The sequence below is a fragment of the Podarcis muralis genome, chromosome 2, assembly GCF_964188315.1.
Source record: "Podarcis muralis chromosome 2, rPodMur119.hap1.1, whole genome shotgun sequence".
NCBI classification, from domain to species: Eukaryota; Metazoa; Chordata; class Lepidosauria; order Squamata; family Lacertidae; genus Podarcis; species Podarcis muralis.
In genome coordinates, this window is record NC_135656.1 from 79,286,799 (window position 1) to 79,575,156 (window position 288,358).

The window sequence follows — 288,358 nt, forward strand, 5'->3', positions numbered from 1 at the left end:
TTCCAGCACACACACATACAACTAGCAATGTGGCCTATAGTAAACTAGCAAGTGTTTATACTACAATTGCTTGTGCATTAATATTTACACTGCCATTCAATCTCATCAGGACTACTAACAGTTTTCTAAAATTTAGCAATCATTCAAACTGGATTTTGTTTTGTTTTGGCTGAATTACATGTCAAGATTTCTAACTAGAAATGTGTTTGTTTTGACATTGGCTTCATAATATGTCCAGTGATAATGCCCCTCATATTTGGATATTTTATTTTTTATTTTATTTTTAAAGAAACGCTTAATTTTCCCCTCTCTTGAAGTGTTAAATTAATTCTCTCAAACAATTAAATGTAACAGATGAGCAAAGGCCAGGACTCACAGTGGAAGAATTTACAGTGTTGATACACAAGTGTGGCTCAAGGACCATAGATTATTGACAGAGTGCAGATTTTGCATGAAAAGGTCCCAGGTTCAATCCAGGTCTCTCAAAGTAACCTGTGTCCAAAACCCAGGAGAGACGCTGCTAGTTTGTGTAGGCAGTGCTAAGCTTGACCAATGGACCAGTGGTCTGGCTGGGTATAAGGCAGCTTTAGATGGTCCTTCCTAAGTACCATGGCCAAATACAACACATTATTATTATTACTATTATTATTTAAAGGTAAGGTAAAGGACCCCTGGACGGTCAAGTCCAGTCAAAGGCAACTATGGGGTGTGGCTCTCATCTTGCTTTCAGGCCAAGGGAGCCAGTGTTTGTCCACAGACAGCTTTCCAGGTCATGTGGTCAGCATGACTAAACTGTTTCTGGCACAACAGAACACTGTGACAGAAGCCAGAGCACGCAAAAATGCTGTTTACCTTCCCACCGCAGCAGTACCTATTTATCTACTTGCACTCGCATGCTTTCGAATTGCTAGGTTGGCAGGAGCTGGGACCGAGCAACGGGAGCTCACCCCGTCGCGGGGATGTAAACTGCCGACCTGATCGGCAAGCCCAAGAGGCTCAGTGGTTTAGACCACAGCGCCACCCGTGTCCCATATTACTGTGCACAAGCACATGGGTGTTAATCCCCCTTTTAACCATGATTGCTCCTGTAGGTTCTCCACTGTGATGTCAAAAGGATCCTCCCCGCAATGTTTCAATTACAAAATTAAATGTGGCAGTGGCAGTTCATGTGGCCTTCCTCTCTTCAAAAAAGTCCTTTATATAAAATATGAAAATTAAAGTTTTAAACTAAATGTAATAAATATTTTCATTAATATAGACAGGCAAATAGGGAAGTCCTTTGGAGGGCAGCCTGGAGTTCTTCATGTCCGTGTTGACAATTTGACTATGCTCATGTTGACATGCAGTTCTTGAAGGGTTGACTATAGGTCAGTTGTTGGCCTTACAAAATTAGCCAGCCCTGCTCTAATGGATACATATGCAGCACAGTGCACCAACCGTTACCCAGCATGGAGGGCCTGCCTAAACCCCTCTGAGAATTCATCAAGGGAACATATATTTTTATACAAATAAAGCAAAGGCAGTTGGAACACGTTCATCTAACACCTCTTGATGGTGGTGGTCAAAAATAGTCTGAGCCTCAACTGGCAGATTTCACTTCCACATCTTTGGGTGGCCTTCAGGGATTAGCAGATTCAAGCGGCCTTGGTTTAAACATACTTCTAAATGAACCTTGGAGTCTCAGATGGTTTTCAAATGCCTTTTTCAAAGGGATGACAGAAGAACACATTCTGCTTGCCTTCATTTGTGTGTAAAGATGTATCTCGTTGGAAGGAGTTGCCCTTATTTCTTTATTTAGAGAATGTATAGCATATACCACACATTATTGGGGAATGGGGGAGGTCCTAGGTTAAAAGGTAAAGGGTAAAGGGACCCCTGACAGTTAAGTCCAGTCGCAGACGACTCTGGGGTTGTGGTGTTCATCTCACTTTACAGGCCAAGGGAGCTGGCGTTTGTCCGCTCCGCAGGCAGTTTTTTTGGGTCATGTGGCCAGCATGACTAAGCTGCTTCTGGCGCAACGGAACACTGAAACCAGAGCAGTGCACAGAAACGCCGTTTGCCTTCCTGCCAGAGCTGTACCTATTAATCTACTTGCACTTTTGGGCATGCTTTCGAACTGCTAGGTTGGCAGGAGCTGGGACTGAGCACCAGGAGCTCACCCCATAGTGGAGATTTGAACCACCGACCTTTTGATCAGCAATCCCAAGGCTCAGTGGTTTAGACCACGGCGCCACCCGCGGCCCGGTCCTAGGTTGGTTTACATTTTTAAAAATGCAATACAGTCATACCTCGTGTTGCGTTCTGCTCTTGTTACAGACTTTCAGCTTAGGAACGCGGCAAACCTGGAAGTGTTCACCACCCGAGCATGCGCAGAAGCAATCTGCACGCTTCGCACACATGCAGAAGCACTCGATCACGCCATGCACATGCACAGAAGTGGCGCTCTAGCTGCGGACTTTTCGCACCCCGAAACGAATTAAGTCCGCAACTAGAGGTACCACTGTATGAATATAAAATACAATCAGCATAAAAATGGAATGCTAATTAAACACAACAGAGAGGTTGTTGCCTGACACCTAAACAGCAAAAGTAAGTGTCAGGTGGGTCCCTCTGGGAGAAAACTTCACTGATGGGGCACCACAACTAAAACACCCCCTTCTTGAACACCACACACCTTCCCTCCAGTGGTGGGGGGCCCTGAAGAAAAGCATGGACAGATTATTTTGCTATCCAGGCAGGTTGATATGAATCAAAGGTGATCCATAAACTACCCGACGCCCAAGCCATTTTGAACCTTAAACTGTAACATTGAATGTTCATGTTGGAGATAAACTAGCAGTCAGTGAAGTTCTCTGCAATACTGGTGAGGTATGTTCCCAGTAACCTGTACCAGGTAAAAGTTTTACAGCTACATTCTGCACTAGCTACAGGTAATAAACCCTTTTCAAGGACAGCCACACCTACAATGCATTGCACTAGTTTAATCAGTCCAATAAGCTATCGGACCATGGTTAAGTGCATCCAGGCTGTCCCTTTCCAGGAGAGGCTGAAGTTGGCATATCAGACTCAACTGTTAAAAGGCACTCCATGCCACTGAGGAGACTTGCGTCCCTGAATTATGAAACTTTTCCCTTTAGGGGGAACAGGCTGAACACCAACTCCCTGAACCTGGGAACCACCTACAAAACTCCACTTTCTTGGAACTGAGCTTCAGTTCATTGGCTGCCCTTTAGTCCATTCCCAAGACCACACACCACTTTAATGCTCCCGCCACTTCTCCTGGCCCTGATGCTAAGGACAAATGTAGTGAAAGTCACCTCTCCTGCCCTTCCTGCAAAGGGGAACTCTTGATCAAGCCATTGTCTGAACCATTGTCTATATTTTTAATGCCAGACACCTCTAATTCCAAAAGCAAGCACAGAAGCTCGTTCATGATGAAAGTACTTGAGAGCAGTAGCAGAAAGTAAGTACATGCTAGTAATGAGCTATGAGACTTCTATATAATAGTATAGAGGCTATTAAGGCAAAGGGAACTTTGCAAGTCAGAAAATACAGAAACCCTCTCTGCCATTTTTAGAATATGGATCTTTTAAGGAATGGCCCTACTAACCAAAATGCATGTGCCTGCTAGATCACTACTGTGTCTTAGGTCTAGAAGGTCTTTTGTTTCCAGACAAACTAGATGTTGTTTCCCATATGCTGCAAAAACAGAGCTGCCACAAATGGTCCACTATTAGTAATTCATGTATGGTTTCTCAGAAAGCAGCTTTCAGAAAACAGGTGGGTCCCAGGCATTTCTCAAGTAGGTCACTAGGGGGATTAGATTTCAGGCCAGCAACTATTAAGATAAGGCACACTGCCATGTTAAAGAATTCCATGTGTCATTATTTCTCCTCAATGCTCTTATGAAGAGTGGAATAAATATGCTTTGGAATTTCTCGGAACTACGGAGAGTTAGCCGTACTAGGGGGACATAAACGTACCACATGTTTTGCGGACAAAAAACATAAATATTTATTTTTGTACACTACTATTTTAATGGATGTTAGCAGTCATTGCTTCGCATTCCGCTGCATGACTAGAATCTCCCATCTTCACTTCCTCTTGCCTCCATTTCCTCCTCTTAAAAGTAGAGATCGTTTCCTTGTTTATGCTGCCAGATCAAGAAGCTGAAACACTGACGGTGAGTTGGCCAGCCTTTCAGGGTGTCCAAGGAGACTGCTCAGCCACAATACACAATGGGAGCTAATTGCCTAATAAATATGTGGAGATCAAAAGGCTATAAATCTGGTGCACAGGTGCTATCCATTTAAACCACAAGAACAACCACCTAAAGCTTGAAAGTACAAAGAAAGAACTTGAACTTGAGGGGTGTGTGTGTGTGTGTGTGTGTGTGTGTGTGTGTGTGTACTAGACTGAAACAGGCCTGGGAGTCCAGAGCATTGCTTGGTATATATCAGAGGCTGACAAAAATATTAATATAAAAAAATCCAGCCAAATGTGGTCTAAGTTCTATGTTCCCTTTTTGTTTTGTGTGTAGGGTTGCAAGGGGTTGAGCAGTAAGGGGGTTAGGAAGGATAGACTCCAGATGTTGGCTTGAAAAATGACAACAATCCCAGTTAATCCCAACAGAGAATGTTCTTAATCAACAGCCTGCAAATTCTGGTGGTATATAAGCCTTACATCAGACTTTCGGTCCCATTTAACCCAGGGCATTATCTGTGCCAGGAGCGATGCTGTTTTCTGACCGCATTTGTGTTACAACCTTATTCGTATTCAGAGGAAGTGCCCCAGGTCAATGAGTGTTCAGCTAGGTAACCCCAAAGGTCAGGTTTAATTGCCCTAAAAGGTGGCACATGGCAACGAATGATCTCTAATGATTTAGATAGTATCTATTTCACATAAAGACGTTTGGACTCTGAAGAGACCTCATCGAAAGTAATCTGAAAATTAGTGAAAATAAAAACCATGCACACAGTTACCTAAATACCTATTTCCTTTCATTTTCTGCCCTAAATGACCCTGTCTTGGGGACATTACATTTTTTTTTTGTTTCCACTAATATGCAATTGCCTGAGAGAAATGTTAGATGATAATCACTCATTACCAATCTGTGACATAGAAAATATTATTGTTCTAATTAAATGCCAAATACAAGGGAAAGTGGGAGAAAGAGTTGTTTCTTAACAACAACAACAAAGAGCACCTTTGAATTCAATTTTCATAGATCTTCTCTTGGAACAGTACTTTTGTGGGTGTCTTACCGATCAGTCCCATACATATTTGAACTGTAAACAGTTTATTTAGAGATCAAGCCTTTATGGTATATTAAAGTCACTCTTAGACTGATCTATAAGTAGTATGTGCTAGGGCATTTTGTTATAGAGAATCTTAAGGGTTAGGCAGGCAGACATATATAGGAGGGGGTGGCCTTTTGAGACGTCTAGTCCCATGCTTTATACTTGTGCTTCATTTGTAATATGTGAAGCAAGGCACGGCCAGCTCCTTATGATAAGATTCATAAGCTCCCCCTACACACACACATATGGAGTTGGGGCTTATTTCCTCATAGGAGATATGCAACTACTTCTTTGGACATCACATAGGAATTGCATGCAGAAGCAATTCCTTCCCATGCTCTTCCAGAATTGACACACTACATCACCTCCAAAATTGTGGGTTGACATCGGTGGTGGAACAGTCTTTATTCAACCCTCTGCAAGTCACTATTTGCTCAGCCCCAAATAACTGTCTGATATTTAGCTGTCCCTTTGGTTGTGGAACAGAAGGTCGGCGGTTCAAATCCCTGTGATGGGGTGAGCTCCCGTTGCTTGGTCCCTGCTCCTGCCAACCTAGCAGTTAGATTAGAAAGCACGCCAAAAAGTGCAAGTAGATAAATAGGTACTGTTCTGGTGGAAAGGTAAACGGCGTTTCCATGCGCTGCTCTGGTTTCTCTGTGGACTATCTGTGGAAGCGGACAAATGCCGGCTCTCTTGGCCTGTAAAGCGAGATGAGGGCCGCAACCCCTGAGTCATCTGTGACTAGACTTAACTGTCAGGGGTCCTTTACCTTTACCTTTACCTTTTTTGGTTGCAGAAACAATTTTCTGTGTTGTCTTTGTGGTTATTTTTGTGGCAATGGTTCATCTTCAGTGGAGATGATGTTCTCCAGTGTCACAGAATTATCATCAAATTGTAGAGCTGGGGCACCTAGTCTAACTTCCTACAACGCAGGAATCATAGCCAAATGATCAGAGGTAATAATGGTTATACCATGGTCAATAACACATGGGGAATGCCAATATTGCAGGCAAGATGGAGGAAGGACCTCCAATGGGCAAGTTATAAGCATGAATTCTAGAAGCCACTAAAAAAATATATTCAAAAACACACAATGAAATATATGAACTGCTCCTATGAAACTATGAGCTTGCTACAAAGGATTGCACTGGAGGCGAAGGGAAGAAAAAGAAAAAAGAAAATCGAGCCCTTTCAAATCATTTAATGTGCTTGAGTGAGATCTGTGGCCCTCAAGCGTTAAGAAAAGGGTTGAAGTAATAACCTGAAAATTCCTTGAAGATGTTCCAAGAAATATTGAATCTAAGAAAGTAGAAATGCCATACAGTCTACATGAAAGAGAAAAAGTAAAGTGAAATGGAATCTGTCATATTTACACAGAAATGGACAGTTATGTATATACAGTAACTGCAAGACTATTGGATTCTTGTTACATTTTTCTTCCTGAAATACCGAACTGATTTCAGTGGAGTGATTTTAGCCTTTTGCTTATTGCCAATGGTTTTATATGCATATATATATATATATATATATATATATATATATATATATCCTTAAAAGAATAAGTAATCTTCATACATAGCAAAAGTAATGTATAGCTTTAAGGAACTCACTGGGTTTAAAATATATATGGATATGGATATAATGATGTGTTGTCTGACTGCCAGTGAGCTTTAAAAAAAGTAAATTTCCTTCCATCTGCTGATGTGATTTCAGCATTTTAGACCTAGTCTGTTGGCTGATTCACACGAACCTGAAAACAGAGATATAGTTTGAGAGACTGCAGGCAGTTTGGGTGTCAGAACTGTGTTATTGTTTCACATTGTGCTCAAGTTCGAAGGCCTAATTAATATATTTTACAGTAGCATGGGAGCTATTTTCTTATGGGCTAGATCCATGCTGCTTCAGTAATGGGAGGGGGGGATAATATGAATTGACTGAAATGGTTTCTTCCTGTGCCACTTTTACCCTCCTAAAAGTTGAACAAAGTTGACTTGGCAGGAAACCATGTCATATATGCAGAGCTGTGTGGTTCTTTCATATGGAGCAGGGGGCAGCCAATGTGATACCAACCGGATGTTTATGGTCCACAACTGTCATTGGCTGCACCCAACATGGCCAATGGTCAGGGATGATGGAAATTGTAGTCCAGAAAAAAGTGGAAGATACCATATTGACTACCCTGATCTAGTCATTGCCACAGTAGTGTGGGCCTGGAAATGGTTCTTCCACCATTGCAGGTTTGGGCCAAAGTTTGGTGCCCCGTCTGAAACTGTTGATGATGACTAGTTTTTAATAGCCAAAAGAATTAGACCAGCTGTACAGCAACTGTCTGTGCTTTCTAGCATTAATGATAGAAAAGAGACAAGGTGTGACTGAGTGCCAAACGATGCAATGCTCACTTACATATAGTTTGTCCCAGACTTTGTTTTATAAAGTGCAGCTATGGAAGCTGCATGCTAAAAGGGGAAAACAGTGTATTTTATATATGTGTGTATATGTTTGTGCTGGTAAAGATGGAGGGCACAAGGAGAAGGGGGCGACAGAGGACGAGATGGTTGGATAGTGTTTTTGAGGTTGCCAGCATGAGTTTGACCAAACTGCGGGAGGCAGTGGAAGACAGGAGTGCCTGGCGTGCTCTGGTCCATGGGGTCACGAAGAGTCGGACATGACTAAACGACTAAACAACAACAACATATGTTTGTGTTTACCTTAGCTCTTCTTGCTTGTGCTGTTTTTTTTGGGGGGGGGAGAGACCAGTGGGAATGAGGGGGGAAAATTAGCTGTGAGCCATTTTTAGCAGACATAGGGACAAGGGGAGAGAGAAAGGGCCCCTCCAGACATTTTTTGCCGCTGCATTCATGATGTTTTGTGATGATACTGGGGTGGTTATACGCAACCCCATTTTCAATACTGTTTGTACCTGCAGAAGTTTTGGGGTGAACATTCTGCTTCACCTCCAATTGATGCACACCCTATAGATTCCTGCTGAAATCCCTTAACTTTTCCTGCTACAAATGTTGGGGTGGTGTTGGTCTCACTTTTCTTACTCTATAGTGCAAGAGGGCCTCTCCAGATGGCAATAATGCAGTAACACTGGGGAACCATCACAGAGCAATTGAGAAAGTGGAATGACATGTGGTCAGTCCAATATATATCTGTCACTACTGCACTATTAGAACATCAGTGACACGTTGCAGAAGACACCTGCCCTCCACAAAAAAAACAGTGGAGGGACCCTAAGATCCCCTTTGCCATGATCTGGTCTTCTACTTCAGTTTGCAATCCTCAAAGCTGCAAGTTATATTACTGGCAGCAAAGTATTGTGCTTACCTTGGTCCTAGGCTGTTGTTGTTTTTAAAATGTATACTGTCTTTCATCCACGATTCAAAATAACATAGAAGCATAAAATACATGATAAAAACAATAATTAAAAAAAACACACACAAACCAATAACTCCCCCCTCCACCCCACCTAGTGAGTAAAATAGTATAGGACTATATTTACCAGTGACTGGTAAATAGAACCACTGTGTTATAGGTAAAAAAAGAGTTAGGCAGAAGAGATGAAGGCAGAAGAGAAGCTCGTGCATCTCTGGTTCAATGCCCAGTATCTCAAGGTAAAGGTAAAGGGACCCCTGACCATTAGGTCCAGTCACGGACGACTCTGGGGTTGCGGTGCTCATCTCGCTTTATTGGCTGAGGGAGCTGGCATACAGCTTCCGGGTTATGTGGCCAGCATGACTAAGGATGGGAAAAATCGCTGTCTGAATTCATGGAGAAATGCTACCAATCAGTGTAGACAATACTGAGGTAGCAACAATAGTCTGACTTGCATCTTCCTAACAGAAATAGCAAATGGGGGATGAATGAAGAATCCAGGCCACTGGGTGGAGGCATTTGGGGCTGGCTATAACATCACACTCTTCCAAACACTTATTCAGAGGGATGGAATAAACCAAATGGAGAAGTGAATCAGAATCCAGATGCAATTCTTAGGTTTAAAGAAACATACTTGTTAACGATTTCTGTCTCTCTTATGGTATTTTGCTGCAGAGCAAGGCCATTTTAAAATACAATTTGCATTTGTTAAGATATTGATCCCAGTTGCACCACTTAAAGCCCACAAATTTCCCCAAATTCAATAACTATGTTTACACGCAGTAGTCAAAGAGGAAATTGCATGTGAAAGCACTTTCTAAGGAGATGGTATTTTGTTGCAATTATGCATAAGCTGTATGTTTACATCAGGGTTTTAAGGAGAATTCAAAGCATATCTCCTTTTTGTGATGCATCAACAAGCATATCAAATGAGTGTTCAAACGCTTGTTCGCTTTATAAAATAAGAACCAAATGGCTGAGTAATTTCCAACCCCACAAAACTGCTAGAGCAATTCCATGGTCTATTTAGAACATATTTATAAAACCTTTTAAATAATAAAACTCTACACTCAATCTTTAAAAACCTACCAGATCTGTTGGACTCACATTTCCAAACATTGTGCATTGCAGAACTATTATATTAAACGCATTTTTCCCCACCATAGATCATGCATGCCACACTTTCTCTCCATTAGGCCTTTGGCAGCTCTTGAGATTGAATTTGGTTTATTTGTTGGTTTGTTTGAATGAGCTGCTTTTGGGCAGGTGACCTATCACAACAATCATTCACAGAGCCTCATAGAAATGACTGGGCCAATGGCATCAACTTTTCCTTTGTCTATACTATGCCCTTGTGCAGAAACAGCAAGCCATATTGCTATCCTGAGGGGAAGGGCTAGAGCCTGGTGGTAGAGTACATATAGAAAGTCATAAAGGTGGCCAGAGTCCTGTGGCAAGCTTCCTGCAGGCATCCGGTTGGCCACTGTGAGAACAGGATGCCAGACTAGATGGGCAATTGGCCGGATCCAGCAGGGCTTCTTTTATTCTATTTTATTTATTAGATCTATATGCCACCCTTCACCATAAGAACTCAGGGCAGTTCACAAAATAAAATACAGGATCAAAGCAGGTATATAGTCAAAAACAAAATGGCAAAACAATAACACCCCTTCCCACAGACACATTTAAAAGTCTGTAGGATATTAATCAGCCCAAGGCCTGGTTGAAGAAGAACGTTTTTGCCTGGCACCTAAAAATATATAATGAAGGCACCAGACAAACCTCTCTGTTAAGTGCATTCCACAAACAAGGAGCCACCATAGAAAAGGCCCGTTCTCGTGTTGCCACGCTCCGGACCTCACATGGAGGAGGCACAAAAAGAAAGGCCTCAGATGATGGATACAAAGTCTGGGATGGTTTATATGGGGCTTATGTTCTTATGATCTATTTTGGCATAAGTACAGTGGTCATGTGTCCTACACAGGACAGTCCTTTCTTTGAAGGGCTGTTGAGTCCAAGTTTTTCAGGGAGTCTGAAGTTGCCAACAATAGATAGCAGCTGCATGGCAGACTAATGGGTCACCTGGAACATAGGAAGCTGCCTTTTGGTCCATCTAGCTCTGCATTGTCTACACTGACTGACAGCAGGAGTCTCACCCAACCCAACCTGGAGATGCCAGGGATTGAACTTGGGACCTTCTGCTTTGCAAGGCAGACACTCTGCTACTGAGCTTTCCCACTAAATTACCATTTAAATTATATATGGTAAATTATTTCTTTCAACACTTGCAAATTTACATTCAAATAAATTAGCATATGCAGATTTCATGCAAATCCACACCCTTTTTCGATGATGTATTTCTTCCTTCTGGCAATGCATACACGATCACCATCAATAAAAGGCAACTTCTTGTTTCCCTTGTACATGGCCTCATTGGGATTTGGGGGAAACATTTCCGAGTTAGTGTATTTCCAAATGTAAACTAAATAAGGGCTCATTGCAAAGGTATACACAAAACAGTGTTGTTGTTTTTAAAAAAGCAAATGGAATCATAATCCCTGGGAAATGGCATATCTGATCCAAACCCACCTTTTAGTTCTTAAAGATTGCCAAACTGATTTACATTCATTACCAAGTGTAGCTTGTCTGAGAATAACAGAAAGGCAAATGTGCTCACAGCAGCATTGATTTTCAAAAGGAGGGGAATAATTTTTCTGATTAATTTCAGGTTGGAAAGTCTCAAATTCAACCCAAGAATGGGTTTTTTTAAAAAAATAATTTAACTCCCCAACACACTTTTCTTATCTTTCTTCTTCCTCTGGCATCAGTGAGAAGTTTTCAGCTCCTAAAGGAATTGATCGTTCAAAGCAGCCTGAAAGGCTGGATATGAAGCTAACAATGTATTTGCTTCCTAATAGCCTTTCAGCTCAAGTCTTATTACTTAAAATTGTTGTTGTTGTTGTTAGATCAGATTCATAGCGTGGAGACTAATTCTGTCCATATACCGAGTATGTAAAGGAATGATGTATTTTAAACCTCACTTCTGTAGTGGTGATCACACAAGGGCTGTCGTCTATTCTCCAAAGTACAAGGGGTTGCAAACATGTCCCCGTACACCTCAAGTGTTCTCCTAGTGAGGGGAGGGGACATAGTTTAGTAGCAGAACACCTGCTTTGTATGCTACAGGGTTAAGTTAAATCCCTGGGATCTCCAGGTAGCATTTGGAGAGACTCCTGCCTGAGTTCTTGGAACATGGCTACCAGTCACTGGAGATGCCAAGCCAGATAGACCAAATGTTTGAATTAGTCTAAGGTAGGGTGGGGTCTGTCAGATTTGGATGCATCCTGAATCCTGAGGTGTAGTCCTCAGAAGGATTTTGGCTCATCGAAGGCAAAGTAGGAGCTCTATGAGGTGGCACGAGTCAAAAGTGGAGGCCCCAGAAGTGCTTCCTGGTGTCTCAATCCTGATAAAAATGAAAGCATTATCTCTAAGCTTACCATAAAGCCAAGGTGGGATGATGTGAGAAGGTAGAGCACAGACTAGAGAGAAGAGAGGGCGGAAGGGGAGTTCCATTGTGAGAAACAGGTCCAGCTTGAAAAGGATGTAAATGTGTTACACAGAAAGTGACTCTCTTTTTATATAGATGCAAAATATTGCTTTGGATTATTCTGATTAGCTTAAAACAGTCAAGCAAGAGAACTGTAAGGAAACCTGAGAAAATGCCTCTGACTACACGGCAGCACCATTTGAGATGGGGAGTCCCTGTACCAATTTCTTGTTTAAAATAAAATTTAGGATCAAACTTCATGGGGTGACCAAAGGATCAAGTGCAGAAATAATACAGAAACAGAACTGTGGCAGAAAGGTGTGGACCACCCTTTCTGTGGTCCAACTTTGTAATTCTTGGTGTGGGTCCCACATTGTCCTACTGTGCTTATTATCAATGCTGGCCAAATTTAGAAATTCATTTTAGGAAGAAAAGGCACAACAGAATACTTTTACTTAAATAAACAACACCATGAAGCTAACACCTGAGCAGTGGAGCTGGTCCACTATGGTCCTTCCAAGGAGAATGTTAAGAATTATTTAAACATATTAAAGGGACCCCTGAACATTAGGTCCAGTCATGACCGACTCTGGGGTTGCATGCTCATCTCACTGTACTGGCCGAGGGAGCTGGCGTACAGCTTCCGGGTCATGTGGCCAACATAACTAAGCCGCTTCTGGCGAACCAGAGCAGTGCACGGAAATGCCGTTTACCTTCCCACCGGAGCGGTACCTACAGTGGTGCCCCGCAAGACGAATGCCTCGCAAGACAAAAAACTCGCTAGACGAAAGGGTTTTCCGTTTTTGAGTTGCTTCGCAAGACGATTTTCCCTATGGGCTTGCTTCGCAAGATGGAAACGTCTTGCGAGTCTTGCGATTTCCCCCCGCTTCCCCCCTTTTTCTAAGCCGCTAAGCCACTAATAGCCTTTTAGCCGCTAAGCCGCTAAGCCTTTAATAGCCGCTAAGCCACTAATAGCCTTTTAGCCGCTAAGCCGCTAAGCCGCTAATAGCCGCTAAGCCGCTAATAGCCTTTTAGCCGCTAAGCCGCTAAGCCTTTAATAGCCGCTAAGCCGCTAAACCGCTAATAGCGCTAATCCGCTAAGCCGCTAATAGGGTTGCTTCGCAAGACGAAAAAACCGCTAGACGAAGAGACTCACGGAACGGATTATTTTCGTCTTGCGAGGCACCACTGTATTTATCTACTTGCACTTTGACGTGCTTTCGAACTGCTAGGTTGGCAGGAGCAGGAACCGAGCAACAGGAGCTCACTCCATCGCGGGGATTTGAACCATCGACCTTCTGATCAGCAAGTCCTAGGCTCTGTGGTTTAACCCACAGCGGCTCTGTGGTTTAACACATACACACACCAAATCTCAAAGCCGCATACTCTTTCCTGTTCCCCACACATTTTATACTTCTATTTGAACCCAGGGAAGCTCTGCAAACATTTTTGGCATTCAGTTCCTTGCAGCACTCAAACAGCCCTATTCTAAAATCATAGCTATGGCAAAGGGGCCCCTCCCGTGTGTCTCTAAGCAGAAAAACCTTGCGACTAATTGGACTGCCCTTCATAGGGACTGCCCTATGAAGGTTTCCACTCCATCCATTGTTATGAGGGCTAACCAACATTGACAGTATTGTATCAGCCTAGGAAGGGCTGCCTTGAAGCATGCTCAGAGTTGTTGTCTTGAAAGTCATAGCCCAGATCACATTCTTTGTAGCTAGCAGGAAAAGGGTGTGGTTGCTAGTTTAAGTAGGTTGCTTTTATTAATATTTATTGAGACAGGTGTCATGAGTTCACAAGGAGGAGTTGGTGGTGATACTTAAAACCCTTAGGCTGCATCACACCCTTAGGGGAGAATATTGCCTGCAAATTTTCTTACTCAGTAAGCCAACGGTCAATGGCCTCCTTGTCTTCATAGCTTTTAAAAAACAAGCACACCAGATCAACTGGCTCATCGTGTGCTGTTGGGAACATTATTCTGGTATCCTTTTAATGAAAGGGGTAGCCGGCTAGCCATGGTTTACAGCAGAAATGTATTATTCCATAAACTTTCATGGATTACCAAGAATGATGCATCTGATGAAGAGAACTTTAGCTCCCAAGAACTTGTGCCATAAAAAAAAAAGTTTTAAAGGTGGAAGTGCTGTTCTTTTTGATGTTCTGCTAAAATTGCACTATAGTCTACAGAGTTATTGTGAGGGGGAGAAGACTATAAAACACTCTGACAAAGTTAAAATGCAAGTATGTACAAGATGCAGAATGGGTAAGTTGAGAGCCTATAGGTAGTACAGCATCATGAATTGTACCTGGCCTGCAAAACCCATCCATGCAACCTTGCCCTAGCAGACAGCCACCCTTTAGATTGTCCCGTGACCAACATATAAAGTCCTTGCATACCCTGATTTTTAGGCTGGGCTATGAAAGATTCTTGTATGCAGCAAAAAAATAAAATGAAAAGAAGCGTTAAAGACTTAAACATTTATGACTGCATAGTCTTTTGTGGACTATAGTGTACTTCATCAGGACTTACTGTGCATCAGAGCTTTCTGTTTTGCTCTGGGCATCAACGTTGGGATGTCTCACTAGCTTTCTGGTGCTCAGATAACAACACATAATAGTATTATTTCTTGAAAGTGCACATCATTCCACATCTAAGAGCCAAGTGCTGAGAGTTAGCATAGGGAAGTTTCCCCTTCCTTTCTCATACAAATAAATCACACCTGACAAGAATAATCTATAGCCAAGTCTGAATGTTCAACTATTATGGGCTTGGGGTTTTTTTTTTTGAGGCAAAAAGAAAGAGAGATAATGAATGGTTATGAACTTGGGAAACTTTGCTTTATGAAAATGCTCATGAACAAGACCAAACAGGAAACTTAAAGAGCTTATGAACTTTTTGAATGAAAAATAATTGTTTATATTAAAGTAGGGAGGGGGAAATATTGAGGATTTTATGTCTGACAGGAGGCTTATCGTTTATCCATCTTCTGAAAGGCTGCTTGATTCCAAAGTGTGTTTTGAAAATTCTATGTTAAATAGAAGTTTACACTAATACATCAGCTAATTACATATAGACATTTGACATGGTGATGTTGGGGGAATGAACTCCTTGGTCTAAAAGATAGGAATGAATGGGTCTACTTGTTATTTGTTTGCCTGAGCTTCTCGGAATGTGACAAAGCTAACATTTTGCATGGTCTGTTGGGTTTAGGTCTATGGTTATAAGGTGTTTTTTAAATCACATGACTTGCTGTGTGTTTAGCAGCAGCAGATTCACAAGTGGGGCAAAGAAGCTTGGGCTAAATGGCTTGTGCAGCCCCCCCCCTTTAAACACCAGCACTCCATTTGCACTCAGGTAAGGTGAAAAGGTAAAGCTTTATTGTCATTCTTTTTTCATTACAGGGATAATAAGCCTTCTCATAAACAATTTGAAGCAAATGATTTTTGGCTCCCAGTCAGAGCTGAGATGCCTAAGGACATCCATTTGCACAAGTAGAAAAAGACACTCTGCCATTTCCAGGAGTAATATAGTCCATAAACCCCTTTTCATTGCTAGTTAACCATGAATTTGTTTCTTTTTAAAAAAAAAAAACACTTTACATGCTTTCTGTGACAGATTTATTGTTGTTCTCATCATTCCCATTCAACAGGTCAAGATGCTTAAAATCGAGTAGGGTGGGGGACATTGCATACAGGCATCTGCTGAAGACCAGGTTGTGGTTACAATACAAAAAGATCAGCAGCTGAGCTCAAAAATATTTTTGGCAGTATGCTGCCCATTCCTTTAGAGCCAAGATTTTAAAGTCTATTATTCTACACAATGGAGAACCAAGCATAGGCTGTACAAAAGGACCCTGTAGTGATTATGCCACGATAACTTATTATATAATAAAGTCTTTTCAAAGATTGTGCATCAGTTTCAGTGGCACATATGGAGACATCGATATCAAAGAACATTAAAGAGATAGTGGTACCTCGGTTTACGAACAGTCCTGTTTATGAATGATTTGGTTTATGAACTCCACAAAACCAGAAGTAGTGTCCCGGTTTGCGAACTTTACCTCAGTCTAAGAATGGAAGCCAAACGGTGGAAGGACACCGGCGGCGGGAGGCCTCATTAGGGAAAGCGCACCTTGGTTTAAGAGTGGATTTGGTTTAAAAACGGACTTCAGGAATGGATTAAGTTCGTAAACCAAAGTACCACTGTATTATATTTTTACTGCTGGAGGCACCTTACAGTTTGACCTCACTCACAGCGCTGGTTATGAACTATAAAGTCCAATGCAGCTTAGATCCAAGCTATCTGAAAAACTGTATTTCCTCATATGAACCTGCCCAGATTCTGAGATCTTCAGGGGAGGCCCTTCTCTCAGCCCCACCACCCTCACAGGCATACTTGTGGGAGAGGGCCTTCTCGGTGGCTGCTTCCAGACTTCCCAAGAGAAATTAGACTGGCTGCCTCTCTGTGGTCCTTCTGGCAGCAGATGAAGACCTGCTTCTTCCAACAGGCTTTGGGGAACTGACTACTTTTAATGAGGGGGCTGGTGCCGTTGTGATTTCCTGTCTATTTTCAATAGATACTGAAGTGTAGGTGGGTTCCCACGAGGCAAGACACAGTGATAACAGCAAGAACCTTTATTGAACTAACAGAACTGGACAACAGGGGCAAAGCAACTGCTTATATACATTTCTGAAGGCCTGGGCCACTCCCACTCCCACTGTGATTGGCTGTCTAAACTTCCAAGCTGCGAATCATAACTCAGAGTTTAAGGGTCAATGGCAAAGGCCCAAATCCTGAAATGTTCTGTGATTGGATATCATGTAGCGAATCAGAACACAGGGGCTCAGAATCCTTAGTCCAGACCCAAGCTCAGGCAAACACAGACCACTGAATACAGTACATAACAGATATTAGAGAGAAAGAGAGAGACTTTAATTCTATTAATGTTTAATTGTTTTTTTTAAATAATTCTCCTATGCTTTTAGCTGTTCTTATTTTATCTGTAAGCTGCCTTGAGTCCCTGTCAAGGGAAAAGGCAGGATTTTATTAATAATAATAACCCCCCCCCCCTTTCCACAACCGTCAGATCACCCAAAGTCCTGGCATAAAGAACGCCAGAACATAGCCCTTGACAGTGTGCAAAACCCACCTTATCTCCTCGCACATACATGCTCCTGGGCATGACTAAATATTTTCCTCCACCAGAAAACAATGGCCGGGGGGGGGGGTCATTTAAAAGCAAGAAATGGGCACAAGATCATTCCTCTGTCCTCACTTCCACTTTGCCAGTTGGAGCCTTCATATTTCAGCCTCCCCTCCCTTTAGAAAGCATTTTGAATGGTCTATTGTTAAAATGTTGGGTGGGTGGGTGGGCATCTTTAGAGGCTTAGCGTTTTTCTTCGGTCATGGAATCGTCTAGAAGGCTGTGTGAGGCCGCAGCTGGGACAGGAAGTATCAGCACCTTACCTGACCTGACTCTTCTGAGGGCAGCTTCTCACAGCTGGCAAGAGTCTGAGATTAAGGCTAAGCTCCTTAAAAGCATTTCTTGTTTGTTGTAATTCTCATATTATGCATTGCTCCACTTGCTTTCTGTCGAAGGGAAAGTAGAATAGTTAGGGAAATTGCCTCTCAAGCCCTTCTAAGTTAAATGTCAATCCTGTACTGTACAATACAATCCAGAATGGTGTATTCTCCCCATAGAGTATTAAAACACTTTTGCTTCCCTGCACAACCTAAGGTTAAGTTAAATATGTGGAGGAGTAAATCTGTACCCACGGCAATATGGCAATAGAAACTTGACTATCTGCACACAGCTATTCAGAGAAAGGCCCATCATAACCAGACTAGAAAGAGTCCTAAAACTAATTGTGTATAATCACCATAACATTCAGAAATGCTTAAGAGTGGTCTTCTGATTCTTGCACTATGAATGAACCTGAAGCATCCCTCCTGATTCTTCACCTTGGGTAAACAGGTATTAATAGAAATGGGAAGTGTTGCCTCTGAACTTCCACAACAGGCTTTATGTTCTGTCCAGTAAGGTAAAGGGACCCCTGACCATTAGGTCCAGTCGTGGCCGACTCTGGGGTTGCGGCGCTCATCTCGCTTTATTGGCCAAGGGAGCCGACGTACAGCTTCCGGATCATGTGGCCAGCATGACTAAGCCGCTTCTGAAGAACCAGAGCAGTGCACGGAAATGCTGTTTACCTTCCCACCGGAGCGGTATCAATTTCTCTACTTGCACTTTGACGTGCTTTCGAACTGCTAGGTTGGCAGGAGCTGGGACAGAGCAACGGCAGCTCACCCCATCACGGGGATTCGAACCACCAACCTTCTGATCAGCAAGTCCTAGGCTCTGTGGTTTAACCCACATGCAACATGCAAATGTGATTCCAATTCCTAAAAAACTGCGTTAGCTCTAAATAATAAAATAAAATAAAAACTGAATGAATAAATATCCTCCCTTTGAGGACTTGCAGCTGAAATATTCAAATCACTTGAAATCATTATTCAAACCAAAATCTTATCCCATTGCAAGACACATTTCTTAACATATATTATATTCTACTGTGTTGGGGCCTGATATTTAAAAAGCAAAAACCAGGAAGCTGTATCTAAAAAATGTAATCTTCTTTGCCCTCTACCTAGGTATGGTATTTAATGTAGATACACACACACACACACATTTTAATTCACAACGATATTCCAGAATATAAAATGGGGGGAAACCAGCGGTGTTGGTATTGTTGTTTCAGTTTCTTACCCACCCTTCCCCCTAAAGTGCAAGGGTGAGTTACATCAATCTAAATGCACATTAAAAACCATTAAACCAGATTACAATAGTAATCTCACAGGCATCAAAGACCAGGGTAAAGAGCAATATCTTCAGCATATGACGAAAACTGCACAATGAAGGTGCCCAAAATATCTCCATGGGGAGGGAATTCCACAGTGTAGGGTATGATGACTGCAGCTAAAAACAAAATGGCATTGTGTCCAGCTCTCTTACCTTTGTACAGTATGCTACATTTCAGCCACGCAAAAACCAGGGGGTTCTATCTACAGCTCTCCAAGCAAGCAAGAGGTAATATAGCACATGACAACAATATTTTCCAGCTTGGCAGAAGCACCTGAAGAGGGCGGATGGCAAGGCCTGTGAGGCATAGAAGCCAACTCCTAGGTCCAAGGGGGCTTTATGCCCCCCATAAAATATTTGAGGGGCTGCCCCCCCCCAGTTGATGGGCATTGCCATTCAAATGGTGTACATGCACCACATCATGTGATTGATTATGCAGGCCAGGGCTTACCTGAGCCCCCCAGTATCTTCTTCAAGTTGGCACCCTTGCCATGAGGGATATACCCCACAGAGAGTCCCAATGGCTTGACAGAGAGGCCCATGGAGGACTTTCCATACTTGAGCTTCCCCACCACTGTTTAACAAGTCTGTTCATGGTTTAAATCCCCTTTAAAGAGGCAACGTCCATTTTGGCTGAGAAAGTCCCCCCCCCCCCTTCAGATCTACTGGTAGGTGTCTCAAGGAAGAAGTAATGGAATTCCATGAACAAAAGCTCTACACAATGGAATCATTTCAGCCTGGGCAGGCAGGTGGGGGCAGGACTGGTGTGGGGAAGGAGCCTCAGTTTCTTCTGGGCTCACAGAGGCCACACAAAGTGGTAAAGATTACGTTACATTTTTGGCCTAATTAAAAGTTCATTCCATAGTTTGAGGAAACCTCTTGAGAACATTTGTAGATTTTAAGTAAAAGAGCTTTGCTGGCCCCCATGTGTTAACTCAAATGCTAGTGCGAGAAATTATAGCTGCAGTTCTGAGGGAGAAAGCTAACATTGCAGTCTGCAGTTTTTTTGCACCTTATCCAGTGTCCTGTTTTATTAGTTAGATGATATGTTTATCTGCAACTGCTGCTGAGAAATGTGTGTGCCCCCCACCTTCCTTCCCATCCCACCCACATGCTCCACTTCTCCTTCTCTGCAGTCTGTCATATTTCATGTTCTGTTGAGGTGTCCATTTTTCACTCAAACCCACCAAACATATTTTATGACAACCATAAAACAAAGAGGTTTTATGTGGGTAAAAGAGCTGAGTTAAGCAGGGAAGGTGAAGAAACGGCGCCAGGGTAGAATTCTTTTGTGTTACCTTCCTTGATATGGGTAGCCTGGATAATAAACGGATTGGTGGTCTTCCCACTGCCTGTGGCAATTAGCTTTAGCACTCTTCACATGATGATCACATGATGATACCCCCCCCCCCGCAGCTCCCTGTTGACCCCCGCCACCATATGCTATGGAGGGTTGGATCTTCCAGAAAAGCATGGGAATCGTTCTGAGGGAATGATGGATCAGCAATATTAAATTCCTCCCTTTCCACCAGTGACAACCTTCACTAGATTGAGGACCTTTCATGACCACAAGAGTGATTCCGTTCATTTTTGTCATATATTATACTGATTTTTAGGAGGAGCTCCTAATGAAAGTGGGGGGACGCGGTTGGTGCTGTGGGTTAAACCACAGAGCCTAGGAATTGCCGATCAGAAGGTCAGCAGTTCGAATCCCCACGACAGGGTGAGCTCCCATTGCTCGGTCCCTGCTCCTGCCAACCTAGCAGTTCGAAAGCATGTCAAAGTGCAAGTAGATAAATAGGTACCACTCTGGCGGGAAGGTAAACGGCATTTCCGTGCGTTGCTCTGGTTCACCAGAAGCAGCTTAGTCATGCTGGCCACATGACCCGGAAGCTGTACTCTGGCTCCCTCAGCCAATAAAGCGAGATGAACACCGCAACCCCTGAGTCGTCTGCGACTGGACTTAACTGTCAGGGGTCCTTTACCTAATGAAAGTGGCTGGCTTTGATCCAAAGGCGCCTTGGGCACAACCACAGCAAGCCACAGCAGAGGCTGGGGAGAATTTGGCAAGTCATGCATGGATGGAGCATGACAAAATTGGGCTCATTGGCTAAGCTTGCCTGGTGCTAGAATAATAGCCAAAACAGAAAAAGAACACAGCTGATCCTATCTTTATTAAAGCATAGTAGTGTGCTAGCTATTGGGAAACTTTCTCACCATTCTAAGCTGACATCATAAAGAATAACTTGTTTAGTTGATTGACAATAGCATTCCTCTTCAATCATTCAACCCAAGATTTTCCAGAAGCGTAAAAATATCGAGAACATTTTTTTTAAAAAAACCCCACACACAAGACATTGATTTTTATCAGTATCAATCATGCAACTTACCTCTCAGCTTATCATGGTTCAATATTTTCTAAAACTCCCTCAGTTGTAGAGGAAAATGAAGATAAGCCATTAATTGCTCCACTGACATTGATATAACACTGATTTTATTTCCTTGGTCTGAGATAGCACAAAGACCTCTCAGTAGATTCAGATCCTTGTAATGGATTATGATTACATTATCTATTTCTGTTATGGTAAGTGGAATACTTAGGTTGAAATTTATGATGTAGTCGTATAATGTAAGCTTGCCCCATAAACAAAATTAGCTTACTAATCCAGGTTTCGATTCCTGTAGATGTTTATGCAGGGCTTGGTTTGTTCTGGTGAAAGCCCAACTTATTTTAATAGGAGCAAAGCTCATTAGGCACACTGAGAGTTTGAAAGATCAAGTCCTTTGTGATGTCATTGTCATCGTTATTTATACCCAAGCCATCATTTTTGTTCATGTTTGCATTTCCTAATGACTCCTATTAATGTGATGTTTTGTTTTGATCTACATATCAAAGCATCCAGGCAGCTTAAACTCTGATTTTGTTTCTTTTAATCAATCACTACCCACTTAATGCTACAGAATGTGGTGTCTGTTTTTTATTGTTTTTGACAGGCAGATTGGAGCAAATTAGTACCTGGTTTAAAACTATTCAGATAACTGGACTATTATTAGAGCCAGTGTGGTGTAGTGGTTAAGAGCGGTAGTCTGCTAATCTGGGGAACCGGGTTCGCGTCTCCGCTCCTCCACATGCAGCTGCTGGGTGACCTTGGGCCAGTCACACTTCTTTGAAGTCTCTCAGCCCCACTCACCTCACAGAGTGTTTGTTGTGGGGGAGGAAGGGAAAGGAGATTGTTAGCCGCTTTGAGACTCCTTAAAGGGAGTGAAAGGCGGGATATCAAATCCAAACTCTTCTTCTTCTTCTATTAGAGAAAAGCCCCCCCCCCATTTCTTTTCATTACACTTGCAGTTTTACAATGCAAAATGTAAATTGCAAGAGTGTGTGTGTGTTTTTATTGAATAGACAGGTGTGGAAAAGTCATCACAGGTCAGACAACACCACAGACAGACAACCTTCACATACCCACAAATACAATGCAACTCAATGGAAACAAGATCAGACATTAACAGCATGGGCACATTTTCACGCTTGCCGTGTGGGTGCTATTGGAAACAGACCATAGAGTCATAGAGCTGGACAGCCCCATGAATAGTTTTCACAAACTATACGCATATACCGATATGATGGGGATGAAACACACCCATACCTGCCCACACACTGAAAATACAAGATGGGTAGGTTTGCTGCTTGCTGTGGGAGTTTATTGCCCCCAGTACGCTCTGCTTGCATTTCTCTTATGTAAAGGCATAAATCTCAGTGCTCTCATAGGCTGCATTCACATGGCAGCTTATTCCATTTTCACGACATTTCTCTAACTGTTAACTTACACATTTTATTTGAGCCTTAGCATGATATAAAAGCTACTTCTGCAATGATTGTGGGTTATAGTGGAAAAATCGTAGAATATAGTGCAAGCTCATTATTTGCAAATGGTCCCCCCCCCCCCCGGAAGCAAATAACACAGAAATAAATACTCAATAAGCACTCCATTGACTCTGCTGAGACAGGCCAGCTCTGCCAGGTCTCCATTTCATCAGGCTGCCTCACTGGGAGAGAGAGGAAGCAGGACTCATCACATCGGCTTTGCGGGAGGCCCAGTTTCATCACGCACCTGCTGCCTCCGCACTATGCCAGCTGGACAATATAGGAACAACTGTCTAGAAACTGGTGCCTGAGATTTGAGTTGTATTTTCCTGTTCCTTTCTTGTCCCCTTTCTCTTGTCTGTTGTAAGTATGTTTGTTTGAATATAAGCCTGCAGTTAGGGAGTGTGTTCCTTTGATTTCACATAAGCTGCTGTTGAAGCCTTTTTGGCTGAAGAGTGGGGTACAAATACTCCAAATACAATAAATATGGTACATTCCCCTCTAGTTCCCCTCTAGAAGTGTCTTTTATGTCTTGTGAAAATTCAAATATAATGTGAAGAGGGAAAAGTTATGAAGTAGTAGTAGTAATAGTAATTTATTCATTTATACATACATACATACATACATACATACATACATACATACATACATACCCAAGCCACTCTGGGCGGCTCCCAACAGAATATTAAAAACACCATAAAACATCAAACATTAAAAACTTCCCTAAACAGGGCTGCCTTCAGATGTCTTCTAAAAGTCTGGTAGTTGTTTTGTTCTTTGACATCTGGTGGGAGGGTGTTCCACATGGCGGGCGCCACTACCAAGAAGGCCCTCTGCCTGGTTCCCTGTAACCTCACTTCTCGTAGTGAGGGAACTGCCAGAAGGCCCTCGGAGCTGGACCTCAGTGTCTGGGCAGAAGGATGAGGGTGGAGATGCTCCTTCAGGTATAAGCTGCCCCGTGACTGCAACCATGTATTTCCAAAGGAACAAAACCCTGTAACGCTACCTCTGTATTTGGGCAAGTTGGAAGCACTTTTCAGTATGAAGCAAGCGATTCATGAAGAAGTATACTTGAAACAGACCTCTTTTTTTCTTCTCATTTTCGGTGGACAGCAAATTACTTTCATGGTGGTACGTTATGTGGCCTACAGTTGTCTGATAGCTGCTGCTTCTGTGCTCAAAGTCAAACATATACATATATGTACTATTAGCACATTAAAATGAGAGAGTTGAACAATATTTCACTAAAGCTTGGCAAAGGAAAATGCCTCAATTCCTTTGGAGAAAAGACGCAAATGTTTCTCTTTATAACGTGGCATGTTTGGATGCACAGCACTCAAAGGCATAAAAGAAATTATAGCTGAGCTTAATTTGTCTTTAGTATCTTTATGTATCTTAGTCAGAAATGAGCCCGATGTTTAGCGAATGCCGTACAGTGAGGGCAGATTTCACGTTTGCAATAGCCCAGGCCTACAATTTGGCCTCCGCTGTACATCTGCGGCATATGCAAAGCAGAAAGCCTTATAATTCATTATCATTATTATACTTTTTAAGAGTCAAAAAGAAGCAGAGAGTGCCTGATAATGTACAGGGAACAAGTTTAAGCTGTTTACTGAAATGCTGTGAAATCTACTATTTCGGTATTCCAAACCCATGTCAGATGCTAATGGAAATCTCATTTTTATGAAGCAATGGCAACATGCCATTGTTTGAAATAACAAGCATGCTTTCTCTAATTCGGCTGGACTGCCAAGATGAATGCAATGTCTGCGAGATTGATGTGGGAGGGTGCCAAGTGTCATTTTTGGAATGGCTCTCATTGGTCTAAATAGAGAAACAGTAGAAACAAAAATTTTATTAGTGATAATTTATCTGCCACAACTGACAGCTCCACCACATATAATCCTTGCAGAAATTACCTCCTCACTAATGGCATCCTTTGTTTAGAAAGCAGCAGATTTATGAAGTGTTTCCAGTTGCTGGTCACCATAAAAGTCAATCGCAAAGTGCACTTATCCTCCCCCCCCCCCAATGCTGCAATTTCTATATTAGCAAATAATTAATGAATAATTATTTCCCTGAGTCTGTAAAGGCCAAGTTCTTTCCCTGAAGTGGAATGTAACCAAACTAGTCCACTGGAACCTTTATATACAAGTGGAATGGAGATGACTTTTCTGCAAAAGCAGTTAACACCATTTTGTTCTTTCTGTGCTTTGTCAACAGTCGCTGCTTAGAACTGGGAGAAGTTTGGTGAACTGGGAGGAATATGTCCCATATTCCCAGCAAGTAAGAGTGGAAGGATCTGCCCATTTCAATTCTATCAGTTGGCTGCATCCCCCACCCAAATTCTTAAATTCAGTTCTCTACATTTCGGCAGCAATTTGCAATTAAACAAAACACAAAAAACCTAGAAATCTTCATGAAAAATTGTTATCTTTTGAGTATGACTTTTTCCTGATAAGAACACTTTATGCAGTTTTGACCAACGTGCACATTTTTGCAAGCAATTTCCCCAATATAAAGCTTTTTAATGTGTTGTTTGTTTGTTTGTTTGTTTGTTTGTTTGTTTGTTTGTTTAAACATTGGTTAACATCATTGCAAAATTCAGATAAGTGAGAATTTAGAAGGATGGCTGTTTCACTTTTCATATTGTTTTGGAAAGCATGAATTTGATAGATTCACCCTTAAATCTGAATGAAATCAAGTCTCCCCCATTCCTAGGGAGCAAGCAGTCACAAGTTCTATAGCTTAGCTACTGAAGCTCATAGAAGGTAACTTGTACAATGAAGAAAATCTGAGATAGCCCTAAAACAAGGTTCCTATAGGTACTTCCTTCTCACAACAAAGCTGGAATAGTACAACGATCCTATAAAAAGTTGTCGGAGAGTAAGCCCAACTCAACGGGACTTACTCCTGAGTAAAGAGACAGAGAGAGATGATAGAGATAGAGATAGATGAATGATGAGGCCTAGGCTGCAATCCCAATGCAACTGACCTGGGGAGGAGCCCTACTCAATTCAACAGGACTTACTTCCCAGTAGACACGTTAGGATTGTCCTATGTAAAACCTTTTGCCTTTCTCGATCTGAATTATGGCATTATGGGTCAAGTCAGTGGCCCACCTAGTCCAGCATCCTGTTCTCACAGTGGCCAACCAGATACCTATGGGAAACCCACAACCAAGACTCTCCCTCCTGAGGTTTCCAGCAACTGGTGTTCAGAGGTATGCTGCTTCTGACAGTGGATGGTAGCCACGGACAGCCTTATCCTCCATAAATTTGTACAATCCTCTTTTAAAGACATCCAAAATGGTGGTCAGCTTAGTCACGTCTCAGTCTCCTTGCTTTCAGTGTGGCTTGCCACACTTAACTTTAGCTGGACTGTGTTAAATTTATAAGTTTAATGTACATAAAATGATGTGTCTGAATGCATTGTATTTAAAATGCTGTGATAGGCAACAAGGTTTTATTCTGGCAAAAAGTAAAGGTCCAGATCTGGGATTCCACTGAACAACTCTAACAGACTGGGCCCAAGCGATCTAACCAATTCTTTTTCTACTGGAATCCTGTCCCAACTGTTTCCTAATTTCCCATGTTCAAATGCTGTGCAAGAGAATGATGGATGCCTGCTAAGAAACTTGTACTGAACCTAAATAGCTATGCTGTAGGCCAGGAACTGTTCACTTCAATAGGCTTCTCCTCATAAGATTTATGGTGACATGTTTGCCAACTGCTGATAAGCTGCCCTTGCATTGCTCTATTGGAAAGCTGGACAGTGGACTCTTGATCTGACACTCACTGCCCTTCCTGTCTTAAGAACTCATTAGAGGAGCATGCGTCCCATCACAGTGTTTCCATCGATCTGCCTCCGTAGAGCTCAATTTCCCACTACATCATGCAGCCCCATGATGTAGTGAGCAGAGAGCTGAATCTGAATTGAGAGACCTGAGCCTTGTTGTGTGGGTGGTCTTGGGCATGCTGCCATTTCTCAACCTAATCTAGCAAGGCTTGGTTCTGAGGATCACATGGAATAGGCCCATGCTTCTTGTTCATATGATAAAGATGCCTGTTTAGAGAAAAGGCATCTCACAGCCTCACACATGGGTAGAAGGATAGTATGATTATCCCCACATTCACTATCTCTGAGAATTGCAGCATCATTTCAGTGGCACTAAGGCATGTCCCACGTGCCAGTGGTGTCAAAATGGTGGGTATACAACTCCCAACTATTGATTTTTAGTACTTCACATGCTCAGTGGTGCAGTATAGTTTAGTATACGCAAAAGTTGTCCCAAAAGACATGTATTTCCCTCATAGCTCATTTTTTGTTCATTTCTTATGGTTAATGTATCCTGCCCTTCCTTAATAGAGCTCAAGGCATCGGTTAGACTGCTGATGGGTTAAGCTGAGAGAAATGTCTGCCCAAGGCCACCCAACGAACTCAGCAAGAATTTGAATTACTGATGTGAAGTCCACACTTCCATCAGTAATGAGTAGCTTAAGCCTACTTCTAATTGAAATGATAAATGTGTGCCTGGATCAAACAGCTTCAGATGGGCTGTTTAGAACAGCCACCTAAACTCCCTAAAATTAGGTATTTTAAATTTATTTAATTACCCTAGCCTGCAGTCTTAAACCTGGCATTAAGTTCCATTGACTGAACAGAACCTGAACCATTTGAACCTGAACATTCAAATCTGTTTTTTAAAAGCTCCCCATTTTCTGCACATTCTACACATTGACATCCAAGTTGAATTTCACACTGCCTCCTGCTGTTCAAAGGCATGAACTGAAAGGAAAATGGTTTGGGGCTAGAGAAATAAAACTACAGTACTCAGTGTAGACCTGGCAAAAGTATTACTATTTCTTGGACTTGTGGGACTGTTCATATTTGGATAAATCATATTACTGGAAAAGGCCAGAATGCTCTTTATCCAAATTAGATGCAGTTAGATCAGGGTGTGAGACCCACTGAGCACATAAATCCGAGATCTCCAGTGATCATGAATAAGGTGAAATGTGTCATACTGAATGTATCAAAGGTATCATCAAAATAAAATAGCAGCAGGAGTGGTAACAACAACAACTGCAAGTAAATCAAATCCAGTTTTATGATTCGGGGTTTACTTTTCGTATTAGCAAACAAAACCAGCCAAGGTACATCAATTAGTGAGAATAAGTTTAATGGCTCCATCAATTATTTGCTGTACTAAAAAATTGAATTTTGTTAAATAATTAAGAACAAGTTCGTTGTTATGAATGCACCAAATGATTTGTCACCAAAAAGGGATTCTGCTGCCGTGTCTTCTTTTAGCGAGGCATATTTATTCTGGAAAGACGGAAAAGCTTTCGATGACAGAGTTATATAAGCACCCATCAGCTCTAAAACAGACAGAGGAGGGCAACCCACTTTAACCAAAGATGTCACCATGTAATCACCGGATGAAACACATGTAATGGACATTTGTAATGCTGGTGTTGAAAACATGGTTTGAAGCTACAGACAACAAAAGATAAGGACAGCCTTTGAAAGAGACTTTCCAAGTTTATCAGTTTTGACTTTTAACCAGTTAGGGCCCCCCAGGAAACAGTATCTATCTTGTAATTAATGTTGACCATTCAATTGGTCCTTTCCTATATATCCATCATTGTACAAGGATAATGAGACGGAAGAGATACGGTTTTTAAAAACTCTTTATCCATTAGTAAGATTGGCAGTGCAATCCTATACATGGACGCTTAGAAGAAAGCTCCACTGAGTTTAACTGAACTTATTCTGTATAAAGCAACACAGTATATTTCTGTGTATATAAGTACTAGATACAGTAGTGCTCTGTATCATATTTTAAAGTGTACTGTTTTCAAGGTAAGCGTGTACAGGACTGCAGGCCAAATGTTGCTAAATGTAGAAAGCACATATTTTTAATCTTAAACTTTGACAGGCACTAGCTCTTAAAACAATTCTAACCATTTGAAACATGGTAACACAAAGGGAGATGGGGGTTAATTATTATGGTTAGTCTTGAAGAGATTAGATACAGTGGTACCTTGGTTTAAGAACAGCCCTGTTTACGAACTATTTGGTTTACGAACTATGCAAAACCAGAAGTAGTGTCCCGGTTTGCGAACTTTACCTCGGTCTAGGCACGGAATCCAAACAGTGGAAGGGCACTGGCGGTGGGAGGCCTCATTAAGGAAAGTGCGCCTCGGTTTAAGAACGGTTTCGGTTTAAGAATGGATTTCCGAAATGGATTAAGTTCTTAAACCAAGGTACCACTGTATATGCTAAAGCAGGGTGGGAAACTGTCTGAAGATAACCTCCCTCAGCTCTGCTGGGTAAAGAGACTTCTGTCCAGTTAGATACAAGTCTTTCACCCCACTACAAAAGATGAAAAGAAGGGACCTGCTTACTGGGTCTGGCACAGTCCCTGCTTTTCTGCAGCACTTTGTGACTAAATGGCTTGCTTTTGTTTTGTTTCTTAACCGTAGGCGGGCATTTGCCACCCAGACCGGGTGAGGTAAATGATGAGACTGTCCTGAGGCGATTGTAAATTGCCCAATGCAGCAGCTTTCGGGTGAGGCTCCAGTGGAGCAAATGCAACGTATTTGGGTCTGAAGCTATTTAGTACTGTCTGTCATCACTTGCAGGAACCTCCTGCAGGAAAACGTGTGCCAAACATGTGTGGGTTTCGTACCTCAAAGTGCTGGCTGACCTGTCAGTTATAATAAAGCAGGCTCAAAACCTTGGGAGGCAAATTGCATACTGATTTTAGTCTTTCAGCTCTGACGATACAATGGCTGCTATATGAGCTTTATTAAACCCAGGGAACCAATCGAATGCAGACCGAAAAAGACAAGACCCTGAGGAATAGATGCCATACAACTAACCATCTGACAAATGGACAGGATCCTTTTAATATACACAGGGCTATTTAAAGGGTTGTTTTGTTTTGTTTTGTTTTGTTTTGTTTACATCTGTATTTCTTATTTTACCATGTTTGATATATACACATAATCAGGAGCTTTGGTTTATTTGCTTTAATCATGCTACAAGAGAAAGGAAAGGCCTCGCTGAACGAACAATATGGCACATCAGTGGTGCACTGCTTCACGCCTGACACGCTGACAGGCAGCCCTCAAACACTACCATCCTGCCCAAGTTGCGCCAAGGGACCATATCCCACAATCCTTCACTCTCATTGGGAGTAGCTTGCCCTGCGCACATCTGGTGTCCCAGGATACCCTAGGCCTCCTTGGTCTGTCTGTGACTCTCACCAGCCTGCCGCACCACCCAGGTTTTGAGAATTCCTCCTCAAACTCAAGATGTGCCAACTGGCAATCTATTCCACATCAGCTACCGCCAGTTAAGACAGCAGATGGTAACAGCTTTCATTCACCGCTGTGCCAATTTGGAATCAGATTGGTGACCTAGAGGTGAAAAGGCACTGTGTGGCGTCCTGTTACCATTCTCTTGAGCAAAGGATACCGCCCCTGCCTTTTCTCCCCACATGCTAAGCTGTTACAGAGAGAAATATGAGTGAAGTATTTAAAAAGGCAAGAAAATACCTTCTATTTAAAGGGAGATGGTTTATCATAATTGGACTGAATCTGTAGAAAAAAAGACAGACTTCTCTCTCTCTCTCTCTCTCTCTCTCTCTCTCTCTCTCTCTCTCTCGATTAGATAAGGCTGCATTCAAATGGCAGTTTATTCCATTTCTCTGATGTTCCCCTAATTTAATTTCTACATTATATTTGAGCTTCCTTGTGACGCAAAAACCACTTCTGGCAAACGAGTGGCATATAAGACATGTTTAGGGCTCATTTCTGTGTTATTTGATTCCAGGAAAAAACAACACCTCATGCATCCACCTTAACCTGGAAAATCATGGGACTAAAGTAATGGAATTTGAGGTGGTATATCGGCATACGTCTCTTTCCTGCTGTTCTGATGGGGGGAAATCATGAGGGAACAGAAACACACATGTGGAAAAGGTGGGGGAATAGTGGCATTGTACAATGACATTTGTTGCTGTGTGGATGAAATATAGAACAACGTTCTGGTGTATCGGTTAAAAAGCCACAGTTCCATAATGCAACAAGTACTGCAGTGTGAAAGGAATATTAGCAAAAGGGACAGAAGTGCTGTCATTGTAATCAGGAAAACTAATGCAAGATCCCCTGTGTCTGAATGCACCCTACAATACTCTCTCTCTCTTCTCTCTCTCTCTCTCTCTCTCTCTCTCTCTCTCTCTCTCTCTCTCTGAATAGTCTGACTGCAGCACTAAAGGTTTCATAGATACTTTTTTATTGTTAAGCATTTGAATGCAGTTGTTCCTTCATACGAACTGTGGTGGTGGAAGATGGGAATTATATGCCCCCCCCCCCAATATTGTAGGAAATAATGAAGGTCAGGTGAGAAGAAATGTGTGGCCTCTTTCATTTAGATCCCCCATGATATCATTTTATTTTCCCCTTTCCCCAACCTCCAAATGCTTCCGAGTCAAGAAAAATAAATGTCTGAACTCGGATCTAACTCATGGGCCTATGAATATGGAAGCAGAGGCTTCCATCCACCTCTAGCTGGATGGGGCACCATGTGGATGCAAATAGGAACACATACCGGGTTGCTCGCATCCAATCCTACTGCTGAACATTAAAGCACATATCTGCTATAACAGAAATCGCTCCTATCAGGGGACAAGCATGAATGTCCAGTCTAGGCCCAGTTGTACATGGGTACTTGTGCTGTTGTGTGTGCACCTATCTGAATGCATCAAATGCATTTTCAGTGCATGATGCTTGTAGAGTGGCCAGCGGTGCTCCTTTATAGGGAACAATACTCTATGTGAAGAAGTCTTCTGTCTGAAGTGCTGGGCCAAGATGAGACAGGAAAACAGGGCGGCCTTGAAGTCAACACTTAGCACCTGGGCAGCAGATTGAGCAGACACACAAGTCTCATCTGGTCACAGTCTTTCCCAGTTCGGCAAGATGCACCGTGTTTTTGTTTATAGAGATTATTTCTCAATTTGCATTTGCACCTATATTAGCACATGCAAATTCTGCACAAATCTGTGCCCTCTGTTGTCTTCCTTTCCGATGCTGCGCTTAGTCCATTTCGGCAATGCTTAAGAGGGCACTCTAGATGAATTCAAGAAGCGAACAAAAGATGGAATATTCAAGTCTGTGGGTTGTATCCAATGAAGTCATTGCACGAGTGAAACACCTGCTCAGGCAATGAATTTACCCTTCTACTCTGCTCATCTCTCTGCAGATTCCCCCTGCTTTGAGCTTTTCCCCATCCCTCAAGAGCGGAGTTTTTTGTTTTGTTTTTAGTGGCGGGATCAAGGGTATACAGAGGGAGGAGAGGGAGATGATACTCCATAGAGCGAGTGGAAGTCATTCCACCAACGCAATGACTTAGTTGGATTCAATCCCCTGTCTTGAACGTAACCTAAGATCTGCTGTCTACATGGACTGGACTTTTTTGCCTCCTGGTGAGCAGAATGTCTCCCACACATGCTTTTTGTTGCCCTTCTTAGGCTTGTTGTCATAGAGGCCATAGTCCTCAGGTGTCAAGTGGTATGGAAAGAGATAAACCATAGTTGACATAGACCACTACATCAGTCAACTTTTTCACAACTTTGGCACTCCACCATTTGAGGCCTATTTATTTTTTACACTATCAGTCAGCCCCGTCTGACTTGAAACTGCCAGCTAAGGAAATGAGGACAGACAAGCCCATTAGCACCAGGCCTTTGTTGCTGATTATCTTGGTAGGGATAGCGGCTGCCTACAAACAGTGCAGAGGTCAAGGCCTAGAAGGAGTCCTTGTGTTTTTATAGTGACAATTTCGTTAGAGCAAGAACATAGGCAAAAAATTCTAAGTGACCCTTAACATTGGCAGCGATAACGTGATAGAACAACCGACTTGCCAGATGTTGAGTTAATTAACATTTGTGGTAAGAAAAGAAGCCTATGGGTTGCACCCAGTGTTAGTCATGCACAGAGTAGACCCATTAAAATTAACTTAAGTTTGTTAATTTCAGTGGGTCTCTTCTGAATAAAGCTTTGCTGCTTACAACCCATTGTCCTTATTAAGACCCAAGTTAATAGAACTGAACATCTTGATGAATTATAATTTGACAGCTTCACCCTGCAGGCTGCCTTTGAAATTTCTTTGTTCGAGTACAGCCATCCTAAAATCAGTGGCAGAGTGTTATGGGAAATTGAAGTGTGCTCAGAGCTGTTTCAGAGGTCAGATGTGTGTCCATTCACTTTCTACGGCCTGTCCTATGGAGAATGCAGAAGAACATGGCTGAGAGATAATGGCACTTATATTACATCAGAAGATGAGGCAGTGAATGAACTGACTAATATACTTTTAGAGCTTTGTATAAAATGTCTCCCATTATATTGCCAGGATCTCCAGCAGAGGTTGATGATACAGGAACAAGGTTTCTAACAGACCACTTCTATCCATGTCTACTCAGAAGTAAGTCCTATTAGGTTCAATGGAGCTTACTCCCAGGCAAATGAGATCAGGAGTGTAGCCCAGTAATGTAAGCTGTCTCTGAGAATTGCATTTATACTGGTATAACCAACTAATTGAAGCAAGACATTTCAGATGCTTAAATCCATTTGAGCAAAAGGAGTTCTGGATCTAGTCCAGTAACAGGTTCAGTTTTTGCACCATTGAGGTATTTTATGCTTCTTTTAAGTGCTATGTTAAAGCTATTTTCTAAGTGGAACTGCGTTTGGAATATATGAAACCTAAGCCAAAACTGCCGATCCATCCATCATTCAACAATTGAGAAGATTCTCTTCACTTGTGATTAGTGATTGGGAAATGCTCATAAGGTTAATTCAGAGACGCTCCCAAAATTAATCCCTCATGTGAAGCTCTTCTACAGGGGTACTGGGAATCTCATCAAATTTCTCATCCATCCAGTTTTCAGTCAGGTTGGAAACTTCCACAGAAACTGCCTTGCTCATCACAGTTTTGCTTCTGGGCCAGAGCAGTCAAGAACAATCAAAGTAAAATAAAGGAGACATCAACTCCATTTTCCTCTGTATTCCAGAAAAGCAGCACTTCGGTTCCCATATTGCAGGGAAAAGACAGGTCAAGTATTCACACTAACATATACAGGAATACACAGTCCACCACAAAACCTCTGCATTTTAAAACTGGCTAGGACAATGAATGGGGTAGTTCAATGCTGGTGTCTCGGACTAACATTTCAGGGACAAGATTACAAACAGCAGGCTGTGGGCACAATTTTTGGAGGTTTGAAAGGCAGCAATGTGCAGATTCCTCTTCCCTCCCACAAGAATAACTATCCCCAGCTCTTATTTAAAGAACAGGCCTACCACCCACCAGCTAGCTGCAGTCTCCTATGTCTTTTAAGAACAGATTTTAATGCTCATACAAAACATCATCAGATTGCAGGTAGGGGAATTATTGGAATAGTACACACACTTGTCAGTAAGGCTGCATACACACCGTCCATTTAAAGCACTATAAAGAACTACAGCTTACCTCTAACAGAGCTACAATTCCCAACAGCCTTAACAAAAAAAAAGATTGACACATAATCCTTGACCCTGATCATGCATTGCAATTAGACATCTGCTATAATATTTACATTTAATATATATATATATATATATATATATATATATATATATATATATACACCAGTCTTGTTGCTGAATGTGAGAGGAGTTTTTCTCTTTTACTGTCACAGCTCATTTGGAATAATAAAGCTGCCAGAGCTCTATTGTACACTGTTGTGTGTTTAGATTGGTGAAAAGACCTCATACAGTTGGATGGAGTCTCTAGTGCAGAAGAACAGCTCCATCTTGTGGACAGTTACACTTGTGGTTTTCACAATTTGCATTTTTTTTTAAATGTTCACTGTGTTTGGTTAGCTAAATAATAGATAGAACTATTAATTCTGAATCTGAAAGAACTAAGGAATTATATCTATGTACAAATTCCACCATATGTTTGATAGACTTTGCTGTTCCCTGATAGCTATTTTCATCCATTTCGCCGATCACAAAATTCTGGAACAAGTCAAGAGCCAGGGAAGTAAATCATTACATACAGTTGGATTATATTTCCTGAAGAGGACTTTTCATTTGAGAAAGCCACACTTCACCATTGGATGCTTTCAAAAGAGCAAGAACAGATTGGCAGGTGGATCGTTAGACATGCAGCCCAAGTCTGTGCATGTTTTCTTAGCAGTTCCTTCCATTAGGATCTGTAGATCTTACTCTAAGGTAAGCTTGCATAGGACTGCAGCCATATTATTATAGTACTGGGGTACACAACAAAAGTTGGTCTTTCGTGTCTTGGAAAAGAGAATTGTTTGTGCACACATTTTGCGTTTTTATGCCTCTCTGTGGGCAGAGAGGGTAGCCCCCCACGTCACTCATTCAAAAATCCAAATGTTATCATTGGCCTAAAAAGGTTCGTGATCCCTGAGCTACACGATCACTTCCCAAATGCTGAGACTTTCACAACCCTTCTCAGCTACGACTTACTGCAGTTTGCATGCATGTAACTCTCCAACGGTTTGACTTCACCCCTCCAGATGCCCTTTTCCATTGTCTCCCGAGGCAGACAAATGCCAACCACCCTGTTTCTCTTTTAAAACCATGCTGAACCTGGAAGTGGGTGTGGAGAGCACAGCTGAATGGGACACAGCTGCGGACAACCTGAGGAAGTAACATCCCCTTTGGGCCTTTGATGTCCATTGTTTCCAGAAACTCTTCTCGCCTTGTCGTAATATTTTGTTTAAGTTGTCTGTTCTTGCTTCAGTTTTCTGTACACCACTTAATAAATGAAGTGCTGTAGAAATTAAATACAGTGGTACCTTGGTTCTCAAACGCCTTGGTACTCAAACAACTTGGAACCCAAACACTACAAACCCAGAAGTAAGTGCTCTAGTGTGGCGATCACACAGGGTCCCCGGACGTTTCACCGTCTATTGATCCCTGTGCCACCACTTGATTTCTTGCTGCCACCACCCAGGCCCTACCTAGTACAATACTGAGTCCAGTCAGGTTTAAATTGGAACATAAACTTCTGTTTATTTATTGCAGTTTAACAAGCGTGTGGTTTCATAAACGGTATTGGCACGCTTCTCCCCACCGCCAGCCTCCAAACCAGGTTGGGGAACCGAAGCCCGGGGCGCGCTGCACAGTGCACCCTGTGCTTTGGGCTGCAGGCTGCTGCCCGCAAGCCTTGCGAGCCCACGGGAACTCCCACCGGGCTTGCAAGGCTTGCGGATAGCTTCCTGAAGCCTGGAGAGCGAGAGGGGTCGGTGCGCACCGACCCCTCTCGCTCTCCAGGCTTCAGCGAAAGCCTGCATTCGCCCCATAGGACGCACACACATTTCCCCTTCATTTTTGGAGGGGAAAAAGTGCGTCCTATAGGGCGAAAAATACGGTACACTGTTGAATTCATCTTAATGCTGCCAGCATTTTCAGCTGTTCAATTATTTCCCATATATTCAATAAACATTTTCTAATCTTCTTTAAACATATGTTATTCTTGTTCTCTTATTCTATATGTTAAGTCCGCAAGTTGAGCATATTCTATCAACTTAAGTTGCCATTCTTCTTTGGTTGGGACATTGCTCATTTTCCATTTTTGGGCTAACAAAACACGGGCCGCAGTAGTAGCATACATAAATAACCTTTTTTGACACCTGGGAATTTCAGTCTGAATTATCCCCAAATAAAAGGGGATAGTACTGGGGAAAGTACTTCTAAACATTTTTTTCAATTCATTATGGATCATTTCCCAATACTCTTTTACCCTTTTAGAAGTCCAAGGGTGTTTAGAAGGTGCTTATGCACACGGGGCCCCTGAAACATAACCTTGTGTAAGTGGGGTGGTGGTGCCTGTAAATGCAGTGAATAAACAAAGTATACATAAATGCATATATTAGTAAATAAATTAAAAGGGAAAGTGCTTGCAAAAATATTCATTTTAGGGGAAATTGCATTTTAAAAGATGTATTCATTATAAAGAAATATCCGATATACAGTACAACAGCACTTCACTGCTTGTCAGTGCCAGATTTATATATAAGCTAAACAAGCTATAGCTTAGGGCCCCACTTTCTTGGGGGCCCCCAAAAAATTTAAAGGAAGAAAACACTGGATGTATATTTCCAAAATATAAGATAAAAAACAAATAAAGCATTGCAACAGTGTTTTGTGTTGTGTAGGCTCCTATGATGTAAGTAATGTGCCCCGCCTGCTAACCTGTTCCCTAAAATATCACTGGTTTACTCATTTCTATATATAGGGTGCCTACATTCTGCATGTGCAAATGGCTTAGATGCCTATTAGGTTCATAAATTACCATATAGCATATTTTGTTGTTGTTGTTTAGTTGTGTCCGACTCTTCGTGACCCCATGGACCAGAGCACGCCAGGCACTCCTGTCTTCCACTGCCTCCCGCAGTTTGGTCAAACTCATGCTGGTAGCTTCAAGAACACTGTCCAACCATCTTGTCCTCTGTCATCCCCTTCTCCTTGTGCCCTCCATCTTTCCCAACATCAGGGTCTTTTCCAGGGAGTCTTCTCTTCTCATATTCAACACAAAATACAGTGACAATTTGTTGTTGACAGAGGACAGCGGGACATATAAAGGGTCCCATTACCTTCGGTAGAATAGAGAAATTACCAGTTCCTGAGGTGTCAGTCAAGCCTCCTGCAGGAGAGGTGAGTTTTACCTCTTTGCCTCTTGCACTACAGCTTGTAAATAAACAATGACTAAGCTGACAGGATTTAAGACTATGTACCTTCAGTAGCTTAGGGCCCCATCAAACTTAAATCCGGCCCTCCCGCTTGTGATTCCCGGCCACTTGTACTCAAGGCAAACCACTTCCAACAGTAGATGTGGAACATAGCTACTGGGGTTAGTTCACACTCATATACCTCAGAGCCTAAAAGAGTTTCGGTGATCTGGAGGAGTCCATTCTTCTGGTGCACGAATGTCTGCTTTCTGCAAGGTGCACCTGCAAACACAGCAGGATGGTGTTCGTTATGTGCCCTGTGATCAGTCGTGGGGATCTCATCCTGCCTGCAGTTGCTTCTACATCAATCTGCTCCTATTCAAATAGCTTCCGCACTGAAACTCCTGCCCTGGCCGTGAACAAGTGTTACCTGCAACCCAGAGCAGCGTGTTGCCCTTTGATGACTTAAGAGACTTGTAGAGTTGGAAGGGACCCAAAAAGGTCATGTGGTCCAACCCTCTATGATGCAGGACCTTGTAGACCCACGGCCTGAAACAAGTTTCTCAAGAACCAAACCAACGCCAGTTCTATACAAAACCTGAAATATTTTACTTTTAAAATTTTGATCTAAGTTTACTTAGATTTCATGGACTTGATACAAGAGCATTTGATATGAATCGGTAAATAAAACACTGTAATAGATAGCCACAATAAACTTTGTTAGAAATGTACATGTTGCGAAAATAATAATCATAATAATAATCATAATAATAACAACAATAATAATAAAAAACAGCATGATGTTTGTGTTATATTATATAAATGCTTGACAAGAACAGTATACTAGGGAAGCTTAAAAAAACTTGCTCGGCTTAACCCTGGGGCCCTATTCAACTAACATTTTTGACTCCGAGGATCCAAACCCAGTTTCCCCATCGTGGCTGTAGAAAGGTTAGTTAATAAGGCCTCAGTTGTTTTCTGTAGCTGTTTTTTTTTTCCTCATGGACATCACATCCAGGTAATGTGTATATAAACAAAGCTCATAATAAATGTACAAATATAAAAAGCTACAAACATTAATAAATTACATCATCACAAAACACAGAAACACTTCACAAGGTGCTAATAAAATAATTGTATCCCCTCATAATACAAGAATTGAAACAAGGAGCTGGTATTATAAAGTTGAAGATTCTTCTTCATAATGTGTCTTAAATAGATCAATTTTTTTGTACTATTATTCGATTCTGTATAAGGCTGCACAAAGTTTTACTTGTTTTTCAGGCAATGCCGAAATAATTAATATAATAATAATAATAATCAAAGGGAAAAGAAAACAAAAACAAGGACCAAAAACCCAAAATTCCTCTCTTAGAGTCAAGAACCTAAAATACAACAGTTGATAATACTCGGCAAAAAACTTGTATAAAGGTTAATGAAGTATTCTATAGAAAGAAAGGTCTAAAGATACTTTGCTCTTATAAAAATGAAGGTATTTTAAAAAGCTATTTACAGGCTACATTCTATGAAAAAATATGCTTTAGGAAACAGATCTATAAATGAAAACCTGGGATTGCCTGAGAAACAAATTTAACTCTTTAAGTGTTTAAATGCAGACAAGCAAGTTTAATGTAAAATAATGCACTCTACACTAAACACTAAGAGAGTTAAAAGACGACAAGTATCCAGTTAAACTGTCAATAAGCTTGGCTTTCATCTTATCAGACATCTGTGTGTGCCCACAGCCGTCATTCCTCCAGACAAGTGTATCTCATAGGAAGTGCTTTGATATGACTGTCAGAAGCCTTATGTACATCGCTGACATGAGTTTGCACCTCACAGCCTGCCTTGGGGTCAAGGCGAGCTCAAACCATGGAGCCATCATGTCTTAGTGGGTTTGCAAGCATTAAAAACAACAAAAACCCACAAACCCTCAAAGTGTTGCTACAGATGTTACATTTTCTTGGCACTTTGCCTCTGGAACTGTTTCCACACACACAAACACACCCGCCAGCTGCTTTCCCCAGAGCAGGAAGATGGGATGGGGTTGAGTCATGGAGCCAAAAGAAAGTGCCCCGTTTGCTGACATTCTTAGTTATCCCAAGAAAACAGCTTAGCTCAATGATGTGCCTCCTTTGTTTACATGATCCAGGGGTTTACTCAAGGCTACTGTAAATTGAAAGAAAGAAACCCTGGTTAATTGTTGGGGGGCTGTCATTTGTTTCATCTCATATTAATTGATTGCATTAAAAAACCAGTGTCGCCGTGAAAGTAACGTGCGAACTGTTGGATGGGGTTCAGAATTCACGTCAAAATAGCAAGTGTCCAAGGGATGACCCAAGGAAATTATTGAGCAGCAGGGCTTTTTTGCAGCTGGAACTAAGTTCTGGCAACTCTCAGGTTGGGTTCCATTGCCATTCTAAGAGAACGAGGGAGCCACCTCTTTTTCTAGAACATAGCACTGGTGAGGAGATACTTGACTAAAGGTGCTATTGTATATCCACTTAAGAGTAAGCAAGTTGAACTCAAAGGGACTTACTGCAGAGTTGACACGCACAGGCTTACAATGTAAGGAGGACATATTGTGTTAACTTTGTGTCACACTTGCCATTTCTACTTGGTCAAGTCCTGCACCGCCACACCAGTAGCCATTGAAATGGGGAGATAAGAAGACTATTTCACATGCCGAGGGCAGCATCTGTCTTTGGGATTCGGAAGGAGCCATGACATCTGTTCCTCCCTCATGGTGCTCAATTTCAAGAATCAGCACCTCGAGATGGGGGCCTAGACACACAGAAGTGGCAACTTTGTCAGAAGGTTAACTGGAGAGTCAGCCCTGAACATGGAATTCTCTGCTCTGGTAAACAACGGCCATAATTTCCAAACAGAAACCCTGACCTAGCAATATCTTGAAAAAAACAAAACTGCAACCCCTCTGTTTCTAGGATCATGTAAACAAGCCTTAGCAAGAACAGCGGTGAGTGAAAAGAAATCTCCAGACACAACTGTTCTTTTCAGGTCTTATTGCTAAGGAGCCAATTCTATCATTTTGTAACAATCTCCCAGCTGTACACATTGGTTTTTGTTATTATTGGGGTGTTTTGCTTTGTCTTACAAGGCTACTCCTATCACACATTGCCTTGTGGTGGTGAAAGCAGAGACAATAAGGACAGACAGTATGCTAAGAGGTGCTAAAAAAAAATAAAACTTACAGATAAGAAAATGGTGGGAGGGATGGGAAACTATCAATGAGAAGGATTGTAATCCAGCGCCAACTGAAATTAATGGAATAACTATCACTGATTTTCAAAGAACTGCATTAACCCATTTTGCGTCTACACACCCTAATCATTAACCCAATTGGATCAGGCCTGTGATCCGGATTATTCCGGCAGTCACCTAGCATTGCACATAAAATAAATTAATTCATCCATTTTTGTCCTACACCCGGTTATAGGGAAAGTTCTTAGTAGTGCTGAAGTGCAATTTTAGTTCTTCCATTGACCAAAACATACTTATCATGAGCCAGGTAAAGAAAACGAAGTATTCCATTATGCATATTATGTCTTGCATGTATTATATCACACACAGTAATGGCTAAAATCTCTTCCCCCTCTCTGTAAGTTAATTTGAGCAAAGGTGGAATTTAACAAAACTCTAATCTCCTGCCACTTAACCAGATACCTCTCTAAAATTGGTGCAGCTGGATAAATGAAACATAACTGAAATTAATGTGCATACTGTTAAAAACAACCACTTTTTCTTCACTTATAAACAAGTTAAAGGGATACTTTCCTAAAACTGGAATGATCCTCAGTTTCTTGGAGTATTAACTTTTTGCGAACTAGTCACTCTCAGCAATTTGAGAAAGGACATCTATATTAAAAAATATTTATAGCAGTATTCTGTACATGTTTAACTGCTGAAAGTTAAAAAGAATTTATTAAAGTGGTGGCAAAAAGTTAACTGGTATTGTCCCTGGGGTGTTGCACAATACGACTGAAGGTCCTTCAAGAGACGAAGAAGAGTTAGTGTCAGCTCAGGACATTCTGAACTTTGATAAGAGTCCCAGCTGGGGCTGAGTTTTAGAGGAGAAGTTTCCCGTTCCGATGAATTTTCAAAATCTTCCCAAGCCTTTGCTTAGCTGTGGCCATGCCTTTTTTCGTACGTTTCCCTGCAAGTGTGAGAAAAGGGGACACATTAAGCCACAAAACCTCTGTCTACGAAGAAAGTTTTACGACGGAGAAAGATGAAGCAAACGCAAATGAAGATGGGTTTGGAAAGGATTTGGCTGCATCCCCACATTCTAGAAGCAAATCAAACATTTCCCATGTGCTGTGAGGAAAATGGCGGCCTGACTAAGGCCATCTAGTTGACTTATGGTGAGGTTAAATTTTTGGGTGTTTTTTTAAATAGATTTCGTTGAAATCTGCAAAAGAACACAAAGACTGATATAAAATATCTTTTCATCAAGTCTAAAAAACTAATCTGAACAGGAAAAGGAAAAAGCAACCCACAAGTTGCAACCCACAAACTGAAGGTCAAGTTAGACATTATGCTGCTTGCCTTTCTCTTTCCCCTTTCTCTTTCTCGCCTTTGGCTCTTGTTTTCCTGCACAGGGGAAGGGGATTGCTGCTGGGATAGCAACATACAACAAACTGGCAGAGGCACATGCCCGACTGGCATGTTCTCTCCCTCCTGGTTGATCGTTTGGGAGCTTCAAAAGCTTTCTTCTGCCCGAACATCACAGCGACTGATGCCAAAAGGCATTAGCACGCTTAGGGATCTGCAGAGTATTCACAGTTTGCTGCTCCTGGTCTAAGGGCAAACGTATCAAACATTTGCCGCACCGCAGAAGACGAACAATTATAATAATGATAATGATAATTTATTATTTATACCCCGCCCATCAGGCTGGGTTTCCCCAGCCACTCTGGGCTGCTCCCAACAAAATATTAAAAAATGTGATAAAACTTTAAAAACATTAAAAACTTCCCTAAACAGGGCTGCCTTCAGATGTCTTCTAAAAGTCAGCTAGTTGTTTATTTCCTTGACATCTGATGGGAGGGCATTCCACAGTGTGGGCACCACTACCAAGAAGGCCCTCTGCCTGGTTCCCTGTAACCTCGCTTCTTGTAATGAGGGAACTGCCAGAAGGCCCTCGGCACTGGACCTCAGTGTCTGGGCTGAACGATGGGGGTGGAGACGCTCCTTCAGGTATACTGGTATGTTAGCTTCTTAAAAGTTGAAAACTACCATTCCTAAAGTAGCAGGCATTCCATGTTTATACAACCAGTGTGTTTTCCTTGATACACACTGGTTGTGTGGTTTCCTGTGGTTTCTGTAGGGAATTGAGGCATACCAACACGACTTACCAAATGCTACATGAGCTGATTTGAAAACAATACAAGACCACATATTATGACAAAGCAAAGCATGTATTAAGGAAATGATGCTGCCGGCTCATGAAAATATCTGCCACTTCTAATATAAACTGACGAAAACTACCTTTGGCGGCAGCATTATTCTGTGATGACGACGAGGGCCTCCGTTGCGTGAGGAAAACTCCTGGTGCCATGGGTTGAGAACCTCGGTTGACTTGGGCCACCCCAAACGTGCTTGCACCAGCTGTATACTCGTGGTCTGCTAAACTACTGCTGTGGGACTCCAGCTTGGGTTCAGGAGAGCTGCTTTCCTGAGGGATTTTATTTGTGTTGTTGGGCGACAGTTTCTTTTTGGTGTTCTTTTTCTTCTTCCCCTTCTGCTCCTCCTTTCAAAAATGATACGATGGCCATTAGCTTCAAAAAGGTAGCTGTTATTGCTAGCACTGGTACATTACAGGCACCACACTCCATAAATAGCCATTGCAGCCCTACAAGCTCTAGAGGGTAGGCCCCAAACCAAAGGATTCAAATTATAGTGGTACCTCAGGTTAAGTACTTAATTTGTTCCAGAGGTCCATTCTTAATCTGAAACTGTTCTTAACCTGAAGCACCACTTTAGCTAATGGGGCCTCCTGCTGCTGCCGCGCTGCCGGAGCACGATTTCTGTTCTCATCCTGAAGCAAAGTTCTTAACCTGAAGCACTATTTCTGGGTTAGCGGAGTGTGTAACCTGAAGCGTATGTAACCTGAAGCGTATGTAACCCGAGGTACCACTGTACAAGGAAGCAAATAACGACTAAATATCAGGAAGAACTTTCTGACAGTAAGAGCTGTTTGACAGTGGAATGGACTCCCTTGGAAGGTGGTGGACTCTCTCCTTCATTGGAGGTTTTTAAACAGAGATGGGATGGCCATCTGTCACAGATGCTTTAGTTGCAAATCCTGCATTGCAGGGGGTTGGACTACATGACCTTTGGGGTTCCTTCCAAATCTACAACTATATGATTCTATGATGAAAAACTGGGAACCAGATTCAACTAACCCATTGTGGCATAAAGACTCTGGCTACTGCAACAGGGCTTCTTCTGCCCCTTCTCATTCCATGCACTCCCTCAAATCCACTCTGGAGGACTGGGAGAATTCCCCAGAACAGCTTGTTGGAAAAGGAGAGAGCAGAATTTCTAGGTGTGGTATTCAATTAAGTTTTACTCAGTGCTGACCCATAGAAATTAATGGCCATGAATTCCAATCGGTCTACTCCGATGTCCATGGGTTTTATTTATTTTTGAAACCTCTCTGGTCAGCTCACCTGCTGGGATAATTTAGCAGCTGCTGCCGCCAGTCCTGTTTCAATAGAGGCAACTCTTGTACCTTCTCGGACAGGTCTGTCTTGCCGAGGTACCGATGGGCCAACCCTTGCTAAATGCAGAAGCAAAAAACAAAGGTTACAAACACAGCAATGTGAAGTTGTATATACACACTAGCATACACAACACAGAATTAAGCATGCTTTATGCTGAACACATAAAGTACAAAGGCTGAACTGAGGGGACCTCACTCAGATCCAGAAACCTGTGCAAACAAATTTCCTCAAATTTCCTCAAAAATTACATGTCGGATTATAGGAATCCAGTCAAAATTTCAGTGCTGCTGAGGAATCCTTTCTTTGTTTGCTGTGACCCAAGGTATGGTAAGGGCAGCATATTTAAGCAGCACCTTGCCAGGAATGTGGTAGTCAGGATCAGCCATATACATCCATCCTTGAAATACTGCAGCAACTCTGACCATTTTTAGGTTTATTGTCAGCAAAAGATATGAGTGAATGGCATAACTTACTTTGGGGCTTCCTAGAAATCTGTGTATGTACAGTAGATGATGAATTAAAAGGATTTTAGAGTATTTTTCCTGTATATGTTTGATTTAAAGTATTATAAATATTACCTGTTGGGCTATATGGTGCATCATCAGAACTTTTCCTTTTCTTAGATCGAGACTTGAATACTGGATTATCTTCATCTGATTCAAGGGAGGGATAAACTAAAAGAGAAAACAAATACCATAAGAGATTCTGGTATGGCACTATTTGATAGTGTAAGCATGCCATATATGTAAAAAAAAAATATGGGAGGAGCCAATAGCCTTTGAGTGGGTGAATCAAACCTGGAATAATTCAGTTCTAAATATGAAGGATAAAAATATTAGCTTTGCATCATGATTTATTCTAGTGTTTGAGTTACAGGAGCAAGACTCCTTTGTCATCATCTCTGAATTAGGAATATATTGAAGGTGGCCCTTAGCTTCCACATTGAGAGATCTACGAATAAAGGGCAGTATACAAATTATTATTATTATTATTATTATTATTATTATTATTATTATTTATTATTATTATTATTTATTATTATTAAGCAATTCCTACAGATCTACTGTGCACATCAATAATTTTTCCAAGCCTTTGTTTTCAAGAGTTCTGAAGTAATTCTGTGTGCAGTAAGCCTGCAACTTAAGCACAACTGACCTTGTGCTTGTGGCAAACAGTTTAACAAAAAATTAATCCCACTTTGGCAATCCCACCTGCCACTGACCCCAATGTGTTTCATGTGCAATTTTGGCTTTAGGTGTGATTCATTGAATGTAACCCCCATATAAGTTGCAGGCTCACTGTATCTGGAACCCATCTACAGCCATTAGCAGTTCTTTGTTCTGTGCATCTTGTATGCTCAGGAAGGATTCTGGCAGCCGTTTATAAAGTCCTAGCCTGGTTAAAAAGTACCCAAAGAATGGGCAAGGTGGAGGCAGTTGCTCACACACATTGAATGCAATGTAAGCTGCAGCCATGTGGTAGTAGCAGTGGCTACACATGTGGTTATTGGAGACACAGCTACTCTACCTCTGATTATTCTACGGAAACACCTGAGATTTGCCACACCCTCCATCTCTTTTGCTTTCGGAGAACCCGCAACTTCTAGCCTAATGGCAGCTACATTGTTTGCATTACGCCCCCTTAAATTGAGAAACCTATCTCAAATGTGGACTTAAATTTCATTTCTTTTTGCTATGGCGAGATATGATTTTAAAGCAATTGCATCAATTTAGCCACCGACTGAAAATGTGCTGGCCAGATGTAAGACGAGTGGAGCCTTAGTGAACCAAACCATATTACAACAAAGCAAGCCTATTAAATGGTAGCATAAATATATAATTAGCAAGAATGTTGGTTCTCTCCCCACCAAATCAGTCTTCTCCTTTAAGAATGACATCTTTAGATCGTGTCTATACATTATACTTTTGCAATCATTTAAAAGTAATTTAACTAGAGTGATATGCTTACAGGTACCGTCTTTGTAATTTGTGCTTATGTTTTGTCAAAGAAGTACAGCTTCTTCAATTCAGAAGAGATTCTAGCTTTCATTGAACTACAACAGGATTTCAATCTGTTTGCTTTTAGCCTCTCAAATGCTGAAGGCGGAGGGAAATTATGTGCTTTCCAAAGGGGTGGAAGACATCTTACGTATGGCTTAATATTTTTGGAAGCTGAATTATTAGGCTATCTATCGGTCTTAGGGCGACACTTCACTAAGCATGTTCTAGCAGTGCAGTCCCATCCCACTGAGGGAAACAAAGCTATGTTGATTGTGTAAATGGCTGGTAAATTGCAACGTTAGCGCCATTAATAAGTCTGCTTGCTCACTGAAAAAGTTGGCGCACAGCTCTGCATGTCTGCCTAGGGCTGCTTCCTCCCTTTTTCAAACAGCCACATCCCCATGTTGCATCACAAACTGCTTTTTAAACATGAAGAAATTGCAGTAGCATATGAAGCAGCATGGAGTGGGAGCAGAGGAAGTTAATGGTGGGGGAGAAACCTGGCACTTAATGGATGTGCTTAAACAGGCTGGGTTCCCAACCAAGAGGAGGCTTAATTGGGAGGTGAAGGGGGCATGTCCAGGGACACTAGGAATGGGGCCATCATACATGCCCCCATCCTCCAACACACTTTTGCCCTTCTGCGTCCAGGCTGAATGCCTGAATAGCACTTCAGTAAGCATGAAGAGGAGGAAGAAGAAGAGTTTGGATTTGATATCCCGCTTTATCACTACCCAAAGGAGTCTCAAAGCGGCTAACAATCTCCTTTCCCTTCCTCCCCCACAACAAACACTCTGTGAGGTGAGTGGGGCTGAGAGACTTCAAAGAAGTCCAAGGTGGCCCAAGGTCACCCAGCAGCTGCATGTGGAGGAGCGGGGAAGCGAACCCAGTTCACCAGATTACGAGTCCACTGCTCTTAACCACTACACCACACTGGTTCTCATGACCTGAGATCTCCCTTGTAAAATTTGAAAAGAACTCCCATACCTATCTCACACAGACAAAATTACCAAATGGAATTAAGGGAGATGTTGCGAGGCAGATAAAACAAGGCTGGCTTCCAGCAATCATTCAGACCACTGACTCAGAATCTGCTGCCACAACAACTGGTGGTGTTACTGCTTTCATGAAGGGACTGGCCACCTTCGTGTGTTTCACTGCATGCGTATATTTAAAGGGTCCCACCTAGAGAGAGAGAAAAGTGATGCAGACATTCCATACCATAATCAGAATCTTTAAAACAGGCGTCTAAGTGATCCTGGTCCTCGTCATAATCTTCAATGTCAATGTTGTTTTTTGCACTCTTTTTCGGCAACCTTTTCCCTGCATTTTTGTTGTTGCTGCTTCCAGTTTTTTTGGCGTTTGGGGCAGACGTGGAATTATTCTTTGCTTGGTTGGGGCCCCACGAAGGCTGTAGGCAGGAATCTGTAGGCAGGTTTGCCATCGACAACATCCCTTGGATCGCTTCCTGTGTGCTGGGAGATGCAGGTGGCTGACTGAGGGGGGGAAAGGAGGAGGATGGGAGAAAGAGAGCTTTCAACTCAGAGTAAATGCAAGTACAGAATAGAGAGGGGGTGCCTAATATTACATATGTCACATGCCCTCCAACGTCATGGGGTACACTTGTCGACCACACTGTGGCCATTTGCATTGTACAGACAAGACATCACCTTATGTAAGAGAATAGGCAGACTCAAACTGCATTATGATGGAGACACAGCAGGTAGGGTAGAATATCATTTTCCCTGGACATTCTAACAGAGACCTTGACATTAATATATTTAAATATAAAGGGGGTTGCCTGGTTAATTCATATTTAAAGTAGGCTAACTGAAATCAATAGACTTTTCATTTTTTTATTTCTACCGGTCTACACTGGTAATCACCCAAAAGATTCAAGGTGCAATTGAGATGAAATATAGAACTCTTCTTGCGGGGATTTTTTTTTTTTTTTAAGTAAATATCTCAACATGAATGGAGGTCAGGAAATCTGTAGCTGTTGCCAAGGGACTAAGATCAGGACTGAATGCAATTGGATTAACTAAGATTTCGGAAGCAGGAAGACAGAAGAACTTTGCACCCTGAAACCCAGCACATGGGAAGTCACTCAAAATGTATAATTGGCTGTATAAGTGATCTATAGTTGGATAGGAATTGTAATTTGTTATTGATAAAATGTGGCTGTTATTGGATTTTTTAATAATTGAAAATTAATAAAAATATTTCAAAAAACAACTTATTTTACACTATTAGATTTTTCACACGTGGTTCAATTAGGAATTGCAGGTCATTGTCTCACTCGCTCTACAAAAAAAGCAGTGTGATATGTCAGCAATTGATGTTTTAGCAATATATGCTTTGATGCGCCAGCAAATTTATTTATTTTACCTAACAGAATTCATGTACCGCTCTCTCCAGCAAAAGACCCCCAAGCAGCATGCAAAAGTGAATCGAAAATATTCATCAAAAATACCAACAAACATGAAAAACTCTGGGTACTTTCCAGAAAGCTTTGGTGACAGCAGCTCTGGCTTTGTCTAGTCACTGCTGCCTCCTCTAAAAAAACTTATAGGAGAGAAATTGTGGGTAGATGTGGCTTGCTGTATCTGAGAGGAAAGGTTTTAGCTTGCAATCTCAAGCAGGAATTCTCCTTACAATTCTTGTAAGCCAAGATGCCTGCTTGAAGTGCTAGCCATAAGTGTCTACTTGCCGGTCAGTCCTGTGCAGTTGTTTTTAGTTTGTTTTTTTGGTAGGTGGCCTTGAAACATTGAAAGTGGAGGAGTCAGTGGAGACCTGCCTTCCATTGTCAGGGAAATGGTTTTAAAGGGGGGTGGGCAGCGAAGGCAGAGCCTAACATTCCCATCAGCCTTTTCTTGGCTGTACTAAATGCAGGGTAGCTGCTGTTTTATGTTACATCTGATGTGCTGGGAGGCTAACTCAGTCCACTTTTGTACTACTTGGTATTCCAGATATAGCAAGACGAGAATACGCTCGGCAAAGCATGCCACAACTGGTCCTGCTCACAGCTCTATCCAGAAAATGAGCAAACCTGGTTTTAGCAATTATCAACTCTGTGAGCACTTAAGACATTTGCTTGCTTTCTTAAAACCTTGAACCCGAGATACAGTGGAAATGGACCATCAAACGCTGCCTGCCAAATGGGCAAATTAGAGAGGAACTGCCTAAAGCAAAGCAAGCAATAGCAAATAAATTGTGGGATCTGATCAAAACCAGTGGCTCGGAGTGGGGGGCGGGGGACGCAGAGGAGAAGAAAAACAAGCCACAGACTGATTGTTTAACAAGCTTTTAAAGCAGCAAAAGGTTAAGGTAAAATTGGCCGGGTAGCAATCTTCTGAGCAAACCCCATTCATGTGAATGGAGCTTGCACAGAAGAAGATTTGCGTCCTTCCATTTAGCATCCTGTCGTTTTTGGCATTCGGCTTAGTGTTCTGTCGCCCTGCTCGTGAGCAACTTCCTTTAAAATCAATCAGGTTTGCACAGGAGATGTTGACACTGGATTGTGCCCAATGTGTTTTTCATTAGGCACATTTGCAGCTTAGTAATTCTGGATCTGCTCTAAGTGAAATACGAAACAGGAAACAATTATTAAAGTCTGGAAAGTCACATCCCCTTTCTGTAGTTTTAGTGATTATTGCTATTTTTTTTAAAAAAAACATAATAAATAATAATACTAGTAATATGAAAGCATAATTTGAAAAAATATGAATGAGAGCTTCTTTAAATGGAGTGCATGTGTGTGGCTGGTGCCAAATACTTTACATCATTCCCCGGCTGAATGGCAGTTTTGAACTGTGATTGAACATTACACTGAAAATATTAACGTTTTACTCCTGTTTCTATGAGAGATACCCAGAAGGGAAAATTCCACTGACTGCAGCTTGGTTACACGGCTAATTCTTTGCTACTTTGTGGCCCTCACCTGTTGAATTTCTGCCTGACTTGCACCTCTTAAAGAGGCAGATCATTTAAAAAATCTGATTCAATCTGAAATTACAAAAGGTTTCTTTCTAAGAAAATGTAATTATAATGGTAAATTCCAGTACATTATAAATGGTAAGCAGTTATCAATCAGTAAAACAATACAGTATATCCCATTTTTCCTCTGGACAAAGCCCATTTGTTTATCAATTTTTGCTGAATCAAGGGTTATGTAGATGGAACACTAGCTTGCTTCTGCTATTGTGCCGAGACAATTTTGTTTATGACTAACAAATTAACAAATAAGCAACGTTACTTGAAACTGTCTGCCTTGATCCAAATTATTCAACAAGATTGTGTACAGATTCCCCCGTAACTTGGATGCATTACTAACAAAGATGTCTGAAAACTGTACACCGTGTTGCATCCTCACAAATGGGTAAAAGTGAATGTTGCATCACATTTCCCAACCATAAATGACACTCTGGGCAAAGCTGAATAGATACATCTGGCTGCCATGTTGATTTCCCACAATGCTCTGGAGCTAGCATAACTTCAGAATTCCATGCCATTTTAACAGTGTGGCAAGATTCAGTCTCCTGCTGCCTCATGCTTGTTCCCACCAAGTTAGCCTGAGGGGTTCAACCAACAAATATGGGTGCTCATTAGAGGTAAATTTACCCAGGGGCTACTCAGGTATGGAGCTGATTCTGGCAGTTCTCATTCAACATTGACTAGACATCCAATACAGCAAATAAAAATAACAATGCTGTGATGGGATGATGAGCTGCTTGTGCGTAAAATGCAAGTCCCTCAGAGTTTGATCAGGTTTTCAAACCTCTGCCTGTGACGGAGCCCCTCCGGCATGGCTGCGTCAGTCGCTAGCAGAATCCGAAAGTGGTTGCTTTCGGAATCGTTTCCAACATAAAAGCTCCTTAACGGAAACACGTCTTCTGGACTCTCGGCGTGACAGTTTCCGGCGAGGAGTGGGTGTCCCTATAGGAGGTCCTGAGACCTCCCCACTGTTTTCGCTGGAAGCGTCTCTGAGCCATCCCTCCGACTCACTTTCCCTTGGAGTTCCTCTTCTCCCCCTACTGGTTCCCTCTTCAGCTGCTATGTCTCTCTCAACCTCAGTGAGCCTTTGTACCTCCTGTCCTTCCGATGGCAGTTCCCTGACATCCACCTCCCCTCCAGGGCCCCCTTCACCCCCTCCCGTCTCCTCCCCTACGGGCGGTGAGGAGGTAAAACCCCTGAAAGAACCTCCCTCATCTTCCGAAGTCTCGAACACTTCCCTCCACTTGTTGCTGTCCCTGGTCACTCGGTACTCCTCATCATCGGAGTCCATTCCCTCTTCCAACTCCGAATCCGCGAATCCTTCCAGTTCCGCTTCCTCGTCGGTGGTGCCGAAATACTCCCTCCAAAACCTTGCTACAGGCTGAGGTTTCCTCGGGAATCTTTGGTGGAACGTTTCTATTAAAACCTCGTCATCGACCTCCCTTGCAGTCACCCAGGTGTTTTCTGAATCATAGAATCATAGAATCATAGAGTTGGAAGAGACCACAAGGGCCATCGAGTCCAACCCCCTGCCAAGCAGGAAACACCATCAGAGCACTCCTGACATATGGTTGTCAAGCCTCTGCTTAAAGACCTCCAAAGAAGGAGACTCCACCACACTCCTTGGCAGCAAATTCCACTGTCGAACAGCTCTTACTGTCAGGAAGTTCTTCCTAATGTTTAGGTGGAATCTTCTTTCTTGTAGTTTGGATCCATTGCTCCGTGTCCGCTTCTCTGGAGCAGCAGAAAACAGCCTTTCTCCCTCCTCTATGTGACATCCTTTTATATATTTGTACATGGCTATCATATCACCCCTTAACCTCCTCTTCTCCAGGCTAAACATGCCCAGCTCCCTTAGCCGTTCCTCATAAGGCATCGTTTCCAGGCCTTTGACCATTTTGGTTGCCCTCCTCTGGACACGTTCGAGTTTGTCAGTGTCCTTCTTGAACTGTGGTGCCCAGAACTGGACACAGTACTCCAGGTGAGGTCTGACCAGAGCAGAATACAGTGGAACTATTACTTCCCTTGATCTAGATGCTATACTCCTATTGATGAGGCCCAGAATTGCATTGGCTTTTTTAGCTGCCGCGTCACATTGTTGGCTCATGTCAAGTTTGTGGTCAACCAAGACTCCTAGATCCTTTTCACATGTACTGCTCTCAAGCCAGGTGTCCCCCATCTTGTATTTGTGCCTCTCATTTTTTTTGCCCAAGTGCAATACTTTACATTTCTCCCTGTTAAAATTCATCTTGTTTGTTTTGGCCCAGTTCTCTAATCTGTCAAGGTCGTTTTGAAGTGTGATCCTGTCCTCTGGGGTGTTAGCCACCCCTCCCAGTTTGGTGTCATCTGCAAATTTGATCAGGATGCCCTTGAGTCCATCATCCAAGTCATTGATAAAGATGTTGAATAAGACCGGGCCCAAAACAGAACCCTGTGGCACCCCACTAGTCACTCTTCTCCAGGATGAAGAGGAACCATTGATGAGCACCCTTTGGGTTCGGTCAGTCTGCCAGTTACAAATCCACTGAGTGGTAGCATAGTCAAGACCGCATTTTACCAGCTTCTTTACAAGAATATCATGGGGCACCTTGTCAAATGCCTTGCTGACTCCGGTTCCCCTTCCCACGCCACCAAATACTCCACCTGATTTCCCTTCCACCTGGAATCGAGGATTTCCGCTACATGGTTGCTGTTTTCCCTTTCTTCCAAGGCGGGTTCCCGGGCGTGCTCCCCTTCACGTCCCCCCCTGTACGGTGACAGTAACGACCTGTGGAACACTGGGTGCAATTTCATGTGGTTGGGCAACCGGAGTTTGAAAGCCACTGGGTTGATCTGCTGAATGACCTCAAAGGGTCCCAATCTTTTGGGTCTCAATTTCTTACAACTCCCTTTGAACGGCAACCCTTGGGTTGACAGCCACACCTGATCCCCCACCCTTATGGTTTCACCTTCCCTTCTGTTCTTGTCTGCCTGCTTCTTATATTGTGCCTTGGCCCTTTCTAAGTTGAGCTGGAGCTGATGATGGATCGCTTCCATCTCTTCTACAAAATGTTCGGCCGCTGGGACGCTCCATCTCTCCCCTCCATCCCCTGGAAATGCCCTGGGGTGACACCCGTAATTAGCCAAAAAGGGGCTCATCCCTGTGGACACATTCTCCGCATTATTGTAGGCAAATTCTGCCAGCGCCAACTTTTCGACCCAGTCGTTCTCTCTGTCATTGACATAACACCTCAGATATTGTTGGAGGATGCCATTTGCTCTTTCCGCCTGCCCGTTGGTTTCAGGGTGCCGGGCAGTCGAAAAATTGACTTCCACGTGCAGCAAGCTCATGAGCTTCCTCCAGAACCTGGAAGTAAATTGTTTGCCCCTGTCTGAGATCACCCTCAAGGGGGCGCCGTGCAACCTAAAGATGTGTTCTACAAACAACTTTGCGGTTTCTTCCGCTGTGACTGCATGTGAGCATGCTACAAAGTGGCACATCTTAGTTAACAGGTCTACTACTACCATGATGGCTGTTTTCCCCTTGGACTTCGGCAGATCCGTCATAAAATCTATCGATACCGCTTCCCAGGGCCGTTCGGGCGTGGGTAATGGTTCTAATAACCCTGCCGGCGCCCTTCTTTCCCCTTTGGCTCGCTGACATTGGTCACACCCTCTTACATACTCCCTTACATCTTCCCTCACCTTGGGCCACCAAAATTCCCTAGTAACCAACCACATGGTCTTGTGTTGCCCAAAATGTCCCGCCGTGGGGCTATCGTGCAACTGCTTGAGTACCCTCCCCCTCAATTCACCTTCGGGTATATACAGTGCCCCTTTGTAATACAATGCCCCATTTCTTTCCTCAAAACCTCCGGGGCTCTCGCCCTCCCCCCCTGAGACCTCTGAGCTTATCCTGGGCATATTCATCATTTTCCGTTTCCTCTACCAGTTCTCGTTGCCCCACCAGCGCCACCCCACACACCCAGCGTTCCTCAGGGATGACATGTCTCTCTTCGATTGCCCCCTCCCCCTCCAAATACTCTGGTTTGCGTGAGAGAGCGTCCGCCCTGACGTTCTCTGGGCCTGGCACATAACAAATTTCAAAATGGAATTTGGAGAATTCCTGTGCCCATCTCACTTGTCGTTGGTTGAGCACTCGAGCCGTTCTCCAATACTCTAAATTCTTGTGGTCGGTGCACACTTGCACCTTGTGTTGTGCCCCAATTAATAAATGTCTCCACCTCCGGAACGCTTCGTGAATGGCGAGTAGTTCCCTGTCATACACCGTGTAGTTCCTCTCGGATTTATTCAGCTTCCGCGAGAAGAAGGCACACGGTCTCCACTCCGACGTACTCCTCCCCGGTTGAAGAAGCACCGCCCCTACCGCCCGGTCGGACGCATCGGTTTCCACTCTCATTGGTTTTCGTAAATCCACATGCAGAAGTTGTTCTTCCGAGGCGAAAGCCCTTTTCAGTTCTTCAAATGCTCGCTCCGCCTCCGCCGTCCAAACAAATTTCTTCTTGCTGCTGAGGCAGTCGGTGATGGGCGCCGTCAAGTGGGCAAAGTTCTTGATGAACTTCCGATAGAAGTTCCCAAACCCCAGGAATCTTTGCACATCCTTCTTGGTCTTCGGTGTCTTCCATTCCAGTACCGCTTGGACCTTGCCTGGATCCATTGCCAATCCCTTGTCTGACAAGCGGTACCCCAGGAATTCCACCTCCTTGGTATGAAACTGACACTTCTCCAGTTTCACCCACAGCTGGTTGGCTTGCAGCCTGCCCAACACTTCTCGAACGTCCCTCACATGCTGCTCCTCATCCTCCGAATATACCAACACGTCGTCTAAAAAGGCCACACAATTCTTGTAGAGCAAAGGTCCCAGGACGTGGTTCATAAAGGCTTGAAAGCACGCCGAGCCTGCTTGTAGACCGAAGGGCATCACGAGGTATTCAAAGGCTCCCAAAGGGGTGAACATGGTGGTCTTCCATTCATCCCCCTTCCTTATGCGTATCAGGTTGTACGCCCCCCACAGATCCAGTTTTGTAAAAATCTTTCCCTTCCTCACCCTGGTCAAAATGTCATCAATTCGGGGCATAGGGAAAGCCAGGGGTTCCGACACTGCATTCAGGGCCCTAAAGTCCACTACAAGCCTCGGCTTATCTGTGTTTTTTTTGTCCACAAAAAACACTGGGCTGCCCCCCACCGCTCGGGACTCTCTGATGAAACCTCGTTTCAGGTTTTTGTCAATGAACTCCCTCAACTCCTGCATCTCCCTGTCTGACATGGCGTACAGCTTGCCCACTGGGAGTTGGGCCCCAGGGAGTAGATTGATTTGACAGTCAAAGGGTCTGTGCGGCGGCAGTTTGTCTGCTTCCCTTTCGCTGAATACGTTGCTCAGATCTGCGTATTGCGGGGGCACCTTCCCTTTATCCGTTACTTCCATCCCGGCTAGGGTGACTCTGGCTCCTCCCGGAACCTTCCCCTCTTTGCAGTGTTCTAGGCAATGCGCTGACCCAAAGGAGACCACCCTCTGATGCCAGCCCACTAGCGGATCGTGTAGCGCCAGCCAGCTCATCCCCAAAATGATGGGAGCTCCTCCCAAGGTGGCCACGTTAAACGCTATCCGTTCGGTGTGCCTTGCCACCCTCATTATCATCGGGACAGTCTGTTGGCTAACTTCTCCTCCCAACAGCTCTCTGCCGTCAATCGTGGTCACCTGCAAGGGATTACTTAAAGCAGTGTTTCCCAACCGGTGTTCCGCGGCACACTAGTGTTCCGCGAGACGTTGCCTGGTGTGCCGTGGGAGGGAGGCAGGCGAGTTGGGCGGCGAGAGGCGGGGCGGCGGCGGCATCTCCTGCTGGATGCAAATCCAAACATGGCGGGCGCCTCCCTCGCTCCTTTGTAGGCAGACCATCGAGAGAGAAAGAAAAGGAGGCGAAAGAGCGAGAGAAGGCGCCTGCGCGGAAAGAGGAGCGAGCAGTGCGCCTGCGCGCCGTGGCGCCCGAGTGCAGTGAAATTCCGTGAAGAGGGGAGGGGGGGCTGGAAAAGAGAGAAAGGAAAGATTTTTCATTTTTTTTTTAAAAAAAAGGAAGAGGGAAAGAAGAGAAAAAGCGGCAGAAGCTGAGGGGAAGGTTTCCGTGAGGGAGAGAGAGAGAGAAACGCGGGGCTGGCGGGACCCCTCCTCTTCCGCCACACGTCGCCCGCCACCGCCTCAGAATCTCCTCAGGAGCGGCGGCGGCTGCTCCCCCTCGCCCCTTCCTCCCCCCCAGCCCCCTCCCAACCCCCGGACGAGGGACGCGAGGCGGCGCCGCTGAGAGGACGGGAAGGCCCCCGGTGGCGGGGTCGGCTAGAGCAAGGAGGGGCGAGCGCTAGCCGGCTGGCTCTAGCCCGGCAAGAGGAGGAGGAGGAGCACGCCGTCGCTTCCACAGCGGCCGCCCCACACTCCCCTCCCCGGGCACCGGCGGGGAGAATGACGGAGCTCCAGTCCGCGCTGCTACTGCGGAGACAGCTGGCAGGTCGGTCCGTCCGTCGGTCGGGGCAAAACACACCACAGCGCAGGCAGAGGCAGGCAGGCCCGTCTCTCCCTGCCCCCCCTCGGACCTGGCCGGCCTGGGGTTTGCACCCCAAACATTCATGTCCACCCCAGCTACACAAGCCACACCTTGCTCTCAGTTCGATCTGTCAAATAACTCACCTATCATTCACATAAAGAACCTAGTCTATCCTCAAACGTCAGAATGTACCTCCTCTCTAGCTTCCCCCACTTCATCTAGGCACTTTCAGCCCTTACTTAACCCACCCCAGCCTGCTTACTCTTCCTTCATTTGCTATAAAAACTAAATACAGAGAGAGACTGAGAGCTGTTGACGAAGAGCTACGTGTGTGTCTTTCTTCGATTCCAGCCAGAATATCAGCTTTGTGTTCAGCCAAACAGGCCCAGGTTGCGCACTGAATAAAGTATTTTATAATTTTTCATATTTCTGTTTACTTACTATTTCATAATAAAGTAATTATAAAATACTTTCTTTGTGTTTATTTGATTCCTATTAAAGAGAGTTACTTTATATATAGTCAATATAGGCACAGAGTTAATTTTTTAAACATTTTCTAATGGTGGTGTGCCTCGAGATTTTTTTCATGAAACAAGTGTGCCTTTGCCCAAAAAAGGTTGGGAAACACTGACTTAAAGGGATGGTCTGTATCTGGTGCTCAGCTGCAAACTCCTTACTCATGAAATTACAGGAGCTGCCTGAATCCAAAAGCGCCTTGATCTTTAGTGGGTGTCCGTTTGGCAGCTCTAATAACACCTCTATCACTAAAGCAGGTCTTGGAGGTTCCGGCGTGGGCACTTTCACTGCTCTTTGGCCTGGCTGCTGTGCCCCGACGGTGGCAGCCAGGCGTTGGCTTTTACTTGCTCCTTGCCTTCCTCCTCTTTTTCCCCAACAGCTCCTGCCATCCCTTGCCATTCCTTTCTTTGTGGGCAGACTCTGGCAAAGTGCCCTGGCTGTTGGCAGAGATAACATTTCTTGGCGCTCTTCCCCTCCTTCTTCCGCCCTTCACTGGGATTTGAAACTGCGCGCGCCCGCGCTGTTCCAACTTCCATCGGCTCTGCCGGCGGGAAAGGTGGCTCTGGAATGTCTGGAATGCGGAACTCCCTCCAACGTTCCCCTTTCCCTTCCCGCTTTTCCAAAGCCCTCGCCTCCTGGCGTGCTCCTATGGCCAGCGCGGATTTGGTCAGCTGGTCCATAGACTCCGCCCTGGGCCCCCGGGAAAGTTCATCTTTCACGGCCGAAGAAAGCCCCTCTTCGAAAAGCATCTGGATGGGTTCCGCCGATAGATCCCACCCCAATTTATGGATCAGCATGGTAAACTCAGTCCAGTACTCACGGACAGATCGGCTCCCCTGTTTGCAAGCCATTAACTGCCTTCGCACCACTCCCTGCTCAATGTCGCTGGAAAACATCAGGTCCATGGCACGAAAAAACTTCCTCGTGTCCTTTAGGATCTCATTATTCACTGCCATCAGGGGTCTAACCCAGTCCTTCGCTCCCGATTCGAGATGGCCAATCACAAAAGCCACTCGCAATTCCTCGTCGGGGAAGTCATCAAACTGCAGGTTGAGAGCATATTGCATCTCTGTTCTAAAGGCATGATAGTTCCTGGGATCCCCCCCAAACTTCTGCACCAATCCTGGCACCTTTCTGGTGAGCGGGGTGGTTTTTTCCTTTCCCTTTTCTGCATCCTGAGCCCTCCTCTCCTCGAGCCTCGCCGTTTGCAGCGCAAGCTGGACCTCCAACGCCCTGTACCTTTCTTCCAGGCTTGGACCCCCTCCAGCTGCTCCTGCTCCTCCGGTTCCGGCTGGGTCGCTCATGATGCCTCTCCCTGCACAAGCTGCTTACAGAGACTTTCGGATTGCTGTGATGGGATGATGAGCTGCTTGTGCGTAAAATGCAAGTCCCTCAGAGTTTGATCAGGTTTTCAAACCTCTGCCTGTGACGGAGCCCCTCCGGCATGGCTGCGTCAGTCGCTAGCAGAATCCGAAAGTGGTTGCTTTCGGAATCGTTTCCAACATAAAAGCTCCTTAACGGAAACACGTCTTCTGGACTCTCGGCGTGACAGTTTCCGGCGAGGAGTGGGTGTCCCTATAGGAGGTCCTGAGACCTCCCCACTGTTTTCGCTGGAAGCGTCTCTGAGCCATCCCTCCGACTCACTTTCCCTTGGAGTTCCTCCTCTCCCCCTACTGGTTCCCTCTTCAGCTGCTATGTCTCTCTCAACCTCAGTGAGCCTTTGCACCTCCTGTCCTTCCGATGGCAGTTCCCTGACAAATGCAAAGACTGTAGAGAAGATCAAAGCAGCCCTCTGCCCTGACACATTATTCATCCAGCAACAACTTCACAATCAGGGAGTGACAGAGACTAAGGTCCACACAATTTAATTTTTGCTTTAAAAAGACAGAAGGAAAGTTCAGACGAAAAAAGGAAATCTGGAAATTAGGTGCACACAACCAGGCTCTAGCTGCGTCTATAAAAGCAAAATTGCTAGGACACATTTTTGGCAAGCTACCTACAACACACAGTGAAATACCTCACCCATGATCCTTAGTGATTTTTTGAAACCACAAGTCTTTGAATGCACTGGTTCAAAAATACTGAGGGCCATTTTAGATTAAGACCAGTTCCAATTAAATAAATTTAGATTTGTGTGTTTGAGGGGGAGGGGTATGCATCGACATGGTAAGTAGGCTTTGGATGGGGAAGAAGGGGACGTTCTATAAGGTGATAGGAAGTCCACTCCTGTGATGCTGGATAGCACCCTTTCCTATTATTCCTATTATAATACTCTCCAGAGGAGTAGCTGTATTAGCCTTCTGAAACAAACATGGAAGTGTTTCATGGCACCTTAAATACTAACAAATTCATTGTGACAATAGCTTTTGTGGATACACTCAAGATAATACTTCATGCATCTGAAATGAACTGTAGTTCATGAAAGCTTATGCCATAATAAATCTGTTAGTCTTTAAGGAGCCACAAGTCTCCCTGTGATTTTAATTTGTTTCAACAGCGGCACTGGCTGTATGCAGAAATGGCTCCTGTACCAAGCGCAAATCTGGAACCATGAACAGTTCTAGGGAAATAAATAAATGAGACTGAGTACGGCTTGAGTACAAATGTTATGGGTCTATTTCTATAGCCTTTCCTCATGCTTTCATGGTTCATGTATAACCACTGCTTTCTGGTTTCATGCATACCTCTTTTTAAAATTTATTTTTTAAAAACTATTCTGAAAAGTTTTTTATTAACACCAAACTTTGATATTTACTCTTACAGCGGGTGTTATTTCAAATGCTTACAGCAAGATAGAACTGGTGGCACATGAGCAAGTCCCCTAGCCAATCCCATAGGAGGCCCATTTTTGCTGCCCTTTAGAGAAATTAGTTTTCAAAGCCATTTGTTGTTGTTTCCCTTGGCTTCTAAAGGCAGTTTTCTCTAGTATCTCCTTCCAAAGAACCAACAATTAGGGAAATGAGCAGAGGAATAAAAGACATTTTGTTGCATAAATTAAACTGTTCTCATTTCCCTCTTAATTGAGCCAGTTCTTTTAAAATAAACAACCTTCTTTATTGTTATCACTTAGGTGGATTTTCAGCATTTTTAATAGGAAATCTTCAAATTTTATAATTGTGTTACAAACTCATTCCGCAGCTGCCTGCCTCTGGGGTTTGAGATTGGGGGGTGGAGAACGCCGTGAAATAGAAAAGGTTTATTGTAATGGAAAATTCTGGCCAATGTGCATGCATATATGAAATATTAACATTGCATGATTTAAAAATAGGTATCCACACTCGCTTATGCCTACCTGTTGGTGTTGTACTCTAAACCCCCAACTTCCTTGCTTGCCTGCAATAGGTCAAGAATGCCTGCTGAGCTTCCGGTCTCTTTCTTCACTTTAGAATTGCGCCCTGGCTTGGCATCTGTGTCAATATGAAGCGAGTCTTCATCTGAGGAGTCATCACTCTATAGAAGTTGGCAAAACAGATTTTCTTTTTCAAAGGGATGCCAGGGATTACGCTAGTCACTAGTAAGCTCCAAATTAAATGTTTATTTTCTGGTCTAATGCAAGCATATCATTGTATTTATAATCTAGGAGCATAAGAAATCACCTTCCATCGAGCCAGACTATTGCTATATTTAGCTCAGTGTTGCCCGCTATGGCTGCATCCACACATAATGCTAAGCCAAACCATGGCTGAGCATGCATGTATGGGCTCCCAGAGAGGAGACTGCAGCTGCTTTCTCCCTGGTCCATTTAGCTCAGCATGATATGGCAGCTAAACCAAGGTTTGGTTTAGCGTGTCATCCAAAGCCAGTCTCATGGTTAAGCTCTTTATAACCAAGGTTTGTTCTTGGTTAGAAGGACCAGGGAGGAGCAAAGTGGGTGCAAACTATAGTTTGGCTAAAAATGGAACACGAGCTGAGCCACTGACTGGCAATAGCTATCCAGGTTTTCAGACAGACCTGGAGACTGAATGCATCACCTCTGCTTGAAAGAATGTGCTCTACTGCTAAACTAATCCAGCATGGATGCTAAATGAACCAGAGAGACAATGCTGATTCTTCCTATACAAAGGTTAAGGGTGATTTCTCAGAACCCCTATAGTCAAGTAATAAATACAGAGAGGCACTCAGTTCTGCTATACAAATAGCAGGTGTTAGTTTGGCAAAGGGCTGTTTCTTGTCACTATGCAAGATCAAGTCATTAATGGACATCTACAATGTTATTTATCCTGCATAAGTCCCTATTATGGAAGAATAGAACATCAGAATACCTTGTACAATACTGATTCCACCTTTGGCTTCTTAATGGGTGTGTGTTGTGCAGTTTCCTTTTTATCTGATAAAACTAGGAAGAAATTGAAAGACAGAATTTAGTTTCTCAAAATGAAAAAAGCACAGTATTATATATAGATAGATTTTAATTAGATCAATCTTTTTATTTTTAAATAGTTTTGCTAATAATGTTCTTCGTCTTAATTTATTTCTGTGCGTGGCAGAAAGCCACACATCCATGCCATTTTTAGTACCCAAAATATAAAGAGAGAAAGGGATTAAAGAGAACCTCACACTCATTTTTCAAAACAAAAGCATTGTTGACTATGCAAGCAAAGACACTCCCGCTGACCTGGTTGTCATGGACTGGCTGGACACAAAGGAATGGTGGGAGGAACCCGCTGGGAACCCCCAAGGGAAGAAGGCTCAGAGCCCGGGGAAAGGCGGTGGGACAACAGTGAGTGGTCAGAGGGAGAAGGTTTGGAAGAGGAGGTACCTGAAGCTGAAGAGGCAACAGGGCTTAGTGAGCTGGGACGGTTTGTGGTAGAATCAGAGACAGAAGCTGAAGCAGGCGAGGAGGGAGGCCAAGAGGCAGAGATGAGTCAGGCTGGTGAAGAGTCACAAGTGTCTCCCCCCACTCCTAAGACCAGCTCCCCCTGCCCAGCTTCTCTCAGAACCAAGAGAGGCATGAAAAGGGCAGAATAGACATTGGCTGCACAGAGACAGAGCCTCCAATTGCTTGGGGGAAACCCTGGAGAGGAGGAGGCATAGACAGCTGTGCGGACGTGAGGCTATTTAGTCTCAGCAACTGATTTCATAGAGTAGGATCCAGAGGGAACGAGCTGCTGTGCTCATGAGGCCTGACACTCAGCCAAGTCTGTGGATTTCATGTTTTTGCTAATGAAGAGTTAACTTCAGCTTTGAATGGTGTGATTTACTGACCAACAGGCTCTGTGACATTGGTGGAGGAGGTGGCTCCTTTGCCCTTAGATAAAACCAATCCTTGCTCTGACTGGGGAGCCAATGCTACACCCTTTCCTCCCCAGGGCTCTGACCAACATGCTCCTCTTGCTACAGTGGGATGGAGCATTCATATGCTTAGGCAAGCGCTTGCACAAAAGAAGCAGCAAACTTACAGGGCAAATCCCGTTTGGTGGTGTTTTTCTTTCTTCTAATTGGAAATTCATCGATTTTCAACTCTCCATCATCTGAGACATACTCGTATTCATCTTTCACAGGTTTTGCTTTATCTTCTTTGAAATTTTGCAATGATCCAAATATACCAGGATTCATCTGAGTTTTCACTCCCTTTGAGCTAGTTTGACAAGAGAGATGAAATTGGAAAGGATAACATTGTGACATGTTATGTATCAAAAATACCATCAAAATATCACTTTTTCTGTGTGTAGGAAATGTCAAACACTTATAATCAGGGAAGTTCATAACTGATGCCATTTAGTATAATAATAATAATAATAATAATAATAATAATAATAATAATAATAATAATAATAATATATGAACAGGTCAATGCATACCACAAACCTCCAATGATCAGACCTCATAGAACACGCACCTCCAACCTTCAGCCCTCCAGATGTTTTGGACTACAATTCCCATCATCTCTGACCACTGGTCCTGTTAGCAAGGGATCATGGGAGTTGTAGGCCAAAACATCTGGAGGGCCGCAGTTTGGGGATGCCTGTCATAGAACATACCTCACAAAACAGGCCTTGCAAAATGTGATGCTAGTTGTGTACAGCACCCTAATTTTCCCCTCACTTAGCTTCTAATTACATGAACTTAATTTGTTCCAGAGGTCCGTTCTTAACCTGAACGTTTCACATTCCCATATGAATTTCAGGATTTATCAAGATATATATTCCAAAGTCTAAAACTTCAGATTGACAACAGTTAACAGTAACAGCTGACATCCCTGGCCTTTTTTTTATTTTATTTTTTGCGTTTGGGGGCAGTGGGGGGTCCTACATTCACTTGCTTGCCTGTCACAAATATTCAGATTCTTAACATTGTCAGCAATCACCACCTTTTTCATTTGCACAAGAAATAAATTTATTGATGCATACAGAGACCCTCCATTCAATCTGGTTCAGTAAATAAAAATTCTGAAATATTATGCTCCTAGTGCCTGAATAGTCAACGGGTTGGAATCATGTATGCGTACACACGTAAGCCAGGCAATGTATTTTTCAATGTCAGTTCATGCCATCAAAGAAATAATATGTGATCATTTTTTCCTCATTTAGTAGCAGCATAACTGGGGTTATTCTACACAAAGGCTTAGGAAACAATTCATCCATTCAGGACAACTGAATAAGCCACCCTGAAATGTCGGTGAGCTGCCCAATGGCTTTGAGAAAGCCTGCTCAGTGGAACATGCTGGTAACTTATGTCCTCAGAAGAGACACCTGTCTTCATCACACTGAGAAGCCACAGGAAAACCAAGTGATAAAAAGAAGTACTGAACCGTGGACATTAATATGTGATAATGACTCCTAGTATAGACTGATATTTCTACAAAATCATAAGCCTACCTGTTCAGCTGCTGGAAACTGACATATTTCTATTGACTTTAAAAGCCTGAAAAAGCCTTTAGATATTCTATGTTCATAACAAAAATCTGATTGACTATATACACTCATGCATAAAAGCTCTGATTTAAGTAGGCATGCATATTTTGCTTTAAATAAATGGACTATACAATTACTGTGAGCAATAAAAGCAGAAATCTGTGCAAAAAAAGAGTCATATACATGTAAAAGAGAGATGCCATTATCAAACAAGTCCCTCTATTGTCAACTTGTCAGCCAAGGTCAATTCAGACCCTGCCAACTGAACAGTAGTTAAAAGGATGGAAAACTGCTTCCTTCTTAAAAAGAGAAGTGATGCCTGAGGAGAGGCAATACCTGATTTGATTCAAAGTGTTCAGATCAAAGGTAGGGGGAAAAATGACTCGTTCATCTTCGTTGTCAGGGCACAACATGACATAATAGCCTTTGTGGAGGCTAAATTGAACTGTTACTCATAATACCTATAATTTTGATGAAAGCAGTTGCAGAGGGTTAAGGTTTCCTAGAATCTGGTCTACTTATGACTCCAGAAGGGTGCTTAAATAAGGACTACAGGTTTATGCTCAAAGATGATACCAAGGCAATGCGGGCATCCAGGATGCTCCCACATTCCTTATCATATTACTGTTAGATTGATTAACACCTAAGTCTGGCCTCCCTACAGAGGTGCAGGTGATTGCTAGGAGGAGGAGTGGAAAGATGGAACATTCAGAAGAGAGGTAAAAATTATGTGAAGACAGTTGGAAGACAGAGGTAGGGAACTAAATTAGGAGTGGGTGGCCTGTGGCCCTCAGTTGCTGCTGAAATCCAATGCCCATCGGTTCAGGAAGCATGGGGTTTGCAATCCAACACCATCTAGAGGTCCACAGGTTAGCCACCTCTGGACTAGGTTATCAAGAAATAAGGGCCCATCCACGATAACTCCTGGGCATGGATGGCCTTTGGCAGTAGCAGATGGCAGGCTACCAGTGGCTACTAACCCTGATGGCTATGTACTGCCTCCACGGTCGAGGGCAGTATACTTCTGAATACCAGTTGCTAGAAACCGCAAGAGAACCGAGGCGCCAGGTTGGCCACTGTGAAAACAGGATGCTGGACGAGCTAGGCCACTGGCCTGATGAAGCAGGCTGCCCTATATTCTCACCTGACCTCTGCCCACCCATGTTGCTGCTGAATACCAGGATGGAGAGGGGCAGGGGCAAAGTGGCAACAAGGTCAGCGCAATGCAAATGCACCAGCAGAGTCAATCCAGGGCATGTGCACCACGCCAACCTTGCCACCATTTCACCCATCCCCCTCTCCATCCTGATCTGTAATGGAGATAAGATTAGCATTGCCATCCTACTACTGGCCTTGGGAAGTCTATGTACAACGGCCCTCTAGCTTGTGGCTGGCCAGCCATGTGCACTCACCACTATGCCTAGGATTTTGACTTCAGTGTTTGCTTGTCTGGCATTTCCTGGCATGTTCTGATAGCCAAATTCTGCATGTTGTGACACACATGGCCTGCCACAGATTGGGGACCGCCAACCACAGGCTTCTCAAAAGCTTTTCCTGGGGTCACCACACACTATAAAGTCATGTGAATTAATCAGCAATGAGGACACTTCCCTGCTGGCATGGGACAATTACTAAACATTTCATAGGGGTCCTTTTCTTGCACCATCAAGCAATTTTGTAAAGAGCTTTGTGAAAAGCAGACTTGTGGTATTAACTGTGGCAGCCATTCTGGGCTCAAGTCTTGTATCTGTGTCCATGCCAGGGTTTCGACTCTGGACTAAGAAGAGCAAAGAAAACATATTGCCCCTTCTAATTTTTTGTTTTTCTTCAGCTATGCTTCAGGAAGTACACATGGCTTCCCCCTTCTGGCACGTGTGCTTGAGCATAAGTCCAAATGACAATAGCACATATTGCAAGTAAATATCTTTAGATGAGGTTGGAGTGCTTGGAAGATTTCTTATGGCCCGTATCTGTTTTATTAGTCAGTTTTCATTGCCAAAATAGCACCTACCCCAGCAGTTTCTTGTTGGAGAAAGAAAACATGAATTTATTGTCCTTGTTTCCTGATAACGGTGTCTTCTCCAGTTTGTGCTCTTCTTCCATTTTCAGTAATGAATCAGGTTTGCTATTCTGAAAAGGACAGGAACAGTCTTATTTTAACCGTGAGAGGTTTGTTTTATTCTATTTTGGGGGCTTATAATGTGCTTTGAGCAGACCCAGAAAAACCTATACGAGCATAACATGCACCCACAGGTCAATGTCCCAGGACCCCGCCCGATCGTATAATCTGCTACAATGTGAAAACATGTTTGCAGGATCATCTGGAAGAAATGCTGTGCCTAATGCAAATGGCAAGACAGAGCGGTGACACAGCAGTGAAGGTGCTGCCGCAGCCACCAATCTTAGCTCCAGCAAAATCACCATGAATTTTTGGAAAGGAATAACAGCTATTCTCTTGAGCCCTAGAAACTGGTTTAGTGACAGTCCAATGCACAGTTAAACGCTGATGTTAGTGCTAGGCTACAGGACTAAGTAAGAAGGTATTTCAGGGGGTGGCAAGAAAGTAACATTTGCCTTATATTTTTATTCATTTGCCTTAGATTTTATTTATATTTTATTCAGGGGAAAGTCTGAGGGCACAGGGCTAATGGGTTGACAACTAGACCTTAGGCCTTCCACAGTGAACTGAGTTACCATGCTAACATCACATTCAGTGCCACTGAAGCTACATTGGTAAAAAAAAATATCATTTTCTACATTGCTACACCTGAAACTTCTACAGCACTGATCAGAAACAGTCTGAAATGGAATTACATGCATTTAGGTTCATTGTATCCTAACTGTACCAGGGTATCTCTACTAAAAAATACATTGTGATATCCTCTCTTGGACCATTCAGTTATATGGCTAAGCTTAAATTGAAAGATTTCCCCCCCCCCCCACCATACATTTGCCTCCTGCAAGCAATTCTTCAGAGATTTACAAGCTCCAAACAGTGATGGAAATGGAGGAACTGAGATAGAGGAAGACTTGACCTCACTCTATAATTGGCCCCCCAGACTGGTGGGGCCAATTTTTGCTGACATATCTATGTTGTTTTATTAGTTTTGTGATGCTTCCTCAGTGCTATCACGTTATTGCTGTTGGAAGGAACACTCATGCACTGTAGCACAATAAAAGTGGTGCACACACTCACAAAGCAAAACAAAGCACCACAACTCAGAATATTTGTGGTATAAAAAGTTACAGCAGAAAGTTATGGGACATGCACTAATTGGAAATGAAGCTGGAGGTCCACCCTGAAACTGTTGCAGTCACAAACAATATTGAAAGTGGGATTGTGTATAACCACTCTGATACCATCAAAAATAACAATGAATGCACTGTAAAAAAGGACATATGGAGGGGCCCATGATCACATATCTAAATCTGACCTTATGACATAATTCCTGATTGGCTAGCATCATTTCCAACAAAAAATACCCTGCTAAGTTTGCTTTTTAAATAAAAAGATGTGGAAGAACCTGCCCCTTTACATAAACCTTCAACAAAAAAGTGAGCAAGGAAAGTTTTCATAGAATATTTCTGCTTTGTGCCAAATGCATTAATGTGCAAACTTTCAGCACAACCCTATTTCTTACTTCTCAAGATTACATCGAAACATTTGTAGAAGCACAAGGTAAGGACACTCATACCTTATATTTCCATTTTGCTTCCGTTTTGGCCTTATTTTGTTCTCGGATTTCAAACTTTTCGACCTCATTTTGCTTCTCGACGGGTTCTTTCTCAGGGGTACTCAAAGTATTCTTGGCAGCCTGACACAAATAAGAAAACAGAACCAACAAACAAATCAGGAGATTATCCCAATACAAAGATATCAAAACATGTTGTTTCTTGTTAATAACCACACGCCAATTTGGCCAGTGTGAATTTTTAGAGAACTAACACTTAAGATCTGCCTGGAATTAATTTATTTTGACAAGACAGCTGAAGCATCAAATGCCAAGCCTAGAGGAAACAGAAAATAATTTCCCTCTATTATGAATATAATGTGAAGAACAATGTAATAAAAACAATGTGCTGATCTGCCTGCTTAGTACAGGTTTCTTAAACCACATTCTGTATAAAGGCAGCTCCCTGTCAGGTGTAAATGCCATCTTCTCTTGTTTCAAGTATTTGTCAGGTTATGAACTAACTTACACAACACTAATAATAATAATAATGAGGATGATAATATTGTCATTGACAACAGCAACATAATGCTGTAGAACTCATATGGAACGTTTGGAAGATTTCACAACAAACATCATCAGTTTTTCACCAATATTCAGACACCATCAAAATTACCAGCTCCCTTAGCTAAGGAGTTAAAACCTTGGAAGAGCCTTTCATAAGGTTATAGTTCCATATTGATACAACCATCCTTCGTGTAAAGTAAAAACTAAAAACAAAAAACCACCCAAATCAGCTACAAAGTCTGGAATATCAGAGTATGATTCAAGCCCCCTTCTTGCAACTTGGATGAACCAGGCAAGTCCATGACACAGACCTCTATAGGAGCTGGAAACTTGCAGAGTCAGGGTCCCAACTCCCACAAAAGACTACATGCACAAGCTTCCTTGGCTCAGACTTCCATGCTCAACACATGGACATCAGTGTACCACTTGTGATGTCCCTTCATGTAATTCAATACCCTTCCTTAAGCCACCCCCTTTTCAACAGCTAGAACAACCCTACTCACCTTTCCCTTCTTTGGTGTTTCAATCTTTGTCAGGGCCTCCTTTGTGTGGGCCTCCAGAAGGTCCAAGTTCGGAATTGCAGGGGGCGGCACTTCCTTTGCTTTCTTGCCTTTTTTCTTCCCTTCCCCTTTTACTTTTGGCGCCTTGGGGGGTTTGGGCGGCTTGGGTGGCTTAGGGGGTTTGGGCGGTTTGGGCGGTTTGGCTAGTTTGGGTGGCTTGGGTGTTTTTGTTGCTTTTGGGGCCTTTTTCTTAGGGACTTTTTCAACTGGTGGCGGTGGCGACGGTGGCGACGGTGGTGGTGGAGGCGGTGGAGGCGTCCGTGGTGCAGGTGATGGGATTTCTTCTTTCTCCACAGGGCTGACCTCTTCAACATTCACATTGGCACCCACTTCAGGTTTGTTGACTTTCAAGGCGTTCTGAGGGAAAGGCAAACACTAACATGCTCAGAGCCTGCTTTTTTTAAAAAAATGGATACTTGATCTCTACAGAGTACTGATGGTGTTCCTGACAATCTAGAGGGGTCTGATGCTGTGGTGTGGCCCAGTTTGCTTGTTACAAAGGCAAAAGTTTGCTAGCCCTCTCTGACTTCATCTCCCACTACTCCAGGAAACACAATATAAACCGTATAAATCATCTGAGGCCCTTCTTTGTATATAACTCCTCCACAAGAGGTCCGGAGGGTGGCAAAACAAAAACGGCCCTTCTCTGCAGCAGCTCCCTTTTTGTGGAATGCTCTCCCCAGGGAAGTTCTCCTGGCACCTTCATTATATATTTTAGGTGCCAGGTGAAAACATTCCTCTTCAATCAGGTCTTTGGATGATTAATATTTTGTGGCCTTTTAAATATGTTTGTGTGAAGAGGGGATAATTGTTTTGCTGTTTTGTTTTACAGTCAAACCGCGGCTCCCGAATGCCTCCAAAAACCCAGAAGTAAATGCTCTGGTTTTTGAATGTTTTTGGAAGCCGAACGTCTGACACAGCTTCCACTTGTGTTTAGGAAGCTCTTGCAACCAATCAGAAGTGGTTGTCGAACATTTCGGAAGCCAAAAATGCTTCCAGAAAGGATTATGTTCGACATCCGAGGTTTGACTGTACAGCGGTATCTCGGGTTAAGTACTTAATTCGTTCTGGAGGTCTGTTCTTAACCTGAAACTGTTCTTAACCTGAAGCACCACTTTAGCTAATGGGGCCTCCTGCTGCCGCTGTGCTGCCGCTGCATGATTTCTGTTCTCATCCTGAAGCAAAGTTCTTAACGCAAGGTACTATTTCTGGGTTAGCGGAGTCTGTAACCTGAAGCGTATGTAACCCGAGGTACCACTGTAATTATTTACTTGTTTTTATCCTGTATTTTGTTTTGTGAACCACCCTCAGATCTTATGATGAAGAGCGGTATATACCGTATTTTTCGCCCTATAGGACGCACCTTTTCCCCTCCAAAAATGAAGGGGAAATGTGTGTGTGTCCTATGGGGCGAATGCAGGCTTTCGCTGAAGCCTGGAAAGCGAGAGGGCTCGGTGCGCACCTCCCACGGCTTTCAGAGAGCTGCCTGCACCCCGAAGCCTAGGGGCGCACTGAGCTCAGCGCCCCCAGGCTTCGGGCTTCACGCAGCTCTCTGCAAGCCGCGGGAGGGCTGCGTGAAGTCGCGCAGCTCTCCCCCAGCTTGCGGAGAGCTGCCTGTTCTGGGGGCTGATGTTTTTTATTTCCCCCCAAAAAAACTAGGTGCGCCCTATGGGCCGAAAAATACGGTAAATCTTATTAATAAAAATGTAAAAAGAAGGGACAAGATCACATGGAAAGATCACTATGTGATCCGGCCTCTGCAGCTCTCACAAGCTTTGCAAATTCCTAAATTAGTGGTGTGGAGTGAGAAGGGGAATGGAGAGGGAGCATAGGATGGGGGTGAATATGATCCACAAACAAAAGAATTGGGTCTAAAAAGTAGCCAAAGCTACTCTTACAGAACATGCAATCCACTCAAACTAGATACTTCCCGAGGAGGCAGCTGTACATAGAGCTTGTAATGTCTGAAAAGTTTTTCTCTCATTCCTAAACACAGAGAAATGAGCTGATAGGTTCTGACCATTCCACTGGAAAATACAGGCGGACATCTCAGGAAGGACCAATCAGCATGCCTATTTTCACTATCTAGTTTAATTTGCAGTTTGTACCATGCTATTTTTACTTTTTGTGGCTCTGTCAGCTTGACAGGACTTTCAGAAGAATATTTCTGTACTGAGCATCACAACGGCAGGGTATATTTATTTTCTTTTATCCTTGGAACAACTACCATTGATTTAAACATAAAGGGGTGTCCCAGCTACACATACAAACTTTGCAGAAGTTTATTATACAGTCACACACTGCCATAATTTAGAAAAGTTCTTTTAATTAGGAAAGCATGATTATCATCTAATTATAATTTTAAATGTGAAGAATTACTATTTGCTTCATTTGTTCTCTTGTTCTTGTTTTTACGTTTTTCAAAAAGTCTCTCCCATTCTTTTCTCTCTTTATATTTTTTTTGGCTAAAACAATAGAAAATGAAGAAAGAAATGTTTAAAATGCTAATCAGTTTTAAGAGAATGCCTTTCAAATTAATTCGCATGGGAGAAGCAAAACAGAATTACATTGTCCCCCAAGGTAAAAGGTAGCAGTAAAAGATGCACAATAAAAATTAACAGTGTGTGACTAATTAAAAAGACATTATTTCCTATTTAATGCTGTCGTTTTAATAATCATCAGAATCCATATTCTACATGGAACCCAGAAAAGGCAGATAGATTTTTAGTAGCCCCTATCTTGGTATCCTTGCACTCAGAATAAAAGGCAGAGCTGAACTCATTAGGCCTGATCCTTCACCCACTGGGCACAATCCAATTTATTGGCCATGTTCAGATGATTGCACTAAAGTTTAAGAAGCCAAGATGCAAACAAGACATTTGGCCTTGCATACATCCTCTTCATGAGATTGGGTGAACTATGGTAAATTCCTTTGAAACGAGCCAGGATATGAAGCTATGGTTTCCAAGCTGGCTTAATATCCTAACTTGTTCTGAAGCCATTAACCATTCCCTCATTTCTTATTTCTTTTTTAAGACCTCTAACCAGTTGCTTTATTTATCCATTTCAGAATAACAGAGTGAGGCACTAGAAAGACATGCAGCTTCAATTTGTCCATTGAACAGCAAGTCATTTCCATTTGGGTGGATTTCTTGTGTCTGCCATATTAATGTACGGAATTGGCTTCCCATGTGAATCAGTCAGATCCTAAACCAGTTTCCTAAACCAAATAGTCAATACTTGCCTGGAGGTTCACTGAAGTATTAGATACTTTTGATAGGGCCTTCTCAGTGATGACTGTCTTTCTATGGAATTACCTCCCAACTAAGATCAGATTCTCCCCCGCCGTTGGTAACATTTAAAGGTCATTTTAAGACGTGCTTATTTTGTCACACATTTTTAAAAAATATTTTATTTAAACAATTAAGCTTTAGCAGAATTAAAACATATACATATAAAAGATCACATACAGATTGATACAATAAAACCATCACAGCACCTTCCCTTTCCTCACGGTTTTTGGCTGCCACCATAACATGCCAAACCAAGTCCAATCTCAGTATATGTATCGTCATTTTAAGATGTGCTTCAGATATAGGCCAAATCTGTACCATACATTCAAAGGACACTTATATACAGTGGTACCCTTGTTTAAGAACAGCTTAGTTTATGAACAACTTGGATTAAGAACGCTGCAAACCCGGAAGTAGATGTTTTGGTTTGTGAACTTAGCCTTGGAAGCAGAACATGTTTCACTTCCTGTTGAGTGTGTTCCATTTGTAAACTGAGTCCCCCGCTGTTACGGGAAAGTGCACCTTGGTTTAAGAATGCTGTGGTTTAAGAATGGACTTCTGGAACGGATTGAGTTCATAAACCAAGGTACCACTGTACAGCTTTAACAGTCATGGTTTCTGCCAAAGAAACCTGGGAACTGTGGTTTGTTAAGGGTGTGAGTTGTTCAGAGATGGTTATTCCCCTCACAGAGAACTATAATTTCCAGAGTTCCCTAGGGAGAGGGACTGACGGTTAAAACCTCTGAAAATGGTAGCTCTATGAGGGATCTCCTAACAACTCTCGGCTCCCTTAACCAAATTATAGTTCTCAGGATTCCTTGAGGGAAGCCAGGATTGCTTAAAGTGGTATGATGTAAAAGAACATGGAGAGACTTTTTTAAAGGCCTCATGTGTGCATTAGATTCAGCAAGCTGTATTTACCTGGCTATTATACTTTTGAGGCTCAACATTTTGAATAAAGTTTAAGCTTCCTTTTTAGGAAGGAGGGGTGTGGTCTAAAATGCACAAGACCTTCAAATTTAAACCTTTGGCTGTTGTATCTTCCATGAAGATTGTTGACCATACACAGGGAAATGTAGGATACAAATTAATATTAGTAAACTACCCTTTAGAAACACAGAAATCAGTTTGCTGACATTTTATACAGAAATGCAAGAAGTGTATATTCAAGAAAGAATACCAACCTCACTTAATCTTATTTCTTTGGCAAGATCCTTAATAAGTTGTGCGGGTTTAAAATGTTCTGGGAGTTCATCTTCATGGTCTATTAATGCCTAGAGCAGAATAAAGCCAAATAAAAAGGCTCAAATGTGCATCAAGAGAGCTTATAATTTCGCATTGTTAAAATTATGCAAGGCTAACATCAGTGCTTTTTCCCCCCTGGTGGGACGCAAGGGTACACATACCCCTAAACATTTTGTGAATCTTTGTACTTTTGTCCATTTACTGTATTTATTTTTCCCGATTTGAACTATAAAATTGTGATTTTCTTGAGTCAAAATGAGAGTACCCCTAAACATTTTTTAAGGGGGGGGGGAGCACTGGCTAATGTTATTGAGCACTTCAGTTCAAAGCTCAGGCTGGATCCAAAGGTACCCATATTTTAATTATTATTATTTTTTTAAAAAAAGTTAATATACTATATATGGAATACTTCATGAATCTGCACGTCATGCTTGAGCAGGGAGACCCTCTTTGTGTGTGTTGAAGGGCTTCTTCCATGAATGGGAAGAGGTTCGGCCCAATGGACGCTTCCCCATCCCTTCCCCTACAGCCCTTGTCCCATCTCCCATGTTGTCCTGGAGGATCTCCAACCCTTCATTCACAGAACCCCAGTTGCAGAACTCTGGATCCAACCCCCATTCCTTCATTCTTATCTAGGGCAGTGTGCAATTTATCCTAATCTAGAGATGAGATATCATCGAGGCAACACTTTGGTATGAAATCACCTCCCGAAATCTTCCCAAGGAAGCACATTAGGTTTCTGTCTTCTGGTGCTGTTTGCTAATCCTCCTCTGGCTTCCCTGTATTCTCACAGCAGCTCTCTTTACCTTCCTGTGCTGTGTCCATGCACAGACAGGACATACGGGTGTCTTTCCTACATTTCCTTAGGCATGCAGGGATACTCTGCTTCTCCCCTTGGCGCAATCCATAGACCAGCCCCTCTCTCTCAGCCTAACCTACCTCCCAGCCTTGTTGTGAGGATAAACTGGAGGGAGGAGAACCAAGTATATATATTTATATAATAAATATATAAATGATACAGACAGTCCTCGTTTTCTGCTTCTTTTCTCTGCTACACATAAACAATAGCTGAACACATCAAGCAGGATTTTAGTTGCTCACATATCTCTTTGAATAAAGCTTAATGAGCTTGCTTAATAGTGCAGGATGCAAAACGTTTTGTTTCATTGAAAGCCTTGAATATGAAACCATTCATTCTATTGGATTTCTCAGGCTATTGTTTTGGATTTCTCAGATTATTGCCTCTGTTATCTGCAGACTTCTCTCTCCCTGTTGCCCCATCCTTTCCCTTTTTTTTTCTTTTTGCAGCCACGTAAACCCACCTGCTTTTTAGTCCATGACCGGAAAGCGCCATTGAGGATCTTTGCTCCCTGGACTAAATGAGAAGGAGGCTGCTTCCCAGCTTTGTGCAATCCTAGGCAAAGCAGAGAACACAACGGCCATTCAATAAAGGTGATCAATTTCTGTTCACACACATTTTCAAAATGAAAAAGGTACATTCTTTGTTTTATAAAGGGGCAATCTAAAAGCAAGTGGACAGTCTGAAAAGCATGCTGTAAGTAAGAATTTGTATGGTCATAAAATCAACAGTTTCCAACTTTAGAATCTGAAATTTCAGAACAGGTGAATTTTCAACTTGAAATCTGCTCGTTTATTTTGAGATTTGGCAATGGATTTCAAACGTGGTGTCAAATTAAAATTAGTAGATATCTTTGTCCACAAAAAATGGATTTATGTGTTCATAATATTACAATTCCAGATACATAGGGCTGTATCCGGCATGGGATAAATAGAAGCACTGCTACCTGCAACTGTGGAAGCAGAGCAAAACAATAATGGTTAGTAGTCATCAATAACCCTGTCTTCCATGAATTTGTCTAATCCTTTTTTAAAGCTATCGCTGCCTCCTGTGGGAGCAAGTTCTGTAATTTAACTGTGTGTTGCATGGTGAAGTACATTCTTTTCTCTGTCCAGTGGTGGTAATACAAGTCTACCTCATGTTTACACCGTGTTCTGAAAAAGTTCAAAGCAGTATACACAAAGTTCCAATATCAGAGTAGTTAGGAATTAGTCAGCATTTGACTTTATACAGTAGATGGCTGACCTGTGGCATGTTTATTTTAAGTGTAACATGCCTTAATTGGATATCAGATTTTGCTACATTGTCAGGGCTAAGACACATAGTACTTTTCCACAAGTACACTACAAAAGAAAATAGCACTTTACAAAGATTACAGGGCATGGATGTATTGTGTTCAACGTCTCTGCGCAGTATTTGGCACCGTTTAACCAACCTGAGCTCTTGTATTCTTCTGTAATAAGGATATCAATTTTACTGTGGTATTTCAATGAAACAATTAGACGCCAGAATAGCGTGAACAATGAATTTGTAAGATCCTGGGACAGGGCACAGGTAAAGCAATTGGAATCTAAGAAATTCTCTGAGGAAATTATTAGACAGAAACACTGTCATTGACTAGTCCCCTCTATGTTGATACAGCAGCTGAGTTAGCACATTAGACTTTCAGTAACGGTTTTCTTTTCTACCCTGGAAAGGTGTGATCAAAAGAAAGGTTGAGGGGGTCAAGTCCAGGAGAGTGTGATCAAGACAAAAGCTAGCTCCAAGAAGGTCAGTATGTAACAATGCTATGACAGTAGCATTAAAATGAAGGACAAGCAGGTTACCGCCAGGTAAGTAAATAACCTCTAGGAGAATGCAACCAAAAGGAGGCTAAAGAAAGTGACTTGGGAAGATAAATTTCCAGGAGAATGTGTAGTGTGTAGGGTCAGGAGGATGACGAAGGTCACATAGGGAAGATATCGAGAAGATTGGTCACCTCAAGGAGGATACGATCAAAAGGAAACACTTCCAGCAGAGTGGTATCTAAAGGCTTTGTTCTGAATGTAATAGACAATTAATTTAAATTACAGGATTTGCCAGCCGGAATGTATTTCTAGAGTACTGCACATTCAGTTTTTACAAGGAAGACCACTTTTGACTCAGAGCATCTTTGTTGTGAAATGTGGTTGTTAGCATTTTGGTGGATAATTGACTCCACAAGAGTCCCCTGTAGAGTTGTAAACTTGGATTACAAATTAAAATCCTTCATAAAAATCAAATTTGTTTTGGTGCCATCAGTATCAAATGCATGTTGCTGTTTTTAAAAAGTTACTTTATTGAAATCTATCTGACCAACTCATTATTGAAAATCTTTTTTCCAAAACCCATAGCAAGTTGATTCTTTTTTAAAAAGCTAGATCATTTTTGTTTATACTTAGCATGGCAAACAATGGAAAGCAAGAAAGACACTAAATGCTTTTATTTACCTTTAAATGACTCTAGCAGGTGTCTTCCTGTGTACCAACATGCCGTTTCAAAGTTAGGAAACTGGGTTAAGCTGACAATTTTTAATCGTCTTTCAACTTCATATGCTCTATGATGCATAGTAAAAAAAAAGTGTTTCAGTTGAACAGTTTACAGGAAGCTTTCTAAACCAAAAAGAAAAGTATCTCCTAGCATTGACCATAACACAACTGTTGTATGGCTGTGTTTTACAGGTGCTTCATATCATCCAAGCTGTCATAAATCCTCAGCTGCTGTGAAAATGACCAGCGTAACGTGAAACAGAAGAGCTTTTTACATAGCATTTGCTGAATTAACTATCCCAAAATCCCACACTGTTCCTTGGAAAACAATTGACAAACTGCACAAATATACAGCCAAAAGTGTACACAATGTCACATTTTTAACATTGGTGCAATTTATGAATTTACATGCTTACTTTTTGCTCTTCATACAAATACATCCCAGGGTGATTCACAGTAGGAATTTACATAATTAATATACCAGCAAAAACATATTAAAACAAAAGCATGCATAGTTAGAACTAAGTCCTATATAGTTCAATGGGACTTATTCTCAGGTAATTGTATAGGACTGCATTCTAAAATACCCATTCTTTGTATGCCTAATTACAGTTAATTACGCCGATGACTACTATAAACAATAATTTTGAATAGATTTAAGACATTTATGGAACAGAGTCTAGGACAATGGAAGTGGGCAGTTTCATGAATCTCATAAGCAGTGCCATTTTTCTAGAAAAAGAGGTGCCAGAACTCACCATGAACGCCTCCCTTGTAATCTTATAATGGCAATAGCGCCCACCTGAGAGGTACCAGAACTGAGTTCTGATGAGTTCCGGCTGAAAAAAGCCCTGCTTATGAGGTTTATTGATTTTTTAAAAGACATAGTTATGCTTACCAATATGCAAGTGTGCTTTATAATCATAACAACAACTGTGGGAATTAATGGGAATTAATGTTTGTTTATTTTCTATTATTTTAATCGGGAAAGAAAATATTTTCTAACTAGCTAGTTGCAGACCCAACAAAATGCACATCTCATTAGAATATTATCAAACTGAGATAAATATGAACATCTTACCTCATCTGCATCTCTACACTTAGGCTATGTAGAAAATGTCCTGCAAAGGCTAAGCAGTCAACAGGAGTTAAAGTTGCATAAATCCACCCTGGAAAAGACAGAAGGGGGAACATTTCAGCTTTAAAAAAGCAGAAGTATAATCACTAGCTTCTTAAATGTTTATAGTCTGCTGCTCATTCAAATTTCTTTTCTCATATATACAGTGGTACCTTGGTTCCCAAACGCCTTGGTTCTCAAATGCCGAAAACCCGAAAGTAAGTGTTGCGGTTTTCGAACGTTTTTCGGAAGCTGAATGTCCAATGCTGCTGTCGGCTATTGTTTCCGGGGCATTTGCATCAATCAGTAGCTACACCTTGGTTTCCGAACATTTTGGAAGTCAAAAGGACTTCTGGAACGGATTAAGTTTGGCACTTTTGTTTTCGCTATTTATTTTGCATTTTTGTTTTTGAGTCTCTATTGGTTAATTTGTTTCTGTGACTGTGTGAAACCCAGTTCAGCTACTGATTGATTTATTGATTGTGTGACAGTGGAAATGGATAAAAGCCCCCCATCCAAACAATGACTATCATCAGTGCAGGTAAGAAAAAATAATAATTTTAGTTTTTATACTCTACAATATGGTCTTATTTAGTTTATAGTACAGTACATTGATTATTGCTTTCATTTCATGGATCAATGGTCTTGTTAGTAATATTCATGTTAAATTGCTGTTTGAGGCGTTGTTTTTAAAAGTCTGGAACGGATTAATTCATTTTGCATTACTTTCTATGGGAAACGCGTGCCTTGTTTTGAAACAGACATCCGGAATGGATTAAGTTTAAGAACCAAGGTACCACTGTAGTTTAAAGTCCTTTCTCTTGGAGAGTCACCAAAACCTCAAGGGGGCTTCCAGTACTGACATTCCACTTGCAGAACAGGTTTAGCTCCTGGAGAGGTGATTTTCTTCCTCCATCCTGCTGTAGTCCCCCCCCCCCTGCACCTCTACAAATTTTACACCGTGGTTCTCCAGCCCAGTAATGTGTACAAAAAGTGCACACAACTAAGGGAAAGTCTCCATAAAAATATTCCTGTAAGTGAAAATAATATACTAAAATGCACTACATCAGGGGAACTGTGGTATGCAAAAAAAGAAGAAGTGTATATTAGGCAGAATTACATACAATTGCATACAATTCAAGAGTGATGTAGCTGCCACTTATTGAGATAGTGCAGAAGTAGGACAGGGTGGTGGTGAGTTTGGGGCTGCACTGACATAAATGCCTAACACTGGTATTGGATAGGTGATGGCAAGGCAACTGCACCATCACGCCAGCTACTCCCGAGTTGCTGCAGGACAACCCTGTATAAAATTCCAAACTACTGAGTACAGCCTCATGGGTGGGTGTTGCTTCTCCTAGCCCAGACTGAAGCATTCCCGTCACAAACTCGTTTGGTGTGTGTGTGTGTGTGTGTGTGTGTGTGTTGGTTGCATGGGGCCATTTAACCAACATTTGAAAGCTTACTGGCTTCTCATTCTACAGAATGCGTGTGTAAATGGCAGAACTTTATATCATTTCATGTCTCATATGGGAAACCCAGTAATAATAATAATAATAATAATAATAATAATAATAATAATAATTCCAAAACTCAAACTAACAAATGCATTCAACGCGGCATCCTCACCTGATGGGATAAAAAGTGTTTGTCCTTGTTTAACTGTGCATTTGTAGCATTTATCCACTTGGTCAGCGAAAAACATTTCGCTGTTATTTGCCGCTGACTGCCACCGTTCATAGAGGGAAATGTTTGCAGAGGTTGGCTTGATGAGATAAAATATTTTTTCTCCCTGTAATGGAAAGAAGAGATGTTTTGATTATCATGCTCAAATAATACTATGTAGTATGTCTACAGAAATATCTCTGTTCCACCAACAGCTAAAGAATAGTTTGTGGGCCTTTTCAGTTGTTGAGAACAGGCTCAGGAACTCACTTCCGTTTAATGGTTACAATTTAAGCCCTTCAATGCTAGCCTTTGAGTCACATGCAACACCGTACATTTAAAGAGTTCTCATGCCACTTTAACAGTCCCTGTTAACAGTCTCCCAAGAATCCTGGGAGCTGTAGGTTGTTTATGATCTCCTAATGACACTCTTTACCCTTAACAAACTACAGTTCCCATGATTCTTTGGAGGAAGCCATGACAATTAAAGAGTGTTTTAAACATATGGCGTGGGTGTGAGTTGGCAAATGCTTTCCTGTTTGGACAGGCCTTTGGCATAGCTGTCAACGTTTCCCTTTTTTAAAGGGAAATTCCCTTATTCCGAATAGGATTCCTCACAAGAAAAGGGAAAAGTTGACAGCTATGGCCTTTGGCCTGCTGCCATGAGTCATCTCCTTTGCTCCTTGTGAGGCATCACTGGTTTTAAATGACCACTGTTGGTTGTAGTTGTTGTTTCATATGCTCTGTTTTTAACTGCCCTCCTTGTTATTACTTGTTGTATTTAAACTGACTTTCTCCAATATGCATGGTATACTGTCATTAGCTGCACTGGACATGGAAAGACAAGGCCTAAATTTAACTAACAAAGCAAACAAGTTTATAACATATCCTTCAAATTACAATGGGGTCCTCTGTTGGATGCGGTGACACAACCTTATTTTGCCAATCATCAAAATAAGTTAACAGAAGCAGGTTATTCCTGGCTTTTATTCTGTAAAAACATGCTGTCCATCCTAAGTGTGTGAGTTCAAAATATTGCACAAAAATAGATTGACAGGTTTGTAGAGACAGCGGTATTAAAACCAGAATTGTGTTTATGTGAAAAGTTTGTTAGTTTGTGACTGTTTGTATTTCTGAGGATATAAACATAGAAATCACACGAGGAAATCTTTCCTATAGCGCAAGATGACCGACTCTTTGCCAAGACACAGTGCAGTAATAATATAAAATCCTGGTCCAGTGAGGAAATATGGAACGAGCCTTGTGCTCTGATTCTGGAATCCCTCCAGCCTCGCCTCCAGAGGTGAAAGAACCCATTCCAAGCACCTCTCAGTGGCGCAGCAATAAAAAATGCTAGCACATTTGCAAAGCTAAGCAGGTTCCAGTGTGGTTTCAAGTTGGATGGGGAACCGCATGTTGAGATTCCTGCCTTGCAGGGGGTTAGACTAGATGGATCCCCTTCAACTCTACAATTCTACAATTTAACGGTTCAGTGGGAAAAGGCAAGTTATAAGCACCACCGCACTGACAGAACTATGGTTCAGGGAGCAAATATACATGTACATATTGAAGCTATAAGAACATGACATGGGACCTGCTGGCTCCGACCAAAGGCCCATTAGGCTAACATCCTTTTCTCACAGCGGCCAACCAGGTTACTATGGGAATCCTGCAAACAGGACATGAGTACAAGAGTGCTCTCTGCACTTGTGAGTCCCATAAACTGGTATTCAGAGGCATATAGCCTCTGAGAGTGGAAGCAGAACATAGCCATTGTGGTGGCACATATCCAATGATAGCCTTATATTCCATGAATTTGCCTAATCCTTTTTTAAAGGAATCCAAGCTGATGGCTAACATTGCATCCCACAGGATTAAAATCCATAGTTTAGCAATGCACTATGCTACCACCCTGCTTCTCTCTCAAACTGTATATGTTATATACCTCATACAGAAACGTAACACTGACACAAAATCTACCCCCTTTCTCATCCCCCACAATATCTGTAAAAAAGGACTTTATAATCTGAAAGTGGAGACCATGTATACACGTCTGTAACCCAAGAAAATCTTTAATAAAAACAATTAAAAAGAGAAAGAAAGGTCATGCTTCATGGTCTTATACTAGATGTTTGGGGAAGCATTTGCAAAATGACTGCCCAAACTGCATGTCAAAAACCGCTGCTTGTTTCTGAAAGTCCTTAATACAGTGGTACCTCGGGTTACATATGCTTCAGGTTACATACGCTTCAGGTTACAGACTCCGCTAACACAGAAATATTACCTTGGGTTAAGAACTTTGCTTCAGGATGAGAACAGAAATCGTGGTCTGGCAGTGCGGCGACAGTGGGAGGCCCCATTAGCTAAAGTGGTGCTTCAGGTTAAGAACAGTTTCAGGTTAAGAACGGACCTCCGGAACGAATTAAGTACTTAACCCGAGGTACCCCTGTATGTATTTTTAAGTCAAATACTTACTTTAGCAGCAGAGCTAAAATGGGATATTCAAGAAAAGAGAGGAATTACTATGGAACAGTGCATGATCAAATATGGAATAAAGCATCTTACTTTCAGGACATGGTACCAGGCAGAAGCGCCACCGGAGTCTATGTGAAAATCTGTGTAGCTGTCTTTCACGCAGATCAGGCAGTATTTGGTCACTTTTGGTTTTGCCAGCAAAGCATCATCAGGCCAATAATTTTCCGCCCAAGAAAGTTTCTTCACTATATCAGGAGACTCCACAAAACTGGACATTCTGTTTAAAATATAAAGCAAAAAAGACTGGAATGAGCTTAAAGTCAGCATTAGAGCTTATCTCTGTCAGTCTCCTGTTCCTGGAGAAATTCCAGGATAGTGATTTCAGTTCTCAAAAGTACCAGTTCTCATGTAGCCATCTCTCTCAAACACACAAGAAGGATGAATCAATAACCTTGGAAAACATCAAGTTAGCAGAAGTATAAAAAAAAAACTTTAGAACTTTTTACTGAGGGCGGGAGGAGCATGAGGTAAATGGGCTCGAAGAACTCAATGTCATATGGACTGAGTTTGTTTGGTTTGATTAATCAAATCTGAGAAAGATTATTTTAGGCTAAAAGATTACTTTACCTGGGAGTCACCCCCCTTTTCATCAATGGAGCTCATTTCTGAGTAGACATGCATAGAATTTGACTGTTAGTGGTACTGCTCCATTCTCTCTCTCTCTCAATAAACCCGTTATAACCAATATCGAAACAGATTTGCCAAAATATTTATTACCCCCCAAACATGTAAATGTAAGAGCAAACAGTACTATCAGTTTTTTCTGAATGCTTCCTGAGTATAGAACAGCTTTATTATATATTCTTCTTTTTAAGCACCTCTCGTGTGGGACCTTAAAACTAAAATGTTCCCGTTGTAAACGTACGTATCATTTACACTTCGTGTCAAGGCAGAACTTTGGAGCCTGTTAAAATGCCATGCTCTTTGTCGAGCACTACAATATTTCCTGGCTGATGATTAAATTAGCGGCATGTGAGGATTGTTTCAACGATCCTCAAGAATAAAATGCTTCCCATCGTTATTCTTTCAGCAGATAGAGGAAAAGCTGTAAAAAAATACCTAATGAAAAATACCTATAATCACAGAGCTTTGAAATTGCTTTTGATCCTTTGTGTGGAAGGAAGGGGGTTACATTATTAAAACAATAAATACAGCCTAGAGAGCTATGGATACTACAAAAGAAATGATCTTGCAATTATCCTTCAGCCTTTCTATAATCTGCATTAATTATCACTCCTTTCTCTTGTCCAATAAGATGGAATTCTCTTCTAAAACAACCATTGTTTATTTTATTTTTGCCAGAGTTCATCATTTTCTCTGTTTATAAAGGAGCATTCTCCTGCCCCGTAATAATCTTTTTATGTCTATGTAGATTGCCCAGAAGTCCTACAAGAAGAAAGAGGTTTAAATTACATGGTTCAGCAAATCATATATTCATCAGTCGCCCACAAACATTGCCCACAGAAGAAAAAAAATCAGCAAACTGAAACACAGTTGAATAATGCGTCTGGAAGCAATTTCGTAATCTGTAGAGGAAGGACAAACCATTGATTCAATCATTACATAAGACATAGGTGGATTACTGAGGAATTGTCTTTGTTAATGCTCTAGAAAAAATAATGCTAAATATGCTGGGGAATATTCAGAATCTGTGCAGTAAGGCAGGGATGAGAAAAAGGTGACCCTTCAAATCCTGTTCGACTACATCTGTCATTCCCCCTGACCATTCATTATGCAGGTTGAGGCTGAAGGAAGGTGTGTCCAGCAACACATCTGCCCATCCCAGGAATAAGGCAAGCCTGTCGTTCTATCTTACCTTGTATCTGAAAATTCCAAGTTAATTACATTGAGGACTCTTTTTCTGTTAGTGCTGTAATAGTAATCGACAAATTCCTTTAGCTTCATCTTGCAGTCCTTCTGTTTGGTGACATCGGTGACATCAACACTCCTTTCTGGTCCTGAAAGGGGGAAAAACACCAAGGAAAATGAGAATGTCAAAATGGAGCCAATATGAGTTGTGGGCCAAGGTGGAACTCAAAGAGCATGATGGGTTGTCACCACAGGGCGTGCCTGAGGAGAAAATGGTTCATACCGTCTTTCTGTGAAACTGTGCTGATGCTGATAGATAGATGATAGATAGATAGATAGATAGATAGATAGATAGATAGATAGATAGATGATAGATGATGATAGATAGATAGATAGATGATAGATAGATAGATAGATAGATAGATAGATAGATAGATAGATAGATAGATAGATGATAGATGATGATAGATAGATAGATGATAGATAGATAGATAGATAGATAGATGATAGATAGATAGATAATGATGATAGATATAGATAGATAGATATAGATAGATAGATGATAGATGATAGATAGATAGATAGATAGATAGATAGATAGATAGATAGAGATAGATAGATGATAGATAGATGATAGATAGATGATAGATAGATGATAGATAGATAGATGATGATAGATGATAGATAGATAGATGATGATAGATGATAGATAGATAGATGATAGATAGATAGATAGATAGATAGATAGATAGATAGATAGATATAGATGATAGATAGATGATGATAGATAGATAGATAGATAGATAGATAGATGATAGATAGATAGATAGATAGATGATAGATAGATAGATGATAGATATAGATAGAAAGCTTGTGAGCCACTCCAAGGTTTGTTATTTATTTATTTATTTATTTAAATAAATAAATATCTATAAGCCAAACTTTTGTATGAAAATACAAGGCAATGCACACCATGCAAAAACTACAAAAATAAAAACATCAGTCAAAACCTCCACTGGTTAAAAGAAAACTCACATTTCCAAGGCCTGCCTAAATAACATTGTTTTCAAATGACGTCTCTAAAGGAAGACAAGGATGATTCCTGCTGATCCTTCAGTGGCAGGGCCTGCCACACTAAAGGCTTGGTCCCTAGTAACCTCGGGGGTATGGGGAACCACAATAAGTGCCCTATCAGAAGATCTCAGTGATCAAGATGGAACATCAGGGATCCAACAGTTCTTAAGGTACCTTGAACCCAAGCTGCTTGGTGCTTTGTGAACTAATACACAAGAACCTTAAACCTGACCTGGTAGCAAATTGGCAAACAGTGCAGATCTCAGAAGAGCAATAACATGTTTCCAATAGCCTGCTCCTGTGAGCAGTCTGGCCACAACATTCTGCACTAGCTGCATTTTCCAGATCAGATACAAAGATGCTACATAAAGTGTGTTACAATAATCAAGTCTTGAGGTTATCAGCACATGAACTACTGCGGTCAGGCTATTTCGTGCCAGCTGGAGCAAGTAGAAAGCCCTCCTAGTCATGGAAGTCATTTGGGTGGTCTATTCCAGGCACGGTCAACTCCCAAGAGACTGCAATCTACTCCCAGTATTTAAAAAACTGGCAGTGATCTACCCACTATCATTGCCAAGAGTTGTTGAGCTTTTTTAGGGGATCAATAAGGAGCTTCATACCATGATCCACAACCAACACCCCCACAATCGACCAGTAGATCACGAACCACCTGTTGGACAGGGATGGAACATATAGTACCTCCAGACTGCAGGCCTGTTCTTTTTAGAGATAGTACAACATCGCTTGCATCATGGCCAGTGTTAAAAGGCTGCAAACTGCTCTACAGAAAATGTTCAGAAAGTGATCCTTGGTAAATTTCCTCTAGTCTATTTATTTTTCTTAAAATTCCCAAGTTGAAATTAAAGCCACACCCAAGGATGAAATGCATACAAGCTTTCACCTTTAAAGTGAAAACACAGCTGAGGTATATCAGTGTATCTGCATATACGATCCCTTCCTGCAAAGCACTGCTGCAGGAAAAAAATTAAAATACAAGGCAGCTGTCCCCACTGAGGTATCACAAAGTATTCTCCAAAACTGAAGCTGTCTGGACAAGCCCTGCTTTAGCTCTTCGGTGTTCATTTGCTGGAACCATATGTATTGTCACATCATGGAAGTCCTTTGTAGCACAAGAAGATAGTGTGATGTTGTCAATATTTCCCCTGATGCCTCGGGATAAGGCCTGAACAGGCCTGGAAGTTGCATTGCTTGCTATATTTACCTCATGCTTGTATGATTTAATATGAATCTGTGTATTCAGCATTTATTCAGTGGAAAATAGCAGAATGTAATCATGGCTGGTAAAGTAAGAGAAACATCACACTAACAGGGAGGATCAAAGCCTGAAAATGCCAGGTGGTTATCTTGCATAGATAAGACGAGAGTTTGGCACACACACCGTTGCTTTCATTTTATAGCCAAGGGGATATCTACAGTCAAACTCCCCTTTCTCCAGGAATGACCCATATGCCAGTCGGCCTTGTCGGCACAGTGCAACACTATCTAAGAGGAAGCCAAGGAGTTTGTGAAAGGAACACACTTCTACACAGCTACACACCCTGACACCCGTATGCAGAACTGGGAGGGAAGAACCTGTAGCCAACAGAGATTCTTCCGAATGGTGACCTTAAGTCTGAAGCGATGAAAGCAGTAGGATCTTGCTTGATAGATTAATAGCCAAGCATAAGGCTAGGTTAGGCACTGTGCGCTGTTTCATGCCTTGTGCTTTATAGAAACCAGGTGCAGGAATTAGACTTCCTGCAGGCTAGCTTTGCCTGGCATCCCATGAGCTATGATTGGGCACAACTGGTGGGCTGGAGTATGTAGATTTACCCCACTGCCTAGCCTTTGGACTAGTAGAATTCATGCCAAACTCTCTCTCCCTCAGATTCCCTAAAACTAGACCAAATCACTGCTCAAAGACTGATCCGCCAAAGACTGGATGACATCGACTTACAGCGAAATTATACGCTGGGGGGAGGTGTTTGTTCGCCCCAGAACATTGGTATCATATTAACTTACTGCGTTCCATCATACCTCTCCTCCCTTTCGACTGTTGCCCATAGACTGGCCTTCACCAAAGCGAGGTTTAACGTTTTTCCCTCCAATGTCCTGAGACATAGATTCTCAAAGGGCCAAGCCTCTGCCATGTGCGAATGTGATAAGGAGACGCCGGAGTCGCTCCAGCACATTATGTTCACTTGCCCCTTGTTCAATGTGCCACGGGCAAATTTGTTGGGATCAATCATACAGAAACTAGAGAGTACCCCACCAAAATTCCACCTTGCCCAAATCTTGCAGGATAAGGATACCCACACGACCCTGAAAGTGGCTAGGTTCCTGGTCGCTGTCCTTACCCAAAAGCGACACCAAGGAGCACTCCAAGCTAATTAAGGCGTAGTATGCCATTCCATCTTATAGCATTTTATTGTTATAGTGGTGTTTTAGCGGCTGTTTTTCCCCCACGTGCACAAGCTGTTATTTATGTGTTGTTTTTACTTGTATGGGCCTATGGCCGTAATAAAATTTTATGTATGTACCCCACTGGTCTTTATGTTTCTTGCTGTACTAACCTGTATGCATATCTGCAAATGGTAATCCAATCTGGCTAATTAGGCTGTGTTTAGGCTTATTGCACAATTTATGCTTGGATATGCTTTATGCAGTCCAGTCCTGTGCTTTATGCTCAGAAACAGGCTAGCCATGTGCATTGTATGCTGATTTGTACTGTACAGGAATAAAGTGAGGAGCCTTCCTCCCCAAAGTGTGCTTGTCACCTCTGAATCACAAAGAGCAGCTGCCCTTGGGCAGAACACCATACTATCTCTAGGCCAACTGATTGAGAAAAGGCTTCAATCTAGGATATTACTGATCATTCAGGAAGGAATGGCATTATTTGTCTCTTTTACTTGTTTTCCCACCAGCGTTTTAGTTATACACTTGGATTTTCAAATGTAATTTTTTTTCTTTTTTAAAATGCCTTGTTTGATTCATACAACCTTTTACATCACATCTTCTGCTTTCAAAGTATTCAAAACAATGTATAAATAAGCAGGGGATGGAGACACATAAAACTGTAAGAAGTCATTATCCAACAGATTCTAGTACTGTCTTTTGAAAATAAATCTGTTCAGTTCTTTACAGTCAAATGTGGCCAATAAAAGCCACTTCAGTTCAACGTGGGACTATGTGGGACAATCAGGATGTGCAAAAACACCATCTGCACAGAAGAAGGTGAACTTGGGATGGATGGCTAAGTTTGCCATGGGAAAACCAGGATTCACGTGCAGAACTTTACCCAGGAGCATCCTGTCTGCCATTTGTATTTCATAAATTACTCCCCCCCATTTGCTATCCTTGACCATATCAGCTTGTTCTTCTAACAGCTGCATGTCCAGGGATTGGTCAGCAGCTGCAGCTTCTCTCAGCACTGTGATAGGAAGAAGCAGTGGCGTAGCGTGGGTTGTCAGCACCCGGGGCAAGGCAAGTAATTTGCGCCCCCTAACCCGTGGATTTGCGCCCCCTAACCCATGGATTTGCGCCCCCTAACCTGTGGATTTGCCCTAACCCCAGATGTTGCGCCCGGTGCGGCCGGCCCCCCCTGCACCCCCCATGCTACGCCACTGGGAAGAAGGTCTCCTGGCAACACACAGCTTTTAAATGCAGGGCACCTCTCTTTGGGGTTGGAAATGGGTCCAAAACAGTCATGGGAAGCCTGTTGCCCCCAGTTGTTGTGGACTCTCATCAGCCCCAACTGGACCAGCCAATGGTCCTGTATGTGGGAACTGTAGTCCAGCTACATCTGGAAGACCACAGGTAAGCAACGCTCTCATGGTCTAGGTGATCTAAAAGAATAGTGAAAAAACTAGATGCAAATAAAAGGTGTAGATGAGAAGAGACAAATGGGTATAGCTGGTCCTCATAAAGGGATATCAAGGCAGCAGCAGACCTGGGATATTAGCTCTGTCCAAGGCATGATGGAGAACAGCAACAACCGGGAAAAGGTGGACACTACATTTTACAAGGACAGGATGAAACATCATGGACAGAATAATTGTCACACACAGGAAGAACAAGGATATAGTTTGAGTGCCTCACCTGTAGTTTCATAAATCATTTAATGTGTCAACATGAATAGAAGTTATTAATATTGCAGTTGTTGTATATGGGATTATTATTTTGACTGGAATGTTATTGAAATTAATCAGATTTTGGAACGCAGAAATAAAGAATATCCTCAAACCATCAATTCTAGCATGCAGGGGCCACCTAAATTATATAATTTGGTATTTGAACAATTGGCATTAGTAACTGTATTATAATTTGGCATTGTTATAATGAAGCTATTATTGGACTGTAATCAAAAACTAATAAAAATTATTATATTTTTAAAAAGGCAGCAGCATATCTGTTTGTTGAAATGCAGGTCTGTTTGGATCACAATTTTTTAGAGAAAAAGTGTGAAGAAAATTCAACCCTTATTACACTCACTGCACACCTCCCAATAATCCTTCTTTCCCAGGCGCACTTTAGATATTGGACGTCAGTTGCAGTGGAAGGGAATGACAGCAAGGGAGAAGCTCTGAATAGGGGAAGATATTAGCAATCACGCTGGTCCACAAAGCAAAGATGGAAGTTGCTTCACTCCTCTCCCAGTCTTGCTGCTGCTGTGCGACCAGGAGCTAAGTCGCGTGAACCTGGGCTCATGGTTTGTTTCTTTCAGACTAATCATGAGCAGCAAGCCTTGGCTACAGCTTGCTGTGTGCTTGGAGCCACACAAACCACAAGCCTATCTTCACACACTAAGCCAAACCATGGTTGGGCCCAAAGCACAGCAGAAGGACCAATGGGGGTGGTGTAAAATGGCCACCATTCTTGCCCTGTGAACCAGCACACTTAGTTATTTATGCTAACCCATAGTTTGACAGTGTTCTGTGCAAGCACCTTTACCTTTGCACCCTTCTCTTGATATAAGAATGGGCCAAATCCAAGTTAAGAGGGCAGCCATTAAGGACGGTCATTTGGGCCTGAAAGAGAAGACTGGGCAGCAAATGAGGCATGGGGAAAACAGCAGCTGCAGGGAGTAGGGGGAAACAGTGAAGTTTGACTGAAGTTTTGGCTGAAGACTGATTAATGTGATCATATGGCTGGGAGGCAGAAAGGGCTATAGCTCACAGGGACAGCACCCAGGTTCAATCCATGGCACCTCCTGGGATAGCTTCCTGCCTGAAGCTCTGGAAAGCCACTGCCAACACTGGGCTAGATGGACCAACACTCTGACTCAGTATAAGGCAACTTCCTATGTTCCTGTGTTCAGAAGTCTGGCCATCCAAGTCACTAGTGGTTTGTGAGGATGTTTACATGTTTTCCCAGTCTGGAGAACTACCTGAAAGAGCCTCCCCTCAAAGGGCTCTCCGTGAAGTAGGTTCTGAACTCAAAAACAAATACGTACCAACATAGTTTTCAACATCACTAACATAAAACGTCGGTGCAGGTACAGATAAGCCCAAGCCGTCCTTCTTTGGGATGAGGATAGGCTCTGTGAATCCATTTTCTTCCAAATATTCAACTGTTAGTTGGCTTCCAGTCAGTTTTATTACCACGTCTTCAGCACTAAAAATTCGAAACAGAAGAAAGAATAATTCCAATATTAAAAGACTTTCACACCCAGTCCGTATTTTCTTTTCCTTTATTACTGATGAAGCAGGCTTCAGATCAACCTATGGCTCTCCTTATTAAGACACCACTGGTCTCTAAGTCTTGAGTAATTCAATCAAGCAGCCAGACAAATATGAAAACTTTAAAAGAATGGTTTGTATTTCTGTTATGAGCACATCTAGTGATGCCACCAAAGTTTGTTTTTAACTGTGGCATGAGATACAGGTTTCTCCCACTTGTAACATTGCTTAGCTGCATAATGATCAGTCCTCATTTCCCCGAGAAGCTCTTCTCCGATTCAGAATGCAAACTAAGCTTTGGAGCATGTGCGAGGCAGCAAAGGGTCCTGGGATGTGTAGTTTTTTCAGAGTGCCTGGTGCTTTGGAAATTGCATGTGCCAGGGTCCCTTGTGTCTAGGTTGCTGTTATTAGTATGCTTACTGGCTGAACATAGTCTTTGTCATCTGTGGTTCTGAAAAGCATCTGGGGGAAATGAGATATCTTAAAACATTGGGATACGGGTCTTAACAGCAGACAAGATATTTAGTATTCATGTATTTTCTGGTGCATATATAAAATGATATTTTTTGGGAAGGGTAGAGTAACAAATGATATTTGATTGCAAACATAACAGATCCTTGAATCTACAAAGAACCAAAAAGTTTTTAGGATAATGCATGGCTGCCCTCTTCTGTGCTTCTTTTGAACTACATCTCATTTTCGGGACACCAGTGCATTTCAAGTGGCAGCCAATGAAGATGCAAACAAAAGTTTAAGAAACAGATGAGCAAGACCACCATGTTGGTGAAAGCAAATCCTCCACATTGGTCTCCCAGAGGCAGGGATTTTTTAAAAATAGTTTCTTTTTACTTCAATTTTGAAGCGGAAGTTTGGGCTTGGACATCACTGGATAATCATAGTTAGTATGGTATTAAGTGGAGACACCATAATAGTCCCATTGATGATAGGATAAAAAAAATCTTAATAATAAGACAAACTGCAATTTTAATTCTGCTTGAAGCTTATTGCCAAATTACAGTAGTCTCTAGTATGGAAGCAACCCATGTTTTACACATTTTGTTCTGCCCACAGCCTATACTGCTTCCACTAATTGCTGTGGATCAATTCCAGATATTATGAAGCATGGTGGATACAAATCAGGCAAACGTTGCAGATTTCACAGTCTTGAATTCTTCAACAAGTAGGGTGAAAATTTGGGTGAAGGGCTTGTAGATTTCAATGTGTCTCTGCAAGATATCATGCAGAGAGCAATTAGCTCAAGGTCTCTTGGATTATTGCCCACATAAATCTACAGAGGAAAACATGTTGGAGGGAAAAGAATCACCTTCTAAGCACTTTTTTTTTCCAGAGTATGGTCTGCTGATAATAGCCCAAACATTGGCACCATTTAACAACTTACCTGGGGAATGTTCGACTTCGAAGTTCCTTGATGAATACCTGACTCCCATTCTGAACAGGTTTGACTTCTGTAGTTTGACCAGTGTCATGTTTGTGCCAATTTCTTTTCTTTTTCACTGCAAGAGACAGACATTGACAGGATTATGTATAGCTGAGGAGGGAGAAAATAATCAATTTGTCATTGACTTCAGACAAACAACGTGACAATAATCTCTTTGAAGACACAACAGTGACTTTGACATAAGGGGGCAAGAGACTGTGCTTTATTCCAAGGAGAAATCTAACAATTGTTTTCTCATTTGCCTCCAGACATTAACACTCAGGGCTATATGTTGAACTCTGTTCATTTGGTAACGGGAAGCAGAAGAAAATACAAAGATGACCACAGAGCTATAGCTTCCATGCGTAATCTCCAGACAGAATTCAGACCTGGACTGTACCATCTTAGGATATGGGGACTGGGTGGGGGTTGCAAGTTTAAATACAGTGGTACCTTGGGTTAAGTACTTAATTCATTCCGGAGGTCCGTTCTTAACCTGAAACTGTTCTTAACCTGAGGTACCACTTTAGCAAATGGGGCCTCCTGCTGCCGCTGCACCACCGGAGCACGATTTCTGTTCTCATCCTGAAGCAAAGTTCTTAACCCGAGGTACTATTTCTGGGTTAGTGGAGTCTGTAACCTGAAGCGTATGTAACCTGAAGTGTCTGTAACCCAAGGTACCACTGTACATCAAAACCCCTTGTCCATGGACAGTAGAATTCAGGAACACAGTTTTCTCACTTTGAGTTCTCTATAGATTCAATGACTGACTCCTGCGATGGTGAGCGTCCCAGATCAAATGCTTGAGAACAGGATTGGGTCAAGCACATTCCTCCTTAAAGCATGCTACAAGTAAAGGAAGCAGGGCCATGCTTGTTCCAGTCCTGGGAGCCACACATAGTACCTTCCCCTGCTCCAAGGCTTCCTAGAATTTATTCTTCCTGCGGCCTTTTCTGTGACCAGGGCATAGAACCATAGTTGGAAGTGGCCACAAGGGTTATACAGTCCAACCCCCTGCAATGCAGAAATCTTTTGCCCACAACCCTGAGATTAAGAGTCTCGTGCTCTACCGACTAAGCTATCCAGGACACTCCTCACAGCTTACCTTGCCACAAGGGATTGGGACAAGGGCAGGAATGGCCCTGGGCACCTTCAGTCCCTAGCAGAGCATCTTTTCATGGAGACTGGTATGAAAATAATTCTCCACTTGTGATTTCCACTGAAGGGAAGGCCCTCAGAGGGTTTGCCATAGTGGGGATTACACTCTGCCAAACAAAGATGAGTGATTTCCCTATCTAGGTTTCAGAGGGAGCTTAGAAGGTAAGACAATGGAGGGAGAGACAAAGGTTTGGCCCCTTTCAGGGCAAGCTATTTATCTAAGGCTTTTAAAAAGAGCTTTCTGATAGTATTATTTTGCTTCTTTAATAACTTGTATCCCACTCCCTTTCAAAAAAACAAACCCAAATTACAATAAGATATACATGCAGCAAAACCAAATCCACAAAATATAGCCATCAACCAAGAAAACATACTAACCCCGAACCGCGCCCCCCCAATAAAAAACCAACAGAAACAGTGAATTATTTTTAAAAAAAGTGTGAAGACACAGAGAAAGGGAAGCAGCTGTAATGTATTCATAATGAGAGGATACATGTTTTCAACTGGAGGCTGTCCTAAACAAACAGCCTTTGGCCAAACTCCTAAAACCATAGCAGGGCTTGGCAAATCTCAACTGGAAAAGCAATTCAGTTCCAGAAGGACTCTATTGCATGATCTCTCTGCGTACATAGGCAGTCTGTTATAGAACCGTCTTCACCAACACGGAGCCCTCCAGATGTCCTTCGACTCTAACTCCTATACCAAAGCCAGCACATCTAGAGGGCACCAGACCAGCAAAGGCTGCTATAGGACATCACTATTCACTGAGGTCCCTGCTCTGCTGAATGGCTGGGGCAGCATCTTTGTACCCAACCCCCTGGAAAAAAGGAAGAGAAAATGCAGGGTGCAAAATTGGTGTGCCGGGTGAAGGAGTGGAGAAGGTGGGTTAGTGAAAAGTCTCTCCTCTGCCTCCCAATGGTCTCATTGCTCCTCAGCTCAGCAACCCACCCGCCTTCCAGGGACGCAGGATGGGTTGCACGATGCACAAGTTAAAGGGGCTGCGTAGGGTTTTGTAACCTGCTGATCTAGATTGGCAGAACAGCTGGTGAGGTTTTCTTCACCCAGGCTACGCTTGGCTGAGGGAGAGGCCCCTTGGACCCACACAGCACCTGCCAACCTACACTCTCAAGACATCCGTCCTTCAGTCAAGCAAGACCTAAGGTGGTAGGTGTAGCGTGGGTTCAAAGCGGACAATACTGAAAGCAGCAACAAGTTTGATGAGCACCCCGTGGCATCTTTTAAGGTAAGGGAAAGCTGCCTCAGACCTGCCTCTTCAAGGCTTTGAATGTGTGAAGTGGGGCAAGACCTCCGTTTGCAGCCTGTCCAACTCATCTTCACAAAGCCATGAGGCCTGGAGTGGTAATGTGGGCAGATCCTCCTTGGCACAGCAATGTCCCTCCATGAGGGACCGTGGAGAGAAGAAAGATCTGTTGAATTTAGGCCTGTGGAATTCAGTACTAATTTTAACTGAGTACAGAGGGATGTGATCAGCCTGCATTCCAGCTGATGTATCTGTGGCGATGTAGACACACATACACACATTTTTGTTTTTAAAAATACTGAAAATCAAGGCACTTGCAATATATGCAGAGCATATTCTGTGAATTGATGCCTGTTTGGTGGTGAAGTCTGCTCAGGATTGTATGTTACCATCCACCATCAATCACTGCTTGACTGCATATTAAAGAATCCACGTGCGCAATCTGTGAAAGAGTGACCAAGCGTGCAATAGAAGGGAGAATTATTTTGCCTATAATGTCAATTTTTTAATAATGTCAAAGAAAACAGTTCAGTCACCGTCAGTAAGGACAGCCTGGCATGGTAACACCAAAAATAGAAGCCAAATGTCCAAGATATTGCATCAGGAATATGCAGTTGGGAAAGAGCCACTAGTTTAGGGCTGCCATACATCCAGGTTTTCCAGATCAGACTGTCAAAATGGCGTCCGGGTGGATTTTTGCCAAATTGGCAAAATGTCTGGGGAAACCTGGACATATGGCAACTAGGGCGATTTTTAAAAAGAAAAATGTTGTAATTTTTTTTTAAAAGCTCAAAGACTTAGTTTTTGAGGGGGAGATGTTCCCCGAAAAAGGACAACCTCCTCTCTACTATATGTGCATGACACTTAATGAGCACTGCAACACATGAACAAATAGCTTCTATTACCGTCAAAAGTAACTACAAAAGACTAACACAGCTGGTACAATGAATTAATAAAAGCTGTTTCCTCTCCAATATTACTCTCTATCATGTATTCATTATTAATTATATTTATCTGACACGTTTTGCTGTGAAGTCTCTCAAAGCAACTTACTTTAAAAAAATAAATAAATTAAAACCCGATATAAAACAGCCGTAAAGCAAAATGCATATAAAAGGAAATGCATATAAATACATATAAATACATATAAAAGAAATGAATGCACTTCACTGAGACAGGATGGATAGAAAAAGAAGACACAGACATTTATTAAAATCATTTACGAACCACTCTTCATTGATCACACAATTCCTGGCATTTCCCTTATATGGTGTTGTTTACCTTCCCCCGTCCCCATCATTTTGGAGATGGTCTCTTTGACTTGGATCACTTTTTAAAAACTCTCCTTCCCCTGCTTCTGTTCACCTTGGAAGAGCCCCACTTTGACCTGAATACACCTGCCTCAACTTGAGATTCACCTCTACTTAAGATCACCTGAAATAGGTTCAGTGAACCAAGCAATGCTCAGTAGCTGAAAACAACAGGACTTAAGCACCCACCTTAGAACATATTGTAGAACAAAACATTCTCCATCTCCCATCCATTGGGCTGTATCCCAATGGCAGAATGAAGTTCCTCTGAGGAAAGGAACCTTTGTATGCAACCTGCTGGGCTGCTTTTAAGAATTCAGTCAGTCACTTTTGCAGGAGACATCTTAATTAAAATCTGATTAAACGCACATCTATAACCTGTGATTATGACGTTCATCAAATGCAGCGTTCTCCCTTGTGGCAGTTCTATGTTCTGTCAGGAGGGCTGATCTAGGCTCCAAAATCCGGTTTCCCCAGCAGATTCATCGAAAACCTCCTACTCCTTTATTTATGGATTGGAATGCTTTAAAAATGTTCACACTTTCGTTAAAGAAGGTGGTAATCATAGCATTACCATCTTGTGGAACTACTGGTGGAAGCAGTGTATTTTACAGGTATTCTCAATACATAAACGGGGCCAGCTATATGGTTCTTTACGGATGCCTGGAGGAAGCTGATTATCTTGTTCCATGTAAGTCTGGTTTCAGAGCTGGTTTTAGCACTAAAAAAGAGCATTAGTCACGCTGATCAATGACTTGTATCAGAAGAAAGACAGGGGAAGTGCAACCCTGTTGATTTTTCCTGATGTCTTAGAGCCTTTTAATACAACGGACTATGGTATCCTCTCTTGCACCAGTCCTGTAGGTTGGGAGTTGAAAGCACAGTGTTGCTTTGGTTGTTCTGCTCCTACCTACAGGGCAAATTTCAGAGAACAGCAGTGGGGAGTGATTGCTCACTCCCATGCCAGCTCTGCTGCTGGATCCCACAAGCTATTTTGTTCCACTGCGGAAAACACAGCTACTTGTATGAAAAGAGGAGTTCTAGCATGAGTGGGATGCAGAAACAAAGATATTGGAAATTGGCACATGGAGGCGGGTGTCACAGATCAGCAGAAGTGCCTTCCTGGAAGCAGTGGCACTGTATTCACCATGGCAGGAATAGGATGGGATGGGGTGAGGTTATGAAAGCTTCCCAATTTACAGAACATGAGAATAAGTGGTCACCATCTGCAAATGAGAAGTCTAAAGTAGTGAATGCCTACTCCAAGATGCTGACATGCATAGCATGATCTCAACGCGCATGTCCTACACTTACACACTTGCTAGTTATCATGATTCATATTACTCTGTTTAATGTAAGGTCCTATTGAAATGGATCCATCCCTGATTTGGCCCCCAATTCTAACAAGCATTCCAGTCCTCGAAAAACTTTTGCCAGCAAAGGCCTCACAAACCTGCTCCTAATAATAATAAAAAGGCAGTTGTTGTTCCCCCCACACACACACAACTGCAGCAAAACTCAGGCCCTGGTCCGATTCTACTGAAACCTTTTGTCTTCCACTGAATTATCCCAAGAAACACGTTTTTAACAAATGTCCATTTCTTCAGCATTGCCTGCACAAATGCAATTAAATCAAAATTACTGTAAATATCGTCCAAGAGGAAGCAATTTCCTAAAATCTAGTCAGCAGGCTACAATAGTAAAGTAGAAAGTACAAGGAGAAAGTTATTTTTATGTTTGACATCTGGAAGGCATCTGTCGTGGAATGTGTGCACCAGGCATCCTTTCTTAAAAAATATATATATCCTACAACTTTCATAATAACAATGAGTGCTTATCTTTGCAAGTCTTGCAGTAATAAATCAGATGAAGGAGAACACCACTGAAAGAAGGAGACTTACTTCTGAGCAATCACGCTGAAAATAACTAACAGTGTACTTCTGTAAATGCTTACTTTGAGGCAGTCCCACTGTGTTCAATGGGGCTTAGTGCCTAGTGAGTATATATAGACTTTAGTCTACATGGGTCAGTTTAGACACAATGTCAAAGCACGATTAAGGAAGCTTAACTATGGTATGACATCTGAAACCATAGCCTGAAGTGGGTGGATATAGTTTATTTCTATGGATCATGGCATTAGTGCAGCTGGCGTTAAGTTTGATATAAAAGGCACCCCCTTGTAAACTATCTGTGACCCTGGTACAGTTCCTATCTCTCACACATGACCTGGAAAGAACAGCGAACATCCTGACCCTGTGAGAGCTGCAGAAAAAAATCAGAGCACTAATCCTTGCATTTGCCAAAAAGATCTAGTTATCAGCCTCCTGTCAGCAGGAACCAGACTTCACACAGACAATGTAGGTCTCTCTTAAGAGTAGATTTATGATCCAGGAACTGTAGCGATAAAGACGTGGTCTTCCAAAATATAAGGTCGTGTTCTCTTCCCTTCAAATCTGTCTGCTATGAAACACTACAGTAAACCAGAAGGAACAGACACAGTTTGAAGGATTTGGTGTCTTGGTCTTCACGCACGAAGCAAGCCTCTTCCCTTCTCCGAGTTAGCTGGATCCAAAGTAGACTTATAAACCCCAAGTTTTTCAATAGTCAGCTCACAGCTCCCCCTCTTTGCTCCTCAACAATCTCAAGGGCCATCCCTACACTTCATTGGACCATGAACCAAAGGAATGGGTGAGGGAATTCTGTTGCCTTGCTGACACAGGATTCTCAGGGAGAACTGAGGGGGCCGGCAGGCGTTATTGTTTCATTCATTATTATGTTGTGCATTTTGGTGTTTTTATAATGTAAACCGTCCTGCAATCCTCGGCTAAAGAGCAGTAAAACAAACAAACAAACTTTGCTCTCACAGAAGGCACAGAGCTCAAATCCCTGACTTTGTGCCTCATTTGCTCCAAGATCAGATATTCCGATCGCCCCCAATTTACTTTCTTTTTCTATTTAGTATGAGTCGGTGGCAAACTGCTGCACTCAACTCTCTAGGTTTGGGGCAGTTAGGGAACGCTAATTATATTGTGTGAATCATAGTCACTGCCCACATATTCACAACTTGCTGTCTAAAGTAGCACTCACATGCTCTGTCTTTCACTTCCATGGAATAAACCAATTATTTTCTACTTCCTGGTGTGACAAATTCTATACCGGGTATACACACATTTTAAACAAACGCATGCCGTGACTCCATTGCTCTCCATAGGATACGCTGGGTCTATTTATGCACGTGGTGGGCAGGTATGCAGGCTGATGCACACCTCGTAACAATCCCACTAACTTTGAACTGAAATCATACACACAGTTTCAGCTGCTGTTCAGAGCAGACAAAAATACAAGCAGAGAAGCAGCAGACAGTGTGGTGAACAGCGGTGCTCACCTGAACTCCAGTCAATGATGGAGAAAGAGGAAGACAGGTGAGGCAGTGCTGAGGTCAACATGATGCAAATGCAAATTGAATCTGGTGCTCCTGATGATTCTTTTACACAGCACCATCCTCTCTGCTGCCGCCTCCTCTACTTCCCCATAAGCAGTGGCGATGCGACCAACCAGAGGTCAGGTGTGTGCCGCCAGGACCCCACCACATCATTCAACTCCTATCAGTAGCCCTAAATTATGGTTTGCCTGTTTTGCATACAGTGGTACCTTGGGTTACATACGCTTCAGGTTACGGACTCCACTATCCCAGAAATAGTACCTCGGGTTAAGAACTTTGCTTCAGGATGAGAACAGAAATTGTGCTCCGGCGGCACGGCGGCAGCAGGAGGCCCTATTAGCTAAAGTGGTGCTTCAGGTTAAGAACAGTTTCAGGTTAAGAACGGACCTCCAGAACGAATTAAGTACTTAACCTGAGATACCATTGTATTGACGTTTAAGGCATGGTTTGGGCTTCTGTCAGTCAGGTCGTGCACCCATAGGAGGGACCAGAAAAGGAATGACCGCTGGGAGAGGTGCAGAGAGAAGAAACACCATAGTAAATCTGCATCAGCATGACCGGCCGCCTTCAACTGCCCCAGCTGCAACAAAACATGTCTCTCCCACATCAGTCTCTACCACCACAGCAGGCACTATAACCAACCAACCATTTGACTTCACCCACAAGGGTCCAGTATTCCATTGTTTCCCGAGACAGGTGGATGCCAGCAAGAGATACAACTAGTACCAGCATTATTTGAATCTCTCCAGTGTTGGTTTGTGCCCTTTGGGATTGGTAGGGCAGAAGGCAGGGAGGTCAACAGTATGTCGAGTCAAAGTCAATTGAACAGGCGGATCCAATGAATTCTAGTTTTGCCCCCATCCTCTTCTCTGATTACTTCTACAAAATCAGCACTTAGACCTGTGTTTCTCAAACTTGGGGTCTACAGCTAGCTAGCGATGATGGGAGTTGTAGTCCTACAGCTGTGGACCCATGTTGGAGAACAACTGACTTAGACTAAGGAGGAGGGAGCTGATATTCAGTGCCACCCTCTGGTTTCTTTTCCTTATTTTCATGTTTTTATCCTGTATTTTACTCTGTGAACCACCCTGAGATTTTATGATGAAGGGCAGTTTATAAATGAAATGAAATGAAAGAAAGAAAGAAAGAAAGAAAGAAAGAAAGAAAGAGGGGTGTGGGTTGGCTGAGGGCAGACAGGTGGGTGGGGCAGTGCCTCCATTTGCTTTAACTGCTCCTCAGCATTTGTCATTTTCCCAAATCTTATTCTGGGAATTATTATTTTGACATAAGAAATCATCCAAACCCAGCTGTGTCATACCATGGAATGCTAGTTTTTGTTAAAAGCCTTTAAGAGCCTACTTTAACATGAAAATCATGTGCGGATTTTACAGTATAATTATATAATAATAATAATAATAATAATAATAATAATAATAATAATAATAATAATAATTTGTTGAATTTATATACCACCCTATACCCGGAGGTCTCAGGGCAGTTCACAGAATAAAATCAAGATATAAAACCACAAAATACCTAATAAAAAATGCCCTGTTTTGTCTACAGTCCCAGCAGATATTTGACTGTGTGCAGCAAATTGTCACGGCCAGATTTTGTTGAGTTTTAAGAAGCCAAAATGTGCTTAAAGCATTCAATACTAGATTTCTCCCCAAAACACACTTGTCATAATAACTGGAATATTACACTTGTTGCCTTCTTTGAAAAGTTGTTTAATTTTGATCCTGAGCGCTAGCGGTTCCTCATTCCCTTTACACAGGAGGCTTATAAAAACTGACAAGGTAAAGGGGTGTGTTCTCCAGATCCCAAAATACGTCAAGGACAGTAGAAGATAAATCATATATTTGAGTGGCAAAGAATGGAACTGCAACATCAACCTATATTAATATTAGACAACCTGAGGTAGCAAATTCCTTCCCCTGCCCCTCACTCAGTGTTTTATTGAGGTTCTCTTGTTAGGTAAAATCATAAGCCCTACGTTAAAATCATCCAATAAAACTTGAAATACTCTGATACATGTTCACATCTCAATTCCCCGCTTCCAGCTGATATACTTCTGCTTATCTATCTATTCATTTTAGTCATTTATTCATTTTATCTTTCACTCCTAAATTATGAGGAATTAAATATCATATACATTGCTGTGTTGTTATTGAAGAATTTCATCCAAGACGCCAAAAGGAAAATTAACATTTTATCTCTTACAAAGGAGGTCATTACTGACAAGGAGAATTTTCTGCCACATTGCTTCTCTTCCAGATAAGTTATTCAATTGGAAAATTATTCCCTTTACAATTGACTTATGCAACCCTTTTCTGATGTGTGTGTTTTTCTCTAAGAGCCAAGCCTTTTAAACCTACCTCCAAAAAGGCAAATATGCTGAACCCTTTCTTAAAATGTTTTTGACTGTTTGCCTTAACATAACTTGCTGTATCATAGCAAGAAAATGTCATATTTCTAATCTTCTCCTTACTCAGAAGTAAGTCCATGCATATTTACCTGGAAGTTAAGCCCTGCTTAGTTGAATAGTGCTTACTCCCAAGAGCTAAAGAATTTTCCCCCTGTGATTTTTCTAGATTTTTCTTGATGTCTGGGAGGTGGATGGGTGAAAATCAATTACTTTAAAGCAATGTGAGGAACTATGAAAGATCTGTCTGTGAGGGTCCATTTACCCATATAAGTTATCACTTGGTATTTCAGTCATCAGATAATGAATTTGCATGTTTGTTTGAATCCGTGCTTACTCGAGTTTCAAGTTTTAACCAAAAATATTTAATAACAACATCAGTTTGTTGTCCTTGCTTTTTAAAGGTATTTATCATAAACAGAAAATATGGGCTCAGCCCTATACAGTGGACGCTCGGGTTGCGGACGTGATCCATGTGGGATGCACGTTCGCAACCCGCATCTGTGTGTCTGTGCATGTGCAGGTTGCGATTGGCGCTTCTGCACATACGCAAAGTGTGATTTAGCACTTCTGCGCATGCGCGACCGCCGAAACCAGGAAGTAACCTGTTATGGTACTTCCAGGTTTCGGCGGTCCGTAACCCAAAAAAAACGCAACCTGAAGCATATGTAACCTGAGGTATGACTGTATATTCCAGTTCTGTATCAGACTGTATTCCACTAAATTATCGCACATGCAGAATGTTTTTTGCAAGCACCACAGAGCTTTGCTTGCCTCTTCTTCACCCATGTGCCAGAACCAGCTATGGGGGTTCCCACAACCCTCCAGCACAAATATGGGGGTGCTCCAGGTGAGGAGGGGGGGAGGAAACTTCATTATGCTCACAGAAATTGTTCTGCATGCACAATGATACAAGCCATACAATATTTTGGGTAAGAGAATAGTACTTATAATATAATAGAGGGACTCTATTGGTCAAGGGACTATACTTACAAGTAGACTTTCCATGGGTTTTCTCACAATTTGGACAGTGGTAGATATCAATATCTGGAGCCTCATCTTCTTCTACACCAACACAACTAAAAGACATAAAAGAACAAAGAGTTATGTACTGTCTTTTCTCAAATGGGAAAAATGGATAAAGCAATAAGACATTTCAGGGTTTATCAATCCTCATATCCAAGTTTCAGCCTACCTAGGCATATATCAAGACTTGGAAATATCCATTACATGATGACATGGTCTATGCTAGTTGGAGCCATTTTCATTCATTGTCTGACATACCAGGACGGCATTGTGTTTCTATCTCTTCCCCAAGCAATTGCCTCTGATTATGTAACTGGTTATCTGGACCTGGGTCAGGAGAACACAATGTGACAACACTCTTTTTGTCTTTAGCATCACTCTGCTGCTTTGCTGCAGCTGGGTTAATTATTAAAAGTAATGCCAAGGTCACACACGTTTTTCATCTGAGAGCAACCAGACAAGAAGGACCTGCAATTCACACAGTAGACTTAAATGAAATATCAAAATGGAAGCCACTGGACAAGAATGAATGTAGCCTCTCCCTTTGCTTTCTCTTTACAAATACAATTTTATTGTAGGAATTTGGTTTGCTAAATGATTTTTAGATCCTCATCATCATCATTTAGTATGTATACCCCACCCATCTGGCTGGGTTTCCCCAGCCACTCTGGACGGCTTCCAACAAAATATTAAAAATACAATAAAACATCAAATATTTAAAAAGGTTCCCTAAACAGGGCTGCCTGTTCATCCATTAGATATCAGGGTGGTGTATCAAAGAAGACCAAAATGGTCCTACAACCATGAAACAAAATCTATTAAATGCAGTCCAAACAACTTTTAATTCAGTAGGCCATGTTATGCAACTAAAGCGCCCAGAGCAGACACAATTTTTTGGAGTTGGCATTGAAAAGTTAATGAAATTGGTGACAGCCATACTTCTGCAGAGAGGGTGTTCCACAGCCAGGGTACCATGACAGAGCAGGGCTTCCTCCCTCGCTGACAAGCACTTTAAAAGGAGCCTCGTCAGCAGATCTTAAGACATGGACAGGCTGGTACAGAGAGAGGTTAATTGGGTCATATCCCATTTGGGGCTTGAAAAGTTGAAACCAGGACCAGAAACAAACAGGCAGTTTTCTGCTCCACAGGAATTATAAACAGGATGAAGGAAATGTGGCATAAACTGGGATTGTGATCTATGGCCTGGCTGTGGAAAGTAATGCAAAATCGGGAAGCTTCTACAGAAGTCTAATGAGATATCTTGGTTTTCTAAAGTAGAAAGTATGGTCACAAAGGAAAACTTGATTTTACATATGGTGGTGTGTATACCCCCCCCCCCCGCTACATGCTTAAAACTCTAAAGCGGTCTTCCTTGACCCAGTGCCCTCCAGACTGTTTGGATTGCAACATCCATCAGCTTCAGATAATACGCTGGCTGGAGGAGGGTGACAGTTGTTGTCTATATAACATCTGGAGGACTACAGGCAGGGAAGGCTACTCTTCCAGGCAGGGGTCAGCCAGCAAAATATTTTAGCCGCAAACTAGTCCACTGTCCCTCAGACCTTGTGGTGGGCCAGAGAAGCAGCACTGGGGTGGGGGCTGGAAGAAGAGGCAAGGGGGGCAAGTAGTCCTCCTCCCCACCCCCAGCCCCAGCCGCTGCGCTTACCATCCCAGGGGCTGCTACCACCACCACCGCTGCTGCTTCTCATGGGTAGGCAGAGCGAGCTCAGCCCAGCCCCCTTCCTCCTCTAGGCAGGGCGGGGAGAAGCCAGGAGGAGGGAGGGAGGAGGAGGCGGCGCTGTGTGTGGAGGGGGGAATGGAATGGCGCAGAAAAAATAATGGCGCAGCCCGAACAAACAGAATCCCACGCGGATCCACGGACAGTCTGTGGGCCGGATCCTGAAGGCAATTGGGCCTGATCCGGTCCATGGACCTTAGTTTGCCAACCCCTGCTATCAGGTATGTGGTCATGATTCAAAGTAAATATAAATAACATTAACATAACCAAGCCCCCTCCTTGGTACACACATACCACAATGACTCCCAACTGCCCCTCTGCAAAAGAAGAATATATATGATTTCAACCAGTACAAAGTATGTAAATACATGCAGCTATGCTGGTGGTTCTGGGTGCAGAAATTGGACATAATTGTAATATACAGTGGTACCTCTGGTTACGTACTTAATTCGATGTGGAGGTCCGTTCTTAAACTGAAACTGTAACCTGAAGCACCACTTTAGCTAATGGGGCCTCCCGCTACTGCTGCACGATTTCAAAATGAACTCAGGCTTGCTAGAGAGGTTAAAAGCAACAAAAAAGGCTTTTATGGGTATGTTCATAGCAAAAGGAAGAACAAAGAAACTGTGGGGTCACTCAGAGGAGAAGATGGTGAAATGCAAACAGGGGACACAGAAAGGGCTGAACTCCTCAATGCCTTCTTTGCCTCAGTCTTCTCCGATAAAGAAAACAATGCCCGACCTGAAGAATTTGGAGCAAATGATTCAGCAGAGGAAACACAGCCCAGAATAACTAAGGAGATAGTACAAGAATACTTGGCTAGTCTAGATGTATTCAAGTCTCCAGGGCCAGATGAACTGCATCCAAGAGTATTAAAAGAACTGGCAGATGTGATTTCAGAACCACTGGCAGTCATCTTTGAGAATTCCTGGAGAACAGGCGAAGTCCCGGCAGACTGGAGGAGGGCAAATGTTGTCCCTATTTTCAAAAAGGGGAAAAGAGAGGACCCAAATAATTACCACCCAGTCAGTCTGACATCAATACCAGGGAAGATTCTGGAGCAGATCATTAAGCAAACAGTCTGTGAGCACCTAGAAAGGAATGCTGTGATCCCCAATAGTCAGCATGGATTTCTGAAAAATAAGTCATGTCAGACTAACCTGATCTCGTTTTTTGACAGAATTACAAGCCTGGTAGATGAAGGGAACGCAGTGGATGTAGTCTACCTTGATTTCAGCAAGGCATTTGACAAGGTGCCCCATGATATTCTTGTAAAGAAGCTGGTAAAATGCGGTCTTGACTATGCTACCACTCAGTGGATTTGTAACTGGCTGACTGACCGAACCCAAAGGGTGCTCATCAATGGTTCCTCTTCATCCTGGAGAAGAGTGACTAGTGGGGTGCCACAGGGTTCTGTCTTGGGCCCGGTCTTATTCAACATCTTTATCAACGACTTGGATGATGGACTCAAGGGCATCCTGATCAAATTTGCAGATGACACCAAACTGGGAGGGGTGGCTAACACCCCAGAGGACAGGATCACACTTCAAAACGACCTTGACAGATTAGAGAACTGGGCCAAAACAAACAAGATGAATTTTAACAGGGAGAAATGTAAAGTATTGCACTTGGGCAAAAAAAATGAGAGGCACAAATACAAGATGGGTGACACCTGGCTTGAGAGCAGTACATGTGAAAAGGATCTAGGAGTCTTGGTTGACCACAAACTTGACATGAGCCAACAGTGTGACGTGGCAGCTAAAAAAGCCAATGCAATTCTGGGCCTCATCAATAGGAGTATAGCATCTAGATCAAGGGAAGTAATAGTGCAGGGACGCGGACTTATAAAAAATATTGGGGGGGGCCCGGGAAAGCTCATGAATAATAAATAAGCTCATGAATATGCAAATAAAGTGGCGCCGCTTCCTCGTGAGCGAATAGGGGAGAGCGTGCTGCGCCTATTAATCAGCTCCAAAGGAAATTGGGTGGAGCTTTTGCTCGGGAGGGAGGGCAGGAGGCATGCAGCCCGCCCCTCCCTGTGCATTTTGGGCTGGGGGAGGGGCGGCGATGGTGCTCTGCTGGAGGGGCGCCGGAGATTATTGGGGGGGCGGAGCCCCCCCAAACGAATTTTTGAGGGGGCTCGGGCCCCCTCAAGCCCCATGGAGTCGGCGCCTATGTAATAGTGCCACTGTATTCTGCTCTGGTCAGACCTCACCTGGAGTACTGTGTCCAGTTCTGGGCACCACAGTTCAAGAAGGACACTGACAAACTGGAACGTGTCCAGAGGAGGGCAACCAAAATGGTCAAAGGCCTGGAAATGATGCCTTATGAGGAACGGCTAAGGGAGCTGGGCATGTTTAGCCTGGAGAAGAGGAGGTTAAGGGGTGATATGATAGCCATGTTCAAATATATAAAAGGATGTCACATAGAGGAGGGAGAAAGGCTGTTTTCTGCTGCTCCAGAGAAGCGGACACGGAGCAATGGATCCAAACTACAAGAAAGAAGATTCCACCTAAACATTAGGACGAACTTCCTGACAGTAAGAGCTGTTCGACAGTGGAATTTGCTGCCAAGGAGTGTGGTGCAGTCTCCTTCTTTGGAGGTCTTTAAGCAGAGGCTTGACAACCATATGTCAGGAGTGCTCTGATGGTGTTTCCTGCTTGGCAGGGGGTTGGACTCGATGGCCCTTGTGGTCTCTTCCAACTCTATGATTCTATGATTCTATGATTCTATGATTCTGTTCTCATCCTGAAGCAAAGTTCTTAACCTGAGGTACTATTTCGGGGTTAGCAGAGTCTGTAACTGAAGCGTATGAAACCTGAAGTGTCTGTAACCCGAGGTACCACTGTAGTTACAACCTGGATCTCTTAGAAATCAGCCCAAAACAGTGCTGAACTAACCAATGTGCCTGCAGAATATGGATTTTGTCTGATGATAACCATTTTGGATTTTGGTTTTGTACAAGTTATTTTGAAGCCATAATCCAGCTCCACTACACAGAGAAAGAGGACATGTAGCTCACAGCATTTCTTGGTTGCCAAGAAGATTTCTCACATGACAGATGCTCAGGACACACATTAAGGTAGATGACAGAAAATACGGGGCAATGCAGTGTAGGCTGCAGTCAAGCTGTGGGAATGTAATCCAAGGAGAGAACAACCCATGAGAGGGGAACAGAAACTAGATTGGAAAGGAGTCAAGCGCCCAAGAGATATATTTTTTATTTCTTAAAAAAACCTGTAGCATAATCAAGACAGCACGGCAGGGAATTGTCGTGCAAAGGAGCAATTTTTTTTCATAAGCAACTGAGTCAAACACAATTATCTTTTGCCTGAATCATCTCAGGTTGAAGACACCATCTTTGGCTACAACCTTGCCAGCACAGGATAGACACAATTTAAGATGAACTGATCCAGACTGCAGCAAGAAGCAGTGTGTGTGTGTGTGTGTGTGTGTGTGTGTGTGTGTGTTCATTTTAACAAGATTTCTGTACAGTACTGCCTAATAAGCACAAACCTTACATACATAAAGGTACCCCTGACAGTTAAGCCCAGTAGTGAACAACTCTGGGGTTGCGGCGCTCATCTTGCTTTACTGGCCGAGGGAGCTGATGTTTGTCTGCTTCCGCAGACAGTTTTTCCGGGTCATGTGGCCAGCATGACTAAGCCGCTTCTGGAGAAGCCAGCGCAGCGCACAGAAACGCTGTGCATAAAACAATATAAAATATTCTTAAAACAATACCAATGAAATCAAACGTTCAAAACAAGTAGACACAACATTTATCAAAAGATAGGTAAAATGGACTTCTATACAGACAGATATATTAAAATCACATGTCTGGGCAAACTAGACTAAACAAAAAATGTTTTCAGCAGGCACCAAAAACATTGCAATGAAGGTTCCTAGCCTATTCTGAATTGGTAGGAAGGTCGTTGCTACCACATGAAAGGATCAATGCTTTGCAAGCGTGGAAAGATTATTATGTGGCACTGGTAAAACTGCCAGTTTGGGTGTCAGAATCAATAGCTTTCCAGTGGCAGCCAGAACCCAACTCCTTTCCAGACCTACTGAACTTACGAATGCTTATCCCAGACTCTATCTGTTGATGCAATAGATCATGTGGCTGCTCTGTAGGAGAGGACAGATGGCAACAAACCACAGCCCTAAACGGCCTCGGCCCAGTATACCTGAAGGAACGTCTCCACCCCCATCATTTAGCCCGGACACTGAGATTCAGCTCCAAGGGCCTTCTGGCGGTTCCCTCAATGCGAGAAATGAGGTTATAGGGAACCAGGCAGAGGGCCTTCTCAGTGGTGGTGCCCAGCCTGTGGAACACCCTCCCGTCAGATGTCAAGGAAATAAACAACTATCTGACTTTTAGAAGACATCTGAAGGCAGCCCTGTTTAGGAAAGTTTTTAATGTCTGGTGTTTTATTGTGTTTTTAATATTCTGTTGGGAGCCGTCCAGAGTGGCTGGGGAAACACAGCCAGGTAGGTGGGGTATGTATGTATGTATGTATAAATAAATAAAATTTTATTATTATTAACCCATAATCAGGCTGTAGCACCTCAAGAAAAGGCAACTGCTACATTATTATTGTAAGTAAGCCGGTGGCCAAAATAACTTGGTTCTCCCTGGGTACGGTGCACCTTGACTTGCTGCCTCAGAGAGCGAAACAGCTGGCACTGACCCAGGCGCTGCACATAGGGTAGGATTTTGCATTTCTCCGCTCTCTCACAATGAGACACCAGCACAGCTGAAGCAGCTACTGCCTCTGCACAGATTAAGGAGTGCCCCCCCCCCCAAGGTTCAGTCCAATACCTTCAATGCTGTGAGATATAAATCTCACAGCATTAAAGGTATTGGACTGAACCTTTATCTCAACGGATAATTTGGCTCTGATGCCAAATATACCATGAAATTGTGTTCTGTCAGGAAATGAATGCGGCTTTCAATCCCCAAATAGAGGTTATGTCCCCCGTCCGTGCCCCGCCCGTCCCGTCTCCACCACAATATATTTCAAGACTGTTCCTCTCCCTACAACCACACAGCCTCTGCTGACCAATGGGCATCAGCTTGTGAAAAGTTTGGAATGTAAAAAGGACATTTTCAGCTTTCTGGTTATGACAGCTTTGTGTGTGTGCCACAGTGGGCTTTGGGTGCATCAAGCAATGTTCCCCGATAGAATAAAATTTGGTGACCCTGTGTGCCAAATCACTTTAGAAGAAAAGGGGTCCACGCACAAACAAAAGTGGTTTTTTCCTGACTATTTAGTAACACCTCAAGGTGTACAGATTAATTATGCCCCCCAAAGAGTAGAAACCCTCTCAAAATGGGTTCCAGAATACTGCAAATATGTGACACTGGCTGCATACATATGTTAACTACAATTACAGCACAATTAAATTAACTCACCCCCCCTCCCGCAAGAATCCTGGGAACTGTAGCTTACCTCTCACAGAGAGCTACAATTTCCAACACCCTCAACAAATCAAAGTCCCCAAGATGCTTGTGCTTTAAATGCTGAGACTGTCTCAACAATGTCAAAATGGGCATGCCAGAGACACACAAAGGGCTGGAGAGAAGAGTGTCCAGAGGGACCCCTGACCATTAGGTCCAGTCATGACTGACTCTGGGGTTGTTGCGCTCATCTCGCTTTATTGGCCGGCATACAGCTTCCGGGTCATGTGGCCAGCATGACTAAGCCACTTCTGGCGAACCAGAGCAGCACACGGAAACGCCGTTTAACCTTCCCACCGGAGCGGTACCTATTTATCTACTTGCACTTTGACGTGCTTTCGAACTGCTAGGCTGGTAGGAGCAGGGACCGAACAACGGGAGCTCACCCGTCGTGGGGATTCTGATCGGCAAGTCCTAGGCTCTGTGGTTTAACCCACAGCGCCACCCGCGTCCCTCGTCCAGAGCATAGCAACAAAACAAAAACAACCACCACCTTCCCTTCCTCAGCTCTTATAATACCAACGGCAAACCAGCCATCAGGTGGAGCTCAGGTAAAACTTGCACATAAATATAAAATTTAGCTTACTAGGTAGCAGGTTGAAAGCCAGGGCCTTCAAGGCTCCATTCCACATGTAGGGCCAGCTAGTCATGGCCTTGTCATCTGATCCAACAGGTCATTTAAGTTATTATGTGTTTCATTGCAAAGAGTTGCAGTATAAGACTGCTATTCATTAATCACAATTCATTAATCACAATATTAAATGCTTAACACTAGTCCTTCAAATACAGGGCAATCCTCTATTCAGAAGTAAGTCTCATTGAATTCAACAGGGCTTATTCCTGGGAGAGTGGGGATAGGATTGCAGCACAAATTTTTTTTGTATTGTGCATCAGTCTTCTTCCTGCAGAAAACAACTTGAGACTTTCGTGAATGATGGGAAGCTCATAACTCTTTGTACTTTGATGGAAACACCACACCTAACCCAATTTTGGAAGCAACCAGCTAAAGCTATAAATAGTAGGCAAGAATCAGGACTTTTCAGCATAGAGCATAGAAAGAATCATCAGTTACTTTCTGTGTTTCGACAGCCGCCTAGCACTTCAGAATTCATTTGATCACATTTCTCTCGTGTTCTCTTAGGAAGGTCTGACAAACTAAATGCAATTTCAGCAAAACAGAAACTCTTGCTTCAACAACACCCATTACACCTTGGTAAAGAAATACCGGTAGTTGGTTTCATAAGGGAATATACATGCACACAAACAAGCTACCTTTCTTTAAAAAGTCAATCTTCCAGGTGAGCAGATTTAAACACAAAGCTGAAAGCTGACCCTGAACATAACAGGCCAATGGCTCGTCTCTTATTTGCAACAGGGCCACACTCCTTCATACAGTAATTAACAGTAAAATGTCAACACCCGTTAAAACTAATTTGGAAATTTATCCCCACTTAGTAGGATTGCCTCCGTTTTCTGACCATGGTCAGATCCACTGAGCCAAGCTGCGCATTACACATGAGATCTTTGGCTGTACAGTGGTACCTCTGGATGTGAATGGGATCTGTTCCAGAGCCCCGTTCGCATCCTGAAGCAAACGTAACACGCGACGGCGCATCTGCAGGTAGTGTTTTGTCGCTTCCGCGCATGCGCATGACATCATTTTGAGCATCTGCGCATGTGCAAGTGGCAAAACCCGGAAGTAACGTGCTCTGTTACTTCCGGGTCACCGCGGAGTGCAACCCGAAAATGCTTAACCTGAAGCGTATTCATCCCAAGGTATGGCTATATTTTCCAGTGCAAGGGGCTGTGACTCTGCTCACAGCAGTAGCTGGATGGTAGCTATTTCTGCCATGCTATTTTCCCTCTCAAAGTCACTTTATCCCACCCCAGAAGCATATTTGTCCCATGGAGAAAAAAAACCATAGGTGCATGTGCATTTTTCCATTGCAGAACAAGGATCTGCTGAAATGGGGATCTTGACTGGGTAAGTGGCACACAAGGAGAAAGGTTTAAAACACAGCCAGTGTGGTGTAGTGGTTAGAGTGTTGGACTAGGAATTGGTAGTGAAATAACTGCAATTAAATATGGGCAAAAAGAGATCACTGTGAGGAAAAGGAAGATATTGTCTCTCAGCCTAGCCTACTTCAAAGGGTTGTTGTAAGAATAAATTGTGGACAGGGAGAGCTATGGATGTCACCTTGGAGGGAAGGTGGGTTATAAATGCTAAATAATAATAATAATAATAATAATAATAATAATAATTGGAGTTACAGCATTGACATCTAAGGTTATAAATACAGAGAGACTGTAACTGAAGGAAGATATAGATGTTCATCACACTTCACATGTCAGTCACGTTTGCCCTATCGCTAAACTGGTTTTACAACCCATAGGAAGCACATAAAGGGCAAGGAGGAAGCGCATGCAGCCAACCAAGGCTATCCAGTGGATGCTTAGAATTATGCACCTGCCTTTTGTATTTGGTGTGTTTGATGTGGGGAGCACCACTATAACATTGGTGTGGCTGCTGCAAACATGACTCCCGTGCCAAGTGTGAAGTGTCTCTTATACAAGCGGCATCAGATAAGACCCGATTGAGATTAGTAGCTCAGTTTTTGAAATGGCATAAAGGAAATTTTGCTAGAGTGCAGCATTTTTAAAAATCTGCACATGGAACTGAGTGCCTTGTATTAGACGTGATCTGGAATGAGAGCCCCAGTTCTGAGATTCCACAGAGAGAGTAATACTAATCGTGCCTAAACAAAGGAGGCAAATGAACCGTTTTACAAAGGTTCTGCCATTTGGAAAGTAAAGCAGAGTGAAAATATTGTGACAATATTAAGCTGTAATGGCAGATGGGCTTCTCAAATCGTATGTAGGATAGTTGGTGCCTCCCATGATCAAATTATGACATCTGGAAATACAATAACCATATGCCAGAGAAGATAATGGTGGCAATCATGTTGGGAGGAGCCAAACAAGGGAGAGAAATAATGGCTCTTACATAAATCACAGTTTTAGGTAGATGGAATTTCCCACTGTGTTCAATATGAGCACTTGGAGGCTTGGCATTAAGCATGTGTGTAATCTAGAGACTAACTGAAAGAGAGCAAGGGTCAGAGAGACAAAGATCACCATCAAAATCCTGCCCAAACAGTAGCCAGGCTAGATAAGAGAAAGATTCATGGGCAAAATCCTACATCTGCAATGTACAACTATTAAGCATGGAATAATGAAGATTCTCACCTGGTTGAATTTGTGTGTGAATTTTTTTTAAAGCACCTTGGGTGCTTATTTGTATTATTTTATTTGTACTATATTATTTTTATTTTATTGTATTGTATTATTTGTATTGTTAAACACCATCTTTAGTTTTTTTATTGGTTTTAAAAGGTTTATTTAGTTGTTTCTACTATAGGGTTATGAACTGCCTTGAGATGTATGTGAAAGATTATTAATAAATTTATAAAATAAAATATCATCTCCCAGTGCACCGATGCTTGATAAGAGGCACTAATTCCTAAGGGAAATTTAGAATATTTTTGAATTTGTACTGTACTGTGCAAACATTCTGCAACAAAGAACCCCCAGACTGCTAAAATGCTTGTTTATTTCTTTATTTTGTAACTGTAAAAACATCAGAAGCCTGATGGTTGACTCTCATTTAAGCAGAATTTGGACAACCATCTGTCCTGGATGCTTTAGTTGAGATTTCTGCTTTGCTGGGGGTTGGACTAGATGACCCTTGGGATCCCTCCCAACTTTGCAGTTCTATGATTCTATGATTTCTTTCTCTCAGCAGAACCCAACAATTACCTCCAAGGGGAAAGTCAACTCATTGCAGCTCTTTCTCCCCCTCAGGACTACAATGATAACTACTGTTAGAAAACATCCTCCCTATTATGTGAAACACAGCAATATTATCTACAATCCTCTCTCATAAATTACATATTTCAGCAGATGAGTCATTATGAATATATGTCCCTGGCCTGTTTAATTGCTTCCCCTTTATACACTGCACCCTGATCAAAAGCATAGCAAAAGTTGATGAGAGTCTTTTTACATCCATTTCCAGTTCTTGCTGCGATAAGCAACTGAGAGATGGCAGGGCAGGAAAAACCTTCACACCAAACTCCAGCTCCTCAGTCTTCGATTTGTGTCAGTCAGCTGACATGCCTAGTGCAATGAATAGGACTAAAATCCGAGCACTGCAGCTTTAAATCATTTCTGAATCACACCCAGCTCAGGTGAGGCTCAAAAAAGGGATGTGAAACCTAACGAATCCACAGCAATCTATCAAAAGGAAACTAATAACAGATGACAAGATCACCATGTAGCAGACAAATTCAGTCTTTTGGAACTATATTTATCTCACCTGGTAGCATTGATCCCCATATTACAAGAAATACAACGAAATGGAGATTACTTTAACCTACAAACCAGAAAAGCAATACATTTGCTCCTGCCAAGGCAGGAGGGCTCATGGGTCAGGCTTTACACATTTAAAGTCAAAGATGGGACAAATGAATCCAACATATTTGCTCATGGGTCAAACTTTGCACATTTAGGGCAGACTGAAGACATGCTTTTCTTTTACTGTTTCGAAGGAACATCTGTAGGTGAATAATTTAGATAGATATAGATAGATGATAGATAGATGATAGATAGATAGATAGATAGATAGATAGATAGATAGATAGATGATAGATTAGATAGATAGATAGATAGATAGATAGATAGATAGATAGATATAGATGATAGATAGATAGATGATAGATAGATGATAGATAGATAGATAGATAGATAGATGATAGATAGATGATAGATAGATAGATAGATAGATAGATAGATAGATAGATGATAGATAGATGATAGATGATAGATAGATAGATGATAGATAGATAGATGATAGATAGATAGATGATAGATAGATAGATATAGATAGATAGATAGATAGATAGATAGATAGATAGATAGATGATTAGATAGATGATAGATGATAGATAGATAGATAGATAGATAGATAGATAGATAGATAGATAGATAGATGATAGATGATAGATAGATGATAGATAGATGATAGATATAGATGATAGATAGATGATTGATAGATAGATAGATAGATAGATAGATAGATGATAGATAGATGATAGCGATAGATGATAGACAGGTAGAGGCATGGAGTTGTACCCAGTGAAGTCATCCGATCTGTGCAAGGACTTCTGCTCCCACAACACAAATTCTCCTCTCCCTTCTCCCCGCCCCCCTCCATGTGCCCAAGAAATCTATTCTGGGTTTTCCCCAGATCCTTTCTAGCTGACCTGGGGTGGGGTGGGGTGGGGTGTGCAGGATAAAGAGGCCCCCTGGCACAAGTGGAAATCCTCCCATGAAGAGGACGACTTTGTTGTATACAACCCCTGGTTTGTACGTCATGCTAAGCCAAACTATGGTCAAACATGAACGATCAACTGCTCACAACTAAAATCACAGTCACTTTCTCTTCCGCTGTTCCGGCTGCTGCTCTGTCTTACCAGTATTCTCTGGTAGCAAAAATGCATGTACAATTCTTGGCCACTATACTTTTTTAGGGGGGGGGTGTTTTATCTAATTAAAAAAGTATCTGTTTTCCTTAGTACCTTGGGCATCTGTGTGATATACAGATAACCCCCTGATCTGCCCATTCTCCTACATCTCATCTGTATGTAGGACAGCTTGTCTGATAACAGGGGGAGTAGATATAGACTGAACACAGTTTTCTGATCCAGAGATCAGAAAAGGCCTTAAAAGCTGCTTTCCACAGCCACTATTATGGAATTCCTAGCTGATATTTTGAATTATGGTGCTGGAGGAGACTCCTGAGAGTCCCATGGAAGGCAAGAAGATCAAACGATCCATTTTGAAGGAAATCAGCACTGAGTGCTCACTGGAAGGACAGATCCTGAAGCTGAGGCTCCAATACTTTGGCCACCTCATGAGAAGAGAAGACTCCCTAGAAAAGACCCTGATGTTGGGAAAGATTGAAGGCACAAGGAGAAGGGGACGACAGAGGACGAGATGGTTGGACAGTGTTCTCGAATCTACGAACATGAGTTTGACCAAACTGCGGGAGGCAGTGGAAGACAGGAGTGCCTGGCGTGCTCTGGTCCATGGGGTCACGAAGAGTTGGACACAACTAAATTACTAAACAACAACAACAACAAAAATACACCTGAAATTCAGACCAAGGGTGTAATGCTTATTAAACTACACCTTAAGAAAGATCACCTTGTTTATTTCTCTTGAAAAACCAGTGTGTTCTGGTTGTTATTGTATCAAACTCAGAGCTGGGAAACTTGGTGAAAAGTCATGAAGCATATTATCACTTGCATGGCTTTTGGCATGCAACTCTCCTTCAGCTTCAATGCACTAGGAGTAAATCAGGAGCAACAGTGAAGGATTTTCCAGGCTGCTGTGAGGACAACTAAAGTCAAAGTCTACCAAGAACAGCAGCTTCATTTTCCACTACATCAACCACTCACACCTTTATATGTTAAATATTTAAAGCCAGGAAAATGAGGAGCTGTGTGGGTAGTTATGAACATAAGCAATTCATGTGATTCAGCATCAAAAGGTTGATTGACATAATAAGCGGATAAGCTAAACCACAATTCTTGAATGGTGTGCAACAATGTAAGTGTGGCATTGCAATTGCTGGCATCCCTCTTTTGATCAAATCCTACCTGAAGCTTATGCATTACTGTGGATCAGCTGTTTGGGCCAATAAAAATCCTTGGGAGTTGCCTGGTTGAAGGAAATTACAATCTAAACAATAATAAAAATGGCATCATATCATTTTCCTTGCAGCCATTCACACTGACAGCTGCAATATCGTGAACATAAGGATAACTCCAGAAAATGTAATGTACAGTGGTACCTCAGGTTAAGTACTTAATACGTTCCGGAGGTCCGTTCTTAACCTGAAACTGTTCTTAACCTGAAGCACCCTTTAGCTAATGGGGCCTCCTGCTGCCGCCGCACCGCTGGAGCCCGATTCCTGTTCTTATCCTGAAGCAAAGTTCTTAACCTGAAGCACTATTTCTGGGTTAGCGGAGTGTGTAACCTGAAGTGTATGTAACCTGAAGCGTATGTAACCCAAGGTACCACTGTATCAGTTCCTCAAAGCACTGGACTTTGGAACATCAGAGCCTCGGACTCAGAACATCAAGTCCAGACTTTGAAAAGAATTGGCATTTGGGACAGCCTTTGGAGCAGATACGCCCCAATGGAATCCTCAAAGTGTAAGGCTGAAGCATTTTGCTCAGTTCAGTTGTGTTATATTTACATACTGAAAATAAGAACAATGAAGTTTACTACAAATCTGTCAGTGCAGGTTTTTATGATAGACGGCTCCAGGACAGGTTCTAACAATTTTTCTAAAAGCAAGCATAGCAGTCCACTTCTAAAAATAATATTTCATAAAATGCTATAATTAAGTATCCATTGATTCCCAACAGGCTTGTGTCCTTAATAGGCATGGTGATGCACATCCTGATGGGCAGATTAACAAATGCAGCTTTTAGCACAATTGTTAAATCTATATCAGAGCGCGGCAGCTGAAAGTGTAACAATCTAATAGATAACAAGGGAAGGGGTGTGGTGCTGTTTTTCAAAAAGCTTATCAATAAACCAAATACATTTTTAGAGTACATTGGGATAATCCTTAAACATAGCCTCGTGAGTAGCGATGCAGAGATACAGTTACCACACAGCATGCAGCTACCTGGCCTATCCAAAGTTTTAAAATGTGAATAATCTATCAATTTGCCCTGAAATAACCTTCATCCAGGGCACCTGTACTCAGGTGGACCCACACTACTCTGTAGTTAGTTGATCTACTGTGGGTGGTGGATTTGTAATCCTGGCATCGTGGGGGTTTTCTCCAAATAGTCTTCTGGTTACATGGAATCATAGAATTTTATAGTGGGAAGGGAACCCAAAGATCATCTAGCTCAACCCCCAACAATGCAGGAATCTTTTCGCCCAATGTGGGGCTCAAACCCACAACCCTGAGATTTAGAATCTCTTACTGGAAGGATTTTTTAAATTTTGTTTTGACTCAGTTATGAGCTTCCCTTCCATGCTAAAACCAGTTTTGACTTATACTAGCAGCCACGAACCAATTTTCTGACCATCATTAAACACATTGTTTTTTTGTTTTTAAGCCTCTGCTTGCTCCTTGCTGTTAGTCTTAAGGCAATATTGCTGACTTTGATCTACAGCATGGGTAGGCAACCTCAGGCCCGTGGACCAGATCCAGCCCAATCACCTTCTACATCTGTCCCACGGACGGTCCAGGAATCAGCGTGTTTTTACATGAGTAGAAAGGTAAAGGGACCACTGACAGTTAGGTCCAGTCGCGGACAACTCTGGGGTTGCGGCGCTCATCTCACTTTACTGGCCAAGGGAGCAAGCATACAGCTTCCGGGTCGTGTGGCCAGCATGACTAAGCCACTTCTGGTGAACCAGAGCAGCGCACGGAAACGCAATTTACCTTCCCGCCAGAGCGGTACCTATTTATCTACTTACACTTAGACGTGCTTTCAAACTGCTAGGTTGGCAGGAGCAGGGACCGAGCAACAGGAGCTCACCCCGTTGTGGGGATTCGAACTGCCGACCTTCTGATCGGCAAGCCCTAGGCTCTGTGGTTTAACCCACAGCGCCACCCGCGTTCCACTACATGAGTAGAATGCATCCTTTTATTTAAAATGCATCTCTGGGTTATTTGTGGGGCCTGCCTGGTGTTTTTACATGAGTAGAATGTGTGCTTTTATTTAAAATACATCTCTGGGTTATTTGTGGGGCATAGGAATTCATTCATTACCCCCCCCCCCAAAAAAAATAGTCCGGCCCACCATATGGTCTGAGGGACATTGACCGGCCCACGGCTGAAAAAGTTTGCTGACCCCTGATCTACAGGAATAAATACCAGTCAAAGCACACGGAACCATGGTTTAAAAATGCAGCACATACAAATGGAATGGAAAATAGTCCCTGCACAGAAAGCCTGGTATGTAAGAGTCCAGCATATAAGCAAATGTAACAAATGAGAGGCACACAACTGGCTATTTGATAGAAAGCCAAAACTTGCATTTTTCATAGCACTGAATTCATGAAGGGTTTTAAAAAGGAAGATGCAGAACAGAGCTTTCTTGTGCACATTGAAAGGATGAATCTCTCATCAACAGGGCTAAAATATTGCATAAGAGGTGGACTGACAGGTTTTTCACTCAGAAAATGTAGCAGCAGTTTTAGAATGTGGGTAATAAAAGTTTGCATCACTCCTTGTAGGTCACAAGCATGTAGCCCCATTTTGATGCAACTAGATAAGAATCTGAAAGGTTTTGTGGGTCCAATGATCAGAAAGGTGGTTTCTGCATGTGAGGGGCAGATGGGGCTCATCAACCTGGGAAGGTAGGCCATCTAGGAGAAGGAAAACTCTTATCCTAAATCTCCGCTGCCTTGCAGGATATCTTCAGGAGAAGATAAGGCCGCCACGGAGTGGAGTCCCTAAGATGGATGAATGGTGCCTTGTACACCTCCTTCCAGCAACTCCTGCAGCCAAGGTGGTGCCAAACATATGGTACTGCTATCATTTCGACCACAACAGTGAGGCCAAGAGCATCCCAGGGCCTCCATACACACTGCCCAATCTTGTGTCCTGGGGACATAACTTTGGTACTGCTAATGCAGTGGTTTGACTTCACCCCCGGCGGTGCACTCTATCGTCTCTCAAGACAGGCAGGTGCCAACTGACAACTCCCAAGATTGCAGCTTTAAAAATGGAAGATACCATCCCACTTCAGCCATGTGTATAATATTCATTTCATCATACTAAACAAACAACAGAATTACTGGTGGTTTCATAAATTTGCTCAGATACTGTAAAGAACCAATTCCCATTACTGCCTGTTCTGTGTAAAAATCCAATTCCTCTAGTGTTCTTATTTGGGAACTTATCTAGCAAGCTATTTCATATAGTAGCTCACACATCTCCTTTATAGTATCTTCTTACTTTGAATTCAGAATGAGTAAATGCAATGCTAAGGCACGCCCACATAATTAGTAATTAGCTTTTTATAGCTCAGGAAATAATAAGCAACAGAAATATCTATCTATAAGAGCTTTTAGAATTCCAGAGGATTCTTTCTTCTTTCTTTTCCAAAATAGCAAGAAAATAGGCTGTCAGAAACCACAGAGGTAATGTCTGCAGGCCTTGGATTTTTCTTTTTAAATATTTATCTATGTCAGAAAAGCCACTCAAGGCATCTCACAAAGATAAAACAAACAGAACATTTGAAATATCAAAACAGAAACTACACATTTAAGCAAGGAGACTATCAGTGAAACCAAAAAGAAGGACACTGTTCAGCTCTACACTATCTGTAGTGATATCAACTATTTGTGGAGGAGGGGGGAAGGGTTGAGGAGAGTGAAGGGAAGCATTTTTAGCAGCGATCTGGCACCTAACATGAGGGCAGGAGTTTCCAAATGGCCTGCTGTTTGCCCAGAAATGTACTTGCATTTGATCCAGAAGCTGCAGTTAGGCAGATTGCTGAATGTGGTTGCAGGCAGGAATGTACGTACGTACGTATGTATGTATGTATGTATGTATGGAAGTGAGAGCTGGACCATAAAGAAGGCTGATCGCCGAAGAATTGATGCTTTTGAATTATGGTGCTGGAGGAGACTCTTGAGAGTCCCATGGACTGCAAGATGATCAAACCTCTCCATTCTGAAGGAAATCAGCCCTGAGTGCTCATTGGAAGGACAGATCGTGAAGCTGAGGCTCCAATACTTTGGCCACCTCATGAGAAGAGAAGACTCCCTGGAAAAGACCCTGATGTTGGGAAAGATGGAGGGCACAAGGAGAAGGGGACGACAGAGGACGAGATGGTTGGACAGTGTTCTCGAAGCTACCAGCATGAGTTTGATCAAACTGCGGGAGGCAGTGGAAGACAGGAGTGCCTGGCATGCTCTGGTCCATGGGGTCACAAAGAGTCGGACATGACTAAACGACTAAACAACAACAACAACAACATGTATGTATGAATTGCATGTATAAAACAACTCTGCTCAGAGATCCACACTGGTTGCTGCTTTGCTCCTGGGCAAAGGTGTTACTATTAGTGCAGAAAACACCCTGGGGCCAGTATACTTGCTGGATTGCCTTACTTCGTATATGCCCACTCGTCCAGTTGGATCTGCAGAACTGATACAGGTGCCACATTTGGCACTTGTAAGAAATCAATCTTTCAGTGTGGCAGAACCTTCACTTTGGAACTTCTTGCCTATAGACATCAAGCAAGTGCCTTTGCTGTTTTCTTTCTGGCACATGCTTAAAACTTTTTTGTTTAGCTCAGCCATCCAGACATGTAGAAGTTATAGGTGTTTTATCTCTTTTTAGCTACTGTCGACTGCAATCATCTCTTCAAAGCTTTCTAATACCTGTTTTGAAACACTTTTTTTATCTAGAATATTAAAGTTTTAATTTTTTGCAAACCGCTTAGAGGTTTCCTTGCGATCAAGCTGCATATAAATTTTGTTAAATAACTAAAATAAGTGATTTTGTATTTTCCCTTTTCTATCTATCCTTTCATTACGGAGTTTTTGATCCCTTCCGCTCTGCCTCCACCACCACCACCCCTCCCAGCTCCTGCTCTTTGGGAGATTTGTGGTTTTAACAGCATTACATTCTCTTTGGCAACCTTTTCATTACAAACGAGAATGTTCATTAAATTAATGTTAAGTGATGACTGCTCTAATTAGGACACTTATTTCGAAGGCAGCACATCTGATTCAAAGACAGTGCTTCCAAGATGTTCCTTTTCCTATTAAGATGTAATTTGAATGAAGACGTACAGCTTAGTATAAAACATTTATAATTATTCTCCGTAATACGAACTCGCCGGCGTAATGAGTGAGCCAAAGTCTCATGCCTTACACGATGACTGGCTCACGCTGATATTTTTCCCCAGATTCATTGTGCGGCAGCGTTCCTTCTCTGTTACTATAATTACAGGTAGAAACAAAGTGCCGTTCATTTTGGTGAACGGTGTTCTGGGGCCAGTGGGAGTTTATTGAAAAGACAAGGCAAACAAACACATACTAAGTAGTGGTTTCAGAAGAAACTGAATTCCCAAAGAGCAAATTCGGGGAGGCAAAATGAAATGTTTGCTTGCAAGGTCAGCATAAGGATATAATAATTGACTTGAATGGGGTCATATTGTGCATTTACACACTGCTGACAAGAGCCAGAGTCACCACCTGCCTTGACTACTCCCTCACCACCCTCTGGAAAGGAAATGAGGTCACCACCCTCCTTGATGACTGCTCAGTGGTGGCGGGGGTCTCTTCCTATCTGCTGCCCCACAGCAGTTTTGTAAAGCACAAACAGTTGGCACACTGCTAATCTGGCAGCCCTACCTACCTTGTGTAAAGACATGCTCAGGAAAGAATTCTTTTCGTTAATAGCAGCCTACTGCTGTGTAACAAGTGAGGATGAACACAAAGTTTGTGAATTTCGATACTGCTTATGAAACAGCACACAATTCACCATTTCATGCCCTCATCGAAGTGAGTGCACACTGAGTGAGAATTTGTGAACGCTTGCAAGATGCTGTGGATCATCCTTTCCCAAAAATTACATAAATATTTTTTTTTGGGGGGTCGCAATAATAAATCCTGCTATGTTAGCCTCGCTTTACAACATGGGCTTAAAGTCCAGAGCATCCACTCAGAAGAAGAAGAGTTTGGATTTAGTATCCCACTTTATCACTACAAAAAACACTCTGTGAGGTGAATGGGGTTGAGAGACTTGAAAGAAGTGTGACTAGCCCAAGGTCACCCAGCAGCTGCATGTGGAAGAGCGGAGACGCGAACCCGGTTCACCAGATTACGAGTCTACCGCTCTTAACCACCACACCACACTGGCTCTCAGGAACCAAATGAACACACACTCTGTTCAGTGACACCTTCTGGAGGGGAAGGATGCCTGCGCATACTATAATTCTAAACTGTGGCTCAGTTGCATAGTGGTTAGTGGGCTGGACTGGGACCTGGGAGACCAGGGTTTGGATCTCCATTCAGCCATGAAGCTCACCGGGTGACTTTTGGCCAGCCACTCACTCTCAGCCTAGTCTACTGTGTAGGATCATTGTGAGGATGAAATGGGGAGGAGGAGACCGATGCCCACCACCTTGACCTTATTGGAGGAAAGGTGGAATATAAACATAATAAAGAAGATCAAAATTACAAATTAACATCTACATTATGTTCTGAATATGCTTTGGCTATCAGGAGTCCAGCTGCTAAACTGAAAGAAGTTCAGCTAGTTTTAACACGGTCGGGTCTTTTACTCCTTCATTGGCCAGCCACAGTAAGCGTTGATTCCTTTGCTTATATTTCTTAGAATCTTTGGGGGAACTGCCTATCAAGAACGCCCCTTTAATTGCACCATGATGTACACCAGGCACGTCCAACTCCCAAGAGACTGTGATCTACTCCCACTATAAAAAAACTGGCAGTGATCTACCCATTGGACCAAAGTTGTTTAGCTTTTTTGGGGAAGTCAAAGTTGTTGAGCTGTTTGTTTGTTTGTTTTTTCCTCCAAAATAATATTTTAGATTGATCTCCATGGTTAAAGCTAGTAGTCTAAAAGTCCATTAATAAAAGCCTTGAATTGTGTTTAGACGTAGCTAGGCTTGCATAATGTTGTTAGTTATAAATAGTTCTTGAACACAAGGGTTTATAATTCCTCCCCATTATTCAATGTCAGCAGCAAACAGCAGTCCTGCTCACACGCAGAGGTCTGAGAGCAGTAGAGTGGCATGTAGAATCCTATTCACTCGCTTCTACCAGTGGACGCGGGTGGCGCTGTGGGTTAAACCACAAAGCCTAGGGCTTGCCAGTCAGAAGGTCACGGTTCGAATCCCTGCAACAGGGTGAGCTCCCGTTGCTTGGTCCCTGCTCCTACTTGCATTTTGATGTGCTTTCAAACTGCTTGGTCCCTGCAAGTAGATAAATAGGTACCACTCCAGCAGGAAGGTAAACGGTGTTTCCGTGCGCTGCTCTGGTTCACCAGAAGCGGCTTAGTCATGCTGGCCACATGACCCGGAAGCTGTATGCCGGCTCCCTGGCCAGTAAAGCGAGATGAGTGCCACAACCCCAGAGTTGTCCACATCTGGACCTAATGGTCAGAGGTCCCTTTACATTTACCTTTACCAGTGGAAAAGAGCATCCCTAGGGGTGAGGGTGGGGAGAGAGATGCCACAGGAGGCCCTGAGTCTGCCCAGGTGGATAATAAGCTCCCGTTGGTGGTAGGGTGTGGAAAGGCCCCAAACAGGGTGTAAGGGTGCCTAGGTATGCCACTGGTTAATTGACCATCGCTGAGCAACATTTGACTGACCTATTTATCAGGTATTTGTGGGCCAGTAGACTTCCAGTGCTAGCATTGTTCAGCTGCTGCTTCGTTTCAGACAGAGTATAGGAGAAGATACAAACAGCCCAGACTGGAATTTGTTCTCAGAGCTAAACATTTGTGGCGACACCTATTTGCAGATGGGGGCTGTCAGATAAAGACAGCATTCCAAAAATCCAGTGCTTTCAATTGGCCTGGAAATTTCAACTATACTTGGCAAACAAGTTGATCAACTCTGTTTCGCTTGCTGCAGCTATACTATTTTTCTTCTTCTGACATTCACAATCAAGCAAACAAATAAGGTTAGGGTGAAGCTATGGAATAAAATTATTTTTTTAAGCATTCAGGTTTTGGTTTTGGGTTTTTTTAAAAAATAGAATACTGAACTTAATAAGAAAAACCGGAAGGGAAGGGAAGCAACAGAACTCCTGTAGGTAAGATATAGCCATCATGACCAGCAGCTGTTTAAAGTCACAATCTCCATGAATATGTCTATTCCCCTAAATCATCCGAATGAAGCAGATTCCATATCTTAACTATAAACTGTGTGAAGTTCTTCTTTCTGTCCTGAATCTCTCAACATTCTGCCTCACTAGAAGGCCTTGCATTCCGGTATTCTCAGAAAGGGAGATGAACTTAGCTCCGTCCACTTTTTCCACATTATTTTATAAACCTCTCTTGTGTCCCATTTTACATGCCTTTTTTCTAACCTAAAAAGCCTCAAATGCCAGATTTCCTTCATTGTGGCGTTATCCCTGCTGTGTGGTCACTTCAACTGCCCTCCTTTCCACATCTTTTCCAGCTCTACTCTACCCCTTTTGAGATCTGGCAACCAGAAATGTGTGCATTAATCCTAGTATGTTCAAATCACAGCTTTGTGTAAAGGCTTTTACAATACAGTGGTACCTCTGGATACAAATGGGATCCGTTCCAGAGCCCTGTTTGCATCCAGAAGCAAATGTAACTAGCGACGGAACGTCTGCGCATGCGCATGTCACTTTTCGCCGCTTCTGCGCATGACGTCATTTTGAGTGTCTGCGCATGCGCGAGCGGCGAAACCTGGAAGTAACGCGCTCCGTTACTTCCAGGTTGCCGCGGAGCGCAACTCGAACACGCTCAACATGAAGCATATTCAACCTGAGGTATGACTGTACTGGAAACTCGGGTTCCGATCCCTTGCCAAACAATCCTAGCACAGAATTCACGTTTTAGCTCACAGCTGCCACACACTTGGTCCAGGATTTCCAGTGGAAGACAAACAGTCAGGAGGAACAGATGGGAGCAACCAAAGCTATACTGTTTCTGGGTGGTACCTGGCAATGCAGGGGGGCCCTGCCCTCCTGGTCTCTTCCACCTCTACACTTCTATGTTGGAGAATTCCCCTTGATTTCAGTGGAACTTATTTGCACTAATACTGCTGAGGTTTACATACATGGTCTCCCCTACACTCATCAGTCTTTATGATCCCTGTCATGGCCAGGGATCTTCCGAGTGTTGACAGAAGAACAAAGTTCTCTTATCCAGCAGACAACAAGGCGGGGGGTGGGGGGTTGGCGGCGAAAAATTCAGCTTTCTGGGTCAATGACACTTCAGCATTTATTGCATGGGTAGAAGCTGGAAGTGGGGAAAACATGAAGCGAAGTGTCAGAGTTTACTGTGGAGTAGCTGCACCTGTAACCACATGCAACAACAGTATTATTCTGGTACAGTGAAGGACTTATTTTCATTTGTGGCCTTTAATATAAAACCTTATTGTAATATAACAACAACAACAACAATTCACATTTCTTCTCCCTCAGAAAAATCACCTTTCCTGTACTGACCTCTAAAATGAGAGACAACGGCCTTCAAAACAGAGAACAATGAGTGATTATAAAGACCATACACTCTTTAAGATACAATACCAGGGTTATCAAGGATGGTGTGTGCAATCGTCGTTTTTAAAAAATCAAATTAATTTCTTATGATTACATTTTGGGTTTCAGCCAGATGATCACATCAAAGTATTTGTCCTACTATGGGACAATCCTGCAATATCAGTTTCAAAAGCAATAACGCAATAGGCACTCCTTAGATCTAGGGTGGGAAAACTGTTGCCCACTAGATGCATGCAGCTGCATCCCAACTCTCATTTGCCCTGATCAGGAATGATGGGAAGTTGTAGTCAAAACCATGGGTAGGCAGCCTAAGGCCCAGGGCCCGGATTCGGCCCCATCGCCTTCTCAATCCAGCCTGTGGAAGGTCCAGGAATCAGCGTGTTTTTACATGAGTAGAATGTGTCCTTGTATATAAATGCACCTCTGGGTTATTTGTGGGGCATAGGAATTCGTTCATCCCCCCCCCCCCCAAAAAAAAAAAAATAGTCCGTGGTCAAAACCATCTGGAAGGCTCCATGTTCGCTACCACTACTTTAGGCAATGAATGGGAAGTGACCTAGCTGCAGAGGGAGGGCAATAGTTGTACTATGGTTCCATTTTTCCTTTTCAATAATAAAATAAATAAGAGGAGGGGGGAGGAGAAGGAGGAGGAGGAGGTCACAGAAAGCAGCAATATTTCTGAACATAACTGTGTCAGGGACTTTAATGATAATTATGTTATTTATGAAAACTTCTACACTGTTCTTCCTTCTCCCCCTTTTTATATTTAAATATAATTTTAAAAGCATAGAAATTCAAGAGTTACCAACGGATCATTATATAACATCTCACTTATTCTGCCGTGCACAAATCCACATAAGCATAGTACTTTGTGCTCACACATTAAATTAAGTTGCTTGCTATTTTACACTGATATCCATGTGCAGAGATAAATCTTTACATAACTTGTGCTTCAAAGGCTTGTTGGAAGAGGAAGGTCCTTAGTATGTGCTGAAAAGAGAGCAGAGACCTGTCTGATACGTGATGGTAGGCAAAAAGCGTAGGTGCCGCACCAGAAAGGCCCAATTCCTATACAGTGGTACCTCGGGTTACATACGCTTCAGGTTACAGACTCCACTAACCCAGAAATATTACCTTGGGTTAAGAACTTTGCTTCAGGATGAGAATAGAAATCGTGCTCCGGTGGTGCGGTGGCAGCAGGAGGCCCCATTAGCTAAAGTGCTGCTTCAGGTTAAGAACAGTTTCAGGTTAAGTTCAGACCTCTGGAACGAATTAAGTACTTAACCTGAGATACCACTATATTTGTGCAGAAAGGACCTCTTGATAAGATGGCATCTGCAGAGCACAGTGGTCAGTTGTATAAGGGATGGGCCACTCTTTCAGGTATCCTGGTCCCAAGCTGTATAGGACTGCTGCATTTTGCACTTCATCATGTGAAGTGGTGGGTGTGCTAAACAGGTGCCCAATGTAGGAACGGAAGAGATGGGAACCAGTAATTAAAGTTTAAATCAGACAAGACAGAGAGGCTGTTTGTGGGTGTCTCTTTGGTCTGGATAAGTGGTGTTCGATCAGGGGAGTAGTTCTCCCCCTGAAAGATCTGGTCGCATTCCTGGAACCCCTGCTGCTTATTTGCATTAAGCCATGGTTTGTTTCTGACCATGGCTTACCATTGCGTGTGAGCAGGAATACTCCCCAGCTGAGCTGAGCCAACAGAATTTAGAAAACCACTAGCTTGAGACCAGAGCTAGAGCTCTTTTGAGAGAGAAAAGTGTGTTTTCAGTCTGATTATTTGTACATCCATACTCCATAACTTGGCTCAATATAATAATATAGATTCTGTTTTACTCTATAAAATCTCGTTGTAGAATCAATTGGTCTTTTGCTGAAGAATTATAGAATCCTTCCCAAAACCTGTTTTGTTTTCGTTCAGTTACTATGTTTATTGCATTTCAGATAATGGGCAATAAAACCACAAAAACACACACATTCCAAATACTAAAATGAATTTACCATCTCACTCTTATCTTCACTGATGATGTGAATTTCATTTAGTTGTGTTTTAAAAAAACCACACACACACCCTAATTTTAGTTCTGGAAATATTAACTTTTAGATATTTAGACTGACAATACTGATAAAATATATCCAAGAACCTCAGCAATCTCATTGCTTCAGACGGCTTTTGTAGATGCTACTTTTGTGAACTTATATTGTATTTTACTGCATTTGTTTTTATTATTTTAAATATTATTACTGTTATTACCATTCTTATTAAATTTATTACTGGCTCTTCACCATAAGGTCTCAGGATAAGACCATCAGATTCTACATGCCTACCTACCTGTAGAATTAACAAATAAAATAAAAACAGGATGTTCCAGAGGCATATTGGTGGAAGCCATAGATCTATACCCACTGAAAAGATCTAGAGGTGATGTAGTAGTGCAGACCCATTTGAGCTCAAGGAGCAGGGGAAACCAAAAAATTGGAGTGCGTGTGAAAAACTGTCCCCAGGCTTAGACTGGCCACAGCTACCTGGCAGGACATAGGATGATAGTAGCGGCTTCACCACTAATTTTCCTCCCCAACTACACAGCTAACTGGGGAAACTAGTGGGCTGGAAGACATGTCTCCAGTATATTTGCTTGAAACCTTTACAGTTATGCTTGAATTCAAGATAACAGCGAAATAATGTGAGATGAAAGAATTGCAGATTTCCACCTTTAAATAGATTTTGACAAGTACTATTAGAAAAAGGAAAGTTTCTAAGCTGCGGCAGTTAAATATTCTGTTTTGAAGGCACTCTTAAACATTCACCTTTTGGACTGTATTAGTTCCTGAGTGTTCTGGAGAGAAATGCAATTGATTTCTGATGGGGGGAAAGGGAAGGAGTTTACACAGATATTAAGACAGTTCTGAGAAGACAAAAATGGCAGAAGACTAGAGAAAGTGCTAGAACATGCTCAGAAGGCAGAAATGTGTTGAAACGCATCGGCTATGTACACAACATACATTTAAAGCCCACTCCACCCCCCCAAAAAAATCTGAGAACTGCAGTTTGTTAAGGGTGCTGTATATCATAGCTCTGTGAAGGGTAAACCACATTATTCTCTTGTGTGTAGATGTAATTTAGATGTGCTTTAAAACATATGGTGTGAACAAAGCCTGTCATTACTGGCATTTGGAAGATTCTGAACACAACTACCCTTAGGTATTATGGGCGCAATTCACAAGCTGCTGCACTAACACATTTGGTGTCTACCCAACCCATGGCACTACCACAATATATACAGAACAGTGTCCTATAAACTCCAGGCTTCAGAATTCAGCATGATTTAGCACAACAACCAAGGACGTTGCTTGTGCCTGCTTGGAGTAGTCAGAACAGGTCCTGGCCAGATGCAGCAAGACTGGAATCCTGGGGCCTGATCCTTAGCCATTTCCGTACTGTGCCTCCTCCTCCTTTCTTGTAGCCAGGGCTGGCCCCACCATTAGGCAAAATCCGCCTCAGGCGGCAGCTGCTATAAGGAGGACAAGGGTGGCTGCCATCCAGTTATTCCTCCTGAGACAGCTGGGTCAGGCCCTCTTGTTGGAGGACCAAGTTGTGTACACCTTGCACCCTCCTAACTACTTTGCTGCCCTTTGGTATGGTAGAAGACAGCTAATATTGATGTAAGATTGAACTGCCAATCCAGCTGACTTCTCTAGGTAGAACCAGTGGCGTAGGAAGGGAGGTACGGTGGGTGTGGATCGCCCCGGGTGTCATCACTGAGGGGGATGACAAAATGGCAAAAATATGTGTTTTTTAAAATAAGAATAAAAAATTGGGCTCACGACACTTTTTCAAAAAAAACCAAAACATTCCGTATTTTTCGCTCTATAAGACGCACCAGACCATAAGACGCACCTAGTTTTTGGAGAAGGAAAACAAGAAAAAAAATATTATGAATCCCAGAAGCCAGAGCAGCAAGAGGGATCACTGCGCAGTGATCCCTCTTGCTGTTCTGGCTTCAGAGAAAGCAATGCAAAGCCTCTTCAGGGCAGTGGGAGGAACGCTCCTCCTGCCCTGAAGAGGCTTCGTGCAGCTATCCCAGAAGCCAGAACAGCAGAAGGGATCACTGCGCAGTGATCCCTCTTGCTCTTCTGGCTTCAGCGCTGTTCTGGCTTCAGCAATAGCTGCGCAGCCTGTATTCGCTCCATAAGACGCACACACATTTCCCCTTACTTTTTAGGAGGGAAAAAGTGTGTCTTATAGAGCAAAAAATACGGTATTTAAAACGAGTTTAATAACTTCATCTGACAATTAATTTACCTCAACAAGTCAACATAATACATACTGAAACTTTTTAGTTCAGTCAACAAATGCAACGAAATGCAGCTGAACTTGACGCTGTGTAGTGGAGAGCGTATGGATAAGGAAGGGGATGGGGTGTTACTTTCTGCCGATTCGCCGAAATCTGTCTCTGCAGTTTGTACTCGAGCGAGACATAAACAACCGGTGACTCGTCATCACTCAACCGACAACCAATCCTATCCACTGACGTGCTGGTCAGTCACCCCATGTCATTCTGTTGAGTTAGTTCTGCATTATTACTGAAGCTCGTAAGTGCCGTGCTGAATTTATTTTTGTTACATTTTTTAGTTCATTGATTCATTGTGATCATCCTCTTCTCTACGATATTGAGTTTGGTAAGTAACATAAACATTATGATGCATGCTAATTGTTTGTATTTGTACATTAAGCCAAAGCTGCAAAATAGCAAAATTAAGTAAAAAAAAATTATTCATAAGAAATTCCCATCACGAAAAAATGGTTTTAAGTGCTTATGTTCACAGTGTTAAGTAAATAAACCAGAAAATAACACTTGCAACTGTATCTTATTTTTCCTTCTTTTAATAATTTCAATGTGGGGGGGGAGGGGAGAGAGAAGAAATTTTCCACACCGGGTACCACCTGACCGTGCTACGCCACTGGGTAGAACAAAGGACAGGCACCATTTTGTCTTTCACCTCAGACAAAAAAATGTATTGGAATTATTTGCAGCAGTTTCTAAGCATAAGATTCCTGTGGTCTCAGAAAAAACATTGAGAATCACTGCTGCCTTCTGATTTACCTTAAACAGCATTCTGTTGGTACCATGAGCGCAAATTGTGATATCCTGACTGAGAGATGTCTATTGGCTGCATATTTCAAAAAACAAAACCCAGACAGTATAATCTCAGGCCAGATCCTGGGCTTCTGGGACTTCTGCTGCATTTCACTGCAGCTGCATTGTAAATCAGCAAGCTTCTAGGCAAAGCAGAGCCTAGAAAATATATTTGATGAGACATATTAAATTAGCACATTGTATGATCCCTGTCTGTATCCAATACTATACCCATCTGTGTTGGATTTGAAATTGTTTCATACATGTTTATCATTAAAGCACTTTAAGATATTTTAGAGGAAGGGGTTCATAGATGGAATTAAAAAAAAAAAATATTTAGAAGGGATAAACTTATATTCCAAAACCACATGGTGTTATAAAGCTCAGATATTAGCATGAGGTCTCCTATTAATGGTTTTAGATGATGAGTGTGGCAGCAAAATGCGATTTTTAAAAATCATATTGAAAAATAAAAGAACAAGTTTGGAAAAGCAGTCTGTCTGAAAAAATATAAAGGGAGTGTCATGTAATGTAGAACTATCTACCGCAATAAAATTATTTGTTCCTCTCTGCAATGAGACATAGTAGATAAGGTTTCGGTTTTATATTAAGCAAGGGGTTTGTTTCTGTGTTTGGCTGCACAGATTTTTCAGAATTACTGCAGGGAATAAAGCTGCTTGCTGCACAGGCAGTGGTATTTCTTCCTTCCACACAGAAACAAAGATGATGTTATTTTCCTAAATATTAGATGGCACGAAAAAGCAAAATACTAAATCAGAGCAATTTAAAGTTACTTTACTATCTCATATATATTTTTCTTGGCATTGCTAAGTGCTCTGCTTAAAACTAATGTACTCCAGAGACCCCAAAAAAAAGCGCTTTTCCAAAGCCAAAAGTCAGAATCCCAAAATCAGCACTAGCAGCAGCATTCTTCTCTTCTGCTTTAGAAGGTCACCGCTCTTGTTTAATCTCCCATATTTATTTCAAAATTATGTTTAAGCAAAAAATCATCTTGTCAGGCCAGACAGTACCCGACAAACATTTTATTTATAACAGGCAAAAAAACCATACTCTGGGATACATATTGCTGGGATTCTGACCCGGCAGTAATTCTTCCTCTTTGTCCTCATAGAGCAAAACTTACATTCGCTTTAACCACTGATCTCATTTGTCACGTCAGTGATCCAACAGATGCCATTTTCACCTTACAAGCAATTTTGTAACATTGAACAGGCCTGTGTTTATTTGTAAACTGGACATGCGATGCTGTCCGAGCCAGGCTGGTGCCAAGGGGAGCCATAACCAAATTCAGACCTTGGATGGTGGTTCTCCAAGACAATGTCTCTGTGTCTACTACTGAAGCTTGGAGCATGAGGTGAAGTGGGAGGCCTGGGCTATTCCCCGAAGTCCAGCTAGCAGAAGATGAGAGGAAAGGGCAGAAAACTGACCAAGCTGGAAGGTTCACATTGCAAGAGATTGCTAGAGCATTTGTTACTGTCTGTGCCTGATAAGAGCACTTACAGCCTGAGAATCCACTATCATAGGTTGTTTCCCACCACCATAGAGATCCCCACAGTGTCCACCAGAAGTTGCTGCCAGTGTAAGTCCCCAAAATGAGCCATTTCAGGACCGTGAGTGGAGTTGGATACCTGGCCCAAGGCCAAGTCTGGGGCTCCCTGATGTGCCAGTCCAGAGCTGAAGCAGCAAAAATCCACAGTTTACTGACCATCGCCCCACACCATCTCCCCTGGCCTGCACAAAACTGCAGGGCTTTGGATAACATGGTGGCTCAGCCACTTCCTTTAGACTTGCTGCTCCCAGTCATAAGTTAGGATTGGATCTGAAGCTAAGACCCAGACCCAGACTCTGGAAGGAGCAGCTCTTGCTTGCGGGCTCCCCAGAACACCCTCCTCCATTTCAGAGAAGTACTGGTGGAAATTGATCAGTCAGCATCCACTGCCAGCCTTGCCAACCCAAAACAGGCTCACAGCTCCACTCCACACAAGAGGCGGCACAGATCCGCCACAAAGGTAGCTCCACTAATGTGGACAACCAACCCTCCTTCACTGTTTGCACATTTTCCTAGTAACAGCATACCCTCTGGGGCCAGAAACTCTCATGAAGCACATCAGTGACACAACTGACCAGAGGGATAGATAAGAAATTCTCAGTAGCAGACTGAAGTGGGAAACGACTGGGGAGAATAAGACCCCTCTCATCAAAGGACAGCTAGCTCCTTTCCACTGAAGGCTTCTCTCCATTCCTGCAACTGCATATCACACTGAAAAGAGAGTATAAAGGTGAAGGGACCCCAACCATTAGGTCCAGTCGTGACCGACTCTGGGGTTGCGGCACTCATCTCGCTTTATTGGCCAAGGGAGCCAGTGTACAGCTTCCGGGTCATGTGGCCAGCATGACTAAGCCGCTTCTGGCAAACCAGAGCAGCACACGGAAACGCCGTTTACCTTCCCGCCGGAGTGGTACCTATTTATCTACTTGCACTTTGACGTGCTTTCGAACTGCTAGGTTGGCAGGAGCAGGGACTGAGCAACGGGAGCTCACCCCGTTGCGGGGATTCGAACCGCCGACCTTCTGATCGGCAAGTCCTAGGCTCTGTGGTTTAACCCACAGCGCCACCCGCATCCTATAGAACTATAGAACTATAGAGTATAGTTCTCCTCAAATCAAGATCACTCCCTTCTTTCTGGACTTCCTCGACCACCAATCAAAGTGGATTTCCACAATAAAGCAAACAAACAACATCATGCATGGGTCACCAAATCATAGTGTCATAATGCAGGGGTCACCAAATTTGGGGGGGCCTGGGGCACACCTGCAGACTGGAAAAATCATCCTGTAGTATAAGCATCCATGAATCAGGAATATTATAAATCTGTCAGTGCGATTTTTGATAGGTTGGTTTGAGATTTTGCGTTTTATAACTTGGCCATTAATGGCAGCACGATAAAATACAACGCTGCTTCCCTTCATTCACTGTGACACCATGCGCCCTCAGTCAGGCAGAGCAACTCTGATGTGGCCCAGCAGCATAATGATAGCAAGTCTTTTGACACCTGGGAATCTTGGCTTCACTGAAGATCAGGCTAACATTTTCTCTCCTTCCTCAGCTGGCACACTGTTAGCACTTCAGGGCACACAAACATTTGCCCGCCCCAGGCAGAATGTAGAAACCATAGCCTCAAATGTCTCCATGCATCTTTTAAAAAGACCCCCTTCTGCTACTTTTGCAAGTGGCTTGCTATGCTACTTTGTTCAGCAATAGGAAAAACCAGCCAGGTAGCCGGGGGTGGCGGTGGTGGACCTAACTGTTCATGCATTTCAAGATCCACTGCAGTATAAACTAAAACAGGATTGTATATATTAAACAGGCCTGCAAGCTTAACAGGGCAATCCTACACATTTCTACTCAGAAGCCCTATGGAACTTACTCCCAGGTTACTGAATATAAGACTGCAGCCTTTAATTGTTTAATAAGTAAATTATTCAGCTCATTCATTAGTTGATTAATCAGTGAGGACAAACTTTAAATTGGTGGTGATGCATTTTATTGGCAGAGCTCTAGACAGAGGCACTTAATTTAGCTTCGGGGGGGGAATAAAACTCTCAGTTCAAATGTCTTACCAAAACAGGGAATAAGAATTAAAATATTTCAGATGATAGAAGAAAATGTCTTCTTTATTTTTATTATTAAATTATAGTATATTATGCTTCCTTCAACATCTGTAAAAGGCAACTATATTGAGCTTCTGGTTAAAAACAAATGTGTTTCAATTTAAGTATTGATTAGTCAGTTCAAAGTCAAATGACTAACCAACTAAAAATTCTTTAATGTTTCCAGCCAATCAATAAGCTCCTTATTATCTGGCAAACAAAACAAACAAGTCAAGTACTGTGGTACCTCAGGTTAAGAACTTAATTTGTTCTGGAGGTCCGTTCTTAACCTGAAACGGTTCTTAACCTGAGGTACCACATTAGCTAATGGGGCCTCCCGCTGCCGCCGCACAATTTCTGTTCTTATCCTGAAGCAAAGTTCTTAACCCGAGGTACTACTTCCAGGTTAGTGGAGTCTGTAACTTGAAGTGTTTGTAACCCAAGGTACCATTGTACCTTATTTTCTAAGCAGGCTTCTTTGGCATTAAGTTTGTGTAGCGGAAACCCTCAATTTCTCATCAACCAGTTACCAACCAACTTGCCATCAGGAATTCTGGATAAATAGGTGATTTGGGCTGCAAGTATAATCCCACTTATCTTGGGAGTAAGCCTCACTGACTCCAACAAAACTTACTTCTGAGTAGACACGGTCAGGATTGTGCTGTAATTTCTATTCAGAAGAGGAGGCAAAAAACGCAGGTCCAAATAGAAACAAAGGGCAATGACACCACAATCCATATGGTAACTGTATCAAGATTTGAAAGTGCTTTTATATGTTAAATGTTGTTACGTATGCAATTATTTTAACTGCTTTTATACATGCAGTTGTTTTATATATATGTCATTATTGCATTGTGCAATTGCTTCGTGATGCTTCATAGGAAGCAATTCACAAATGAAATGAATTAACCATAACCCATTAACCTACATTGACTTGGCACTTTCTTTCTTTCTTTCTTTCTTTCTTTCTTTCTTTCTTTCTTTCTTTCTTTCTTTCTTTCCATTTGTGAGGCTTGGACTTTCCAGAGAAAAACACAGAATTGTCAAAATTCGAGGCCATGTCCTACTGACTCTTTCTGCAGCTTTTGCTTATCACTTGAAAGATATTCTGGTGGCCTGTCATGTGTCAGCTCTTTCACAATTCCAAGGTTTGCGGTAGGGACAAAGGCATGGCAATATCACAAGCAAGCAACGGTGTAAGTACACAGGGGGACTATCTCTCAGCTTCCAAATTCCCTTCGACAGCAAGCCTAACATTGCCCAAGATTCCTGGAGCCCACGCTGAGGCATTGTTATTGGACAAACAGCAACATACAGTATCTGTGTCCTTAGAGTGGTGCCGTATACTGTGTTGCCTATAGAAAGAAGTGTTTGGGACAGGTTGGCATTTAAGTAATTTTAAAAACACCCCAATGGAAAAGCCAGGAGCATCCTCTAAGGGGCTTTTAATCATGCCCCTTTCTTCTCATCTTAAGGGTGTGTTCACATTACCACCTCAGAGCACATTTCACAGCTCTCCCCACCCCCACCCCAATGTTTACCAGGCAGAGGGCCTTCTCGGTAGTGGCGCCCAACCTGTGGAACACCCTCCCATCATATGTCAAGGAAATAAACAGCTATCATACTTTTAGAAGACATCTGAAGGTAAGCCTGTTTAGGAAAAAAAAAAAAAATTCCTTCCAGTAGCACCTTAAAGACCAACTAAGTTAGTTCTTGGTATGAGCTTTCGTGTGCATGCACACTTCTTCAGATACTTCGTGCATGCACACGAAAGCTCATACCAAGAACTAACTTAGTTGGTCTTTAAGGTGCTACTGGAAGGAATTTTTTTTTGTTTTGACCATGGCAGACCAACACGGCTACCCATCTGTAACTGTTTAGGAAAGTTTTTATTGTTTGATGTTTTATTGGGGTTTTTATATTCTGTTGGAAGCCTCACAGAATGGTTGGGGAAACCCAGCCAGATGAGTGGAGAAATAATAATAATAATAATAATAATAATAATAATAATAATAATATTAATAATAATAATATACCTAGCATGGCTTCAATTTGTTTCTGTTTGTGTGCACACCAGGGAGAGTTGGCAAGCAGGGATGCCTTCACCCTACTCCAAGGTGTTTGCTAAAGACAAATTAGGAATGGCTTAAGGATTCCAGCCAGACTGAAGCTGGTTTGAGGAACAAGGCCTCAGACAGCATACAAGTATAATTAAGTACAGGATACATAAGCATTCAGGAAAGCATCCATTAAAGACCCAGTGCTGGAAACACAGGCGAGTGTGCAATAAACTGGAGTGTGATCACAGCTCTAATCGCAGCTCTCTGCAGTGGCACAGCCACTTCATTTCATGGGCTCATGGAAGCAGGCAAACAGCTGCAGCTGAAGCCGAGGAAAATGCTGCCTCTTGGCCAGACATTAAGATGGGCTCTTGTATAAAACAAACAGCTGCTTTCCTCAAACACAGGACTGGAACATCAACTGCACATATTAAAAAGAAAAGTTCTATGCCAGGAGTGAATACCACCATTATTATTATTATTATTATTATTATTATTATTATTATTATGATCAACCCAATTGCATTGTCACTGATTTTACTGTTCACTACCTGCACAGCAGATAAAGCGAAAAGTGCCAATAGGAATAGTAACTGCTTCACCATTTTGAAGACGAAAAATCACCTACCACAACCATCAGTAATAGCTGAGGCAGTCGATCAAGGGGCATGGCGTTTGAGGAAGCAGGCACCCATTGCTCAAAACACGTTTGGATCCTACTTCTATACAAGTCAAACCCAGATGATCAATTGCATTACAGTGCAATCCTACGCACACAAACTTGAAAATAACAAGTAACATTGACTTCCCAGCCAAGTAGACAAATATCTGATTGCAGCCTTCCAGGGCAATCCTATACATGTCTGAGTACAACTGAGCTTACTTCTACAGTAAGTACAGGACTGCAACCTTAATGTGAATTTGTTGGTCCGTTTCAGAGCTTCCACTAAGTGCTGGGTCAAAACCCGTCCTCTAATTTTGTGGAAATCTTCTTCCCTTACAAAAGAGGTTTCTGTTTTTCTGCTTCATTTTCAGGGTGCTTTAGTCTAGTGTTTGTGGGCTGAGCTTACCTTGTTTTTTGTGCAGTGGCTGGGAGTGGTGTATTTTTCTTTCCATTAAAATTTATTCACAAGGACTGTCCATCTTCCCTGGCTGCTAAGGTTTCCTGATTGGGAACCAACATTTGGGCTGATGCTGAAGACAGCAACAGGTTTCCTCTCAGAAAGTCACTGGATCCTATATCCCTGGTCTTGTGAGCTAATTCAGTACTAACCACTCATATTATTATTAATATTAATAGAACTAGTCATTTTACAATTAGAAGAGAAAAAGCACAATGCCCAAAATCTTATGACCTAAATAGAAAGTAGCTACGACTGACTCATATAATAACAAATGAAAGTAGCATTTTCATTCGTCTTTACAATTCAGTAATTGAATAGCAGAGGCAGAGATTGGTTATGCATTGCTCAACTGGAAACAATGAAGCTTTAGTTTGCCGATCCTCAAAAGCTGTGAGGAAAATGTAGGAAAATATCCCACTGGACTGAGTGAAAAATTAACGGCATAACTTTTTCTGAACAAAAGGGAAAGCTGTGTGCCTAAAAGAGATAAATTTATACTTCCCACCAGAGATTAGATATTAACTAAAATCAAGACAAAAACATTAATAACTGTAACTATACATAATTCCAGCAAAAAGACCATTGTTTGTCAGTTCATAGATTGCATCACTGCATGTTGTCCAACTGGTTATCAGCAGGGCAGAGCAATCCTCACTCCCCTATAAACTAGGGCGAGTGTGAGGTTGGGGAGATAGATCCATGTTTGATGCTATATCCTTAGCCTTGTTGGATTGGTGCTGCCAGGGCAAAAGATGCGGGGGGGGGGGAGGATTTGTGATGGTCTTTTCTTAAAAGACTACTTTTTGTCCCATGTGAAGAGCAGGAGGGAATTAAATGCGCCTGTTCCAGGGCTGATATAATTAAGGGCCTGCCTAGGGGGCTATGTCAAGGCAACAAGGTGGGTTAGGCTCATACAGATCCCACACCAGAGTTTTAAGCCTTATCACCAGTGGGAATATTACCAGCAGAGCATCTACACCTGAGGAGCTTTGCTTTCCCCAGGGAGGTTCACTTGGCACCTTCATTGTACACCTTTAGGCACCAGGCAAAAATGTTCCTCTTTAACCAGGCCTTTGGCTGCTTGACATCCAATGCCCTTTTAAAATGTGTTATTGGGCTGTTTTTATTTCTGTTTTGATTATGTATTTTGTGTTTTTATATTGTGAGGGCCTTCTTGGTAGTAGCCCCCACCCTGTGGAATGCCCTCCCATCAGATGTCAAGGAAATAAACAACTATCTCATTTTTAGAAGACATCTGAAGGCAGCCCTGTTTAGGGAAGTTTTTAATGTTTTATCGCTTGATGTTTTATCGCTTTTTTTTATTACAATCGTACCTTGGTTCTCGAACGCCTTGTGACTAGAACATTTTGGCTCCTGAATGCCGCAAACCCGGAAGTAAATGTTCCAGTTTGTGAATGTTCTTTGGAACCCGAACATCTGACTTGGCTGCCTTCCACGGCTTCCGATTGAGTGCAGGAAGCTCCTGCAGCCAATCAGAAGCTGAACCTTGGTTTTCGAAAGTTTTTAGAAGCCGAATGGAACCGTTTGAAAACCAAGGTACTGTATTATTATTAATATTCTGTTGGGAGCTGCTCAGAGTGGCTGGGGAAACCCAGTCAGATGGGCAGGGTATAAATAAATTATGATGTTGATGATGATGATGATGATGAACTGCCCTGAGACCAGCAGGTATAGGGCAGTTTACAAATTTAATAAATAATAATAACAACAACATGTTTGGGCAGCCTCTCTTACCTCCCAAATTATTGGCTCTGTGTACATTATGCTTACAAACCCATAATGCTATGTCAGGGCTGTCAGCAGCACACAGTATATATGTGGACTGATTCACAGTAACAGTTTTATGCAAACAGACCAAGGTGAACTTAAATCAATAGGTAAATGTCTCTCACAAAAAAGTTGAAACATACAAACATTCATTTAGGAAAAGATGTGTTTATCTGTATAGAAAGCTGTTTATATTACTCCTATATAAAAGTATTCATTTTGCTGAGAAATGGTAAGATTCTGTACCTGAATATCGTACCATTTTAACCAAATTTATAACATTTTTACTCAATCTAGCATTGACGTGACTGTGTCATTATTTGAGGCTATAAGCACATTTCTAAATATGTTTCATGTTAACATCTCTTTTAAAATAATATTACATGTAAATGCTAATTTAGCTAATACAACACAGGTGTAGAAATGCACACTCAAAATTGCACTTGCATATAAACAGCACAAACGGGCACACTTTTTATTTTTAAAAATGTTGAGGAATAATTGTTCCCAGGGGTAATGATAAAACAGCAAAGAGTGTATTATTAGATCCCCCAATACTGTTTTCCTTTCTCCTGTTTTTTTTAACTCTTCGTGTCACCATCCCTCACCCCAGTTTAAAATGCAAAGGGACTAGCTTTGCAATAAAAGCCTTCAGAAGGGGGGGGGGATTAAGGGAAAGCAGGGAGAGAGTAACAACACTCCAATCCTATTGCATACAATGCATTCTCTGTGTGATTTAAGAAGAGATATATTCCTCCCTTGAGTGGCCATTTCCTAACCATATTGACTTTGGGGGGGGGCTCTTGGTGCTGTAGCCACATACAGACCTGCTACCATTCTGAAAGGTGTACGGCAGCAAAAAACATCTTCTGCAAATGTTCTCTATTGCAGCGGCTCCGCACTGCAGCTTGTCAGTTCTGTTCTGCTTACCAAGTGGAAGAAATTGCTCAAGAGACTAGGCAGGCCCCATCACCCCACTGAGATCAGTATGCTACTTCCACAACATGTTGGATCCAAAACACATCCTCTCCCCTTGCAGGAGTGGTGCTTTCTGCCAAGTGAATTGGCCAAGATGACCGCTTGTATTTTTTACTTTTTTTTAAGTGAGTGACAATTCTTCTAAAGGGCTCTGTAAACTACACGACGTACGGAACAAAACTTAAAAAGCAGAGTGAACTGGCGTGGTTGCATGAATGGGTGATGAAGACATCCGACTGCACCACAAAAGCTGTGTAATAGTGCACAGGGAGACAGGTGGCCTCGCCCAAAGAGGCAGCTGCATATGATGGCAAGGTCTGATGCAAGACTCATTCGGTTAATTAACGTTCAGGCCTAAGTTTGAATTCCAGCAATTGGCATTCACTCTCTAGCAGTTCCTTCTAGCTTCAGTTCTATCTATGATAGGCTACACAGCCCTAGAATTACAGTGGTACCTCAGGTTAAGTACTTAATTCGTTCCGGAGGTCCGTTCTTAACCTGAAACTGTTCTTAACCTGAGGCACCACTTTAGCTAATGGGGCCTCCTGCTGCCACTGCACCACCGGAGCACGATTTCTGTTCTTATCCTGAAGCAAAGTTCTTAACCTGAAGCACGATTTCTGGGTTAGCGGAGTCTGTAACCTGAAGCGTATGTAACCCGAGGTACCACTGTAGTTTATCTTGCTTAACTCAAATGCTTCTTAGGCTTAGAACCTTACTATCATGCTGAAGTGCAGTCTCCTCATAGTAAAAACTGCACACTCACACCAATCCCGTGAGCTGCGACAGGCGCCCACATAGCAGCGCCACTGTCCTATCAATCCATCTAGGAAAGATATCCAGATGTATAGAATTCCTTGTAATGTGGTGGGGGCTTTGCCAAACTCCAATTCGCAACTCCCAGTTCCTCTCCTTGAAAACCTGAAACATGAGTGAGCAGTCTAGGCAATTTGAATGGGCCAATGTGAATGGAAAGCAAAAGCTTAAACCGGCTCCAGAGCTTAAATAAATCTGTTCCTGTAATGTGAAGAATGGGAGAAATGGGAAGGAAGGAAGGAAGGAAGCATATACTCAGTATCTAAAGGCAAATGTAGCAACTTACAAAGTAACTTCAGGTGACATGCAAAACCACATGGGTCATCCCAAAGAGCCAGTGTGGTGTAGTGGTTAAGAGCGGTAGTCTCGTAATCTGGGGAACCGGGTTCGTGTCTCCGCTCCTCCACATGCAGCTGCTGGGTGACCTTGGGCCAGTCACACTTCTTTGAAGTCTCTCAGCCCCACTCACCTCACAGAGTGTTTGTTGTGGGGGAGGAAGGGAAAGGAGAATGTTAGCCGCTTTGAGACTCCTGAAGGGGAGTGAAAGGTGGGATATCAAATCCAAACTCTTCTTCTTCTTCCTGAAAGCATTCAATTCAAAGGAGAGCTAAAGAACGTGAGAAACCTTGGCTCTTTTTTATCTCTTCAAGCGGGGTTTGCCAGGTAAGAATACTTATTCTTGGCATCCCTGAGATTCCTCTCCTATCCAGAGGGACATTTGACGACAGCCCAGCCAGATGGATAGGAGGTGTGAATGGGACCGATCTCCTCTTGATTTTACAAATCAGGGAGAGCACATTATGGAACCCAAGGTATAGATTATGTGGTTCCCAGGTGGTCACGCTACCAGGCATGGACCAGACCCAGACCCAGATGGCTTGGCTTCAGGAGATTAGTGGTCTCAGGTGCCTTCAGAGCATACTCTAAGATGCAGGGCATGTTTGTCTGGGCTGACTGGGTTTTGCAATTAGCAATATTGTTGCTGCTAGTTTTTTAATGCATTGAATTTTTTTGCAAAGTTTCAAACTTTTAAAGATTTGTATTGTGAATTTATATCTTGGAAAACCCCTTTGGAGAGCTTGACCCTAAAAGCAGGCTCAAATATGTCAAATAAATAGTATTATTGGTAATAATTGATAGGCTTCTAAGTGATTGACTGAATAACAACAACAACAATATCTGAACAACAACAACAATATCAACAATGGTATCTGAAGAAGTGTGCATGCACACGAAAGCTCATACCAAGAACTAACTTAGTTGGTCTTTAAGGTGCTACTGAAAGGAATTTTTTTTGTTTTAACAACAACAATAGTAAAGGATGTAAACCAAGAAACTCGGATGAAATATATTAATTAGCCATAATGACTCCTGTAGGAATATAGAATGCTATCTTAGGTAAGTCTTAGTGCAAGAAGTGTGAGAGTTTTGCACAAGCAGTACAGTGGTACCTTGGGTTAAGTACTTAATTCGTTCCGGAGGTCCGTTCTTAACCTGAAACTGCTCTTAACCTGAGGTACCACTTTAGCTAATGGGGCCTTCTTCTGCCGCCGCTGCACAATTTCTGTTCTCATCCTGAAGCAAAGTTCTTAACCCAAGGTACTATTTCTGGGTTAGCGGAGAATCCTAACCTGAAGCGTCTGTAACCCAAGGTACCAATGTATTTCAGTGTGGCTTCAGAGCTATTTATGGAATGGCAATTGGCTTTTTTCATTCTGGACGATGACTTACACCAGAAAATGGCCCAGTGAGAGATGTTATCCTGTTCTCTGAGACCTCTCTTAGACCAGGCATGTCCAACAGGTCGATTGGGATCTACAGTGGTACTCGGGTTAAGTACTTAATTCGTTTCGGAGGTCTGTTCTTAACCTGAAATTATTCTTAACCTGAAGCACCACTTTAGCTAATTGGGCCTCCTGCTGCTGCCACGCCGCCGGAACACAATTTCTGTTCTCATCCTGAAGCAAAGTTCTTAACCCGAGGTACTATTTCTGGGTTAGCAGAGTCTGTAACCTGAAGCGTATGTAACCTGAAGCATATGTAACCCGAGGTACCACTGTAGTGTGCATGCATTGACATACTAGTGTAAACTATCACTGGGTATAGTAATGGTGGCGGTGGCTGCACAATGGATATTCTACAAGTGCAAATGGGGGACAACAGAGAACAAGATGGCTGGACAGTGTTCCTGAAGCTACCAGCATGAGTTTGACCAAACTGCGGGAGGCAGTGGAAGACAGGAGTGCCTGGCGTGCTCTGGTCCATGGGGTCACGAAGAGTCGGACACAACTAAACAACAACAAGTGCAAATGATTCATTGGAACTGGATTTTCTGCAAGATTTGACACAAGGCTTCTGCTAGCAGTCTGGCTCTTGCAGCCAAACTTACACTGACTCAGACTATTGGTTCATCTATTTTAGTGGCTGTTCTGCATTTCAGACAGGATCTTTCCCAGACCTGCCTAGAGATGCCATGAATTAAAAATGGAACCTTTTGCATGCAGTAATGTGCTCTGCCACAAAACTACAACCTTATGCTATTTCTGAAAAAGGTGCATCTGAATGCTGTGCGTGACGTCGCCTTGCAATCTTATGCACATTGCCTTGAGGGCTCTTTAGATGGGAAGGCAAATTGTTTGATAAATAAGACATGGGTCTAGTACATGTTTTCATCCTTGATTAAACTGTGTTATCACTCTTTGTGCTATATATCGTTAATAAATATATAGAGAGAGCAAGGAGAAATGGAATTATGGAATGCTATTGAAAGTTACAGAGAGCGAGCTTAATAATGCAAAGTGAACTGAAACAATGATTTCTATTCATAGCAGCAGTGCGTATTAAAGAACTATAAAGTGCCATGGGCTTTGTTTGTTGGTTTTTTGTTCAGAAACCAGATGGTGAACATGACTAAGAAACATTAAGCTAATAAGCTGAGAAGTATGCACCTGCATTTAAAGATCTTTGCCCATAGGCCTACTGACAATACGAAATTGACCACCTGACAATGCCATTGACTTAGTTAATACACATTTCTAGTCACCCCCAGGAGTACGGAACAGGTGGCCCATAACTATAATGTATCAGTCCTCCAGACCCTTCATGCACCTGGCACACACAATGCAATGTTGCCTCATACAATATTTCCAAAATTGGAGACCCAATCTCCTTACTGTGCAGAATTTTTCTGCTTCTAGAAACAGCAAACATTCTCATCCTTGTATCATCAGGCTCAGCAGCAGTGTAAATACATATTGTCTCTTTAATTTATTTACTGTATTTTGACCTGCTTTATCTTAGGAGCAAAGACTTCAAAGCATGCCTCTAAGAGGCCCCTGAACAATTTTTTTTTCCATTTTCAGACTAAACACGTTGTACCCAACTATGCTGTGTTTCTGCCTGGAAATGTGCAACCTGTGGCTTTAAATTATTCAACTAAAAAGCATCTAATGAATTTTCTGAAATTAGCTTGAGCAACAAACTACACGGCAGTAACATTTAAGGCACCCTATGCAATTCATTGCTCCCTCTTTAGCAAAGCAAATATCACAGCGTTTTCATGCCTTACACAAGAGTGAGCTTGTGAGCAGGAAAGATTGCGTGAACACCTGAGACTTCCCCATACCAACCTGTGCGACTGGAACACACACAGAATATGATATCAGGAGGGTTCTTAAGAAATGACCACATCCATTAGTTACTACATCTTTTGCTGTATAAAAAACCATGACCAGTACTAATGTGTATTAATCTGATTATGAAATATACTCCAGCTTTCCTTCTCTTTCTCTGTGCACTTCTAAATCTATTTACCCTTAAAGATTGCCGCTCATGTCTGCAGCACTCATTTCCTTCAAGCTGACATGCAGCTCCCTAAATATTTCTTAACAAGGCATTACACTAAAATGCAATAAGCACGTGGAAGAAAATGAGATCAGAAATGCCTAGGAACATGCACTGTCATTAATAACTGAATGATGCCCTTGAGATGCACATGATTGTGTTTTGCTTGTCCATCCTGAAGTAAATTGTGGTTTGCCTCAACTGTTTCAGTCATCTGCAGACTCGTGAACATTTACCAAATTGATGAAAAATAAATATGAATATGTTATTTCAGACACACTGATTAACAGAGCAATCCTATTCATGCCAGAAATCACATCTGCTGAACTCAATGGGACCTACTTCATAATCACCTCTGATATGCTTACTTTATCTGTACACCTACAATATGCTGGTTATCCCAATGTTATTGCCCATAAGCATGGATCAAACTGTGGTGTTTTCCAACTGATCTTTTTTTCTCGTTATTTTTAGGCAGAGGAGAGCCTGCACTGCAGCAATCGTTTTAAAAAACCCTATGAATTAAAAAGAATTATTAAGGCAGAATTACCACCACCATCCTGAAAGTAGACTTGCAAAAAGGTCTTTATAACTGCAAAACTATTGAGTTATAATGTTGGAAGTAACTGATTGCCTCTTAGTTCGGTATTCACTTACTGGTATTTAAAGGGGACGATCTATCATTCTACTTTGCAGCGGAAGTGGTGCAAAATGCCTTTCCCCCATTCATAAAAATGAAGAGGAAAGCTCACCCCAGCCACACACACTAACCACGACGTAACACTCCCACGGCAGAAAAGGGTACGTGTGAACTATCATTCGCACCTGTGCTTCCAAGTCCTGGAATTCTGCTGACATTATCTCAGGATGTGCCCTTGCCTTCATGCGATTATTTTTCTGATGGCGTCATGATAATCCAGGCTCTGTAGAGCAGCGTAATCTTGCAATCAAAGGCCTGCTGATGCCATGGTACATTTAGACTGGTGCCTGATCACTGGAGATAGACATTTTATATCCCTGGACAAGCAAGCAAGGAGGTCCTGCTCCTCCTGGTTGCTAAGGCAGTGGGGGAAAGAGGGCAACACAGACTAGGGGAAAGTGCTTGTGCATTACTGAAACAGCCTCCCCCCAATGTAAAGGAAGCAGGTTGCAATCCTATGCCCTCTTAACCTGGGAGGAAATCCCATTGGGCTCAGCAAGATTTGGGTCTCATTAGACCACAGCAATTTTGCTGCAGTGGTTTCTCAAACTTTCCTCTCTGAGGCTTTCAGAATGAAAACTTGATCGTGCCACACCAATTTTTTTATTGATAAGAAATACATTGGGAAATAAAAAGAAACGACTCCTAGCAGCACTTGATTTGTAACATAGTACAAAAACTAATTTATAATATGGGACCCCAACAGTCATCTAGTCCAAACCCCTGCAATGCAGGAATCACAGCTAGGGAATTCCTGACAGGTGGCCATCCGCTGTTGAATAGGTTTTGTTTTTTTTACCACCAGAAAGCTATTCCTAGTGTTTCTTGTCAATTGAATCCATTGGTTCAGGTCCCACCCTCACAATCTTTCTAACGCATTGCATTAAAAATGTGGTTTTATTCTGAGTTTGTCAACATTCTAAAAATTGCTCTGTTGATGCCAAGACAGAAAGCTTCCACCATTGTTCTACCCAAATTGTGGGGGGCAGGAATGGCTGAGAGGGTGTGGTCTATGCAAAGCAACCCAGTGTTCCCATGCACATATTGCTGAAGGGAGTGAGAAAGGAGCGCATAGCAATTGTGAAGTGTAGTCCATTGTTGTTACTTCTGCATTTGTGTGTGTGCTTGGTGGTGGCATTTTTTAAGGGAAATGCAGTGGTGATGGGACTGTGAAGTCAACCGCAGCAGCAGTACAATGGGCTAGAGAAGAAGAAGAGTTTGGACCTGATATCCCACTTTATCATTACCCTAAGGAGTCTCAAAGAGGCTAACAATCTCCTTTTCCCTTCCTCCCCCACAACAAACACTCTGAAAAGGGGATTTGGATATTTAATTTGGCACATTTTATTAGAGAATCTTCTGCTATTCTATTTTATGTAACAAACAATCTTAGTAGTTGTGACCGTGGTTTATACTGTATGTGTGGTGCCTGGTGATTTTTATGGTTTTTGCTGTTTTTCCTTTTGTTATTTTTCTGAATGATGCCATGGCCTATGGCTAGCGCAATAAAAGTATATGATGATGACAAACATTCTGTGAGGTGAGTGAGGCTGAGACACTTCAGAGAAGTGTGACTAGCCCAAGGTCACCCAGCAGCTGCATGTGGAGGAGCGGGGAAGCGAACCTGGTTCACCAGATTACGAGTCCACCGCTCTTAACCACTACACCATGCTGGCATATAAAGGAGATAAAGGAAGACAGGGCAAGAATGGAGGAGACCATGGAGTGGAAATAGTTGTTTGGATGTCAGGTCTGCCTGTAGATAGATGGCTGGTTTACTCATCAATAACCCACGAAGGGGTAGACTTGGAGTATGAGGTTTTTGGATAGCAGGTCTACCCAGGCCTCGCTACTGCTCAGTCAGACAAATCTACTAGAAATAGTAGGCCTGCTCTCTGATGCAAGGTCCTATTTATTTATTTGGAATATTATACTTTGCACCTCCCCCTGGAAAAAAAAAACCCACAGGTGCACAGGCTTGCAGCACAGCATGTGTGCAACCGGATGATCTACCTGCTGCTTTACAGATCATGATATGTTTGTGCTTTCACTTTCCACAGGCATTAAAGGACAAATGGTTATATTGGAAAATTGCTTTTATTTTAGCACCTGTAATGATCAGCCCATTATTGGCAAAATTCACTTCTCACACATGTTTCCTGGCAACATTCACCTGCCAAAATGCATGTGAAGCAAATATACCCAGAATGGTGGTTCAAATCATCATATACCTCAGTAATAGTTAATTTAGCCCCAACTTTTCTTTTTTCTTTTTGCATTACCTGCGTTCTTCCATGATGCATAGAAGAATATGTGGGAGGATATGATCTTTTTCATAATCTTCTCATGTTAAAGAACTCCCAGCATTTAAAAAAGTCTCTAATACATTAAAATTGCACATAGCAAGTAATGACATCCTGTTTGAAGCAGCTCTCCAGAAAGTGCAATTGCATCTGGATATGTTGACTCTGATAGAATGCATAATAAGAACTAGCAATGTCTGACATGTGTTCTTAAGATCACATTAGCTTGTCATTTAACAGCTATTTTAAGTCTCTGCCAAACTGCAGGGAAGTACAGTACTTTCAGTATGCACATGTTTCCTATGAGATCTCATTCGTCCAAGATACTATATTTAATTTACTGCTGCAACAACAATAACAATGGATTATAAAACCATTATCATACTAAAGCTGATTTGCATTTTTTAAAAAGAAGGTACAAGGTGAAGAAACCACAACACTGTCCAGAGCAACTTTCCCTGAAGAGGGAAACTTCCATAATCATAACTGTTGCCAAGGAGCAGAGTTATGATCTTGGGACTGAGCCAATCAAAATGAAACCAGAAAATGGATAAGATGCCATTAACATGGCCCTTTGCTGTATGTGCAGTTTGCTGCAATTGTACTTTTGAGAGTTTGCCACAAAACATAAACTCTGTCCTCTTTGGTTTGTTTACACTTCAGGTGTAAGTAACTTCCTTTCTCACTTTATGGCACCCTATTTATTATGCTATTATAATTGCGTCTCCTATCAAAATGACAAATGAGCTTTGTTTGTCAGTACATATTTGAGAAGAAAGGCCAATCCAAGATTGACGTATTTGGCCACAGATACCACAGTGGCAGCCAGACTAACTAGAATGATATCATGCCTGGTAGGCCAGATGTTTTACAATGACATCCTCAAACTTCACACCTGGGATGGCCAGTTCAGTATCTTCCTGGTCCGTGCCAATTTGGCATGTATTTATTCATACTGTTCCTTTTCCGCATTTAATCTGTTAGTAAAAAAAAGAAAAGCTGTACAAAAGTTTGCGTTTTAATAAATACTTAAATAAATATTTGATGACAAAACATTGTTTTTATTTATATCATTTCTGCACACAGGGAAATCTCAAAGTGACTTACAGATCCTGCAGAATATACACCGCTTACAACAGAGCAAATGCAAATTAAAGTTTTGTTGAAAAAGTGCTCATCAATTATTATAAAAAGGGCAAATCCTGCCCCACCCAGAAAAAATATGAACACCACAAACAGGCCAGAATCATTCTGCCATATAATCACAGTTAACAACCAAAGGATTCTGTAAACAGGAATGTTTTAACGAGGCACCTGAAATCTGACAGCACTGTATTTCCCTGAAAAGAACATTCCACAAATGGGGAGCCACTACTGAAAATCTCCTTTTTCACATTGCCACCCTCCACACTTCCCTCAGAAGGGTCTCCGGATACATATTTCTAAATATGAAGGCACCACTGTGATTGGTCGAATTGATACATTACCCAAGGCTAGTAAATGAAAGTTGACAAGAGCTTTGCTTTCCACCCATTGCATCAGCTCACCTTTTAACCATAAGAGATACAGACTACCATTCATTGAAACAGGAATACTTACACCAGTCATGTCAACAGTATGAACATAACTAAGCTTCTCTGTTGGCTAGCGAGGCTGCTCTTACACCTTAATAACTGTTGATCTATATTGTTGTTCTACTGTGTGTTTTGGGTCTATGGACCACAATAAAGCTGTGAGAGAGAGATATAACATAACTGCACCTTTTAAAGTCCTAACGTCATATCCAAAGCTGTTATTCCACTTGAACAACAGACTTCCACTCTCCTCGCCTCTCCCATCCACCCCCCTGTACACCCTGCAAAATTGGCTCCAGAGGGTGAACTCCATTGGGCAGATTGAGTGGGGGGGGGGTGCACACTGAAAAAGAAAAAGAGGACAGGGAAGTCCAATTCTGCGAGCAGCATTTTGCTTGAACACATTGGATGCAACCCATAGTCTCTGGTGTAGTGTTGCAAGACCACATGAAGACCACAGAGCCTAGGGCAGCCTTCTGCAACCTGCTGCTGTCAGATACTTTGGGATGTAACTGCCATTAGCCCCAGGCAGCATGACCAGTGGTCTGCAAGCTGTAAGAAGGTAGGCAAAGGCTGCTCCAGACAGCAGTCCAGGGTTTCAAGTGTACTTTACTGCAGAAGCCAATTTAACATAAAAAAAACTAAAAAATAAACATTAAAATCACATTTTGTTTTTCAAGATTCTCAACCACACCTACCCTGGTGTATTTGTATTTTGTAATTTGTATTTTGTATTTTGTAATTTGTATTTTGAAAAACAAAATTAATTTCAAAAAAAAACCCAAAATGCAACACTGCACAATATCCCTTTTTTGAAAATATTTTCTCATTGGGAGCAGAAATGTGGAGGAAATGTGGGTTAAAATTTGGAAGGGAAGCTGGAGGGGGCAGATATTATTCTGCTTTTATGATCATCTGATCAGTCAGCACCATAGTCATAGGGAAACGGTAGTATAAACTTAATTCCTGTAAACAGTTTAGGTAGTTCCATTGCCCTTAACCTTTTGGTTGGTGGGGTGGGGGTGAGGATTTAGGAGAGAACATTCTGCATGGCAGCCACTGGGTTTGGGAATTTCCTTCCCACAGAGATTGTCTGGAACCTCATTGCATAGCTTCCACAATATGCTGAAGATGCATCTCTTTGACACTTGAGACACAGATCTATATTTTAGGACCTATTCTAGTTGTAATGGTAATTTGCCTTAAACTCTTTTTAATGCTGTATTTTATATTGCTGTAACCCTCTCTAGGACTGTCTCGTGAAGAGTGGGTAATAAATATAACAACAACAACAACAACAACAACAACAACAACAACAACAACAACAACAACAACAGTGTTGTTGCCTCAGAGGATAGTCTTTTATCAACTTTCCTTTCCTATAAGGGTTTTTCAAGTTGCTACCATTAGATCCAACCTGACAACAAACTTGTCCTATTCTTTAAAATTTTTACACTTATGTTAAGACATCTTTGGATCACTTGTTTTTCCCTCGGCTTTGAGGTGTAATGTTTGAAGACATTCTCGCAACAGAGCAACTTGTTCCCACAAGAGCAAAGAAAGATGTTCTTTCTTTCTGCCACTCCTCTTTGGCTAATAATAAAGTCTTTTAATATTAGCCCTGTACAATATTTAGTCATCACGGCTGCATGCCAATCTGCTGCTGCTGCTGTTAGAAGTCAAATTAGACTCTTCCTGTAGTTCTCAACTCACAGGCAGGTTCTTCCTCACTCTTTTGGGGTCCCAGGCTATGTCCTTCAGCTGGTGGCTCTGGCCTAGTTCAGCTATATACCTACAGGAAGGTGAGGGCAAATACATTCCAGTTATCCAGGATTTCAAGCTCTTTCTGCCCCCTGGATTTTCGGACCTCAACTATAGCCAGGAGTGTCTTTGCACAGTTAAAAATGTTGTGTCAGCTACATTCCTTTCTGGAATTTTCTGATCTGGCAACCATGTTCCGTGCCTTAAGTCCCCTCTTGCTTGAAAGATGTGTTACATAGGCTGCCTTTTCAAGACCTTTGGAAATGTCTGGTTGTCCACAATATGGCAGCCAGGCTTCTTATGTGAGTGCAATATAGGGGTTGTATGCTGACTACATTGGGGGCCAAATTGCTTCCAAAGTGCTGTTTTTTACCTATACAACCTGAAAGACCACCTTCCTGTATATAATCCTGCCTGAGAACTGAAATCTTCCAAACAGAAGCCCTTCTCCTGTCCCATTAGCTACTCACAACAAGACAATGCTCAGAAGGGCCTTTTCTGTGGTGGGCCCCAGGCTCTAGAAATCCAGATAACTCCTTCATTGCTTGTGTTTAGGAGGGTAGTTATAACGGCTCTTTGAAACCAGGCTTTTGTAGTGTCCTGTATATTGGGCTACTGCGAGTTTCACCGTTTTCTGTTATTTGATTACATTCTATAGGGCTTTACTCATCTTCTTGGTGAAAAACGGTGAGATGCAATTTCCAGTCTTGTCACTCCCCATCTTCAGGGGAATTGGACATGGGTTTAGTGGATCTATCTGTGTTGGAGAACAATGTGCTTTCTGAACCAGACTGTAATGTCAATGCCTCCTCAGAAGTTCCAGCAGCAGATGAGCCCATGAACCCAGTGTCTCTCCACCTGGTGAGGGCACATTACTGTCTTTAGACCCTGAGGGTCCTAGCTCTGGGGCCACAGTAAAACTACAGCCGCCACCCCCATGTAGCCCACAGCTTCCTAAAACAGACTGGGCCTCTTTAAGAAAAGAGGTTCTGCTGAAGAGGAGCAAGGCTTGCTGCTCAAAGGAAGTTGTCACCCTACTGAAGCGAAATGTTGACGCAACAGTAGTCTGCCTTCCAGTTTAGGATCCACTTGGAACTATCCAAGGTGCTACCCAGATTGTTTCTTTGCCTTTCAGACTTTTGACCTCTCCTTTGGCTGACCTTGCTTAGGCGGACTTGACCTTTGTTTGATCTGACTTCACTTCCTGGATCTGGAACTGGTATGTATGAGACCTGGTGCAATTTCCCACTTGGACTAGAAACCTGTCCCCTGCCCAACAACTGTCTGGGATAGATCCATCTGAGGATCCATTGCACATTCTTATGCCATCATTCTGAATATTAAACAGCCATTTTTATCAAAATAAGCTAAAAGCATGCAAAAGAGAGAGAGAAAACTCCACTATTGTTACTATGAATTTCTGATTTACATGAAAGAAAAAGCATATCAGCTAAATTTGCAGACTTTGGGCTTATTGGGAATTGTGCATTAATTGGGATTATATTGTAATAAGAGTATTATGCTCATACAATATTATAATTGCTGGAAGTCCACATGAAATTCACAAAGAATTTGATTCTCATTGTCAACTACAGTGGTAGCTCGGGTTAAGTACTTAATTCGTTCCGGAGGTCCATACTTAACCTGAAACTGTTCTTAACCTGAAGCACCACTTTAGCTAATGGGACCTCCTGCTGCCGCCGCGCCGTCGGAGCACGATTTCTGTTCTCATCCTGAAGCAAAGTTCTTAACCTGAAGCACTATTTCTGGGTTAGCGGAGTCTGTAACCTGAAGCGTATGTAACCTGAAGTGTGTGTAACCCGAGGTACCACTGTAATACATTTTTAGTTTTAAAAACCTTCCAACGAAAAGTGCTAATTTGGGTTTAAATTCCAGTGTATGTGATTCTTATGGAAAATGCGATAGTTTTTGCTTTTCTGATCTCACCTTATCAAACCTCTGCAGACAATAAACTGATACAGCTTTCCAAACTGCTCCTTTGTAGGAATGACACCAAGATGCCCATGATAATTACTTACATACCACATTTATATGCCACTCAATAACAGTGTTATCTAGGTGGCTTAAAATATCAATATTAAAATATAACAATCAGCTATAAAAGCACTAGATTCAAACATAATTTTAAAATATTGAAATATTAAAAAGGTATTTTAAAAGCCAGGTGAAAGGGCCTGGCACTGAAATGAACCCAAACAGGAGTCAGGCAGGTCTCTCTAGAGAGAATATTCCATAGTTGGACTACCACCAACAAAAAGTCCTTCTCCCTAATAGCCATGAGCTCCATCTCCTTTGGTCAGAGCACCTGGAGAAGTGCCTCTGAAGAACCCAAAGTTCAGGTATGCATCAATGGGAAGAGGCAACCTTTCAGCTACTGTACATTCTTTTGCAGGATTGTGTGCATTCTGAGAAACACACCCCCCTTTTTAAAGTATGTTTCTCACTCTTCCGGTACTAGGTCCAAACATTGTTTTGGAGCCAGAAGGCCATACAGTACTTCATTTGCATTTTTTGTTTCTAATAATGTAATTGCCATATCATTTTCATTGACATGAGTATTCATGCAGCTGGACAACATGCTGCACTCTTGCAACATGTCAAGTTGCAAGAAGTCAAATGTGAACACTGAACTCTGCTCTACAAAAGTCTTTAAATGTGAACTCAAAAATCACAGTGGAGTTGAAATGAACTACATTTTTCTTACCAATTATTTTTTTAACCTTTAATGTTGTTGCCCTCACATTTTCAGCATTAGCTCTCTGAGCGCAAGAATTTGAAGCACACTTTCCCCCTTAAAAATGTGAGATACATACATTTTTAAACATCCTTACAAGGCCTGTGGATTGTGCAGAAGGAACTCTCATTACTGAACAAATTGTCTGCCCTAAGTGTAGACCTGCCCTAACTCATCGGAAACAATTGTCTTATTTCCCAATCCAGAAACCCATATCCATCCTTATGCAAAACTGGAGCATTTCTGCAAACAGGGAAACCCTTTCACTGAAGATTTACTGCAAATGCAGCATTTCTCCTCCCTTGGAAGTGAATGGGAGACTTCTCATAGACAAAGGAGAGCCAGCTGGGCATTGGAGCTACCACATCTACATGTTACATTTTTCTAATGAATGTAATACTCTCTCTTTTTGTTTTTAAGAACATGTGCGCACTTAGAAGTTTCTGAAAATCAATGAATATTTAGTCATCAGTCATGCTGAGTCAAGAATGAATTACCTATTGAAGAGTGCATGTTCTTCATTATTGTACATCAGTCTACCATGCTAAGGGTTGCTGAATAAACATTTGATATATGGACAAAATTCTGAAAGGATGCAAGAGATATGGAAATAAAACAAACTGACCATGTGCGTAACTTCAAAACCTATTGCTTTCAATCAGACTTAGTCATATTAAACTGCTACAAAATTGACAGACCCTTGAACCCGGAATCTACATTGGTTATTTGGGGGTTCAGTTGGGTGCTGACAAACTGATTTCAGCTCTGCAAACCAGTATTAAACCAAAATATAAAACTAAATGCCATGGACTGTTCTGACATAACCTGGTAAAGAAATGTTCCATCAAAATTGGAAGATTTTAATTTGTTCAAACTGGTAAATTGGAAATGCCAAAGGATAGATTATTTGAAATTTTCTAAAATTTTATTGATTTTTTCAAGTGGCTTTTCACCTTTCCTGACCAACATCCTGAGACAGACAAGAACCTCTTCGTTTACAAGTACTAAGATCACAAATCCACAGGCTGTGAATTGTGTGTCCTAAAAGTCTACACAATTTTCCCTTTGTATTTGTCTGACACTATGATGTTCACACTTCAACCTTGATATGAAGTCTATTATGAAGTCTATTTATGAAGTCTATTAACAAGCAAAGCTTAAAATATATATGCATATAGCAACAAATCAAACAGTATTTTCAGAATGAATGTAAACAGAACGCTGAATTCACTTGCAGATCATGTGAAGAATACATTTTGAAAACCTATAATCAAGTATACTTTCAAACAAGTTTTTCATTCATCAGTTAGATTAGTTATAATTGTATGTCACTTTTTTCTTACACGCACACACAATTTTGATGTTAGCAACTAATGAATAACTACTGAAAAGAATATCATTATTTTCTCTGGAGAAAATTTCATTGCATCAGCTTTTTGTCTTCAGATTAGGTTTTACAACTTCCTGTGTTCAGAGTATTATCCTGGCAGCTTCCTATGATAAGTTGAGAGAGCTATAACAACATCCCATCGTTGTTTTTATTTAATATCTTTATGATTTTCAGTTAAACACAAGGGGGAAAACATCTACCACCTCACAATTTCCTTCATATTTATTTATACTGTATATCCTACCCAGTCATTCATTTCTCAGTCTTCTTCCACACAAGGCTTGTTTAGGATGGACATGCACATTTATTTTCTGCTTATCTATCCAAATACATGCCATTATAGGCCCACACAAGTATAAGGGAAGCAAAGTAAAGTAAGTAGACATTAACATTGATGGGAACAGACCCCATTTTTGTACAGGTAACCTGGGACTGGTTCACGCAAACACTCCCCTACATTCCTCTATTTGTGATGGGATTGGGCAGAAGACCATCTTATGTCTTCTCCATCACACATATTCTTATACGTTCTGTATGTATGTATATGGATGGCAAGAAGAGAGCACCAAACATTATATCATGGACACAATATAAAAGTGAGTCACATACTAGGCCATACTCACACGTGTTATGTCACTTAATGAAATCTGTCAGCAGTTTACATAAAAATACAACTTTTAATAAAGTCTATCAAAAACTAGAAGAAACTGAGCCAAAAACACAACACCACCATATATTGCAAATAAAATAGAACAGTACTAATATAAATAAAATTAAAATAAAGAGTAAGAAACCAGAAAAGCTGGATACATTCAAATTTTTAAGAAGCATTTGAAGGTCTTTACTGTCCCTCCCTCACAAATTACCTCAAGTAATTTTGTAAGGCTGCTGCTATCACTGATAGAAGGCTCACTTGCATGTTGTCACCAAGTAACAATCACTGGCCTTGATGCCCTACTGTTCGTTCAAGGTTTTCATCTTGCAATTGCATAATCAGCCTCCAAACGGATAAGCCAGATTTGTTTATCTTTGTAAAGCAGGGAAAATGCACCATACATAAGAAGGAACAGATTTTCTCAGGAGGAAAAATGCATTTGTTTGCATTGTATTTTTGTATCTCATTGTTGCTACCTTGAGTGCAAGGGGGGGGGGGGAGGATAAATGTAGGCAAGTAAAATAATGACAAAAACAAAAAAATCATCCTGACCAAACAAATGCCATACCTTTAACCACAGCATATTTATACCTTAAACTTATGCAAACATTTACATGTATGTAAACATTTACACATACTCCTGATAACTGTTACACATATAACAGTTATCATTTTTTGAGTAAGATTGTGACTGTCCCATTGAGCTAGTGGGAAAGGATTTGAACTTGGGTTTCCCCCCTCCATCTCAGACATGCCAACCACTACCCCACAACCGCTTTCTAACTATTAAATGAGCTCCAACGTCGATCATATCAAGTTCTTCCCTCTTATCAGTTTTCTGTTGACAGTGATATACTTATTTCTACAGCAGTGGCCTTTTCACAATTCACAGCACACAGTGCTTGACAAAAACATAAGACAGATAAATTAATACAGCCAATTAAAAAAACAAAAGGCAACATCAAGAAAGCAATCGCAAAGTTGTCCTAACTGGTCCTTAACTGTTACTTTAGAGCAAACTTCTGTATTCCCCAGTGGGGAGGCAATTCCCCTTGCCCTTGAACCTGAGTAAGCAAGAGGACCGACCTGTCTTTAATGCCTTCTCTGCTGCCGTCAGGAACCAAGTTGCAAGTTCAGTTTCACAAGAGCAGCAAGTCAGAAGGAAAATAACCAGTCAGAAGCCTTGACATACTCAGGCTGCGAAATTCCTACCCGGAGCTTAAACAACCCAGACAACATTAAACATTTTCAAGTCCTGCGGATCTGCATGAGACAGAGCAGCACGTGAGAACAATTATTTAAAAAGCAAAAAAACCATTGCTTGATTTTGGCAGCTCATACCCACAGCAAGGAAGCCCAAGACATTTCAATGGCGTTCGCTTCCATCTGAGGCATTCTTCAGGTAATATCCACAAGATTTGTTTCTCCCCGCCATCCTCCCAAAGAGAAGACTGACCTCCGAGGGAATCTGGCTGAAGTCTTTCCCCCCTCCTGCCTGCAGCTCCCATTTATTTCATTCTTTATTTATTTATGGACGGCGCGCCTGCCTCCCGCCTCCTGCCACACAAACCCTCCACCGAGAGACACAAAGATCAGGACCATCCGCTCTGCCATCAGGCAATCAGGACGACTCGGCGTGGAGTGACAATTGCAGACAAGAAGCACCGCGGAAGGGGGAGCGAGGGAGGGCTCTTCACCCTCGCCCTTGACATATCAGATAAATGGATAGAGATAGGAGCGGGTGGCCGGGGAAGTTTCCAGCCCCCCCCCCCGCCCCGTTCAACCTGCGCGTTACATTGTCTCAGATTCCACAACAACCGAGGACGGGGAGAATTGAAACGATCTCCGTGTAGCTGAGGAGACGCAGCCAAAGCTGCCACCACCATCCCAGAGAACGGCAGTCAACCCCAGTCCTTTTCCTGCGGATCCCGCCCGCGGCGGGGGGTGGGGGGGGTGTATGTGTGCGTGTTTCAAGGAGGCAGTTCCATTTCCCACCCCTTAAAATGGAATGTTTTAAAAGAAGAAGTGAGGGGAGGCAGAAGAGGGGCACCCGAAGTGCAGGAGGAGGACGTGGCAGCCGCTGTGGGCGCCTGCCCAGCGCGGCGCTACCTCCGGGCGCCGAGGAGAGGAAGCGTCTCTCCTCCTGCTGCCACCCCCGGCCTCTCTCTCTTTGGAGGGTGAGAGGGGTCCTCCTGGCGTTTCGCTCGCTCCTTCCGCGCCCAAGCAAAAGTGGCGCCAGCAGCTCTGGGCTTCTGCAGCCCGCGCGGCCGGGGATTCCCTTCCTTGGCTGCGCCCGAGTCCACACTGGCCCGCCTGGCCGCTCCTCTCCCGGGGGAAGCCCAGCCCAGCAGCGCGGGCTCGTTCTCTCTCCCTCAGCCGCCTCGCTCGGGACCCCCGCCACCGCTCGCCCTCTCTCGCCCGCGTGTGAGGAAACACCCCCAGCCCCGGCCGCCCCTCCTTCCCTCAGGAAGACGCGAGGCGGCGGGGCCGCCGACAGCGCGGGAGAGCGGGCTCGCCAACAAGCCGGACTCCCGCCCCCCAACACACACACACACCCCGCCCGGTTCATAGACCTAGGAGCTCCCGCCCGCCCCGTAGGGACCCTTCCTCCTTGGCCAGACGTCGTGTGGAAGCGCTTTCACCGTCCGCGCCCCCCCCCCCCCGCCGCCCTCATAGCCCTCTCGCGCGCTCTCCATGCCTTCTCTGGAGAAAGTGAGAGCGGGCACCGAGCTTTAAATCTTCGCCTCGGCCACCCGCCCATGAAGACCCCCACAGGGCTGGCGGCGAGCGAGGAACAAAATAACCTCAATAATAAAAACCCCTTCCTCAGCTAGCAGCCAGCCAAGCCCTCCCCTCCCGGAGGAAAGGACAATAGCTCTCTCCCCCCCCGCCCCGCTAGTGCCGCCGCCGCCGCCGCCACCCGCAGCCCCTTGACACTAGAGCCCCGATGTGGGGAGGGGGGGAGCCCATTGTGTGCGCCCGGGCTCGACAATTTACAAAACAAAACAACGCACACACATACACACAAAAAATACAAGAGAGGGAAATGGGGAGAGTGGCTCCTCCTCCTCTTCTCCAAAAAGGCCTGTTGGAAAACTGCACGGAGGAGCAGCAGCAGCAGCAGCTCCTGCGAGCCCCGCCACCATCTCTCGCTCGCTCTCGCTCTCTCGTGCCCTAGCGAGCCGAAGAGGCGAAAGGCCCCCGAGCGAGAGGAGGGGGATCTGTGTGCCCCAGAGCAGGGGGGGGGGGGAGGCCCGATCGCTTTGTGTTACCTGCCGTGAAACCAGTCCTTGCAGGCGTCGCACTCGATCATGAAGCGGGTTACGTCGTAGGGCAGCCTACAGATGCAATAGACGGGCACCGTCGCCATGTTAGCTCCCTTCAAAACAACACTGGACTCCCAAGGCAAGCGAGCTCTGCGTGCGCGTATGCGAGAGAGAGGAGGGAGAGAGAGAGAGGCAGGCAGAGCCCAGGCAGAGCAGGCGGGCGGGCAGGCAGGCAGGCAGGGCGTCTCGCTGCAGCTTCCTCGCCGCTAAGGTAGATCCTCTCCTGATCCTCTCCTCCGTTGCCGAAGGGAAGCCGATCCGCCAGGCCTAGAGACGGCGGGAGAGGTCGCCCAGGATCGGGGCGAGAGAAAAGCCAAAACAAAACCCGGAGATTTCAAGAAGCGATCCTCAAGGGCGAGCTTGCAATGTCAGGAAAAATAACCAAGGGTTCCCGAAAGTTTGGCTGCATGGCTCCTCTGTCTGGCGCGGACTCCAAAGCGCACTGGAAGCTCTCTCTCTCCCTCTTTTTCCCCCCCTCTCTCGATTTTTTTTTTTTTTTTTGGTGGTGTTGGTAGTTGTGGTTGCTAAATGATCATTATTCCAAATGTTGGACGAAATGCATTCTATTGCATGCCCCCTGGTGACAGTACAGTACCGAGGCTTTTCATAAACACTCCGAAATGTAGCCCTTTCCTTGTAATGTCCTTACGTCAGCTTGCAACATTGTAATATTTCCTCTGATGGGGCTGGGGAGGGAGGCTGCAGAAAAGGGGAGGCGAATATGTGAAAACTCCCAAGCTTGGCACCGTGCAAAATTGTTGTGTTTTTTTTTTATTTTTTGAAGGGAAGAAAGAAAAAAAAAAAGAGCGGGTAGGGGGAGAGGAAGAGAGCCAGTCTCAGAGCTGGAAAATAAACAGGGAGGCGTGCAAAGCGGAGACGATTGAAGGAGGGAGATTTTAAAAAATTACAAACGATTCAGTGAGGGATATTTAGAAGCGGGGTGGGTGAAAAAAGCTCGCGGAAAGGGGAGGAGAGTAAGTGCGAAAGGGTCTTTAAAAAAATTAAAAAATATTACAGAAACTTTAAAAAATACTATCGGCACATTGGAGGCTCTCGTCAACCCTTTCCCCAAAATTTGTGGGTTGGAAAGGGGACAGCAGCATCTATACCCAATGTGAGGTGAAGGAATCAGTAGATCTCTCCCCCCCCAAAAAAACAAACAAACAATGTTTTTAGCTTCCCGTGGCTGCCCAAGACTGGAAGGAACTCGGATAAAGGAACTTGGGGGACCGAGTTCAAACTAGAAAGCTCCTAACCCCAGCCCTGTTGTTTCAAGTGATTCTGCAACAGATTAAATGGGGTGGGGGGAGCTGAAAGGAATAAACTCGGGCGGGGGAGCAGACCCAGCCTTCTTCTAAGGCTACGTACATTTACAACCGAAAGTGCGAGCCTGGTTTTAAAAATAAAAAAAAAGTTAATAAAGCTGGAGAGTCGAACAGAGGAAGTGGCGGTTCCGGTTCTTGTCTTTCCGGTGTATGGCGCTCCACGACTTCGCTTTTACGCTGAAAAATTTGAAGAACTTTCCCCGTGCGATAAATTTCAGAAAGAATCTGTCGTAACTACTGTAAACAGCTCTGTTCTTCAGGAGGCCCCCTTCGATTCAGTCACAAGTTTCCGGATCAAAAGTTTTTTTAAATTTTATTTTTTAAAAAAATCACGTGTTCTTTTGCACTTCAGCTTTAATTCTCTTCGCTGTTGTAGCCACATGTTTGATTATATTACGGTTATGGTATTTTTCTGCAGCAGGGGCGAATGGGAGGGGAGAGTCCTAAGCCCCCCCTCCCTTAATTCCAAGATTGGGCACGATCCTGATCCTTCCAGGTAGATGTACCTCATCACTGTGGACTCCCAAGAGTGGACATCTACATGCCCTTGGGAAACTCTCCATCGAGGCATAATGAGAGTTCTCCTGCTGCTATCTCATGCCAGCCCTGGGGAAGGTTTGGAGTGCCAACTTCAGAATATTATTACTATGAAAAATTTGCATACCACCTTCCTCAAAAGACTGCACAACTGTTTACAACACAGAACATAATAAACAATATAATGTAAATACACAGTACAATGTCCAGACAGTATGAAAAATTAAGAGCAGTTATAGAGCTACAGTTCAAATCGTAAGCAATACATAGTAACAGATAACGGTAGTTAATACAAGCAATACATGCTAGGCAACATATCAAATCCTGCACAATATCCAGGAATATAATTCATAGAATCATAGAGTTGGAATAGACCACAAGGGCCATCGAGTCCAACCCCCTGCCAAGCAGGAAACACCATCAGAGCACTCCTGACATATGGTTGTCAAGCCTCTGCTTAAAGACCTCCAAAGACGGAGACTCCACCACACTCCTTGGCAGCAAATTCCACTGTCGAACAGCTCTTACTGTCAGGAAGTTCTTCCTAATGTTTAGGTGGAATCTTCTTTCTTGTAGTTTGGATCCATTGCTCCGTGTCCGCTTCTCTGGAGCAGCAGAAAACAACCTTTCTCCCTCCTCTATGTGACATCCTTTTATATATTTGAACATGGCTATCATATCACCCCTTAACCTCCTCTTCTCCAAGCTAAACAGGCCCAGCTCCCTTAGCCGTTCCTCATAAGGCATCGTTTCCAGGCCTTTGACCATTTTGGTTGCCCTCCTCTGGACACGTTCCAGTTTGTCAGTGTCCTTCTTGAACTGTGGTGCCCAGAACTGGACACAGTACTCCAGGTGAGGTCTGACCAGAGCAGAATACAGTGGCACTATTACTTCCCTTGATCTAGATGCTATACTCCTATTGATGCATTAATTAAAGCATGTGCTGTTTGCTCTTTCCATGCGTGCATTTGTGTGCCTTTTAAAAATAAAACAAAAGATGCTGTCCACAATTTGTGTGCAAGCAGGTTTCCCAAACCTGCAGTGGGCAGGGAAGCGCTAAGCGAAGGAAGGTGATTTCTGTCTCTGTTTCCCAGCCACACTAGTGGGCCATAGTTGGTGGGATGGATTTGAACTGTGTGCAGTTGTCACCTTCCTTCGCTTAGTGCTTCCCTGCCCACCACAGGTTTGGGAAACCTGAGGTCTAGTTGTGGACCTGCACAAAAATTGTGGACAGCATCTTTTTTCTATTTAAAAAAAATTGAAATATAAAGTTTCCAGTATAAAAATTTTGCACAAAAGTGTAGCTAAAATGGTGTGTATGTTGCATTCAAGTCAGGAAACCTGAGGTGTTGGTAAAGGTAAAAAGGTAAAGGTACCCCTGCCCGTACGGGCCAGTCGTGACCTACTCTAGGGTTGTGCGCTCATCTCACTTAAGAGGCTGGGGGCCAGCGCTGTCCGGAGACACTTCCAGGTCACGTGGCCAGCGTGACGAAGCTGCTCTGGCGAGCCGGCACCAGCGCAGCACACGGAAACACCTTCCCACTATAAAGCGGTACCTATTTATCTACTTGCACTTAGGGGTGCTTTCGAACTGCTAGGTGGGCAGGAGCTGGGGGAAACACGGGAGCTCACCCCACCGCGGGGATTCAAACCGCCGACCATGCGATCGGCAAGTCCTAGGCGCTGAGGTTTTACCCACAGCGCCACCCGCGTCCCTGAGGTGTTGGTGGGTGCCTGCAAATATAAATATTTTTAAAAAAACCACAAGCTTTCCAATATTCCAGATTTGCACAGTTAAATTAATTAATAAATAAATTGTGTGTCCTCCAGGCCTAAGATTTGGAGTCAAATGACAGACTGCCATTTCTTTCCTTTCCTTTTTCCTTTCCTATCTCCTGTACCTGATAGGGTAAGTTTTTTGTTTGTTTTTTGTTTATTAATGCAGCTGATTTGTGTAAGAGCTGTTCTGTGCAAAATAGCTGTTATTGAAAACAAAACTACCAAGAACATGTAATCAGCAACCACCGGTAGAAAAAGACAGGTTGGGGTGCGGCAATAGATGGCACCCAGCAAAATGTCATCATACATGTAAAAATGCTCATCCTCTCAATGTGCTTCAGTATGTCCACAGTTGGTTGACATGCAATGTTATATATAGGTATATTTCCCCTTATTGGGTTATCCATCGATTAGGAAAACCTGAATTTAGAGGTGGGGGGAGCTCAGGCTGCTACTTGGGTGACATTGTGGAAGATGATGTCATTGTGGAAGCCGCTAACTAAATGAATAAATGAAAAAGAGACACAAGCCGTCTCAAATCCACATTAAACTTCCGTGTGAATGAGCGCTAAGACTTGGAAGACCCTGGTCCTGATTTCCATTCTGCTTCAAGTTCCCTGAGCGACTCTTCCTTAGCCTGACCCTACCTCACAAGATTGCTGTGAAGATAAACTGGAGTGGGGCATGACACCTGGAGAAAAAGCAGGATATAAATGTAATAAAGCTATACTTCATCTGAATGTGGAAGGCTTATTTTTAATGATAGTTGTCATTTATTGCAGCACATTGTTATTATTAATTTTTCAGCTTGTACTGCAAGAATGAGCATCTGACTATAAATTACCAAAAAACAAAAGTTATGATATTCGGCAAATCTAAGAAAACTTACAATTGGTCGCTCGATGGAAATACACTGGAGCAAGTATTCTCATTCAAGTATCTCTATGTGGTCTTTCAGTGGACAGGAAAATGATCTGCACAGGTTCAATCAAGTACCCTATTAGCTGGAGAACTTTAAATAGACTACTATGATTCCACCATACAAAAGGGGGCAACTTGGTGCAGCCCACTTTAGAACTTTATAAGACCAGGGTGTTGCCAAAGTTGTTATATGGAACACCACTGTGGGCCATGACCAATTTAGACTCACTGGAGAGGGTGCAATTATTTTTTTGCGCAGACTGCCAGTCCCTACCTCTACAAAAATAGCACAGCTCCATGCACAACTGGGTGTAATGCCCATTAAAGCCAAGGTCTAGCTCTGCCTTTTTGGTTAAAAACTATTTTTAAGCATGTATCAGAATCCTTCATGACATTTTTGGAAGACATGACCCCAAACTCATGGAAACGTGAAATGCAGTCTGCTGCCATGAGGTTGGGACTCTCTGCCTCCTTTCTTGTGGCACAGAGTTTTGAGAGAGCTAAAGAATTAATACTCCAAAGGCTTAAAGACACTGAGATGCAATCACAAACTGCTGAGATCAAGATCTGCCAATCAAACAAATTGTATGCTTTTTGTATTCCATTGTATCCATCCCTGCCAAGATATCTGGTAGATTTGCCAAATGTTAAAATGAGAGTAGTAGCCTTTACTCAGGCAAGACTAAATGCCCTTGCGATAGCAGATTGGACAGGCCGACATAAAGGAGTTCCTAAGAAGGATAGAGTTTGCTCGTGCAACTCTCTGTCTATAGAAGACATAACTCATGTACTCCTCCAATGCCCTTTTTATAATGATCTTAGAAACAATTACATCCATCCATTGTTAAGATTGCAGAAGGGAAGAGTGTCTCTTGCAAAGACCTGTTTTTTGCTGTCTGATGTGGAGAGGTATATATCCTATTGAACATCCAAATTTATTTCAAAGGCTTTACAAATTTGTGTAATACAACTTAAAGGGGGAATGAGAAAATATTTATTCTGTAAAGGTCAGGGAATACAAATGTCAGCTACTATTCATAGCTATATTCTTCTTATTATTTTCATGTGTACAATGGCTATTCACTAGACACAATAAATTGAACTGAACTTAATTATTATGGAATGTAATAGATGTACCCTATTTCAAATTTAAATTGTGATCTGGTGCAGGGTAGGGCTGCTATACATCTGGGTTTTCCTGGACACATCCGGGAATCGCTCAGAAAATGGCATCTGGGTGGATTTTTGCTGAATCGGTGGAATGTCTGGGGAAACCGGATTTTAACTTTTGGGAATATGGCAACCCTAGTACAGGGGTTCTCATATTATAGCCTGTGGAGCATCAGTGGTCTACAAACCATTGCATGTCTGTGAAGAACACTTCCAATTTGAATTCTATAGTATTCTACGGAATTCAAATTGTACTACAATAAAATACAAAAGAAGAAGTCAAGATAGGGTTGCCATATGTCATTCTGTAGTCAGAGGCAAAGCTCAACTTTTCTGTCTGGATTTTCACTGTTTGAAATCTGCCAGCCCGAAAGAAGCAATAAAAATACAATAAAAATAATACTATCTAGCTCATGGGTAGGCAAACTAAGGCCTGGGGGCCAGATCTGGCCCAATCACCTCCTAAATCCGGCCCGCGGATGGTCCAGGAATCAGTGTGTTTTTACATGAGTAGAATGTGCACTTTTACAGTAGTACCTCGGGTTACATATGCTTCAGGTTACAGACGCTTCAGGTTATAGACTCCACTAACCCAGAAATAGTACCTCGGGTTAAGAACTTTACCTCAGGATGAGAACAGAAATCGTGCTTCGGTGGCGCGGCGGCAGCGGGAGGCCCCATTAGCTAAAGTGGTGCTTCAAGTTAAGAACAGTTTCAGGTTAAGAACAGACCTCCGGAACGAATTAAGTACTTAACCCGAGGTACCACTGTATTTAAAATGCATCTCTGGGTTATTTGTGGGGCATAGGAATTCATTCATTTTTTCCCCTTCAAAATATAGTCCGGGCCCCCCACAAGGTCTGAGGGGACTGGCCCGCTGCTGCAAAAGTTTGCTGACCCCTGATCTAGCTCATTACATTACAATTGCTACAACAGGCAGAAAAAAATTAAGTGGTCCACCAAGAGCCTAAGGAATTGGTTTGAGAACCACTGATTTAGTGACTATTTTTGTCTACACCTATTAACATGTTTCTGCCCAATGTTAGGCAATCAAATCATGATAGAAAGAGGCATTCCTATTCAGTGTAATATGGGTATTTTCACAACTATAGTTATAAGGACAAGCAATTACATAAGTGTAAGGAGGGGTGGGTGACTTTGCAAAACATATACCTATGCACATGTAGTGGTTACATAATACATCTATAGAAATACCTGAAAACATATTTACAACTGAAAGTGTAAAAAACATATTTAGTTGCCTATATTGCAGCTAGAACAGAATTCTAGTTTTCATAGCATTTCAAGAGCATTACAACCTGAAGGTTGGCTTTATTTACCGTATTTTTCACTCTATAAGTTGCACCAGACCACAAGACGCAACTAGTTTTTGGAGGAGGAAAACAAGAAAAAAAATATTCTGAATCTCAGAAGTCAGAACAGCAAGAGAGATTGCTACGCAGTGAAAGCAGCAATCCCACTTGCTGTTCTGGCTTCTGGGATAGCTGCGCAGCCTCCATAAGACGCACACACATTTCCCCTTACTTTTCAGGAGGGAAAAAGTGAGTCTTATAGAGCAAAAAATATGGTACTTACCTATCCCTACTTTTCAATAACACTAAGAAAACAGCAACCCCAAATCAGTGTGGTATATATAAAGTCAATATAAAATCAAAAGTTAAAATATAAGAAAATAAAACTGGGTCACAAGGTAAGCTTGTGTAAATAAAAAAAAATGTTGTAGGATTGTTTCGGTGCCTAATGATAGCTATTGCAGTGGTTACAATAAATGTATATGGCACAAAGTGTGGGGACCCAGGAAAGGGCCTTTTCAGATGTGTGTGTGGGGGGGTCCTTGTACATAGAGCTGCCTCCCGTTTCTTATTTATTTATTTGTTAAATTTAAATGCAACCCATATATAGTGGGGGGAGGTTTTTTAAAACAGTGGAGAAAAGGTAAAGAAAAAAGGGTATGGTACAGTTAGCAATTACAATTTTTAACTTACTGTATTCTGTATAAATGAGTTCCATTTCTTTATTGTGTTAACTGGCTAGTTAACAAAAATCTTTTTCATCAAGTGATGAAACAGAAGGAGATGAAGAGAGACCTGCCTGAAGAAGGAAAGCCCTGACTGCTGATGCTTCTGTTAGTAGGGGTTTTTTAAAGCGATTTGTTGTGTACTTTAACAATTGTATTATTTTATGTATTAAATATTAAATGTATTAAAGCCCTGTGGCTTGTAAATAAATAAGTTAATACATAAGTACATAAATGCATATGTAAATAAAAAAGTTTTATTTGTTGCAACCCTAACCCTAACCCTAACCCTAACTCTAACCCTAACCCTAACCCTAACCCTAACCCTAACCCTCATTCCTTATCCATTTGGGATTTGCCTCTGCATTAGCTTTGGTGAAGCAATAACCATGTGTGGTCTGTTTATTTTCAGGACCTTTTGACTTGCATATATGCAACCTGCTCATCTTGTTCCTCAGGTATTTCTTATGATGATACTTTTCAGCTAGCTGCTTGTTTTACAAATAATATGAATTATATTGTAGGTAGTTAAATATCAAAGGGCTTTTACTCTGGACAGATTTAATGTGTTTGCCTTCTCTGACGGTTGATTACCTCCTTGTTCTCAAAGCCACTGATAAAAAATGTGGCCACTACCAATGGGATTTTATCTCCCAGCAAGTATTTTATTGTAACACTGAGCTAACCTTCCTGGTAGTTTGGGTATCATTTTCTGACACGCTCCAGTGTAAAAAATATAAAATAAAAGAGCATGTTCCATGGATTCCACACCCTGGTCATGATGAGGACAAGCCCCACCATATCTTCCCCAAAAGCAATTGAGAAGGCAAACACATTAAATCTTTTGGAGTGCTCCTTAGTTCATTGCTCATCTTGTTCATACATATATCTGAGCTGGTGGCATTTGTATTATACCTCATTTTGTATTTTGCCCTGTACTTAAAATTATGTTGCATTGTATGGTTTTATTTTTGGTCTTATTTCTGGTCTGTTGACCATAGTAAATTGATGGGGATGATAGAAAAAAACATGTTTTAAGCTGGTTTCTAAAACTAGGGGCAAAGGATGCTTGCCCAGTATACTGTTCAGTTTCTGTTAATTGGTTCTCATGGGAAACTTGCAGATTCTAGCTTCGCACAATTAACTCAGGCTGGTGTCAATTTACTCTTGGCAGAAAGCCCAGGTCTGCTTGACCTAGAAACTACTCACTCTGATTGGTTAACGACCAGCACTCAACTCTGTTATCAAGGGATTGCTAGCTCAGTTTGATGTGAGGTGTTGTTAGGAGTAGAAGTGCTGTGTATGGTTTTGAGAGAGAGAAAGAGAGGATTTATTTTGCTTTGATTTGTATGCAGAAACTCTGCTGGTTTTATTTTTCTCCTTTTAATAAATCCTGTAAATAGTTATTCTGAGTCTAGCTGACTTGTCATTACTGCCGCAACTAGCTTCTTCGCTGTGCAGGAAAACTCTGCTACGTTTGGGCTAAAGCCAATAGGGCTATGCCTGACATTTCAAAGTTCCATGAGGTTATGGGCATTGTGCTGCCAGCCTGAGTTGCGGTGGTGTCAGCATCAACGGCGTTGGTTCCAGTAGTTCCAGAAGTTGTTGTTCCTGTTGGTGCAGCAGATGGACTCTGGCTGGTTCCTGACTGTGGTGAGCTGGTGACGCAGCGGACACAAGGACAACAGCTGCAGCGTGTGAGTGCTGGGTGCTGTGGTTCCTGTTTTCTCTCTCGGTGGTCGTGAGTAGCTGGTTCCGGGTTCCAGGGACATCGCTCTCAAGATGGCCTCACAACCAGTTCAGATGGCTTTTGAGCGTCTGAATGACTCCAATTACTTGCTGTGGTCGGAACGCATGCAGGCAGTGCTGCAGAGGGATCGTCTCTGGCAAGTGGTGAGTAAGTTTCCTGCGAAGCCTGATGATGAAGACCTCGATAAAGACCAAAGAGCAAGGGCCACAATTGTCTTGGGGCTGGAAGATTCCCAGTTGCCGTATGTGAGGGGAATCAAGACAGCTAGAGGTGTGTGGCAAGCACTTAAAGAACTCCATGTGCGTGAGACAGCGGTTTCCAAGCTGTTCATTCGCAAGGCATTGTACAAGGCAATGTTACAGCCTGGGGTTACAATGCAGGAACACCTACACAGTTTACAGTTAAAGTTTACTGCGCTACAGGAAAGAGACTGTGCGTTAGACCAGCAGGAGAAGGTGGCTATTATTTTGAGTTCTCTCCCGGAAAGCTGGGATAATTTAGTTTTGTCTCTAGAAGGCATGCAGGAGCATGATTTATCAGTCAGTTACGTTACTGGGCGTTTGATTGAAGAATGGCAGAAGAGGCAAGAAAGGTCGTTGGCTGCAGAGGCTTCTACAGGCGGGCGGTTTGGAAGGAGTTCTCATGCTGTGCCAGAGGTGAAACAAAAGCAGCGTACCGGTGAGGAGTCAGCGTTTGCTGTTAGGCGTTGTTTCCGATGTGGGTCTTCAGCGCATCTAAAACGACAATGTCCGGAGTTGGTCAAGTCTCAGTTGCCGGTGCAGGAGCAGAGACGAGATCAGCAGCAGCGAAAAAAGAAATTCTTCAAACAAAAACAGTCGGCTCAGCTGGTGACCGGCGAGGTCAAGATTGCTGATGAGAAACAAGCGGTCTGGGTGGTCGATTCGGGAGCATCTCGCCACATCGTAAATTCAGATGAATTGTTTGTTTCCAAGAACTCAGCACAGCGCAGCCAGGTGGCTCTAGCAGACGGAAGTACTTCCGAAGTGATTTCGGGGGGTGCAGTTTTTGTTCCTTGTCTTCGTGAATGCCTGCAAAATGTACTTTGTGTGCCGTCATTAAGGAGCAATCTGATGTCTGTAGATTGTTTGCTAAAAGCTGGGTTTAAAGTGCATTTTGAAGGAGACAGTTGCATTATTAAGAAGGCTGGTGAGATTTTAGGCACTGCTAAGTCAGAGGGAGGCTTGTTTTGGCTTAAAGCAGGATCTCAAGTTGCAGCAGTAGTCAGTAAATCTCAGCCTGCAGTGAATAACAAAGCTATACATGACAACTGTGTGCACTTATTGCATAGGAAAATGGGGCATGCTTGCTGGAAAAGTGTACTAAAAATGTCTGAATTGGCTGATGGGGGTAATTTAAAGAGTTGTAACAAGTACCTTGATTGTAATGTGTGTAAAAAGGTTAAAACCCACAGAGTCTCTTACCCCAGAAGTGACAGAGTTAGTGAGTCACCGCTACAGCTGGTTCACATGGACGTAATTGGTCCATTTGCTGTAAGCAGGGGTGGATCGCGTTTTTCACTAACAATTGTGGATGACGCCACACGTTATTCTTGGGTTTTTCCCATGAAGAATAAGGGTGACGTGTTCACTAAGTTTAAAGGCTGGGTGGCATCTGTGGAAAGATTTCTGTCCATTAAACTCAAAAGGATTCAGACAGACAGAGGTGGCGAATTTATGTCAAATGCCTTTAAAGATTGGTTACAAAAGCGTGGCATTGGACATAGAAAAACGAACGTTTTTTCCCCAGAGGAGAATGGCGTTGCAGAGCGAAAAAACAGATCTTTACAAGATATGATGTTTGCCATGCTTGATGATGCTGATTTGCCCATGTCTTATTGGGGGGAGAGCATGCTCACCGCGTGTTATCTCCAAAACAGGCTCTTTCATCAAACAATAGGTACAACCCCGTACTTTAAATTGTTTCAGAAAAAACCTAAAATTGACCATTTCCATGTGTTTGGATCAAAAGCCTGGGTATTAATTCCGAAACAAATGAGGAAGAAGGGAGATCCTAAGACCAAACAGTTAGTGTTTGTGGGTTACCAGGAGCTGGGAAAAGGTTTCCGTTTTGCTGAAGGGACAAATGGCATTGTGATCTCCAGGAATGCCAGTTTTTGTGAACATAGTGGCTGGGAGAGACTACATGCCAATACTGAGGTTTGGTTTGAACCTTCCCAGGAGCTTCATGACTCTGAAGGTAGACATAGAGAATCAGAGTCTGAGGGGGAGGAAAGTTCAGATAAGAGCTCTCAAGAAAGTGGAGTTAGCCAAAGACCAGTTGCTAAGCAACAAAAGAGAGGTCGTAGTTCTGAGGAGGAAAGTGGGTCAGAAGAAAAATTTTCTCCCAGAAGATCTAAAAGACAAAACAAAGGAGTGCCTCCGGTGCGTTTTTCCCCAGATACTGCAAATGTGTTTAGTGTAAGTGCAGAACCCAAGAGTTTTCAGGAGGTGTTAAAGTTACCAAAAGAGGAGGCAGAGCGCTGGAAACAGGCAATGGAGGAAGAGATGTCCTCTCTGAATGAGCACAAGGTTTTTACACCAGTAGCAGCGCCTGAGGGGGCAAAGATTGTAGGCTGCAGGTGGGTGTACAAACTTAAACCTCTGGTGACAGGAGAGTACAAATACAAAGCTCGTTTAGTTGCTCAAGGATACTCTCAGAGGCCTGGAAAAGATTATGACGAGACTTTTTCCCCTACTGCTAAGGGGGACAGTGTAAGGCTGATTTTAACGCTTGGAGCAAAGAGAAAACTCCTGTTAAACCATTTTGATATCCAGACTGCATATTTACATGCATCAATATCAGAAGACCTGTATCTAGCCGAACCGCCTGGTTATGAGACAGGTTCCAATAGAGTGTTAAAATTAAACAAAGCTCTATATGGTCTCAAACAGGCTGCAAGATCTTGGAACAAATGTTTCCATGAGGCCTTAGTGTCATTTGGTTTCAAGCAGAGTACAGCTGACAATTGTGTTTATGTACGTGGTACAGGCAGTGATCAAGAGTTTTGTCTGATTTATGTAGATGATGTTTTGTATGCCTGCAAAACAGATAAACAAACTAAAAGGTTTGCCAAGCAATTGTCCAGTAAGTTCAAAGTGAAAGACTTAGGCCCGGTTAGGACATATCTAGGGTTGGAAGTGTGCTGGGCCCAAGATGGCAGCTGCCTAATTAGTCAGCAGAACAAAGTTAAACAACTACTGACTACATACAGGATGCAGGATTGCAAAGGGGCAGTGGTGCCTATGGATCCAGGTTTCATAAAAACACTTCATATAGATGAGAGTCCTGAATTTGAACATCCTGATGTATATCACTCTGTAATTGGAAGTTTATTGTATCTAGCACAGTGGTCCAGACCTGATATTAGCTATGCAGTAGGCATATTAAGTAGATTGGTCTCAAAGCCCACACTAAATGCCTGGAAAGGGGTAAAACAAGTTCTGAGATATCTCAAACAGACAATTGGCTATATGTTACAATTAAATTCTTCAGAGGATGAAATGTTGAGTTGCTTCTGTGATAGTGACTGGGGAAATTTGCCGGATAGAAAATCTGTCACAGGACTGGTCATAATGGTCGGTGGAGCTTTAATCAGCTGGCGGTCGCACAAGCAAGACGTTGTAAGTGTGTCATCAACGGAATCAGAGTACGCCGCATTGAGTGAATTGTGCAACGAGGTGATTTCAAGCATTTGTTAACAGATTTAAATGTAAATTGTGGAGAACCAGTACAAGTTTACATTGATAATCAAGCTTGTATAACCTTAAGTAAAACAGAGGGTTTCAAATCGCGTTCCAAACATATCTCTGTAAAATACCAAAATGTACGTTGCTGTGTACAAGACAATGTAATCACCTGTACTTATGTATCAAGTGAAGAAAATGTAGCAGATGTGTTAACTAAACCATTGGCAAAGATAAAGAACAAGCGAATGTGCAAGGGTTTAGGTTTGCTGGAAAAATGATCTCCTACATAGGTGTATTTGGTGTTAATTGTTCAGCAGAATCTGTGAGGGGGTGTTCAGTTTCTGTTAATTGGTTCTCATGGGAAACTTGCAGATTCTAGCTTCGCACAATTAACTCAGGCTGGTGTCAATTTACTCTTGGCAGAAAGCCCAGGTCTGCTTGACCTAGAAACTACTCACTCTGATTGGTTAACGACCAGCACTCAACTCTGTTATCAAGGGATTGCTAGCTCAGTTTGATGTGAGGTGTTGTTAGGAGTAGAAGTGCTGTGTATGGTTTTGAGAGAGAGAAAGAGAGGATTTATTTTGCTTTGATTTGTATGCAGAAACTCTGCTGGTTTTATTTTTCTCCTTTTAATAAATCCTGTAAATAGTTATTCTGAGTCTAGCTGACTTGTCATTACTGCCGCAACTAGCTTCTTCGCTGTGCAGGAAAACTCTGCTACGTTTGGGCTAAAGCCAATAGGGCTATGCCTGACATTTCAAAGTTCCATGATATACAAGGGAAACTGATTCCACAATATAGGTGTTATTGCGCTGAGTGCCCTGTTCTCTGTGGCCACCAGACAGATGTTCTAAACTCACCTGGCAGCCTTTCTCAACCTGTGGGTCCCCAGATGTTTTGGGACTACAACTCCCATCACCCCTAGCTAGCAAGGCCAGAGCTCAGGGATGATGGGAGTTGTAGTCCAACAACACCTGGGGATCCACAGGTTGAGAACTACTAAAGGAAAGTCAGCAATCCTTCTCCAGCAGATCTCAAGTAATGGGCCAAAATATATGGAGAAAGGAGGCCCTTTGGGTAGGCTGGTCCCAACTTGCTTAGGAATGTATAAACTAACACTAACGTATTGAGTGTGTGCTGGTTTTACAGCAAAGGTGCCACCATGTTATCAGTAACCAGCTTTGGTAAATAGCTGGGCTGCTGCCTTTTGCACCAGCTGCAGCTTCCAGACCAGCTTTCAGGGTAGCCCTACACAGATTGCTTTGTGATAATGTGATTGAGTGTTACCAATGCCTGAACCACTTTGGCTCACCTACCTCTGTCCAGGAATGGCTGCAGCTGTTACACCAGCCATAGCTAGTAAAAAGGTGCTCTATTAGGGTTGCCATACATCTGGAATTTCCCGGACAAATCTAGAATAGTGCAGTCAGCAACAGATGTCTGGACGTATGGCAGCCCATGTTGGCAGTGCCATTTTTGCCAAATTTCCATTAAAAATAGCTCAGAAATAGCATTATTTTGCAACAAAAAAACCCTCAAAAACTTTGGGCAAAACTAAAAAAAAATCAACAACTTTTCTGTCCAGTTTTTCACTGTTTGAAATATGCCAACCTTAGTTCTACTCACTGATACCCAGGAGATCCAGAATACTACATTTTGCTACCTAGAGCTCCCAGGTTTAAAGCAATTGGAAGCCCTGGGCTAGGAGACCCTGGGAGTATGCTAACTTAATAGCATACGATCACGAGAAACAGAACCCCGTTCTCTTCTTTGCCTACTCAATGAACGTAGAGCATTGCAGAAATTTTAGCATTGACAAAAAGATTGTTTATAAATTTATAGCCTTAAATAAGGTTACAAAAGTATGGAATTAATGAAGATATCCACACAGAACATTCATAGGGGAATCGAAGCTATGTTATAACATTACACTATATAGAAAGTCAGAGCAATATCTTTTGACCTCTTTTGGATGCAAACTTATCAATTGTATCATTAAAATCAGTAAATCACAGTTTTATCATTTTCTATGCGTGAAATGCTTAGATCACATGACCAATCCTAGCACATTGTTGACCATAGAGCATTCTTTATCCTTTTTAGTCTATAAAATTATCTTTTGCCATTACAGTTTGTAACCATTAAACAAAGGACCAATCTGATAATTGTTTCCACATTTGGAACAGCTGTCCAAATTTTCTCCTGGAATATTATTTGATACATATCTAGGTGGCTGAAATTTGCTTTTTCAGGGTGAGCTTCTTTGACGTACAGGTGGAAGTGCAAGAATTCATCAACTAGACTAAGGTCAACATCCTATGAATGCATCAACATCTCAGCGTCATTGTGAATATCTTCTCTGGTTGCTTGCAGGTTCACGAAAAATGAAAAATTGCCAGCTATACTCCTGTACACTGTTGCTCCTCTGTCTAGGTTGGCTTCAAGAGCATCCATGACAGGGATAAATGAATTTTCCCTAAACTTGTCTCTTGCAGAGAGTTCGTCCAAGGTTTCGGGTGCTGTCTCATCATTTTTTATTTTTTTATTCTTTGTATTCTTTTGACAGTTTTGTACCCTACATCCGGTAGAGTAAATTTGGCTTGCTGTTAAATTTCATCAAAATTAGCCCGAATGTTTGATACAAACTGTAACAGTGAACTGTAAATATTTGCACATGTGCTCAAATGAAATTTGTGAAGTTCTGAGTGACTTGCTAACTTTATGAAATTGTTCTAGCAAATGTGTCCAAAGATGAAGCATGAAAATGAATTCAAATTCTTCCATTTTCTAAAGAAAATTTTTTAGCCTATTGTCTATTATCACCTTTTTTAGTTTCATCACAGTAAATACAACCCAGGGCTTCAACAATGTAAGCATAACTTCCACTAATAGCTGAGGTAGCTTTGACAAGAGCCTCCCATCTTATGTCTGGCAAATCTTTAGGGTCAAGAGGCAAGATTTTTTTAACACTGCCCATCTTTTTGTAGAAGTGCAGAAAAATAAAAATAAAGCTCATTTATTGTGGCAAAAAAAATATCACTGCATCCAGGCATGAAAGGACGAGTCAACTGTGGTTCGTCCAACTAAAATGGAATGTAGTCTGTGAAACCTTATAGCATAACAAAAATTGATAGTCTTTAAGGTGACGCAAAACTCTTTGTTGCTATTGCAAGCAATCTACATGAGATGTTATCAGAGCATGAATGACAGCAGGAAAAATCTCAATCAGTGACAAGAGGATGCAGCCTGCTGAACAAGTGTTTAACTAATTTTGATAACGACAGTCACAATGTCAGCAGCCTCAACTGTTGTCCTCCTGCAGTCAAATGCTGGTGAATGGTTAGCGAATGAATGGCTTGAGAGACAGTGCCACCTAATCGCTCTTCGATTCCTCATGTCTCAGCCGTGCTTTTTTCATTTGTGGTGCTGGCTCCCCATGACGACCGCATTTGGTGATTCACTTGTTGATGTTAGTCATTCAATCAATACTGACTTATCACATTTTGGAAGGTGAATTAAGCTCAAAATTGCCCAAGACATTTTGCCGCCTGAGGCAAAGGACAAGATCGCAGCACCACCTCACCTTCCATGTAGAGACTGGACCAGAAGTTGAATCTTACTTCAATCCAGGCAACAGGATAATGTCCCCATGTGCACCTGAGTGCAGTAGGCTAGGTTAAGGGGTGCGTGACAAGCCTGTGGCTTAGTGTGCTTTTAATATGAGTTTTAAACTGGTTATACTGTCTCTGTTATAAGGGAAAGTTGTTTCTGTCTTTCATTGATTAATATTGTCTTGTTTGTAAGCCATCCAGAGACTATTTTTTTTAAAGGTGGTCACATAAATTTAATAAATGGCATGAATACACCATATTTTAGTGCCTGATGTTCTGTTCTTCACTGCTTGCTCCACCTTCCATTGTGCATTCTGCTTACATCCTGATCTTTTACATGTTTAATTGGAATGAAGTCCTATTTTGTTCACTGGGAATTTCCTCGGGTACGTGGGCATAGACTTGCATCTTTAATGGGTTATTTCATGGTTTGTGGCAAACCATAATTTGCCATTCCGCCCAAACTGGGAAACCGTGGTTTGCACTAGCCTTCCAGACCAGTTTCACATTCATTATCTCAATAACCTTTATGGCCTTGTGTACTTCAGTATTACCATCTCTGGGTGAAAAGGCCTGAGAGACAACAGCTACTTAATTAGCAGGGTTAGGGCAAGATTTAAACCAGTTCGTATATCACAGTCTTAATACTACAGTAGCTCCCCAAAGTACCTACTATTTAGGTCTTTCTAGAAGATGTTTTACATGTCCTTTTTAGTATAATCCAGGTGATGTCATAAGTACCTAGTATATGTATTCCTAGGAAATTGGATTTGCCCTCTATTTAAATCAGAATTCTAGTATTCTACTCATTCATATAATATTGAGTAGATAAAATGCTAAAATATAATATAATAAATATAATACAGTGGTACCCCGGGTTACATACACTTCAAGTTACATACGCTTCAGGTTACAGACTCCACTAACCCAGAAATAGTACCTCAGGTTAAGAACTTTGCTTCAGGATGAGAACAGAAATCGTGCTCCGGCGGTGCAGCAGCAGCAGTGGGAGGCCCCATTGGCTAAAGTGGTGCTTCAGGTTAAGAACAGTTTCAGGTTAAGTACGGACCTCCGGAACGAATTAAGTACTTAACCTGAGGTACCACTGTATAATAATAATAATATAATATAATATAATATAATATAATAATATAATATAATATAATATAATATAATATAATATAATATAATATAATATAATATAATATAATAATATTAATATAATATAATGCTAAAATATTGTATTATATTCATATAATATTAAGCAGATAAAATGCTGCAGCTGCCATAAGGAAACCCCAGAGACAACAATAAGGAAATACCTATCATAACCTTTTAAAATCTTCAAGCATGAAACAGGTAGAACCACTTCAGAGTGATCCCATAAATATGAACTACCGGTATGTCTCATGTCATCAACAACTCCTGATCAATGACAACAAATGCTGCTGGAAGATGGAACAGGATCAATAAGGTACAGTTGCCTCCATCAATTTCTGTGGGAAGATAATTGATAAAAGCAACAAATGCAATCTCAATACCATGCATACCTACGTTGTGAACTAGGCTGGCAAATGTCCAGAAGCTGAGAGCATCAAAGTAATCCTGAAGCTCTAGGGAGGAAGGCTAGAGGCAAATGGTAGAAATTAGATAGGGAATCAACATCACTGGAGTTTTGAGCAGGCGCTGAACAGAGCTGCTCAAGGCTACCAAGCCGTAGAGAGCAGCCACCACCAGCCCTGTAGTTCAAAACATCTGGAGGGCACCAAAACATCTTTAGTCCAAAGCATCGGAATAGGGGCATACCAGAATGACCTCTGACAAAAAAGTATTCATTAGAATAAGGGAATGGGGGCAGGGAGAGTTGGCTGCAGCAGGAGAAGGGGATTGCTAGAATTCAAGAAGGCTGCCTTGTGCGAGCAGGAGTGCCTTTCTGCAAGTCACCTTCAGATCCAGAAGTGCTGGTATTTAGTGAGTTACTTTCTTTAAAGCAGAAGTGGAGAACCTGTTTTGACCTATAAAGCCTTAAACGGCTGAGGACTGCAATACCTCAAGGACCACCTCTTTCCATATGAACCTACCCAGACCCTGAGATCACCTTCTGAGGCCCTCCTTTGTGTGCCTCCTCCTTGAGAGATGTGGAGGGTGGCAACACGAGAACAGGCCTTTTCTGCAGTGGCTCCCCATCTGTGGAATGCTCTCCTCAGGGAAGTTCTCCTGGCGCCTTCATTATACAGTTTTAGGTACCAGACAAAAACATTCCTTTTTAACCAGGCCTTTGGTTGATCCGATTTACATCCTATGCTCATTTAAAATGTGTTTTTTGGGGGTGGGGTATAAGGTTGCTGTTTTTATTTTTATTAGGTATTTATATCTTGATTTTATTCTGCGAACCACCCTGAGACCCCCGGGTGGTATATAAATTCAAATAACAACAACAACAACAACAACCTGTGGTCCTCCAGATGTTGCTAGACTACAACTTCTTTCTTCCCTGACCATTGTCCATGCTGGACTCCAACAACCTCTGCAGGGCCACAGGTTTCTTTGGGTTGTATCCAGTGCTGGCAGACTCACAGAAGTTAACAGACAGGAGTGACTCAAGGCGTTTCAGCACGCAAGGCAAAACACCCTGCTGCTGCCCCCATGATGGGAGGGCAAACTTGGGAGAGGGGATCTGGAAAGGATCCCTCCCGCCACGCTGGGTGGTGCGATGGGCCTTTCCTTCTAACTTTATGCAAACATATGCAGCATTTTTTACACAAGCAGTTTATCTTAATGTCATTTATTGCTTGATATTATTTTAATAAATGTTTTTCTAAGGTTTTTGTAATGGCTAAACAATAAAAAAACAAATTCCAGCTAGGAAAGGGTCTGGAACAAAGAGGTGTCATTTAGTGACAAACTCTCATTCCATGTTTCACACCGTATTTACTTATTCCTCAGGAAAACCTCTGCTTCTGGCCAGTTGATGCACTCTATATACTGAATCGCTTCTGTTACAAACCATCTAATGGGTCAATGTATTGTGTACAGGATGTGTGTGACCACTTGACAAGTATCAGTAGTATTTTATAGTTATTAGAATCTAATTTCCTGTGATGCCAAACCTGGGTGGCCCAGTACCTAATAGTTTGAAAATGAAACAGAAATAAGATAGTGGTTTCTTCATACTCAGGAGAATTCCCCTGGTATGCAGAAGTATATTAGTTTTTAAATTAAAAAGAAAAATATTTTTAAATGTCCCAAATGACCTGACCTGTGAGCTTCTGAGACCTGTGGAATGTCATGGACTGTGGGGGGGATGGACATAGGGGAGTGGGATCGAAACAGAATTGTTTGAGCCGCTAACACCTTAGTATCTTATGAGGTTTAAAATTTTCTGCCTCAACAAGTAGGTTTTAGGTGGGGAAAAGGAAAACAACACTTCCTTTCCCATTTTCCAGGCTGCACCTTACAACCCTGCCAGCTAAAGGGGGAAACAGATCTTACAATATGAGCTAGCTGGACTGGGATTGAAACCCAGAATTCTTTGAAGCCTTCAAAGAATTCTCCCTAATGTCAGCAGATATAAGTCTTCTGGAGAAGAACCAAGTAGGTCACTAGGGGCATATATTAACCTTCAAAGAGTAATTATCTAACTATGTCATTTCTGTCATTTTCATACCACTTATATTGGGATTATATAGGGACATGGGTGGCACTGTGGTCTAAACCACTGAGCCTCTTGGACTTGCCAATCAGAAGGTTGGCAGTTTGAATCCCCACGATGGGGTGAGCTCCCGTTGCTCGGTCCCAACTCCTGCCAACCTAGCAGTTTGAAAGCACGTCAGTGCAAGTAGATAAATAGGTACCGCTGCGGTGGGAAGGTAAACAGCGTTTCTGTGCACTCTAGTTTCTGTCACGGTGTTCTGTTGCACCAGAAGCGGTTTAGTCACGCTGGCCACATGACCCAGAAAGCTGTCTGTGGACAAACGCCGGCTCCCTTGGCCTGAAAGTGAAATGAGTGCCGCTAACCCATAGTCGCCTTTGACTGGACTTAACCATCCAGGGGTCCTTACCTGATCTACCTATTGGGATTATTTTAAATCAGTGCAAAATATCAGATCCAGGTGTCCTGCCCCAAACATGGTAGAAATTAACACTTGGAATCCGCATAATATTAATAATATTCCTCAGAATATTAATATTTAACACCAGAACCTCCTAGATCAGTGATGCCTGAACTTTCATTCCCCATGAACCTCTTGAAAATTGCTGAGGGTCTTGGTTGACCACCTACTAATTCTTCTGCCTTTGGTAGCAATTGTAAAGTGCTGTGCTAGATGTATGATTTTAATTGTATTTTTTACAGATCTGCTTAGGACCACCTGAATGAAGCCTGCTGGCCACAGTTTGGGAACCCCTGACCTAGGTTAACCCAGGACAAATGTAAATAAAAAGCCAAACGGTGCCAGCTGGTGGAATTGTTGACACAGTTGTGTAGGAGATAACATGGAAACACTTCTTAAAGAGAGTTTTCACACCAAATTCCTCTTTTTGCAGAAGATGAGGCCTTTTTAAATTAACAAACTTGCTGCCTCAAAAGAAGCTATTGCTTCAGGGGCTTAATAAATATTTTAAGCATAACATTTTTTGTTGCAAATAATTTACAAGCACTATCCTAAAGCATGCATGTGCTATATATATATATAACAGTTTTTATTTTTAAAAATAACTCTTCTAAGGAACTGTTTATTGTAAAAGGGTATAAGCTAGTTTGATATCAGATGTTTCATGCATAATTTGTTTGATGACGTTGTAATTTAAAAAATAACAACCTTTATTTATCTGGAGAAGCCTTTAGTAAGTTTCATTTAGGGCTGTCAATCTGTTAAATAAATCTTAAGACAGGTTAATCATATTATCAATTATTTGATTAAATTTATACAAAATTGCATATGAGAAAAACAATTATTATAAATAAGAAAACATGCTTTAGTTTGTGATTAATACATATTTTAAATAAAATAAAATATTTTCAATCACCCTTTTCCAAAAGATTCTAGGGCAGTGTACAAATTTCATCTTTACATTAAGCAGGCATTTGCCAAAGAAGGCATCTTCGTAGTAGAACCAGTCTTATTTCTCTCCCATACAGGGAGGAAGGCCTCTCTTAGGAATGTGTTTGCAATGTGCATTTTAAAGAACCATTTATATTAAAAATTAAAAATCTGCTTCCTAAGTAATGGTGATTTCCCTACCCCCCCTTTCTGCACCTTTCTGAGCTCTGCAATAACCTTTCTGAGGTGTGGAGACCAGAATGGTACACGGTATTCCAAGTGTAATGATTGTGCTGTGATGACATTGTGATATTGTGATGACATTGTGATATTGGCATTTTATTTTCAGACCCTTTCCTAATGATCCCCAATATGAATTTTGCCTTTTCCACAGCTATGGCACAGTGACCCAATATTTTAATGAAGCTACCCACCACAGGTGGTATCAATGGTTAGTTATACCATTCTCGTTCAGAATGTGAGTCAGAAAGCTTCCTTAACTGCTAGAAGTAAATTAAGCAGAGAATTTACAGCCTGGCTGCTCTGCATACAGAAAGTCCCATATTTAATCCCCAGCATCTACCGCAGAGCTTTTCAAAAAGGGGCTGGAAAGGGGTTAGTTTAACCTCCGGTTTGCTAGTAAAACTGAAGTACCGTGTCGCGAAATGATGCATGACTAAAAAGTGTGTCACCAACACAAAAAGTCTGGAAAGCGATGACCTACAGGTAGGACTGGCAGAAACCTCTGCTTGAAATCCTGCCGAGCCACTGCCAATCAGCTTAGACAATACTGAGCTAGATGGACCAATGGCCTAACTCAATATAACGCAGCTTCCTATGTTCCTCTGTAAATAGATTAAGATCAATCTGAAGTCCTCTGTTCACTGGTAATGATTCAGCCGACAATATTCAAGTAAGAATCACCTCACAATGCAAATAAGTGAGGTGAAAATTTAACATGACACATGAAGAATTGGAAGTTTGCTAGGACCATTTTTTCACAACGATGGATGCAATCTTTTGTCATAATATCTCTCCATGTGATTTCTGGAATCAACATTAGCTTAGTCATGCTACTGTAGTAAATACAAACACTCCCAGTATAAAGGAACAAATGATTCCGAAATGTTAATATTATCGCTCAGCTGGCATTAATAAGCCGGCCTCACCAGTTTGTCATTGGCCCTTTGAGAAGAATGATTTTCACACTGTGATTCCAAGAAGAGTTTCACAAAGGAAAGCATAGACTCCATTAATTGGCTGTGTCTGGGAATGACACTCATACTCTCCAACAATCACTTGCAATTACATGAACTGTACTTACAAAAGCCGGGCTGCTCTGGTTCACTTATTGTTTTATATGCAACTTCTTTTTATCTGATAAATTTTACCTTGCTATTAATTCTGGTGCACATGCCGACTGCTAAATAGACTAAGAGAAGGATTGTGTGTATAAAAGAAATGTTTTTTCTCTCTTTCATAAATAAACCCTTTGGGAACCACTGCTAAGTGGCAACTATAAAGATGAAGAGACCTTTGACACCTTACAGACTAATTTATTGCAACTCTTTGACATTGCTTCCTGTACTTCCTGCTTCGGGTAATGCTAGGCGGTCCTCTTCAGTTCCTCAAGCAAATGAACTACCTCTAACTCACAGTAAAGAACACAAAGAAAAGGAAAAGAGGCTTGCTGGATCAGACCAAAGGCCCATCTTAGTCCAACAGGTTCTCCCAGCGGCCAACCAGATGCCTCTGCAAAGCCCACTGGAAGGACATGAATCACCTCCCCATGATTTCCAACAACTGGTATTCAGAGGCACGTGAAGACGGGAGGTAATATAACCTTAGGTACCCCTGCCCATACGGGCCAGTCTTGACAGACTCTAGGGTTGTGCGCCCATCTCACTCAAGAGGCCGGGGGCCAGCGCTGTCTGGAGACACTTCTGGGTCACGTGGCCAGCGTGACATCGCTGCTCTGGCGAGCCAGAGCCGCACACGGAAACGCCGTTTACCTTCCCGCTAGTAAGCGGTCCCTATTTATCTACTTGCACCCGGAGGTGCTTTCGAACTGCTAGGTTGGCAGGCGCTGGGACCGAGCAACGGGAGCGCACCCCGCCACGGGGATTCGAACCACCGACCTTTCGATCGGCAAGCCCTAGGCGCTGAGGCTTTTACCCACAGCGCCACCCGCGTCCCCAATATAACCTTAATCCTCCATGAATTTGTCTAACTGTTTTTAAAGTTGTTCAGGTTGGTAGTCATCACAGCATCTGTGGCAGTGAATTCCATAGTTTAACTATGAGCTGTGTAAAGATGTGCATCGTCTTGTCCATCTGCTACCATTTTGCTTCAGTGACCTTAGTTTCTAGTGTTATGTGTGAGAGACAGACTTCTCCCTAACTACTTTCTCTTCCCCAAGCATAATTTTATACAGTGGTACCTCAGGTTAAGTACTTAATTCGTTCTGGAAGTCCGTTCTTACCCTGAAATTGTTCTTAACCTGAAGCACCACTTTAGCTAATGGGGCCTCCTGCTGCTGCTGCTGCGCCGCCGGAGCACGATTTCTGTTCTCATCCTGAAGCAAAGTTTTTAACCCGAGGTAATATTTCTGGGTTAGAGGAGTCTGTAACCTGAAGTGTATGTAACCTGAAGCGTATGTAAACTGAGGTACCACTGTACTCCCTTTTTTCTCAGCTAAAAAGCCGTAAATATTACAAACTTTTGCTCATAGAGGTAAATCTGCTACTGCCTTTTTCTGCACATTTCCCATCTCTTCAGTACCTTTCCTGAGGGGCATTGACCAGAACTATGCACAGTATTCCAAGTGCACTATAGATGTGATGAAGGCATTATGATATTTGGCCTTTAAAAGAACTATTTTTTCCTAATGATCTCCAACATGGAATTTGACTTTTCCCCAGCAACCTACTCAAATATGAGAAGTCCCACTCGTATTAGCATTAAGCCAGCTCTTGAAGCCCCTTGTTTCCCCTCATTCCTCCTCATCTCCTGTCTTGAACCTCCTGTTTTAATTCTTTGCATTTCTGTTTTAACTCTTATTTGTTTTGCAGTTTTAATGGGCTTTTATTGTATTTAATCATTCTCTATGGCAGCCCCTAACCTATGGTGTTGACTTCCTACAGAGGTGTGTCTGGCACTTTCGTTGTATAGTTTTGTTGTTGTTTAGTCATTTAGCCGTGTCCGACTCTTCGTGACCCCATGGACCAGAGCACACCAGGCACTCCTGTCTTCCACTGCCTCCCGCAGTTTGGTCAAACTCATGCTGGTAGCTTCAAGAACAGTATCCAACCATCTCGTCCTCTGTCGTCCCCTTCTCCTTGTGCCCTCCATCTTTCCCAACATCCAGGGAGTCTTCTCTTCTTATGAGGTGGCCAAAGTATTGGAGCCTCAGCTTCAGGATCTGTCCTTCCAGTGAGCACTCAGGGCTGATTTCCTTCAGAATGGAGAGGTTTGATCTTCTTGCAGTCCATGGGACTCTCAAGAGTCTCCTCCAGCACCATAATTCAAACGCATCAATTCTTCGGCAATCAGCCTTCTTTATGGTCCAGCTATCACTTCCATACATCACTACTGGGAAAACCATGGCTTTAACTATACGGACCTTTGTTGGCAAAGTGATGTCTCTGCTTCGCTGAATATGTATCTTTCTACCCTGGCTTTTGACAGCTGCATTAATTTTCTAAGGATCCATCCTATAGTTTATCCAAATTATACTAATTCTGATTACACAGAAAATGCTGGACATTCAGGTCATTCAGAATGAACAGGCTCCAAACTAATCCAAACCAAATCTGGCTGTTTTCTGGTCAGAGCATAAGCGAGGAATGTTTAGCATTGGAGCCAACTCCTAGGGGCCAATTTGTAGCCCCCCCCCCCAATATTTGAAGGGACTAACTACCCTTCTCCTCATTTGTCATTCAAATGGTGTGTGCCTGCCACATCTTGTGATCACTTACCTGCCCCCCCCCCAATATTTTATTCACATTGGCACCCCTGAACTGCTTAACATGCTCAAGATGGGGTTGATATTTTTCTGACCTGAGGCAAATGGATGGAGATAGTGGATACCACTGTTGCTAATAGATAAGATTGATTTCATACTCAAATCAAATTGATTTCATACTCAAACCAATGAATTTTATTTTGTTTGTAAGCTGCTTTGTGAGGGCCATGCCCTGAAAGACAGCCTGAATTAGAAAGAGCCAGAAACTGTATTCATTTCTCCACAGAGAATATTTAAAGGTATCTCCAGTGAAGGATGCTAGCCTCTTAAACAAAAAGAAGTAACAAAATAGGCTCCCTAACTTAATGAATTGCAGCTAGTCTATTGCGGTTGTTTTCCTTGAACTCCCACAGCCCTAATGGATTTTTTTCTTCTTAAATCAGCATTATTGTGCATACTGTCATTTCTTTCATACTAGTGACTTTGCCAAATGATCAGACTTTTCTTCAGCTCTCTAAGTCTTGCCTTCTGCCTGTGGCTCACACCCTGCTACTTACTTGAGAGCCAGTGTGGTGTAGTGGTTAGGAGCAGTGGACTCGTAATCTGGGGAACCGGGTTCGCGTCTCCGCTCCTCCACATGCAGCTGCTGGGTGACCTTGGGCCTGTCACACTTCTCTGAAGTCTCTCAGCCTCACTCACCTCACAGAGTGTTTGTTGTGGGGGAGGAAGGGAAAGGACAATGTTAACTGCTTTGAGACTCCTTCAGGTAGTGATAAAGCCTGATATCAAATCCAAGCTCTTCTACTTACCACTCATTTGTTGTTGTTACCAGAGTCTTAGAACTTACACCTCTTTGTCAAAACTCCATGAACTGTTCCTTCAGCTTGTGGGGCTCATCAGTTTAAATAAGTTTCAACAACAATGATTTCTACATCCACATAGTTGAGCACACACCTCTATAACTAAATAGATAGGGAGCAGTGATGGTTCTCTCCCCTGAGACGTCTTCAGTTTTAATTGCATTTCTTTCCTTTGATAAGGCCAGTAGCTTTGCTTCTAAGTGTTCAATTAATTTAGAAAGAAAGTGAAGTCTCCACAGTAATCCGGCAAGAATGTTTCTTCCCATGAGGTTTTAGAAAATAAAACAATGAGGCCTTTATCCCTGGACAACAGCAAAGCGGCAAAGTGAGGATTGAATCCCATCGACCCCAATAGCAGAGTGTTTCATCACCAAAGGGGGGTTTGAAGAAGACAGACTTGTAAATGCATGCTCGCTTGATGTTTCATTAAACTGTCCTTTCACCTCCATTCTTGAACTTCATTTTCAGCTGTCACACCTTGAGCAATTAGATATCGCCACATTAATTTAAAAACAATTTAGCCTTCGGAGCAGATCAAGACATGATGCATCAGACGAGTAAAGCACAAAAAGACACAACACTCTTTGGGGGACAAAGGCTACATCAAGAATGCTGGAAGGCATACATTAAAAAGGCTGCTGGTGGTAGTGAGGATAGATAACTTAAATCTTTTCAAACATGTGCAACTGAAGGAGACAAAATGAGCTGAGATCCATTTAATGGACCTTCAGAGGCAAACCACAACTCTGTTACACCTAACAGAATTTCGCTTTCTAAAAGTCTCTCCAGAGCACTGTTGTCATAGGTGAGATGTCATCTGACAAGGTGAGGCCTGCTCATCGACCAGCAGCAGGCACTATATCCAAATGCTGGAGACAAACAATGGCAGAATGCCGATACTCTCCTCTGGTGCTTGTGAGACAAAACTCACAAGCTGTGTACAAAACAGAGGTAGGACATCTCCCCCTTGCTTTATGGTCATGATGATGAAGGTGTTCCTATTCATTTAAATGGGACACTTTTTGGCAATGCAAATTGCAGGCATCTTGTGTTGCGCCCTTAGCAGGGAAGAGAGTACTAAAATTCCTGCTACATACCCTGACACCAGGGTCCTGACCCATATGAGGAGACCATGTTGGCTTTTGGTATAAGCGAAGGAGGGCTAAATTACTAATGGCATGTGTAGTACAGTGGTAACTTGGGTTAAGTACTTAATTCGTTCTGGAGGTCCGTTCTTAACCTGAAACTGTTCTTAACCTGAAGCACCACTTTAGCTAATGGGGCCTCCTGCTGCTGCCGTGCCGCTGGAGCACAATTTCTGTTCTCATCCTGAAGGAAAGTTCTTAACCCGAGGTACTATTTCTGGGTTAGCGGAGTCTGTAACCTGAAGCATATGTAACCCGAGGTACCACTGTACAGGTTTAAGCCTTCTGTGACACTAGGAATCCAACAGAAGTAAAGCTATAATCAAAATATCTATGGGTATTATCACTCATGCTTGATAGTATTCCATATTTTGGGCTGTAGGACAGGTATAACGATGAGGTTTGGTTACTTTTGCCAGTTAACCAAAAAACTATGGAGTGATAAATGGTTCCATTTGTTCTCTCTCACGTGTTGGAACTTCCTCAACCGAAAACTTCTTCTTATTCCAGCAAGAACCAATTCATTCATTGCCTGAATTCTGCCACCTTGTCACCAGCTACCTGGTTATCTGTATTTAAAACCCCATAGATAAGACAGGAGGCAATTGCACATTTGAATGAATGATTGACAAAATGAAAGAAAACTTCATTACAGGAAGGTTAGCAGCACAGTCCAAAACAATTAACTACTATTAGAGAGGGAGGAGCAGCTAAAAGAGCAAAGTACATTTCAGAGCAGTGAAGAGACCCCCTGCAGCTTGATTGCTGTCTACTAAGGGGAGCATTATGCTTCTCTCCTACTTTGCACATCCAAGAGCAATATTTAGACAGAAAGCCCAGCCTTGGTGAATGTTCTCCAACGCTCTTAGCAGCATCAGCAGGTGGATGTGCAGATTAATTGCATGGGGGCAGTAGTGTGAATTGTACTGGAGAAGCTTAATCTGCTATCCTTAGTCTGGGATTCCATACACACACACACACACACACACACACACACACACACACACACACACAGTGGTACCTCGGGCTAAGTACTTAATTCATTCTGAAGGTCTGTTCTTAACCTGAAACTGTTCTTAACCTGAAGCATCACTTCCGCTAATGGGGCCTCCCACTGCACTGCCAGAGCACAATTTCTGTTCTCATCCTGAAGCAAAGTTCTTAACCCGAGGTTAGCAGAGTCTGTAACCTGAAGCGTCTGTAACCTGAAGCATCTGTAACCCGAGGTACCACTGTGTGTGTGTGTATGTTCAAGGATTACTATGTAATAAGATTTTTTAATTTTAAATATATAGACTAGACAGTTTCCTCTATACAATTTTTTGGGGGGACAACAATGAGTGAGGGAAGATGATTCTGAGATACCTGAGATTTGTTTTATGCTCATCTAACAGAGATGAGCAGGGAATATTTTATAAATGGTGTGCCATTGTGACTTTTCCCATTATAAAAGGTCTACACACAAAAAAGCTCCATACCCTTCATATCATAAAAAGCTTTCAATAATAATTTGAAACAGGGTGATGTGTCAAGCTGCTCACCTGCCTGAGAGCCATGTTCTCTTAACAAGGAAGCTCCCCCCCCCCCCATTATAGTTTTAAAAGGAGGAACAACAAAACCGCTTCACCACTGTGTATCTAAAAGCCCAGAAAAGCTAGTTTTGGGTCAGAGGAACCTTTCCCAGCCTGAGGGAAACTTTCCAGAAGCTACATGCCAATGGTTGGAGAGGTCAGAAGCAAAAAATGGGTGCAGCAATGGATGAGACACCTACTTTTGTATAGTTGGCTACATTTTGGCCAGGCAAAAATCAACACACTCAACACATACACACCCACCCACTCCACCACATCCTTCATCCAGACAAGGAAAAGGCATTATCACAGTTCAAGCCAGGCAAAGTACTTGAGGAGAGCAGTACAGAACAGTTTCTATCCAAATGCAATTTTGGTTTTTAACGCAGTGTAAGGTAGTCTCTATGGGAGTATATTGTATTTAATTATGGGGTATCAGAGTTTTTAGGGGGCTAACCAGAATGGGATAGCTGGGATAGCAGGCTTGTTGGTTTTTGAATGTCTGGTGTAGATTTTTTCAATTTCGTTGTTCTGCATGGGGCAATGACAATAGAGATTATTGTATCGTAAGGGTGTGTCTCCTGGGGTGGAGGCCTACCTTGAGTAGCCTGGGTGGCCATATTTGGCCCCTGAGGCTCAGGTTCCCCATCACTGGCTTATGCTTTTCTAAATCTGCTTAATTTTGTTGCTTTTGCTGCAAGGGATGAACACAGCTACCCCTCTGGGGGTTGTTACAATGGAAGGCACCAGATTTAAAGTGTATTTGTAAATTACTGAGAAATGAGAAAGTCATCCTGCCTCCACTTGCAGGCCTCTGCTTCTTTACCACAGTATTAAGTGTCACATGGCCAAGTCCTTGTATTCTTACAGAAGAAGAATACAACAGAGGAAAGCTGGGCTTTAGAGAGAGCCACTTTGCTAAGGAAATGCTCCTCCTCTCACATCATAGCAGCCAAAGACTATACTGTATTTGTTAAATAGTGGGTAGACATAGCAGACGACGCAGCGATTTCTCCAAAGCAGCTCTTTATTTGTAAGCTGGAACAGAACTGAACAGCAAACAGCTCAGCCGGCCTGCTTTTATAGGCAGCTGGCTGTCAACATTGTAACAACAACAACCCAGGGTTTCCCGCCTAAAGTAACTGACGTGGACCTGAGTGAAAACTATATACAGGATACTCCTGGTGGCCAGGGTGAGAACTTCAATAATAACAGTATTGGTCCAAATATAAGCCACACCCGAATATAAGCCACACCTTTAAAATTGGAGGGGGGGGGAGAGAAAAAAAGAAAAAATACCCGAACATAAGCCGCTTTATTCCTCGCTGCTCTTGGCTGCATGCTGGGGGGGTGGGAGCCATGTTGTGTTGCCGGTGGCCCTTTCCCTTCCTCACTCTCTCCCTTCCTGACCTGGGGGAGAGGATGAGGGACTACGCACGGGGCAGGCACCGCTTTGCCACACTCCTGGCACTGTTTGCCCCATGCTCCTGGCTGCATACCATAAGGTCGCGAATATAAGCTGCACTTTAGCTTTTCACGGTTGGAATTTGGGGGGAAAGTGAGGCTTATATTCAGGCCAATACGGTAAATGGAAGGTGAAATGCTTCTCCCAAACTAGGAATTAGTTGTGGCAAAAAAATAGGGAGTGTTGTTGGGCTAGTCAGGCTGCCTGCCATCATTTTCTCCCCCGCTGATCTTGGAAGTTTGGGGAAGAGAGGAGAGTAGTAATTAACAGAGAAAAAGCTCTCATGCCTAAGAAGGAATTCTGAACTTGGGCCAGCCAAGAATACCATATATACGGAACAAAAAGCTGGGTTTGGGCCTGTTTTGGCAGGGCACTGAGGGAAATTGTTCTGGGCTCACCCATGGAGGGGGCTCACCCATTGAAGAGCCGCAGCAGCATTGGAACGGTTGCATTGTTGTCAACTTTGAGAAGCAACCATCTCTGCTTGCTGCCGCTCTCATCAGCTGGGCTGGGCCTTCTGGGCTGAGCTCCAGAACCTCATAGCCCTAAGCTCTCTGCAAAGGACTACCAAGACATGATGAGACCAGCAGCAAACCAATGTGGCACCAGCATCCTTTCTCTTTCCTTAGTTTTAAAAACCTCTTATAGTCAAGGGGCAGCCAGATGGGCGTGTACACAGTTACTTATGTTCATTTTATTACTATTATTATATTTATATATTGTTTTCTGCTTCAAAATTATATTCATTTCCTGGTAAATGTGGTTAGCTTCAGAACAGCAGATATAAACTCAGTTTATTCCTGTATTCATAATGGTTACTGTGATCTAAGTGAATTTAAAATGGGAAACTACACATGCTCAGTTTTGAGTGGTTTTTGGGTTTTTTAAAAGCAGGGTGACAAAACCTTTTTATTTATTCTGAAATATTGGGAATGTAGAGGCAGTTGTATGTGAGAGAGAGAGCAATGAGGTAAGAGAGAAATGTTAATTGTGTGCTTCACAACAAAAGGAATACACCTAAAGACCCTCCAGTGCTCCTTTGGCCTTTCAGAACCCCCATAGGTCCCCAAAGCCCAAGGCTGCCTCCCTCAAAATTAAATTCACTGCCAGGAAGGTTTGGCCAGCAGGATAAGGCACCTCCAATGCCATTTTTTGAACTACAGTGGTACCTCGGGTTAAGTACTTAATTCGTTCCGGAGGTCCGTACTTAACCTGAAACTGTTCTTAACCTGAAGCACCACATTAGCTAATGGGGCCTCCTGCTGCTGTCACGCCACCGGAGCACGATTTCTGTTCTCATCCTGAAGCAAAGTTCTTAACCCGAGGTACTATTTCTGGGTTAGCGCAGTCTGTAACCTGAAGCGTATGTAACCCGAGGTACCACTGTATGAACAGCCCTTTTACATGCAAGCTTCTGCCAGTGTCCTCTAGGCTCTCTGCTCTGCCCCGCCAGATTCTGACTGGCCAGCAGGTTCAGAAAAGAGGCAATGAGAAAAGTGGGGGAACAATTCTAATTGGCCACTACCAGCAGAGAAGAGAGACCAATTTAAACTTGTTCCATCTCTTCTCCCTGCTGATAATGTTTAATTTGAACTGTCCTACAATTCTAATTGGATGCTACCAGCAGAAAAACAACAACCCAGTATTGATCTCTGGTACATAAGCCCATACAAAAAGAGGAATTGGTTGGCATCCGTCTGTCTCAGGAGACAATGGAAGAGTGTGCTTTTGGGAGTGAAGTAGGAATCATATGCCAAACATTACCTTGAAAAACCTGTCAGACTAGTTGGTCCTGCAGAGAAGATGGCACCCAAACTCTGGTCTGTTATGTCAGAGAGTCCAAAGAGAAAATGGTGGTTATGTCAGTGGCAAACTTTTTGATTTTTTTAAAAAAGGAGGAAACCTTTTAAATATATTTTATGGCAGTATTCTGACATACATTCCTTTGCAGATTTGGCAGCATCAACGAAACCCTAAACGAACAGCATTGGATGTTGCTGGGATAAACCTTCCTTTCTTTCCTCATCACCCTTGTCCATGACATGCAAAGAACATCTTTGAAGAAACTGAAGAAGAGGCAAATGCGTCGCCTTCGAGTGGAAGCTACTTATTCAGATGTAAAATCAAGAACATGGAGACACAAATCAATTTTCCCAGATGGAAAACGTGACTGCAAGCTAACTGGCACAGACAAATTCAGGGCAGAAACATGCTGCAGGATCTTAAATAAACTTCGCATAGGAGAAGTGCGCCTGTGTTTACGCAAAAGATGTGCAAATTTATTTGTGTTTCTGCCAGGACTATTTCCTAAATCATTCCTCCAGTCCTTTATAAAATAGGTCCTGTGGAAGGCTGTGCTGCTACCCCACTCTGCCCAGACGTTGTGGTACTATCTTATTCTACTCTGCTAGGAACTCTGCTCTGCTTATTACTGCTCAGGCAAGTTGAACTGGGGTTCAAAGACGGCAGAACAACCAGGCCCCCACCATAAAACATGCACATACACATATACACATATGAAAACGGAGTTTTGCTTTCATGTATAGACATATGCTGCTCTTGTCCCAGGAAAACTTATGTGGGACAGGCCCTTGGTTCATTCCCTCCATTAGGTCATTTGAGGTTTGGCCCAAACCCTTGAAAGGATGTCTATTCAAGGTAGGATTTTGGAATGCGGAAATCAGTGTCCAAGAGAAAGTTTGTTCCTTTGTGGAATGGTTGCATAGCCCAGCGCATCAGGACTCCCAGGCAAGTAGAAGTTGATTTGTTAAGCCAATCTTACAAATGGATTTCAAGCCAATCTTACAAGCGGGACCTTTCCAGCAATGGAGCTTAGAAGCCTCTCATCTATTATGTTTATAGCTCTTTCTCTGTACCTGGCATTGACTTTATGAAGAAAGATCTCTTGAAGGATCACACAGGTCAGCAATAGCAAAGCTTATTTTTTTCCTTTTTTTATTTCATAGGTGGCTGCAGTTGGGTATGGGAGAGCTGATCTCCCAGCCCTGCTAGACGGCCACGACCAGAGCACAGCTTTCGGCTTCAATAGCATTATGGCTTACAGATCAGATGCACTGCACTTCCAGGTCCATTTATTTATATGGTCATTATATAGGCTGAGCAGATTGTTTCAGAAAGTGCCATTCCCGGGTTTGAGGCATGTGCCTCCCCCAGATTCACAATGGAGCCATTAGCCAATACAGCCATCTTGCTTTTTCTACCCCCAAGCCCAACCAGAAATAGTAGTAGAAATCCTCAGAATTCAGATGCAAAGCTCCCTTCTGGAAATCCCTCCTATAGTCAAATTTAACTGTGTTACTAAAAGCACAGGCAGAGAAGGGATGCAATGACTTGCTTTTCAAATAACAGTTGCTGAGCACTACAAGGACACAGTAGAGGGAGCTTGTAGAGCTACGAGAAATGTAATGAGATGGCATCCGTCACAGGCCCCATGCACCTGACCGCATAGCCACATTTCTTACAATGCTCCAAATTACTGTATCAATTCATACAAAACATCACATTTTCTTCAGAACATTGTGCTATGCTTGTGAAATATAACAATGCACTTTGTTTAAACAACATTGTTCATGCTGACGAAAATCAGAATTGTCGTTCCAATTGCACTGGAGCACATGCTAGTACTGCAATGAATCTACCTACCCAATTTGGATAAAATACCTTTATTTTATTTTTGCTGCCGATACTGTGGATTAAACATCTTTGCATGCGCTCACCATCTATTTACTTTTTGGGCAAATCATGCCTGCAAACTACTAGGTTTCTTTTACAATTTGAGGGGCAGCAGAGAAGGGCAGGTGTAGCAGGGCAGAGGAAGACAACTAGGAAGTAGGAATCGCAAGCTGTGAAGAGGCAGTGGGTACAGGTTGCTCCAGCATCTTTAGCAATGCTTTCCCACCTCCACCCTTTATCGAATAAACAATTATTCCTGATCACAAGGACTAGAAACCTGTTTTCCATGGCCCAGAAAATAGAAATGCACTGTACTGATTCCAATTCACTCTGATCTGGTAATTTTGTATTTCTCCTCAATAGTCTAGGAGAACATAGAGGAATGGATGAAAATATACAAAGGCAGCCTAATTCCAGACTATTATCAATTATTTACCCAGATAAAGAAACAGCTGCCTCCTCTCGACAATGAAGAACCGACTACTCCACCACAAGCCAGCACTTGGATTAGTTAACATGCAACTGCTGGCATCCCCAAGGCTAGCACCTCACATTGGAAATAAGCAGCTGTTTATGAATAACTGGACGGTTTTTCCTGCCCCAACCTCTCTGCACATTTGAGCCATCCCAACAAAAAAGACAAGAGCTTCCTTCCGTGTGAAGCCAGCACATTCATGTGGCAGTCTCACCATGACATAGTATTTGCAAATTATCACAGCCTTCCTTAAAGCCAAGTTTGGGAAGCGGTAGCAATTGTGGCAATCAGAAATGAGGAATTATGAAAATCAAGCTTCTTTGGTGGCTAATTTCTGTTGTTCCCGTAAACATGCCCTTAGATTTCCTGCCGGATCAAACAGGGAGCTGACATAGCTCAAAACGCATGGCCGCTGATTCAAATGGCACCCTATAGTGAATTCCCACCCCAGCTCCATAACATAGAGTAGAAATTGTATCCTGCAGTCATCAGGTTGTTTCCTGAATCAATAACTGCTAATAGCAAGGGCATAAATCAAAGCATCGTTTGGAGGTGGGAGGAGGAAGACCCTCAACTAAGGGTTACCAAAAGAGGCTACCTTTTGTCCAGCACATGGGCACTGCTGAAAGCACTGCATGCCTCAGAGTTGCACTTACATTTGTACTATAATCCAAGGCTTTTAGTGCTACAATTCCAGACCTCTGGAATCAGTTACCAGGTGAAATTAGGCAGGTGCATACATAGCATGGGATGCGGGTAGTGCTGTGGTCTAAACCACAGAACCTTGGGCTTGCCGATCAGAAGATGAGCTCCCGTTGTTTGATCCCTGTTCCTGCCAACCTAGCAGTTCAAAAGCAAGTCAAAGTGCAAGTAGGTAAACAGCGTTTCCATGCGCTGTTCTGGTTTCACCAGAAGTGGCTTAGTCATGCTGGCCACATGACCCGGAAGCTGTCTGTGGACAAACGCTGGCTCCCTCGGCCAGTAAAGCGAGATGAGTGTCGCAACCCCAGTCGTCCGCAACTGAACTTAACGGTCAAGCGTCCCTTTACCTTTAAACATAGCATCTTGATGCTTAGGCAACTACTGAAGACATCTTGAAAGCTTTCCTTAAGATGACCCAGTCATTTAATTTAACCGATTTAATTTTCAATTGAAAAATTAATTGTAAAAATGGTTTTATTAAATTTAGTCTGCATTTTCCCACTCATTTTATCTTATTGTTGATTTGATATATTTTGACTGCAAAGCTGTTTATAAATATCTGTAATAAATTAATAGCACTCTGCTATTGTAATTTTATTAACTACATTTCTGGGGTCAACAGGAAGCACTGAAAACATGCTTGAGGATTGCTTATTTTTCTGTGAAAAAGAGAATTTTATAAGGGCTTAGGATCACAAGAGCGCATACAAATCAAGACACCGTACAGCAATTTTATACTAAAAGAATAAAGATTTTTATTAAGCATTGTAAGTTGCATTCAATAGCCTTCAAATACACCACACCACAATCCATCTACAACCAATCAAACCCAACAGTAGTTCATTCTTGCACAATCCATGAGTTGGGGCAGAACTCCCTTCAACTTACATTAAGATACCTACTTAGCTCTTGCGGGCAGGGAATGGGGAATTACACCTCGTTTCTGATCACTAATGTGTGATGAAGAGCATCAGGAGAATTATATGAAAACAAATATAAAGAAATGATTCTGATTTTGAAGTACATTAAGTTTGGAAACACTAACAAAAACATCAAAATGATACAGGTATATTTGCTTATACTAAATTCTTGATGGGAAAGTTCTCAAGAACAAGCCATTTGTTTCCTGCTACAGAAGGGGGGTATTTCTTGAAGATCAAAGCTTTTTTTTGTTTTTCCACAGAATTTCATATTTGCTAATATGAAGGCATAAAACAGCAACAGAGAACAATAATGCATACAGCAATGAGTACACCAGGGTAACGTTGATATTCAAAACGGCTAGATAATTTTTTTGTTTTAGAATAAATGCAACAGAGGTCAATAATCACAAAATTTTAAGGTTAGAGCAAGATCAGTCAATGACTAAACATAGTTAACATCTTTTATAGGACTATTACTGATTATTAGCTTTTTTTTTGTTTTGCAAATGGGCACAGTACTTGTAAGAATGGAAGAAAGAGGACAATAACATGCATAATATTAACTACACACTTTAAAAATTATGAACCATGCAGAAGTTTAGCTCAAATAGTAGTACTAATGGTCTACGTCTGATTCAAAACCACATAGTTCATTGATCACGGATGCATGGTATTAGTCACAAAAAGTATCAGAACACATTGTGTTTGTTTTGAAAAGGTCATTTGCATCTTCTATGATTTTAAAGTTAAATCCATTTTACCTTGCTTGTAAAGTATGTATGATGTATATTTAAAATCAGCAGAACTCCAATATTACTCTATAATTTTTTTTATTTTGATAGTTTGCACATTTTAAACATAAAAAGAACCACATCAACAGTGATGAAATTTAAGAAAAGAAAGAACTGTGGTTGTGCCTTTCCCCCCCATAATCATGAAATCAAAGCCTTAAAGAAAGCTTTGTGACACAGTAATGCAAAATCAAATATAATGGCATACATATGGTGCCAAATACTAAAAATTATATTTCAAGCTATATATACTGAAAGACTGCCAAAATTTGTTGTTGTTTTTTTAATATATCTCAAGAAACAAAAACTACGAGCTTTTGTCATAACCAGTTTAAACTTTGTGTATACTTCATTTTAAGTGCGGGAGTCAAATGCTCTTCATTCTCTTTCATTTTTGTTGTATTGTAGCATTTTGACTACAACTGGTTAAAACTAAAAATGTGTTCTTTAAATCTCTGACATCCAAGAGGGATCCAAATTTCCAAAGTCCTCATTTTTCTCTTACGGAAAGGAAAAAATGTACGTAACTGTAGGCTCTCTTTCTTTCCAGATATTCCTAATCCTGACCCTTCCAACATCCTTCACCCTCTATAAAAAATAAGTTTACTCTTCTTTTTTTAAGACAGTGGCCTCAAGAGTATCATCTTTATGGCAAACACTGTCTGCATTTAGTGCATTTAAGTGAGGATTTGTATTGCACGTTTTAGAGTCATTACTCAAGGCACTTTCAGACTGGTTGGAAGCCCTGACGTCTGCTGTACTCCCATTCATCTGGGAGGCTGGTTTCTCCTCATTCACTACTCCATTTTCAGCCAGGGATCCTTCTGAAGACACAATAGAGGACTTGGATTCCTCTGATTTTGACTTAAGTTCTTTGGCCACTTCTTCTGCTGAAGCAGCATAAGGAGGTTTGCCCTATTTTAAAATAAAAGAGAAGACAGGTGGGTTATAAGCACATAATTTAGGTAGGGCAGTATTGCCCTGCAGAGTCCTTGGCTCAGCATGGAGAGGAGACAGCAGCTACTTTAGTCCTCTCCACAACTGCTCTGCTCAGTTAAGCCATGATATGCCTTAGCATGGTGTCCAAACCTGCACTCCTCATGATTAAATGCTCCCAGGCAAACCAGAAGCTGTTAACTACAGTGGAACATCTACTTACGGACGTAATCAGTTCCGGAGGTCCGTCCCTAAGTCGATCCGGGTTGCTGGTAGAAGCGCCGTTGTGCGCAGGCGCATTTGGCAGCAGCAAGCTTCTGAGCATGTGCAGACGGCAGAAGCCGCTTCTGCGTGTGTGCGAATCGCGGCAAACCTGGTATTTACTTCCGGGTTTGTCACAGTCGCAACTTGGATCGGGCCCAAGTAGAGGCGGTCATAAGTAGAGGTTCTACTGTATAGGACAAACTCTGGTTACAGCTCAAGGTTTGAAAAGATGTAAGCTAAGAGCTGGGGTTTAACTGTCAAGCTAGGCTAATGGGGAGGCTCTGGCCTATGGACCTAATTAAGCTGTCAGGCCTTGCCAGTTGGCCCACATGGCTGCTTTGACCAAGCCACACCCACATGCCCTCAATGATGTCAGATATATGAGGCAAAAGGGACTACAGATCGGCAAAGCCCATATGTTTGGAATCCAAAAAGCGCAAGCAAAGGAAAGCAGTTCACGTGACATCCTTTTGATGTCAGGTGACTTACTGACAGGCGGGCACTCCCCGCTCCTAAGTTGGCCAGTGGGTGGGGGCAAAATAAGGATCTGGTTCACTCGCCAGATCCAGTCTCCCAACCCTGTATTGCACTAAACGGTTTATTGTCGTGCAGCAAAGGAATGACTGGGGAAGAGCAAAGCAGCTGCAATCTCATACACTCTCTCTCTTATTCACACCAAACCACATTTGGCTGAGCAGTATATGCAAACTGGGCCATGCTCCTCTGGCTTCTTACTGCGGTAAAACAAATACCTATTAAAGATTAGCACATTTGTTATGACATAAGCTTTTAAGCTTCAGATGTGTGAAATGGTCTTGAGTCCATAAAACTGAAGGCCACCATACATGTGTCAGTCTCTTTGTTCTTTTTGCTGCAAGAGACCAACATGGCTATCGCTTTGGAAATTACTGTAGATGCCATGCGAGATTATTTTTTCCCCTTTATTGGATTGACACAGCATTTACAAATATGAACTAGAAATAAAATTTCAAAAACTAACATCTGGGACCTGTTGTCCTATTCTTCATGGTCTGAAGAGCCACTCTGGATTAAGGAGGGTGCTGACCAGTCACTTGGAAACTGTTCAGCAAGTTAGATTTCATTTTAAGAAGCAAGCGACAAAGCTGGCAAAATCATGGCCTGCTGGCTCCCAAGGAGAAGACTGCAGATGATTCTCTCCTCCTTGGCAGTTTGTGCTCAGGGCAGCCAGCAGCTAAAGCAAGTTTTGACTTTGTAGGCTGTCCAAACCTGGAATTGTGATTAAGCTCTGTCCTCCTTAACCACAATCCTGGATTTGGATGGCATGCTAAGTCGAATCTTGGCTTAGCTGCTGTGCCAGGCTAAGCTAAAAGGACTGCTGGGGAGCAAAGCAGCTGCAATCTCATTCCCAAGAGCCAGCACACTTGAATGGTCCCCGTTAAGTTATAACTTGGCTTGCCATGACATGTGAACGGTGGCACACGACAGCTGAATATCACCCATAATTAAATATGATACCAGTTTAGGTATCTGAATCACTGTTTAAAAGCATGCCAATCCTGACATCAAAATGTGGAAAAACCCTACCCCCAATTACGTCGTTCATCCACAGCTCTTTTGCAGAGCCAATGTAAGGTGTCTATGTAAGTGTACATAGACATCACTTACACTGCCCTTTCTATTATTCCCCTTCTCTATCTTGAGTTGCTTTATATATGTGACCCTTTAAGTACAGATACGTATGTGAAAAATTAGTTTTATCATGCACTCCTGACAATCTCATCTGCTTAATGCCAGTATATTATATTACAAGACTTAATTTAACATCCAGAACTGCTGAGCAAATGGAATCAGAGTGCAACAAAAGCAATGGGAAAATGATGAAGTAAGCTGACCATGTTGGCAGTAAACCCTATTACCCTTTTGATTACTGAGCTAAAACAAAAGGTGTGAGTTGCAGATAAAGGAGGGATTCAGCATCAGCTTGCCAGGGGGAACTATCCTTCCTCCTGCTCTGGGGGTTCTCCTGACCTCCCACCCCACCCTGGGAGCCAATTTCAGGGAAAGAAGAGTAGGGGAAATGGAAATTCTTTGCACAGGACTTCCGCTGAAGGGGCTCCTTAGGGCAAATTGTGCCCTATGTTAAGAATTAACCTCTGAAAGAGGTGAGTGCAATTCACAAACTCCCCCCACAAGATAGGGGGAAAGGCAGCGAAAGCAAGTCAAATTAAAGGCCAATATAATTTAGTTCTACAGTCATATGGTTATTTCATGCAGTCTATCCTCCTACTCCCATGTCTATAGTTAAATTGGTGTATACATGATTGTCACCTAAACTCATGTTACCAAAATCTTTTCTGACTCTCAGTTTCGTAAATGATTTCTCCCAATACCTGAATTGTTCCCTGGTTCTTATATGCTCTCCCATAGTATCTTCCTCCTCTGCCAAACGTTCTTATCACTGGAGTGGAAATAACTCCTCTCGGGCGTCTGCATTGAGTGAGAAACAAGTTAAAAATACATTTAAACTTTAGATATGTTTCTGTATTTTTAGTTGAAAAAAAAAAGTTTCAATTTTTTTGAAAAACCCACAGCACAGTCTTTTGCTCCTCACAATCAGAAGGCTAGTTCTCTGTAGCATTAAGAAGGTTCTCAAAATATTTATTTTTTATAATGTGAAAGTTGTTCAAACAAATGTTTCTTCCACTTACATTCTTGGAGTTGCTGTGTAAAGTACCAGCAAACCAAACATTGAAAACTGGTATGAATAGAAGTCGGCACCTATTTCCCCCCCCCCCATTAATCTTGCTGCCAAGTTTCAAATATAATCTCTTTAGTAATTCTTAATGCTCAGAAGTTAACATTTACTAATCTCATACTAATTTAGCCTGTACTGATCCATGTTTGTTCTTCATTGCCGTTTTTAAATAAACTGCTTAACCAAAGTACCTCTTCCTCTCAAATGATCAACACCTTACAGGCAGCAGCTGCCTTAGCAAAATATGAGTAAAAACAGGCAACAATAGTGAAAGAATTATATGTTGAGATTTGGTTCAGATCAATGGTCAACATGAAAGATATTAACTGTTATATATAGCTGATATAATTATAGCTAACTTCCCATTAGGTAAAATCATTTCTGAACTTTTCAGAATGTCTGACCCACATTATTTTTTTACACCCAAACTTTCTGAAATAAAAGGTACAATAATTGCCCTTTTCTGTACTTTAATAAAAGCCAGCTGCCACTTCTTTTGCCATTGCTAAATTCCAAAGCCAAGCCAATATTAATTTAAGATTTATTTCTGCCTACCCTCTTGTGGGCCCTCCGACAGAAACCACCTGCAGAGGAAACGGCCCTCTCCCTCCACGACCACGTCTGCTTCCAGCCCAGTGGCCAACCACAGTGCCAGCTATTTCGAGTTTCCCTCCCTGAGAAGGAATAGGTTGGACACCTGTACAAAGATGAAAAGAGAGATTGCTATTTGCAGCTACAATTCAGAGAACAGAGTACATGGACTTCCAACTTTGCATGAAAATACTGCTTTCCTTCCAAAGACTGGGTTTTCATGGCACATTCAGGCACGAAAGATTCTACGTTTTGTATTAAGGCTCTTTTAATTTATTTAAAATGGATTGGGTGGTCCTTCCTGGGGATTATTTACAATAATCTGATGCATACTACATTTACAATCTACACTCCCCTGTTCAAGATTAGATCCCACTGAGATTATTGACCATTTTGCACTCATTTTATCCAGTTAGATTCAATGGCCTCAGCGTAACCAAGACCACAACTGGATACTGGGTCCCAGAGGTCTCGTGGCACCTTCCCAAAGCTGGGTAAACCTGCGATTGCAGCTGTACGCAGGTGGGGAAGGGGAACAAATAAAGGAAGAGTGGGTTTATTCCAGTCTCCAATTGTTAGTTTATTTCAGCACACCATGCACAACTGCGATCTTGTAAGTAAAATAAACAGTAAGATGCGAGTTACCTGCATGCAAAGAGAATGCCAGATATCCCCACTTTTAACCACCCCACATGTGTTTTATCTTTTAAAAACTCGGGGGTGAGGAGAGATCCTTCATTACCTCTCTGTTCCAGAATATGTCTCAACTCAAATTCAAGTGTTCACGTGTGAGTATTTACAAGTCATAATCAAATCATTTCCAATAATCTATGGGATAAATGTTAGCTAGATATGACTGATAAAGCTGATAGCAATGAAAGGGTTTAAACAGGTAGAAGCAATGTGGTTACAAATTAGGCCCCAGCGTTAACATACTAATTTCTAGAGCGCTAATGAAGGCAGGGAAGTACATTCTTCTCTATACTGTACAATCAACTCTAATAGTACAGCAGCTGCTTCATTGGGCTTCAGACAGCCAGAAGTGTCCGTTACTAGCTAAAGCTCTGATGTTAGAGAGCTTGCAGGAATTTGTTGGAAGTAATTAAAATGCGGGGGGGGGGGGGGGGGCTTCCTGTTCCACTATTTTATTAAGGAGGAAATTGGGGGAAACACTGTTCCCTTCAGAAATACATGCCCAGCTTCTGAAACATGAACACCTATGAGCTACTTACAAATAAAACATCAGCAATGTTTCCTGCTACTTTTATCCTGCAGTTGATTTCAAAACAAGCAAAAAACCCCAGTGTTGAAGCGCATGTTGCCTTTGAAAAATTGTTTGTCCAAAAATTGGAAACAAACCTTTAAAAGAATATGTGCATTTCACCAGGTGTGCGTTTAATTTTGGAGGCGAGAATGTGACTCCTGTAGCATGTCACAGAGTTCTGAGTAATAGGCCTTAGTGAACGACGTGACAGCAATCCGTGGGGGTAGGCTGTACAGCAAAATGACAGCTGTGTTTGGTTACAGGAGAGAGGGATGGAGAGAAAGCGAGGAGGTCCCTGTTGAAAAGTCTCAGGCCAGGGGGAGGTGAAGAAGGCTACTGCCGTAAGATGTTAAGAAAAGGGGTTTGGTATAATTACCGCCCTGAAACTTGCTAGTCCTGTTGCCGTCATTGCCAGAGAAGGCTCCGGAGTGTCCTCCTGCAGCAGCCATCCGGAAGGCTCGATAGGCGCCTGTTGCGACTGTTTCCCCATAGGGGCCTCCAAAGCCATAGACTCCTGTGAGACCCAGGGGGAAAGAGACAGGGGGAAACCGTGAGGGGGAGGGGGGACATACAGGAGTTCCCCCCCAAAATAAGCTCTTGACCACCAAAAGCACAGGGCTGCACATCTGAGAATATGCCGATTTAGCACCCAAGAGCAAACATGAAATTGGTGAACATAGAGAGTTTGTCAATCATTTTTTAATTTACAGTTGACCGCCTGTTGTGCAGGAATTCTTCAACAGTCAGAAGATATGGACCCTATCCACCATTTTGGACCGTTGGCTTGAATGTCACTTTAAGTACGGTAAGTCATTTTATAAGGAGATCATGGCAGTTAAACATACACCTGAAGACACTCATGTGATCATGCAACAGACTGTACTGCAACATATTCTACTGAATTTATACTGCCTCCACATCGTGTCAGTGATATAAATACCAGACGGTATTTCCCAGTTGTCAAACATACAGAAGCATGAACTTTACATCAAGTATGACGATGCAAGGGGTCTCCAACCATTCTGGGTCATATGTGAATTGTTGAGGAGTACACCCTCACTCTGGTTGCCTTCCCCCCCACCCATGGGTAACACACCCTCCTCATAACCGCTTCCAAACAGACAGACCAAAAGTGATGCCTCCTTATGAATTTTCTTTATTTTATCTGGGGGCCTCAAGAAACCACCACTGCATTAAAGATTGCTATGGTAGACCATAAAACTCATTGGTATCCTGTAAAACTCAAGGATCTGGTGGTCCACAAGTTACAGAGAGCACCAGCTGACAACCCCCCCCCTCAGCTTTTCAGTTACTCAACACACAATGACAAATGCCATGATTGTTATAGATGGTAAGCATGTTTATGTGCTAAACCATATAAATAAGGAAACACATCCCACAGTACTGCACTATACAAATAGTATGATAGTGATTATTATTCATTAAATATGTTAGTTGCTTTACCTTGTCCAAGGCCACCCAAAGAGACTTAGAACAAACCAAACAAACCTGCCACCCAACACAGATACATCGAAACTAAGGGGGAAAGAGAAATACATTTAAAACATCCCACCCACTTCTAAAAGGCCACAGATAGTTAATGGCCAAAGGTTTGGTTATAGAGGAAGTTTTTGCCCGATGCCCAGCGATATAGAACGATGGCGCCAGGCAAGACTGCCTAATTATACTAATAACATTGTCAAAATTTATTTTGGATGAAATGCTACATGTTAACAGTGACACATGCTTACCAGGAAAGCCTCTGCCTCTGCCCTGAGGTGGTGGAAGTGGCCCAAAGTGCCGAGGGTATACAGAACCTGGATAAAAAGGCATGGCAGGCGGTGGAGGAAAAGGAAGTGGATGGTTCTGCCGGGAGAAATTTAAGCCTTCGAGGATGCTCTGGCGCATCTTTTCAACCTTGGCAGCTTGTTCAGTCTATAATAAAAACACACACAGTACACACACATTTGCACGACAAATGGGAGGTGCCTCTTGGTCCAACCCCCGTTATGGTCAACGAGTCTTCCTTCCTACAGATCACAGGAAGAAGATCCAGCCCAGCCCCATGTCTGGATCTCTGAGTGGTGACAGAGGAAGTATCCTGAGAAACCAACATATTTCTTACGTGTTTATTCTAGAAAGCTAAATATTCTGACTGACCCCTTCTAATTTCAAATATGCTATTCTACAAAATCATTTATCAATCAAGAATCAACATCAGGTCTTAAACACATAAACATAGTATTCTGCATTCAAACAGACCCAGGATCTTTAGTAGGATAAGGTCAATACAATTTGTCAAGGTCTTTTTAGGCACATGAACATATGTTAGATAAAGTATGACTCACCAACCTTTTGACTTAACAGCCCTCCAAATTAAGTCAATCTAATTACCAAATGTGATTTATTTAGTTAAAGTAAGCATTCTATTTTATTTTTTTACCAAAGGGATTTGCAACTGACTAACTTGACTCAAAACTAGTGAATTTTCCATAGGCATAACAGACACCTGCGGAGCGAACATACCTGACCATCACAGAGGTCAATGAGAGGAACTTTCTCCCGGGTTCCTTTGATGAGCTTGGTCTGGAACAGCTTTCCATCAAAGTACATCCATGGACAACAATGCTCCCAAGGAATCGGTTGCCCGCAAGCATCATTTGCAAACAATGCCATGTCAACACCGCTCATAAACAATGCTGACAGCTGAATTCCTCGAGGATCTAAATTTTCAATCTTGGAAGACAGAAAATGAAACCGCAGTTGACTACCAGCCGTACAAAGTTATAGGCTTCAAGTACACTTATTAAGAGCTTATTACTGAAAGAGTACAGGTAAAGCCACATGATCTTGCACCTGCTAGTTAAGTTAAACTTGCTTAAAGCCCATTAAAATAGTCTGCCTGTGTGCAGTTAAATTTACATTTCTCTGTATTTGAAAAATGTGCCCATTGAAGACTATTTAATACAAATGCAAGTAAATTGCAGATAACTGTTTTTCAGGACTTGATCACTGTGGAAAAACCAGTACAGTGGTACCTCAGGTTAAGTACTTAATTCGTTCTGGAGGTCTGTTCTTAACCTGAAACTGTTCTTAACCTGAAGCGCCACTTTAGCTAATGGGGCCTCCTGCTGCTGCCGCGCCACCAGAGCACGATTTCTGTTCCCATCCTGAAGCAAAGTTCTTAACCCAAGGTACTATTTCTGGGTTAGCAGAGTCTGTAACCTGAAGCGTATGTAACCCGAGGTACCACTGTACAAGAAAGTAGGCTACTTAGAAAACTCTGCTTCTTCCCCTTCTCCTTCCCTTCTAGGTTGTTTGTAGGAAGAGATAAGGCTTGCAGGTCCCTCCTTCACAATAGGGGTAATGAATGGCCAAACCTAGAGATTCCACAGTTAATTTGGGAATGCAATCTATTTGGAAATGCTTTAAAAAGCCGTATAAAAAAGGGACTTAGGTTTGCCATGGGCACTGGATTCTGCACAGTCCCGGGATCAGTTTGGCTGTTCCACTTCTCCCTGTGGCAAAACAAGCTAGAAAAGGACCACCCTCACTGTATTGTGGCCTGGGGCTGGGAGAGAAAAAGAATGTCCAAACAAGTTATGAGTAAGAAAATATTTAAAACAAAGCAGCCCCATGAGAAATGAATGTATCGATTAGCAGCAAGTACTATGGAAATTAGAGATGCAGATCTTTATTAATCCAGTTAGTAGAATAGAAAACAACCGCAGTAAAAGTTTAGGCCTATCACTTCTTACCAGTATATTTAGCTTTAAAAAAAGAAAAGAGGTCCTGCAACAAAGTGTAACACTTTTGTCCTGGGTTCTGGCTGCTCTATTCCATTTCCCTTCTCCCTGGTTTCCCACCCTCTTCCCTGAGTTCAGCATTTTGTGTGCACTGAGCATGTGTGGTCCACAATAGGCTGTTTCTTCTTTTGTTTTCTTTGTTTTTTAGTTAGTGAGATGGGCTAGAGAGCCATGTTGGGAGGTATACCTCTCTAAGGAAGTATAAGTTGCTAGCAAGGAAGCAGTGGGCAGTGACGAGGGGGACAGAGAGACCAGGGACCAGGAAAGTAGAGAAGGCAAGGAAAGGGAAGCAATAGACAAGGCAAACAAAAACAATGACTCCTTTGAGATGGGACAGAACCTTGACTAGTATGCTTAATTAGCAGAAGTCCAAACCCCTCTGTTTCAAGGTTAGGCACCAAAACCCTAGGGTTACCCAGTCGGGTTGGCTAATTAAAGTGACTATAAATCAGCATCCTTCCTATTTCCTGAACAGAAGATGCACAATTAGTTCCATGAAATAATTAAAGGTATATTGGTTTATAGCTGACACACAGGGGTTCCACGGAGAAAAGAGAGAATCAAGGAAAGTGATATATTCTTGGGAAACCCTTTATTACAAGTTTGAAAGCTACAGATGCAAAGGAAATAAAATACCAAGTAAAGAAGTGAATAGATGATGTCACATTTACGATGAACAAGTTAGAGTTCACTTGGAGTTGAAACCAGAACCCCTTGTCTCACTCACACTCTCTCTCTCACACACACTTACACTTGCATAACACACGCATATGGATTAAATTAAGAGTACTGACAAAGAAATGGGATTGCTTGTATTATGGATTAAAAGCCAAAGTTCTAAAGTCACCTTTAGTTCCTGTAGTTGGTCAGGTTCATATAGTTTTGGAGATAAAGCTTGAGCCAGGAAGGCATCAAGTTCCTGGCGACGAAGTATCCGAACCCCAGGCCATTGCACCATATATCTACAGAGACAGACAGCACTGAATCAGCATTGCTTGGAAAGCTGTGGTACCATTCCTTGTAATTTCTGCATATAGGAATTGAAAGTCCCACAACCACATGGAAATTATATAATGGCATAACAATACTTGGCACAAACCTGCAAAAAGTTAGCACTTAAAAGTTCCATTATTTTTTTAATTAGGAGACATTTACATTCACTTCTTAATTCTGCTATTGAAATCAATGAAATTAAGAAGTGCTTTATAGTAGGCTTCTTAAGCTAGCGTTGTGACAACAATAAAAACCCTGGTGTATATTAGATCAGTAAATTTAATATGAAAAATTCAAGCACAACTAAGCTTGGAAGAGCATGTAAAACTACGTCATCATAGAGATATTATTAATGCTAGATTAAATTAGTTAAGCCATATGGTTTGCATTCACTTGCCAAAGTTAAGGGCAAGACACCTCGGCTTGAATCCTAAGATTTTCTCGCACTCGTGCAGCAGGGATGATAACCACTGATGCTGCCTCTACCTGCAGATCTCCAGCCTGATATCCCAAGTCTGGAGTGACTACCTAGCCCTCAGGAACAAATTCTGAGGTAGTGCAGCAGGCTGAAAAGGGAGAGCGGAGCCATGAAAAACCTGTTCCAGGAATGAGACTGGAATTGCTCATGGGAGAAAACCTCTGTCTTTAAATGGATTAAAGCAGGTGGCTATCTTGTGGCTCTAGATGAGTGTTTATCCTACACAAAAATCCAGCCAACATACTCACCGTAATACACAGCAGAGCACCATAAGGTGAGTGGGCACATTAGATGGGTTGAGCATTGCTGGTGTGTCTGACCTCATACAGGCCAAGAAAGCCCTCATTCGTCGATTCTTGTCCTCTACCGCCTTCCCCAGCCACAGTTTCTTCAAATTGGGACAGGTCCATTCCCGAAATGCAAGAGCTTCTACCAACTCAGGAGTCTGGGGGGACTTTCCTTTGTAAGCAGCCCATTCCTTAATTATCACCGGTGAAACTACAGAATGAAAAAAAGGAAACCAAATACTTTCAACTTCTGTACACATTTATCAAGGCTGAGATCCAGCCAGCATATTTAAGCTACTCATATACAGTATACATGGACAACACTTGATAATTTTTATATCTCCCGGATTTCTATGAAATGCATTAACACCTAAGTTGAAATTGCAGGTTGGTGGCTGGATATGCCATTGGATGAGTCAAATGTGTTGAGAGACAAGACTTGGTTCTTTCCAGCTCTGATTCTACCTGATCTTGGAAGTTATTGTAAGTATGTTGGCCTGAATTCTAAGTTTCCATTTGCGAACAGAATACAGCTCTCCTGTCCACTTCCTCTAAATCTGCTTCTGGAAGAAAGGGGATACTAGAAAAAAGTATGGGATATGGTACAGGGGGCAACAGGTAGAGGGGAGTTGGTGCGAACAGGTATCACCCCTTGTTTGAACAAAGAACTAACCTACAGCATCCAAGTCAGCTCAGACAACCCCCTCATTTACACGGGGGTTACGTTTCGAGACATCGCGTGTATCAGTGAAATTGCGTATATTTGAAACCCCATTGAAAAAACCTGCAAACACCCTGTTCTGCCCCTTTTTGTGACGTTTTTGGGTCACTTCTGGGTTTGGTGCAATGAGTGTATGCGCAGCCGTGCACATACTGAGCATATGCAAATGGTGGGGTTGCTTGTATGTATTTTCTTAATGGAGATTTGCAAAGGCCAAAAACAAAGGTGAAGCTTGGTTAAACAATATTGGTGCATGATCATGTCTGCATTCCATAAGGTTCTGCTTCTCCCTTCAGGCTTGATGCTTGTCTAGGACTTGTAGAGTATGCCAAGCACTACTGCCATCTTGTTACGCTCTTTAAAACTGCAAACCAATATTGAGATTGAAATGCAGAAGACAGAAATCTTACCTCTGCCTTCTGGGGAGTATCAGAAAAGCTGTTTTCTGAAAGCCAGACTAAGGCCAGAACTACATTCTGTAGCCTACTCACACTTGGAAACCCAGGCCACTGTTTGCCCTCTGCAAAGCAGCATTGGAGGACCACGTGCAGATGAGGAGTGGGGGGGCAAGAGATGGGGTGCTTACCCCTTCTGCCCGCTTGTCCCCTGCCAGGTTTCCAGAACAGTGTTTTCATCTCAAATGGTATGGTTCCTTCCCACTCAGCAAAGGCAATGGCAAAAGATCCCATGCCACTCTGGTGTGAATTTGGTCTGAGTTGTATCAGAAGAATTAATTTCAGAGGACCTTGTGCAGGACATGTTTCCAGTGAATTGTGTCCAATAGGTGGACATTTATGCACGGTACATATTCAAGCTCTTCTTGTCCAGCTATGCTGAATACAAGATACTAAACGTTAACAGCAATACTGGGTTCAGAAAAGATGTCATTTCACAAGTTAGGCGGTTCTGTAATTCCTATTTTGTTTTATTTAACAAAATGTATATACTGCTTTATTGTATGAAAACCTCTAAGCGATTTACAAAAATATAAAATAAAATATTCTCTATAAAAAGTTAAAAACAAATGTTTTAAAACATTCAAAAGGTGATTAAAATCAATAATAGCTAAAAAAAACCAGAGCACATGTAACTTCTACGTGTCTGGATAGGGTTGCCTAAACAAAAATGTTTTAAGCGGGCACCAAAAAGAATAATCCAAAGATGCCTGCCTGATGCCAACAGACAGGATTATTGAGACTTAACTCATTATATTTCTAGTAGTTTTATAGATTTTGACATATCTGCAAGAAAAAAACCAAGTTTGGTGCTGTCCCATCAAGGTTATTGCTTAACTGTTTGTGTCAACATTCAGGATAGAGGCCTATTTTACACAAAATGCAACCTAACAATGCACTTAGTTCAATCCTCCAACACACTCACTTTTTAAAGTAACCCAGAAGTCACTTCAAAATTGAATTCATAATGTGCTAATTATTTATAAATTTTCCTCCAACAAGGTTGGGGAAGAATGAAATATTGTATTTCAGCTACAGATAATGTTCTCTTTTGCTGCTACTGTTTTACAACTGCATTAGTAAGTTTTAAGATTTATGTTTGTAGCAAAATTCAAAGAACTGCTGTTTAGACTGTAGTAGAAAAGTGGTATATAAAGCTTTATAAGGAAATGCTGACTCTGTTCAAACATTATACCAAGCTTAACTAATTTTGAATGATACCTGAATTAACAAACCCATTTTTTAATCAGTCAGAAATCCATTAATCAGAAACTACAGTTATACTAACAATGACAGTGATGTCTGAACTGATAAACCATAGCTGTGGCCATTGTTTCTCCTCCAGAATCTTTTAATTGCATTCTATCAGTTGTATCCAACACTATGAGAATGGATTTCTGCTCGCACAACAGGACTTCTTCCTCTTCAATCCCTATGACTCCCCCAACCTGAATCTACTCCTGAGGCTCTGGAGCAGATTTTGAGGGTGCATGGCAGGTGACAAGGGAGAGGAGGAAGGGGGAAGTTCCATTGTGCAAGCGGACATCTGTTGCCTACATGGAATATGTAAACTGCTTTGAGGTTATAGATGATGAAGCGGTATATAAATCCTGTTTAAATAAAATAAATAGATAACATAGGAACAGATGAAAAATGAAAGCAGTCCAGTAGCTCTAAAACATAGGTGCCTATACGTTTGGCTCAATTGACACTCTAAAACATGGCTGGTGCAAACTATAGTTTGGTATGATGTCCGAGCTCAGCCAGCAATAATAGTAGAAGGCAGATACATACATTCTGGAGGAAGTCTGTTCTTTCTAAAGGCAAGCCTCTCAGTTTTTTTCCTGCTTTCTGCCAAACTGAACAGGACACCGTAAACATACTGACGAACTGGCCTATAAAGAAGAGCAGCAGGAGGCAGGTCTTTGTTTGCTTCATCTTCAATAGAAACTGCAATTTTAATTTCACCCTGTACATGAACAAAATGATTAGTAGCATACAAACTCTTGCAGATTCCAGCATTAGTAGCAGTAGTCTAGCTCTTAGCACCTATTAGCTACGATAAAATGCACAATATAAAGAAACCACTCTGCGTTAAAAGTCTTGGATACATTTTTTCGTAATAAAAATAATTCAAGACCTAAAATCTCATTGGTTGATTAACTGATTCATTTTTTATCCAGTGTTCAGCCTGAGGACAGTTGCCTGGAGGACTTCTTGATGCTGGTGCAAGCCAGCCACAAGAGAAGCACACCGAGATCGAGGTCCTAAAAACTGTGGACCTCAGGACCCACTGATGAATAACTGGTAAACTGTTAGGAAAAGAATGGTCCAGTTTTTCTCAACAGCATTAGGGGAAACAAGGTCTCTTCCACTACTGTGGAAGTACCCTGTTTATGTCAGTTGGGTCAAGCCCAGCAGGCTCTGTTGCCAGACATGAATAGGTTGATGGGGCAAGAAGTCAGGAATACTATTAAATTATTTTAACATATGCACTCTACCGAACCTTGGGAGTGCAACAGCAGAAGGCATTCCAGTGCATACAAGAATCTTCACATCTCCCCTGATCCAAACAGATGGTTGGTATGGCATTTCAAAGGGAGAGGGGGGAGTTCTAAACATTTTTAGAAACCCCAGGAAAGGAAAGCTTTAGAAGCACCAGGGCTTCAGCTATGTTTGCACTAATTAATTAAAAGCAAGGGACAACAGCAAGCGTTCACCAATCCTTTTAGGATTCTGGCGCTACTTAAAACTCTGAAAACCTTACCTTGGTTAGAACATGAAAGATGTAGGGATACATTAACCCCTTTTTGTGTCTGTGCTCTGCCACTCTTAATACTTCTGGTGCTACAGGTGGTAATGGAGGAGTGGTAATATCCATATGGTTCCTGGTGGGCATTGACAACAGACATGGGATTTGTGCACTATTGACTTGGTTCCCTTTAACTTCAGCTGCCTGGTTTCCTGAAGAAACGGTAGAGGAACCTTCTGCCTGTAATAGACATAAAAAGTAATCTATAACAGGAACATCTTCCTCTAGCTTTAAATGTGGAAGCTTTGCAACTAAATATCAAGCATCTCTAAGAGGATTTTTGAAAGTAAAATTTGAATATACTTGCAAATGAAGTTAAAAGTCATATGCATGCATGCACAGAGCTCATTGCCCTTCAGGTGTCAAGAGCTTTTCAAATTTCACCTTACAAAAGCAGTCTTTTTATTTTTAGAAAAATCACAGGATTCAACTGTGCATATAAAGTCTAATCAACACAGACTATAGTGATAAGAAGGACTCTACCTTTGTTTGGTCTCCTGGATCCCCACGTCCTTGATTTTCTGACTGGGTTCCTGTTTTCTCCCAGCGCAATTTGTTCCCACCAACATGACTGGGGGGGAAAGAATGCCACACTATTTTTATTTTCAGAATTATAATTCAAAGGTACTGTTAAATAGTACCAAGATAAACACAACCCCCCCCTTTGTATTTGCAGAGTTTGTTTCCAGGTTCAATTCAAAGTGTTTTTGACATTTAGCACACATTCATGGTTTGAGTCAAGGGCACCAGTGATATCATGTTTCTCCACATGCAACTGCCCATGTGCTAAGGTTTTCAGCAAAGGTCCTTTTCTAGGTTCGCTTCCACCTGGAAGAAAGCCTGTGGTGCCAAAATACTTTCTCCAGGACGTCTCATCTGGTGCTTAACACTAATGTCAAGTGCTACACAAAGAGCTTTTCTGTTTCCCCAGGCATTTTAATTTGGCTTAAGGGCAGCTGTTCTTTTAGAACTGCTGCTTTTAGTGTACTTGTATGTTTTAATTATATCATATTATTTCATCTTGGATTTTTGTAAGCATCCGTGGGAATTTATTAAAAGGATGGAACACAAATAAGATCATTGCATAAGTTCATTGTTAGGGGTGATACTTGCACCCTAAGTTGTGTGAAGTTGACAGGTGAACAGCCACTTACCTGATGGCCTATGGCAAGTAAGAGTAGTCTCCAGGGGATCAGGCAATGAAGTTTTATATACAGTGGTACCTCTGGATGTGAACGGGATCCGTTCCGGAGCCCCATTCGCATCCTGAGTAGAACGTAACACACGACTGCACGTCTGCGGGTTGCGTTTTGTCGCTTCCGCGCATGACGTCATTTTGAGCGTCTGCGCATGCGAGAGCAGTGAAACCCAGAAGTAACGCATTTCGTTACTTCCGGGTCGCCACGGAGCATAACCTGAAAACGCTCAACCTGAAGCATATTTAACCCGAGGTATGACTGTATATTCAAAAGAGCTCCCCCCCCGCCTTTTAGATGAAAAATGGCTAACATAGGCACATGCACATACCAGTAAAAATTGGGCTACTAACCTTCTAACTGATATAAACTAATTTCTGAAATAAGTCTTCACTCTCTTTAGCCAACCAGGGGAAATTGGGAAGCCAAATACTGTTGCCTCTGCTCTCTACCTATTTCACAAATCAATCATTTTAAAGGATCCAACACTTAACATTGTCTGGTATAGGCTTATTCACTTCCTACCCTGCACATCATACACACAACTAATAAACATTGTTATAGCAAAAATTTAATATCCTCTACATCTTGGCTGATACAAGATTAGTTTACTTTTTAAATTTTGCTCATTTATCTGAAAACATTTCTGTGCCACCAGCATTAACAAAAGACAAAATACATTACAATTAAGTAGATCACATCAACTGAATATAGAAACAACAGCAGGTGCATGAACATTTCTCTGTGACAGTAAATTCAAAGACGCTACTAGCAACTTTCTTTTCCAGTCCTGCTAGTAACACATGATGTACTTACTTCACAGCGCTGCCACTGCCTTCATCATTGTCTGAAGATGATGATGTAGAAGAGGCAGGAAAGTATGTTGAATCCACATGATTGGGGCTCCCACTCTGAGCTGGGTTTATTGGAGAGGATCGTTCATATAGTGGTGTATGTTTTCCTTCATGAGGAATGTTGCTGTAGTTGTTCTGCTCAGAAATATTTTTCCCACCTGCATCCAAGGTGATGGCTGGTTCCGAGAGGCTATAGGGATATGGACCCTGACCTTGGGTATTACCTTGACTAGACATATGCTGGGCCTAAAGGGGGGGAAAGTATATTATAAATTATAGCTGCTTCTTCATAAATCAGAGCAAACTGCTCATACTCCATATATGTGCGACACACATTTCTCAAAAACAATTGAAGAGTGCTGGTGGGGAGAAAGAGGGAAAAGCAGAGTATACTTGCCACATGTTTTGCTTGGAGAGGGGTCTGTGGAATGTTAAGCATCTGAGCAGAGACATACGGTGGCACTATACCCGGCATTCCAAATTGATTTGGTCTGGCTATTACAGGAAAAATCAAAACAAATTCAGTCTCATGCACAGCCTGGCCAGAGTTGCATTTTAGGCGAATCCTCAATAGGACAAAGTAATCATGTAAGAACAAATGCCTGATATTAGGCTTTTGTTCTTTAAAGCTTTGACCTCATTTCCTATAGTACAGGTTACTTCAACACACACTGTCAGTTTTGTTTCATTTTCTGCCTCTCTCAGGAGACACATTCACTTCCTCCTAGTCTGATCATTTATTTTTTCTTTCCACTATCTGTTCCTGTTCTGTTTATGTTACAGTCACTCCCACCATTTTAGTATCCATTGTTTACTTTCTATATTCCCGCAGAACAGGAAGTGCAGCAATTTTAATTCTGCATCCAGTTCCGAAGTGGTTTGTTTTTAATATCCTCAGTTCGTGTGCAACACGCAAGAACAGAAGAACAAATGTGAAATCTTTGAAGTCTTTTCTCACTTTAACCAGGATACTCTCTCAGCAATGAGTTATTAAGAAGTCTTTTTGATTGGTAACACATTTCTCTCTGTCGGTCAGAAATCAAGACTTGAAGAGAGTCAGGCACATGAAGATGGATACATCATGTAAGAGGAAACCAAGTTCAAACAACACTTTAAAGCCATTAATATATCTGCTTTCAATTAGTCTAATGAAGACTTGTTATGTAGGATTTATCCAGAAGAGAGAAAACTGATTTCTATATGTTACCCATCAACCTGGGAGATAGAAAAGTAAAACTAACTCAAATCTGTACCATTTTGACAAGATGGCTTATCTCAGAATAGGGAGGTTATTGTGTGGCTGTCTTGGCGTAAAAAGGCAAGTCTTGCAGAACTTACTATTCTGTGTGATCAAGCCCCAATTATTGTGATTTCCACAGCAAACTGAGGTGAGGTGACATCACTTCAGAACAGACAAAACCCACATGGGGAACTGACATTTATCCAGATGGTGTTTTGCCCCAGTTCCAAGCATTTTCTATTTTAAAAACTATTTCGCTAATGCAACAAATGTTACCTTTATTAAAAGTTCTAGTTTTAGATTTCCATATGGTTACATGTGTAGACTAGAACAGTTAGTTATGACAAATGACCACAGTGCTCTTCTACCTCTTTATTTAATAGGGCTGTACACTGTATTCAGACAAATTCCAAAGCATAGAGGAATGCCTTGTCAGTGGGAAAGCAGGATTCGTACGAGACACCAAGGGTGAAGTGGGGATCCCTGGAAATGCTTCACAGTGCCTCATCAAAAAAGGCATTAAAAAAAACCCTACAGGATGTGTGTCTGCTGAATACAAAAATAGTATCTCTAAGCTTATCATGAAACCAGAGTGGAATGACAGGTCAAGCTGGAATTAAATAAAATGTTTTTACCTAGAAAGCAAGTCCCTTTTAGTTTTTCTTACCCCAAAATCAATGTGGAAAGATATCCAGCGCAAAAGCCCGTGGATTTATTTTTCTGAAATTTGGCATGCTCTTTTACTCAGGAGGGGCTAGTGTACCTGCAAATTTCATTCACTTCCATCAAAAAGGAAAAAGTTTATATAGCCTTTTTTTTTTTTTTTTTTTGCCTTTCCAATAGCTATCTGGGTGGTGAGCAGATTGAATGAACCCAAAGCTGAACTGGGCACCCTATAAAACATCTTGGATAGAAGTGGGCTGTTTCCCAAATCAGGGGCCAAACTGAATATTGTAGTTGGTGCACACCACTAACGTTTTCAGAAATAGTTAAGACTAGTCTCAGTAATTGTGTATAAATAATCTGATGTAAAACTTATCCAGGATAAAGTTAGTTGTAAGCTCTTTAGATCTTGTTTTTGAAGCAAAATTCACTTTGCTCAAAGGAATTTCTGCACAAAGAGACACACTGGCACATATGCACACTCTCTCTTACACACAAGAACATTTCAAAATAGGATGCTATCCTGGAGGAGAAAAGCAAACAATAACCTCACCCAGGAATCCCCCTTTTAACCGGCTGCATTTCCAAATCTGCATCAAGTATTGCCATGTATGTGGCAAAGAAGCGGTCAGAGCAGAGCTTTCCAAACTGTGTATCGTGACACTTTAGTGTGTCGGCTGCTGTGTGTAGGTGTGTCACACAAACGCTCCCTAAACTCCTCCCAGGGTTAGTTTGCTAGTAAAACTGGGTTACTGCATTACAAAATGATCCATGTCTAAAAAGTGTGCTACCAACATGAAAAGTTTGGAAAGCTCTGGGTCAGAGGCATGACACCACAGAGAAAAGGTCCACAGCCAACAAAGACCATGTCTGGGTGCAACATTGGCTTGAGCACTCACACTCTGCTCCCCCAGTGGGGAACCAAACCACAGACTAGCTGGCTTAATGTTATGTCCAAGCCAGAACTTGTGACTAACCACAGCAGAGAAGCCAACATCTGCTTGTGCACAAGCTAATCTGCCAATAAGTAACATCAATTTCAACTGACCAGAACTTCTCCGACAGCAGCGAGTGGAACACTTAGAGCAGACACAAGAGTGCCTGTTAGGTACCACAGCTGGGTCAGATTACCTACAGATCCAGGATATCAAAATGAAATCTGACTGATTTAATAGGATAAATGTTGTACGATTTCTCTATTGTCTCCCATCTCCTCCCTGGTGTAGGTCATCTCCTACTGTTTAACCAAATTCTCAGTATCATACTCAACTCAAAGTAAGTTTCAACACTTACCTAGGTAGTGTGGTGGATGAAATGGCATAGGCTTATTGGTTGCTGAATAATATGCAACTGCTCTCTTAAATCGTTTAACCTTGTCATCCGTTCTAGACTAAAAGACATATTAAAAGCTTTATTAAAATCACACACACACACACAAACACACACACACACACACACACACGAACTAGTATTCTCATTTCTCAAACCTTTATGGGCATACAGACAAGATTGCAGTAAGATTCAGTACAATAAAATCACTCAGCAAAATCTACATCTAGCTATTAAATTAAGGTTGTATAACATTCACAAATCTTCACTTTATGTTGCAGAAACCTGACTACTATCTCCATCTTATCTCTATCCTGAGTAAACATAAGGTTAACTTACATTCATCTGAATGCCACTCCCTGCTAACAAAAAATCAGTGCACAACTGATGCATGTGCAGTGCAAAAGAACACGCACAACTGATTTTATATGACTCTGTCCTCAGGGGCATAATCTCTCTGCAAGAGGTCTTTTATGGAATCTCCCTACAGTATTGCCAAAGGTGGCACATTCAGTCTTGCTAGCATGTATGCCCTGTGTTGATTCAGGTTGGTCCATTGGGAGATAAGTAGCCACTGGCTCCTCACATCGCACCATCCCTAGACTTGCACAGAAGCTGTTCCTGATTTTACCACTGAGTTCTTGAAATTCGTTGTCTAACAATCTGCGTTTAATTACCTCAAATGCAGGATTTTCTGATAAGCAGTACAGGGCGTCTACTGAGATTCCCATCTGTTGTTTTCCCCCCTACATCCCTCTTAACCACCCCGATGATTAGTACTATTCAGCTAGCATGGTCACAACAACACTGTTAGGTTCAGGCCTATAATGCAACCACAACCAAAACTGAAATGTTAGTAGCCATGCTTGTGTTACTAAAAATCTTTGGTGTTAACATTGCCATAAAGCTGTACCCAGTATTATGGAAATTTACACAACCCAAAAAAGCAAACCCAAGTTACACATCCTTGGACATGACAATGATAAGAGAGAATAGTGATAGGCAGGCATGTGAACATGAGTACACACATAGCAGAAGTTGACTATTTGTACAACTGTACTTTAAAATGTGTCTACACCTATGATCTTTGTTCCTTCCTTACCTGTGAATGTTGAAAGACATCTTTAGCTATGGCATCCAAATCAGAAGTGTCCTGAATATTGCGGACATAGTCAGCTACAGCTTTGATCACTACATCACAGGGTGGTAAAACTAACTGGTGTGCTCGTACCTAGAAATACAAACACATGTTAATATGCCACAGCAGCTCCCTAACATAGCTCAGTTTTGTAGCTAGTAAGCTGATCAACTAAAATTCCATTGTAAAATATGTTAACGAGTAATTCTACCAACACAAACAGAATTTAAAAGCTTGTGTATCTCAGATAGTGACCAATTTCTGGGGAGACTTTTAATAGAAAGAAGGATCTCAAAAAAATACTCTAAATATGAATTGTTATTACATGTCTGTTCAGCAAATGAGATGCCTACATCTAAATATGCAGCAATTTCTTTAGTAATTAAGTGGCAGCCACTGAAGCATTTCCATAAGGGATGTGTGAGCATAATCAAGTGGAAGCCAGGTTTTCAAGCTAATGGCAACAAGTAGGAAGAATAAATGTATAATTAAATGGAAACATGGGAAGAGTAATTTGGGAGGAGTTTGCAAAGTGGATAAAGGTAAATGATTTTAAATTGATTTTACAATTCTAATTATGTGGTGTCTTTCCTAAAATAACCTGGTTTAAAATGAAATCTAAATACAAAGCATGTTAAAATCTACTTGTCTCTTTAAAATGAATTGTGGCCTGATAGCAAACACATCTTAAATAGGCTATTTTTCTAATAAAGCAAGAATTACAGGGACAAATGTCTAACTTCCGAAGTTGAGAAAATGGCACAATGAACTATTTAATTATTATTTGTTACTATGGCCTAACAAGAGTTTAGCAGGCCATCACAGGTGCTGGAAGCTAGGAGATGCTAATCCACATTTTACCCAGCATTCCAACAGCCCACATGGGTGACCTTGTGCAAATGTTTTGCTACATGAACTTTGCAATGTATTCCTTTTCAAATTATGGCACTGTAACCAACAGAATGGTTTCCATAATCTCATGGAAACACGGTTTTTGTGTGTGTGTACTACCGACCAGCCTTGCTTCTGGAAAGTTCCAGACACTTACAACTCAGTCCTACGCCTATTTACTAGGAAGTATTGATGTTCAAAGAAACTTTGTTACAAATAACTGTGCATACAATTTCAGCTGCAGACATGTGTTCTTCCTTTGCTTCCTTGAGCACATACAAAGAGGGCTAAGCTGCTTTTCTCGAAGCAGTTCCAATTCTGCAATTGATGCAGACTACGTGGTAAAAGATTCTGGATTATATTGAATTGCAAACGAACACATTAATTATTGTAGCAATCAGATAGCATGCATGCTTGCCCAGGAAATATATTAATTTCACAACAAGAAATCCGATTTAAATCAATGCACCCTTGGACAAGTGTGTATTAAGGTAAATGTCAAACTATGAACCTCTGACATTTACTAGGAGTTCTTAACATTTTAGGGAGCCAGTGGAATATTTCAGACAATTCTGACATTAGTCGAAGTATTTTAAAGCCAACCAAGTGTCTTTGACCAAAGACATTATTGTTTCAATAATTCACCGATAATGTCCAGAGTAAGTTTTGTGGGAAATTGTTCAAATATTTGCCAGTAATGGGAGAGAAAGGAGGATGAAATTTGGTCACTGTCAGAAAAAAGCACTCAGTTTGCCTTAAGATTCTTTGATTGGTGGCATGCATCTGTCTCGGCAAGACAGTGGAGAAGTGCGTTTTTGGACTCCTTGAAAATTTCACAGTTTACTATTTCCTACAGACCTCCAAAGACTTTAAGGATTACCAATAAACATCGGCATTCACTGAACCTCTTATGCTTACTGCAACATATACATTAGCTCAAAGTTTGTAAAGTCTCTGGCTTTTATTTGCACAACTTCCACAAAAATATACTTTAAAAAATTGATTTCATCATTCATTTAAAAAGCTTCCTTCATTTCCATACAGGCATCCTATGTGAACAGCCCTGAGATATTTTGATGGAAGGTGGTATAAAAATCAATTAAATAATGAAAGTAATAATAATAATAATTATTCAAGCTTCACTTTAATCAGTTGAGCTTACTCCTAAGTACATATGCATAGGATTGCAGCCTAAAAAATAACTTGCCATATTCATGTTATTCCCAACACAACAACAATTTTATTACAAGGAAGATTTTAAAGAATTTACCATGCTCTAGATGCCATAAAACAAATTTCTTTGAACTATGCAACAATTTTGTTTAATTAAAAGTATTCAATTCATTATCAGCATTTGTACTTTATTATAGTGCTTCACTACAGTGTTTTACTTAAATATTTTGGGTGTTGTTGTTTTAATAAAAGGGTGGGATCTACACTTATTACTAAAACAAACCTACAAATAGTTCAAGGTGAGGTTCCATGGTCTAATATCATCAATGCTTTTTCCTGGAAATCTACTGATTTCAGAGAACTTAATCTAAACAAATATGCTAATCTTGTGGTGGCAAATTAAGTCTCTTAGCGCTTGATAAAGCTCAAATGTTAAGTTTACATTACATTTCCATCATGACAACAGTGGAGGTCTTAGTTGCTTAAAGAGTGTCCTAAAAGTAATGGGCACTAAGCACCTAACGAGCTCCATCAGTGCAAGCCCTGTACTTGGACTTCTGCTTGCACAATGGAGGTTTTCCCTCCTCTCTCCCCCCACTGAAACTGGCTTGGGTTGGTTTGAAGAATGCCTAGAACAGCCCACAGGGGAGGAGAGGGGAGACTATTCCATCTGAGAAGCAGCAATGCCTGTGCTAATGGGACATTCACCGCAGCACGGTGCTGGATTCCATCCAATATCCTAAGACATAGAGGAGTCTGGAAAAGTCAGTTTTAGCCAGCATGACTGCCAAAAGAAGTTTGGTTTAATTCATTTAAACTGTAGGTCATCTTATCGCAAGGACAGAGAAACAAGCAGTAACACAATAATTGTTAACTTATCATACAGTACGCTTTTAAAACTCCAGCAACTGCTTAGTTCTGATCACTATAAGCTAGACCAATTGAAAACATATTTCAATGCTTCTGAAAGCTTTAGCAAATCTCCAGCAGAACACTCCGTAGCTGGTTGAGCAGTCACCAGGAATACCTTTCTCTGCATCACTGCCACATGGATTCTGCACATGTATGGTATAGAGTGAGGTAAGAGTTCTGAGTTAATCATAGAAAGATTGTTACACGACGTAAGAAATGACTCATACTCTTCATTATGAATCCAATACATTTCAAAAGCTTTGCACATCTGGGCTTGCGCATATGAATTGGCGCAGGAAACGAAGAGCTAGTACAGGAGAGAGAATTAGAGTCAAGTGATGTGTGCCAATTAGAATGCAGGCGGCTGCACCTCTATGTGAATGCAAGCAATTTCAAGAGAAGCCCTATATGGCCAAGGGGAGGGACCATAGTTGAGTGGCAGAGGACATGTTTTTCATGTCAAAGGCGCAGGTTTAATGTCCAGCAGCTCTAGCTAAAGGGTCTTAGGAAGCAGGGCCATACCCAAGACCTTGGAAAACAGTTGCCAGTGCAGGCACTCTGGGGCCAGATGGATCACCATTCTGACTCGGTATAATGCAGCTTCATGTCTGGCATTCAGTCTTGGACAGATTGTTACAGATGCAACCACATGGGCAGCAGCCACTCAAGAGTGGTTTTATTAGGAATCTTTAACAGTGATGCTCAAATAGCAGCCCAGCAAGTGTTTTTTGAAATGAAGCAGCATAAAAGGCAACGTCTCACTTTCGGTCAAGCTAACAGAAGCCTGGAACCAGACAAAAACATCTTTAGTAGGGCTGCTTAGCAAAAAAATGGTTTAAGATATGCTGCTCCAACTGCCTTTCTGCTTTTCGGTACAAAGGGAGGGTTTGGGTGATTGTATCTCTGCTTAATAAGCCAAGATAGGAATATGCCTCTTGCTCATGCATGCAACCAGCAAACAAAACAGGAAGTTTTAACTATTGACTAGAGTTTTCCATTTAATCACAGTTTTCCCCATCTGGATCAACAGCTTTGGAATAAGCCAGGATATTAAACCAACTTCAAAACAGTGCTTGAATATCCCAGCCTGCTCTGAAATTTATAAATATAGTTTTCCAGTTCAGGTTCAACAGAAAACTTATGCACAGGAACACAGGAAGCCAACATACACTGAGTCAGGTCAACAGTCCACCTAGCTTAGTATTGTTTCTACTGCCAGGCAGAGTTTCAGAGAGGAAGTCTCTCCCAGCCCTATCTGGAGATGCCAGGGATTGAACCTGGGACTTTTTGAACGCAAAGCAGATGCTCTACCACTGAGCTACAGCCCTTCCCCAATGGATCTGTGGACTCAAGCAGGCAAAAGCCTCATTTACATCTTTGGTTATTAAACCTCTGAATGTGATTTATCAAGGCATGTCAGAACTTGCAAAAATATTCTTGACTGAAACTCCTGGGCCTACTACTCTGTCCCTCAGAAATAAATCCCCCCCTGTTCCCATAGGGCCTGCCATTATGTGTAAAAAAGTTAACCCTGGCTGAAATTAAGCCGGGACACTTCTAAACCAGTTCAGAATCCTGATTAAATCCAGCTTTGTCCAGTAACTTCTTCACTATTTAGATGCCTGCAATGGAATTATCCAGGCTCAACACCAACATGGCCTGTATCACGTAAGAAAGCCTGCAGAAGCTTCATGTGGCAGATTTACTTTGGTGCCAGAATTACATGCAAACCATCAAAACCTGGTTTCATGGCTCATCTACCTGGAAGCTGGCAATCACACCTCTGTGCCCTAACACTAGAATAGTAATTCATTGCAGCGAAAGATCACAAATGGCACCAAGATGCACTGGTAATTTCAGAGGCAAATAGAACTACAAGAAAGGTTATTTGGGTTATTAAAAACCACAGGCAAGAGAGCTGGGGCAGTAAATGGGGCTGATTAGCAATGTTTGCCACAGAAGACCCAAACCACATGGGCTCTAGTCCAAGTGGCAAGTTATTAGTGTGAAGCTGTATCCCAGGAAGCTCTTCATTTTCAAGAACTTTCACAAAAGAAGTTTGGTTTTTTAAAAGCCCAAATTATGTATTTGCTTCACACAAAATCACTTACAACAGTGATGTCCATGCACTTTGTAGCCTCACTGGCAACCATTCTACCACATCACATGTAAGATCAAAGGTAGGGAGCCTTCGATCTGTGAGCCAAATTCAAACCACAGTATCATTTTCCCCAAACCACACCCGCCTGCTCCCATCCAACGCTATGTGTACTTCAGGTGTGGAGCAGGGACGATGCTGCTGGATCAGCTGTTCGACTGAGTTCTCCATAGGAAACTTGATCACTCAGCCAATCTCTACAGAAAACAGGGGTGCCAGCCTTATGTTCAGACTGCCCTAGTCCCTTGAGCTGTGGTTCCAACGTGCCCAACAACTAGCTGGCTGTAAGGCACTTCAAAAGCAGTGCACAACGGACTTGGACAGATGGGTGGGGTAACTCACCTCTCAATCATCTGACATAACGATAACAGAGATTTACAAGTGTGTTGATTCACAAGGGTGGGGAAGAATAAGGATCGTTCCTGCTGGGCCAAAAGGATCCCACACTCCTGTGTTAGGTAGTTAACTTTTATAACCTTGTAATCGTTCCATTAACTTTTACAACCTTCTAATATTTTTATTAGGACCTTAATTTATGCAAATATATCCCAATGGCTGCTCCACCCCAACCCTGCTCTAGCTGCCATAGTATCCATTTGAATCTCAAACATCTTGTCTTCCAGATGACGTATGAGTGGCTATTTTTCATAGCAGGGTAGTGTTCTTGGAAACTGCCTCAAATTAAAAGCTATCATAGTCTTTTAAAACCACCAGAGGGCACTCCTGAAGCCAAAGAAAAACATATTATCCATAATCAGCCCCTGCTCTGATTTCAGTTAAATTTCAGTTAACTGATATGTACAGACAAACATGTAATTCTAAGGTACCATACATACGTAACCACCAAGATTATTGGAAAGGAAACACATACAAGAGACCAGGAGAGTCAGAACAGAAGAGGAAGTGATATAAAAGTATCATTTGTAGATTAGGAGGTTTGTCACACAAATCTAAGTTACTAACTAGCCTATAATTTATGCCCTCTCACTACCAACAACCTCCCGCTCCTTGCATACCAATACACCACATCAGAAAAATGTTGGGTTCAAACAGGGTTAAGGAACAGAGATGTCTGGATAGTCTGCCTCGTCTATAAGGGCTTCACTTTTGAGCTGTGGGTAGGCTCTGGCTTTACCACCACCACTTTTCAGTTTCTGAACTCCTTGAGTACATGACTCCATGCATTAAAGCAGACAGTACCCTCTTCACATTTGAATTGTGTGATGGAGACATCATATGGTGACCAGGAAGTGGGGGTGCACTGGCCCACCCCTGATACCAACACATAGATCTGAACACCAGCATTGAGGAGCCCTATGCATGAGCAGCTACTGTGTGTAGCCTTCCACATGTCCTGCACTTCTGATAACGCTGGGGCCCTGACCTCTTTGAAGCCTACATATGAGCAACTGCTTCGTCAGCCAAACCATGGAAGCCCCTAAAGGGCCATAGGTTAGCCACCTCTTAGGTTAGACTGTATTGGCCAAGATGAACCAATGGTCAACTCTGCACAAGTTGCACATTCTTTCTTGCCAAAATACAAGATGAGCCTTGCAGTTTTTACAGAGCAAAAAGTCATACTTTTTATATCACCTCATGATAAATTATTTGGTGGAGGGGGGTGGGAGGGGAGCAGCAAATCAGTATATCTGAATAGCGCTTATTTCAGAAGTTTAACTTGAAGCCTCACACAAACAGCAACATAAATTTTGTTTGCAAAAAGGTTGACAAACCTAAACAGTTTGGGAACGCTGAACTTGACAGCACTTATGTGTAGGAAATCAATAAATAGCTAAACAAAAACTGGTTTTAAAGCATCTATAATTCCACTCTCTCCAGCATGAAATTTGGTGGGGGTAGGGAACACATGTGAAATTTGAGAACAAAATATTACCTGAAAAGCAAGGGCAACAGTAGACCCCATTCAGAAAGCTGGGTGGCAAGGCAACCGCTATTCACTCTCAAGAAAGGAATTCTCTGTGGAAAATGGCCTACTGTAAGATTGCATTTTAAACAGCATAGCGCAGCTATAAAAACTGTTCAACTGCTACAACATGAGGCCAATACCCTAAGGAAAATGCTATTTGCCATTAATAATTACAGTTCCCAACATTTTCATCTTTGATGGTTATCTGAAAATTGCCTCATACAGAAGACAGAGCTTCAAAACCACTCACATAGAGTTCTTTCTATGCAGAACTGGGCAAAGCCTGCAATTTACTTACTGTACATTATATCCAAACTTAAGCAGTTACTGGCATTTCCCATGCTGAAAGGTTGCTATAAAACGGGGTAAGGATTGACACATTTTAAAAATTTGGCAACTTTCTCCTTCAGTATTGATTTATTTAATAAAGTGTATATACTGCTTGAATGTAAAAAACAAAAAACAAAAACAAAAACCCTCACTTCAAAGCTAGTTATATGTATTAGAAGAGATGATGTAGCTTTGTTCAAACAGATTGAGCTGAGAAGCCAAGAAATCAGTGGAAGTCCTAAGGCAAGTAACTATTTCCTCAACTATCTTCAGTTTAGCTCAACAGTGAGCAACCTGTGGTGCTCAAGTTATTGTTAGAGCACCTTTTCCCTCAGTTCTATGGGTGAGAGCCATTGATGCCACCGGTTTCTATAAACTCCTGGTGGACTAAGGAAGCCCAAACTGAGAACAGTAGTTCTCCACACCCCATTCTCATTGACACCACCATGCTGGAAGCATGAATACTTCTTTTAAAAAAACCAAATCATTGGCTGCATCTGGTATGTAGGATCTCCTACTGTGCACAAGATTATAAACATGCTTTTATTATACAAACAGTGAGAACCACTATAGTTGAAAAGCAATATACAAATATTACTTTAAAATAAAATCTGCCAAAGGGTTCACTGCTTTTGTCTTGCTTCATTCTCCCTCATTAGGCCTGGTCTCGCCATCTCAGCAGAATCCTTATCTCTTCCCATCTTTGCTTACCTCACAGGCCATAATACCCATTGAGCAAAAGCCAGATCGGCACAGTAGCGATTGGGCTGCCCTTGTGTAAACCTTGTAGCCAGTTCCCCATCACCCTCCCAGAGCAAATGTTTAAGAGTAAAAACTAGCATCCAGAAAATGTAAACTAAAGCCCCAAGTATTTGAACATGTAGCCATGCAGGCAGTTGAAAAAACAAAATGGCAGTGTGCCTAAAGCAAGAGACAACCCACATTCGGTCCAGAACCACGGATGTGAATCCACTGAGAAACTAAATCTAGAAATTGGAGAGGGCTCGTATTGAGCTTGTGAACAAAACGGCTGGACGGAACGAGGAAAACCCTGGAGTCAACTTCCTTTTGTCGTGGGAAAGATTCCACTCACTGGACCTCACCTCAGTATTGAAAATGGCCTCCATCCAGCAAGAATCTTAAGCAGACAGGTGTGGGTGAATAGAAGTGGGGGCGCAACACAGTAGTAGATATTTATTTTAATTTAAGAGGAACTGTGCTTTCTGAATATACTATGCTGGCAAGTATATTCAAGAGTGTTGGATTCCTGGGAGTGGTAGGGCCTGTGTGTGAGGAGCATAGCTGTCAACTTTTCCCTTTTCTTGCGAGGAATCCTATTCGGAATAAGGGAATTTCCCTTAAAAAAAGGGAAGAGTTGACAGCTATGGCAATGCCATCTGCCCTTTAAATCCTGTTCCTTAATTCTGTGATAGGCCAGTTGTTCTGTAGCAGGAGAAAGATGCTCTGCATATGCAGAGAGGCATATTTAAATATTCTTGCTGGCTACTAAAAATACAAAATGGCTACAAAGCCCAGCTACTATCTGTGTACTTCCGAATCCCACCACCTGGAGCCCCATCCACAGAACCATTTTACCTCATTTGGAAAGGATTCACCTGATTGAAACTTGTATGATTTTTGCCTTCAAAAATAGAGGTTATTCTTTGACTAGTAAAGAATTACTGGCGCAAAGGCATTTTTCAAAGTTTAATATTAAAATCTGCAGTAGTCATAATTTTAAACAGGATTAGTGTAAAAATATTGACAAAGTGGGATGAGGAAACTAAAACGTGAAAAAATTATTATGAAACTTTTTAAAATATAGCAACTATGCTTTGACATCAAGTTTTTATTAACTAGCAGGTCATTTTCTCTTCTACGTTGTACCCTCAGAGCAACAGCTAATGAAGGAAATCAACAGAATTGTCAAAACTTCTTCTCAGATTAGAAGGAATGGAATACCCTGAGCTTTGCTACGAGAAAATAAACTAAATTTAATAAAATGCCACTTAAAAATGCTCACTGCTTTAGAGGCCCCTTCATATTTTAATTTTCAAAAGATGGTTCTACTTTTCCTCATGGCTGCAATTATCTGATGTACAATGTTATCACTTAGTTTTTAGCTCCCCACCCAAAGCAACTGGGCTGCTTTTTACTTATACAAAGGGGCTCCTCTTATTAGCAAAAAGCAGACTGTTTTGTGTGTTTTTTAAAGGAAAATTGCAAACTACAAGGGCTGGTGAAGGAGAAACAAAGCACACCAGCTCTCCTTAGGAAGCCCACTCACACACCTGGAGGGAATTCCTAGCTGCCAACGGTGACCAGGTGAGTAGCTAATACAAGACTGAATTGTCATAAGTAACATTAAATGAATTATATGTTGAAATTCTGGATTTACTGCATATCAAATATTAAAGGATGCATAATCAATTCTGAACACATTTCTAATGGAAATGGAAATCAGAATTCATTATTATAGCTCCTATAACCAAAAATTACAGATGCTTTAACATGAGCAGTTAACAGCATGGCAGCCAGGCACAAGAGACACTTAAATGGGTACGGAAGTATCGTGTTTTTCTTTTTTCTTTTAAAATCTAACTGGGTAGCACTATAATTATGGAGGAGGAAGTGACATCACACCTGGAAAACGGAAGTTTGAAAGGAGAATTCTGCAATCCTGGAGAAGATTTTTTTTATAACCCAGTAACTGGAACCGAGAAGTCCACAAAAGAAAGTAGCAGCAGCAGCAGATTAAGTGGCTGAAAAAGACAGGCAGTGAATAGAGTTTTATTCTATAACTACTAGAAGAAAAACCTCAAACACTTCTGCTAACACAATGAGGATACCATGAAGTACACAAGAAGACAAAACAGTCAAGATATCATGTTAAGCTGAAGCATCTAAAAAGTTAATGGAGTGTGTTTAGAAATGGAAACGGCTACAGATTTTCTTCAAAGGAGAAAAATGAATTTGCACTAATGTATAAGATCAAGTAGACAGATGTTTGCAGCAGACTGTTAAGTTTCAATAAGAGTACATAACCAAAATTAATAATCAGACGGCAATGGAGGGGGAGAAAATGTAAATTGCACGTTATGAGATCATGACAAGCAAAGTTCATTGTGAACCCCAAAAGCCCAGAGCCTGACAGCTTGGAGCAATTTCTCAAGGAATGGCTGCACTTTTCATAAAGCCTAAGGATATTTAATCCCATTTTCCATGCCAAAAGTCTGCACTCTATACTTCAAAAGCCTTTTTTTATCATTTTCACTAGAAATGAGTTTTAAAAAGAAACCTAGATAAATTCTTCATAGGTTAGTAAAACTGAAACGCTGTTTCGTTTTAAAAAAGTGAGAGCTGAATGAGCAACACAACCCTGTTCTTAAAAATTAGACATTATCTCCTCATAGTTACAACTAAAAAGGCCCTGAGACTAAAAATACTCATGAGCAAAAAGGACTCAAAGATGCTATTGTCTTCAGAATCTCCACTTCTACACTGATGAGTGAGCAAATGTTATTTAACTAAGAGCATGAAGAGATGGTCACATTCACTATACAATTGCCTACAAAGAATTTTTTTTGGGGGGTGGGGAGAACAGAGTCTTTCTTGCTCACTCCAGGCTCCATCTATTCTACATTAACTCTTCCCTATCACTTTGCATTTTCCTTATCTGACATTTTTCCTGCATCAATTACAGCAGAATCAGACTATTAGAGCACTCATCTAGGTTGACCCCTTTACTTGGTTCTATTTCAGGCTTCAGGAAACAGGCTACACGTTTTGTATGTTGCTTCATATAAAGTACTCCCTGTACATACAGAACTATGTCAAGGAGGGCTCTAGACAAGCGTTCTCTCTTGTCATACTAGCTTGTTATGCACACTGATATTTCTCAATGTGTGATCAGGGGACAGGACATAGAAAACATGCAACCCTCCACCTGCAGTATAAAATTGTACAGTACAGCAACAGGTACTTTGTGTCAGTGCTCTCGATAATTTACATTTGCTCCTGGATTACAAATCCACAGGACAGAAATTGTCAACTGATTGTTATACACAACATCTCTTAGAGCCATTTCCAGCTATGACAAGATAAAACACTGCTGGGATAATGTGCACGCTGCACATACAGCAACCATATATAAACCTTTATAAACAAAGCTACATATCCTACTCTCAAGCTTAGACCTAACGTAAGACACGGTCACCAATCTTTTGGGACCAGTGAGCACATCTGGAATTTTAGAGAAAGTGCCACAGGTTGCCTGCGACAAAATGGGGTGTGTGACCTAACACAAAATGGCTGCTTTGAGGATGTGGTTCAACACAAAATGGATGCTACGTCTAAAAAAGGAGAGTCAGGACCACAAAATGTTGTGGGCCTGCTCCCACCCCATAAAAAAGCACCTACATGAGCCGCCACCCCACTTGGTCAGTTTTTGCACCTCTCCTCTGTTTCAGTACAGGGGAGCGGGTGTTCAATCCTGGCATCCAATGAAATGTGGGGATGAACATGTCCACTGTGGGGGAGGCTGATTCAGTACAAACAAGAACTGAACAAGAATAGCAAACTTACACACTGTAACTTTTTGAGGGGATATTTACGTTTCATAGGCACCACAGGGTGTACTGGTAGGCACACTTGCACCCAGGGGCACCCACTGCAGAAGACATAATGGAAGGGCAATGTATGGGAATTGTAGAAAGTGGGAGTTCAGTTAAAGAATGATAGGATGAACAATACCTCTTCATCCCTTCTTTCTTTAACTGCATTTAAATACAAAAAATGGAAGAATGGCAGAGTTCCAATGGAGCAACAAGAAAGATAAAAAACAGAGCACAGTGGGGAAATCAATACTGTAGCACTGAATTTACAGGGGACAGTGTTATCAGGGGAGTCAAGACTGCAAGAGAGGAACATGCACAACAAAACAAGTGGAAGAATGCATACATTTGAAAGTTAAATTGAATGCAAGATGAAAGAGAGCCAATGTACGTAACAGAAGACAGGAAGTAAAATCATCATGACAAGGATAGATTAGTTGAGCTGAAGAAGGAGAATACATAATTGAGCAACCTTTACATGAAAACCTACTGGACAAAAACTAAGTTACCATCAAGCAACTGTAGGAGATGCTGGAATCTGTCCAATTGGAAGCACCTTGTCTTCTGTGAATCAGATGCAACAGTAGCCTCTCTCAATGTGTGATGAGAGTAGAAAAAGGTGTCCAACCTCCGTGTGTTCATAATGAGGGGAAATGTTGCACTAGTTCCATCCACCCACAAGTGATTTTGATTTAAAAATACATCTAGCTTTTAGAGTAGGGGTATGGAAAAGAGGTCCACAAATAGACAGCAGACCAAGTGCCAAGATTGTTGTGAAGCAGGCCAAACTAGGTAGCCAGTGCTTAATTCAAAAAAGCACTTCTTCTGTGTTTACTTGGGAACATTTAACATTGATTAGCTATGCCTAAACTATTAAGAAATCCACTATTGCTTTGTAAATTTAAGAGCCTAGTGGACCACAGGGATTCCCAGGAGGCAGAAAGCTAAGAATTCAGCCCATTCTTGCCTCAGAAAACTGACAATGAATAAAAATTAGGTTATCTTATAAGCTGAGGCCTTATTTATGGATTTTTTTTAAAAAAAATCTAAGGTCTTAAAAATGACTCAACAACTAACCAGAGAGGTCATGAGTGAATTCCATTTCCTCTGTCCTACTTACTGGCTAACATGAACAAAATAATAATAGAAACTATTATTAGTTTTCTCTTTTCTTCTGCAAAGACATGTAAAGAAATGTTCTTAATCTTATTGGTTTGTTCCTATTCTTACATTAATGTAAGTACCACATATTTTAACATTGTGTATGTTTAGAGCTGTATGTTTTGGGTGTTTTAAATTGCTTTTAGGGGATCTATGTTCATATAATAAAATTTGCTTTGTATTGAATATAACTTCCTAATGTGACAGTTGAGTATACATGTTACATGGGTACCAATACCCAATAACAACGCTAGAAAACAAGACAATATTTTTAAAGTTTTAAAAGTGTCATCTATGACAATAAAGCTAATGGTTTTTAATGACTTTTTTAAAAAGCAGATGGATGGGGATGCAATTTGCTAACAGCACAGAACAGCTCATATAAAGATAAAGTTATGCAAGGTAAACAATGAGTGCTAGAACAGGAGAAACTGGAATGGAGCTGGAGAGTAGGAACTCATGCATTCTGAGACTTCATGACTGGATTCACATCAACTATAATGATTAGTTTATCAAGAACACACAGATGGCCCCCATTTTGCTTCTCCCCTAGCAGGAACCACAAATCACAATTCCTGGCTTGGTGTTCCGTCCAAATCAGGACTGTAGGTTGTTTCACTCTAAGCTAACACTGCTGAGAAGCTAAAGTTTGCTCTTGGCTTCCCATTGCTCCTCAGTTCAGATGTAACTCTTAGCCAGGGATCTTCTGATTGGAAAGGAGCATCATAGGCACAATCTTCACATTAACAGTAATCCATCAGCTATACAGCTATAGTTTACTGTTATTTGCAACTGTTTGAAACTAAGGCAAATTGAGAATCTTTTTTTATCCCAAGAAGACTACAAGTGTATTGGTGTGATAAAGATTAAAATAATAATAATTGATGAACTGTGATTGATGTAACTCTACCAGAATGAATGGGACAGTCCAATAGCATTCTGAAAGGTAACAGTAGAATCCTGTTTTGAATAGTGTCTCTGATTTTGGTCTATCTATTCAAGAAGACTTAATTCAAACCACTACATATGGCAAAAAGCTCCAGTGATGGTAATGAACACTTGATTACAAGAAGCTGAAGTAGTTATGCCTGTTTAGCCTGTTCAAAAGGAGGAAGAGAGCAAATGAGCACATAAGCCTTAATGTCAAACCAACAGAAGATATTTCTAGAAATAACTACACAGGTTTAATAGTACTGCAGATACAAATCAATGGTTGTAAAACAACCCATTAAGAAATTTATATTAGAAATCAAGTCAAGGCTACCCAACTACCATGCTTATAAAATTTTGCCTGTCTTTCTAAAATAATAACAAAGAACTTCAAAAGAACAGTGAAATCCATGTGTGATTAGTTTTAATCAGGTGCCTCATTTGTGAAACAATGGGGCACAGGTGGAGGGTGAATGAGAATGTGCTTGTTTGAGCCTGAGGCGGTTGGAATCCCAAATATTGAAAATTTTTATTTGTATTATTCTTCCTAATATTGTGCATTTGGAAAACACGGTATGCCACGGTACCTTGGGTGGTATAAATACATTATGGGTTGGAACTAAACTTGTAATTGGCCAAGTTTCACTTCTGTTGGAAGAGGAGAGGAAAGAGATGTTTTGCTGATCCCTCCTTCACCTTGCAGCTTCCTGAAAATCTGCACAGGTTGGTTGGGGAGCACTATGAGAGGCATCACATCCATGAACACAGGTCCCAATATGTAAAATTGTGATATGGAAAGCTGCCTAAGGGATGAAGTAGATATGACCTGGGGAGCATGTTTTTTACTGGGGAAAGCTGGGTCCCTGCAGTGAGGCAAGCACAGGAAGGCAATGTGAGGGGAAATCCAGCTCCCCTGATGCATGTACACCCCTTTTGTTGCAAAAGAACTCCCCACCACCCTGGCGCTCTCTCTCTCTCTCTCTCTCTCTCTCTCTCTCTCTCTCTCTCTCTCTCTCTGTGTGTGTGTGTGTGTGTGTGTAGTGAATAGGACAGACGCACAAACAACATACAGAGGTGCCTCTATTACATCTAGTTCAGCCTGCAAATTATCACCATACTAATGGTCAAAAACAAGCTTCCCTTCATCAGGTTTGCTACTGAGGTTTGGACTTCTTTTTGCCCATCTGTGCTCCAAGTAGCTTACCTCACCGCTCTGAAACATCTGGATTGTTTCCCCCTCGTGTCCAGGCAGACAGAAAGAGGAGTAAATGCAAGAGGCTGGTGGACACTGGGACAAAGTTATTTGGCCATTACAGTATGTAACAGGACAGCTACTTAAGAAAAATTTGCCCCACCACAAGCATAATCTGTGAGGCACAGATTATAGTGAGGCACTTACAATTAACATTTGTGCTGAATCACCCTTGTGCATTTGGGATTGTTACTCACCTTTTCTTCACAAACATGGATTAAATGGCTTTATTTTTTAAATAAGTAACTCACATTAAATACAAAGTGAAAGCAAGACCAGCAACTAGCATGCAGATTTGTAGCCTAATCTACATGTGATGATTTTGATGTCATGGCTTATGATACTGCGGGTTGAAGCAGGCCAAGGTGCTTTTGTTCCTTACAAGACTTTCTTTTTTTAAATGAGCATGAAAAGTTGAATATATATAATTACTCAAAATAAAGCAGGGGGGGGGGAGAAATAAATAAATAAAAACTTCCATAACTCCCAGTGCTCAACCAGCCTTGAATCTTAGGCTGCAATCCTAAACAAACTTACTTAGAAGCAAGTTGCAGTGTCACCAAGATAATTTATGTTCAAGACAACCTAATAGGATCTGGGTTCTTATTGTGTATGATGGCTTCTTCTCCACCCCTGTTGCTCATTCAGCAAACATAAAAGTATTATACAACTGCAACAAATAGTTAGATGGACTTAAAGTTATGCCCTTAAATCTATCTAAATTCCTGCAGCACTTTTTTGCAATGATGATAACTTCAGCACAGGTATCTAGGCGAGAAAGTGACAGAATTCAAGAAAACCAGGAGGTGTTTGATCTCGTTTAAACCATCAACTGTGTTTACCATTTATTAAACTCTGGTATGCATGTCCCATCAAGTCTAAGGAACCAACAGCACTTCTGAGAGCTGGAAGCTTAAGATCACCACTGTTTCAGATACTGAATTTTCATAAGCCGTACACCAGCACCCAAGCCCTCTGTTCAGGTTTTTCATAAAGTTGTCAAACTGGCAATACCATCACAGGTACAACTTTTGTACTAAACTTTGGTTCTCGAACTTAATCCATTCCAGGAGTCCGTTCAACTCCCAAAACCGTTCAAAAAACAAAGCATGGCTTCCGCTTGAGTGCAGGAGCTTCCTGCACTCAAGTGGAAGCCGCGTCGAACATTCAGCTTCCAAAAAACGTTCACAAACTGGAACACTTAATTCTGGGTTTGCGGCGTTCGGGAGCCAATTTGTTCGACAACGAAGCTGTTTGAGAACCAAGGTACCACTGTAAATGTATCTAGTATAGCTGAATACAAATAATTTTTTCTCTTAGAGCTATCAGAAAGAAAGGAAAGGGAAAAAGAGCAAATATTTTCAGAACTGCAGTCACGTTGCTGATGCTAGTGCAGTTTAGTATGATAAAATGAGAACTTAAACAAGAAACACGGTGTGTACATTGCCCATATGAGTGGAAAAACTTAAAGAACTCACTTACAGTGAAGCAAGTTCTCAGAGTAGTCCTCTTTTAAGTCTTTGGTGCTACTTTAGAAGACCCAACAATATTAGAAGTTGCCCAAATTATGTTTTATTCCTATGCTAGGTTATTTGTTTTAATGTCACAAATTATATTAAAGTTGTACCTTAAGAGAGGCTAGTGGATGTTCTGGACCAAGTAAACTCCAATGAAATGAAGCCAAATCTTCATCAGGTAGAATGTGATTACCTGGAATATACAATATGCAATGCTTTTAAAAAATATACTATATGTTACTTGTTCTTCATAAATGGTTGTCTCATTTACTTTTTTAAAATATCAAGGCAGTACTTGAAATTAGTGAAGTCTGACAGAGTTGGGGGGAAATAACAATCCTAAATTCAAATTTCACTTGCAGATAATGCAATTAGAGAGACTGAATATGATAATGAGTATTTATATGGTAACTAATCTACATTTTTTCCTGGTATCACGTCTAATTCAGAAACAATGTTTATCCAAAACTAAGTCCCATATTAATGGGGCTTACTTCCAAGTAATCACATTTAGGATTGCAGCCTTACTTCAGGTACCTCCACATTTCCATGTAAAAGTGATTGGGATAAAAGGTACCAGATTCTGATTCACTGCTATACAATTAAAAAACAAAAAACAAAAAAACCACACACACAAACCAAGAGGATGAAGAAATGATAAATCAAGAGTGCACAGAAACAGTCCTTCCAATAACACATTCTTAAGATCAGATAAATGTGGACTTCCATGTGTCATTCCACCTACCTAAAAGAGCAGCAAAAATAGGAAACCGATTTGGATTCAGGTCCAGTTGCTTGGCAACTTCATGCATCAGGTATTGGCTTGTCGTGAGGCTTTTTCCATTACGGCTCAGTTTTAGGGCATGGGCACTGAAATAGTAAGGGATGTTGCACAATGCGTAATCTGAATCAAATGCAACCAAGCCATGGAAGCCTTTTTCTCGGCAAAATGAAATTACTTCTTGATGGTGGTCTTCAATGCTCTGTGCAACCTATGCAAAAAGGGAGGGAGGGAGGGGGAGGAAGAACAGGATACATTAAATGTTAATACCAAATTGTATGAATGTGCTGAAATGTACAGTAGCAGTTCATGTTAAAAACAAGTTCTCACACACTGGAAATGTGCAGCTCCAACTTGTTGACAACAACAGGGTATCCTATACCATCCTCAGTCAAACTTTAGTCCTGTTCCGAACAACTGTCCTTCCTTCTCCTAAACACTATAATCAGGGCCAATGAAGATCCCATATTCAAAACAAGTGTGCAGTTTCCCAGTTCAAGCACTACTTTCTAACAAGAAGGAGAAGAAAGCTGAAAGCAACTCTTGATTTCACTGTATTCAATTGAGGGAACTAATGAACAGGCCAGACTCCCTATTCTGCTCCCCGCATCCCAAAAGACCTACATAAAAGACACCCATGTTCCCCTGCCAACAACTTTCTGAAACATACCTGTCCCCTTGGGACAGAAAGGTATTTACAAGACAACACACATCTCATCTGAAATGTTTGCAACTCTTTACAGGCTTATCAGGTCTCACCTTGTTTTTTGGCAGATCAGCAAGAGTCCATCCCTCCTGTGGTGTGGCATACAGTATTTTTCCGTCTATAAGACGCCCCCATGTATAAGACTATTTTGGGGGACTCAGATTAAGAAAATGGCCTTGGCACTAGCTGTGTATAAGGCGCCCCCTAATTTTTGACATAATTTATTAGGGGGAAAACCTAGTCTTATACATGGAAAAATACGGTATATATTTTTCCTTCTGGAGGTTAAAAGCCTGGAACTTGGACTAAGATCATTATCTGTCAAGGACCAGGACAGACTGCCATATTCACAGCCATGTATCCCTGAAATATCAAAGTCCATCACCAAGATGCAAAAATAAAATAAAATTGTAAGCTGCTTTGGGAGCCAATCTTCTTAGAAATATATTTCAGCCTCCAACTTTATTTGCCCATGTGTTTCAGCAAGCTTTATAGCTTTGCTGGATTTTAGTGGGGGACTTATTTATTTAATATAATTATTTATGTCCAGCTTTTCAGGATTCAAATCTTTCCATGGTAAACTATAAGTAACAAAGATCCATGAATGAAATCATAAGTTTTGTTGGAGTTTCTTTGTCAGTCTGTTTTTTATGATTTTATTGAATCAGGTTTAATTTTTATGCCATTCTGAGTTCTGTTATTATCTTCTAAAATGACTAAATAAATCAGGATACAGTGGTGCCCCGCAAGACGAATGCCTCGCAAGACGAAAAACCCGCAAGACGAAAGGGTTTTCCGTTGCGGAGGCGCTTTGCAAGACGAATTTCCCTATGGGCTTGCTTCACAAGACGAAAACGTCTTGCGAGTCTCGCCATTTTTTCTCGCTCCCCCCCCCCCTTTTTCAAAGCTGCTAAGCCGTTAATAGCCTTTTAACAGCTTAGCCGCTAAGCCGCTAATAGCGCTAAAAGCGCTAATCCGCTTAGCCGCTAATGGGGTTGCTTCGCAAGACGAAAAAACCGCTAGACGAAAAGAATCGCGGAACGGATTCTTTTCATCTTGCGAGGCACCACTGTACTATAATAATTAATTATATAATGCAACAAGGATCCCTGATGACTCAGGGATGATTATGATAGGGACCGAGGAACGGGAGTGCACCCCGCCGTGGGGATTTGAACCGCCGACCTTTCGATCGGCAAGTCCTAGGCACTGAGGCTTTAACCCACAGCGCCACCCGTGTTCCAGTATCACTGCAATAGTTTTACTCAAAAGGTAAAAGGACCCCTGACCATTAGGTCCAGTCGTGGCCGACTCTGGGGTTGCGGCGCTCATCTTGCTTTATTGGCCGAGGGAGTCGGCGCACAGCTTCTGGGTCATGTGGCCAGCATGACTAAACCGCTTCTGGCAAACCAGACTAGCGCACGGAAACGCCGTTTACCTTCCCGCCGGAGCAGTACCTATTTATCTACTTGCACGTTGACGTGCTTTCGAACTGCTAGGTTGGCAGGAGCAGGGACCGAGCAACGGGAGCTCACCCCGTCGCAGGGATTCGAACCGCCAACCTTCTGATCAGCAAGTCCTAGGCTCTATGGTTTAACCCACAGTGCCACCCACCTATAAATTTTTTAATAAATACTTGTAGGATCACCTCCTCCCAAACCATCCAGCTTCCTCAGATCAGGAAAGGCCCTTCTCTGCATCCTAACTAGAATGGAGGCTCAGTAGATGGCACAAAAGAAGCAAAGATGACGCAATGATTCTTCAACATCAACTTTGTTGGACTGGTTGGATGCCTGGTTATCCTCTTCCAAGGCAACTACTCTATTCCCAACTTAAAAATGGAAAGTGTAAATCTGGTGGTCAACAAAAGAGGTTTAAAGATGCTCTCAAGGCAAATCTTTAAAAATGTAGCATAAACACCGACAATTGGGAAACACTGGCTTGCGAGCGCTCAAATTGGAGAACAGCCATTACCAAAGGTGTCATGAACTCAGGACAAAACAAGCCAAGAGGAAGGCATGTTTGGCAGACCCTCACCATGATAAAACTCCCATCCGGAAACCTATGTCCCCACTGTGGAAGGACGTGTGCATCCAGAATTGGCCTCCAGTCACTTACAGACTCACTGTTAAAACCATATTGATGGAAGACAATCTTACTCAGCTATGAGCGATCGCCAAAGAAGACCTCTCTGGCTGGATATCACCAGCTGACAAAGACATTTTTAAACTGGCAGACTTCTACCTGCCAAACACCTTATGTAAAGGTTATGGTTTACCTCTGATCTCTGCCACTGTTATAGTTTTAATTTTTTAAATTTTATTTTAGCACCCTGCAAATTCAATTTACTGCAGGTTGCCCTGAGTAGTGCCTATGTTGGATAGGATATAGATATATAGCATAAAAATTAGAAGCCAGATTTAAAAGTGAAAGGAAGTGTGTAAGCTGAAGAAAACCAACAGGGAGGCAGCATGTCAAAATACCAAAAAACAGCACACCAGACAGACCATCCAGGGTTGGGAGTTCTACAGCCTGAGCATCGCAACTGAAAAGGCCCTGGCCCACATCTTAGCAAATCAGAAGGCCACTTATGATGCCTGCAATGAGCAGGCAGCCAAGTTCATGAAGGCAGCCTTCATATCTCTGATACCAATCACGTTTTGCAATCCAGGTACAACACAGAAGTGCACAAATGGGGACCTATCATTTTTGCATGCAACACACTTTTTTCTCAAAGGAAAGCAGTTTACTCACCTGTGGACCCTGCCTATGACACAAGCACAATTAATCATGCTTTGGTAACCTCAAGACTAGATTACTACAATGCACTCTATGTGGGGCTACCAATGGGCCCGGTCCAGAGGCTCCAACTGGCGCAAAAGGCTGTGCTTAGGCTGTTGAGCAGGACAGATTATCACCAGCAAATAACTGTGGTGATCAAAAGTTTCCACTGGCTGCCCATACACTAGGTCAGGTTCAAGACTTGCATTAATTTACAAGGCCTTTAATAATTTGGGTCCAGGATACCTTAAGACTTATATACCTCAATCCCTTATATTTCGGCAAAGTCACCAAGGTCACTATTAGTGGTCCCCCATGGGTCGGATGCATGACTCATATCCATCAGGAGTTGTGTGTTTGGTACTGTGGTCCCAATTTTATGGACTTCTCTCCCAATTGGTTGAACTTCTGGCACTTACTGAAGACTTTTATTCCAGCAGTAATTTAAATGAAAATCTGATTTTATAGTTTTAACTGATTTTTACCTTTTCTGAATTGGTATTTGTCAGGGCCGCCTCAGGTCCCAGCTCACAAGAGACCAACGCCAAGTCCACTTTATTTACAAAAGTCTTTATTGAAGTACATTGTTTGTTCCACAGCCCCACGTCTGTTACGCTTAGACCGCTGAAGTCCCCTCTGAGTCAGTCCCTCCTCTGCACCACTTTAAGAGGGCTGTGCTGCTCCACCTCTTCCTTTCTTTCCTTTTCCGCAGGGTCTTTCTGCCCCCCTGGGTTCCTTCCCTCCTGCTTTCCCCTGACGCTGAGTCCCCAGACGCCTGTTCCCCCCTCCTCTGTGCTTTGGGACCAGGCTCCTCCTCCGGGCTCTCCGCATTTCCGCGCGCCTCCACATTTGAACTTGGCACGCGTTCGCTACCCCTGACCTTCCTCTTGACAGTTACACTACTCTCTGTACTACTCTCCGCCCCTTCCGGCAGGACGTCTTGCCCCGATCTCCTTCCCCTCTCTGCTTCCTGCTCTGCTTCGTCTGTCACACTGGGAACTCCACCCTCTTCACTCCGTTCCGGCGGGGAAGCCGGCCCCGATCTCCAACTCCCACTCGGGGTTTCCCTGCTGCTCCCCTGCTCCTGACGAGTCCCCCCTGTGGCTCCCCTTGGCCTGACCAGGGGCGCCCCCTTTTGGGAATCCTCCGATTCACTTGACTCATGGAAACCCTCAAGTCATTGTCATCCTCCTCCTCCTCGTTCCTGGATTCTTCTCCCTCGCTCTCCGTCTCCTCCCTCATCTGTGCCTCTCTCCCTGAACCCCTGACAGTATTTATTATATACTGCTTAGAATCAATTGAAGATTGTTTAGATAAATAAAATGAATTTTGTACTTCAGTATCCACACTTGACTATAACATTCCAAATGCAGCCAATATATGGCAAAATAGCAAAGAAAAGATTGATGGCAAACCAGACTATGTGTACATGGGTCTCCCAACAAGTAACAGAAAGAAGAAAAAGAGATGTCTATATTTGCAATGCCTACTGTAAACACTAGAATTAGACTATGAAAATGACAACTATATTACTCTTTATTAGTATTACTTCCAGTTTACTTAGTGTCCCTAAATTTTAACTTGTACTGTATTATGCACTCATAATCTGACTACCCAACTAAAACGTGCTGTGTATTGACAGAATAGCATGTGTTCTGAATACTGTTTCCCACGCTCCCGATAGTCTACATTTTCCACTGACAATGCAGTTTGCTAGTAGAAATACCCACTTGAGATTTCAACATATCAGTGTCATGAATTCCTATTTCATTTGACTTAGCACTACAAGAAACCATTATATATGAACTGTCTTTTATATGAACTGTCAGCATGACAGAATTCCTAAGTTTCTATAAATTGATCTATTAAAATGTTTCTAGCCCACCTTTTATCCATAATGACATTCAAGACTTTACTCAAAATACCCATCATTAAAAACAAAACAAATATTAAATGGCATATTGGGCAACAATATAGTATCACTAAGCACAGAACAAAACTTCAACATTTATGTATTCAAGGTTCAGTAAAAGCCTTATATATGCAAAACCAGGAAATAAAAAATAGTAAGAATCAAATCATGGTTTGCTATACAAGTCACTGCTACAATACACTATACAAACTAAAAACATATTTAAAAATATTTTTCACTTCAAATGTACTATACACTTCTTTGAGCAAGAATCTTAGGGAATAAAAATAAAGTAGTTTTATTTTTCATATTAGAAAAAAATGCATACTGGTTTAAAGTATTATTAAAAATGTGCAGTAACAGTTGCACTGCCACATATTTAAAACAAGCTAAAAAGCAAGGTAACAGAAATTTCAATATGTGAAGAAACACAAAGATTTGTTGCACCTTGATAAGGGTAGCACTAGATGACCCTCAGGATCCCTTCCTACTCTACAATATGAAATAGTCTCTAAAAAGAAATAAAATTCTCAACCTAGATTATTCTTAAGTTTAGAACTTGAAGAGATATCACTAGTAAAACCAGAACTTTACACTCCAAGCCATTTTAAAAGGCAGTATCAGCATTCATTGGAATTAAACATATCTTCAAACCTAAGCAACTCATCGTATGAGGCCTGTAAAAAACAACAACACAGCGCAAACTACTTGTGATAACAAGTTTTTAGACTCAATCCTTTCGTCCTTTATTAGAAATGCATGTCACATCCGATTAAGTTACAGAGGAAAGTGCGGTTGCACTTAACAGCTTTCTGCTTCCATACAGATGAATTTAACAAGCGTACACGAACAGAACAATCTAACTTGTTCATAGGAGTGCTACACTTCCATGTCTGTCATTCCTGTAAGCCAATCATTACACTAGATCTGTCAACTTGCAGGCTTATAAAATTTCTTACCAGTTAAAAATGAAACAAGGGGTGGGACTTCCACTATCAACTTTGTCTGAAGTATCACTGCCTCTCTAAAAATGCAGGATGATTTCTAGGCCTTAAACCTAAGTTTTCAGCATAAAATCACCCAATCCAAGCCTCTAGTGTTATTTTTCCAGTTTCACTGAGTTAACATCACTGAAACTTAACTTTTAAGACATACTTTTTTAAAAAATAGTAATTTTTCTCTTTCTAGAGAAACTCTCCCCATCCTGAGAAATATCCTTTGTCCCGATTACAGATGTGGTTTAATCTGCCAAAAGGGCAGCACAAAAGCACAATAACGTTAAGCTCTGATTCTAGATCTGTGCACGTCTCTGAAGGTCACAAAATATTTGCTATGCTATGCAATGGAACTGAAAAAAGTGTACAACTACTTTCTATGTGCTCAATACTTTTCCTTTTCATAAAAATTCAAGCAGAAGAATATCCTGAGGATTATACACTTTTACCTACTTAATTTCTTCTGAAGATAAAATAAACCATAATGAAATAATACAACTGCCTCTTGATATTTGTCTTTACAAGAAAAAAGTAAATGAGGTGCTGTCATAAAATGGACATCGATTATTTGACATTAAGTATAGCTTAAAACTATAGGCACTACTCATTTTCAACAGTTGCCAGTTTACATGTACAGTAAGAGAAGTTTAAAACGATTTGAAACCAGAGTATGTTTAACTTGTGTATAGTAGTCATTTTGCAAAATCTAAACCTAAAGCTAGTTCAAGCTGCAGGTTCTCTTTAAATGTAAATCATATGTTAAAGAACTTGTTGCTTACTTTCATTTTCTTGGCAAACTTGTGTCTAAAGCCCCTCAAACATTTCACTTACAGTTGAGTCAAGATGCAGAAGTGATTGTACTTTTCAAAAACAAATGGCTCGGATTTGAATTGAGTCTGTTTCCAGAAGACTGGCTGCTAGCTTGCAAGGGACATTTTATAAATCCGAGTGATCAGAACAATGGCCTCCCAAACAACATGGAGTCAGAACACACCTCGCTGGAGTTTTGAAGATGAGCAGAACAGCTCAAACTTCAAAGCATTCATTAGGGTGGCTCTGGAGCACAAGTGCTACAGATTCATTTTGCTACCTGCCCGTCTTCAAATTCTCCATCAGACAAGGCAGGGTGAGAGCACTTACCTCCCCTTCTTCCCATTTTATGGGATGGGGAAAGAAATGGATCCTGAGATGTGGGGGGGGGGTGAATAATGGCAAAAGTGCTCACAAAACCAGCAGTGGAGAATACAGCCTTAGAAACGCTGGAAAAATGAAATTATGATTGCATCTCCCAGTTTAGCCTTTGCTATTCATTAGGACATCTATGATAGTGGATGGGAGCCTTCGGATGTTCCAGATCACCCTCATCTGGTTTTCAAAGCTTGACAGGTATGTATAAATAGAAAAATCCCCGTAGAGATTGAGGACATCAGGGCGCTTACGAAGTCCTCCCCTTTGCCAGCTCAAGGCACCCTGCTAAGGAGGAGGCGCGGAGGCGACTTAAGGCCTCTTGGCGGGAGGGGGAGACCCCCGGCCAACGCCGAAGCGGCAGAAACTTTTTGGCCCCGCTCGGGCGGCTATTAATGGCCAGCGGGGAGCCCGCTTGCTCCCAGGAAACTCGCCGCACCTCCTCTCCCCGCCCAAGCCGCCGACACCGCCAGCTTTTGACGACATTTTGCGGATATGGAGAGACACAGATTCCCTCCCTCTGAACTCCGTCAAGCCACAACCAAGAGGGCAAAACCTGCTGCCATCTTAAGAGCGCTGCCCCTCCTCTCCCCCCCCTCCAAACACCAAAAAAGACCCCCCCAAAAAAAAACCCCGCTGAGCTGCGAAGAACCGAGGAGAGGAAAACCTGGCGCTTCAATGGCAAGGAGAAGCAGCCTCGGAGTTGGGCACCGCTTCTTGGGCGCCCTGGTGCCAGAGGAGCCCCCCGGGGGGGCCAGGGAAGGGCCCCTATTCGTGTGGGCCAACGGTGGGGGGGGGAATGGCAAGAGAGGGCAGAAATGGCCAACCCAAAGGAGGGGGCCGCAAGGTGGCAGAGGAAAAGGGGCACTAGGGCAGGGGAGAAGATGCAAGGGGGCGCTGGCGCAACGTGGGGCTGGCCAGGAGGGGAAAGGCAGGGGCAGTGTGGACAGCAGCACCTAGCGCCCGAGCCCGGGCCTCCTGCTGCTGCTGCTGCTGCTTACCTTGATGTGGAAGCGGATGAGGGCCAGGCGGATGCAGTGCGCCATGCAGACGGGCGGCAGGAACCAGACCTTGGGCGGCGGGGTGCCCTTGTTCTGGACGTGGCTGACGATCTGCTGGGCGGTCTGGCGCTCGTTGCCCTGCCGCTTCACCCACTCGTGGAGCCGGGCCTTTTCCAAGGCGCCGTTGAAGAAGACGAAGAGCTCGATGTTGCCGTTGAAGCAGGCCTTGGCCAGCGCCGCCAAGTAGCCCAGCATGTGGTTCCACTGGCCGCCGCTCACCCAGTCCGTGTAGAAGCCGCCGTAGAGCCGGTGCAGGCAGTTGTCGGCGTCGATGAGGAGGCGCAGCGGGGTCTGCGGGGGCCTCTGGCGGCCGCCACCCACCAGGCTGCCCCGGGCCAGCTTCTGCAGCTCCACCGGCACCACGGCGCTGGGGCAGTGTTTCTCGATGTAGTCCTGGAAGCCTTGCACTCCCATGGCGGCGGCGGCGGCAGCAGCGGTGGCGGGGACCGGACTTGGCTTGCTGGAGGCGGCGGCGGCGGTGCAGAGCGAGCGGCCCGGGCGAGGCAGGAGCGAAGAGTTGCGGGGTGGGAAATGATGGCCAATGTGATCCGACTAAGACGGGGCGGGCTGTTTGGTCTGGCTGGCTGGCTGGCTGCTGCTGCTGCAGTTGCACGGCGGCTCTTCAGGGGGGAGTTGTGTGGGTTCGTGGGGGGCTCATGGCTGCTGCGGCCGCCATGTGCTGCTCTCACAGCGCCATGGCTCAGGGGATCCGGGCTGCTGCCGCTGCGGCTCCTACTGCCTGCCGGGGGAAGGGAGGAAGGGAGGGAAAAGAGAGAGAGCGCGGGAGGGGAGGGAGGACGGCGAGGAGGAGGAGGAGGAAGGGAAGGGAAAGGAGAGGAAGGGGGCAGCGGCACACGGCGCAGGAAGCCAACCCACTCGCCGTCGCGGAACAGGCGGGACTTGGCCCGGGCAAGCGGAGCCGCTCACACCGCCCGCCCGCCTTGCTGGGCGGCAAGCGGGACCAAGGCAGGGCGCCGCCCCCCGGCCTCTCCACTCCGCCTAGCGGGAAGGGAGGGCTGGCCGGGCCGCCTCTCCCCTCTCCCTTCTGGCGCCCGCCGCCCTCGACCCGGCCTGCTACCCAAGCGGCCGCCGCCGCCGCCGCCCCTGCAGCTGGGACCCGCTCGGATGCCGGGGCCTGTTGCATAACCCAGGCATGCGCACGGCAGGGCAGGCGGGAAGAAGGCGAAGCGGAGGATTGGACCGGGAAGGGCCTCGCAAGCGGAAATGGAGGGAGGGGGGCTTGCGGGGGGAGGGAAGCGGGGGCTGCCGGGGAGGAGGCGAGGGGAGGGGGCTCGCGGCGGGAGAAGGAAGCGGCGCCGCGGGGAGGGGTTCGAATCTGTCACTGGCGAGGGGGACACGCAGCCACAGCCAGGCGGACGAGGTGTTCACCCCAGACACACACACAGGAAGCTTCTGGCACCTTGCGACACAACCCTACGCTCATTTACACGAGAGGAAGCCCCCATTTTGCTCGCTGAGGCTTGCTCCCACTCCACCCCCCCCACCGTAAATATGGATAGGGTTGCCACCTTGAAGCCTTAGTGCTTTTATGGGCGTGCACACCAGCTAACCCACGGCCGGTCTTTTAAGGTGCCACAGTGCCTTTCCTGCGTGCTTGGACACCACATACTAGGACTGGCATGTGCAGTGCTGTCGAGTGGTACTCAGGGGCCCACACAATGATGTGTCAGACAGGTGTCGATAAAAGGAGACAGGTATCACTCCCATAGGATCAGGTTGTTATCCTCTCACCACCCACCACCAAGTCACCACCAAGAGAACCAGACAACTCTCACAGGAACATTTCACGTATTGCCTTTTTAGATGTATTGCTACAAATTTAAAGGATGACAAATGCATGTGTCATATAAAGGTACATTAGTCAGGGAGCAGTTAGTGGCTGCACTTCCTTGTTCAGGGGTACTCTCTGTGCTTTGTATGAAGTGTGAAATGGCTCATATTTTAGCAAGCGACGATACTAATTTTCACCGCTTATTAAACAGGGATTGATGGGTTCCTAAGGTCAAGTCAGAATCTATCTAGATGTAATGACTGTGTGCCCTTTTACATATTAAAACTCATTGGTCAAGGCCCAGACCTTGCCATGTGATTAAAATCATGAATGTAAAACCTTATGAGCATGGTTTTTAATACCATGATTTCAACTGCAAATATGTGCTTGGCTGCCTGATTCTATGTACCATTGTTTCAATAGTCTTAAGCACAAATAACTGCACAGGATTGGAGTATACATATCTCCAACAGAAATAAACAAAACTTGGGGGAGGGACTTCAGTTGACTGAATTGTACTCTTGATATGTTTCTAGCTCTGCACTGCCAGAAATAAAAGTGACATAAAGGGGGCTGCCATATCTAAGACATTTTGAACAAAATAACTTTAATATTATTTATACTGTTAACAGCATTTATAGCAGGTAGGTCACCAAATGCTCAAAAGGAAAAGTCGGCAGAAGTTGTTACCTCTTTCTGACTGTTCAGATAATAGGCATTTCATATATCAATTCTAGTGAGCAGGGGAGCCCTGATTCTCACCTTATTTTAAATGTTGATTTAAGATAATTCAGTGAAATATAGGGGATGGAGGCCAGATTGGAAAGAAGCTAGGTGAACCTGAAAGAGAATAACTCCATATCACACCTGTAAACCACATGTTCAGTGAGTTAATATAAAGGAATCTGGTTGCTAACTGAAGGAGAAAAAAGCATCTCAAAGAAGCTTTAAATTGAAAAGCAAGAGAGGGGAGGGATGATATTAAAAAGCCAGTGATGAAAAGTTGAAGCAAATTGATAGAGAAGAAATGTGTGTGGAAGTGAAGGAGACTGGAGATGATACAGCAAAACAGTAATTGCTTTTCTTCAAAAGAAATACATGATAAGTACCTAAGAAGAGTCCTGCTAGGTCAGACCAAAGGGCCATCCAGGCCAGCATCGTCTTCTTACTGTGTCCAAGCAGTTGTCAATGGAAGTCAGCAAGCAGAATCTGAGTGCAACACCACTATTCCTACTTGGGATTTCTGGCATCTAGGAATAAATTATTATTATTATTATTATTATTATTATTATTATTATTATTATTATTATTATTATTATTATTTCACATCAAATAAACACATAAAATAGTTTTAAAACTACCCCAAAAAAAAACAATACAAAGTAAGGCCGAGAACTTTTCATCTGAAAAAAACATGTTGAAACAAAAACATATTTGCTGTTCCATGTCTTATCTGTCATATCTTAACAGGGATGTTCAACAGAACAAGAGCAGCCCACTGAAGCCCTGCCCCAAGTTACTGTGGAATGGGCTTCTGATATTTTAAGGACTTAAATGGAGAACTCCTGCAGAATGTTGTGACCTCCTGGGGATACAAGGGATAGAGTGGTCTCTCAAGTAACCTGGTCCCGTGTAGGGTCTTTCATGTTGTTACCAAAACATTAAACTTGGCCTGATAGCAGATTGCCAGCCAGTGCAAATTCCATTAAAAAAGATGTTACATGCTGGGAGTAGTTTGCCCTCACAAGCAACCTAGCTGCCATGTTCTGCTCTAGCTGTAGTTTTTGGACCAACCTCAAGGGTAGCCCCTCACAGAGCAAATTCCAGTAACCTAACCTTGTGGTTATTTAGGCAAAGACAACTGTGATCAAGCTATACTCGTCCAGAAATGGCTGTAGCTGCCATACCAGTTGAAGCTGGTAAAAGGCAGTCCTAGCTACTGAGGACTTTTGTACAGCAAGCACCTCCTAGAGCTGGATCTAGGAGCACTTGCAGACTATGCACCTGCTCCTTCTGGAAGAGAGTAACTTCATAGAGGAGAAACAACTTGCCTACTTCCCAGACCTGGAAGTCACCCATCCACAGAGTGTCCATCTTGCCAAGATTCAGACACAGTTTATTAGTCCTCAGCCAGCCCATCACTGATCCAGGACCTGCGTGGCCATTCCTGATTAGCGATGGCACATCACTCCAGATCTCCTGATTACTGTTCCCAGCAGCTTCATACAGATCCTAAATAACATTGGAGACATGATACTACCCTGTGGCACTCCAAAATTGGGTGAACAAGAGACACTCATCCAGTGCTATCATTGGAACTATCCCAAGACCAGAAACGATGCACAACAGTGTCCCTGATACAATCTCTTGGAAACCATAGTTGATGGACTCAAAAGCTGATGAGAGATTGAGAAGGAGCAGCCCCCTTCTGATAAAGACCATCCACCGAGGTGACTGTGGCAGACTCAGTCCTAAACCCAAGTCTCAACCAAGATTAGAAAGAGGCTAGATAATCTGTTTCCTCTAAGAATGCCTGCAACTATATCACTATGATACTGTCCAGTACATTGCCCCAAAAGGGAGTATGTGACCGTGTGGTAGTTGATAAAGACTATCTGGTTCTGGCGGTTTTTCTTCCAGGAGTAGTCACGCTACCACCTCCTACAAAGCAGCAAGCTTCACACTGCCGTTTGCAACATAAAAAAGAAAAAAGCAGACCATTGCCCAGGAGCTTATAATCTTTTAATACTGCAGTAAGATTGTAGGGACAGGTATCTGAGGGCAACAATATATGAATACAGTGGTACCTCAGGTCAAGTACTTAATTCGTTCTGGAGGTCTGTACTTAACCTGAAACTGTTCTTAACCTGAAGCACCACTTTAGCTAATGGGGCCTCCCGCTGCCACCGGAGCCTGATTTCTGTTCTCATCCTGAGGCAAAGTTCTTAACCTGAAGCACTATTTCTGGGTTAGCAGAGTCTGTAACCTGAAGCGTATGTAACCTGAGGTACCACTGTATATGAAGAGACAATGGCCTTGGTTTTATTGTGGTGGAGGAGAAAGACTTCAGGAGCTGGGGTTAAGTAAGGGCTTCATGGGAATGATCAACCTGGAAAAGGAGAATAGAGGTAGAATCACAGGTGGTGTAGTAGGGCATTCCAGGAGAAAGGGGTAGGGTAATGGTTTTACAGCCATGAACCTGAGGACTGTAGAATTCCAAAAGCAAAGGTAACTAGAGTATATTCAGGAAGAAAGTCGGTGGAGAAAATATAGGGATGGGGAACTTGTGGCCCTCTAGATGGACTCCAGAGGACTCCCAACCCCCATCAGCCCACATGGCGAGTAGTCAGCCATGATGGGAGTTGCAGTTCAACAGCATTTGATTGGCCACGGTTTCTTCATCCCTGAGTTATGGATGAAATTACTATTTTTCTTCTTGGCATTGTTCCTGCAACAGGGAGAAAAATGAGAGCTTTTCTGAAGTGAACAATATTCTTTTTAAGATGGAAAAATCGTAAGTTACTACTGACTATGTTGGTAACTAATCTTTCATCTGGATATAAAGTACATTTATCACCACTTTTATCAGCTGAATATGATAAATGCACCTTTTGACTCGAGAAAGGAAGCAATACAATATGTCGTTAGCTTGATTTGACTCTCTAGTTTCTCTAGTTTCTGCTGCTGGAGGTGGTTTTAACCTGCATCATTAGAATTGGAGTGAAATATATATGTGATGTGCCATAAACTACAAAGATAAAGGGATGCACATAAAACCCATGTGTTGAAAGCACATGTGGAAAAGTGGGACATGCATATGTGAAAGAGCCACACATTAGTGTGAATGTAGGGCCCCTGCACACTACCACTGAATTGGCAATCCTGTTGCCTGCCACGGCTGGCACATTTGTCATTCGTATAGGGGCAGAGCTACAACCTTTTTGCAATCCCCTCATACATGAAATTCATGAGAACCCCATTAATAATAAAGAGTTGTTCGATGTTATTTTTCACTTTTGATGTTTTTTTTTATAAAACAAAACAAAAAACTTGATCACTTAATCTTTAAAAACTGATGTACATATGTGGGTATAATGTTGCCAGAGTTCAGTACTAATAAGGTCTATTGCTCTCAAAATGTGAGTAAAGCATAGGTCTAATTTTTCCTCACTATAATCCATGAAGTTTAGGGCAGTACTAAGCACATGAGGCAGTGTCTTCTGATTCATGGAGCATGGAAAAGTGCCTTACACTGTGTTAAATAGTGGGTAGACATAGCAGATGATGCAGCAATTTCTCCAAAGCAGCTCTTTATTTGTAAGCTGGAACAGAACTGAACAGCAAACAGCTCAGCCGGCCTGCTTTTATAGGCAGCCGGCTGTCAACATTGTAGCAACAACAACCCAGGGTTTCCCGCCTAAAGTAACTGACGTGGACCTGAGTGAAAACTATATACACGATACTCCTGGTGGCCAGGGTGAGAACTTCAATACATAACACACTGAGTCTGACTATTGCTCCATCTAGCTTAGTATTGCCTATGCAAGAGGTTTGCTAACCTTTCTGGGTCCATGGGCAAATTCAGAATTCTGAAAATGTGCCTTGAGCATCAGTCATGAAATGGTTGCCATTGTGGGGAACATGGCATATTACAAAATGGCTGCTGTAAAAATGTGGCATAGCACAAAATGGCTGCCATATCTAAACGAGTACACAGAGAGGACCACTAAATTGTGCAAATATGGAAAATTTTAATTGAAGTTTGAAACATATAAGTAGCTAAAAACATTACAGGAATTTTTCCAAACATCGATAAGCCTAGTATGTTCTGTTGCTGGTGAAGTATTGTATTTTTGTTGTTAATATTTCAATATATTGTATTTTAGAGCTAGGAAATAAAACAATGCAAAATTGTTCCTGAACTCAATTATAGCATGACTATACATACACAGTAACATATACCGGTAAAAATACGCTGTTCATGTTGACTGGCTAGTAATCATAGTATTTTACATAAATATTTTTTATCTCAGAATGCCCACTAAATAAAAGCCCCTGGTCTTACAATCTGAAAAGACATGGCACAACAGGAAAATGGATTGGGATGTTGCATGAAATAAGCAAATGCATGTATACATCCTTAGTTACAAAAGAAAGAACAGCTCAGTAGCGAGAACTCGCTAGTGTAGTAGTTGGAAAACACTGCCCCAGGCTAGTACAATGACTGAGGCCAAACGACACCCGCAATTTGTGGAACTTTCTGCATGCAAAGCCCCTTACCCATATGTCCTACCCCTAAGATTTGGAACATCTCCCTTCAAAAGACCCATTTGGCAATGTTGCATACCCTCCCAAGTGTCCTGATTTTCCAGGGACTGTCCCGGAATTACGAAAGCCATCCTCGCCTCTGATTTGATCCCGGAATGTCCCTATTTCCCTGCCGCTGAGCTCAAGGAGGAAGATAAGTCAACGCTTGTCCCGAGCAGTGGCTGCGAGGGGGAATCCTGTTACCTTTCCATAGCTGCTGCTGCCAGCCTCCTCCCCTGGGCAGTTTGTAGCAGCTGTTGGAAAGCGGGCAAGGAGGAGAGGCTACCACCAATGAGGCCCTGTCCCACATGATGTGCTGGCTCCGAGCGGTAGGAAGAGAGCAGGGCTGCCCTGGGCGGGAAGAAACGAGGAGCATAGCAGAGCGCAAGGAGTCTTGATTATTTTTCAAAATGCTTTGTGCATCTGTGCCTAATCTTGCTCCTTCCTAAAATGTATTTATTGGTGTTTGCTTTGCTTTTCGTAAATCTACCAAAGAATGAAATGAAATCAAATAAAATCAGGCTTAAGCAGTTTTCTCAGGATGGAGGGTGTGTGTGCTGTGTCCCATTGGTTCAGTGTTCATGGCATTCACCCTTCGTCCAATAGGAAATGCTCTGTGGGCAGGGGAACCAAAAATGGGTGGTGGTGAAGAGGGTCAGTCGGGGGGGAGTGAGAAATGTCCATATTTTCATCTGAGGACTGTTGGAGGGTATGTTGTTGCTGTTCCCCTTCAACTGGGCAATAAATACCTTGCTTTTTAAGCAAGACTTTAACATATATCTTTCTACTTATGCCTTCAGTTATGTGGTCACCAACTCTCTACCCCAATGTTGACACATGAGGGGAAAAAGTAATGACTCTTGCCCCCTCTATGATAAATACAAATACCTTGTAGGGAATAATTCTCTCCATGCTGTTTCTTGCTCCCTAACTTTAAAAAATCCTTCCTGTCTGTACATGGGCATAGCCAAGGAGGGGGGCAGGGAGGGGCAACTACCCACCCTAAATAAAAAAAATCCATAAAAATACTTAGCTAACTGCGGTTCTGCCCCCCCCCCAAAGGCCTGCCCCCCCACAAAAATCCTGGCTATGCCCATGTGTCTGTATCTGCAGTTTTACCATCAGAGCCTTCTGTAGTACAAAAGTCTTCTGTTGTCTTGATTTCTGCAACATTTGCCTGTCTACCTTTGTCTCGCAGAACTTTTACACCTTTTTCACAGCACAGTGGTCAACTTTCCTTTCCTTGCTAATTAAACAGTTTATCAAGCATTTCCTGACTAAGTTTAATAGTTACATATCCCCATATATATTGCATTGTTTTCCTCACCATTACCTTCAAGGCTTTCTCGTGGTCCTTGTTCCATTTTGTAAACCTGCGACCTTCACTTTCAAAATCTTGCTGCCTATAAATTGCCTGGTGTTTCTTCCCATTTGCAGATTCCCCCTTATGGCTGTCATGTCACAAACAGGATGCTTAGGCTTTGCCACTTTTAATCATTTCACAGATTTGCTGCTTTTCAATAGCTTTTACCTTTAATTTATTCTATTCAAATTGTAATACAAAAACATGCAACATCAGAAATGAAAGAACCAATAAAAAATAGAATTAAAAACAGGCAGAAAAAATATTAAGTGGTCTCCTAAGACCATATTACTTATTTATGTATTAGTAGCACTATTGTAAGCAATGTTCCATGCCTATACTCAGAAACTCCCAAAAGTGCAATTTTGAAACTAGTTTTTTAAATCACTGCAATTTTACAATATGTATTCTGTCACCTTGATTCAACATGGCTCCCAATCATATCCAAACACAGACAAAAACCTGCTTCTTGATCTCAGGAACCATCATGCAATATTTGGTAAAAAAACAGTGCTGTTTTGAAGGTTTAAGTCTGCCATATGGTTCACATGGTGTCTATCTGTTTGCAAACATAGACCCACACACCTCCCCACCAAAAAATACCCTGCTCCTTGATCACAGGAACCATCATGCAATATTTGGTTGCAATATCTTAAGAAAATGTAACGAACTAACAACATTCCAAATTATATAGCAGACGACAAAATTTTATCATATCTTTCCTCCAAAGAGCTGAAAGTGGTGCACATGGCTCTCCAGCTTCCACATTTGATCCTCACAACAACTCCCTGAGTTGGCTAAGCTATGAGACACATACGCCTCTGCTCAACCGCTTTAGTCAGTGGAATAGGCGCTGTTACAGGTGCCATGTTATACCCGTTCCTCATGAATAAGTACTTGATCGTTTGTGTAGTGGCCCCTACACTTCTTGCCTATTGAGATGGAGAAGGACTTCACTGTGCACTTTCTGGCACCTGCTAAACACACTCTTCTTTAGACAAGCCTACCCAGATGCTAAGGAAATCACAGTAATTTTAATCTGTTTTAGTATTTTAGCTTTTGTATGTTTTAAAGTATGGTTCTATTTTCCCCCTTGATTTTACTATTTTATATTTTTGCAAATGGCTTGGTTGGTTGGTTGGTTGGTTGGTTTGACAATCAATACAACCAAGCTGTGTATTAATTTTACAAAATAAATAAATGGTGAGCTTCATAAATGAGTAGCAGTTTGAACCCTGGCCTCCTGGGTTCCAGCTCAGCACCTTAACTGGTACACCACAGTGATCTCATGTCCACAGACCCACATTTGTTCACTGTCTTTCATGGAATCATAAAATTGGAAAGGACCGCAAGGGTCATCCAGTCCAATCCCCCGCAATGCAGGAATCTTTTGCCCAACATAAGGTTTGAACTCACAGCCCTGGGATTTGAGCTATCCAAAACATGTAACTTTTATCTTCTTCCTGTTACACTTTCAGTTTGTTGCCTCTCTTCCTTATCTAGTTTTATATTTTAAACTTTGTTGAGTAGCTGCCTTTAAAAAACAACAAAACCCTGCCAATGGCACTTTATAAATAATAAAAGTAATGACAGCCATGTTCATGGATAAAACCCACTTTAGGCCTGAAAAAGAGAGAAGGCTCGTTCCCTGATGAATAATGGCATTTCAGCGCAGTCAGTGATGGATGCCAAAGTCAGAACTATCATCCTCTCCTGTAACTGCTTCCAATATCATGGTTGATAACTTTCAGCCACATGGCCTAGATTTAGCTTCGGATGCTAGCCGGCATTGTGGCTGCACACAGTTTATCACTGCAATATCAACGTACTGTCTTCTTATTCCTGTATACTTCACATCTGTCTCCAGATGCCCCAGGATAAATATTTCATTGCTAAGGAAATAAAAATTGCCCCAAGAAAAGTAGCAGGAGTGTATACAAAATGTTTCCTCTTCCTGCAGATTTAGATATATATTAAATAGTCATTTTGTAATGCGTGTTTGCAATGGCACACGAGGAAAATAATTAGTATGGCTTTATATCAAGCTGGTAAGGGTAAAGTCAAAGTTAACATATTTGAATCAATGACACAGCATACACACTAATGAAAAACTGAAAGCACTTTCTGGAACTCCATGTTGAAAACATCTGGAAAGTAAAAGAATTTTGATGACACTTATATGGTTTCCTGAAGAAGTCCATCCTATTCAGCTAAGATCTCCTTCAGTGTTATTTAGACACTTCCTCTTGCATCTTCTTGTCTTCTCTTCATTGTGGCTGAGACATAATGGGTGATTTGCCCTTATAGGGGTGTTTTAATTATGGGTTTCCTTGACCCCCACCCCTTCGTTGCAAAAAAGAAAGAAAGAGCTATTCAGCAATTAAAAATAGAGAGGAGAACACTGAAATGGAACAAGCTGACAATATTACAAACTGATTTTCTCGATTTTTCAAAGTAAGTGAATGGAGGATGCTAGTTTGAAATTAAATGGTTAGGATGGATGCAACATACATTCATCGATTCTAGGGCAACAAATTATTGAAAACAAAGTCTTACTATCATAGCTTAAAGTTAGAGGAGAGAAATTGTTTGATGCTGCCTTTACTCTGGCTTGAATTCTCTCAAGAGCTCTACTGGGGTAGTACAGGAAAAGACAGGTGTCTCATAGCACGTCTTCTGGAGTCACTAAAGAACTCTTAGTGGTGTGCAGTGCTTTTTTTCTTTAAAAAAAATGTTTAGGGGTACTCTCATTCCGTCTGAGACTCAGGAAACACTGTGACGTGAAATGAGGTTGCCGACGGGTGTAGCAACGGAACTGACGATTCACTGCGCTAGAGAAGAAACTAAAATTTTAATATATATATTTAATATATTCTGCTCCCGTTAGATTCTCAAAATGTTTAGGGGTATGCGTACACCTGCATCTCCCCAGAAAAAAAAGCATTGGTGGTATGCACCCAGAGAATTTCAGACCTAGGAAAGGCCCAGTTAACAAAGCTTTCACACAGGACAGATGAGGAAACAGTGAAGTACTTGCAGAGAATTACACAATTCACACACACTCATGTATACTCTGGCATACTGCCTTTGTGTACATGTGTGTCGATAGCCACCATGTGCAGCATATGTACAGGACTTGTAAGAACCCACTTCAGAATTTGTTATCATTGAAGCCTAGGGACCAGCTAACAAAAGTCAGTACTGTGGGATTCAGAGTTATCTTCCATCACTTGCTTTTTGATCATTTTTAGCTGTCTATGACGGGGATTGGACCTGAAACATTCTGCATGCAAAGCAGAAGGCTGTGGGAGGAACTCAACGTAGCACTATGGCAATTGTTCCACCAGTGCAAACATTTCAGCTTGCCAGCCAGAAAAAAAATCCCCCTTCTCCTCACCCGTGCACTGTTTTCACAACCTCAGAATGTAATGTGGGGGGTGTTAGGGGCACAAAGGGGAAAGCCTCATTGAGGTAGTGGAAGTCCCTGCGTGGGCTTTCACTCATTGGCCGTGTTGGCTGAATTTGGGCCTATGTTTCCTCTCTGCTTTTGCTAATGCGTTTAACCCACAACAGTATCCAATGAAGTCCCTTTGCTAGTGCAAAGATTTGCCCCCCTGCCTCGTGCCTTCCCCAGATCTGCTCCAGAGGGTTGGGAGCAAACCCAGACCAGTTTAGGGTGAATGCAGGAAGAAGAAGAAGAGTTTGGATTTGAAACCCTGCTTTATCACTACCTGAAGGAGTCTCAAAGCGGCTAACATTCTCCTTTCCCTTCCTCCCCCACAACAAACACTCTGTGAGGTGAGTGAGGCTGAGAGACTTCAGAAAAGTGTGACTGGCCCAAGGTCACCCAGCAGCTGCATGTGGAGAAGCGGGGAATCGAACCCGGGTTACCAGATTACGAGTCCACTGCTCTTAACCACTACACCATGCTGGCTCCCAGGAGAGGAGAGGGAGGGTAAATTGTGTCACACAGACAAATGTTCTTTCACTACTGGAACTGCTTTGGTGGGTACCACCCAGAGTAATTTGAAAAATTGCAGATGATAAACAAGGATGCTAAGTAGATAGTAGTTTATATCAGTGTTTCCCAACCGGTGTTCCGCGGCACACTAGTGTGCCGCGAGACGTTGCCTGGTGTGCCGCGGGAAAAATTAAAAAATTCGAAAGATATCCGGAGAGGCGGCCTTCAGGCGAGTTTTAATTTTAATTTTCCTTCTCCCACTTAATGCCCCACGCTCGCCCGAGCAGCTTGCAGTCCTCGGTAACCACGGCGACCCGAGGGAGGGGAGGGAACAGGGAAGTCGAGGGTGGCGGCGAGCCGCGATGACGTCAGTGGGCCGCACCGCCTCGCCCTGGCACGGTGTGAGAGCCCCGGCTAGTGGCGCGAGCTTCAGAATAAGTGGGATCCGCGTGCGCGAGACCGAGATCGCGGGTAAGGAGCTCAGCCCTGGGCAGGAGGAAGCGGGGCTGCGCGTGCGGGCCACATCCCCACAGAGAGTGAGCCTCCCCCGGCCCACCACTCCGGGCAGGTCCACTCGCATGAGGGGGCGGCGATGGCGACGGCCGGCAGCTTGCCTGCAATGCCATCCCTCGAGCAGGCGAGGAGCCCGGAGGCTACCAGATGCGAGTCCTCTTTCCCACCCTGCTCGGGAGTCCAGAGCACTTGGTCGCATTCAGGATCTAGAGTGGGGAAGCGGGGCTTGTGTCTGGGCTGGACACATTGGGCTGCCTGTGCCGCTCGACCTGCGGGGAGAAATCAGGGTGGGAGTCACGACCGTGAGGCAGGGCTGCCAAGTGTGGCAGAAGAGGACACGGCCATCGCACCTGTCCTTAGGTAGGAGCTTCTTCCGTGTCGACCTGCTGCCCTAAAGTCTTGGCTTTTTTCTTGGCTTTTTGGCGGTTGGCACAGAAGGAAGGCAAGGGGGAGGGGGAAAAATTGAAACTTACACTTTCGTGCGTCCCTCCCGGCGTGACGCTGCGCGCTGACGTCACGGGGCTGTAATGGTGGTGTGCCTCGAGATTTTTTTCATGAAACAAGTGTGCCTTTGCCCAAAAAAGGTTGGGAAACACTGGTTTATATAGACACTGCACATACAATTCTAGCCTTGGTGGGTCTTCTTAACCTACTTTTCTATGCACAGTGATTGGTTCTTATATGTGGAAGAACTTTCAGTTATGCAATCCCCTTCCTTCTATCAGAGGTGGTACAACCAGGAAAGGTTTGGCTGCCTAATCTGTGTGAAAGAAGGCCATGATAATTTAATAAACAGTTCCAAACTCATGTCTTCAGTAAAGGGAACTGTCAGGGGTTCAGGGACAGAGGCACAGGTGAGGGAGGAGACGGAGAGCGATGGGGAAGGATCCCAGGGCAGTGAGGAAGAGGATGACAATGACTCGAGGGACTCCATGAGTCTTTCGAGTGAATCGGAGGATTCCCAGAAGGAGGCGCCTGTGGTCAGGCCAAGGGGAGTCACAGGGGGGACTCGTCAGGAGCAGGGGGCCGGCAGGGGATCCCAAAGTGGGAGCTGGGAGTCAGGACCGGCTTCCCCGCCAGAGCGCAGTGAAGGGGGTGGAGATTCCAGTGTGACAGGAGAAGCAGCTCCGACAGCAGAGAAGGGGGGAAGGTCGGAGCAAGACAACCTCCCGGAAGGGGAGGGGAGTAGTACAGGGAGCAGTGTAACTGTCAAGAGGAAGGTTAGAGGTTGCGAACGCGCGCCAAGTTCAAATGTGGAGGCGCGCGGAAGCACAGGGAGTTCGGAGGAGGAGCCAGGTGCCAAAGCACGCAGGAGGGGGCAAGAGCTGTCTGGGGATTCAGCGTCAGGGGAATCAAGGAGGGGCGAAACCCCAGGGGGCAGAAAGACCCTGTGGAAAAGGAAAGAAAGGAAGAGGTGGAGCAGCACAGCCCTCTTAAATTGGTGCAGAGGAGGGACTGACTCAGAGGGGACTTCAGCGGTCTAAGTGTAACAGACGTGGGGCTGCGCGCCTCGGCTGTGGAGCGTACAATGAACTTCAATAAACATTTTTATATATAAACTGGACTTGGCGTTGGTCTCTTGTGAGCTGGGACCTGAGGCAGCCCTGACAGGAACCAACTTCAATTCACATTTACGTATGTTGAAGCAGCAGAGCATTGCAAACACCCTTAGTAGACTGTTAAAATATTGGTAGGTAATTGTTTGAGCCATGGATGTAAAAACCAAACAGCAACTACCATTTGCCTGACCATCACCAGCTGCTTCTGGAGAGATTTGAAGAGATGCAAAATTCCAATAAAGAAAGTTTTCTTTTGAAATCCTACAGCTTTTCTCTGTCCTCACATTTCCGGTGCATTTGGCCAAAATTTTCATTCCCTCTTTCCACCACCCCTTTCTGCCACCATCGCAGAGATGTGGAGGGTCTCTCTTTACATTCATTTACAAACTAAGTCGGAACTGTGGGTGTCTTTGATCTGCTCCTCCTTGGTAAAGTACAGAAGAGAAGAACACGTTGCTAAGCAACAGTGTGCAGTAGAATGAAACTTGTGGAAATCAGGCAAGGCGGCTGGTGCGGGGGGAGCGAGAGAGTAAGGAGAGAATGAATGGCCCAGAATGAAACAGCAATATATGCAGCAGAGAAATTGGGGGAAAAAACCTTTATAAGAAAGTAACAGGACGATCATACAAGAAACTCACATTGGCACAACCTTAACCTCAAGGAAACAACCAAAGAAACAAAGCACGTCAGATTGACTTTAGCACAGCTTTGGACTTGAAAGGGAATCAGAGTTTTATTATAGTTATTTTTACACTAGGCAAAGTTATTTTTAACCGAGCAAGCTTAGTGGACTGAACTGACAATAGTATCGCAGCTTGAGTGTCACACACCCACACACAGTGGTGTGCAAGTGTATGCACTAAAGGTCTGTGGGTACGGAACAATGCTTTTGAGTCTTTAGTGTAGCAGTATGTGGTGGGCCTCCCGAGGTGAGGTGTGGAAAGATCCTAAGGGAGGCCCAGATACTTACATGACCCTATGGTGTTTTTTTAATTATCAGGAGATGGGGGATAACAATCATTCAGTCTGTTTATTTATTTATTAATATTTGTATACAGCCCACCACTGGAAAAACACAGGGTGGTTCACAACATAAAAAATACAAAATGAGAACACAAAATACATAAACAAAACTAAACCGATATCCCCCCCTCCCACAAACAGATTTAGAAGGCCATAGAATGTTCAATCAGCCCAAGGCCTGGCTATAGAGAATATTTATTTTGCAATCCTTTTTTGAATAGTCTCTCCCCTCCCCCCTCAAAAAATAGTAAACTGGGAAACAGAAAACCATCACAGCCAGCTAAAGAATGGATTTGCTTTTGCACTAATGTACTTACTTTCCATTTGCAGGAATCTGGTTGCTTCTCCACAGGTCACTCAAAATGGAGATCCCTTACCTGCTGTGTGGTACAGACCCTTTTATGGCCTCAGCAGTCTCTGGCCTTTCCATCTGCATGTTTAGCCCAGACTGCAGAACGTGAAGTGACTGAAGCACTCAAGAGAAGCACTATATAGTTATAGTATCTGGGGAAGAAGGCTAGAAGTAATAGGGAAATGGTGATTTCAGATATAAATGAAATATTTGGGCTGAAGTTCACCCGTGAAACATTGTTAAACATGAATGATTGGAGGAGAGCTCGTGTGGCATAGTCTTCTTCTTTGGCAATCGCTCGTAGCCAAGTAAGATTGTCTTCCATGAATATGGTCTTAACGGTGTGTCCTTAAGTGACTGTGGAGGTCAATTCTGGATCCACACGTCCTTCCACAGTGGGGACGTAGGTTTCCGCATGGAAGTTGATCACAGTGAGGATTTGCCAAACATGCCTTCCTTTTAGCTCGTTTCTCCCTTTCGTCCTGAGTTTGTGCTTCTTCAAAGTCCATGATGCCTTTGGTAGATACTGTTCTCCAACTGGAGCGCTCGCAGGCCAGTGTTTCCCAATTATCTGTGCATTTTTTTAGATTTGCTTTCAGAGCGTCTTTAAACCTCTTTGCTTGTCCACCAGCATAGTGCTCATGCTAGGAGTGTCATACTAGGAGCTGGGAGACCAGGGTTCAAATCCCCACTTGCCCATGAAGTTCATTGGGTGGCCTTGGGCCTAACCTCAGCCTAACCTACCTCACAGGGTTCTTGTAGGAATTGAACGGTGTACGGAGAACCGTGAATACCACCTTGAGCTGTTTGGAGATTAATGTGGTATTATACATGTGATGGACTGACTGGATGCAGAGGAGTAGTGGGAGGCACCAGTGAGGGAACCCCCAAGGAAATCCCCGTCAGAAGAATGCACAGAGCCAGGGGATTGGTGGTACAGTACATGGTCAGAGAGAGAAGAGGAAGCAGACTAAGAGGGGGAGGTGGCAGAAGCTAAAGAGGCAACAGGTTTAGTGAGCAGGAAGAGGTGGTGGCAGAGAGCAGTCCAGAAGCAGAGGCAGTAGAGGAAGGGGGCCAGGAGACAGAGTGGAGGCAGGCTGAAGGTGGGGACCTTCAGTTCTCGCAAATGCATCAGTAGACCAACTGGGAAGAGTTACTGTGATCACTAGGCCTGAGCTGTTTGGTTTCTTTTAATAGAGAGTTAACTTCACTGACACTCTTTTTATATTTCTGACCTACTCCTGACTTGGACTCCTGACAATATGTGTGTGTGTGTGTGTGTGTGTGTGTGAGAGAGAGAGAGAGAGAGAGAGAGAGAGAGAGAGAGATACTAGGATACTAAAGCATATTCATATCCAAATGTTGTATATGTTGATTGTATTAAGATTTATGTTTGAAAAGGCTTGGAAGGATAACTACAGTGGTAGCTCAGGTTACAAACACCTCGGGTTACAAACACTTCGGGTTACAGACTCCATTAACCCAGAAGTAGTACATTGGGTTAAGAACTTTACCTCAGTATAAGAACAGAAATTGTGCAGTGGTGGCGCTGCGGCAGTGGGAGGCCCCATTAGCTAAAGTGGTACCTCAGGTTAAGAATAGTTTCAGGTTAAGAATGGACCTCCAGAACGAAATAAGTACGTAACCAGAGGTACTACTGTATAAGAAAGAGTCAGGATGTTATTGGGAGCAGATGGCAATTGTCAACTGGACAATAATGTTAAAGAAATAATGAAAACGCAGACAGAGTAAACATTTGGAAAATGAACGAGTAATATATAAAAAGAGAACATGGGATAGCTAGAACTACAGTAGATTACGTGTTAATATAAGCAAACATAAGAAAGGATAAAATGAATTTATTACATGTTTTTAACCTATTTATTACCTATGTAGATTTGGCCATTCATTTCAGTGGGGCCTTATTAGGAGGTAATCTAGAATCGGCAGCTTTATAGGCCTAAGTGGAACCCTATTGGTCCTTTTGGTCACCTGACTCCTGCTGAATGTGCAGTTACAGCATCGTTCTCTGACCATCTGTCTTGCTGGCGCAGAAGAAAAGCAGAGAGCAGGCTAGCAGCTCCCTCCTCTGGCTAGCTACCATTGTAGCATAGAAAGTAAAGCACCTGAGTCCCAGTGCTGGAGATCCTATGGGGCCTTGGACTCTTTGGACAGTTGTATAGTGTTACATGTACATTTCACAGTGTAGCTGCTATGCACAGCTGCTAGGATCCAGTGCATAAGTGCTATAGCTTCTAAAAATGGCATGCTGCTTTTTTCCCATTTCTACTATCAATTTAGATGAGCCATCAGATCTGAGCCGGTTGGGTGCGGTGATCTTTAGATGCTAACAAAAAAGCACGTGCAGGTTATCGAGTTTTGCAGAACCTAGCAGAATAGAAATATGGCTAATTTTCATATGTATGTAAAAAGAGATCAAAGCTTCCTGCAAATGCACGTAACTCAACCACTTTCGAGGGATAATAGCTTAGTCACAATATTGTAGGATTTAAAACCCATGAAAGGAATATAGATTCTTGCAAGAACTTAAAGATCTGAGATCTTTGTTTAGGGCTGCATACACATCATACATTCAAAGCACATTTAAAGGATATTTAAAGCACATGACTTCCCCAAAGAATCTTGAGAACTGTAGATAACTCCCCACAGAACTATAATTTCAACACACTTAGCAAATGAGACATTTCTAAAGAGTCTTTCGGGAAAGCCATGTGCTTTAAATGTTTGGTGTGTATGCAGCCCAAGTCATTGGTTGTTTTTGTTTGTTGCTTGTTTTGTAGTAAGCAATATTTAGTGAAAATGTCTCTTGCATTTTTTCCTGGCCATCCTTTATCAATTTATGAGAAAAAATACTGCATTGGAAAATTAGCAAAAGAGGAAATGAAATTAAGTGAAATTCTCATGAGCAAAATGCAAGGTATTAGTGGAACATACCTTACTTTCAAAGAAGCCAAAGAGTGCTTGAGAGTGTCCTTTCTTACATTCCACCAATCATTTTTCCATTTAAAGAAATCAGTGTAGAATTTTTTTAAAGGTAAAAGGAAGAACTTCTCTTAAAAACAAAATCAGTGACTGCACTGATTTCAGGTGCTTGGTAGCCGACATCTCTGGGTTTCCATGCTTGAATTAAAATATCATGAGGTAATTTCTCCTAAGGCACTGTTTTGTGATCAGGAAACACAAGTGACTGGGGAGACTGTACAGCACTGGGAAAATGTTTAATGGAAGGAAGAACACCCACACAACTCACAACAATAAGGTAAGCTCATGTCCACACCCACTGAAATTCTAAAGTGCCCTCGAAAGAGGTAGAAATGCAGAAGTCTCTTTTCAAGTGAAGAATACTTTAAAGAAATTAGTGGGCATAGCACTAACAATTAAAATTTTAAGGCGTAGGCGTTTTGTTTTTTTAATTTAGCAGATATCATAAGCTGTTCAGGTTAGAATCAAGCGCCAGAAGACGATCATCTACCACCTGAAGATTGGACATTGCATTTTGAGGGCTGCATTCCCCTCCAGCTAGGTTATACTGCACAATTTGACTTCAGTTTGACTCTTTTTACCTAGTGCACCACCCAAAATTAATCCCTGGCTTTGCCAAATTAAAGAATATCATGTTTCTCTTTACTTCTAACCAATCTGGAACCTGTGTGTTTTCTCAAGACTGGCTCTAGCAGATAATCAGTACTAGTCGATTGTGAAAATTCACCCATTTTGATAGTGAAATAAAGCTTTCTGGAGGTCCAAAATATTCTCACCCCAAAAGCCCTTAATTACTGAGAGTGTCCATCTCTTCCTCCCTCCCTCTCCTTTTTTAGGTATGATTATCACCCCTACCTGAAGTTGCCTAAACTTCCTTAGGTTGGGTTTCTTTCTCTTTTATGGAGTGATCCTAACAAATAAATGACCCTGTATTGAAATGATGAACATTACAATAGCAGATAGGAAACTGGTTGTGGCTGCATGCTGACATCACTGAGAGTGACCGAAATGAAGTTGATTTAGAAGGAAGGCAATGACTCCTGGGTTGATCCTAGCCAGTTAGGAATGTGATGCCATAACTGAGGATAAATAAAGCCTATCTAGGGCATTTCTTCCTGCTTAAGTAAAAGTGCATTTCAGGCCTTCTCAGAAAGTCTACCAAAATGAGGAGATGCCTTTTTTATTCTGATTAAAATCCTTTTGCCTTTTGCCTCAGCTCTACTGATACTCTTCCTGTTGCTATTATAGATCATGCACTGCAGAGGAGACTCTTAAGTACATGAGACTACCATAATCTTATTTCAAACACCAGTATATTTATCTTTCTTATACATCAGAAGATCATTGTTTGGACTAGGATTAGAAATACAGTTGACATTCCCCACACTGTTTCCAAAGTACACTCAAAGTAAGTGGAGGTTTGCCAACATCAGAAATGTCATCTCATCTCATTCAGACCTACAAGAGATGTTCCAAACTGTATGTCCCTGTTTGCTAATCTTAGGTGAGAGGCAGAATCCAGCTGGCTGTCTATGAAGAAGCAAGAACAATTCATGGGTTAGCTCCTCCATGTGAGTTCAAGATGTGGGTGCATTGTTGGTTTACGGTCTTCAACAATTCTCACAAAAAGAAGCATAAATCATCAGTTTATCGGTGAAAGGACAGGAAAGAAAGATTACTAAACGAGTCCTCAAATGCATGTTTGGATTAAAAGTGGGTCCTGGGTCTAAAAAGATTGAATCCTACTGCTCTAACAGTACAGTGTGAGAAATTGTTGCTCCAGAAATAAACACTCTCTTCTAGCATCCATAGGGTGCTGGAGAATTAGTACTAGGAATGTGAGTGGATGTAAAGATTCTTTGAAGTTGGTGATTTATGGAAGTGTAAGGAGGAAGTGGGGAACTTATTCTGGCTTGATAGCCATTCCCCATCCCCCTACTGAAGGAGATGGCATGTTATTCAGGGGATTTGCATGACTGAAGCAAAGTGTTTGTGAAGGAACACCTGGTTAAGATTTTGGCAGCTATTATGATTTCATTCCAGCCCCAGATGTTATGCCATCTGCCAGAAGAACCTCAGTTCCAATGTTCTCAACTTGCTCTTGCGTCGGGCATCACCAAAGATTAGGGCCCCTGGCTTTTTGGGAGGAGGAAAACACAGCCAGTTAATAGAAATAATGGTTGTAATGGAGGAACTGTAACTGCCTTGCACTGAGTCATATCTATCAACTTTTCCCTTTTCTTGCGAGGAATCATATTCGGAATAAGGGAATTTCCCTTTAAAAAGGGGAAAGGTTGACAGCTATGTACTGAGTACAACCACAATTCAAAGAAACAGTGAACCTCAATGGCCCACCCAAACCCCTGTAGTAGTGATTATAACTGCCTAGTGCCTTTGCCAAACTACTTTGAAAACCTAATAGCTGGTGAGTTACATTAGACCAGGCATCCCCAACCTTCAGCCCTCCAGATGTTTTGGACTACAATTCCCATCATCCCTGATCACTGGTCCTGTTAGCTTGGGATCATGGGAGTTGTAGGCTCCCATGACATCTGGAGGGCTGCAGGTTGGGGATGCCTGCATTAGACTCTTAATGCTACACATTTCACTTATCTGGAAGTGAAACTGAAATCCTGTGCAGCCTTCCCTGGCAATAAGTCACATAAGACCCACCGTGGAATCTGTGTTTGACTAAGCATACATTGGATACCTCCAGAGATGATACTGCAGAGCTGGAAAAGGGCTAATAACATGCTCAGTATGAAGGAAAGTTACAAAAATTGGGGCTTTTTTTTTTTTAAAGGCAAGGAAAGGGGAAGAAACACAACTGAGCTTAATAAACAATGCATTGAATGAGAAAAAGGAAGCACGGTATTTCATGCAATATTCAGTTAAATTACGGAAATCATGGCCATCAGCTTAAATGGTTCCCACCCACATCTCTCAATATATCTATATACGCTTCTCTCCTCCCCATGCCTTTTTATTTCTTATCATCTAGTCCGATGAAGAGTTCTGGAGTAGTTAAAAAGGTACACACAATTCTGCAACATTTTGCTTGTCCAAATAAAGGTATTACACAATGTGTATTTTTGAATTGCTCTTGTGGGTTAGCATGACTCTCTTTGCTCTTCAGTCAGTTTTGGATGACTGATGTTGCTCAGAATTCGCCGAAGTCATTTGCTCTATGAGTAGGTGAGTTATCTGTATGCACTTCTTGTATGCTTTAGTTTACTCATTCACTGTTAATTTCTGGAATGAAGTAATGGTTATGATATTGTGGTTTTATTGTCTGACAGCATACAGTATTTGGAATGTTACTGCCAATTGTTTACCACCCCAGGCAACTTTTACTGAAGGGTGGCATGCAAATGCTGTCATCGCCATCTGTTAGTCGCTGTGAAAAAGGACAGTCCTTGCAAAGAGACTTCATAAGACTAAGATATTATGTGGCATCCCCGCCTCGCTCCAAACACAGTGGTTATATTAAGGCCCAGCTAAAGTTTCTCAAGGACAATTGTGTTTTCCCTCTGTTGTTGTGTACACTTGTGCCTAAAACATATTTTCTTTGAAATAAGTCCTCAACTCCTCATTAAAATAAAAATTCAATGGACTGGGACATATTTCTAAGTAAGCATGTTTTGGATTGCGGCCTTAGATATTAAGAGAGTTTTAAATATTAATATCCACATGCATAAATACATGGCTAGTTTCCTTCATCGGTAATTCTCTAGCTAACTGCTTTGCTTCCACTTAAAAAATGAAAACACCAGCAGCTTGGTGAGGTATATACCTAGTGTGTAAAGGAAATAATACGTTGGATAGATGGACAGTGTTACAGTGTTTTTTCCTTGATTGTTTATGCATATAAGGTTCATTTATCTCCATATATTTTTCTCTTTGCTTTTGAGAGTTGTTAAAGAGAAACAATATGTACATTTTTAAAACATGAAGATGATCCAATACGGAGAGATCAGAAAAAAGGGACTAAATTTGTTGGCACACATCAATCATTACATCCTCCAGGTACCAGTCTAGCACCTGAACACAGACAACAGAGAGAATTGGGTGCCATTCACATATTGGTGACACTTCATGCCAAATCTCCTGATGACCTCTCTCAACAGCTTCATATAAATGCTAAATAGAAAGAGGGGGAGGGCTATATACTTGGAGCCATGGGAGTTGTCCTGTGGTGTCCTGCAAGGATCCATCTCGTCCGTCCCCCTTCATTGAAAGCAGCTCTGGAAATGGAGCTGAACCACAATAAAATAGTTCCCTCTCCATCACAGAATCACTACAAGATGATTCAGTGGTTATCAGGAGCAAAAGCTACAGATAGGTCAAAGAGAAGGAATGGATTACACCCCCACTATCTCGATCCCAACAAAGCCACGAACCAAGGCAGTTTTGTTACCATGACCAGGCCAAGTCTGATTGAAATAGAACTAGATCAGTGTTTCCTGGCTGGGGGCCCAAGAAGGCATCAATCACCCCTGGCCCAGCCAGCTGTCCCCTTCCCAGTAGTTTTTATCAGCCAAGAAGGACAAGGGCCCAGGGCACAAGTGGTTGCCTGACAGACCAAAGCACCTAGTCCACATCCTCGAGCCTTAACTACTGAAACTCATGCAACACAACAGGACTAGACAGTACTCTGGATACACCTTGAGATTCATCTGCTGTACAGTGAAGCAGGAATGCCGGCCTGGCCCCGTGACTGTGGGTGCCATGCAGCATGCATGGCCCTGGCACTGACATTTGTGGGTGCCTGGCTCCTTCATGGGGAATTTTGTGGGTGCTTGGGCAACCAGCGTCCCAGGGAGCTGACACCTATGTAGTGGAGACAAGACAGATGCAAGCAATTTTGTTGTCAAATGCTGTGCAAACAACCCACAGTGAGCTACCATTGGTTCTGCCACTTTTCTTGGGCCAGCTTTTAAGAGGCCCCACACTACCCAGAAAAGCTCTGCTGGACGGTAAAGTGAGGATGCAACGGTGGCAGTAAAGTATGGCTTCTTTGCTGCCTTCACTGCCACCAGGTAGGCTTGATGATGAGGCCTCACCAATGTTCGATATTTGATAAGCCCCCCCCCCCAATCCCAGTGCCAGGCTGGTCCTGGAAATTTAATATGTGGAGACATTGTCTCAATTTGACATTTGAAGATATTTAGGCGAATCTCTCTATTCCCCTTGTTTTTTCAAAGGAAAACAAAGTAACAATGTAGCTGTTACTGGAGTTTGGACTCTAATAAAGCTATTAAGAATCAAAACGTTCTAGGTACCGGTAATTTACCTTTGAACTACTTAGTAACAGGGCCTAATTAGCAGGGAAGCTGCAAGAAGAGGCAGTTACTATATATTTATGCGGGATTGAATCATGCCATTAGAGCAAAATTACAGGGATTATATTTGTGCAGAAGAATCAGGGTCCAGAATATACAAAGCACTTTATTTTCCACTGCCTAAAATTGCTAGATACAGCAATGCTGCTTAGCAAAGCTCTGCCTTCTGCTGTGTGTAGATATGAGCTACAGGTACCAAAACACATGTTATCCAAGACAATGACATTCTCCAATAAACTCCTCTGGTCCTGTGCTCTTTTAGACAAGGTTATTTCTATTTCAGATGGCAATCCCAATGTGATATAAGTAGCAGTGGATACGGGTTCCCCTCCCCACATGCAATAGCCCTTCTTCCTGTGGTTGTTGGCATTTTTTGTGCCACTTTTCAGCTGAAAAAACAAAACTCGGTTATGAGAATAATAAGTCCCTGCCTTCAAGATCACAATCTGAGATAAGACAGCACAAAAGGAAAGGAGGACTGGGAGGGAGTAGGAAATAAGCAAGCTCAAGCACTGGTTCTCGCAGTGAACAGCAGAAATGGGGGAGGGGGGAATGGAGGCAAGTCAAAAGTTCCTGGTCTTTCAGCAAAGTCAATGAAAATGCCCTGCACTCCAATCTCTCTCTCCCTCCCTCCCTCCCTCCCTCTCCCTCTCCCTCTCCCTCTTGCAGCCTGGCCAAATGGTTGCTCTAGATGACGGACACCACTAGTTTGCTACCCACTTTCCCAACATCTGCCTTGTTGCATGGAACATTTTATATGAAGAGTCCCCTGGAGGTAGCTGTGTGATCAAATTTCGCAAAGGCCAACTGCATATTCAGTGTGCAGCCGCTTCCCCTCTGAGCCCGGATATATCTATGATAAGAGTATTCATGATTGCTTTTCAAAAGGCAGTTCTCAAATGCTTAAAAGAAATGCAAAAGCATACGCCATGTATTTTGACAATGCTTTGAATATGCAAAAGGGCAGAGGGAGAAATCAAACAGTGGTCTCTTCACCTTTTATTATCTCATGTATATTTGTGAAATGTAGGCACTGAATTGAGGGGTGTGCATAGTTGCATTCATGCCATGAATCATGAAATATGGGTCTTGAGGTTGAATCTAGGAGGTCCCAAAGAACTGAAAACCAGGAGGACTGAATGAGAATTGCTCTCCAACAACTTATTAATGCAGGAAGCACATCTGTGCTATATCCTTCTGGCAATAAGAGAGCCCCCAAAGAGTGGCACCCCAAAGAGTATTCACTTCCAGACTATTTTTTGAATTCCATAGCTGATTTCTTGACCATTTAAAGTAATAAATATGTAAATATTATGGATAACCCTATGCACAAGGACTGGTTATGGTTAAGACTTTCTTTTTCCAATTTTAACACTGTTTCCAGTTCTCTATAAACTGGATTCTTTGTATTAATATAAGAGTGTAATAATATACAATTTGCATTAATTTAAAATTAATGTACAGGGCAACCGTGGAAGATTTTGCTCTGTAGCAGAGAACCACACAAGTTGATATTTGGATTATAGCAACTTTTAAAAGATGTTTTTATTTTTCTTACTCAGGACCATACAAGACATTATGTGCGATATCCAGGTTTCTGTGTGCAATGAATATTTTTGTATGGAGTCCAGTCATTTGAGTCCCCTACACAGCTTAAATTGGTACAGTCCAGACAGAGAGAGGGATGGAGGAGAAATTGCATTCAGTTCGCATTTAAAGGCAACCTACCTAATCCTCACTTTCTGAAGCACTACAGGAACTGAACCACAGCCATCCTTTTGACATTTGCACTTCCCCCAAATTTTGCAATGCACGTCTCCGAGAAAAACCGAATCAACAGATTCAGCCATCTGATCTACCACCTCATCTCAAGTTTGACAGAACTAGACAGTAATGCCTTGATACGAATAGTAGTGGCTAGTTCCATTTACTTAATCTGATCCATTTGTTCAGTGAAATAAATACTTTTGCATTAATCCATTAATCTGCTGCAAAGGGTGGTGTCTCATATACATGTATGAAACTCTCTCCACAAGCGTTCTTCCACAGTTTTCCAAAGTGAAGATAGCTTGCATATTTGCACATACAGGCCTTGCCTTTCTACTCAAGAAGTCCGCATATCCAAGAGCTCTGTACATGCATCAGAGCACATGTTCGACCCAAGAATAGGACAAATTGGGCTGGATTCAACTAAGTAGTTCTCAAGGGCTCCCACTAGTGCAACAGGACTTTCCCCTACTTTCCCCCTTGCACATCGCTCCCAAATCAGTTGGGAGAATTCCTAGAATGGAAGAGAAGGGAAATCGTTCTGTTGGGCAAGCAGAAATACTCGTCTTGGCAGAAGATTTGTTTTAACACAATGTTGAATTCATCCCATTACTTTTCCCACTGTAGAACGGCTGTACCTGATGTTTAAGCATCCAATAAAATAGGACTTTATTCAAGTAGAGAGGTATTATTCAGCATTTTATACAATACTAATGGTTCTTAGAGTGTGGATGCTACTGGGAAAGGAAATATGGCTCTGGTGCATTTGTCATTCACCAAATATAAAATTTTAACACCAGCAGAGATTGGAATAGGCCAACGGTACATTTGTTCATCTAACAAGGATGGAAAGGTGGGCAGCTTTCCTAGATAAAAGCTATTACTGGAGCTATTACTGTTCAATGTCTTCATAATTTTCTTGTCTAGAGGGACCTGATTTATGGAGAAAGGAGGAGGAATGTTTTACGGGGAAGACTTATAATAGAACATGATAGGACATGTCATTTGTTGTATTAATTCACACTTTACACATTGGCTGAGTGCTACCACACTGCCACTGTTAGAAATTAATACAGTTCTCAGAGCCTTGTTGTGAGTGATTTTGAATACATATTACATAAATTGCTCAGAATAATTTCAATCCTAATTGTATTTTGTTGCCCTGTCATTACAGTCAAAATTGTTACAGAGCCAGTCAGTGTGACCTTAGTTCATTCCAATCCAAGTTTCTTGTCTACAGTGTCATTTGCAAATATATACACGAAAAGCCACTGGAACACATATAAAAAACTATTAAACAATGTGACAGAAAAGGGCTTAAAATCATCACACACCACTAAAACAGCAAAAGCAGCCTTAAAACACCAGGGAATAAACCCACAACAAACCCTACAAAAATAGAGAATTTAAAGCAGGAAATTCAAAAGCAGCAGATTTTTAAAGGCTGAGAGAACAAAATGGATTTTGCTTGGTGCCAACTCCCCCCAAAAAAACATTGGTTCCAGGTGGGCCTCTCTGATGAGAACATTCCACAGTCATGGTACCTCCACTGAGAAAACTTTGTTGCTGCCACCTACCATAACTCAGCTGGAAGGGGCCCTCAAATAAGGGGAGCCATTGATAACTTTGGAGCATAGACAGGTACTGTCAGGAGCTGGAGTCAAGAGTAGGTCAGCAATAAAACACCAGGTGTCAAGTGAACTTAACTCTTCATTCACAGAAACCAAACACCCAGGCCTAGTGAGCACAGCAACTCTTTCCAGAAGGTTTTGCCCCAAAGAGGCAGTTGTGAGGACTGAAGTTCCCCACCTTCCCACTGCTCCCTAAGACTCCTCTCCTGGGTCCTTCCCCAGCAACCTGAGGCTCCTTCATCTTGTCTCTCTTTGCTCCACCCTCTTCATTCCTCTTCATGTTCTGGGAGACCGGGGGGAGCATGTCTGGTCTCTGCCTCTCAGAGCCTCTCCTCCTCTCCAGCCTCCACTTCTGCCTCTGGACATTGGACTGCTCTCTGCCACTGCCTCTTCCTGCTCACTAAACCCTGTTGCTCCTTCAGCTTCTGCCACCTCCTCCTCCCAGTCTGCTCTCTCTGACCACCCATCGTCATCCCATCACCAGTCTCCTGACTCTGAGCCTTCTTCCCCTGGGGGTTCCCTTGGGAGATGCCTCCCACCATTCTTTTGCATGACAGGTACATACTGGTAAGAGGCTGTGGCTTCAGATCCTGTGCCCCAAGCCATTTCTGAATGGCTTTCAAAGTCAAAATCAGCTCTTTGAACTGGGCCTAGAAATGGGATGGAAGCCCATGAAGATTATATAGTTCAAGCATTACTGCAGGACAGCAAGTAACGAATTGGCAAAAGAGCAAGATCCACATGGCAGGAAAGAGAACAGGGGACATCAACCAGTATAAAATTTGCATATGGTAATTTATATGTATGGATGCAAACTTAGAAAGAATTTCCAGTAATGGAAATAGAAGTGTATCTCACTATAGTGGGGAAGATGCCAGGCGATGTGTGCGCCTGCCTCAGCCTGCTATTCAGGAGCAGCCAATGCTTGCTGGGCAGCCTCAAGGCTCCTGTTCTCCCTTTTGATGGTTCCTGTCTTTAAACCAGACTTGGACTGGACACCTTCAAATAGAGAGCTGTCCTCTATAAAGTAGAATGTGGAGATGCCAGGGTTTGAACCGAGGCTGCTATACGTGCTATGCCATTAAGCTTCAGTCCTTATCTTGGTGAAAACTGCATTTTCCCCGGCGTGAATATTGCTGAGTGAGAGCTTACTAAATTACTGAGAATGATTATTGATCAGTTATGATGGTGGCCTTTTGCTCTTCCCATTTTACTCAACTTAAATCCATGAAGAACTCAAAATAGAAGAACCCAGTTTATGTAGCGCCATGGGAATGCACGTGGGAAACAGGCCACGTGACACAAACCCAATCAATTCTAGTATATATAGAGCAAAAACGTGAAGCCTCTCAGTCTTGAACAAACTGATCTCAAATAATCTACAGACTGAAAAACTGTCAAATATTTCCAAACAAATCTGTTCAAGGAAACCAATCTGTTTAGCGACATATACTGTACTGGATGGAGAAAAATCACATCGTGAATTTTAATATTAAGCAGTGACATTTGTCAGTACTCTGGTGTTTTTTTAAAGCCATGTTGTGTGGTGGTAAAGAACAACTAATATGCTTTGCTGTGGTAATATTTTCAGTATTCAGTACCAAATACCAAAATTTGAAGATCTTAGCTTTTCCTAACTCCCCGCCTTCCTGTGGTGTAGTGGTGTAGTGGTTAAGAGCAGTGGACGCGTAATCTGGTGAACTAGGTTCACTTCCCCGCTCCTCCACATGCAGCTGCTGTGTGACCTTGGGCTAGTCACACTGGCAGCAGGCTCTCACAGGGCCTGGAGATGCACAGGGTTGAGTCATTCTACTATAACTTCAACTGGATGAGGTTACTTCATATTTGTTTTGAGAAATCTTCCTTCATCTACTTGTTGGCTCTCCTTGACTTCTTCGGGTTTCCAGGTCCAGACGTTCAGAGGACCTCTGTCCTTGTAAGAGCTGCATGGATGCCAGGGATTTATCAGCTAAGTGACTTTTCTCTTCAGAGACTTACAATGACACAAAAAGCTGCAGCTGGAGCCCATTCCCTTTTATGCATTTCTTAATGGTGTGGGAGCACCCTCATTGGTGTAGGCTGAAGGTATAGGAACAGAAAAAAGATGGCCACCCTCCTTATCTGTCTACAATTCCCAGTCTCTCCTGTTCCTGAGACTTTTTTTCTGTTTATATTGCTTCAATGACATAGCTGGCATAAATTTTCCTCCTATGCTGGAGGCATGGCAAATCAGAGGTTTAAAATCCTCAGTTTCTTTGATAGTTGTTTGCAAAACCCCTCCTGCCCATAAGCCACTGTGAAATTGTTTCTTTCCTCCCCCCCCCCCCCCGCTTCCTTCACCAAACCTTTATTAGACATTACAAGTACAGGCCATCATAAAACATCCATATGTAAATTTTTAAAATATATACAAATAAACAGACATGTAAAATATGTAATAACAAGGATTTCCATTGGAATTTCTTCCCGCTAAATAGTGCCATTCACCACTCTAAGAGATACTGTTGACAAAAACTCAGCCATGAAATTGTTTCTTCTAACCTTTCACTTCAACTCACAGAAATAGAATGTCAATAACATTCTAACTCTGATGGCCTCACAAAGCCTATTCTGCCCCCCCCCCCTGAAAATTCCATGATATCACAAAGGCGCTGTCACCCAAAAGTCCCTTTGCACAACATTGTATAGATTCATTGTCCTGGAACCTTTGAAACTGCCTAGTTTGTCCACACAGATTTCTTTGCAGACTTCCCCTGGGAGCCAGAGATATGGCTATATAATCCCTACTCAATTACTTTTAAATGGAGTAACAAGCCTGGTTCAGTGCTATTGCTTCTATATATTGCCTGTTTTATTATTGTTACTGCGGACTTCCTCCTGCCTCTGGCAATACTAGATTCACAGCAATAATGAACAAACTATGATGAAATAGTAGATTGAACATTGCCTTATCTGGAAGGCTTGTGGTGCTGCTTCCGATTTCTTCATATTTCTAGTTCATTTCTTCTCTGATAATATGAATGCCAGGTGACATTTTTGGAAGGAACTGAAAATGCATTTCCTTCCTTCCAAATGCTGCAATACGGTTGCATAGGAGGGCTGGTCTCCTGCTGGTTCCCACACGCCCGTCTGTTCATGGCAGGCTGGCAGCCCACACACTGGGCTTCATTTGTGCTCAGCCCTGGAACATGTGAGGTAAGTGTTATGTACTGCATTTCTCACTCTATAAGACGCACCAGACCATAAGACGCACCTAGTTTTTGGAGGGGGAAAACAAGAAAAAAATATTCTGAATCTCAGAAGCCAGAACAACAAGAGGGGTCACTACGCAGCGAAAGCAGCAATCCCTCTTGCTGTTCTGGCTTCTGGGATAGCTGCACAGCCTGCTTTTGCTCCATAAGACGCACACACCTCTCCCCTTACTTTTAAGGAGGGAAAAAGTGTGTCTTATAGAGCAAAAAATGCGGTATTCATCAAATGGCTGTAAGTAAGTGCAAGAGTGTACTTCCTCATGTACAGTGGAACCTCAGTTCTTGAACGTCTCCGTTGACAAACGTTTCGGAACCCAAACACCAAAAACCTGGAAGTAAATGCTTCCATTTTTGAGCGTGCCTCGGAAGTCCGCTGCGTGTTTTTCAATTTTCTCAAATGAATTTGCTGACAGCCCTTTCTGCTTCGGATTTCGAACGTTTCGGAAGTTGAACAGTCTTCTGGAATGGATTACGTTTGAAAACCGAGGTTCCACTGCATAATAAATTAAGGAGACACCTCACACCTATCCGGGCTTGTGGTGGTATTTTGGGGTCAGACTCATGAGAGCCAATGCCACTTTATTAGGGTAACCATCAGTCTACTTCACAGAGGCCCACCCTCTATTTCAAGGAACTTTCTGTATGAAGGGCTGCATGGTCCAAATCTGGTTTAAAGATATAGAACCCTAAGAAAAGAGAGCATGTTCCTTGAAGTTGCCCCTTAGCATAGGCCTCAGTCTCTCCCACTGCATTGTTTTTCTGTTTACACTTTAGGGGTGTAGTCAATGAAGTTATACCACTCAACCTTCTGTTACCTCTCCCCATCCACTCCAGCACTTCACCTAAACCTCTTTTACGGACACAGAGGAGGAGAAGGAAGGGAAGTTCTGTTGCACGACTGGAAGTCATTCTGCAACTACCGTACCTTATTGCGACTGGGTGCAACTCATAGTAACTATTTCTAAATTTGCACGAACACATGCAAATTAGCATATGTAAATCATATGCAAATCAGTGTCCTCTTTTGCCCTCTTTTTATTATACATTACCCTTTTTTTTGGCAGCACATCAGCAGCCATTGTACTCTTTATCTAGAAATGAACTGCTGCCCATGCCCCACAGCTGGATCAGCCAGGAACAGCTCTAGCCCTATGCTAGCACAATCTGCTCTTTCATTTTCAAATGAAGTGAAAGTGGTATATTCTCCTCCATGCTTCCTGCCTCATGCTAAGGAACAACAGAAGAAGAAGAGAGAGAAAACACACGGAGTGGCTGTCTAAGTGTGCCCTCAGGTATCCATTTCTGCTGGGCTGGCAATAAAATCTGAAGTTGAAATTATTCATTTCCAGGCTGCTGGTCCAGCCCACCTACATCTGCTGCTGCTAAGGAGCCAGAGAGCAGTCACTTTCAGTCTCACATTATATACTGCGTTTGGAGGAGAGGTCAGCCAATAAACCCAGGAATGCTTCCTTCACTGGAAGAGAACGGAGGATCACAGGGAAGGGAAGAAATGTAGGCCTGCAGCTCTCTTCCACCTACTGTTTTCTTAGTGTCAAGGCCACCTGAAGGAAAGAATGGCTTTGCTTTTATTGTCCAGCCAGCAGGCCACCACAATAAGTTTCACCAGGGGTGGGGTACATCCAAAAACCTTAAAACACTCAATGGCGCTGTAAATGTGATCCAGCAGTGGATTCCACTGTACAAAGAACAGCCAGAAGGGTATATTTAAAGCATTCCAGTACTGTTCAGATTGAGCTTTTTAAAGCAAAAGGTGCAGTCTGTCTAAGAGGATGGTGGGCAGGAACAGAAGAAGAAGAAGAAAACCCAGAGAGTGGCTGTCTAAGTGTGCCCTCAGGTGGGAAGAGCAATACAGCGCTATGTTTAACCGAGGGCTCTGTGGTTTTTTAAAAAGGTAGAGTGAGAGGGCGCGGAATCATAGCTAAACAGTGACAAAGCGTAGGGAACATAAGAAGAGCCTGTTGGATCAAGCCATTGGCCCACGTAGTCCAGCATCCTGTTCTCACAGTGGCCAACCAGATGCCTGTGGCGAGCAGGATCCAAGCACAAGAGCTCTCTCCCCTCCTGCAGTTTCCAGCAACTGGTATTTAGAAGGATTGCTGCCTCTGAACATGGAAACAGGAATAGGTAGATTGGAAGGAGCCTAAATTGTAACTGGGGAAGGACAAGGGCCATCTCTAAGACGGAGTGGGGGTGAATGAATGTATGAAGCAGATAACTGGAATGGCGTTGATGGGATTTAAGCAAATTATGGGCCTTGTCTGTGAGGAGGATACATAAGTGAGTGTGTGTCACCATCCCTCCATCAGAAAAAAGATGCACCTAATGAGGCCCTACAGTTCTTGAATGCACAGAATTTCTGTCAGGTAACGAAGCAGCAATCCTGGTGCACCATAATGGGTTAGTGTATTTGCCATGAGTTCACTGTGCAAACTTAAGCAAACCTCTCTCTCTCTCTCTCTCTCTCTCTCTCTCTCTCTCTCCCTCTCCCTTCCTCGGTTTCCCCACCTTCAATGTGAAGGATGACAATACCGACTTACTTTACAGGGTGTTGTAAAGATTATACCTAGATAATGCATGTGAAATGCTTTGAACATTGGTTCAAACATTTGCTATACAAATGTTAGGGTTGCATCAGATGATGCCGATGATTTAGTGCCACTCTTTGGGGGCTCTCTTATTGCCAGAAGGATATAGCACAGATGTGCTTCCTGCATTAATAAGTTGTTGGAGAGCATGGCCCAAAGGTCCTCTTACCCTCCCTCCCCCCCACCCCAGTCCCTGTATGCAGCCACTAGACTTCTCACCTTACTCAGAAGAGATACTTCTAAAACAGGAATGGTGTCATGGACTGGTTGGATGCAGATGAGTGGTGGGAGAGACCAGCTGGGGAACCCCAAGGGAAGAAGGCTCAGAGCCAGGTGGTGGGCCAATGATGAGTGGTCAGAGGGAGCAGACTGGGAGAAGGAGGTGTTGGAAGCTTAAGATGTTTAGTGAGCAGGAAGAGGCTGTGGCAGAGAGCAGTCCAGAATCAGAGGCAAAAGCTGTAGCAGAGGTGGAGGGAGGCCAAGAGGCAGAGGTGAGTCAGACGTGAGGAGTCATGGGTGTCTCCCCCTCCTGCTGCAACAAGCGTCCCCCTCCCCCTTGTCTTCCAGAACCAGAAGAGGCATGAAATGTGCAGAAGAGAGATTGGCTGAACAGAGGCACAGTCTCCAATTGCTGGGGGGAAACTCTGGAGAGGAGGGGACTTAGGCAGCTGTGGGAAGGCAAAGACCTTCAGTCTCAGCAACTGCTTCATGGGGGCAAGATCTACCAGGATGAATTGCTGTGCTCATTCCTCCAAGTCTGTGCAGATTGTGTTTTTGCTAATAAAGAGTTAACTCCAACTTGCACGGTGTGATTTACTGCCGGCTCGCTCCTGTGAAGTGGAGAACCTGTGTCCCTCCAGCTGCTGCTGGACTCCAGCTCCCATCACCCCTGACCGATGGCTGGAGCTCATAGGAACTGGAGTCCCATAACATCAAGAAGGCCACAGATTTGCCCCATCCCACTGCTAAAAGATTGTGAGCATAATGCTGCTTTAATGTAATCCCACACACTTCTGCGTGTTGAATGGAAGCTATTTCCTTTTGCCAGATGTATTCTGTGCCTGCAATCCCCATTCAAGCTAATGGGAACTCCATATAGCTGACCCATTAAATATCAGGCCACCTTTTCATTCATTTGTAATTCAGATGGCGACCGTTGCCATACAACTCATTTACTCAGCTGCCTCGGAGAGGAGGAAGGCTCCTAGGAAGGCTGCCACAAAAATAGGTTAGGAAATTGATTTGTGGTCAAGTTTAAATAATGGGAGCCATTTCCCAGAGAAATAAAATGTGCTTTCTCTGTCTCATTAGGCTGCCAATAGCTGGATATTAAACGGCTTCACCCGAGTTTTCATAAACACCCCAAGGAAGGAAAATGTTGTCTTATGTACTTGCGTTTTAATGATCACTTTGTATTCCCAGACATTTCATGAGGACAAATGAGTTGTGTTAGCAGGAGACAGTCTCTTGTTGTCATTATTGCTATGTATAGGCTTTCACTGTGGTGTCTGTGAGGGGCATTGACAGTGCAAGTCCTTACTCAGTGTATGTAGGAGCATAAAACAACAATACCACCACTATCAGCGCAGCTTATTGCTGAGAGTGGCTGAGATGCTTTAGTATGCACAATCTTGCTCATGCATACTTTCAGTTCCATTGGCATGTGTGTTTCGTACAATGCGTACATTTATAGAGAAATACGAAGACATTTCATAGGGATGGTGGCTGGGGCTTTAGCGTGGTAAATATGAAATCTTTGGTCCAGCACACACAATTCCTTTCCCTTTAGCCTAGAGTGATCCTTTTTAAAATTGTAATTTGGAGGGGGGAAATGTTTGTTAGCTAGGATATCATATAGCTGTAGCGGGTGGCGCTGTGGTCTAAATGACCGAGCCTCTTGGACTTGCCAGTCGGAAGGTTGGCAGTTCAGATCTGCCTGATGGGGTGAGCTCCCATTGCTTTCTCTGAGCTTTTGCCAACCTAGCAGTTCGAAAGCATACCAGTGCAAGTAGATAAATAGTTACCACTGAAGCGGTACGGTAAACAGCGTTTCCGTGCACTCTGGTTTCCGTCACGTGTTCCGTTGTGCCAGAAGCAGTTTAGTCATGCTGACCACATGACCCAGAAAGCTGTCTGTGGACAAACACCAGCTCCCTCGACCTGAAAGCGAGATGAGCGCCGCACCCAATAGTCGCCTTTAGCTGGACTTAACCATCCAGGGGTCCTTTCCCTTATCTTACCCTTATGGCTGCTTGAAATAGTGTTGCTTCACTGCTGGATCAGACCACAGTAACATTTCTTCACCCTAGTTTCAAGCCTGTAGATGGCCAATGGGGTAGTCCCATGTAGGAGAAAAGGACTGCAATCTCATGCTACACTTGCTTCTTCATCAGACCCATCCCCTTTGAGTGTCAGCAAGGGCCATGTGCCCCTTTTATGAAGGTGGTCTTATTTATACAATATCATTAATGGACACCAGGAGTGAGGAACCTCAAGCATCAAGCCAAAGTGGCCCTCCAAGTTAGGAGTGTTGGAGATTATTATTATTTTTGTCAATTTCCCCTTCCTCCTAAAGTCCCCAGCATCACCTCTCATACTGGTTAGAGGCTCTCTCAGCTTTTTAGAACAGATCATGGGTGGGCACAGGAGTTTTTAGGGGGATTCAATTAAACTTACTTACATTTTCTGCTGGCTGGAGCATTGCGTGAATGACACTCCTCTCGAGGGACTCTCCTGCTAATGGAAGCCAAGTCAGGATCCAAGCCAAAGTCTATTCTAGTTTCTGTACAGCAACAAGACCAAGGTTAGATCAAGTCGTTGAGTAGTGGCACTGTTCCCCTTCTAAATAAGTGATAGCCAAGGTGATAGCCAATGTGATAGCCAGTGTCACCTCCCATCATCCTGACCATTAGCCACATTGGCTGGGGCTGATAGGAACTGGAATTCAAAAACATCTGGAGGGGACCACATTGACTACCCCTAGCCCTCAAGTTGTTCAGGGCTTTGCAATGCAAATCACTTGCAAATATTATTTATGTAAGGGTACTGAATGAGTTTCAAAGACCATGGTACTAATTATACAGATGAAGTTCAGGTAGAGTGACTCACCTTAAAAGCTGGTATAAAACAGCATGAAATATTGCAGACATGTATAATATTTGGCATTCACAACAGGTTACGAAATACCAGAACTTCCACATACTCCTTTGCAGGAACTATGGGACAGCATCAACAAATAAGTATTCACCCACCATCAAGCACAGCATCTTGCTACTGTGTAGACAGCCTGTGAGTTGACTATTTAGAGGAGACTGAACGGTAGTCTTGACATTAAAAATGAAACAACTGGCTGGAAAGACTCTGCCAGAAGCATGCTATGTGGAGTTCCCCTCATCATGCTGCTTCACTCCTATGCTTAGAAAAGGCAGTACAGTATTAAAATAGAACAAGCTGCCTTTGGAAAAATGAATTAAGTCAAGCCTGGACCTACTGGGTTGCCTTTGATTTCATCATACTATTCTTCAACTTGCATCAGCTGGGAGGCACTACAGATATATCCAGGTACAGAATTAAGGGTAGAACTACATGTTAGATCAGGGGTGTGGGAATCTGTGGACATCTGGATATTGGCAGAATTATAGAGTTGGAAGGGATTCTGAGGGTCTGCGAGTCCAACCCCCTGCAATGCAGGAATCTCAGCTAAAGCATCCATGCTTGGGCTCCAACTACCATCACCCCCAGCCGGCATGGCCCATGGCCAAGGATGATGGGAGCAGTAGTCCAGCAACATCTGGAGGGCCACACACACACTTGTCCATCTGTTTCAAAAAGTCAAGGGATTTTCAGGAGTGACTTACAATAGAGAAGAAATTGAGGGTACATAGACAGAAATGTTTGCACACAGTCATGGGTATAATTAGATCTCAGGGGGCTACATCAAACACAGGACTGCAGCTTCCCATGTCGGATAACATTCCTCACATCCGAATTACATGATGAATTTCTCCAGCCAGGGTCCACACTATAAGGTGCTGCAGCACTGGAGATTGGGGGGAATGTGGAGGAGCAGAGTTGTCAGTTTCTAAAGTGCAATTCTCCCCTCTGTGTGTTTTTGAAAAGGAATTTTTTTTTATGTTAAGGAGGAAGCTATGTACAATGTACAATGGAACGTACAATGCTCACAATGAATAGAGTTGCTTTTGGTGTGATCACTGAGCAATGTCACAGAAGCATTAGTTAGTCTACAAGGGAAATGCTACTCATAAATTGGCAAAAAGCTATTCAGTATGTATACTGGGGTTGGCGGGACCACCCACAAATTTAATGCCAGGTATCTTTTATTTGGAGGCTCTAAGGAGAAATCTAGAAAAGGTTCTAATTTGCAGAAATTCTCCGTCTTCAGTATTGGTTGCAGACCATCTGAAGGGCACTATTTACAGGGGATTTCTGAATGGGGTGGAATTTTAAAAAGGAGGCCAATGCACCATTACTGGGCATCCTGTTGCTGAAGCATGTGATGTCAGCATTGATTAGTACTCAGCAGCACCCAGGCATTCATGCACAGCCACATCGTGCATTCAGATCACCACCCTCAGAACAACAAAAGCTTTTCATGTCCGATTCCCAATGTGGCAGTTCCCAGTTTCCATGTGCAGTCTGGGATGCTACAGTAGCCAGGTGCAGGAGGGAGAGAACATGGCTCATATTTATATTTGGAGTGTTTGCATGAGTCTAAGTTTTTTTGGTGGAACTAACAACCCCGTTTTCATTCTACATCTGCCGAGGAATCTGCCAAGCACATTTACCTTAGCTTGTTAGGGAGAAAATTAAAGAGGCAGGAAGTGGTTTTCTCTTTTTTTAATTCACAGCCTGCAAGCAGCAGGGATCCTGAGGGAGACACAGCAAGCATTCAGCATTGCCTCTGAGGGCAGCTCATCCAATTCAAAATAAGTTAGTGAGATCTAGACGCTGTCACTTCCTTCCACCTCAAAAAAATGCTAGGCCAATGCCAATCAGCAGATTCTCCCATCAGCTTCTGAACGCAACATTGACTCGTGATATTTAGGACAAGGACTTCTGAAGAACGTGTCCCCGTTTCAGCACTAAAACAAATGTTGATTTTTCAGAGACCTGAAGATAGAAAATCAAAACGAAGCCTCTTCATCCTTTCATAAGGTTTTGCTCTAACAGATTTCTTAAACAAAATTTATGTACTGCTTGATTGTAGTAAAAATTCTAAATGGTTTGCAGATCCATGGTGTGGCCTCAGAACTCATTCTTGCTGGACATGCAACAACAAGTCGTATATACACCTTGTTAATCACTGATATAAAGAGGGATGGAGCTGGAATCCTGAATGGATGGAAGATCACAGCGTTGCCTGCAAGGCAGTTGTATGGATCACTCATTTGGGCAAAAGGTGCTCATACTACGGTACAAGCCCAGTGATGGTCTTGTTGGCCCAGGGATGCTCGTTGTTGTTTTGACTACAGAATAACATAGATCTTCTTCTGATGTGTTTTTGAATTTGCTTAAGGACAGTGTAGTCCTTCTCCTCCATCAAGGCAGACAAAACTTTTCTTGTTTGTAACTTGATCATAAGCACTTTGCCTGAATGCCAGTTCAACAGCAGCTGTGTACTCACCAGGGGCACACAGATCCCCTTTCTCCATGTGTGCTTTTATGCACATTTGTCCACACAACAGCACTTTCAATTGAACTCTGTCTCAGTGTTCCCCATCCACACTAGTGGATGGGATGTATTTGCACTGTGCCTTATTGCCCCCTCCTCTCAATTATGGCTTCCCCACCTTCACTTAGTTCTGGAAACCTGAGGTCTATTGTGGGCACATAGATGATAGATGGATGGATAAATAAATAAATAAATAAATAAATAGATGATTAGGTAGATAGATAGATAGATGATGATAGATAGATAGATAGATAGATAGATAGATAGATAGAATCATAGAATCATAGAATCATAGAGTTGGAAGAGACCACAAGGGCCATCGAGTCCAACCCCCTGCCAAGCAGGAAACACCATCAGAGCACTCCTGACATATGGTTCTCAAGCCTCTGCTTAAAGACCTCGAAAGAAGGAGACTCCACCACACTCCTTGGCAGCAAATTCCACTGTCGAACAGCTCTTACTGTCAGGAAGTTCTTCCTAATGTTTAGGTGGAATCTTCTTTCTTGTAGTTTGGATCCATTGCTCCGTGTCCGCTTCTCTGGAGCAGCAGAAAACAGCCTTTCTCCCTCCTCTATGTGACATCCTTTTATATATTTGAACATGGCTATCATATCACCCCTTAACCTCCTCTTCTCCAGGCTAAACATGCCCAGCTCCCTTAGCCGTTCCTCATAAGGCATCATTTCCAGGCCTTTGACCATTTTGGTTGCCCTCCTCTGGACACGTTCCAGTTTGTCAGTGTCCTTCTTGAACTGTGGTGCCCAGAACTGGACACAGTACTCCAGGTGAGGTCTGACCAGAGCAGAATACAGTGGCACTATTACTTCCCTTGATCTAGATGCTATACTCCTATTGATGAGGCCCAGAATTGCATTGGCCTTTTTAGCTGCCGCGTCACACTGTTGGCTCATGTCAAGTTTGTGGTCAACCAAGACTCCTAGATCCTTTTCACATGTACTGCTCTCAAGCCAGGTGTCACCCATCTTGTATTTGTGCCTCTCATTTTTTTTTGCCCAAGTGCAATACTTTACATTTCTCCCTGTTAAAATTCATCTTGTTTGTTTTGGCCCAGTTCTCTAATCTGTCAAGGTCGTTTTGAAGTGTGATCCTGTCCTCTGGGGTGTTAGCCACCCCTCCCAGTTTGGTGTCATCTGCAAATTTGATCAGGATGCCCTTGAGTCCATCATCCAAGTCGTTGATAAAGATGTTGAATAAGACCGGGCCCAAGACAGAACCCTGTGGCACCCCACTAGTCACTCTTCTCCAGGATGAAGAGGAACCATTGATGAGCACCCTTTGGGTTCGGTCAGTCAGCCAGTTACAAATCCACTGAGTGGTAGCATAGTCAAGACCGCATTTTACCAGCTTCTTTACAAGAATATCATGGGGCACCTTGTCAAATGCCTTGCTGAAATCAAGGTAGACTACATCCACTGCGTTCCCTTCATCTACCAGGCTTGTAATTCTGTCAAAAAACGAGATCAGGTTAGTCTGACATGACTTATTTTTCAGAAATCCATGCTGACTATTGGTGATCACAGCATTCCTTTCTAGGTGCTCACAGACTGTTTGCTTAATGATCTGCTCCAGAATCTTCCCTGGTATTGATGTCAGACTGACTGGGCGGTAATTATTTGGGTCCTCTCTTTTCCCCTTTTTGAAAATAGGGACAACATTTGCCCTCCTCCAGTCTGCCGGGACTTCGCCTGTTCTCCAGGAATTCTCAAAGATGACTGCCAGTGGTTCTGAAATCACATCTGCCAGTTCTTTTAATACTCTTGGATGCAGTTCATCTGGCCCTGGAGACTTGAATACATCTAGACTAGCCAAGTGTTCTTGTACTATCTCCTTAGTTATTCTGGGCTGTGTTTCCTCTGCTGAATCATTTGCTCCAAATTCTTCAGGTCGGGCATTGTTTTCTTTATCGGAGAAGACTGAGGCAAAGAAGGCATTGAGGAGTTCAGCCCTTTCTGTGTCCCCTGTTTGCATTTCACCATCTTCTCCTCTGAGTGACCCCACGGTTTCTTTGTTCTTCCTTTTGCTACGAACATACCCATAAAAGCCTTTTTTGTTGCTTTTAACCTCTCTAGCAAGCCTGAGTTCATAGATAGATAGATAGATACATAGATAGATGATAGATGATTATAGATAGATAGATGGATAGATAGATAGATAGATAGATAGATAGATAGATAGATAGATGATAGATGATAGATGATTGATTGATTGATTGATAGATAGATGATAGATGATAGATAGATAGATAGATAGATAGATGATAGATAGATGATAGATAGATAGATAGATAGATAGATAGATAGATGATATAGATAGATAGATGATAGATAGATAGATAGATAGATAGATAGATAGATAGATAGATGATAGATGATAGATAGATAGATAGATAGATAGATAGAGATAGATAGATAGATAGATGATAGATAGATAGATGATAGATAGATAGATAGATAGATAGATAGATAGATAGATGATAGATAGATAGATAGATAGATGATAGATGATAGATAGATAGATGATAGGTAGATTTGTGATTCCCCATACTTCAACAAAACTGCAGGTTAACACATTTTCTCCCCACAAAAAAGTGTGGCACACTTGTTCCCACTGGTAGCCCATCCTCCTTGAGTTCCATAATCCTAAGGTCTATTGTGGACACACACAGATGTTTGTTTACCTATGTGTGCAGCCTGTTGTTGTTTTTTGTGTGTGTTATTTTAAAGATAACAAGTTTCCTCACATACTAGACCAGCACAAACCAAAATGTTAATATCAGTGCTATTTTCCAGAGAAAGGTGCCAGAACTCACCATGAACCCTTGTTCTCTTATAATGGCAATGGTGCCCACCTGAGAGGTGCCGGAACCGAGTTCTGGTGAGTTCCAGCTGAAAAAAGCCCTGGTTAATATATTTTTAGTGCACACGTGTTGCACCTGGTCCCACTACAGCTTGCCAAGGAGTGCTTTACCAGCAGAAATACAGGGTAGGGTGATAGAATGGACCCCACAAAACATTACTACACACATTAAAACACCAACTATGCTCAGACAGTGCACTTCAGTATGTCTGCAGTCATGTAATATGCGGTTTTATGTTGGATGTTTTTCCTTGCTGCATTAGCAGTGGTTTGGGTATATCTGAAAAAAAGGAGAGATGGAATGTGAGCTGTTACTGGGATGAGGGCAAAGTTGTATGTGGATGATGCAAAAACCACTCACCCATGGCCCGTATCAAATCCACTTTCATGT

At 42.4% G+C, this 288,358-nt stretch overlaps 2 protein-coding genes and 2 long non-coding RNA genes across 7 annotated transcripts; 2 read left to right on the forward strand and 2 right to left on the reverse strand.

Moving 5' to 3' along the window:
- Positions 1-38,287: 38,287 nt before the first annotated feature.
- Positions 38,288-160,863, reverse strand: PHF2 (PHD finger protein 2). 3 transcript variants are annotated; one of them, XM_028718983.2, is made up of 22 exons: positions 160,354-160,863; positions 102,952-103,037; positions 92,324-92,438; positions 90,699-90,859; positions 84,180-84,321; positions 82,394-82,580; positions 79,793-79,955; positions 78,128-78,215; positions 77,008-77,114; positions 75,003-75,094; positions 73,620-73,709; positions 69,086-69,499; positions 68,040-68,159; positions 66,356-66,474; positions 62,890-63,068; positions 61,753-61,826; positions 60,783-60,940; positions 47,670-47,944; positions 45,027-45,122; positions 44,395-44,504; positions 43,211-43,472; positions 38,288-41,876 (listed from the first exon to the last, which is right to left on the reverse strand). In XM_028718983.2, the coding sequence occupies exons 1-22, from the start codon at positions 160,449-160,451 to the stop codon at positions 41,788-41,790; spliced, it is 3,225 nt and encodes a 1,074-aa protein (XP_028574816.2). In that variant the 5' UTR covers positions 160,452-160,863; the 3' UTR covers positions 38,288-41,787. The 3 variants fall into 3 exon arrangements, with proteins under 3 accessions (XP_028574816.2, XP_028574815.2, XP_028574817.2); XM_028718982.2 differs by lacking the exon at positions 160,354-160,863 and adding an exon at positions 158,423-159,506; XM_028718984.2 differs by lacking the exon at positions 160,354-160,863 and adding an exon at positions 158,427-158,571.
- On the forward strand, positions 75,036-76,307 carry LOC114591671 (uncharacterized). Its single transcript, XR_003705316.2, has 3 exons — positions 75,036-75,132; positions 75,440-75,518; positions 76,237-76,307. It is a non-coding gene; the product is annotated as an uncharacterized LOC114591671 (long non-coding RNA).
- A 184-nt stretch (positions 160,864-161,047) lies between the features above and the next one.
- On the forward strand, positions 161,048-177,507 carry LOC114591672 (uncharacterized). Of its 2 annotated transcripts, XR_003705318.2 has the most exons (3): positions 161,048-168,285; positions 168,590-168,635; positions 176,011-177,507. It is a non-coding gene; the product is annotated as an uncharacterized LOC114591672 (long non-coding RNA). The 2 variants fall into 2 exon arrangements; XR_003705317.2 differs by having other exon boundaries at positions 161,048-168,635.
- A 19,388-nt stretch (positions 177,508-196,895) lies between these two features.
- On the reverse strand, positions 196,896-247,037 carry FAM120A (family with sequence similarity 120 member A). The gene is made up of 18 exons (XM_028718986.2): positions 245,869-247,037; positions 237,253-237,499; positions 236,618-236,700; positions 219,608-219,736; positions 218,470-218,566; positions 215,671-215,768; positions 215,236-215,519; positions 213,707-213,794; positions 213,179-213,403; positions 212,206-212,380; positions 209,197-209,446; positions 208,325-208,439; positions 206,198-206,407; positions 205,423-205,606; positions 204,048-204,185; positions 202,372-202,513; positions 201,452-201,548; positions 196,896-198,794 (listed from the first exon to the last, which is right to left on the reverse strand). The coding sequence occupies exons 1-18, from the start codon at positions 246,340-246,342 to the stop codon at positions 198,483-198,485; spliced, it is 3,348 nt and encodes a 1,115-aa protein (XP_028574819.2). The 5' UTR covers positions 246,343-247,037; the 3' UTR covers positions 196,896-198,482.
- Positions 247,038-288,358: the final 41,321 nt, after the last annotated feature.

Excerpts from the sequence above, each read along its gene's own strand:
- FAM120A (XM_028718986.2), bottom strand. The coding sequence starts at position 246,342 with ATGGGAGTGCAAGGCTTCCAGGACTACATCGAGAAACACTGCCCCAGC. Across the intron at positions 215,520-215,670 it reads CTCTCCAAGCAAAACATGTG|GCCCAGCATATGTCTAGTCA; the intron begins GCAAGTATACTC and ends CCCCCCCTTTAG. Across the intron at positions 201,549-202,371 it reads GTCGGAGGGCCCACAAGAGG|ACGCCCGAGAGGAGTTATTT; the intron begins GTAGGCAGAAAT and ends CACTCAATGCAG.
- PHF2 (XM_028718982.2), bottom strand. The coding sequence starts at position 158,589 with ATGGGAGCTGCAGGCAGGAGGGGGGAAAGACTTCAGCCAGATTCCCTC. Across the intron at positions 92,439-102,951 it reads AACCCATGGAAAGTCTACTT|TGAAAAAGAAAAGAAATTGG; the intron begins GTAAGTATAGTC and ends TGTCTCTTGCAG. Across the intron at positions 63,069-66,355 it reads TCCAACAAGAAACTGCTGGG|CTCAAAGGGAGTGAAAACTC; the intron begins GTAGGTGCTATT and ends TTGTCAAACTAG.